Raw genomic sequence first — 288,358 nt, 5'->3', positions numbered from 1 at the left:
CAATAAGGCTAAATAATGGCTTGCTTACTTAGAACAGATAGTATCACTGTGTTGTTCGGATACACAAAGTCAGATCATAGTAGACTTGGAGTTTGTTAACAAATGTTGGCCTGTATTCATATACTTTAAATTCTTAGATCTCTAATGTGTAAATAGGACCTCATTATTGTTTTAACAGGAACGGTAAAAACAAGTGGTTTTTTGAATACTGACCTTTTAAATGTCTGCCAAATTATAATTAATGATGTAATCACCTGATATTTATCTCATGCGATATTCATATGGCTACTGGATGCAGTAAATACTGCATGAGCTTTAATTGGCATTTCACATTTGAATTCCACCAATGTCATGGCTTTTGAACATTTGACCCTCTTTGAAATAAAGAGTGCCCTTTGCTCCAGTTTGTTATTTCTTTTCTTTTGGTTGACACTTTTGTGTCAATCCATGGCGTGCCAGACAGTGTTTAGAACATTTTGTAATTACAGATTAAATTCTCCATCACAACTCGTTGAAGTCCCTGTTTACAAATCTATTAATCTATTAATGAAATTAAGCTGATCTCTATTTGACTGTTAGATTGCAACGTAGTTAATGCACACAACTCATTTCCAATTGACGGTATGAATGCAATATAGTTAATGTTCACAATTTGTTTCACTTTGACTTTATTTCCCTTGTGAGGCAAATCCCATTGCTTTCTTGTATAGATCTATTTGTAAACTGATGGTAAATACCATCGGAAATTGACAATTATCAGAACCGGTCGGTCCTTCGCTCTTTACCTCTGGCGATAGGATGCTCAATGCCATCATGATCTTGTGAAAGGATTGCCCCAAGCCCATGTGTGAAGTAACAGTCTATGAATGAAATATTTGTGGAAATCTGCTACTTTCAAGGAAGGCTCATTATACAGAGTTTGCTTTAGCCTGTGAAAACACAATTGATATTCTTCCCGCCATTTTATTTCCTGTGGCTCAGCATTTTCGAGTTTATCAGTAAGACAAGACGTGGTAGATGAGAAGTTAGGGATAAATGTCTGTAATATCCTATCAAACCCAAAAAGTCTCTCAGGCCATTCTTTGTCTTAGGTTGTAGTGTTTTTGTAACTGCCTTGACTCTTTCAGTTTAGGACTGGAGCAACTTGTTACCTAAAAACAAGAAAAAAGGTAACACATTAAACTGCAAAAGCCCAATGGGTTTAGAGAATGCTGTTTTCTCCCTATCTGCTGGATCAACCAAGACTGTCCAAATCCCTTTTGTCAGATCACTTGTGGAGAGGAAGACCGGAGACCCCTGTCGATCTAGCAGATCATCAATTCTGGGCATGGGGTAGCTATACAATTGGGAGATTGCGTTCACCTTTCTATAGTCAATGCAAAAGCTCCACGATTGATCTGGGTTGGTGACTAAAACTATTGGCAATGACCAAGGGGTTTGATGATATCAGCCTTTAACATATTATATATCTCCTCTGTGAAAATGTCTTTCCTAGATTCGGGTATTCAGTACTTTTTTAATGGGTTGCCTTCCCTCGAGGTCTATGAATATAATGGTACATTCCTTTTACCTGACCTGGATTAGGTCTGAACACATCAAGGAACTGTTCTAAGAGGTCCACTAAATCTGCCTTCTGATTTTTAGGCAGGTCAGTGGGAATCAACATATTTTGGCTTTATCCATCCGATAATAGGATAGTTAATACCACAGTAGTGTCTTTAATGGGAATGTGCCTCCATTCTTTAAGCAGGTTCACAAGATAGATATGAGTCTTGATCTTTCTGTCTGATTTCGAGCCCCGGTAATCACAAGGTCCTGTCTGCTCTAATATTTTGTGTGGGCCATGCCATTTCAAGAGCATATTGTTCTCAGATGATGGAAGGAGAACCAGAACCTATTGTCCAATAGAAAAAAGATCTTAATACAGCATTTCTATTAGCCCTTTTGGTCTTCTTGGGTTCTCACCATATTAGCTTGTACTATAGATCTGACTGCAGCCATATGCTCTTTCAATCAGTGGGCAGTCTGAAATTGTGGTAGAATGTTATTTTTTCCCCGCTCCGCCCAGGTCTCAAGTAACATATCCAGGACATCTTGCAGTTCTCTATGGTCTAAAAGCTCAAATAGGGGGAACCCTTTAAAAGACTGTGGGGTTTTCCTAATGGCAAAAAAGGCCAGTGGTGTCATAAAATCTCAGTTCTTGCCATTGGTTTCAACAAGTTTATTTAAGATGTGCTATAAAGTCTTGTAGGACCGTTCCACTAAACCATCAGTTTGAGGGATATAGATACAAGTTTGAAGTGTTTTAATCTGAAAGAGTTCCTTTACATCAACATAAGTTTACTCATAAAAGCTGATCCTTGATCTGTCTACATCTCCTTAGGAAATGTAACACTTGAAAAAAAATGGAATTAACTGTTTGAGAATTTGCTGTGTCTTATTGTTTCATAAAGGAAAGGCTCCAGAATAACGGGTTTCATACTCTAATATCACCAGGATGTATCAGATTCTGAACTTTGATGGCTCTATATCCATACCTATTCGTGAAAATGGCTCATCAGTGATGGGCAAGGGTTGCAAAGGGGCTGGGGGGGATTTTGAAAACTAGACTTCTGACATAGGGACCAAGTGAGCACAATGTTTCTCAAGTCTGCATAGATCCCGAGCCAATAGAATTGCTTCAGAGAATGTGCTAAGGTCTTTGTTTTCCCTAAATAATCACCTGTCAGATGAGAATGGGCGATTACCTACACTGTTATCTTGTGATTCTTGGGCACCATTAGATGTGATCTGGCGACATCATCCGGTCCATTATCTCCTGTGTGTGGCAGTCTGTTTTTTAAGAAGAAAAAGGGCCTGCCTTTTTTCCTACGCTCTTCTTCGGGCACATCCTGAAGGAAGGTTTATGGTATGATTTGATGTGGCATTTATAACACACCTGTACACAAGTGTTTCTAGGCACGACAATACAAGGAGGGGGAAACAAGGGAGGACAAAATACTGATCTTACTAGCTTGTGTCATTCAGATTGTGCAAGTGCAGGGAAGAGGGAAGGGTAGAAGTGCCAGGGGGAGGGGAAGGGGGAAGTGCAGTTAACTCACAAGTGCAGCCAGCGGGTGGCTCATAAGTGCAGAGAGAAGGGTCTGTAGGGTTGCAGATACAGACCTTTAAGTGCTGGTGGAGCCCGGAAGCAGTGCAAGTGCAACTGGACATGCAGGAGCCTGGGCCTGAGTTCAAAGCGTGACCAGTGCATGGAGCAGTCAGGTGCCTCAGAAGGGGAGAGGAAGAGAGGAAGCGGAAGTGAAAAGGAAGTGCTTGAAAGCCTTGTGGACGATGCAAAGGGTCTTGAACTTGATACTTGCAGTCATGGGGAGCCAGTGAAGAGATTTTAAAGCTGGAGAGATGCAATCCCTGTGCTTGAGGCCAAGAACAAGTCTTGCAGTCTTGTTCTGGATAAGTTCTAAAGGTCGAAGAGTAGAGACAGGAAGATTTAGAAAGAGGCTGTGCAAAGGTCCAGCCTATAGTGGACCAGAGCTCTGGAGACAGTGAGCTTCTGCTTCTGGGGGAAAGTGAGAACATGAATAATACCTCTAAGTAGGTGCGGCTGATAGTTTGACTTCTAGAGATGTGAGAGATGTGATGAGAGAAGGAGAGGATGGAGTCGAAGATGACACCAAGGTTCTTAGCCTCACAGGTAGGAGCAGGAAGAGGGCCCACAGTGGGTGGCCAGAGAAAGAGAAGATAGGATGGAGCGGGTGTCCCAATGAGGAGGATCTCCGTCTTACTGGCATTAAGGCAGAGATCCTTGGTGGCAAACCATTCCAAAATTTCCGTCCAGACAGTCTGGTATGAGAGAAGAAGCAGAGTTGGCTGAGGGGAGCCTGAAAGAGATCTGAGTGTCATCCCCATAACATTAAAAATTGGAGCAGAAATTAGCAATGCAGTGGGCAAGAGATGCCAGGCAGTTGTTGAAGAGCCAGGGAGAGAGGTTACACCGTGGTGAACACCACAAGTAGAGAGAGAGATAGACAAGAAGGAAGACACCAGTTGAACCTGAGAGGGCCGGTCAGTGAGAAAGGAGGTCAACGAGACCAGGTCCTGATCAGTAATACCAAGGTTGTCCCGGAGACGATTGAGCAGGATGGCATTGTTGACTGTGTCAAAAGCAGAGAATAGATCAAGGAGAATTAGGACAGAAGGAAGATTAAAGTCAAGATTGGAGAGCAAGTCTTCACAGGTGTTTAGGAGAGCAGTTTCCATGCTTCGGGCAGCTCTGGAGTGAGACTGGTGGTCATTGTTACGCTCACCTGGCTTCCGTGGGGGCATTGGGGCGTGGTTGGAGCCCTCCCTCGAACTGGCTCCTCAAAATCACATTCCCCTTCTGAGAATGGTTGGACCTGCGGCCCTGGAGCTGGGTGTTGCCCATGGATGAAGAGGAGAGGCAATTAGTATGGAGTGGGGGTATCATGATTTCCCCCAGCCCTTTCGTGCCAGAAACGGTGGGCAAGCACTTTCCCATAGACAATCACTTGTAATTTTGTGATGAACAGATATCCGTCCTGCTTTCCTTAGCAGGGGCTCGTAGAATTTTCCAAGTTACTTCACTGGTCCATTGGGGTGTTGATCTAGACCAGTGCGACCAATCCATGTATAAGGTAAACATTTCGTATGATTATAGTTTGTTCAATTAAAGTGTTTGTGTTCCATTTTAAAAGTAATTCTTGCAATGTCTCATTTCCCTTTCTATAGGTACGGGAAGAGCATCTGGATCGAAGAGAATCCGGAGACCTTAGAGGCTGATGGAGTTCCAACAGTGACAGGTAAGATGCTCTTTTTAAGGGAGCTTCAGTCTATGCATATGAGTCCTAACCTGTTTGTTCTTGTTCCCTCATAGATGCCGGCCAACGATGAAGAATAGTGTCCGCTTCCTCGATGAAGATTGCAGGAGGAAGTCTCTGACTCTGATTGTAATGGAATGGAGTCAAGAAGAAAAGTCTGGCACAGGCTGCAATGAGTTGCAGGTGAGAGGCACGCTCCACGGTCTAGTGACTGGAGCACTCAGCGGTGTAGCGGTTGGCAACAGGTAAAATGTGCGCTCTCAGCCAATTTGAGGCTGGTAAAAGGCAGGATGCGCGTCCGGAGAAGGAGCGGCAGTCAGTAGGTAAGACGCATCCGCAGCGATGGAGTAGCTGGAGTGAAGATGCTCGCAGAGATGAGGTGAAGACTGCAGGTAAGAAGCGTTCTCTGAAGAATCTTCAGTATGAGGCTGAGAACATCCAGAGAGGCACCGGTGAGTACAGCGGAGAGCGTTACGCTGCTTGGAAGCAGAATAACGCGAAGCGAAGGGTACCTGGATGGGCTGGCCTTATATAGGCTGGTTCAGGCCCCTCCCATTAGCTCCTCCTCCCAACGCCACCTTGCCCTTCTTTGGACCTGTAGCACGTGCCTTCCAGTTCTGATCCATGGCCACACCCGGCCCCACTGCACACGCCCTGGGCATAGAGTGTGCAGAGCACACTTTAAGATGAGCCTGGCGCCAGAGGCACCAGGACTGGGTCCAATGGGACCCCGGGGATGAGGAAGGACTGGCCCCATGACTAGTGGCCATGACAGCCATGGAGGCAACCAACAGATTAAGTATGCAGATTAAGCTGGGAGATGGGCTTTTCCAAGAGTTTGCCCAGGAAAGAAGTGATGGAGATCAGGTAATAGTTAGCTGGAGAGGAAGGATTGGCCAAGGGCTTCTTTAGAAGGGGGTGCACAAGAGGGTGCTAAGGGGGGAAAGGGAAAGTTCAAGTTGCAAAGGAGTGATTGCAGAAATCAGCCAAAGCTGGAGCAAGGGTGTCAATGTGGTCCTTGATAGTTCTGTATGATCAGAGGAGAACATGCTTTGATGAGAGTTTCATAGATTATACTTGTCTAAAAAGTTTGTAAGGGGTGAATATGGGGAAGGAGGAGAAGGGAGGAGGAGAGACAGACTCACACAGGTCAGGAGTGGTAGAGGAGGAGGAAGTGGAGGTAGAGGAAGAGAATGTGGATAGGATGTCCTGATTTTTAGCAGTGAAATGAGAGGCCGGGGCTGTGCAGAGGGCCTGGGAGGGAACCGGAGAGGTAGAGAATTAGAGAATTCGAGAGGACATAGAGTCTGTAATGCCTTTGGAGCAGGCAGCAGGCCAGTTTGTCAGGGGGTGCGCCCAAGGCCCTCCACTTCCTCTCTGCCGTCCTTCACTTGCATTTAAGGGCGGCAAGGTTGGAATCAGTTGCACTTGGATTTGGGCTTCAAGCGGATCCTCTTGACAGGGGCAAATACATCCAGAGTGTTAGAGATAAAGAGATGAAGCTCACAGAGGGCTGTGCCAGGGTGTAAGTCAGCCAAAGATGTAGGAGGAGGAAAGAAAGTGGCAGCAAAAGCCTCAACTGACACACGCTTCATGGGTGGGATGACCGAGAAGATAGGAGGCAGTGCTGGAGTTGGCTTGGCTTGCAGGGAAGAGAGAGGAGAGAGAGGTAGGAAGAGAGGAGAAAGTGATCACTCCAAGAGAGAGGAGTAGTGAGAGGGCTAGAGAATGGCAGGTCAGAGGAGATCAGAAAAGCCAGGGTGTGCCCTGCAGAGTAAGTCAGGCAAGAGCGAAGAATAGAGAGAGTGTGAGAGAGACAGAGAGAGAGAGAGAGAGAGAATCGCAGAGGTTTACGAAAGAGGTAAGCAAGTGAGGGCTGACTTCAGACTCTTTTCCTGGGACCTAAGGTGGAACTGTCTTTGATGTAGTGGGAGACTCCAACTCCGCCTCCCCAAAACCTGTGGTACCTCTCTAAGTTTTATTAGAGTGTTTAGCTTCCTTGTGTTTCAGAAACAAAGCCTTTTCCAGAATGCCCTGTGCTATTCTCCCACACATTCACTTGATATACCTCCTTTCAGTTATTTTGCATTAAGATCTTTATACCATCTCTTTAATCAGGATGTATAACGCCTGCTAAGACATCTAGGCCATGTTCCCATGCTAGACCTGATTTAGAGGCAACTTTATGTTCAGGAGAATTATCTTCTAGGGCTAATTTCCCTTACCTATAGAGTCCCCCAGCAGCTTTGCTGGATTTGAAGGGTTTATGTTTTTACCTGCTAAGAGTGAGACCTGTTTTCCCCACTCTTAGACAGAGTGCAAGTGTGTGTTTTAGGCTATCTTGTGTGCCTATGGTCTATGGGGTTTTCTCACCCTCATAGGAGTCATCTTTTTAACATGTGTGGTACACAGCACCCTCCGTGCAGTACCACAGGGGTGTCATAATGACCCCCAAACATGATCTCCATACCCTGGGACTGAATACTGTCTCCCAGGGCATGTAACGTCCCCATTGACTTTACTAGTCAAATCTTATGAACAAACCCAGTACAAACCGTCTAACTATGAAAGTACTGAAAAGGGCTAATAGTTTTTCCCTAGTGTTCATTTTCGAGGGGGTACCGTCCAGTCCCTCCCTCCAAAGTTTCTGGCTGGTGGCAGTGGTTACTACCGTAAATATTCAACCGCTAATATTTCCCTATGGGATTTTCCCATTGTTCGAGGCTACCACTTTTACTAACAGCCTCTAACATACCGCTGGTTTATTTTAATATCAACTTTAATCCGGTATTTTATTTTCTCCAGAACTTTAATAATATTTCTTTCTCGTTTCTTTCTCTGAAATCCTAACCCGGGTCAGTGATCCTTTGTTCCTCCTTTTGGCGGGCTTCTGCACAGAAGCCCTTCTCTTGGAGCCACTGTGTCTGGGGTAGACATGATGTGTGGGAGGGGGAATAGGCACCCTCGACAGGGTTGCCTATGCAACTCAAGTCACACTCTTCCCTGATAGGCTGGGGGGTTCTCACGCCAGGAGAGCCACCCCACTGTGTGAGTGACAGCTAGGCTGTATGAATGGGGGTGTTGCTGCATAAAAGCAGGGTCCTGAGAACTAGAGGACAAGATGTCGCCACTGGAACTAGAAACCCGAAGAGGAGAGCAGCTGAAGACATCTGAAACTAGTGAACCACCAGTGAAGCCCTGCTGCAGATCCTCAACACTTTTCTCCAACGACTCTAGAAGATCTTCACCTGCAAGAGTCTTCTTCCCTTCAGCTGGTGGGGCCAACCAGTTCACCAATCGCCTTCCAGGACCTGCCTTGGTCGAATTGCAAGTGCCCTTCACTCGGAGACTGGATAGCCAGGCACCCGTCCACCACAACCGTGATTTAATGGAGCGTACCTTTTATTTGTTTTGGCAGCACCATGGCTGGCTTCATCCCTGGGCAGTGCAGTAACTCGAACCTTCCTCCACGATGAGTGCTTCTCTTCCTCTGCTGGATCTGACGAACTGCAGGAACTGCCAGGAACTACCGCCACCGCAGGAGCCTCTCCCACTTTTAAAGTACATTGTTCCGCCAGGTCTCCCGTTTCGTTGAGTACTGCTAAAGGTGTTTTAAATCCTTTACTTACCTACTGGGTTGGCCGCCCTTATCATCTAACATTATCTTTTACCTTCTGCAACCGCCTTTTCAAATCGTTAAACAAAGACTTGACTGCAGCTACTAGAACATTTTTATCCTGGGCACTTTGCCTTGTACCACTGACCCTGGCACAGGCCTATTGACTCTGGCTACATCTATTACAACTGCCTTCTCTAGATTGCTTCTCACCTAGAAATGTGTTGGTGCACCTAACTCTTATAGCCACCTTTTCCTTCCCCCTTTTTAATCTTGTGAAGTGCCATTTTGCTCGGTTTTCACTTATGTATTGCTTATGTTGAAGTACTGCCTTGCCCAACTTGTTCACAATCTACTTGGGAAGTGTTGCTGGTGTGTTACAGAGTCTAAACCTATATAACTTGTCCTTTCCCTTCCTTTTGAGAAATTGTTAGAGTGCCATTTCTGCTTGGTTTACACTGTGCCGTTTTGCTCAGTTTTCACTCTTGCTCAACCTTGTCTACAATTTAAATAGGGAGTAGTGTATACTTTTCTTGACTGTTTTAACTTGCTTTGGTAATAGTGATTTGTGTGTTGAGCTTAAGAGTGTGTAAAATAAATATATATATTCTTTTTGATACAAATCGTTGGTCAGTGTTTCCTTGTTCCATAGTATTGTAGTACTATTGTGTAAACCCTGAATACTGCTCATCTCCCTCTTGAGATAAGTCTGACTGCTCAGCCACAGCTACCAACTCAACCTGTGTGGTACAGACTGATACCAAAGGGGATTTATTGCATATACCTCTAGTCCTAATCTTCTGTAGTGCTCCCTAAGGGAACTGCGTAGGATTCTGCCTAACACTTTATTCATTTATTTTGCATTTATAGCAGCACATAAATCCCCCAGGCATCTAGGAGATTGTTACAGTAAGTGCGAAATGACATTCTCCAAAGTGCAAGACCACGCATAGGGTTTACAACATAAGGTTTGAACTAGAAAGTAAAACTGGCAGAGCCATTCCTCGTGTTACAGGGGGCTACATCAGGTATACAGAAAGGAAAATAGACACAGTTAGAGTAGGTGTACAGCCTGGAAAAGGCGCACCACATTTTGGAGGGGACTATATAAGGTATACAGATAGGCAAACAACAGAATTGGAGTAGGTGTACAGTATGGAAAAGCCACACCACATGTTCCGGCGGTCTACATCAGGTATGTAGACAGGCAAAAAGACAAAATTAGAGTACGTGTACAGTCTGGAAAAGCCACACCTCATGGGGTGGAGGGCTACATCAGTTATACATGTAATGAAAAAGACACAATTAGAGTAAGTGTATAGACTGGAAAAGCCACACTTCATGTTATGGGGGCTACATCAGGTATACATATGGGCAAAGAGACAATATCAGACAGGCCCTGCCTACCGGACCAAGTCTGGGTAAGGTGGAGTAGTAAAGGACCCAACAAGCAAAGGGGACAGTAATACTATGAAGAGTTACATTGCCACAACACATCAATGGTAAATGTCAGACCAGAAGCAGCACAAACACAGGCATGGTTGAAGCAACCCAGGATAGGGAGAAATGTCTGTTGATAGCGGCTTAGTTGATAAGGTAAGAGAAGTAGGAATCATCTTGTGGGAGGAGCCAGGATCGAACATGATAGCAGCGCTGCGGCCAATATGAGCGGTGGCTGCCAGCGGTATGAAGGTTTAATTTTTTATTGCGGCACAGATTAGTCAGAGTTAGAGTTAGTGCTTTGCCCAAGATGCTTGCAATGGCACGATCTGGCGTGTGTGCCTGGCAACCTCAGCATCTTTCACAGATATGAGGAGTACCAACGGGCAGAGTGTGGGAAGTGGTCAGGGATTTAAGTGAGGCTGAGTATAGGATTTGGCTGCAGTGGTCAATTCTTACATGCTGAGCAGGAGTAGTTCAAAGCAGTGAGTCTGTTGTTGCTTGGAACAGGTCCTAATGATAGAGGGAAGCTGTGAGAAGGGCATAGGGCCCCTTGATGCCTGGACAGGCCCAGACAGGGGCAAAGGTCCTTAAAAGGGGGCTTTGCATGGGGGCCTTCATCGCCTGCCAGCTCCCTGTGGATGGACCAGAAATGATGTTGCAGCCTGTCCAAACCTATTCGGAGGTAGGCCAGCAGCATTGTAATCTGCAGGCAGGGCTGCTGAAACTACTGGCATCATTTAAATGGAGCAAGTGCTCCGGTGCGATATTGCTAAATGCAGCAGAGCTCACCGCGGGCAGAGACTTCATCCTCATGGCATGGATCTCAGTGTAATGGAGGGATGTGTACTCAACTGCTAGTGCACCCTCTGCAGCTTCTTCATCACGGCATGCTGGAATGGAAAGTCTAATGTAAGTCCCATATGCAGGTAGGAGGACTAAGTCTGTGGGTTTTAAAACTTGGTCCCCAGGTTGAATCAACTCTCCCCTGCTGCTGCACAAGTAAAACCAATTGAGTGTTCTGTGGCAATGGATGGATCAGAAGCTCAGTTAATGAGTTTCTTAAATCTAAGGGTCCACCGGTTTCAGTCAAGTGAGCCTGATCCCACTACTGACACCATAGATGAGTGGTCACAAATGAAAGACAGACAGAAAGTTGTCATGTTTTTGGTTAAATACTTTTTTAATGAACTGGGTTGGGAAAATTCCTCTCTATAACTCCACAAAGAGGCATTTCCCTACCTAAAACCAAAAACGAAGGAACTGTCGGTGACAGGATGTGAGAAATCAAACGCCATCCTTGTGTCCAAGCATTCTATTCCGACCATTACACTATAAACAAAATAATATATTGAAAAAGGAAATGCCTTCAAACTGATATTTGAAAAGGTGTTTATAAAAGAAATAGCACAACTCGAAAGTAAATGTTCTCCAGGATGAATAGGGCTTAGTTCCAGAGCGGAACAACTTTCCCTGGATCCTGTAGTAGTGCCACAATGTGTCTTGGAAAAACATTTCTTTGTGTTTTTATTTGGCTCACAACAATCCTGTTTAACCACATAAGTTCTTCTCTAGCAGAAGGTTCCTTCCTGGACAAAAATTCCTTCCTTGACAAAAGTTCCTTCTTGGTTCAAGAAATATTGCCTTGTGGGTTTCTTTCGCATAGGTTTGCAATTTGCTGGTATACTCTCCTTCCAGGAGACTCTCTCTCTTTCTTGCACTCACAATTGACCTGGTATACACTCCTGCCAGGACTTGTTATATACTTGTAGCCTGGTATACTCTACTGCCAGGGTGTCTTTTGAACTTGCAACTTCCTGATATACTCTCTTATTGCACTCAGAATCGCCTGATCTATTATTGCCAGAACCTTTCTTCTTACACTTTCCTCTTTATAACCAAGTGGCATATACCCTTCTTGGCTGGGTTCATCTACTTGCTCTCAGTCATGTTTTCCCCACAATTTCATTCACTTCTAATTTGGGGTTCAGGTTGACTTTCTACAATTTTACTTTTATAAACAATTCTTGCACTATTTCACTTTCTGGAACTTTCACAAACAAGTCTTGACATAATTTTCTTTCTGTATCTTGATAGCATGCATAGGGCCTCATTCTCAGTTGGCCGGTAATGATGCTGGTGACGTTAAACCCTTACCTCCCAATTTTGAGTTCCCTTAGCGGGACCTACAAAGGATGCGTGGTCTGACCACACGTCCTTTGCGGGTCCCGCTAAGGGACCAGGGCGCTAATAACGGGGGGCTCAAATGGGAATGGGGAATGGTCTACAGAATGGGGACTTACCAGGTCCTCTAAGGTTGGAATGACCCGGTAAGTCCCCATTCTGTCAGACCGGACCCGGGTTTGGAGGCAGCCATGGCACTAATAGCGCCATTGCTACCTCCAAACTCATAATGACCCCCATAGTCACTTTAGCACGGTCGCCAAAATGCCTTGGGGTCCCCATTCTACATTGGCAGACTCATGTGACATCTTCAGTCTGGCTCTTGCTTATGCAGCATTCTATTACGCTCACCTGGCTCCCACAGGGGCGTCGGTCCGACCCGGACGGCTGCGGTCTCCACCAATGTGATGCGTAGTGCAGAGATGACTGACTGGACTGGCCCTCCGAATCTTGTCTGCTTGACCTGTAGAAGTATTCTCCTGCAAGTGGAGAGATGGATTTAGCCACCCGTGGATTCAAGTGATGGCACCCCCCACAGTCCTCCCCACTTATCACCCCGAAGTGCCCTTTCAGCAATCTCAACTTATACTCTTGAAAGATGAGCTCTCCATCCTGCATGGATTGCAGGGGCGCGTTGATGCCAGTTACTTCACTGGTTTGAAGGCGTGGGAGAGTTCCGCAGAGTATTGACTCTGAGGTTCCTGGCTAGGACCAGTAAGTATCAAGTTCATAGAGTTCAATATGTCCGATGTCCACTCTTGTTCCCCCATTCCTTCCTTGTCTTGCAGCTGAGTTTGTGAGAAGATGCTCTCGTGGTAGCTGGTGGCGCTCAGGTAAGAGTCTTTATTACCCGACGCTGTCCGGTAAATGTTGCACGTGTTTAACGTGTTGTTTTCTCTCTCTTTGCAGGTGCGGCACATGAAGATGTGGAGAGTCATAAAATAATGCCTCCGGTGGTAAATCAGGTAAGTCTAAGGTGATAAGAGTTATATTTGTTGGTCTTCTTGTTTTCTTTTGTCCCCCAGGTGCCAGAGATTGGCGAAGAAATGATGGAGGCAGCGCCGAATCGGAAGATGCTGCAAGGACTGGTGAGTATGGCGCGGCGCTGCAGCTGGAGATGCAACGCGTACTGAAATTATGTTCTTTCCAGCTCCGGAGGCGCGATGGATCCGGAATCAGGTGAAGAATTTGAAAATAGTTAGTTTTCTAACCTTGTACTTTTCTTTCCTCTGGTTTTCAGGAGCTCTAGATTCGAGGCAGGCGTGGCAGAAGACTGGATGCTGGCTGCAGGCACGATGAGCATTACGCTGCTGGATGCAGAATAACGCGAAGCGTGTGCTGCTGTTCGAGCGTGGTTTAAATAGCCTCCAAAGTAGTTCCAGGTAAGAAGTTCCCCAGAACCACGCCCGAGTAAAAAAATAGTCCCTGTAATAAAATAGTCCCATTCAGGCCTCACGTTGGCTTGGACTCACTTGCAGCATGGTCCGCATCAGGTAAGTAAAGTCTATGAGCCTGGCGCCTAAGGTGCCAGGACTGATTCCTATGGTGAGCCTGGCGCCCAAGGCGCCAAGGCGCCAGGACTGAACCCAAACAGCCCCCAGTCGGGGCTGTTGGGGTTTTAATAAGGGTCTGGGTGCCTGCTCCCGGAGCTGATGGGCTTGGTCCTAATGCCCGGGGGTAGGCATCATGACAGCACTCCCACCCAAGGCCCCTCCTAAAGTTGTTCTTCCCCTTGGCCCTGATTTGTCTGGGAAGTCCCGATGGAATCTCTTCACCAACCGAGATGCATGAAGGTGGTCAGTAGGCTCCCATGACCTTTCTTGAGGTCCGTAGCCCTTCCAATCGATTAAATAAAAAAGTTTTGATTTAACCATCTTGGAGTCCAGGATACTTTTTACCTCGAATTCAGGTTCTCCGTCTTTCAAGATGGGGTCAGGTGGTTTGGTTAATCTTGTTCCTGGTTGAACTTGTTTTAAAAGTGAAACATGAAAGACAGGATGAATTCGCATATTAGAGGGTAATTCCAATTTGACGGCCACAGTGTTGATAATGGCCTTAATGGTGTAAGGTCCCAAATATCTAGGGTTAAAAGTCCGAGTTCCCTTCAGAAGTATGTGTTTTGTAGCCAGCCAAACTTGATCCCCAATCTGGTATTGTGGAGTTTCACTTCTATGTTGATCAGCATTTTTCTTATATTTCTCTTTTGCTTTTTTCAAATGTTCTGTTGCCTCCTTAAATGCTTGTGTAATAGTAGAGTGCAAATGACTAACTGCGGGCATTTCTAAGTGCTGAGGCGAATCTAGTTCTGAGGTTCGGGGGTGATGTCCATATATGGTATAAAAGGGGCTTTGTCGATTCCTGAATGTACTGAGTTATTGTATGCATACTCGGAAATCCATAAAATATCTTTCCAATTACTTTCGGTCTGGTGTAGCATGCAACGTAGGTATTGTTCAAGGGTCTGGTTGGTCCTCTCTGTCTGACCATCGGTCTGGGATGGTGACTGGTTGATAGCCTCATGTCGATTTGCGCCAATTGACAACATTTCTTCCAAAATTGTGAAATGAATTAACTACCTCGGTCAGAGACCAATACGGAAGGAAATCTGTGTATTCGAACAATGTTCTCGAGGAACTCCTTGGCCAGAATTGAAGCAGAAGGTAATCCCTTTAAAGGGATAAAGTGGGCCATCTTGGAAAAAAGATGCACAATAACTAGAATGGTGTTAAATCCATTACATGGCTGTAGATCTGTAATAAAGTCTAAAGATAAGGTGTGCCATGCTGTAGATGGAACATCCAGAGGTTGTAAAAGGCCAGCTGTTTTTTTCCTTTGACTTTTGTTTTGGACGCAAATGCCACAAGACATCACAAATGACTTTACGTCTTTTCGCCAGGTGGGCCACTAGAATTGTCTCTTAAATTTAGCTTCAGTTTTTGCGATACCTGGGTGCCCTTCCATCAAGGTGTCATGATAATTGGAGATGACTGGTTCTTGTAGTTCCTTGTGTGGTAGAAATAGTCGCCCTTGATAATAAGGTAGGTCATTGATGACTGAGTAGTCCGAGCCTTTCTTTACCCAGTCATGCAGGGCTGTTGGATCGAAGAGTTGTTGGACTTTTACATGAATATCCTATAGTGTCTGTAGAGTAGTTATGCCAAGAATTCCTTGTTCTGAAATTATAGGCACCGGTTCCGGGTTCACATATGCTTCTCCCATCCCTATTCGGGATAAGGCATCTGCCTTGCCGTTTTTACAGCCTGGTCAATAAGTGATCACGAAATCGAACTCGGCAAAGAACAATGTCCATCAAAGTTGGCGCGATGAGTGGGCTTTGGCTGTTTTTAAATACTGCAAGTTCCGGTGATCGGTGATTACAGTGATGGTATGCCTGGCACTGAGCTAATAACTCTTTATCGGTAACCGCATAGTTTAACTCGGGTGCCGAGAACTTTCTGGACCAAAATGCTATTGGGTGAAGTTGACCGGTTTCGGGATCCTTCTGGGACAGGACAGCTCCCATGGCTAAACTGGATGCATCAATTTCAACTATGTATGGAAGTTCAGGGCGGGGATGCTTTAAGACAGGTGCAGACGTGAATTTTGCTTTCAGCTCTTGAAAGGCCTTTTCAGCCTCTTCGGTCCACAAGAAGCGTTTGTTTTTTCGCAAAAGTGCTGTGATGCGGTGTACAACACGTGAGAAATCCGGAATGAATCTGCGGTAGAAATTAGCAAATCCGAGCATGCTTTGTAGCCCTTTAACTGAACTGGGTGATGGCCACTTGAGAATTGCGTCCACCTTTCGAGAGTCCATTCGGACTCCTTTTGGAGTCAGGATAAATCCAAGGAATTCAACTTCCGTAGTATGAAAAACACATTTTTCCTATTTTGCATATAACTTGTGCTGGCGTAGTTTCTCAAGGACTGCACGCACATGCTTAACATGGTCTGATTCTGAGGAGGAGTACACTAGAATATCGTCTATGTATACGACAACACAGACGTCAATGAGTTCACGAAGGACGTTGTTCATAAAATACTGGAAGGCTGCTGGTGCATTGCACAACCCGAAGGGCATCACCTGACATTCGAATAATCTGTACTTGGTGCGAAAGGCAGTCTTCCATTCGTCGCCTTTCTTTACACGTACCAGATGATATGCCCCTCGGAGATTCAATTTAGTGTAGATGCAAGCATCCTTTACTTGGTCAAGTAATTCGGGAATCAGAGGCAATGGGTATCGGTTCTTCACCGGAACCTGATTTAATGCGCAGTAGTCTATGCATGTTCTGAGGTCACCTTCCTTTTTAGGCACAAAGAACAAAGCTGAGGATGCAGGGGACTTGGATGGACGAATAAAGCTATTAGCAAGGTATTGGTCCAAGTATTTTCTTAGGTGAAGGTTTTTGTGTTCCGTAAGGGCATAGATCCTACTGTATGGGGGTTGTGCACCGGGTATGAGGTCGATTTGACAATCGTATGATTTGTGAGGTGGTAAGGTATTTGCCTGTTCTTTTTGAAAAACATCTTGGAATTCTTGATATTCCTGAGGTAACTGCGCGACTGGGTTAGCAACTGTGGCCAGGCCTTTGTTCAAGGTTTTTTCCGGGTAGCAGGTCTGTGCACAATCCAGGAAGGTTATTCTCTTCTCTCTCTAATCAATACTAGGATTATGTGTTTCCAACCAAGGTATCCCCAGTATTATTTGGAACTGCGGGGCTTTGAAAAAATGAAACACAATAGTCTCTCGGTGCCCATCTTGGCCCAACAGTTTCATCTCTGTGGTGGAATGAGTTACAGGCCCAGAGGCAATTTCAGTTCCATCAACTGTGGTGATGACATCCGAAGAGGTTTTTTTGCAGAAAGGTAGATTCATCCTAGAAGCCAATTCGTGGTCCATATAGTTCCCTACGGCCCCGCTGTCAATTTATGCCCTTACTGCGTGCATACGTGATGGCTCCCTTGGATCAATAAGGACCATTGGTATGATTAGGTGCGAGGTCTGAGTGTCCTTCTTCAAGCTCGGCAAGCGGACCTCTACGCTTGTCGGGCGTGGTTGTTTCCCGAATCAGGTTCTGTTTGATTTCTATCAGCGACTCCGACTATTTTCTTGGATGGTTTTATAGGGTAATCCCGTAGAAAATGTCCTGAGGCCCCACAGTATAGACACAATTGCATCTGCCATCTCCTTTCTCTTTCCTTTTGAGTTAAGGGTCCCTTAACCCCCCCGATCTGCATATGTTCTGCTGCATCTGTTCCTTTGGGGGTGACGTTGGGTTTAACCAATGCCCGATCCTCGAACTTAGCTCGGTCAGCCTTTCTATTCTGAAGCTGATGGTCTAACTGGACCACTAAGTCTATATATTCTGCGCAATCCTGAGGTGGGTTCACAACTTGGGCCAAAACATCTTTAAGCTCTAACCGAATTCCACGATGAATAGTGTAATTCGTTTTACCTTTGGCCATCCGGTTTCTACCACCAGCCTAATAAAGGTTGTGATATAGGTTAACAGATCCTGGTTACCTTGTCGTAGGGATAAAAGATCGTTATCCAGGGCCTGTCCCTGAGAATGTCTAGCAAATAGTCTTTCCATGCTCATTTGAAAACCCTGAAAGTTCCGAAGAAGAGGGTCATCCTGATTGACTAATTGAATCGACCAATCAGCTGCACTTCCACTCAAGTATGATAATACAAAAGCTACTTTGGCTTGGTCATTCGGCAAAGTTTCAGGTCAGCATAGAAAGTGCAAGTGACATTGGTTCATAAACACGGCAAACCTTTTGGGGTCCCCAGCAAAGCGTTCAGGTGGAGCTAAAGGAATAGCCCCTGGTATAACCACTTGCACCGGATTGCTCGATGAAACTGGAGTTGGATTCCCCCCGAGTCCTGGTAAAGGTGTTTGCCCTGCTTGATTTTGCAGCAGCTGCCTAGCCAGATCGTCAGTGCGCTCCTTCGAAACTATCAGTTCTCCCCTGAGGGCATTAGTCTCTTGGCGAGCAGAGTGCACTTCCGCCCTAAATTCCCCCAGTAATTGGTCTTCTTGGCTCACCTTGTTGTTTTCTTTTGTCCCCCAGGTGCCGGAGTTCGGCGAAGAAATGATGGAGGCAGCACCGAATCGGAAGATGGTGCGAGGACTGATGAGTATGGCGCGGCGCTGCAGCTGGAGATGCAACGCGTACTAAAATGATGTTCTTTCCAGCTCCGGAGGCGAGATGGATCCGGAATCAGGTGAGGAATTCGAAAATAGTTAGTTTTCTAACCTTGTCCTTTTCTTTCCTCTTGTTTTCAGGTGCTCCAGATTCGAGGCGGGCGTGGCAATAGACTGGATGCTGGCTGCAGGCACGGTGAGCGTTACGCTACTGGATGCAGAATAACGCAAAGCGCGTGCTGCTGTTCGGGCGTCTTTTAAATAGCCTCCAAAGTAGTTCCAGGTAAGAAGTTCCCCAGAACCACGCCTGAGTAAAAAAATAGTCCCTGTAATAAAATAGTCCCATCCAGGCCTCACGTTGGCTTGGACTCACTTGCAGCATGGTCTGCATCAGATAAGTAAAGTCTATGATCCTGCGCCTAAGGCGCCAGGACCGATTCCTATGATGAGCCTGGCGCCTAAGGCTCCAGGACTGAACCCAAACAGCCCCCAGCCAGGGCTGTTGGTGTTTTAATAAGTGTCTGGATGCCTGCTCCCGGATCTGATGGGCTTAGTCCTGATGCCCGGGGTAGGCATCATGACACGTTCCTATGCCGCTTGCCCTGTGCTCTGGGTGGCTCTGACATGCCTCTGAATTCCTCTGTAGCTGTGCTCCTGCATGCTGGCTTCTCTCTGGCTTCCGGTGAGAACCACGCAGCTTCTCTCAACAGCGTATGCCCTGGGTTCCTCTCACTGTACCCCATCTCAGTCCTCTTCTGTCGATGATCTTCCATACTCCATAACACCGGCCCACTCCACCAGCTTCTACACACCGGCTTTTGCTTCCAGCCTCTGCATGCCGGTTCGTGTCTCAAGCCTCTGTCAGCTTTTGCTGGAGAAGCCATGTCTTCTCCTGAGCTCCTGTTGCTGGTACGCTAACCATTTTTAAAGGTCCTCTGTACAGGTGTCTCCCATCAACAATTAGCACTCTCACTTTGCTTGTTGTTCTGCATCAATTATTTCATTCTTCTCGTCTCAGTAATCAGGTCAGTGTGGGAATTGAAGTCCATTGCTGTTTTTTGCTGTTTAACATTTCAAGGCTTGCTTTTATGAATTCCACATGATACGTCAATTCCATATAAAGAGAAATTGAAGCTTGTGCTATTTAGACCAGATTGTCAAGTTGGTTGGGATAATGCTAAGAAGGAGATGTTGTACTTTCCCTAATGGGGGAAAATATATATGAAAAGAGGCCTGTAGTGTATTGGGTATTAATGTTTTTCTACATGGGCAAATGGGGGATACCATGTTTCATTGTCTCATCCAATGAAGTCATGACATCTCCCTGGTAGTTGTCCCTCCCATGTGATTCTCCCTCATGTAGCTGCCCCCCAGGGTCAGGATCAGGTAGCAGCTGTTGTCCCTGGCCACATGGGAGGAGTTCATTACAGGGGCATCCGTGATGACTCCATTGGATTCATCACATTATGTAAGGGAATCTGTTTGGTTAGGGGACACTGTGTAGTTCTACTGGAAGGCATGAGGGAACTGGTCATGGGAATCACACAGGAAGCGCATTTTGGTTTGAATAACATCAAAGTATTTATCAGAGAAGACTACTAGTGGAATGGAATGGATGCAGATATTGAGGGAAAAATGAGTGAATGTGAGATTTGTAGGATTAATAACTACATTCTTTAAAAAAGGAAACTGCCTGTGAAAGTAGCTACTGTACCAGAAACTGTTATGGATATGGTTGCAATAGGTATATTAGACCTCATGAATGTGAGAGAAGCACACAGATGTTACATTTTGGAGAAATACCCAGAAATGTGTTCAATGAGAGACATGAGTTATAAGAAAATTGTGCAATTTTTGAAGTCTATATTTCAGAGAGAGGCGTTTCCAAGAAAATTGATTTCAGATAATGTTGCGCAGTTTGTGGCCAGTACGTTTCAAGAATTATTGGAGGGGAGTGGGATATTACATGTGATGACTTTTTTGTATTATCCCAAGGGCAATGCAGTGGTTCATGGATGTAGCAAGGATAGCGACAGCCATGGGTGGTGACTGGGTTAGAGCTGTTTTGCCGACAGCATTTCAATATAGGTTGGCTTCTCATGACATGATTGGGATATCTCCATTTGAAAGTTTGAGGTAGCAGAAGACCAGTAAAAGATTGTGCCCATGTTGATTGAAAAGAGCACGGCTGGTAAAAGTGGGGAAGATGAAATAATGGGCAAAGTAACAATAAGAGGATTGGATCTAAGAAACAATATGATAAGCTGAATTGTGTATGAGTAATTAATATGCTCAGAGGAACAGTGTTTAAGTGTGAAGCTGGGGAAAAATGTTCAGAAGGGACTGTATGCGTACTGAAGAGAAATGGTGGTAGAAGGAGATTTTGGGAATTCTATAAGATTAGAGAATAGTCAGATATGGAATAATGAAAGTGTGGCAAAGGTGCTTAGAGTGTTGGCTGTAAGAAGAACCGGAAGGTGGTGCGGATGTGATGATTTGATTCATGTTTAGTCCACAAACGAATGTAGATGTGTTATATATGTGTATGTGGTCTAGCTAGTTGGTGTAATGAGTTAGCATGTGCATGATTGCTCAGCCCTGTTAAACCTGAAGCATGGGAGGTTCCAGTGGAGTGTGGAAAGCAAAAACTACAAAAGTGTTGGTTTGAAGGGGAAGAGAGAGAGATATTGGAGAGTTCAGAAGAGAAGAGGCTGGGGCTGCTGCTGCATATAGTTATCGTGAAAAACAGGATAACTTTCAGACCTACCCAGCTTTCAGCACTTAATACAAGACTCCTGGCAGGAGAAAACAACTAGGGTCATGGCAAAAATGATGTCTTGCAGTCTACTGCATCTTTGTAAAATTAAACAATTCTGCATGTCAAGTGTTTGGATAGAGGGAACTACAACTGTCCTCCAGGAATGCACACTCTGAGTAGGTAGCACATCCTGGATGTAGCAGTGGTGGAGGTGGTATTGGTTACTGGCCTCCAGTTAAAAGGCAGAATGAATGGCACTGAGTGCATTTCATGGAAAGGGTTCTTATTAGGTCTTCTCCCACCACTAACTTCTTTATGAGAGCATTGAAGCTTTGACAGAGATAGTGAATGGCAACCGGGAACCTCAATCCTTCTGCTCTCTGGGCTGCATCCAACAACCTGGGGTTTCTGTGCGCAAGCCATCTAAAGCAAGAACCTTGATCATTTGAGATCCCCTGATCCTAATTTGACTGAGGGTGTGACACCTGTTAGTAAGGTTGTCCCAGCAGCTCTTTGACCTGCCCAAAGCTGGTAAGGCTACCTATGTGACTTATTATCGTTGCTCAAAATATGGTTCCATGACATTTCTTCAGAAAAGAAGTTTTTAAGGCATACTGCCCCTGTTCTCCCATCCTCTGAACCTTGAGAGGAATCTCTTAAGCATTTTTTTCTCTTATGCATATCATCATGGTTGTGAGAGCCCACTCTGCTACTGTGCTGGGCATTCCATAATACTCATGCCTTTGCAAATCTGTAAGCACCTCCGTTGCCTGCAATATCTACCTTGCTGGGTTACTGCTTTTCCCTGTTTCAAGTCCAAAGGAAGACAGGACCATTGCAATGACAGTAACCACCTCTGTCCCGCTAGCATTTCCATAGCTCCCTAAAGTAATTGTAGTGCCACGGAAAGCGCCATCCCTGCACAGCTTGTTCCATCAGACCTTCTCCTTTGGCACTAGTGTGGTCTGCTTCCTGGTTTATTCTTTGCTCGCAGAACATAGCAAGCCCAATTTGCGAAGGAGGATCCTATCAAATGTAATATGCATAGATCAATTATAATGATTAAAGACATTTTCCAGACTAAGTAAAAACACATTCACTACTATTTTCCTTGAAATGGAAACATAACTCATAATTAAATATATTGGAGTTTCTAGCAGCACTGATCGACATTATGTCCTTCACCTTGACATCTTAATTGTTCCATCTATTATATCAGATCATCTCGATACATGTATATCCACTATTATGTCCTCAGTTGGGAGGATTAACATCCTAGTGTGAGCAGTTCGCCTAGTTTTACAAAAAAAATGTTACTGTGATCCAGACTGTTTCATTGCAGCACTCCTCTCAGTAGGGGACATATTTGCAAGTGTGATAATAGCCTACAACAAAAAACTCACCAGGGAGACTTTGATTTCACAGAAACTCAAACATAACCTTTTTCAGTCAGTAATTGTTCAGCTATGCAAATCCTGCCAGTCATTAGCACACCAATCCAAAAAAGGAAATGGAGATTGGAACAACCATCGCAGCTTGTAAAAAAATCCCCTGGGAGAACATGAGGTGCATCAGAAAGCAAATGGGGGTGTTGACCATCTGGGCTGGTCAGGACTGGAGCAAGTCTCTTCCCTAAAGTGTAGACAAAAAGGCAGGAAGGGCTGTGACAGCAGCACCAGGATGGAACCTGTGGGTCTGTGAGCAATAAAGAACAATTACCACTTGGACTGTACAGCAGTTAATCAGGCTAGTTACACAAGACCACTGAAACAAATACTGGGATGACAACAAGGAACTGTAGTTTGATAAGATGAACTTTGCTAAAGGCAGCTGCAACAGGAATGGGTCATGGAGACAAGGCTCGTGCGGGCATGGTATTTGACTGAAATCAAGACTGCCATATGAATTGGCAATAATGAATGGTGTTGTGAGGTAAAAAGCATTGGCTTTGAGCCAGATTGTATAGACTGGCATTGTGTACACATGTAGCATTCATCTTCTGATAGCTGAACTTGTTGAAAGAACTTGTACCCCTTTAGCCCTTGTGATTAGCTCCAAGACCAAGACTTGTGGAGTCAGTGATCTGCGAAAAACAACTGTGATGAATTGCAAAACTCGAAAGCAATGGCAGTGTTTTGAAAATGGCATTACTTGGTTGTGAAATAATTCCTCCACTTGTCGGCTTCATGGAACCATACCAGATTGTATGCTACACCTAAATACAGCATGGTAAACCATGAGTCACCTCAAACGTGCTCAAGTAGACCAGGAATGAGGAGCAGCAGATAAAGATTCTTAGTTGTGAGCTGGTTAAGTAGTCGATGCATGGTCTGAACTCCCTCAATTTATTTTATATGAAAAACATTAGGGCACCGGCATGCAAAGTAGAACTCTGAATGTACCCTTTCTGTAGGTGTGACTCTCACCTGTGGGCCCACAACAATTCCTATCTTGACCACCAATGGCACTCTGAAGGTGCGCTGAGGTGGTCAGGCTAAAAGGGATGTGGATAAGTAAGGTGAAAAGCTGCTTGCTTGCAACAGTTGATCATGAAATATAGAGGGAAGGTATAAGAAACTGAGCATGTTATCGCCCTCCCTACTTCCCGTTTTAGCTATCTCTCTCCTAGACTAATGACTCACCATAGTGTGCAAATGGCTTTCGAGATACTCCTTAAAATAGTACAGCACTTGTTTAAACAGCCCAGTCCTGCAGTGGCTATGGTCTCATGTCTGTTTTACAACTTGTTGATTTCTTGTAATGTCTCTTGGCATTTGCTCTTTGCTATGAGTTATTTGCTGTGATTACTGAAAGTCTATGAGCCTCCATGATGCATTGTTTCTCTTATGTTCTACTCTGTCAGTAATCAATGTTGTGATTAATGATTTGCTCTTGTTCCTTCACACAGTTTCGGGAGGTCTCATGCTTGAGCTGTGATGTACACTGAGCTTTTTACAAAGTTCTGAGGTGATTTGCTGACAGGTAAGTGTGCAGGGGTTCCAAGCGATACCTTCTTCAGGCACTCAAATGCTAACTCACATGTGTTTCTCTTCATCTTTCTAGGTTGCCGATAGAGTGGTGCGTGGCAGAACATGTTGCCAGTGGAATCTGACAGAGGCGGCTCAGGTAAGTACTCGCTGGAAAGCATTTTCTAAAACTGTGGTCAGCATTGACAATAAGAACTCACAGCGCGTGTTTGAGCCAGGATGGGGATTATATAGCCTAGTAGACCAATATGGCCCCTGTGTTGTGGGATCTTCACACAGCACTTCACACCTCTGCTGTATTTGGTGGCAGCCATCTTGGAATGGAGTGCTCTGAGCCATATGTGAACTACGGTTATTCAGTTCTGTGCTTGTGACCCTGGTGAGGACTTATGGAATAGCACAAAAAGGTTGTGTGTGTTTGGTGCAAACCTACATGCTGATCGTGCTGAGGTGACTGTTTCGGCTGCAGTCATGACACAGGCAATAACAGCCACAACAAATCACACTGAACAAAAGCTGCCTGAACAAAAGCTGCTGATAAGGAAGAGGAACAAAATATGTTGGTATGTGTGATTGCAAGTTGTCCAAAACCATGCCTTACCACCTCACTGCACAACATAGTGTGGTTCTAAGACATATATCTCTAATGTAGGCATGGGATTATACCCAGCACAACACAGTGGTGTTGTAACTGTGGTGTTGTAATAGTATACCAGAGGACGGAGGGTTGTTTGTGTCAATACAGGTCAGCAGAGTATCTGGGGCCCATCCGAATCCTCACCTCCGTTAATAAAGGAGAACTCAGCCATGGGGCAAATAAACTGTCTTTATTCTCCAAAAGACATGGATCATACAGGAAACAACAGCACCTCTGGCAATCACAGCGTATGAACCCTGCGTCACCTGATTTTATCCTTAAGTAATGTCACAACCACCAACCCATCCCAAAAACCTAACGGCCATCTCTGTTGGGTAGCTCTGGTGATACCACCTATAGAAATCCCCTATGTGAGTTATTCCATTGGTCTCCACTTGTCAGGTGTGTTCACCTATGATTTCCCCAAAAAACGATCTATTACTTTGTTTCAGGGTCGCAAAATGACCTTTGGACCCTGCAACATTATACACCACATCCAGGCTTGTGCATCTGGCTTGACTGGAGCACGTCTCCCCATGCCCAGGACCCTGTTCTATTCACAGCACTCGGTGTACCTTCTCAGGGTAATGAGAAAGACTGGGTGTCCCCATTGTTGCCACTGATATAGCCATCTAGGCTGGGAGAGTGCCTGCAGGTTAACATTTTCGGTGGACAACGCATGTATCAATCTTGTATGCTTTGCTGGGAACAGCTCCTCTTCCTACCATGAGTAAGTAGCCATTGTTCTGCTCAGCTGGGTCACGTGGGCGAGGAAAACGAAACCAAGCCTTTAAGTCTGCAATTATAGAGGATTTTATTCTGTATTTTGTAGGTGGATCATTGCCTCAGAAATCAGGAATGTTCCACTCTGCCTCTCTGCCCCATGCTGCAGAGTTTGTATCTTTCCTTGCATATTTTGAGGTCTATGGCCTCATGCAACTTTACTACAGTGCTTTTTTGGTTTTGCTATATGTTCTAATACTTCCTTTTTAGAGATTAGTATTGATTGAGCCCTTATAGGTTCCTTACATGTCCCCGTAGCTCCTGCAATCTTGGTCCATGGTCTCGGCTTAGCTTTCTTGCACTTCTGCATTTGGCTAATGTAAAGGAAAAGCTTTTGATAGTATGTGTATGTATCATTCCTCTATCTATAGAACAGTGTAAGCTTGTTCTTCGTGTGTGCATTTGTGTCTGTGTAACTGCAGGAGTGCAAATGTATTTTGTGACTAACACTGCTATGCTGTGTTGTCACAATTGATGTCAGCACGGTTGGATTGTATTATCTGTCAACTTAAACCAGTGATGAGACACCTGTCTCTTCGAAGCCATTGATTGGAAGAGTTTGAAACATTGTCTGAGAGAATATCTCTTTCCATACATAGAATACACTGTTGCGCCTGGTGGTTGGCCAACAGCGAGTTGTACCTCTCATTTCTCATCCTTCAGGCTGACATGCGCATAGGGGACATGCAGGCCGTTCCAGGACTCTATCTTCAGTCCCCCCTCTGGTCGACTTATCGACCACTTCTCTGAACCTATTCACTTTCAACTTTGGCAGCCAAACCTTGGTAACTCCCCCTAGATGCCCATATAATCTTGCATGGTCATCCAATCTCCATCTCCCGTTAACAGCAATCTCCTTCTGGGTTGCACCAAACCCATTTTCTCCAATATTCTCTTGAGTCATCCGAGTCTTTGAACACTATGCCATTGGGGAAAAGTGGACACCTTGTTATCTGTGCTCTTAGGGTATCTCGAGCTACTAGTATCTTGGCATCTTCAAAAATAGTTCCTACCAGTACCTTCATGCCGAGTTTTCTCGGCATTGTGTGATGCATATTCTGATCATGCATAGGGCCTCATTAGGACCCAGGCGGTAAGGGGTTTACGGCGGCGTAAACAGCGCCGACCCTTACCGCCTGATTCCGAGGTCCCTTAGCGCCATGGAGGTTTTAACACCTGCTTTTAGCAGGTGTTAAAATCCATGGCGCTAAGGGACCTTGTTGTTAATTACGCCACCGTAATTTACGGTGGCGTAATTAACGCCTTCCCCACTCCCATTATGCCCTATGGGGCAAAAATGGGAACGGGGAAGGGTAAATGGGTTAATGGGGACTTACCGCCCCACTCACCTCGGAATGGGGCGGTAAGTCCGCCAACCACCATGGCGTAAACGTAGTTTACGCCATGGTGGTAAAGGTACGACCCAGGCGGTAACTTACCGCCTGGGTCGTAATGAGGCCCATATTGTTAGGAGTACTAGTACTAATGCTGCCAGTAACACTTTAAGCCCATTGGCCATCCATGTTGGTATCCATGAGAAGATGTATGATAGCCATCCTTCGTCCTTCTCTGTATCTTTTACTTCCATTTCCATTTTGGCATGCATTTGCGATAACTTGGTAACTGATTCAGTTAGCGTCCTATTTGCTTTGTCATTTGTTGGAACTAATGTAGAGCATGAAGACCAAATCCTGGCACATACTCCTCCTTCCATTGCTGCAAGAAGGTCCAGAACATATCTATTCTGCAGGGCCATTAGCCTTACCACTCAGAGTTCTTCTTTTACAGCTTTGAAGCAATTGACGGTCAAGTTTATTTTTTGCATTAGTTCCCATCTTGTGATCTGGAGCCATTTTGCATTTGTGTATACCTGGACTGCTGGAATAATGGATGTGAAGAACATTTCTATCCTTCAGAGCAATTGATGTTCAGGTGGTATGTCATCTAGGGTTTCTTCCATTGTTGATGATAAGTAGTTTCCTCTTTTTACCCTACTTAGCTGTACAAATCTCTTCTTCTTTCTACAAGTGTTCATTTTGGGCAATTCATCCATGGAGATGTCCTTTTGTGGCACTACCAATGCTAGTTTGTTGATATGTACTAGTGAGCACACTCCTTCCCAGTTGGGTGGTTGTTTATCGTATGCTTTGGATCCGTAAGCCCAATAGTTATCTATTAGTACTGCCGTTCCAACTTTCAACATAATGCTGCTCCTTTAAGTGACACTATGGGCATGGGCCCAGCCTCATTGTCTACCTATTTTAGTAGCTTTGCAGTTGCTACCCATTCTTTTAGGCATTTGACATTTTCTTCATTTACTATACAAACTGGAACTGTTAGGAGCCTACTTGCTCTGCTCCCTACCACTCCTATCTAACCTTCATCTGTGTATACTGGGCCATATACAAGCATCTGTGGTTTTTCCAGCATCCCGGCTCTCGTCCTATTTACGCTGGTCCCTTCTCGGGACAGGGTAGCTTCTTTAATGTTATTGCCCTTGTCTCTCCTTTTTGTGGGCCTCCAGTTATGTATTGTGTAGCCTGGTCTTATTTCCAGTAATTGTCCATCATGTTTAGTGTTTTATGTAATTATATGCATAGAGTAAGGTTGTCTTAGACATCTATCTGAATGTTGCCGTCTTCCTTTGGAACCTCCCTCGGGAGGTGCACATTGATAGGTACATAAGGCACTGTGCTCTTGCTTCTGTTATTTCAGTTGCCACAAAGGCTCTGGAGGCATGTGTGGCATAGAGGATGAGAGAACAGAGATAGCAGCACCCTCCAGTGGTTTCTTTACAGAATTTAGTATTGTGCTTGTACTACATGTTATTGGATACTCGAGCAGTATCAGTAAAATAGGGATCACCTCATCCTATATCTACATCAGCACTGTGTCTACTTCTCCTTACTAGCCTGGCAGTGCTTGCCTCTCAACCTGACATGGTAGCCCCACCTGCCAGAATTGGGATTCTGTTAGTTGTGGTCACAGCTTTGTTTTTTTATAGCAATTGTCAACATTATCACACTTTTAATCATGAAATTAATAACTTACTCCACTTCAAAGCCTTGTGTGACTTTTGAAGGATCTGATGAACCACCCAAAATGTGCTAGAAATGTGTTATTATGGTGTTAGTACATATTAGTTCAAGTTCAACGGTTGCAATGTTGTTCTACTGCAATAATTAATTGTGGAGGGACATTCTTGATGGAGTCGTGGGTACATTTGGGAAAATAGGCCAGGAAAACACAAAAAGAATAAACTGGGAGAAGGCCTTCTTGCATGGTCGGACCTCCTAACAAAATTGACAAATTGGCCTTGAAAGGTCATGGGGTGAGGGTCTTGTGGAAGCATGGAACAACAGAGAAATCACAGTCGCTACTTTCATGATGAATGCTGTCAGTGTGTGAAAAGACAAATAATAAACAAACAGTGTATCTTCACTCGGGATGTGTAGGAAGTCTTTTCCCTTTCTCTCCCCTATTAGCTCAGGAGCAAATAGTCATGGGCTGGCCTCTGTTAGGCAAGTAGTCCTGTGAATCTGGGCTTGAAACAGGTGCCAGTGAAGTTCCGGAGGAGTACAGCATCTCCAGGGTAGAGTTGTGGTGGTCGCGAGAAATAATAGACAGACTAGCCATCACAGCAGTGGTGTAATAATCCATGTCCTTTCCTAATACATTGGACATTGTTTCTGTGTCTGTCAAAGCTCTAGTGGGAGGAGCCATGGGAAGTCACATGCACAGCCCGGTTAACACCTCATGTGGGGTTAAGTGGTGGTCAGACCCTGGTTTGTTGCGCAATGTGAATAATGTTAAAAGCAGACAGCAGAGCCAACTTTTATTTAAGGTTACTTTTATCTTCGGAATTAACTCCTTGAGCAGCCCGTTGAGGCGCTCACATATCCTGTTCACCTGCAGGTGGTACGCACAGGAGAATTTATATTGAATTTGTAGTAAAGCTGTGATGTGATGGAAATCTCATTGGCAAAGTGAGAGCTGTTGTCAGACTGCAGGATCTCACATATGCCCCACCTTGGGAACATTTCTCTAACCAGGAATTTTGCCACCTGGAAGGCATTAGGATTGGAACAGGAACCAGCTTTGATCCATCAGGAGAATGGGCATACAACCACTATCAAATAGCGGTAGCCCTTACATACTTGGAGCATGACAACATCGTCGATATGGAGGTGTTGAAATAGACCCAGTGGGTGAGGTATGGCACCTTGCATTACCCTTAAAGTATGGTCTTCTGTAAAGCTTCGGAAAACAAGGCAGTTAGTTATAAAATCTGCCACATGCTCTGCCAGGTTGGGACAGAACCAATCTTCTCCCATGTGAGCAGAAAGTACTAACTTTCCCACATGGCTAGGATGGTGTAGTTGTGTCAGTGCTGTGTGTAATAATGATAATGACAATACTACCTTACCTCTGCTTTCCTGCCACCCCAAGGCATCTGCAATTGATATAGAAAACCCCCTTGTTACCTATAATTCTTTCTCCGCTCTTGGTGCACTTCCCTGTAATTCCATTATTTGCATCACTGCTAATGTATTGTATCCTTCCTTCAGTACCATTGTGCGTACATAACTGCACGCACAAGAAGATGTATCCATATCTAGGATGTCCTCAAAATATGCTGTGCTTTTTGCTTCTGCATCTGCTGCCTCATTGCCCCTGGAGATGGGATCCTCACCTTCATGTGGGCCTGACATTTCATAACTGCTATGGTTGTTGGGATGTGGAGTGCTGCTTCTATTAGCCTGCCCAGTAAGAGTGTGTGTTACACTGACAAGCCAACAGCACGTCGGATGCCCCTTCTTAGCCAGCGTGACAGTCTGGAGTAAACTGTAGATGTCAGACCAAATCTGAAGACACTCTCACTTCCTGGTGCTTGCTCTGTTCTAGTGCCAATATTAGGGCCACTAGTTCAGCAGCTTGAGCTGAAACGTGATGGTAAGCGGGTGCTTACTATCACCTCGCTCGTCCCATCCTCTCTAATTCTCACTACTGCCATCCCAGTATGTCTTTCCCCTGTGGTCTGGTCTATAATAGATAAACCATCAATAAAAAGTGCTTCTACCCTTCTAGTGTGTTCTCTCTCACTCTCGAGATGTCGTCATAGCTTTCTATATTTGTAGTGCAGTTGTGTACATAATCTCCCTCTTCTATGGGCTCAGTCATGAATGTTGCAAGGTTCACCAGTCGGTATCTTACTAGTTTGATGGCTGGATTTGATAGTATAACCTCATACCCAGAAGCCCTTTGTGCAGTCAGTGTACTTTTGGGTTGTTGTAGTATTGTGAAGAGAGCATGCTCCACAAAAATAGTGGGGCTTCATACAATGGTAATAATTACTGATGTTTCCACTGCAAATGTGGCAGCACCTAGTGCCTGCTCGCAAGAGCAGTGCTCTCTCATTACTGGGTCTAGTTTCCCGCTGTAGTAAGCAAATGCCTTTTGACCCAGGTTTGGTTTCTGTGTCAGTACTGCGGTCATTACTACTCTATTGGATTGTGAGAATAACTGAAATTTGTCCTGATAGTCTGGGATCCCTGTCACTGGAGCTTTGCATATTGCTATCTTCAGTTCTTCAAATGCCCCAGTCATTGTTTCTGTCCATTGTAATGTGCCCTCCCCTCATTGTTCTTCTTTAAGTGCACTTAACATAGGTCTTGTATATGTACTGTAATCAACTACCTATGCTCTGCAATAATTACAGAGGCCTAGGAACTGCTGCATGTGTCTTATGGTCAAGGGTTTTGGAGACTTGTAAATTGCCTCTGCACTTTCTGGTGTCACTTTCCGTCCTTCTTTTACTATCAGTTGTCCAATATGTAACATCTCTTTTTGACAATATTGTAGTTGGGCTTTGTCTACTTTATACCCTGCGAGCACAGTTATCATGTGTACCGAGTCATTCTGCATTGCATTTCTGTTTTACTGCAAATCAAAATGTAATCTATGTACTGTATAACAGTATTTTCCGAATGTACATTGCCTAAGTTCATCTTGAGTACTCTTTTGAATATGGAAGGGGGCTCGGAGTACCCCTGTGAGAGCCTAGTGTGTTTTCACTTTTTATTTCTATTTAGAAATTAAGTAAAATCTTGTGACTCTGGGTGTAGTGGCATAGAGAAAAAGGATTTTTTTCTGAACTATAACTGAGAAGTGGGTAGCTTCTGTAGGAATGCTACACAGAACTGTCACTGGATTTGGGAATAAAGGAAACTCTGCTTCAACAATGTGGTACAGAGGGCGTAAATCCTTTATAAAACACCACAACCCCGTTGCCTTCTTCACAGGGTACACCGCCACATCGTCTGGTGATTTTTATGGTATTAGGATGCCTTGTTTAACTAGGGCCACATTGGTCTCTCGTAAATGCCCTCATCTGCCTCCCTTGAGAGGATATTGCTTTGCTCTATGTAAAATTGCTCCTGGTTTGAGCTTTATCTTTACTGATCCTATTCCCTTCAGAAGGCCCACGTCGTAGGGACTTGTGGTCCATAGGACACACTTTGGACAAATCTTCTTCGAGAAATGAATGTGGTGCTTACAGCATCATCACCATTCTCTGTGGTACTTCCATGTAGTCTTTCTTCACCCAATATGTAATACTAATGTCAAACACCATCTTGTGATCCCAGTGGTTGTCGCTGAACAAATCTTCATCAGTCACGGTAGCCAACCTGTAACCTTCCCCCTCTGTAATCACTGTCCTCCATGCTCACCTGCTTTCATCTGTCCCCTGCAATGTTATCATGCCTTCTCCCACTATTACTGACTGTAGCTCTATTGGGATCACCACCCCCTATGGCTCATCCAATGGAAGATCATCCAATGGTAGCTCTGGTCTGAATATGTACTCATTTGGAAGATGCCATAGTTCCCCTGAATCCCCACGAGCCGGGCTATTATCACTTCAACTTCATATTGGAAAACTTCCTCATCTGCAGGCACCACTCTATGTATTATGCATCCCAATAGGCCTGAATAATCTTGCTTATGTTTAAGCGGTGAATCCCATGTCTGGAACACACTATCCCTGGGTCAGTGAATGAGATGGTCATGTTCCATTTGCTCATAATGGGCCTCATTACACGGTAGGCGGAGAACCAAGGTGCTACTAGCACATTGGTCCATGCCGGTAAAATACCAGCACCGCCTTGGAGGAAAGGGGAATTACCGGCCTATTCCTAGGTTGGCGGGCGGTAATTCCCCCTTCCCCCATTGCCCTTCCCCATTCCCATTTTTGCCCCACAGGGCTCTATGGGAATGGGGAAGGTGCTAATTACGGTGCCGCAAATTGCGGTACCGTAATTAGCACCCTGGTCCCTTTGCGGGTTGGCTTTTAATGCATGCTAAAAAGCAGACGTTAAAGTACCAACCCGCAAAGGGACCTCGTAGTAAAGCGGTAAGGGTTTACCGGTACCGGTGCCCTTACCGGTACCGGTAAACCCTTACCGCACTACGTGTAATGAGGCCCAATGTCGCTTCCCATTATATTGACTTTTGTATTATTATTAAGACATATAGTTTAATAAATCAAACCTTTGCCAAATACATAACCAGCCATGTTCACTGAATACAAAATGAACTATCAAGAACACAACCAAAACACGTTTACAACAAAGTTATTCATACATCAGAAAAAGAGAAAAGAGAAGAGAAAAGAAAAGAAAAAAAAAGAAAAAGAATGTGTCCTTCTCACCTCTCGGGATCAGGTTGGGTTATAACTGATTGTCCTCATACAAGCCTCCCCATTGCCACCGCCCAGTTTTCTCTTGTTTCATGCGTACCCATTATATTAACTGGTGCCTGTCGGGAATGCAATAATGGTAGAGCTAATTCATGCTCCCCTTTAGAAAGTGTAAGATTGCCTTTAAAATTAACCAAATCTGTTGCCCTAGAAAATTGCCTGACATTGGTACCTTCCCTCCCTTATACAGTATCTTGTCGGCCCTGTGTCTATGAGAAAATAAAATGTCTTGTCACCTATCATCACCCCTATGCATGGTTCCTCTGCTGGGTTGGGTGTAATCAATATGATAGAACACATCAGGTCCATCTGTGGGGTGTCCTATAGTGGGTACAATGATATTCCATTCCCTGTGAATGAGTTGCCCCCCCCAGCACAGTCACCCCTCCCAACTTCTGAATGGGATCTTTGTCCATTGAATATGCGCATGCCAGTGTCCTGTCATGTTGCTGTGTTGCGTGCAGTGACTGCATGTTACTCTGCAGCTGCAGTGCAGGTGGGGCCTGTGAGTATGAGTGTGCAGGCCCCATGCATCTGGAGTGCATGCGTCATGCCTACGTGTGTGCGTCCAGGGTATGCTCCTGTTGTGTTTGCTCTTGATAATGATAATCGTTCTGTTCTCATTGATATGTGGGATGGTACTGCATTCCCTGGTTCAGTTTTATCCCTCTGCTACTTCTACACACTTGTGAAATGTGACCCATCTGACCACATATCCAACACTGGGGAGTTCCTCCCATTGATCTCTGATAGCCCCCTGGGAATCCCTCTTGTCCTTGCTGCATCTGATAGCCATACCCATACCTTCTTCCCCTGGGTACCCCCCTCCTCTAAACCTGAAGTACATGTCAACCCGCCCCATGAAACTTCCTCCCCTGGATGATGTTATGTAATGCAAATGTGGGGTACCTGCTCCTTCCATGCTCGTTTACATCACCCCTTCGTTTGTATACTTTGAAAATCTCTTCTGCACTAACTTCGCCTCATCCTACTTGCTTTCCTTGTGCTTCTTTCTCGTGTTATCTTGCATTAGCCTACAATAGTGCACAATAGGGTGTTGGATTTCGGACCATGGTTTAGCCTCTATCCACAACAATTTCTTAAGCTGCTTTTGCACCTGATCCGGCAACCCTTGACATAGTATGTTCTCACGTTTCAAGTCTCCATTTCTCTTGAATAGCCTAGATATACTGCAAGGGGTCTTCGTTTTCCCATATTGTGCGTGCCATAATCACACTAAAGTCTGAGGTCTCTGGGTACTGCACCCATGGATCACATCACACAGTTGCTCGACAGTTGTTAAATGGCAAACCATTGTGCGCCGTATTCTGTGCGGTTGCTCCTGGGTAGCTGGCCCTTTTCCATACATTATGGGGTAACACTGCCTACACTGTGCAATATATCCCTAGAGTGCTGTGATCCTTTACCCCTGTCCTCCCTTAGTCCATCCATCACCTTTTCCTCTTCCCACACTGGGTCTCGGTCCAGGCTTTTCCCTTGAGGATGGTGGAAAGATTATTATACTCCCTCATCCTCACTCCCTACAAAGTCAGCATCAGACCCTGTACCTCCACTTTGGCTGTCAAAGTTGTCTTGGAATGCAAGCCTCCTTAACACTGCGCCTTCCTGCAGCGAATCTTCTATGTTATTCACGCTTCTGCATTCTCCCCTCACAGAGTACGCAATGTCATCTCTGTCTAGTAGCAGGACCAACCTGTTACTTCTTGGGTAGGGTCTCCCATTTCTTCCGCTACCTTTCCATCTAGTTTGAGCAATACTTGTCCGCCTACCCACTTGTTCGAAACCATATTCTCTGATCCCGCGTTTCTTTCCTCTATCCCGATGTCATTCTCTTTTATGCATGCCTGGATCTCACTGTGCTCTTTTCGCCTCCTGCACTTTCAGCTCCCTCGACCACTTGTCCAGTCTCATCCTGCCCATTCTTCTTGCTGTATGCTGGTGGTGCGATTATTGGATTTGTTTACCCTGCCACTGCTCTTAATTCCGTTGCTGTAAATAATTCCTGTACCCCTGCTGCTACACCTTCGCCCTCATGTTTGGAAGGAGTAGGGGCAGAGGGTTTTTCCTGCCAAATCCCCTCGATCATCCTGGAACATTTTCCACAACCCAAATGTAGCCATTCGTTTGCTCAACTTCATCCCCTTATAAGTGTAAGGTACTCATGGTGGCAACAGTGAAGACAGACACAAGTGATCACGATTCAAGGGTGTTTATTTAAACGATATGTAGGGTCGAAAAACACCTAAACTAAATCTAAATCTGAGATGGCAGCAAGTGTCCACCATCAAATCAAAAATAAGGCAGTCCTTGTGGCGTGTTGTCAAATGAAAAGGCCTATACTAAGAAAAACCTATTGCCAGTTTCTTACAACTAATTGCAGAAAGAGTGTGGGATAGGGTTTCAATAAAGAAATAAGTGTTCACAAATAATAAATTAGGGTGTGAATGCCAGGATTCTCCCTTCCCCACGTTTTCAGCACAGGACAAGGTGGGTCTCCTGAACACAGCACACACTTGAGCTTTCTCAGCACAAGCCGGTCTGCATCAGCTATCAGGTTCTTCGATGGTTAAAGTCTCTTTTCAATAAAAAGCCTTTTGCCCCTAAGGGCCGGGTAGTTTCCAAAAACAAACACAAAAGTTCTGTTCCTCGTATGGCTTTGGATGATGGCTTCACCTCTGGGTCCCTATGTTCCGAGCAGAGACCGTTCACAGTCATACTTGACAACTCTATCAAAAGTTTCTTTCATACGGTAGTTAGGGTGATGACTTTCTACCCCTGGATCTCCCTCCATCAGGTTCAGACACCTTTTTAGTTTCTATCTTCCCTTCTTTGAGTTCACTACTGTCAAAACAATGTTCATGGGACTTCAGATTTCATCCCCTCTTGCTAGCACCCATCTGCTGGGTTCAATCTTGCCAAGCTTTCTGACATACTTTTCATGTACTCTGTTTACCATGCAGGAGTTGTTTCCCTTTAGTTTCTCAATCATCTGCCGGTCAAAGACTTTCGACTGTATGTAGGATTTGACAAGAACCCCATATGACCACTTTGACTCTGTTCCGCCCTTTCCTAAGAGCTTCTGGTTACTGTAGTTCAACAGCAGGGTAATCGTCTAGCATTTCTCAAGTGAACACCCATGCAGCGTTTGATTCTTTTGTGCTGGCTTTCCCCTTTCCTTATATCAATAGTGCTTTGTTCTTTCATAGTTCAATTAGCTGCTTGCCACATTGAACGCAGTTCGGTTTCTTTATCAGCTCTCCCCTCGACTCACTGACTGTGATGGACTGCTTTGCTTTCATGTCCATAGAGTCAAGGCCAGTACGATTGGGCCATGAGTCTATCCTTGGCTTGGCTCTCAGTGGATGAAGTGCCCGGGTACTGTGGACATCTGCTGAAAAACACTCTGGCTATTGTCTGTGGTCTTACAATTCCATCTCTTGAGGCTTTACAGGTCTCTGTCGATAAGGGCAAGGTCACTTCTGCCCCTGGTATCCTCTCAACTTGCTCTGTCTTTCCCCTTCTCTTGAACTGCTGTGCTGAGTTAGCTCTCACATAGTGTGGTCTGCCTTGCTCATAGTGTGCAGTCGTGCTCCACCTTTTATCCCTGTGGGGAATGGAAAGGGCCATCAGGTGAGTGTGATTCTGATCAATTGCCTGACTTTGCCTGACCCTTGTATTGGGACATGTAAGGTAAAAGGCTCTGGTGTTAGTCCTTTGTCTTTTGGGTTGTGCAAAAGTGTTTGTGTCAGAAAGGGGAGGGGCAGTGTTTTGGAATATCCTATGTGGTAGTATGGGGAAAAGGTGTTTAAAGAAGGGGGATAATGCTTCTCACCCATCGGAGTCCCACTCCCACCCCCCAAAAATCCCTCATCAAGGTGATCCTCCCGCACTGGTCCACGCCCAGGAACTGGATGCAAAAGCGATGGCCATCTCCTGGCCACCTGGATGACAGATCCCCACGGACTAGAGAGGGAGACACCTTCAGGTTTCTTACATAAGCCTCGTGTATATGGACATGTAATGGTTGCTGCACACATTTGGACAGGCTCCCTCCTTTTGGCCATGGCTTAGACAGATTACCGTCTGTGCTTCATGTCCATTCCGCACCTTATTTACAAATTGTGTCCGTATAATGTGGAAGTGACTTGCATATGTGCTGTAGGGGTGTTCCCCATGGTTTTGCCACAATATATTAATTTCACTACTTACTTGACACCAAGTCACGGTTTTTCGACACTTCTGCTGTAATCAAACAAGTTCACTTTATTTGTCCTCAATACCAAATGTTCAAATAACAGCTCAAGCCACAATAATCGCAAGCCTGTCCAGCTCTCGATCAATGCCCTGGCAGTGCTCCACGCGCCAACCTTCTGCAACTCTCTGACTTTGTAGGCACACCCACCAATCTTGCACATGTGCCTTCAACACACTGCCCCAAAACACAACAATTCCTTTCATCCTAGATTGGTGCAAAAAATATTATGCAGCTCTCATGCTCTCCAGGTACTATACACAAACTTTACTGGTAACATCACCTCTACTGCAGAAAAAGGAAGAAAGGATTGTCGCCACCCACCCTCGTACAAAACCGATCATAACATTTTCCCAACTAGACCAGCACCCCAACAAGGAAAAACAACATATATCCCCCACCTTCTTCCAGCCTCCTAACAGGGGATACCAATACTTCACATTCTCAATCTGTACCTACAGTGTCACCTTGTAGATAACACGCATCTGCAAGATTTAACCAGATGAACACCTTCTGGAATTTGCGCTAGATTCACTTGCCAAGCCCTATACAAAGGGTTGCCATCATCCATGACCTGAGCCACAATGTCCAACCACAGGAAATCTGATATTTAAATAGATTTTATCATCTGTAACCTCAAGCCAATCATCTAGACCAACTGCCAAAACTGGTCTCCTCAACATTGAATGGTCCCCAACCACAAACATTTAACATCCACCTTTGTTTTTTTTTGTTGTTTGTTTGTTTGTTTTATTCATTTCTAATGCGCACCAGACCCGAGGGTAAGCGGGCGCAGCAATAAGGGTATGCGAAGCTTACAATGGTTACAAAGATTACAAGATACATTTTACATGATCAAAATACTATAGACAGGATAGGCAGAAATACAGTACATTATATACAGGTATTATACAGGTATTATACAGAAATATACGATAAGTTATATACAGGAAGTTAAATAATGCTTGCCGGTGGTGTATCATCAGGCAGAGCAGTACAAGGCCATTTATAGTATACAATCTGTATCTGTAATAGAGGCAAGAGGATGGTAGGGGTTGGTGATTAGCTGATCGATTGCTTCTAGTGATTGATGTAGTTGGTTCTAAATTTAAGGTAGGATTTCTCAGCACATATAGTTTGGGGCAGTGAATTCCATACTTGGGCTGCCCGGACGGGGTAGCTAGCACCTCCGGCCTTGGACAATTTAAATCTTGGGATGATAAGGGTATTGGCATAGTTGCTTCTGGAGGGTCTGGATGATTGTTTTTCTATGAATCTATCCGAGAGATAGGGAGGCAGCGCGTTGTTCAGGACTTTGTGACTGAGGGAGGCCAGGTAAGATTTTGAGGGAGTGAGGGAGGTAAGATTTAGTCTTGGGTCGATAACCACTTGGTATTTTGCCTTATCTTAGAGATGTGGGTTCGTTTGGAGATGCCAAGAGCTGCTCTCAGGGCATTATTTTGTAAAATGTATATTCTATGTGGGATGGATTTGTTAGCCCCAATATATAGGGCATTACAATAATTGAGTCTGGATAAGATGAGGGCTTTTGCTAGGATCAGACAGTTCTCATCAGAGATGAAATGTTTACCAGCTCTGATAAGCTTACATGTATAAGCTGTGGCTGAGGCCAGAGAATGTACCTGTTTGTTGAAGGAGAGGATGGCATCTAGGTAGAAGCCAAGAGTCTTCACTTCCTTTGCAACTTTGATAGTGTTTCCATCGATTTCAAAGGTGTGATATTTCTGGCCTAGTTTTTTGAGGGTGGAGTGTGTACCTAGAATGGGTAGCTCTGTTTTATCATCATTCAGGCATAGACCATGAGTAGCCATCCATGCCTGGATGATGAGGTACACCCTATTTACCAAGGCCAAATCCTTGTTGTAATCCCCGGAAAGTGGGAGGAGAATCTGGGTATCATCTGCATAGTTAGTGTAGGTGATACCAAGAAGGTCCATATCATCAAAAAGGGGCTCAGTAAATATGTTGTATAATGCTGGAGATATGCAGAAGCCCTGGGGAACACCTCACAGGATGGGGATAAGGTCAGCTGCATCTGAGGGGGAGAACACCCTCATGGTCCTTTGATTCAGGAAAGATTCGACCCATAGTATGGCTTCTTTGGAGAAGTGAGCTGCAGAGTTAAGGTGGTTACAGAGGACTTTGTGGTCTACAAGGTTGAAGGTGGCCGAGAGATCCAAAAGTAGAAGGAGTGCTGTTTGACCTTTGTCTCTTAGCTCATCAATTTGGGCCTTCAAGTTGATGAGCGCAGTCTCGGTTCTGTGTTGTGGGCGGAAGCCGGTCTGCCTTGTTCCTAGGAGCTTGTGTTGTTCTAGAAATGTTTGCATTTGGGTGTATGATCTTGTCCATTCACGAGCTTGAATATGAAGGGCGAGAGTTCTCTGGCAGCATCTTTTATGAGTTGTGCTGGGCACAAGTCACCTTGACAATTGGAGGGCTTGAGAGAGAGGATCGTTTTTTCCACTTCCAGGATGGAGGTTTTAGGTCATCTGAATTGGTTAATTGTATTTTGTTCTAGTGGAGATGGATTGGTGTTGAGTATGTTTGGGTTGAGGGTAGCTTTCTTAGCTGCAATTTTCTTTTGCAGCATGGTGACTTTGTTGGTCAGAGCTTGTTGTATCTCCGTACACCAGGCTTTGTCCTTTGTACATATATCAGGGATGGGAGTGGGTGTCTCTAGTTCTTTTAGAATTGAGAACAACTCCCTCATGCATGAGGTAGCCGTGGTTATGCGCTTATTATAAGAATTCCGTTTGGCCAGGACAATTTATTTTTTATAGTGTGAGGAGATTTCGGTAAGTTTGTTTTTGTGCTGTTCTGTGGGTGAGATTCTCAAGGACTATTTGCAGATTCTTTTGAGTTGGCAGAGGTCTTTTAGTTCAGGGGTGAACCGTTTATTGAGGTGGTTTTTAGGTTTTCTGGGTCTGAGTTTAAGGGGGGCTATGTTGTCAAGTGTGGAACATACGTTTTGTTATACTCTTCCACAAGTAGCTCTGGGGTATGGTATTCATCTAGTTGGTTCAGGGTGTGTAGAATGGCCGGGATCACTTTGTCTTTAGTGATACTCTTTTTGTTCCTGGTCGGGCATGAGGGGGCCATATTGGCTACATGTAGAAGTGGCCTGATGGTGGCTAAGTCAAAGGTGACCAGGTAATGGTCTGTCCATAATAGTGGGGAAATGGAGGTTATGCTTGCAGAGCAGTTATAGTCTGCTACCCAGTTGAGGGTTCTCCCTCTGTTGTGGGTGGGTTCCATAATTTTTTGGGTTAGTCCCAGTTCCCTGAGGGTATTAGCCAAATTGGAGGCATGTTTTTCTAAGGGGTCGTTATAGCCTAGGTTAAAGTCTCCCAGAATAAGTAATTGCGTGGAAGTTTTAAGGTTGGTGGATAATAGGCAATTGATATCTTCATCAAATGTGCCCATCGGGCCCGGGGGCCTGTAAATGATGTAGATGGTCAAGGTCTGTGAGTTATGAAGTGGGAGTTTGATGGCGCTCACTTCGCAAGAGTTGGAGTCTGGAATGACAGTGGTTCTCATATTTAGGCTAATTTTTGTGATAATGGTTACACCACCGCCTTGCATATTATTTCTGTCTTGTCTTAGAATGGTGTAGCCATCTGGGATTGCTAGAGATAATAAGTGTCCTGCCGCCTCATGCAGCCAGGTCTCTGTAACAGCAAGGAAGTCCAATTTGTTGAACAGTATAATCTCGCAGATGTCTGTGCCATGTGCTGTTAGGGATCGTGCATTTATAAGTCTGCCTTTAAGAGGTGGGGCTGCAGTGGAAGTTTTAGTTTTAGCGTGGGGGGTAGGGGCTGTCTTAGTTTTGCTATTAGTAGTACTAGCTTGGTGGGTGGTAGTTCTTTTGTTGGCAGCCGGGAAAGATCTGGTCAGAGGCTCGTATAATCTGGTGAGTCTTGCTCTGAGCCTGGAATTTCTGGTAGGTGGGCTACAAGGGTTGCATGGTCGTTCCCTAATCGCTTCAGTCCTTGGTGTAATGGAGGGGTTAACTTCCTCCATGGTGATGAGAGAGGTGAAAGCTATGCAGGATTGATTAAATTGGTGGTTCTTAACAGTGTGGTGTTGGCTGTTGTCAACTGTTGGGCCGGTTGGGAATGCTAAAAGGGTAATAGACCAGAGGAAAAATGTTATAATACTCATGGTGTATCCGTATCGGGAGTTTTATTCTAATATGTGGACAGCACTGGTAAGTGGGTAGGGCTAAGTGCCCCGGATGGTTAATTAGGTAAGGGAGGTATAGTCTGAGTTCAACAGTCAATGGATGGGCGGGCACCCATGGGCGTGATTCAGCAATCGGTGTCAAAGCGCATGAGGGCAAGGTTTACTGGTGTCAGAGCGCATGAAGGCAGTGTTTACCAGCTATTGGCAAAACACATGTAGGCTAAGTTTGACAATCAGTGGCCAGGTACAAGGTATAGGTGGGCTAGAATCCCCTTCAGTGGTGGGGCACGTAAAGGCTAAGTTTGACAGTTAATGGCGGAGCACAAAAAGGCTGAAATCAATTATCATTGGCACAGCACAACTAGGCTAAAATCAATTATCAGTGGCACAGCACAAATAGGCTCAAATCAATTATCAGTGGCACAGCACTACTAGGCTAAAATCAATTATCATTGGCCCAGCACAAGTAGGCTAAAATCAAGTATCAGTGGCACAGCACAAATAGGCTAAAATCAATTGTCAGTGGCACAGCACAAGTAGGCTAAAATCAATTATCAGTGGCACAGCACAAGTAGGCTAAAAACAGCAGTCAAAGGCAAAGCATAATTGTGCTAAAATCACCTTCAAGGTGAGGCGCATAAGGGTTAAAGGTAGCAGTCACGGCAAGGCGCATATGGGCGAAGTTCAACAGTTGATGGCCAGGCATATATGGGCTAGAAGTAACAGAGTTAGTAGTAGTGCCGATCTGTTATTGAAATAAATTGTTGAGGCATAGACATTGCGCCGTAATGCAGGTTTGCTTAATAATATTATGGTGCATTAACAGTGTCAAAGTACGAGTTGGTAGCCATGATACCTCGGTTTTCCGGAGCTGTTCTGTGTCAGAGTGTATAGAAGAATAGTGATGGGCGAGTTGCAAGTGTACAATAGACCACTATATGGGTCGGAGGAAGTCCTTACCAGGTGGTAGCAGGCGTGTGGGGGCCCAGAGCCCTTCCAGCCCCTGACAGGCTCCCGACAGGCAGTAGCCTTTGTTTGTGTGCCTTAGTGGGAGTGCCGTCTCGAGCCTGCCGGCTCATGATTGGTAATAAAGAATAGGCTCCTGACCAATGTGGATTGTCGCTGATGCAGGTTGTGGTTTTCACAAGAAAGGTAGCTGTGCAGAATTGGCGGTGGCTATTTTGGAGGGGCTTTAGCCTCGTGGCATTTACTGCTGGTAGTGCAGTGTATTCAGTGAAAATAGAAGTAGGGGCAGATTCTGGAGGATGGAGGGGTCATCCACGGGAATGAATGCATTTAGGAGGCAAAACGACACAGATTTAGAGAGTTGAATTACCCTTTTCGATTTGGCTGGGTCCTGGAGCCACAATTATTGGCATGGTGTCCAGGCATCAGCCCAGTGCCCATCGAAGGCACCACTGCGTCGGTTGCTGCTCCTGCGGTGGGATAGGAGCTCCGGCTCCTCCTGGGGGACAGGCAGCATGTGGGGCCTCCAGGCTCCCTACAGGCAGTAGCCTTGATTTGTGTGCCTTAGTGGGAGTGCCGTCTTGTAATTGGTCATAAAGAATAGGCTCCTGACCAATGCGGATCGTCGCTGATGCAGGTTGTGGTTTTCACAACAATGGTAGCTGTGCAGAAATGGCGGTGGCCATTTTGGAGGGGCTTTAGCCTCGTGGCATTTACTGCTGGTTGTGCAGTGTATTCAGTGAAAACAGAAGTATGGGCAGATTCTGGAGGATGGAGGGGCCATCCACTGGAATTAATGCATTTAGGAGGCAACACCAGGTAGATTTAGAGAGTCGAATTACCCTTTTTGATTTGGCTAGGTCCTGGAGCCACAATTATTGGCATGGTGTCCAGGCATCAGCCCAGTGCCCATCGAAGGCACCACTGCGTTGATTGCTGCTCCTGTGGTCGGATAGGAACTCTGGCTCCTCCTGGAGGACAGGCAGCATATTACCACCCCAAAGTATTCAACATTACCCACACCCAAAATCTGTTCACCTCTTCCCCTATTTGCCGTATGGCTGAGTATATACTTACACTCAGTGATCAGCTGACGTTGATCGGCCACCTGCTCTCCCCTAATATGCCACTCTGTCACATTTTGTCCAAGGCGGCTCCTGATGACCTCTTTATGGATTGCACTTTCTGCATGATTCTCATTCTCGGTGGGTCACATCACAGTCCTCCAGCTGTAGTGACGGAAAGAGATGGGTTTGTGCCGATCGAACGGAGCCAACCATCATCTGCTACCACTTTGTAATCTTATACCAGAGGACGGGGGGTTGTTTGTACCAATAATACCATGGTTCAGCAGAGTATATGGGGCCCATCCTAACCCTTGCCCCAGCAATAATGGAGAACTCAGCCATGGGAAAAATAATTTATTCTCAAAAACACATGGATCATACAGGAAACAACAACATCTCTGGCAATCACAACGTCTGAACCCGCATAACCTGGTTTTATCCTTTAGTAATGTCACAACCACCAACCAATCCCAAAAACCTAAGGGCCATCTCTGTTGGGTAGCTTGAGTGATACCACCTATAGAAATCCCCTATGTGAGTTAGTCCATTGTTCTCCCCATGTCAGGTGGGTTTCGCTTGAGACTTCACCAAAAAAATATCTATTACTTTGTTTCAGGATCACACAATAAGCATTGGCCCCTGCAAGATTATACACCACCCCAGGCTTGAGCATCTGGATTGGCTGGAGCGGGTCTCTCTAGGCATGGGACCCTGTCCTCATCACAGCGCTCAGTGTACTTTTTCAAGTTAATAGGAAATACTGTGTGTCCCCATTGTTGCCACTGATTTAGCCATCTAGCCAGGGAGAGTGCCTGCAGGTTGCAATGTTCGGTAGACAACTCATGTATCAACCTTGTCCGCTTCGCTGGGAATAGCTCCTCTTCCAACCATGAGTAAGCAGGCATTGTTCGGCTCAGCTGGGTCAAGTGGATGAGGACCACATAACAGAGTCATTCGGTCTGCAATTATTGAGGATTTTATTTTATATTTCACAGGTGGTTCACTGTCTCGGAAATCAGGAATTTTCCACCCGCCCTTGTGCTTGTCTGTGAATAGTGTCTATGTGTCTGCAGAGTTTGCATCTCTTCTTCCATATTTTGAAGGCCTATTGCTTCATGCGACTTCACTACAGTCCTTCGGTTTCCCTATATATTCTAATACTTCCTTTTTAGAGATTAGTTTTGATCGAGCCCTTATATGTTCCTTATATGTCCCAGTAGCTCCTTATGGTTAGTGCAATGAAGTAATTACAAATTCGGTAGATGGATGCTAAGCTTCCTTGCATTTCTGCATTTGGCTAGTAGAAAGGAAAATATGTTGATAGTGCATGTAGGTGTCGGTCCTCTATCTATGGGGTGTAAGCATGTTCTTTGAGTGTGCATATGTGTCTGTGAAACTTCTTACAGGAGTGCAAATTTACTTTGTGGCCAACGCTGCTATGTCGTGCTGTCAGAAGTGATGTTAGCACGTTTGGATTTTATTATCAGTCAACTTGATCCAGTGATGAGGCACCTGTCTCTTTGAAGCCAGCGATTGGATAGGGTTTGAGCGGTTGTCTGAGAGAATATCTCTTTCCATACATAGAATACATTGGTGCACCTGGTGGTTGGCCGAACAGTGAGTTGCCTCTCTCGTTTCTCATCCTTCGGGCTTACATGCACATGGGGGACATGAGGTCCATTCCAGGGAGCCTCTCTTCAGTGTGTGCTGTGCAGCCTAAGTACAGGCTGGTGAAGAAACTTCACATTGGGCATCTTCTTAAGCAATGCCTGACATGATGAGAAAAGTATAACTAGTTACATGAAACACAAATATTTGTATGAAGCACTGTAAGATTCACACATTAAGACTGTTCACATATTGATTAATAAACACATATCCAAAAGCCAGACACATTAGGTTTTCCTCATGTATAACATGGATGATGAATGATGGAGTGATGATTGTGGGCAACAAACTAATTGTGTGAATATGTGTCAGGACAGGAAAAGCAATAGCCCCCTCGCCCCCTTATGAGCCAGCAGAGTGATATTGCTGTATATCCTGAAACATCCCAACTGGCTCATTTTCAGCTTTATTTCCCAAGCCTTGAGTTTTGCTTTGCAATCACCTACAGAAAGCATGAACAATGCTATTATGGAAGCTGTCACTAATTCCAGTTTGGGGGATACTTTACCTAACATCATGAGCAATTGTTAAACTATCAAGCAGATCATTTTCCATGATTTGAGAAAACATGAGGATGTGTTGGATTTTAGTGTTTGGGTAGTTTCGATTGATAGGTAATGACAGTGGGAGTCAATGGGCTTCCACTACTTGTCTATGCCCTAGCACTTGTAACACAAAATAGACAGTAGTTATGTAATTAGAACTAGTTATTCCTGGGTCTAAATCCCAATTAATAGTTATCTGGCCCTATGTGTGAATATCTCATGCACCTGTATATGGTACAGTCATCCCTAGTTGGCGTTGGTGTGCCGCCAATAAGGGGTGTAGAGATTCTTGCCCTCAACTCTCTCACTACTTTTCTTACTCTAAAAAATGTGTGCACATTTCATGGCAATCAGTGTTCTTTTTTAATATTACTGCCCCCAGTCTGTGTGTCTTATGCTTAAAAATATCTTGGCCGGGTGGTCAAAGGTAAAAAATAGAAAAGGCTTTTCTATTAATCAGTGAATAGATTTCTATAGATTGATGGAATTATAAAATGATGCATTGCTTGCTCGAGCCCTCTCTTCAGACGTATGTAGGGTCTTGGAGTTGTGGTCATCAGCCCTACAACTCTTAGTATGTCAACCGGTTTCGGCGGTGCTTATAAATGGCCGCCTTCTTCAGGACAGAGAATCTTGCATTCTCAGTAACAATATAACTTCTTCAAAAATCTCCACATCTTGGAGGGTTGGAGAGATTCTTTGGGGTATTCCCACGGGCGTTCCAGCTTTTGTCTTGGTCCCTTTAGGGTTACAAAAGGTGAACAAAGGGGAATAGTGTAAGGGGAGTTTTTACTGGTTCAATTTTCTCTATGGGAATTTAGCATACTCAGTGATGGTGGTGTTATCTCAGATATCACTCGGTGTGCTCCGAACGTAGTGCTAATCTTGCTCGTTGCACCTATTCATTTGGTGACTTCCTGTATGGACCACCTATGAACAAGAGAATATGTGCTAATATGTAAAGCTCTGTGTCAGACTGTGTTGCAGATATAGCACAGATAGGGGCATACATATTTATAGTTAGTGCATTGCGGCACGTTACCTGTAGGGTAGGGATCCTTCCTAACAGGCTGTGTAGATGCTTGGTCTGAGTGCTGGTATCAATTGTAGCAAGTCCTCTTCTTTGTTCTGGGTCTTTTCTGTGAAATGGACACCATACAGGTCAGCTATTATATTTTCCAATATTCACAAAAAGAGGGTTTTAAATTTGCCATCTGGTTGTTGGCCAGCAAATAAATAAGTAAGTCATTCATAAGGGGAGAGAATGGATTGCTAATCAGGTTAATTATGCTGATGCCGCACTGTCTATTGGTCTTCCCAGTGGTGGTGACGTCCCTTTGTGAATTTTTGGGAGTGCGTAAAAAGCCAGACATTTAGGATGTTTTGGACATAAAAAGTCTGCTTCTTTGGCACTGATGTAGCCTTCTGCCGCTGCTTCTTCTATAATGGGGTTGATCAGGATCTTAGTCTTTCTGTTGGATCACTCCCCAGTTTCCGGTATGTGTTATGATCTTCAACTAGCGTGTTCACCATCTCGTCGCAAAGGGACGTCACCACCACCAGGAAGACCAATAGTATCCGGGATCGGCTCTATACTGGAACCCCAGTCACAATTTGCTGACTTTTTCCTGAAAAATGAGGTCCAAAAAATGCGATCTTACACGAAGGACACTACAGCAGTCCTCACATACCTTGATCATCTGAACCTGGCCAATCCAGACCTCTACATTGTAACTATGGACATAGAATCACTATGCTCCAGGATCCCCCAACAAGAGACACTGAGAGTTATAGAACAGGTCCAAACAGACAAAACAGGAACCCTGATATGCCTATTATTTTCATTCTACAACTAGCAGAAATTGCACTCACCAAAAATGGGCTTGTTTGTAATGACTCTATAGTCACACCCCAAGCTAGATTGCCAAAGGGTTTAACAAATGCTTATTTTAATGTTCTTAGAATCAAAGTTTTAAACTATATGTTTTAATATCTTTGTGAATAAAAACATATAAAATAAATGTTTGAATAGGGTAATACGTGTGTTATGTAATGTAGAAAATGGATTGTTAATAGGATGTATTTTAAAATTAGTATGAAATGAATGTAGAGATAATATTCTTGTATTCTTGAGAAGAGAAATTGTTTTATTGTGTGAAGCAGTGTATATTTTAATATATTCCCTATAAGTGCTAGGTTACATAAATGGTTCATGTACATTATTTTGAGTGTTAGGGAGTGTAGAAGGTCATGACTGTTTACATAGGAAACAAGTAAAAAGTAGGATGTAAATACAAACAAAATATAGAACAATGTTTGCACAATAAATGACATCTAACTACTAATACAAGTTTTAGGGAATCTTTTAGATATACTGTTTTTACTTGTTATTTGTGTAGGTGGTCAAAATAAGGACACACCCAATCTTTACAAAAAGTTTTCCAATTCAATTTAAAATGGAAACAGCTTACTTTAAGTGTTAGTTTGTTCAATGTTTAAAGATTTTCTATCTGCAGTGTGGAAGTTTTCAGAAAAGTCGCACAGTGTATTGAATAATTACACCGTGAATGTTTTTTATAGTAGTTTGTACAAAGTTGTCATGAGCTTTTTAATTGTGTAGCTGGCCAAAAAAAGGACACACACCAAATTAAAAAATAAGTATTGTAATGGCAATGTAGACATCATTATTATAATTTTATATGCAGTTTGATTTTATTAAAAAAGTATTCCACACGGCACACAACTAAATATGAAAATGGAAGTTTAAATAATTCCCAAAAAAGGAAGCACACCGATTTTACAAAAAGAATGGTAATGACGTTTGTTGGGCTCTTAGAGTAGATTTAGCTAAGTGTTAATGTGTTTACACACACAACAGTGTTTATTGTCTACCAATTGTTTGAAATATAGATATGACTATACTTTAAAAAGCTTTATACTCAAAATAATTTTACAATGTTTGCATTTCTTCATACATTAATGTGTAAAACTGAAGACATAGTTAGGTTAAATGACTTGTTTTCATGGTTAAGGTTGCATATATTAATCTGCATCTGTGTCATTATTTAATATTAAATAATGTTTCTAGAGCATTGTAACATTTCTTCATTGTAGTGAAATCTCTTTATAGGTGAATGATCTATTCAAATTGTGGGCAATTCTATTTCGAATTTGCTGATGCAAAACCAAGTTTGTAGTTACCTAAATGGTAAGTGTAGTTGAGGTAATCATACACCATTTATTTTGTCTATACTGCACTGTAGGTACCCTGTCTCTTTTAAAGTGTTATTCTTTTAATGTTGTTTCTCACACAATGTTTATGTTATACAATTGTTCAGATTTTCTTTTAACCTGTTGTGTAGATATACTTGGAAAAAGTGAATAGATGTGTTTATTTCTCTACAACAAGAAGTTTATTTCCTCTGCAGCATGATTAGTGAACAAAACCTTTTTTTTACCTTTCTTCTTCGCATACCTTTTTCCTTTGTCCTGTGCTATGTAGTTTGTCATTCTTTGATATGTTAGCTTGTTATATATTTTTTAAAGGTTTTTTGATGTTAAGTGGCAAAGTCTGTTTTGTGTTGTGTAATTTTACAATTTTTATTTTGCCTCCATGGTCCTGCATTTGAAAATGAACTTGACCTGCATTGCTGATGAGGTGGTGTGGGTGGCTTCGGCTTTACTGCCACAGAAGAAGCGATGTGCACGAAAAAACATAGCTGACAGTTGGTAATATTTCCATGGAAATCACCAACACAGCAAAAAGGAGATTGAGAAGGTCATGTGTAATTTCATCAGTAACATTTTGCACAAGCCGTCACAAAGCTTGGGGACATCCACAGTAATTTTACATTGTATCTGTGTTCATTGGAATGAAGTGGATGAATCTTGTAGCAAGTCTCATGTGAAACATAATGTGAAAGTACATGGAGCAAGATCAGCACAGCAGTATTTGTCATCTGTGCCATAGATTTCCAATTCCATCACCATCTATTATCGACAAACTAACACCCAACCTCAGTCCACCCTGCCTGCACTCAATCTTTCTGTTTTAGCATTAGGTGTAAAACATGTTACCGCTTGATCGAGTTGGGAGTTGGCACCATAGAAGCTTCGAGCAAGGCTCTTTTAGAACCCACAACCCCACACCCCCTCAAAAAAAACCTGTTTTGAACAAACTTGGTTTGCATATTTTGTTCAATTTTTAAAGTAGTTACACTTATATGTATTAATGAATAAAAATTATTGAAAATGTTACAATAACTGTTTACAAAGATACACTTGATTTACCTTAAAACAAAGTTTACAAGACGACTACCCACACATATATGTATATCTTCTTTTTAAATATATTTTTATAGCTGTGGCTACACGCCATACAATTTACTGGTGGCTGCTTGTTATCCGCTGCCACAGAGAGTGCCACTTATACCTGCAGATAAAAACCCGGCACATGGGGTGGGGTGGATGTAGGATAGCATCAAGTAAACATCCTCAGTCACTGCTGTTCCTAACAGCGATCCTCAGTACACCAATGACACCCATTTTTACATAGCCGCGGCTTTAGGATTGTTTTTTTAAAACTGAGTATGAAACATGAATGACGAAAGAGACAGTAGTGATAGAATGGTAATTAAAAGTAGTAATGCAAAGTACATGGTAATAAAGAGAGCCTGCCAAATGTGCTAAAATACTACAATCGGTGTACTCCAAAACAGTCCTTTTAAGGACTACCTATCACATATACATATAAAAGTACAATTTAATAACATCCATCACATATGACTACACAAGTACATATGTGAGGGATGAATACAATAAAAAAATATCCCAAAACATTTTCTAAGATAACTCTTCACTCATAGCCAAGGCTAGAGTTGATTGACTTTTGTTTCTAGCTGTTTTTACCATATGAAATTTTGGGGGATAATTCACATATATTTGTATACATATATACCTAACAGATCATTCTTAGAAAGGACTCATTCGGGTACGAACAGCGTTTTTTTTTGTGCAGATTGAGGCATATAGCCGCAGGCATGGTCCAATGAATACGCAGCTACGACCCTCCCCAGTCATTACTGTTGTTAGCCTGGCCTCTGAAATTCAAAACCCCATTTGGCTATACCATAGCCGCGGTAATTCCTTTATGTTTTTTAAACAAAATAAATTGTTCTATCTGTAAAAAAAAGAACATAATTAGTTAAAGAACACACACACACTTTAAGAAATACGATTTAATGCACACATTTTTATGACCCTCAAATCGTGTATGCAATGCATCACATGCACTCTAGAAGCTACAACATGTGTGCATACACCACTGTTGTTCTCTTTGCACATACTAATCATTGATTCATTGGGAAAAAAAATTAACTTGGATTAAAACAATAAGATAGTATTCAATCTGTCACTATAATAAATGAACAACAATACATAATAATACATACGTTATACATTGGTTGAGAATAAAACAGGGAAATTACTCTAGGTAGCTGCAATAGAATGAATGAGGTAGGGTAGGTAAACTTGGACAGCAAGAGACCATATGGTGGGATAAGTAAACTTCAAAACTGAGCTGCTGTGAGTGGCTTCAGCTTTATCTCCATACAAAAAGCAAGGTACACAAAACTTGTTTGCTAGCTGTTGACAATATTACCCAGTGAAGGACCAACACAGCAAAAAGGAGATAGAGAAATTGACATACACATTTTGTGCAAAACATTTACAGAGATGTCCTTCAAACAAGCCATCACATAGTTTAGGTACCTCATTGTTAATTCAACAATTTGTTTGCGTATATTGGAATAAAAACTGCGACTACAATAAACAAACAGTGATATATAAACTGGGTGAGAATAAACAAACAACATTATACAGTTGGTTCCAGGACAGCGGATGGGGAAGGTTAAGTAAACTTAGAGATCAAGAGAGAATAGGGTGGGACAAGTAAACTGGAGAACAAGTGATAGAAAACAATCACAAAGGTAAAAACACTAGTACTTTTCAAAAAATCATATGTTGTGGCAAAAAAGAAATGGAGAAAGTCCAATGCACCTTGTGCATATAGACAGCAAGATAGGGGCCTTCAAATGTTGCTGCAGCCTTTTTTTGACTTACATGTGGCCTTCCCTCTTCACTGGAACAGTGGTTGTGCACAATCAGCCTGCACACCTAACGGTGCTACCACCAACAGCCAGACACTTAAAACACCTGCGGCACTGCAGCACTCCATTTGATGAATCACAAAGGAGGCTTTTCATGAACTGACTACAGAAGTGTTGCTCGTATCTCCAGCAGTACCACTATGTTTTTACTATGGGTTGGCCATTCACAGGAGTTGACTGCACAACATCTAGTACAAGTTCACTGGGATGATGAGAATAATGCAGCTACAACAAAATACAACAAATAAGAGTACTGCATAGCTAAAAGTGCATTAAAATTGCAACAAATACAATGAAATACATCTTCAACCTCACTAACATGAATACAACAATGAAATGCCTGTATATAAATTCCATTGATTAACAAATCTTATTTTGTAGGTCCATGTTATTGAAAGTTAAATAATATATTAATTATACTTGCCACACAATCAGAGCAGATGAAAAACATGATCATGAATACCACTTGATAGTAGTGGTTAATGTAACTAACACAAACAACAAGGCAAATAAACCTTCAAATAAATAAATATTTATTAACACTTACTTTCAAATCAGCCACACTCCTGCCATGTGCAGTGGGAGTTCTGGAATCAAAAGGATGAAACTGCAGAACATGGTGGCTTTTATACTATCCAAAATGAATACCAAAAAAGAGGTCTATATACCAATACAATTACTAAAATGGTTGACACATTTTCTCTACAACCATTAACAAAGAGCTACACAAGCAGACCAGTAAAAACAGCCAATAACAATCAAACTCACAGAAATCTTTTTTTCCCCCAGCCAACGTATTTCATAACCACGGTTACTCGATGCAGCTGCAGAACTTGCTTTGTAGCCACGGCTACACTTAATTCTTTTGCAAATTCAAAAACAAACTGGGCCAACCTTCAAATCTTTAAATAAGACAAGGGAACACCTAAGCACATAAAATGACACACACAAATGAAAGTATGTGCTGTATCATCCAAATAACAATATGATTATTAAACAGAAAATGTATCGTTTAACAGCAGCACCTACAGGTACAACTATTTAAATGATGAAGCATTGACGCGCCTATGCACATGCTTTTTTATAGACATGATTATTGAAAAGCCCCTTCAAGGCCGTTTTGTATTTAGCCGCGGCTACACGAAAAAAGCTATCAGTAGAAAAATGTATTTACACTCCCTCAAGCTCCAAACAAGTGTTCCCAACATGCCTACCAGCCCCTTCCACTCTGATGATGATCGTTTTACCATTCTGACCTTGTTTTGAGAGATTTTACAATTAAATTGTTTGGATTGCAGGGAATGCATTGGTTCCAAGTTTTTCCAAAATTGTTCAGTTTAAAAAGTACAAAGCACCCAGAGATTACTAATTCATTGTGGAGGCAATGATTTGGGGAATGTATGAGGTGTGTCCCTTACTTTAATGATGAAACAAAACTTCGACAAACTAATGGAACTTTTTCATCAGCCAGTCTTTATCTTTTCCAATCTGACTCAAAAGCAAAAATGGAGATGCACCACCAAATTTAATGGTAACAATGAAAAATGATGGAGAAATGTTAATAAAGTAGTTTTGGCATTCATGAGAGACAGCAATCACTTATTGAATTCAAACAACAACATACAGTTCTACATGGCCAATTTTTGTTAACATGATGGAGTACACCTAACCGATGAAGGAAATATGGTGTTCCTTCCTAATATCCAAACAGTACTCCGAATGTGCTAAAATATTACACTCAGTGTACCCCATATATATATATATATATATATCTTGTTGTAACTGACGTTTCCGCAAGTAGGTGGAGGAGCACTCCTAAATTCACAGTGCAGTCGCAAATAAAAGCACACCGGCCAGAGAGTAAATTTCTTCGATCTTTATTTCCAACTTGTTAAAAGAATCCTGGCATATCCATGTGGAAAGAATGCAGAATCCAGCATCAGCCACGCACGTTGTGGCTCTCCCAAGAGTGAATGCCATAAAAAGTCTACGCGTTTCGCAGTCCACTGACCGCTTGTTCACAACTGATATACTATATAACACACAAATGCAATAAAATAATACCCAAAAACATGTTTTTACTGTGGTTAGAATTCATTGACTTATTATTGTTGCGGTTACAAATTGTTAGTTAAAGATGGGGGGCAAACATCAGGTTTCATATAATACAATAGAAGTTAAACGATCAATACAGTAAAAGACTGCTCATGTAGTTATCTAAGGTAGATGAAGACAAAGAAAGCAGAGTATAATACAGTGCAGTAAACTAGGTAGGGATACATTTAATAGGTACAATTACATAAGATATAATACCGTGGGTGAGAATACACACGCTGAATAAAATGCAATGTATGGGGTATCTAAAAGTAGAGTGGAAGGGCACTTGTTTATACAGATTTTTTTAAACAATGTTCTTCTTTTTTCTCCCACATGTAAGAAAGTCTGAAAACATACAGCCAAAATAGATGACTCCCAAATACCTACTCTGTCACTAACGATTGCCTTTGGCCTTGGCAGTGATTTTTCATTCCCAACATTACTATACCTATACAAATAACTTTTTAAAAGAAATAAAACACAGACACACCAAAATCTATATCTGCGGGCACGGAACTACTCAAACTCGCTACTTTGTGTAGTCTTATATAGCCTCAAATAAAGCCGTTAATATCAGAAAACACTGCTGAAAAAAATGCTTTGCTCCCCCCAGTCCTCCGACATGCATGGATTGCGAGTCAATGCTTCGGCCCAAGTTATTTTGGTCCAAATCCGTCCAGCTGTTTGGGCTGTGTGCTTTATCAAAAATGTACCTTGTTTCTCTATAGGAAAATGAATTTCGAAGTAGGCCACACTTTTGGAGAAAAAAAAATGTTTTGTCCTCTTAATAAAGTTTCTATTCTTTAACAAATCTGTACAAAACTTTGCAGTCTGGTGGGGGGGTGCGAGTCCTTAACCACTTTCGGAATTTCATCTCAAATCTGTTACTCAAATGAAAAGTTTTGAATGATAGAATTTTGAGGGGTTCCTATGGTAGTCCGACTCAGCTTAGCTATTGCTGCCTTAAAATATATATTATAGGGCGGAGGAAGCCAACCCTATAGTTAAGGTAAGTCAGAGACATACAGAAAACCCTCAAAATTCTACTGTTAATAACTTTTGATTCAAGTAACGGATTTGTCTGAAATGTTGAAATTGATTAAACATCTGCACCCCTCCCCACCCAGAGTGCAAAGTTTTGTAAAGATTAGTTAAAAAATAAAAAAGTTATTAAACATCCAAAACTGCGGCATACTTGCCATTCATGTTCCCATGGACAAAAAAGGTACATTTTTGCCAAAGCTACAGCCTAAACCGCTGGATGGATTTGGACAAGATCCAAAACAACTTGGGCACGTAGCATTGACTTGCGATCCATGTATTGTTTGGAGTTATTCAGTGCTTTATTTATTTTAGAATTTGACTGTGAAGGGGGTGCCCCTTCTCCAAAATTATAGTTATATCCGACATGGTGCATTGCCGGATCATGGTTTTCAGAAATGAAATGACTGCCATCTTATTTTTCTCTCAATGCAAGAGATATTTGCAGCTATAGCCGAGGTTATGGGAAAATAAAACGCAGTAAAAAGCATACAAAAGTCATCAGGGTAAAGGTGGGGGGATGGCTAGAAAGCACTGAGTGCCATTTTCGGAGTTGGAGGGGGTCCAGGGACAGAATTTGCAACAGAAAGCTTTCTGTAGCCTTGGCTATAGCCGCAAATAACCAACATCTGAAAGCAGACTGTGTCACAGAGCAGCGTGTGCTCTGATGTGAAAGAGAGAGGGCAGGGGAGATGAGGAGGCCATCTCAGGAGTCGGGGAGCTAGCAGAGATGAGGGGCGCACTTGGTGATGGCCTGGGGGGGGGGGGAGCGGAGCATTTTTTCCCCAGCTGTTTTACGGATATTCACTGCTATATCCGAGCTTACAAAATACTACAGATTACCACTGGTATCTGTAGTTGGGTACCTGCGGTTAAATTCTTTTAAATTTAAAGATATTTGTAGAACTATAGTCACATCCGGTGACTCAGTTGCCATACAGGTCTCCCATTCATGCATGCAGTAACCAGGACAGACTCTACTTAGATTCAAAGTGAGGAAGGGGCTAGCCTCCTCAGGCCATGTTGTCTGATAAATCAGTCAAACTTACAAGACCGCTTAGAGGAATGGGCCAGCCCATTTCTTGCTTTGAAGCTAAGCAGGGTAAGTCCCAATTACTGCATGGATGGGTGACCGAATGGGCATGTGATTTGTTTACTTTTTTAAACCATGCTACTGTCAGTCCTTGAAGGTTCTTAACACAGAGATACTTTTCTGCCCTTTGGTGAATTGCATTCTGTTACTTGTGGGAAAAAAGCTTTAGTTGCAGCGACGCTAAGGGGAGAACTTAATGCAACAAAATCCAGGAAATTCAGCTAAAGCCAATTTAAATTCATGCCCCCTTTTGGGCAGACTATGATCACATCACTGATGACATCACTAATTGCATTAAAACAGTAACTGGCATTAAGCATGGCCTTCATCCATGGTCAGTGTGCATGGCCAAATATATTTTAAGGTATGAATGGGGACTAGTCATAGCCTTCAGTTATGGAAAGTGGGCACAACTTTCACCCATGTGCACTGAACATTTTAAAATACTAACAGGCTACCAACCAAAGGTTTTGGTCTTTACCAGTGGATGCAGCAACAGTGTCCACTGTATATGATATACACTAAACAGGCACTAGCCATGGACTTTACCACAATGCTGGCCAGTGGCCGCAAACTTTGACTGTGGCCACTATATATTCTAACATATAAATGGGCCACTAGCCATGGCCTTTTCACCTTGATCATTTTGTACATCTGTTGGCCATGTCCACTGTACATTATTAAATAAGAAAATGCAATAAGGCCCATTGGCATGCAGCGCTTTATCAAAATTAAAATTAAATAAATAAATGGATAAATAAATAAGTGATGGCCTTTGGCCATGCCCACAGTGTATTACGCAACACTAACCAGCCACTAGCTATGGCCTTCAACCGTGCTCACTGTATATTGTCACTAACCAGTCACTAGCCATGGTCTACAATACAATGCTAGCCAGTAGTCAAGGCCTTTGGCTGTGCCGACTGTATATTCTGACATATTAATTGGCAATAGCTATGGCATTTAGCCATAGCCACTGACTGCAACTTTCAATGTTGTCCCACTGTATATTTTAAAACAGTGACAGGCTACTAGGCATGGCTTTTAACCATGCACATTGGCATTTTTGAACACTAAGCAAACCTATCTAGGACCTTTGGTGCTGGCCAGTGACCCCAGCCTATGTTTTGGCCAAGTCCTTGGCCTAAATTGTTATTAAGGTAATCAAAGTTTTCATGAACTAACTTATAAGTGATGTCATACTAATTCCATTATATATGTTATCAGTTATATACAATGCAATTAGTGTTGTCACCAGTGATGGCATCAGTGATGTGTAATGTCATCAGTGTTCCCATACAACATGTCATTAGTTATGTGATTAGGTCTATTTTTCTCTCTTATCTAAGTGCATGATTTGTACATGTTTTTAATATGTTTTTACATGGAAATTGATCTAAATTCATATATTTCATGATTGGGCGGTCTTTGGGATTCAGACCTTTGTCAAAGAAGTACAAGATATTCTGTTTAAACAAACCAAAATTATGTTGGTACCCCTGAAAACAGTATTTGAGGAAACTAATTTCCGTGAGGTCTAGGCTTCATGTTGCCTTATATCTTCCACCACACAGCTCAATGCACGGTTGTGCCTTGCTGCTGTTTCACACAATGCGGGGGGTAAGAATGGAAATGTTGGTAATAGAGGGAAGAGGAATGTGAGTCAGAGTAAGTTGACACTGTCCCATACTTGGCTGCAATTTCAATGTTTCGATGAATGACTCTATACACCTACCCAGGACTTATTGCACAAGATCGTAGAGTCATAGGTCAAGACTGTTCCTGTAAACCTGCAGTTGTCCCAGGTCTCGGCACGCAATGGAATTGATAGCAAACCAATACCATCAACATATTGGGAAAGGGAGCAATGGCAAAGAATATAGATTTGGCACTGGTTATATCAGCAATACTTCAGGACGGAAGATGTAGATATGTACAGTGGGCAACAGGTCCTCAGGATCTCTGAAAGATCACAGAGATGAATGTTGCTGTTATTGCTGAGATGGCAGGAGAAGGTTTTATGCTTGGATTAGGGCCTCACACAGTCCTCCATTGCCTCTATTCTTGCTGTCTTCTCTCCTCTCTCTTGACAGTCACCATTGCTTGAAAGGAGAGTTTCTTAATGAGCATGTTCAGTACACCTACCCCATACATGCATTGTGTGGTTCCTCTGGTCTGGCATTTTGTACCCTTCCATCAGGTGATCGACTGCACCTGTACTTAAGTTGCTGTAAACTTTCAGTCATTGCCATTTGTTGATTGAAGCATTTGTCTACCTTACCCTGCTAATGTTTTAATTATTGTTTAAGGTACATTTGTTGGGGTTACTGAGCCACACATTTGTTATGTTATGTTATATTAAAGGATATTTCTACTGCACACTATCACCATTGGAGTGGTCCCCCGGTGGATCTGACAAGCAAGAGGGTATGATTGAGTGGGAAAAGGCTCAGGAGAGCTGTAATGTGCTGTTGGCAGCTTCATTTCGGTTTACAATGTTCGCTGAATCTGATTTTGGTTGGTAGCTCTTGTGTACTGTTGCCCAAGGATATGTGTGGTTTGTTTTGTTGTTGTGGTGTGGTGAAGTGTGTGTGGTTTGTTTGTATAGGTATGGTTGTGTTATGTTTTAGAATTTGAGAGGTGTGAGCAGAGGGATGAGATTTTTTGTGGGGTTCGGTTAGTTGTGGCCCTCCATCGTACCTCCTGATATTTGTCCATGCTAATGTTACATATTGTGGTGATCTCGGGGGGATGGCAGGGTCTTCCTCCTTTGACCTGTGTACAGTTTGGGGTTGTCTGCAGGGCTATCTGGAGGCAGTGCCTCCGTCCCCCCTCCACCCAGTGTCCTGGATGGTTTATTTCTGCACTCATTTTGCACTTAGGCCAATGCTGGTGCACACCTGCCACTTCTTTCCTCAGCTCCCTTTGGGGTGCACTGGGGAGGCACAGCCAATAGGAACTTTTCCTTGTGCTCTCTATGTACCTGGTCACTGTGCTTTTATGTTCACTCGCCACTCCTTCTCTTTTGACTCTTATCCCCTCCGTCTGTCATTCAACCTGGGGCGCTCACATCTCCCTATTTAGATTCCATTTGGGCCCACCATGGGGACCTGGATTTCCTTCCAATTCGGAAGTGTCTCCAACTCCCAGCACTTGTCATGGTATGCTTTAACCCTCTGTCTTGTGAGGTGTTTCTTCATCCCAAGGGGTGTGGGTGTTGCTCATTCGTCTGCATCCACATTTTTGCAGCTAGGCAAGAGAATGCTAATCCACCAAGGTGTTTCCTTGTGTACTGTTTTGGTTCCAGGAGGATGTCGTTGTGGGATCTGAGTGTTATGGCCGGCTAGTAAATGTTGATTTTTTTGGGTAGGAATTCTTCTCCTTGGCCGTGAATTGCTCTGTGTTTTATGCACATTGTTTTGAATGTGATTTGTTTTTTGACTGGAAGCCAGTGTAACATCTTTAGCGCAGGAGTGATGTGGTCTATTCGTGATAGGAGGAGTCTGGCCGCTGTGTTCTGTATATTTTGCAGTTTATTCAATAGATAGTTGGTATTATGAGGTATAAGCTGTTGCCGCAGTCTATCCTGGACATGATGAGGGAATTGATGGCTAGTGTTTTGCATGTAAAGGAGAGAAATGGTAGGTTCTTTTTGATGGTGTGTAGATGGAAGAAGCATTTCTTGATTTTTGCGTTTACTTGCAGTTCAAATATTATTTTGTTGTCCATTAGGATTCTAAAGTTCTTGACTATTTTTTATGGTGTGGGCACTATTCCTAGTTTTGCTGGCCGTGGGATGTAGTGGTTGCTTGCCTAACTAGTTTTTGGATATGATCATGATTTCTGTCTTCGCTGTGTTGAGTTTGAGGCTGTTTGTGTTCATCCAGTTGTAGAGTTCTTTCAGACAGTCCAGTAGCATAGTGTTCTCCTCTTGTACATCTTCGATTTTGATTTGGGTGTTATCTGCATAGCAGGTGAGGCCATGCCTTTTGATGAGGCTGATTAGTGGGGTCAAATAGATGTTGAAGAGGAGTGGGAACAGTGAGGATCCTTGCGATATTCCACAGGTGGTGTCTTGCAGTGCTGATTTGAATGGTTTTATCCAAACTGTTTCCTGTTTCTATTCATTCAGATAGGAATGATTTAATCCAGGCCAGTGCTGTGTCAATGATCCCTGTTTTTTCACCTGTTCTAATTAGGATGTTGTGGTTGACTGTGTCGAACGCTGCATAGATTTCAAGTAGTATAAATGCAGAGTTTGTGTTGGAATCTGCATTGGTCTTTAGCATGAGTCAATGTCATTTTATTGTGCAATGTGCAATGTGCCATTGTTTCCTTATGTGGGAGACTTTACCACAACCCTTTTTGCTAGACTGACATTTTGGCAATATTTTTGTTGGTTTTCATGATGTTTCCAAATTCACAGCGTAAATGAATAATTTATATAATGCATGCAGTTTTTAGCAAACACTGCATGCAATTTCTGTCTATTCTTCTGCTAAATGCTGCATCTGATGAACAACTTGTAATCTTGTAGTGGGTAAAACCTGCTTATAATCCAAATGCACCTGTAATTACTATTAACTGAAAACTCATACTGAAGACCTTAATGTATATAGTGAGAGTGAGGACAGAGTCCGATGAGAGATATGACACTCTATTAGCACCTTCATCTTTTGTTTCATTTGGCCTTTGGGGTTTGTGTTGTCTCCCTGAGTAAGTGCATCCAGAACCTTAGCATTCTATCTGAATACATGGCCTGATTATGAGGTCAAATTAGTAACACAGTTACATTGTGCTACTGCCACCTCAAATTGCTATGCAACATTAGCTGCTATCCTTCTGAAACCCACCAGGATGCTCAAATGAGGTCATTTATTTATGTATTTATTAATTTATTTGTAGAGCGTTTAAGCACATGGGTGTCAAAGTGATTTTACACATTAGACAATAATAAGACTAACACGGCTCAAAATAAACACAACAAAGAAGGGACATGAAGATTATGTACAGTGTTTACTGAAGAGATATGGTTTCAGATGTTTTTTTTAAACAAGTTTAGAATCAAAGCGCAATCAGTGTGGTAGCATGCTCCACTAGTCTGATGTTTGGAGAGATCTGCCCCCAGTGAGATAATGCTTGTAGTGTTTATTGGTTAGGAGTTATTGTGTACTTGAACAGAGGCAGCATGTTTGTTTAAAGGATCGTAATCAAGACTTAAGATATGATGGCACATCACCATAAATACATTTGTGGGTGATAGTCATTGTTTTATACTTTATTATCTGAGCAACTGCAACGGGGTAGAATTTTCAACATTGGAGCTTTATCGGACCTTCTGGGAATGTTGGCCATGATTTTAGCAGCCACATTTTGCATCACTACAGACCTTGCAATCTCGTACATCGACAATTTAGTCCCAATGAGGGCTATTGAGGCAGCATTGTAATCAAAGATAAATGGTCTTCTATAGCAAAGCATACACAGGTAATAGTGACTGGAACTAACAGTGGCTGATGCTCGGGCTTCCATATGTATCTCAGTATTGATTTAGATTCCCAGGGATTTAGCTTTCCTCTGTTTTGGGAGGGAATGAGTATTTATACACATGAAGTCATATGAGATAACAAGTTCATGATAGTATTAGAGGCCGCCAACAGAAGTGATCATTCAGGCACTGCTAATTGTCTCTCATTCAAAAATGTATGATATTAAAGATGTTGTTAATATGATTAGTGTCTGTAATAAAGTTGCCAGATAGATTAAACACCAGCTGGATATCGTCAGCATAATTTTGAAAACCAGGCCGTCCTCATAAAAAATAACTAATCCAACTTACTGCAACATGATCAGGTTTAAGGTCCTGTGTAAGTTGTGACAGAAATAAATGAGCATGTCAAACACCACTGAAAGATCCAAGAACATCAAAAAGCCAGCTTTGCCCTCACCCAGAATATCAAAAAATGCTGGACTGGAGGTCAAATATAGTATAGAGGTCTCTGTGCTATGCGCTGGTAGAAATCCTGATTGGTGAGTACCAAGTAGGTTTTGAGTGATGACAAAGTGCTGTAGCTGTGAGTAAGCGATTGTGGCCAACATTTTAAGAAGGAAACTGAGATTTGTGATAGGCCAATAGTTACCAAGCTCCAAAGAAGTCTTTTTTCAAATAGGGGCAATACAGGTCTCCTTCATAGAATCTGGCATAAGGCCAGTAGAAAAGGCCTCATTGACTATTACAATAATGGCTTGTTCTAAATGTGGGGCACAGTCTTTGATGACTGCCATGTCATATATCATTTGCAAAATCAGTAGCTTTAATTAACTGTATAATTTTAGAGACTTCTTCAATGGACACAGGGGGAAATGTAATCTGCAGAAAAGAATGGTCTATAGCTGTCAAGGGTCCCGGTGAGAGCCCTGGAGGTTTAGAGGGATCATCAGGTGGCCATCTAGAAGGTGATTGGCAGAAACAGTCCTAATCTTGGCTATTTTGTCATCAAGATATGCCATATGTTTATTGCACCACTCAGAAGAGGCAGAGGGGCCAGTAGCTATAATGTGACTTTTCTCAAGGATGCGTGGTCCGCTAAAATGTTCTTTAGTCACGTTTTTCAGAGTGGAGATTTTGCCATTATGAAACTCCTTCTTGGAGGCAATAAGAGCTAACCTATTTTGAGCCTGTGCATTAGGCCACTCTATTTTATGCTCTTCGCGGCCAAACTTACCCCACTTTCTTTCCTTTCAGATTTCCATTTGATCACACGAAGATCTCTAACCATGTGTCTGTCAGTAGCTGGACTTACTGAACTTTAACGGCTTTTGCCTTAAGAGGGAAGACAGCATCCAAGGCTGACTTTAATGAAGCAGGGTAGAGGTGGACTTTTTATTCTAAAGATATTCCATAGAAAGAGTTTACTAATAATGGGCTAAGCATGGCTTGGGGAGTGATCTAACTGTATTGCAACATTGTGGATGCGTTTGTGGGAGTCACATTAATGTTACTAAGCATTAGTAGACAAGAAAAAACTGTGTAATGATCTAACCATGGATAAGTAGTGGAAGTAATGTTGGAGATAACGTTATTGATAGCAACTATCCAGTCAATAGTGCAACCCTTCTCATGCATGGGGCCTCTGACTAATTGAGACGAATGTAACTCAGTGAGAGAGGGTAAGCAGTCAAATGCCTCCCTATCATTATGGTCTGAGCATCCTATGTTGAGATCCTCCAGGATAATGTAAATGAATGTATTAATCAAGAATGTCTGAGGTGCCAGAAATGAGAAACAGACACAGATGATTCATGGTAGTCGTTTTAGACTTTTAATGAAATAACAAAAGGGTTGGAAAATGCCTAACTGTCCCTAATCTAGGAGGTATCTCCCTTCCTCAAGAAAAAAACGTCCTGTGCCTGAAATCCTATCTTAGCCCTCACATTTTAAAACAAACTCTAAGGATATTATATTTTGCTTACAAAGTGCACAAATGTTCAAGCTCAACAAAATAAAAGTTCAAAGAATAACCGCATTCTTTATAGTTCAAGAGGATAACTACCTCCTCCTGTGCTGCATTTCACTCTGGGGGAAATTATTCCCTTCCCCATGTGTTTTCCACATTTAATACAATTTCAAATCTTAAGGGAATGAGTCTTCCTTAGAATTCTTCTTTCAAAATAACACAACTTGGGTCCAGGTCATAGACTTGCAAGACACATGGTATACTCCCCTGCCGGGCATTCTTGTACAGCACAATTTGAGTGCAGGTTCCAGCCTCACAAAACACCTGGTATACTCTCCTGCCAGGTTCTCTAATACAGCACAATTCTTTATGGTGCGGACTGCAGATCTGCTCTTCACCTTGTATACTCTCCTGCCAGGACTTTATGGTATCCCTACAAAATATCCTGACCAAAAATATCGCCATACATATGGCTGTTTGTCTTGCCATAGGCACTATTTTTGGGAAGGATGTTTTGTGGGAGCGGGAGTTGCAGGGGTGTCCCACGCACATTTTAAAATAATGCAGGGGTTGCAGTGGTGTCCCCCGCAAAAATATGGCAATATTTTTGTATCGCAATATTTATGTGGGGATATTAACACATGGAACCGACTTTTTGTTCTAATCTCTCTTTCTTACTTTAGTACAAGGGGGCATGGGGCTTACCCAAGATACTTTATGGCAAAGTACTTTGACAATAAAGATGACACTGATTCCAATGAGGATTATCCTCTTTACCCTCTCTAGGCAACCAATTCACTATTTCAGTGTATCTTTGCCTTATCTTCAGAATTCCCTTTACCATTTAGGTTCACCAACATCATCTGCATTCTCTCGCTGCATTTGCACAGCTTTAGGTACTCGTCTCAGTATTCGCTGAACTCAAGCAGCTTTACCCAGTCATCAGCATGGAGTGTTCTAGCTCCTCCCATTGGACTGAAGCTTGTCCTGTCTTCCAGTTTCCACCACAAATTCTTTCTTATTTGGGCATCTCCATACTGCTTCCCAATGCAGCATTCTGGAACTCGACATTCCATTTCTCTTCTCGCTGCAATGTTCTGCAGCCACATCTCTCAGTCCAATCTTCTTTGTGGTTGTCCTGACCAGCTAGTAGTGCCTGGGTCGGCTCCCTATCTCGCTGACACCACTTTCCTGCCTTTGGAATTTGTTCCCAGACTAGGATGCCGTCTGGTCTGCACTGCATCCTGCGCCTCTTGACGGTATCCAAGACAGTGCTTGGAAAAGGAAGGTCTCTCCATTTTCTCACAGTAGCAGACTAAAACACCAGCCTCAAGACTTTAAGGTGTCTTGGACCAATCACATTCTTCAGAAAACTAGACTACACATTGTGGTTCACAATCTTGCTCATTGCAGTCTGCTTCCTCGTCTCAGTACATGTTGTTTCACAAGGTGGACAAAGTTCATCATGTCTGTCAGCAGCTTTTACAGGATGCTGAGAGGGCTTTTCACAATATGCCACTGAGGCATGGAGAATGCAGGGGATATCCCTAAAAGGAAAGTGGGAATACCATGTCTCATCTCATGATGCCTGTCCATCCCTCTGAGGGTTGCCTCCCCTCATTTGACCTTGCATAGCCACCTTTAGGGTCAGGATCAGTTAGCAGCTGCCATCCCCTGGCCACATGAGGAGAGGATACTTCTGGGACAGGAGCGATGCCATTATCAGATTCATCACAAAGGGTACTATAGTTTCAATCAGTAGGTTTTTAAACTCAGGCAGGAGAATCATATATGCATGAGCATTTGTATGTCACATTAGGATGTACCAAGAGTTTCCTGTGCAGAATTCCACACCCAGATATTGGGTAACAATCGAATGAGTGAATTTTACGATCTTTGGAGGAAATAATAGCCACTCCTCCTTCTACCCAGTCTGGTCGATTTTTATGTATAATCAGGTGAGATTCTGGAAGTGCTAAAGATAGAGAGGGGCCAGCATCTGGATGCAGCCATCTCTCTGTTAAAAACATAATGTCAATTCCAAATTCCCAGATGAGATTGGTCACCTCAGTGAAACGTTTCACAAGGGTCGATGTGTTCAAAATCTCACATTTTATGGAGGGACAATTATGCATTTTTTGATCAAGCTTAGAGAGAATGTTTGAAGAAGAAGGCTCTGAAGTGTCAACTACAGGAGCCTCTAGAAAGACAGGCATGAAAGGCTCAGTATTATCAACTGTAGAGGTGGCCATGTAAGTTTGTCTAGTAATGACTGTATCAGATTGATGTAGTGTTTTAACATCAAATGATAACGCAGAGTCTGTAGATAGATTATAATTAGATGTGTGGTCTATGATAGTAGTTGCTGATATGGGTGTTCCCATTGATGGTGTGGAAAGCCTAATATTTGATACCGGATTTAAGATAAGTGAGGACTGATCATGTGCAGTCTTTAAAAGGTGCGCTGTGTACAATGGTGCGTCAATCAAGGGTAACTTGATAGTAGATATGGATGTAGACACTGGCATCACAGAAGGACACACAGCTTCAGCAGGTGTGCAATCCAAGCACATGTCAACATACCACGAGAGGCTAGCCTGGCTCTGTTCTTTCTGCCTAGCTATCAAGTCTTCCCGTGCCCTGGATCAGGCATGATGATGAGTAATATGAAGAAAAAGACAGGATCCTTGAAACTACTAACACACTGACCCATCCGACAGTGTCCAAGCACGGAGCAGTGAGAGACTGTTGGTACCGCAAGGGAGACCTCACTAGAGGGAAGGATGCTACTATGACCGGTGTTCAAGCAGCACCCTGCACAGACGGCTGCTTGCAACACCACCGGGGATCTTCTCCAAACTGGACAATGAAACACTCTCTAAATGTGCATAGCACTATCTTCAAAACCATGCTTTAGTGTCTTCTGGACCATCTGTAACATCAATACTTGGAATGACATCTCCAAATAAATGGAGCAAATCTATAGGTTTTCAAAGCCATCCTATATAATTTTCAAAATCCTCTGCCTTTCCTATAATTCCATTGAGCACACCAGCCCAGCCAACCTACACTCTCTTACCAAGATTCACCAACCATCAAGAACTCTTTGACCCTCCAGCTCCATGATCCTCACTGTGTGAAGCAATACAAAGCAATGCATGGGAGTCCACCTTTTCACAGGGACAATCTGACAATTCTGGAGCTCTTTTCCCAACAATCCTTGTCATGTAGACACGTACTCCACTCTCAGAGCCACGCTAAAGAACCCACCTGTTATGCCTGGTACCTTAAGCTGCTTTTTAAGACTACCATCCTTTTCAGTCCTCTTTTTCTTGTGTTTGTCAATTCCCCTTTCCCCACTATCAGCTTGCATTGTATTCATTCAAGCAGCATTTCCCGGCATGACTGAACGTACTTCATACAAAAAAAAAATAATATAAACAAAGCACTGGTAGACAAAGGGATTTCTGTTCGATTGAGCAGCTCTGCGTCACTGGGCTGTACCTCCACACTTGAAATGATGGAAACAAAAAGGAGCAGGATTGTATGGCTTAAAAACCTACTTCATCAGATGATTGGCCAGGTCTGGGATACATTCATTCAGCTGTCATAGGGAACCAGGTAAAACCCCCACAGAGAGGCTTTGAAGCTCTACAACATAGCCTACTGCATGCTGAACCTCACACACACACACTGTATTGCGGATGGGCAATGCCACCACCCCTCTTGTAACAGCACCATAGCCCACTGCCAGCTCTAGCTAAGGCAGAGTATATTTTCTGTTCCTGCCCTTGCTCATAACCTAACACAACAGTATAGAGACTCTGCTTATAGGAGTGCACCGGATCACACACAATCACCCCATTTAGAGACTTATGGCACATTGAACATATCTACCTAATTGCCACTGGCACATTTCACAACACCGTAGACAAACATGATTAGGCAAACCATGTGGCAGTAGACAAGTGCTCACAGAGTGGAATGCTGTCTTCCATCATAGAGAAGGCAGTTTGCTTCTGTAGAGTGAAGGGTCATCCATTTTATTATTGACAATAATATGCTGGGACCATGCAGAAGTGTACCGTTGATAATATGGTTTTATTTATTTTTATTTTTAAAGGACACTGGTGCATCACCTGGTGAAATGTGGGCCTCATAGTTGAAGTGGTTCAGCTTCCAGCATCTGTCGTTTTTTCACTGAATTTCTAGGGTTTATATACATCAGATTGTTTCACCTTAACGATGCTTTAACTAAAGTTCATTCAATAAATGTAAAGGGTTTAGTTGCGATGAATGCATTCAGCTTAACTGTCCCATAACTAAAAAAAATTCTCTGAATTTCAAGTGTTTTTTATGCTATATTTCCCACCACGTGTAATTCTGTATTTTTCTGCTAACATAACTGTGGGGACTGTGATGTGGAAGAGTGAGGCGGTGGTAGTGAGGGACTGGGAGAAGGAAGAATGAGTTGGTTGTAGTGGGGTACTGTCACAAGGAAGAGTGAGTTGGTGTAAGTGGGGTACTGCAATGAGATAGAGTTATGTGGTGGCAGGGGGGACTGTGACAAGGAAGAGTGAGTAGGTACTATGGGGAAACTGTGAAGAGAAAGAGTGAGCTGGGGTAGTTGGGAACAGTGACAAGGAAGAGTGAAGTGGTGGTTGTGGAGTACTGTGGTGACAAGAGTGATGTGGGGTATTTGGGGAATGTGAAGAGGCAGAGTGAGGCGGTGGTAGTGAGGGACTGTGATGAGGAAGAGTGAGTTGGTGGTGGTGGGGTACTGTAATGAGGAATAGTGAGTGTTATGTTATGTTATGTTATGTTATGTTATGTTATGTTATGTTATGTATTGATGATATATGCTAAGCACTGGTGCCATTTGCATGGTCTCCAGTCGCTCAAGTGGCCCTGGAGGAAAAGTGGGTGGGATTGGTTAGTGGTGGAAGAGGGATATAATAGAGGTTTTGCTCTTCTGTTGATGCAAGCAGAACCAGGAGAAACTGGTGTATGTGCATATGAGCTTTCTACCTGTGCCTTATTGTGTGCACTAGGCTTTTTGTGTCGAGCAGAGTAACGTTAAGTGTCTGTTTTGTATGTTGTTTGCAACTATTTGCTTTTGTTACGTGGTTGGAAGTGGGTGTGCAGTGTTGAGTTGTTTGGTGTGTAGTTTTGCTGGCCCTTTTTGGGTGTGTATAGTACGTTAGAGGTATGCAGGTGTTGAAAAGAGGAAGGGGTGGTACGTTGGTTTCTGTTTGGCTCTGGGTGTATTGTGGTTTATCAATGGTTCGTTAATCTGTCTTGTTACATGTTTGCTTTGATCCCAGAGTATGGCTTGTGAGAGTTTGTGTTTTTATGCTTGTCCCGATGAGTTGAACAGCCATGTGTTCAGTCATTTTCTGCAAGTTTGGTGGTCTTCCATCATTCTTATTTCCTTCGGTACAGAGTACCATAGTTTAGCTTTAAAATGGGAGAATGCAGTTCCTCCAAATGTCTTTTCATGTTGATTTTTGTTTGTATTTGGATGTCATTTCTCGATCTTAGCTTTCTTCCTGGTTGGTAACAGTTGATTTTAGATTGGAGAAATTTGGCTCAATGTCTGTTTAGTGATTTGTGGGCGATGCAGAGGGATTTGAAGATGATGCATTTTTTACTAAGTTAGTGTAGACTTCTCAGGGCTGGGGTGATGTTGTCTCTTCTATTTAGTCTCAGGATGAGTCTTGCTGCTGTATTTAGGATGCGTTGTTATTTTTTCTGAAGGGTTCTGGCATTGCAAGGTAGAACTGTTTGTGCAGTCCGGTCTTGATACACAAAAAGGTATGGGAGCCCCTCTACCGAGACCAAACATGGCCAAATAACCTATTCTATGGGAAGGTGTCCACTCGGGTCTACAACCACGTTTTAGCTCACTGTACCTTTCACAGAGCAGAAATATTCATTTACATATCAATCTGGTCCCACCGACTTAGGTACTCCAGCATCGGAATTCTAGGCAATGCTCCTCTGAACAAGTGTACCAACAATAACCTCAGACACATGTTTCAGCCTAGTCAGGTCTCATCAGTGAATTGAAACTGGGCCTTTCTAAGCACACTGAGCAAGGGGTACACATGTGGATTACCCTGGGTAACTTAGGGTGAAGCAAGTTCTGGGAGCCCCCTCTGCTGAGAACAAAAACAGCCAAATAAACTGTTCTATGGGAAGGTGCCCACTCAGGAGGGAATACAACCACATTATATCTCACTGTACACAGAGGAGACATTTTACCATTTGCACATCTGTCTGGTCCCACCCACTTAGTCAGTCCAGCACCAAAATGCTGGGCAATTCGAGTATCAACAAGAGTACCAACAGCAACGCCAGACACATGTTTTGGCAGAGTTAGGCCTCATCAATGAGGCGAAGCTGTGCCTCACTGATGAGAACAGTGAATTGGAGTTAGTGTGGGACTGTGACAAAGAACAGTGAGATGGCAGTAGTAGAGGACTGTGATGAGGAATAGTGAGGTGGTGATAGTGGGGTACTGTGATGAGGAGGAGTGATGTGGTGGTAGTGGGGGACTGTGTGGTGAGGAAGGGTGATGTGGTCATAGGGGAGGACTGTGAGGAAGAAGGGCAAGATGGGTTTAGCCGGGGACTGTGAAGAGGAATACTGCAGTTGTATAGAGGAGGATTGTGATAAGGAACAGTGAGTTAGGGTACTTGGGGGCTGTGACCAGAAAGAGCTAAGTGAAGTTAGTGGGGGACTGTGACAAAGAAGAGTGAGCTTAGGTAGTGGGGGACTGTGATGTGGAAGAGTGTGATGGTAGAAGTGGGGCACTGTGATGAGAAAGAGTGAGGCGGAGTTAGTCGGCACTGTGATAAAAAAGAGTGAGGTAGAGTTAGTGGGGCACTGTCACGAACAAGAGTGAGGTGGATTTAATGGGGGCTGTGATGTGCAAGCGTGAGCTGGAGTTAGTGCAGCACTTTGACAAAGAACAGTAAAGTGGAGCTAGTGGGGCACTATGATGAAGAAGAGTGAGGTGGAGTTAGTGGTGACTGTGGCAAAGAAGAGTGAAGTGGAGTTAGTGGGGGACTGTGCTGAACAAGAGTGAGTTGGCAGTAGTGGAGGACTGTGATGAGGAATAGTGAGGTGGTGATAGTGGGGGACAATGATGAGGAAGAGTGGCATGGTGATAGTGGGGGACTTTGTGATGAGGAAGATTGACATGTTGATAGGGGAGGGCTGTGATGAGGAAGAACAAGGTTGGTTTAATGGGGGACTGTGGAAAGGAATACTGAAGGTGTGCAGATGGGAGCTGTGACAAGGAAGAGTGAGGTGGTAGTAGTGGGGGACTGTGATGAAAAAGAGTGAAATAGGGTACTTGGGGACTGTGATCAGGCAAAGTTTGGGTGGGGTAGTGTAATTGAGAATATACTGTGATAAGGAAGAGTGGGGTGTAGCAAGAATGTCCTCTTTTTTGTGTCCACTAGATAAGAAGGATTAGTAATGGTGTAGTGTTATGAGGACAAGTGAGGTAGGGTTAGTGGGGAAATGAAGACTGAAGTTGTGTAGTGGGGGACTGTGATGAGGTAGAGTGAGGTGGTTTTGTTTCGAACTGTGATGAGAAAGAGGGAGCTGCAGTAGTTGGGGACTCTGAAGAGGAAGAGTGAGGTGGTGGAAGAGAGGGACTATGATGAGGAAGATTGAGTTGGTGCTAGTGGGGTACTGTCAGCAGGAAGAGTGAGTTGGTGGATTTGGGGAAATGCTATGAGAAAGAGCAATGCAGTGGCAATGGGGGACTGTGATGAGGAAGAGTGAAGTGGTTGTAGTGGAGACCTGTGAGGATAAAGGTGGATTTAGTGGGGGACTGTGGCAAGGAAGACTGAAGTTGTATAGCTGGGGACTGTGATGAAGAAGAATGAGGTGGAGTTAGTGCAGGGCTGTGATGAAGAAGAGTGAAGTGTAGTTAGGGGGACACTGTGATGAAACAGAGTGAGGCGGAGTTAGTGGGGGACTGTGACAAGGAAGAGTGAGTTAGGATAGCTGGGGCCTCTGATAAGGAAGAGTGAGATGGAATCAGTGTGGAACTGTAATGTGGGTGACTAAATCATGGCATAGTTTGGCTAGAAAATACTCCCATGTGAACTGTCCAACGTGCAGATAGGTATGGGACAGGATCCCAGCTATTTTAGTGGATTGCTAATAGACTCATTGTAGTGGCAGGGACAGCTTCCCTCTATTCTTCTATTAGATAGGCGGTGCACCGCCTCTCATCTAGGGATAGCACACCCCACAGGGATAGGGTGCTTTTGGGTAGGGCTAGTGTGTAGTGGACCCATTAATTGGTTAACAGACAAAAGTAAATAGTGATGTGTACTTGTCTCTGTTTTTGTGTGTGATACCATAGTGAATATTTAACAGGCAGGTCTATACCCCTTTGAGGTGTAGACATGTAATTAATTTTTCCCTGTAGTGGCCTGTAGACTGTGGGGAGGAACAGTGAGTTGGTCCATCCTCATATGCATCTGCATTGAAAACATTACAGACATTATTCAAAGTCCCTATTTGAAGTTCTTATGTTAAAGCTCTTAACAGCCAAACCTAAAATCTACTGGACTGAGTGCTTTGTGCCTGAATCATTTCTTATTTGGCACAACAAACACCCTTTTTGAGCCTTTATTTCTTTTGAACCATAACACAGATGTGCACAACATTTTCCAGGTCCAACTCTAGTTTGTAAAATTTCGTTCTGATCCGTCCTATGGCTCAAAATGTATTGGCATAGAATGTTCGCATTTCCTATGGATAAGAGGGTTCAACTTATCTATGATATGATATGATATTGCATATTGATATTGATTTATAAAGCACCTGTACACAAGTGTTTCAAGGTGCGACGACGCAGGGGAGGGAAAACAGTGGAAAGACAGACAACGATCCCACAAGGCCAAGTGTCAATCAGATCGCGCAAGTGCAAGGGTAGGGAGAGAGGGAAAAGTGCCTGGGGGAAGGGAGAGGGGGAAGTGCAGTACATGCACATATATAAATGCAAAATAACATAACAGCATACAGGAATAAATACGATGGTAAAGCAGCCTGTTGGTGGCAAGGGCAGACTAGAGCAGACAAGTGCTGGTGGGGGGGACTGTAGGGATACAGAAACAGTCCTTAAGTGCAGGGGTTTCCAGGGAGGCAGGGCAGAGTCAAGGGTGGGATCTGGCACCCAGGTCAGAAGGGTGTCCAGGTAACCAGTGCAGATTCGGCAGGGAAATTCAGCAGGGGAGAGAGGCAGAGAAAGCAGAAGCAAAGAGGAAGGTTTTGAGGTGCTTCCGGAACCGGAGATGGTTCTCCTCAAGTTTCAGGGAGGCAGGAAGGCTGTTCCATAGGGAGGCCCCTGCCGAAGAGAGAGATCGACCACCAACTCGTTGCTTGGAGAAGCGGCTGACAATGAGGGATTTGGAGGCAGATGAGCGAAGAGGCCGGGAAGGAAGGTATTTAGGAAGAGAGAGTGGAAGGTAAAGCGGCCCCAGGCCCCAGAAGGCCTTGTGGATAATGCAGGGGGTTTTGAACTTAATCCTTGCAGCCACTGGGAGCCAGTGCAGAGATTTCAGTCGTGGAGAGTTACGATCCCAGGGCTTGAGGCCAAGGACAAGTCTCGCAGTCCTGTTTTGGATAAGTTGCAGAGGGCGGAGAGTAGAGTCAGGAAGGTTTAGATAGAGGCTGTTGCAGTAGTCCTGCTTAGAGAGAACCAGGGCTCTAGAGACAGTGAGCTTCTGGGGGAAGGAGAGGAGAGGAAGAATACCTCTGAGGAGATGCAGCTGGTAGTGTGACTTCTTAGAGATGTCGGAGATGTGAGGAGAGAAGGAGAGTGTGGAGTTGAAGATGACCCAGAGGTTTTTAGCCTTGCAGGTAGGAGCAGGAAGAGGGCCAAGAGAGGCCGGCCAGAGAGCTGCAGGGAAGAAGGGAGGGGTGTGCCGATGAGTAGAATCTCGGTCTTAGTGGCATTAAGGCAGAGGTCATTTGCGGCACACAACTCTTGGATAGCAGACAGACAGTCAGCGATGAGGGAAGGAGAGTAGGAGGCCGAGGGTAGCCCAAGCATGAGCTGGGTATCATCCGCATAGCACTGAAAGTAGGGGCCGAGAGCGGCGATGCGGTGGGCAAGGAGTGGAAAGAAGACAGCCATGCCAGAGCCTGTCCTGTGAAACCCAGGTTATCACGGAGACGGATGAGCAGGATGACGTGGTTGACAGTGTCAAAGGCAGAGGAGAGATCAAGCAAGATGAGGACACACGGGGTGTTGGAATCAAGGTTGGAGAGCAGGTCTTCACGGATGTTCAGGAGAGCAGTTTCCGTGCTTCTGGCAGCTCTGAAGCCAGACTGAGGTCATGAAGACAACCAACAGATTTGGTGTGGAGATTGAGATGGAAGATGGGCAGTTTCTCCAGGAGTTTGCCCAGGAAGGTTAGAGATGGAGATTGGGTGATAGTTAGCCGGGCAGGAGGGGTCGGCAGAGGGTTTCTTAAGAAGAGGGTGCACAAGGGAGTGCTTCAGGGGGGATGGGAAGACTCCAGTGGCGAAGGAGTGATTGCAGAAATCAGCCAGGGCAGGAGCCAGGGAGTCGATGTGGGCGGCTACTGTTGTCCTATGATACACATGATTGAGAAATCATTAACAAGTTAATCCATTGATCTCGAGGATGCCAAAGGCTCATTATTACTAATTTCAACTTTTCTCCAAAAAATCTGTAATTAGCAATATTTTGTTTTTTGAAACGACATACAAATTATTTATGCAGCTACAACTCTGATATTTAAAAGCTGCCAAAGCGCAACCTGAAGTGCCTTTTCTGCACGACTGAACCCGAGTGCAGTGTAGCACAATGCAACATAGGACATCTAACTCGGTATAGATCACATTGTATAAAAAAACATCCATTCCATATTTTCTTGACATTAATTGTTTAGAAAGCATGTGTTATCTCCTGTGCTTGATGTCTCTATGTGTTAGTTGTTACCTTCTCACCCTCACTTCAGAGTTTCAGAGTGTTACATCTAGACTGCAATGCCAGCTGTGCTATGCTGCCTTTGTAACAGGTGCTGTACCGTTATTACCACTCACTCCCCTCTGATGCCCCCACAGGCTTTTGTTTCACCACTATTGCGCTGTCAATTGTGTTCTGGTGCTCTATGGTCCATGCTGTTCAAATGTCCTATTATATTTCCATTGCTTTGTCTGTGCGCGCTGTTACTGTAAAGTGTGATTTGCTGGAGAACGTTGCAGGTATGTTATCTGAAAATAGTATCAAGAAATGAAACTACAGAATTTTCTTTTTTTTTTCCTCCAGTCGTTCATGACAGTATCAAACACGCCAATGATCTGACATCTGTCTAATTGTAAAGTGGAGAGGCCGCTGACTGTGCAGTGAACTGAAGTAGACCCTTTAAAACTGAAAATGCTGTGAATTAAGATGCTTATGGAGGTGACTGACTAATTAAGCAGTGTTTCTTAAAGCAACGCGCTGTGCGTGATTCATCACTCTGAGCCCCAATCTTCTTCCTCACCTGTTGCAATCTGAGCAGAAGATACAATCTTGCAAGCACATTCTGAAACTGCTCTCGCACTGTCACACCAAATTCAAATATGACAAAAAAATCTGTAGAATTATGATTCGCAAACGAAAATGTATATCCATGTTCGTTTTTTTCAATAATGCACTTCATGTTCCAAGTTGGCACTTGTATCAGTATTCTCTGATGCTTTTGAGTAACACACGAGAGCTGTTTCTACTGCACAGTTTAATGGAGACCAGTGTATCTACTGCCGAATAAGGAAGACCTTAGTCGGTCTAGAGCAATTGGAGCCTTTGGGGATAATTACAGGTTTTTGGTCGGAGCCGTAAAAGTGCCGGTAAAAATGCTGGTAAATCTGTTACTGCCACTTTTATTGCATCGCCAAACTACAGGTTTGCTGGTGGTGGTTCCCAGATTTACCTCCAGCCGAGAGCTGGAGGTAAATCAGGCCCCCACTGGCAAAACACTGCCAGAATTAAAGGCATGGTAATACCAGTGCCGGTAATTTAGTTACTTCCCCCAATGGAGTCCATGGAATAGGGAGCTATCGGCATTCCCGCTAACTGTAATATCCCAGTAATATCGGGATATCAAGTGGCGGGAATGCTAATTTAATTTGCCGGTATCCCCCCAAACTCATAATGACCCCCCTTAACTTGCAGGTCAGACGCAAAATATGTGATACCCATTGTTATTCAGGCAAAGTCCGTTTTTTCGCAATTCCAAGCTCGTCATTTGGAAACTCGAGTATGAAGGTATGTTCTGCCCAATTAGTCACACTTTCATAAAGGCCCTCATTGAGCAACTAGATATCGGGCCAGCGGTCCGTATTTACTCTACTTTAAGTATTTTGAAGATACTATATTAAACTCAGGACAAGACACGACAATTATTCATTACAATTATTTATATTTATAGATTATAATTATCAAAACAAATTGTTTTATATGAAAAGCAGGCAGCAGACAAAGGGCAAGGATACACCCTCTGGGATTCCTCAGTAGTATTTTCGAAGTCAGGAAGAAGCACAGGGCTTTAGGACTGCGATACACTTGATAGAGTTCAATCATTTGATTCTATACAGTTGCGTAAAAATTTAGAATTTGGGAAATCTCAAGGTTAATTTAAGAGATTGGTTTGTGAGGCTGGAACTGAAGGATGCTAACCCCAAGGTACCTTACCTTCAATCCTCATAGATGTTTTCTGCAGCTCTTTTGGGAAGGCAAGTGTTAACAATTTACTGTGCTTTGCTTTTGTTTTTCCTCGGATCCCTGGTGTTTTAAAATGCTTCCCAGACCGATGTCAGAATTTCTCAGGGTCGGGGCAGGTGGAGGACTACCTGATAATTTATTTGGACAGTATCCTCATCTTGGTTGAGTCAGTTCAGTTCACTGAATGCCACTCCAGATTTGTGGTGGATTTCCTCTGGTCTTTGGGGTTTATACTAAATATTCAGAAATCAGAGATGGTGCCCATACAGAAAATGCTGTTTCTGGAATTTCCGATACAATCCATGTCAGCTACTCTCAATTTTCCACCCAGCAAAATGTCAGCCATTTGTGGAGGCCTTTGCAGAACCCTCAGGTTATCCAGGGTGTCTGATAAACATCTCTCATCGGGCTCCTTTCATCATATATCCAGACTCTATTTCCGGACCCCTAGCATTATCGACCCTTAGAGAGGTTGAAAATTCAGGCTCATTGGGAAAGCTAGAGAAATGGCAGTTGGGCACCACTTTTCACCAATGCAAGAGAAAAATTGAACTGGTGGGTAAAACACCTGGAATACTAGAATAGAAGGGCTATTTTCACTACCTCCCTCAGTCTTGCATTAGAATCAAACACAATTCAAAGGGGGTGGGGCTCTAGGTGTTGCACAACCTTGTCCGCATGGTTATGGTGTCTGTGGGAGTCATATATGCACAGAAATATTTTGTAGATTCTATCAGGTTCTTTTGTAATCAGATGCTTTGCAGGCCGGTTCTCCCACTCTGAGGTATGTATCCACATGGACAATGCAGCTGCGGGTCTCTACAAACAAGCAGGGAGGGCCAGTCTTGGTCTCTTTGATTCCTGGAAATGGTGTTCTGTGATTTCAGCATTCGTTTTTTGCATTAAGGGTCAGGCAGAGTATCTGTCGGGATCCCTCATTCCAGTGGCGAATAGGTGCTCCTGTCATTCGAGGGATCTGAGCGACTCAATGCTTCACCATTAATCCCTATCAGTGTGTGCAGGTCTGTTTCAGATAGACCTATTTGCCTTGCTGTTAAATGCTCAACTTCTGACGTTTTTCTTTTACAGGCGAGACCTGTTTGACAGGGTGATGGATTCATTCTTTCAACACTGTGAAGAAGGAAGACATTATGCATTCCCTCAACTTGCCCTGATCACATGGTCCATCCTTCAAGACAGTTCCTGGGCAACAACAATGGTTCTTGCGACTTCTCTTGGAGAGTTCAAGCATTGTTTCCATTGGCCGAGCAGATGGCTGGGACACCTCTGATACTTCTTCTGGTCTTCCCATTCTTTCTAACTGACTTACTTCATATTCTTTACCCCATGGTTTTTGAGGGGATCCTATAGTTGGCATGTTGGCTAGTATCAGAGACTGATGGACCCCCTGAGGCATTCTGAGAGCAGCTGTAGTGTTCTTGAAATGATCCTGGGCTCCCAGGAATATTAAAGCTTACTATTCATTGTAGCAGTCATGGGTTAACTGGTGCATTCCCAGGAACCTGGATCCTGTTCATGCCGGATTGTCTCAGGTAGTAAATATGTTTGCTTCATTATACCCTTCCCTTTTCTATCACAAATTTGATAACCACATATCTGTGTTATTTTCAAGGTATAACTTGGTGGACAGCCTTCCGGTAGGGGTGCAGCCTTTGGTCTTCAGATTACTGAAGGGGATTTAGGTGTGCCGGACTCTCTCTTTGTCAGATGTTTCTATCTCTGGGATGTTAACATTGTGGTGTCTTTTTTTGTAATTTTCTGTAAAATGAGGACCTTTCCTCATAGGCGTTGTTGGCCAAGTTGGTAATTTTGTTGTGTCTGTTATCCTTTAGGAGAATGTGGCTTGTCAGGGCACTGGATCTCCCCGGGAGATTTTTCAATGCAGAGGGGGTCAGGTTTCATATGCATCATAGAACTTCATGCAGATCTCGGCTAATTTCTTTCTCTGGATTGTATGACTCTCCACAGTTGTTTGTGGTTCAATGTCCTCAGCCTTAAGAGGCCAACACATGGGCTCTTTGGGGTTCAGGAGATCAGCTCTTGATATCTTTCCATAGGTCCTTTCACACTGACCAGGTGGGCTTGATTTGTTATGTATCAAGCATGTATTGATATCTATTTATCTGTGCCTCCTTCGGCTAGAGTGGTTATTGCTTACAAAGCTTTCTGTGTGGGGTATATGATATGATATGATATAACATTTGTAACTCGCCTATACACAAGTGTTTCAAGGCGCGACGAGGCATGGAGGGGGGACAAAGGGAAGACAGACAACAATCCTACTAGGCCAGGTGTCATTCAGATCGCGCAAGTGCATGGGTAGAGGGGAAGGGAAAAGTGCAAGGGGAAAGGGGGAGGGGAAAGTGCAGTACAGGGATAGTGGAATAACAAGATAAATAATAAGGGCCAGCTGGTGGCAAGTGCAAGGTAAGTGCAGACAAGTGCTGGGAAGGGGGGTCTGTAGGGATACAGAGACAGTCCCGCAGTGCAGGGGTTGCCAGGGAGGCAGTGCAAGGGGAGAGTGGCAGGGCCAAGGACCGAGATCGGTGAGAGTGGCCTAGTTGCAGAATCAGTCCAATCTCAGTCAGGAATTTAGCATGGGAGAGGGGGAGAGAAAGCAGAAGCAAAGAGGAAGGTTTTGAGGTGCTTCCGGAACCGGTGATGGTTCTCCTCAAGTTTCAGGGAGGCAGGAAACTGTTCCAGAGAGAGGCCCCTGCCGCGGAGAGAGATCTACCCCCAACTCGTTGCTTGGAGAAGCGGCTGACCCTGAGGGAGTTGGAAATCATTTTACAGGCTGCGGGTTGCTCTAATGCAGGACCATATTATTTATTCTACCGTACGCTTATTGAGCACACTACAGGGACCATATTAGAAGGTCTTTGAACGTGCATAATAGGAAGACTTTGTGCCATGGTATAGAATTTCAATTGATCCTAGCTTATGATGGACAGTCAAGACTTTATTAATGGCACAGAGGTGAGTATTATTCTGACTGGGTACCCCCCATCGCTCTCTTTATATCTTTCAGCTGATGCTTCTTTCTGGGACAGTCATTTTACTTAGTGATATCTAGTTATGGACTGTTTTGGCGATTTTTTCATTTCCAACTGAAGGGATGTTGAAGGACTGACTCTAATGTCACAGACAAAAAGACGGTGGACTGCCGGTTTTTAGTATACATATGTGGATGAACTCACGTGGATTGGTGGATGGTAACATGATAATACCACATTGCGAGCCTTGCAGTTTTCTGTGATTGGCTTACTGCTGTGGAAGAAATAACAAGTTAAATACATGATACTTGCATCCTGATCCTCATCACATCACAAGCTAGGAGCAATCAACAGCATCACTCATAGTTTCGTAATTTTCTAATGGTGTGGACGAGGCCTGTGATTGTCATGAAATGGAAGTGTTCCCAGTGTGGTGGAAAGTGGAAGGAGTGGTGGGAGGGCTGGGGGGAAATAGAAATGCCTGGCGGTATTATCATTGGTTTTTTGCCCCTCTCATTGGAGTTCATAGGCTCTTGTTGACTTTTTCTGACAGTAGTTGTTAGTTTCATTTTGGTTGCATCCTATAGTTAGAGATTCATTATGGTGGATTGATTGGTGGGGTGATGCAGTGCTTCCTAAAATGTGTGTAGAATTAAAGGAGAGATCTCTGTGTGGAAGAAAATGCTCTTAGGTCTGGACAGTTCCCTCATGGGCTAATCAGTTGAAGAGTCATATGTTTAGCTGCTTTCTGAAGGTAAGGAAGCCTCCTGTGCAGAGGGTTTTGGAGAGCTTGGAGCCTCCATATTGTTTCCAGTTGAAGTGTGGCGTTGTTACAAGTGTATTGTTGCTAGATCTTGGTGTTCTTGAACTATGTAGTCCAATCATTTCATTATGGTGGCTTTTGGACCGTTGCTATAATAGGAGTATTGGATGATGCATAGAGTTTTGATGCAGATCCTCTTTTCGATTGCTCTACACTTTGCTAGGAGTTCTGTTCCTGTCTTCCTGACTTGCTGATGTATTTTGGACTCTTTGGAGTCTGTTAAGTAGGTTGTGCCACAGTCCGAGGTGGAGTCTTTATAATACTAAGGAGATGGCTGTCCTGATCCTGTGTGTAATGGTCCTGTGGGGTTTAATGTGCTGTATGGAGCTGATATGAGCGAAACAGCCTCTTAAAGGGTTTTGATATTTAGTATTATTGTGTAGTTACAGTCCGTTGTGGCTCATCGACTTCTCAAAGTAGGTGAAAGAAATGGGCCAGGCACTGTTACTTATTATTAGTTCTGTATTGGAAGGGTGTAGCTTAAGACTGTTGCCAATCTTCCTCGAGTTCAAACATGTTCCGTTCTGTTGTGTCTGTTATTATATCACTGGTGAGCTTATAGACAAGGCAAAGCTTATGTTACTGATGAACTCGGGGGTAGGGGGGTTCATGTATACATAGAATGCAAGGGATGAGAGGTTGGAGGGCAGGGGTGCAATGCATACAGGTTCTGAGGAGATGATGCAAAAGGGGCCATGAGTGTTGTTTCTGTTCACCCTGTCAGGAAGGATGTTATGCAGCATAGGGTTTCTTCCAATGACATGTAATCTCTTCAGTGGATCTCATGACTGATGATGTCAAATGCGACTGAGATGTCCACTAGGATGAGTGTACTAAATGTGTTCTGGCTCATATTCGTCTTAATGCTGTCTCAGATAGAGCAAAGCATGGATGTTCTTCCTCTCATTGGCCAGAATCTGTGTTGGAATTCATAGAGGAGGTTGTTGGAATTCACAGAGGAGGTGGACGTTGGTCTGCCCGTATTCAGAAAGTTGTAAATAGATGAATTTTACCAACATGAGTACAATAAATGTTCACATTGGTTTGCTCAGGATAGGTTTACCAGTAGCAGTTTTGAATGCAAAAGGGACGGTTTCTTGCATGATGGAAGTGGGTGCCACATCTCTTTGCTTAGTTATATTTTTTGTAGAAAGTGAAGGTCTTCTGGCGAGCGTGCAGGGGGGCTGCACTTGATTGTGGGAAGCATTTCTTTAGTAGAGAAAAGGCAAGAAGCAGTTGAAAATGGCATGCAGGGGCCTGCTGGTGTTTCTTCCAGAGGGGTAGGGGTCAATGTTAGTTGTTTCCTTTGTATGTTATCTTTTATTTGTTGAATTGTGTTCATAAAGTGTGACACAATATAATATAATTATCCGTTATGTGAATAGAAGTCATGTCTCGGGAGGATCGCTCAGGGGCAATGCGCTCGCCTCAGAAGCAAGACGATGTAGAGCATGTTCGATCCCCGGGTCTGCGCTTACAAACCTCTGGGCAATAAGTGCGTTATAAATAACTAATTAGAATTATACAATAATTATGTATCATTCTATGAGGTCCTTGTGTTCATGGGAAGATTTTAAAGATTCCCTTTGAGCTTTGTTTGCAGAGTTGAGGTGTTATGGATTGTGTGCTCTCTTTTCTTTGAATATTTCTGCTATGTTATGTCACAGTTGACAGTGGTAAGTTAATTTGTTTGTTGGAAGGTTGCTCCTTCAATATTTTCAGAGATTTTCCATTTCCATTTGTCACAATTCAACATGGGGAAATCATTTGGAGGTGTGTTGTGTTAGCAATTTCTTTAATGTGTTTTGTATCTGTGGTGTCGAGGGTTGTGCATGTCCTGCCATGAATGGTGTTGGATAGGTGATCTGGTCTAGTGGTCTAAGGTTTACTCTGGAAGTGGGATTTAGTGGCTTCATATTTGTTGAGTAGGAAGTCCATGTCTTTCCAAGTTCTTGATAATACTGAGGGTCCTTTAGAATAACGGGGGCTTCTGTGAAAATTGTCAATGGGATGCAGAGGTGGGCCTCACCCGGGTAATTGGGCTGGGAACGAGACACTGATTGCATTCCCATGGCAGAGGAAACCATCCAATGTGCTGCATACGCTCTTAGACCCAGATTGTAATATTTCAGAGGTTCTAGCTGACCTGGGCTAACAGTCATTATGAGAGTCTATAGGACACGGAAGAGGGCTATTAAGCTATTAGTTGCCCTGGATCAGGATGCATGCATGGCAGTGGGCCTGGGGGGTCCTAATAATAGACCGCCTGATACGGAAATCAGTGAAGAGAGGTAGGGCTGCACTCTTTACCAGTAGCATATTACTGCAAGCCAGCAACACTAACAGGAGACAGAAGAGAAAGTGGGACATCAATCCTGTGAGATGAAACAGGTCTGAGAGGAGCCAAACCCCCGGGAGTAGAGTCAGTTGCCACCATTCAGGAACCACAAGGTAAGTGCCAATGGGGGGGGAAACATGCGGGGATGAGAGGTTGGATCAGAGGCTTTGAGCAGAGCACAGAGAGCACAGGCATTGTTGTCCATACGTGGCATCCTAGGATTAGTGCTTCCTGACGCTACATCACAAACAGCCTGACCCACTTGTAAGTATAGCTTCATAGCCCACCAAATCTGTTGGTGAACAAAAGCTACGCATTGACGTGTGTGGACATGCAATTACTCCGAATGGTGGCAACCTTTCCATAGTTTGCATTTTTCTAATCTCATGCAATATCACATTACAAAACACCCATTTCTTTAATCTGTCTATGCAATTGATGCCACATTAGAATGTATCCCTTCCCCTTTCTTGCTTCAGCTTACCCTGTGTTGTTGTGCTGGTGCTGCTGTACGAGTCATTACATGGAAATGGAAGACGGGATCCACTCTGAACCCAGCTTCTTTTTCCATTGAGGCTTTGTTGGTTGTGAATGTGTTGCAAACAAATGGTTGCATGCTTGGTGCATCCTGTTGTTTCATATAAACACATTGCATCAGCACCGGGGAAGAAAACCTGGCATGCTAATATGAATTATCACAAGGTCCCTGGGCTGTACCTGGTGCTCATTGCCAGTGACCATCATTAAAGGACCTCAATATGATATGGCCCATTACCACGGGCCACAGGCTGTTACCGCCCAGTACAGCCTAGGGAGATGGTCATCATTATTTAATTGGGTGATTTTTCTGGGTAAAGACGCCTCCGAAAAATGTGTGTTCCATCTTAAAAGCACCACTTCCATTTGCGGTGAAAACCGTCCCTTCTGTGCAACGTTTTACTTTCCTACCACATAGTGGAAAAGTGAAAAGTAAAACATAGTCAAAATCAAGTTTGCTCTTCACTTCTCTAATACGTTGGTGGAAAAGTACACATTCCTTCTGCAATTTACAACTAAAGGATGTATTCACAATGACGTCCTATGGAATCCACTTACAGTTACCAAATGGTAATTGCAGATGGATTCCATAGAAATCCATAGTATCGCTCCCTGCTTGAAAAATCAATGCTGGTGTTAAGGCATCAGCATTTGTCTGGCGAGGTCCCCTTAATGCATGTTACAACTTTTCCATTATGTAGTAGAAAAGTGAAGAGTAAAACATAGGCAAAATCACTTTTACACTTAACATTCTCACTACATTGGTAGAATTCAATCGAAATCCATAGGAATCCATAGTATTACTGTCAGCATGAAAATCCATTCTGTAAGTAAAGCATCCACCTTTGTCTGGTGGAACAGAAATGGGGGCAGGCATGCTTTTTCGGCCATGCTCCCCACATCTGTACTACCTTGTACCAATCTATTGTTATAGTAAGTGAACTAAGATTACTAGTCTTACTTTACAAGAAGTACTTTCAAATCTTCAGAAGTACTGTCAAGTCTGATGACCATGACTGAGGCTGCGTTTATCTCTTTGAATACTTCTTTGACCCAATTGTTCAACTCTTTTTATCATGTTTGAACTGAAAAGAAAGCACACTGCACAATCTAATCCCTTGTATCCTCCATATTCAAGTGAACGCAAAGGTATGATTAGGTTATTAGACAAAATTCTGCAGCATATCTAAATCACAAATTGATCTTCAGAATCTTTGTTCGTCCCATTTTCAATAGAAACAACTAGCGATTGTGGCTAAATCGATGGGCAAATGTCCCCCAATTGCTACAGCGTAAAACCAATCTAACAATCTATTCAGTGTGCTCCAATGACATAGCCCTGTGCACCCTCATAAAAAAAGAAGTCAGAGTAATAACTTTTCATGAAAAATATACATTTAATTCAGGAAGAATTATGAATGAAATCTTTTAAATCATCCTTAGTTTGAAATCAGGTGAGTCGTGCCCCAATTCCTAAGAATCCTGATATTGATTGCAGCTTTGCACTTGCGAGTACAAACAACTCCAACTAACACCAGTAATCTGACATGCCTGGGAAATTGTCTGCCTGTTTCAGGGGTTAATTCCGCAGAGACAGACAATCTTTGGGACAAAGTCAACCAGCGCCACCTGGCTCACTGGCTTGTTTAATGTACTGTAAATACGGCCTCAATAGTATTGTATTTAACGATATTTGGCACAGACAAACAAGACATGCTTCAGAATTTCAGTGGCCAGTTCATGGTAGTTTTGAAATTGCCCGTATAGAGTACTTAGAGTCTATATTGTTAAAGAAAAAGGCTAGGCCTGCAGCATTTGATGTAATTAAGGATTCGAGAAAGGAAGCTATGCAGCAACTTAAGAGTAAAGAGAAACATGCATGTCGACATATGTCTAACACTGAAAAAGCATTACTGTATGATCAACAGAAACAGTCAGAATCTGTTACATGTATGGTTAGGACTTTTCAACTTGGAGTACAGAAAATATATCCGTCTCAGGATTTTCATACCTCAGACAAGCTGATCAATAAGCTATTGAATGAGCACAGGACTGTTGCCACTACACCACCTCCTTATGTGACACTCCCTGTTGTTTTAACTCTTCCCACTGTTCCACCTCCTCCCGTTGTTGTTCCTTTTCCTCCCGTTGTTGCTCCTTCTCCAGTTGTTGCTCCTCTTCTTGTTGTAGTTTCCCCTTCTGCATCCTCACCCTTACCGACAGTTGATGTTCCCTTAATTCCGGCTTCACCGCCAGTCGTAGTGTCTCCACTGCCTATTGAACAAGATTTATCTGAACTTTCTTTTTCAAATGGTTCTGCTCCACTTGTAGCAATTGAAGGGGAGAGTGCTGATATAAGAATAGTGACTCGTAGTACAGTATCTAAAGCAAGAAAAAGGGAATTGTATGCATGGGCTAAGAAATATATAGAAGAAGGTGAAAAATCAGCTGTCTTACCTGCGATTTCTGTCCAAGAAAGTATTCCCAAACAGGCTATTTTGATAGAGGGGATGGGAATGCATTTGGCTGATATTTGGAGTGATTTGACAGACATGAATGTCTCACAGGGGTTGAGGAATTTGAATGTCCTAGCTCGCTCAAGGGACACTGAGGAGAAAGTATATGAGCATGTTGAGAGGATATTTGAGTTTAAGAGGGAGTTAAATCGGTTACAGAATGATGAAATAGATAGTAATAGAGTGGAAGCCTCATATGTGCTGAAACAATTTCTTCCTTCATGTAAATCAATGAGTGAAGAGACGCGTATTTGCACAAGAGACGCGCTTAGATGGATTTCGGATGTTTCAATTTCTCCCATTGAAGTATATGACATGTTTATTCAATATGCTCGGGCAATTCAAAGGAAAGTGTTACAGGTAACAGTAAAGTACCTACAGGATGAGTATATGAAGAAAAAGGTTTGTTGTCCCGCAGATTTGATGGTCATTTCTAAGAGAGCATTTTCACCCAATACTGCTTTGGCTACTTTGTCACTTGATTTAGCCTTGTTGCTTAATGAATGTTCAGAATTGCTGACTTCTCAATTGCCAATGAGGGAGGTAACTCCGACATTTGTTCCTAAAGTAGAAATTCCAGCTAATGGTGCAACAGGACCAGCAGCCGCTACTATTGAAGCTCATTATGTCTCACAGTTTGTTCATGTCCCATTTTCTAGACAGGAAGTGAATACCATTAGACAAATGAATCCAGATATTAGGAAAAATCCAACAGGATTTTATAAAGAAATTAAATCTGTCTTGCATTCATCAGTTTTCACGCTGGGTGATATAGACTTGCTGTTCCCTGTGATCCTACCTGCTGATTTATGGAAACAGATTAGAACTGTAGATGATCAGGCAGAACTGGGTGACACATTGGTTAACTTGGTATGGATAGATGGAGAAAGGAATGCTGGTGAGAAACCGCCAAAGGTGATATTGACACTGCCAGATAGAATAGTAACTAAATTGAAAATTTTGGTTCCAGAGAGAAGAATAGTTTGGGACAAGCTTACATCTTACAGCTTGCAATCAGGGGAAATCTAAAGGTGCTACCAAATGTTTTAATCGGTTCAAACAAGTGTTCTCAGATTTCAGCGGTCAGGACTTAAGTACAGAGTCAGGAAAAAGACTGTTTGTAAAAAAATTTGTGCGTGGATTGTTGCCTGATATCCAATCACAAATTATGACTTCCGAAAGCACCTGGCAAGCAAAATCGCAGTCTGAAGTATTGCATATGGCTCTGAGAATAGGGTTAATACTGAAAAAGAGAAGATAGAAAAGAAGAAGGGAGACTTGAGAACAAAGGCATTGTTGCAGCAAATAGTAAGAGGAAACAGAGGTGGGAATACACAGTTTAGAGGTCTATTTGCACCACAGAGTAATGCACAAATGGGACCTGTACAGATGAACCAATGTGCTTATTGCAGACAGGAAGGTCATTGGTGAGCACAATGCCTGATCCTTCAGTAGCGATCGAATAACCTGTATGGTACCATGGGTATACGATCCAGAAGCCATCCTAGGATAGGGCGTCCTGTTAGAAGTCAGTTCCCCCAGAATCAACAGTCATTTTCACAGGGTAGTCAACAGAATGGTGTTAATGATGGGAACATTTTTGATAATCCTTTCACTGTCTATTTCTCTGAGGATCTTGCATTTGATGATGTGCTGTTCCATTAGGACAGCCCGAAGCAGAGTCTGGAACCAGTACCTGGTCCCGTCGATCAAAAAGGGCCCTATGTTGAGATGAAGGTGGGGAATAGGAAGCATCTATTTTTGATAGATACAGGAGCACAGAAGTGTTCCTTTGATCATTCATGGGTTCCAGATATTCCACTGTCAGGACAGAACAACATTTCTGTAGGGTTCTCTGGTACGCCAGTGGTTAGTCCGGTTTCTCAGCCGGTACCAATTTCACTGGGGCCATTCACCGATTCATGCCCATTTCTTTTGATGACAAATTGTGGCGAGAATTTGTTGTGGTTGAATCTGTTGAAAGAATTGAATGCTGCAATTTACTGTTCTGCGGATTGAGTGCATTTGACGTTTTTACCTCAACAAACTCCTGTTTCACAATTCTTAACTAGGCCTTTACTGATTGAATTGGATAAGGTTCCGGCATGTTTATGGGAGGTTGATGATAATGACATTGGTATTTAACAAATTGAACCTGTTAAAATTATGTTGAAACCAGGTGTTAAAATACCACATATTCCACAATATAAGATTTCAGTTGATGGTGAACAAGCTCTGAAAAGTATAGTTTCTGATTTTGAACATCGAAGAGTGATTGAGGAAATTGCAGGAAGTTTGTGTAATAGTCCGATTCTACCGGTGTATAAGAAAGGGATAATGTGATTCCTTTCCGTTTCATTATCGATTTACGCGCTATCAATAAGATTGTTGCTCCACAATTTCCGATTGTGCCTAATGTGAATACAATATTGACAATGATTTCAGCTACTCATTTTAGTGTTGTGGATCTAAAGAATGCTTTCTTTAGTATTCCTGTACATGTTGACAGTAGATATTTGTTCACGTTCACCCTAGGGGGACGCTCATTTACATTTACTCGTGTGCCACAAGGGTACACCGAGAGTCCAAGCATTTATAGTCGAGCTTTGAAGAAACAGCTTGATACACTTGAGTTGCCTTCCACCTGCACGTTGTTGCAGTATGTTGACAATCTTCTTTTAGCTGCAGATTCGGAAAGTTGCTTGCAAGGAGGGCACTGTGTTGCTGTTTATCCATCTAGCGGAACATGGGCATAAGGCTTGATTAGAAAAGATTAAAAGTTTCAATATTGTCGACATGAGGTCGCCTATTTAGTCTATCTCCTGTCAAAAGAGGGGAGAAGACTGGCACCTGAAAGGATACAAAGCATCTCTAGCATGTCTGTCCCAAATACACAGAAAGAGGTCAGAGCCTTGATAGGCATGGCTTCATAATGTAGACAGTGGATCCCTAACTTTTCATTAATGATAAAACCAATGTTGGCATTGACAAATAAGGGCATTTCTTTGCCTTTACCATGGAACATGGATTGCCAGAAAGCTTTTGATCTGCTCAAGGCTGCGTTGTGTTCAGCACCAGTTTTGGGCACACCAAATTACGACAATGTCTTTATTTTGTATGTGCATGAATGCCATGAATGCGCTTTGACTGTGTTAACGTAGGAGCATAGAGGAAAGAATAGACTGTGCGGTCATTTTTCCTCAACGATTGACCCTGTTGCATGCGCTTTGCGAGATGTTTGAGAGCTGTTACTGCTGCCACTGCATCTGTAAAACAAAGTTAGGGTATGGTTCTGGGTCACTCCTTAACCGTGATGTTACCTCACTCTGTAGACTTTCTATTAAACAGAACGCAGATGCAACATCCTACATCTGCACGACTAACAAGGTAGGAGCTGATTCTATTTGCACCACATATCCAAATTAAGAGATGTTGCTCATTAAATCTGGCCTAACTATTGCCTCTTCCATGAGAAATTGCTTGCAGTGACGAGATGTCACATGACTGCCTCTATACAACAGAACAAGAGACTAAAGGCAGAATTGATTTAAATGATACACCATTAAAAGATCCACAAGGGGAGCTGTTTTGCGATGACTCATGCTTCAAACCTCCAGATGGTACATCCACTGCTGCTTACCCAATCACTACTTTAAGCACTATTGTGGAAACCAAAAGAATTCTGCATAACTCTGTCCATGCCGCAGAGATTATTGCATTGACTCGAGCTTGTGAACTTTCCGAAGGGCTTAGTGTGAATATATTTACGGACAGTCAGTATGCCTTTTGAGTGGTTCACAACTCCGGTCGATTATGGGCAGAGAGAGGTTTCTTGACCTCGCATGGGACTAAGATACAGCATGGTTCCCTGATAGTCTGGCTTCTTTCAGCACTTGCGCTTCCTGCTTAGTTAGCAATAACAAAGTGTGCAGCACACCAGAAAGTAACAGATAATGTGCGGAAAGGAACCCCTTTTGTTGACGGAATAGCCAAACAGACTGCCACCGATTTGCATTCCAAAATGTATATAACAAAAGAAGTCACTAACACTTGTGTAATAGAAGTAGGAATTGGTTGTATAAAAGACATTCAGGCTGATGCCATTCCAGACGAACTTAAACAGTGGGCTGAGGGTTCAGCAAGTTTAGATGATGAAGGTTGTTGGGTAGATAATGGAAAACAAAAATGGATGCTGCCTGATGCTTATGTCACCGCTATGGTTACAATGGCTCATGGTCCAACTCACAAATGTGCCAAAAAGATTTGTAAATTGTTAGAACCTGTCTGGGTTAATGTGAACATTTCAAAAACTGCTGAGCGTTTTGCCCAAAATTGCCTGGTATGCTTACAGCATGATGGTGGGAAAGGTACTTCGACACCGAGGGGTAGTTTTGGTCCCCGCTCTATGCCTTTTGAGGTTATACACTTCGATTTTATTGAAATGGAGCATTGTCAGAATTACAAGTATGTTCTAGTAGTTATTTGCACTTTCAGTAAATGGGTCGAAGCTTTTCTTCTAAAAGATGCCACAGCAATGACAATGGTGAAAACCATGCTGAAGGAATATTTTCCTAGGTTTGGTTTGCCGAGAGTCGTTTGGTTAGACAATGCTCCACATTTTATCGCTGCTGTTATCCTGCAAGTATGCGCAGGATTGCAGATCGATAAATGGTTCCATTCGGCCAGACACGCTCAGAGTGCCAGACTTGTAGAACACCATAACGGTATATTAAAAAATAAGATGGCGAAGATCTGTGCGAATAGCTATTTGAAATGGTGAGATGCCTTACCAATAGCTCTATTGTCCATGCAGACAACCGCAGAGTCTAGGACGGGCTCTCTCCCTATCAGATATCCATGGGGAGACCAACTGATATTTGCCATGTACCCAAACCCAAGCGGCTAAAAGAAGTAGAGCTATTTGCTCCTTTCTGAGTACTGTGACCAGTTAACTCAAAACTTGTATTTGATTTATCAACAGGTGCGAGAAGCCCTCCCAGAAAATATGAGGGTCCAGGTCATGGACTTCAACCTGGCAACTGGGTGCTTGTTAAATCGTTTGAAAGAGCCTCCTGTCTCACACCTCGCTGGAGAGCACCGTACCAAGTCCTATTGGCCACACAGACCGCTGTACGAGTGAAAGAGAAACAGCACTGGATCCACGCAACGCACATCAAGAAGATACCTTTTCCTCTGCCCCACAACAAAGGGGAAGAGAAGGGTATTGCTCACTTTGATACTCATCGCAACCCTGTTTTGTCTACAGAAATCCTTCCTGAGCCTGTTGGGCCTGGGGAGATGGCTGCTTTGCCTTCAAGCTCTTCTGTGTCTCTTTCTGCACTGTTGAGTGATCTTGCTTCTGCTTCATCACTTCCTTCAGGAAGCGACAACACCCTGTTTGCAGATCACTCTGTACCTGGAGTCTTGAGGTACGATCTCCGGCTGAGACACCGGACATAGAGCACAGCATTGGCTGTGCCCACAAGGAATCATTGTTGAGCCAGTTCCTTGTCACTCTTTTGTTGAAAAATAAATAAGAGGCAGGGACCGGCAACGTTACCTTCAAGCAAGATAGGCCACGTGGTCAGGAGCCACTGACGGATGAACTAAAAGAGCCTAACGGAGAGGCTTCTAAATGGACTCTGAGAACCAATATCCCTTCCTAAATCCACTAGTGCGGAGCAAGCTATTGGTCTTGTGGCTGACAAAGAATCTGTTCATCAAAGATCATGGTCCTTGAGGACCCACTGTTTTTTAATCACAGTACTGGTTGGTTAAATAATTATATTTTCGCATGGGTTCTGGTAAATAGAAATGGTGCATCCACTTGATAAACTGTTACCCATTGAAATAATCTCCACAGTGTGTCCACCTTTCATTCATCTGCACACTCTTCCTCCTCGTGACTCTCAACATAGACAGGGTTACCATAATAACACTCTCTTAATGATCATGAATGCGACCCATTCGATTCTGAACAGGACTAAATGCTGGGTGTGTTCACACTTGCCACACACGGCGAAAAAGGACTGGGCTGGTATATTCATCATCTTCCTTTAACTACTGCATGCTCTGACTCGCTCAGGGCACTTTTCTTTGGTCGTTGGAATGATAGTATTTCTGGGAACTTCGATGGGACTAATCTGAATGAATTTGAAAAGTGTGTCTTAACACCTCTGGGATGTTCTCTCTTTGCAAATAGAAGCAAACTCAATGTTGCTTCTATTAGGCCTTCTGATAGACTCTCTAGACCTTTTCAGTCATTGATTTCCTTCAAAATGGCTCCCGTAGGCAACCGGGATGCCATGCCTCCTTCCTATACTATTAATCATAGCCCCAACTCTGTTTCTTTCTGTATACAAAGGGAAGTTTCTCAGCCAATGGGTACATTTGAAGGTTGTACTAACATTGTGAATCTAACCAGTGAGGACATACCTTTGTATGTAGGAGACCCTTTTTACTTTGTTTGTGGCAATGAGGCCTATCCTTGGCTGCCCAGAGATTGGCAGCGTACTTGTTACTTGGGTATCTTGTTACCAGGGGTATATGTGGCTTCTGCCACTGAAGTTTCTAGAGCTCGTCCAAAGCGGGATGAGAATGGTGACACTCCTTCACAAGTCATGGGTGATATAGCAAAATCCTTTGTGCCATTTTGGTGACAGATAATGAACTCTGAGGATATCAGAAGACCAGCAAGAGTACTGGAAAAAACCATCAATAGGACCACTGATATACTGTACAACATGACACTGGAGCAAAAGGCAATTAGACTAGTGGCCCTCCAAAATAGGATGGAGATAGACTTCATCCTAGCTGAGCGTGGTGGGGTATGTAAATTGGTGGGATCCATGTGCTGTGTTTTTGTATCTGACTCTTCCCCTACCATATTCAAGGCAATACAAAATCTAAATACCTTGCGAACTGAAGTACATGTCCCCGAGGGAAACTGGAATCTTAGTGTTTGGTTCTGGGACTTACTACAATCATGGGGTTGGAAACTCTTCTCAGTCCTAATGATAGTTCTTGGTGTTCTCCTGTTTTGTTGTTGTCGTGTACAATGTCTCCCTGCCATATGTTCGATTTTAGGAGAATGTTGTGCACAAACGATAGGTACAGTAGGACCTAAGGTACATGTGCACAAGAAAACTACTAATGCTTTTGTAATGAAGGATATTACTATCAAGGAACTCATGGCGATTGACATTTCTGAAGAATGTGATTCAGGATATACGGACATTGAGGCGTGGGTTTTTGAGTAAAGCGAATGTTTGAGTAATGCTCTTGGATTAGGCCAAAAGGAGGAATTGTTAAACTGCCTTGTTATGAATATTGGCCTGAGCCCATTCGCGTTGCACAGAAAACCGCTTTTGAAATACTCCGATTCCTGATCAACTTCGCCGCCATTTTAAGAATCATCCGCCATTTTGATTTTAACTCTTGCTTTGTGTCATAAAATGGTGGACTGTGTTATCAACTGCAGCTGAGTTGAACGACCTTTGAGATGTATCAAAATTTAGGCTGACCGAGAGCAGACTGTTTGCTCTGTGCAAAGAAACCTCATCTAAACAACAGAACAATGTAGAGCAAACTCAAACCGTTTGCTTTGGTTGTAATATATTGTGTTCTTTCTTGAAACTAGGCTTAGTATGAGCCGGAAACCCCATACTGCGATTGTATCTTCATGGACAAGGAAACTTGGTAAATCTGTTAAACAATATTGTCATATTTGTCATGTGAACTGGGCACAAACCCTAGCATGTAAATTATTAGTTTGGAGAGGGGCTGGACAATGATCAGGAAAATGTATAAATCAGCTTGCATTAAGATGTCCAGCACTCTCACCCCTCACTGTGTCTGCTGGTACACACTGCGAGGTGTTGGGAGCCAGATAGTAATCTCTTTTGCTTTGAATTCTGTACAAAAATAAAGATACTTGTATCTTTCGACCCATGATTGGCGATTTTCATTTTGTGGTACTAAGCCTCAATATTTCTTTGGTCTTTCAGGGATACAAAATTATGCAGGAGATCGGAAACAGAAGCAGTACCTGGCCTACCACCTCCCTCAGCACGAACACCACTGAAAATCGTGTTACATGGTCTGCATTTGTCCCTCCACAATCAACAACAATAATATCATCGGGTTCGAGCGTCACCAAAGTCTCACACACACAAACGAAAAAGCAATCACTGCAGTGTAGGTGCACCATACGCGTACAAACCCACATGATACACTCCACACAACTCCCACCAGACTCTGTTTTCCATTCAATGTCAAATAATGTAGATACAATTCGCCCACAAAGCATACTCTGTGGCGCGTACAACACGCAGCCATAAACTCACCCTCTGAATGTAGGTCGACAATTATACCATATACCACAGTCTGTGCATGCACTCCACACCCAGAAAGCTTATTGCGCAATCATGTGTCCTACACAATCCCAAATATAAGCTGGCCATATGCAAAAGGGACAAGCGTTACATGTACAACCCTCCAACTGTTGCTATGTCCGCTGACTTTTACAGGTGTGCACGCATGGGAGTACGGGAATAAATGGCAACCAGGGTAGGGGATGTCCTTTGTAGTTGTGGCTCTTAACAATGCTGTTTCTTTTTTTTAAACCAGCTTCCACAGTAACAACTCTTTTTTTGGGCTTTTATAATTGTTTTTACATGTTGCACCACACCTCACATTCTTACAATATTGTCTTCAGTGCAGCCTGTAGATTGGAAAACCAAATGTCATTGCTACTGGGCGACAATGAAATGCCATTTCCATTGAGAAGGTGCTCATATCGATAACCAATGTTGTCATTCTCACAGGAGTGCATTCCAGCAGCACGCAGAAAGTTACACATGCTTCTGTTGACAAGACACCTTCCTACCTCTGGCTGCCAACACCATTCATTGGAATAGTTATATACCGGACTTGGATGTATACATGAGAAAAGCACCTTAGCACTGGCAAAAAATGCGCTGCACTTCTTTTATTTATCTTTTTGTGGACCTCTTTCCACGGCATACTTGAGCAGATCTAGCACAAACCGATCACCCACTATAAAAACTATGCATCTCGCCATCTATGCCAGCCTCACTAAACACAGTAATGAAACCAAATATGGCCGCCCGTTCCTGTGATGCACACTCTAACCACCTGATTGGACAATTGAAACAATGGCATTTCCATTGGCCAGCATGTTCAAAAGCGCAGAATGTAGCATGTGCGCCTCGCTAAGTATCGTGAGAGCCGTGCCCTAGTAAATCATGAATAGTCCTTCTTCCCTTTCCACTATCCGCTTCCCACCACCCACTTATTATACATTGGTAAGTACTCACACACACATCCACCAATGCCCTCCAAGACTTCACCATCTTACAATCACAGTTCTCCACAAGACTTCATATGTACTGTTACAAAATCTGCCTACACACATGATGTTATTGGGAAGCACGTCCAGTGAAAAGTTCAGTGAAACAATCCCGGAGTTACAAATGCACATTCATCCACATAAGCACCCATCACCACAAAACAAAGGTACAAACTCTGTTATAAGCGCACAATATCTGCATCTAAGCGTCCACTACGTGTTTATAATGCATACTGATGTTCCTCCCATCTCCTACCATGAATTGGCAATTTGTTGGTATGTGCTTGCAACATTTTCATTTACCCATATCATACACTATGGGGGTCATTACGAGTTGGGCGGTAAGGGATACCGGGCACCGGTAAGGAGACCGGTGCCGGTAATCCCTTACCGCCCGATTCCAAGGTCCCTTGGAGGGAACCGTAAGGAACATGTGGTCTGACCACACATCCCTTACAGGTCCCGCTAAGGGACCAGGGCGCTAATAACGGGCTTGCCATTCGCGAGCCCATTATTAGCGCCCTCCCCATTCCCATTGAGCTCTATGGGGGCTCAAATGGGAATGGGGAATGGTTTGTTCAATGGGGACTTACCGTCCCGCCAGGGTTAGAATGCACCGGTAAGTCCCCATTGAACAAGACTAATAGGACCATGGCTACCGCCCATCTCGTAATGAGGCCCTATATTAGTTAAAAGGGAACTCTGTTCTTTCCTTCCCACAATGGTACGCAAATTGTTCCCCACTAACCCACCTACTACATAACTCTTAAAAAGAAGTCACTAAAGCCAACACTGAATGTAGCTTAGCAACCTGCAGTCACTTTTCAGTGTCGGCACACGAGTGTGGTGCTTTGTACGTTGCACTTTTGCCACAGGCTCTTTTTAAATCTGCCAGCTTCCACTCTGCACCCTCAGGAAGCCATCCATAAGAGGAGAGTGCAACTTGTCCTTCACCTGAACAGCAGGGATCGTATCTCTGCTCGACTAAAATGGCTGCAATAGCTCTCAGTGGCTGTGAACAATATGATAAAAGCCCTGTGCATTATGCAGAAGGCATTGTAGTCCCTGGGACCTCAATACCTTGCATTCTCACTTCCTAAATATCTGCTTGCTCCAGCTCTTCCCTCAGCCACCTCCAACTCCCTCCGGGTCAGTTGCTTCTAAATACAGCCACATGGTGGTAAATGTGTTTCTTCTACTGGGGCCTCCCTGTGCAACACACTCTCTGTCTCCCTGGACCTTGAGGATAAGCATTGTAGGCTCTGAAAGCACCTGAAAACCTTTCCATGTGCTTCTTCTTTTTCCCCTCCTCTGCCATGCTCACTTCCTGGCTAAAAAGTATTCTGCACTGGTTTCCTACCCAAACTATAATCTGTGCCCCAGGCCACCTCCCTCCCTCCACACTTGGGGACTGTTTTCTAAAACCTTAACAGTCCAGCCATCACTTGATGTCTACACTTAGCCTTGCACTTGCCAGCTCCGGGCGTAGTTGAATTTATTTCTATTTTTAATTGTTCCCATGTACTGTACTTTGCCCTCCCTGTTCCCATTCACTTGCACACTCTCAATGTCAGCTAGCCTAGAGGAATCAAGGTCTCTGTGTGGCCTGTTTTGCCTCCCTTTCCTCGGCGCACCTTCACTCACTTATATGGTGGCGCGATACAAATGGCACAAAATACCATAGCACTTCCTATCATATGATGCACACACTGCACTCATAGCAACATGATGCCTGCCAAGTACCTTGTACACTTCACAATATGGTCTCCCATTGTAATGCAAGTACTACAAATTTCGAAAAAAGGGATCCCACAAAAGCAGCAGGGAATGTATATTAGCAACGTTAACAAAGTGCATGCAGTGCAAGCATAGAAACAGGATGCCTGCCCCTTACCTTGCACACTTTCACCATAGCCTCCTACATTTATCTGTACAAACAGACCTTCTGTCACAGTGTTTGTGTACACACCACAACCAGCAACCACATTGCCCAATGGCTGAGCCTCCACAGTGCCAATGCTATAGGTGGCACCCTAAAAACAGCCGGATCTGCCAGGTCTAATCAGCAAAGTCCAGCGGAATGCGCAGAATTACCGTGCTAGAAACTGGAGGGGGGGTTCATGGGGTGTTGGGCGGGATTTTGTGGGGAATGTAAGATAGGGTGAGGATTGTGTCTATAGGATTGTCTCTAAAAACACATATTGTTTTGTTTTTTGTATTTGTTGTGTGTTTTTTTAGGTACATGCATTGAAACATTTTTTTTCCTTGTTTTTCTCTCTATTGCTCACTGTCTGTTTGCTTCTCATCTTGACATTTTTGTCGGCTGAAGATGAACGGTTTACCTGCATTGCTACAGGATTCTCTGCAAAGCTTTGTGCAGAGTGGCAAACACAACAGCATTGCCAATGGAAGTAAAAAAAATGCCATTTACTTGGAACCCTGGAAATCTTTCTGGTAATTAGTGCTTTCATAGTCACTGCAGAACATCCCAGCACTGCACAAAAAGTCACACATGCTTCTGTTTACTCAACGTCTCCCAACCTCTGGCTGTGGACAAATTATGCCGGCATGTTCCCAATGTCCTCTTGGTGACAGCAATGAGAAAATCACCTTTGCAGTAGGAAATATCAGAATCACAGCTATCATAAACGTTTTTAAGTGAGCGAGCAAACGTGAGCATGACATGCGCCCCAAATATAGTCCTCCAAAATGCACACCACCACATCTACAGTACCAACAGAGCCCAGACATTTGCAAAGGAGATTCATGCACTCGAAACCCCACTCATAAACTGTGCCCCAAAAAGCCTAGACTCCTTCCAACTGAAAGTCAGTATCGAAGCCTCTTTCCACGGCGTACCTGTGCAGATCGTTCACAAAGGTATCACTGACTATAAGCACTCGCCGCATGTCCATCTCTGCTAACTTCACTACATCAAACTTTGGGTAAATATGTCAGCGCCCCTTCCGGTGAACCACACCATCGACTCCTCATTGGACAATCCCCACAGCTCCATTTGCGAAGGCTCCATCCTCAGAAGGCCATGATGTGAAACATGCGCTTTCCCAGCTACAGCTAGGGCCACGCCCCAGTAAAGCAGACACAATACTTCTTCCCTTTACACTCGAATTTTTCAACACACACTTACGGGTGGCTATTGGCGACTATGAAATTTGCAAAAACGCCTCCACCAATCACTTACTGAACCTCGGCATTGCACAGTATCATTTCTGTACACACCTCCATATTTCCCATTAAGCACTCTAAGAACATGTTCCCTTTGCTTCCAAAGCCCCTCCACCAGAAACCTTTCCTACAGGATGCCCTATTTCAGCATCCACAATGATCCTGCAGTACACCCAGCACACCTTTTGCCATGCGCACAACAGTCCACCCTTGGCCACACCCAGAACAACACTATGAATCCATGCATGCAACCATGTGGGCAGCTAACGTGCACAAAGATAACATACAGAATGGCACTTCAACCCAACTCCCTCACACCAGAAAGCACCCATTCACGAATACAGGTCACAATTAGCAGCATCCACAAACATACCAAAGCCTCCATCACCACTACCCACTGCCATTCACAAAGTATTGTGTCACTACCAACCTACCCACAACCTTTTCACAACATTGGCCCTACTTCAACAAATTAGCACACAAAATAGTTAACAAGCACATGTAAGGTGCACTTCTACTATATCCTCTTCCATACTAACAGTATGCAAACCCAACACCCACTGCCCACACTACATGACCTTTCACACCACCATCGCCAAGTACACATCAAAAACGGTACCATGTTGTAACAGTGTCCTCACCTACAAAACCAAACATACACGAATGGCACCTCACTTCTCCTGCTCTATTGCATCTGAAATGTGCTCCACACGCATTCTTTACAGATCACCACCGTGTAACTGCTGCAGAATCCAATGCTTGCACCTATCACTTACTGAACCTCGGCATTGCACACTATCATTTCTCTACAAAACTCCATGCTTCCCTTTAAACACGCCGAGAACACGTTCCCTTTGCTTCCAAAGCCCTTCCACCAGAAACTATTCCTACAGGATGCACTATTTCAGCACCCACAATGATCCCACAGCAAACCAACACACCTTTCGCCATGCACACAAAAGTCTGCCCTTGCCCACACCCAGAACAACGCTATAAATCCATGCATGCAACTATGTGGTCAGCTAACATTGTGCACAAATGTTACGTACATAGCGGCACTACAACTCAACTCCCTCACACCAGAAAGCACCCATTCACGAAAAAAGGTCACAATTAGCAGCATCCACAAACATACCACAGCCTCCATCACCCCTACCCACTGCCATTCACAAAGTGTTGTGTCGCTACCAACCTACCCACAACCTTTTCACAACATTGGCCCTACTTCAGCAAATCAGCACACAGCATAGTAACCAAGCACATTTAAGGTGCACTTCTACCATATCCTCTGCCATACTGACAGTATGCAAACCCAGCACTCAGTGCCCACACTGCATGACTTTTCACACCACCATCTCCCAAGTACACATCAAAAACATTCCCATGTTGTGACAGTGTCCTCACCTGCAAAACCAATCATGCACCGATGGCACCTCACTTCTCCTGCTCTATTACGTCTCAAATGTGCTCCACACCCATTCTTTAGAGCTCACCACCCTCCAACTGCTGCAGAATCCAAAATGCAATACTGCCGTGTGGGTCATACCCACAACCTTTTCACAACATTGGCCCTACTTCTTCTAATTAGCACAGAGCATAGAACCCAACCGCATTTAATGTGCACTTCTACCATATTCTCTTCCATACTCACAGCATGCAAACCCAGCACCCAGTGCCCACACTGCATGCCTTTTCACTCCACCATCCCCAAGAACACATGAAAATCTTTACGATGTTGTAACAGTGTCCTCACTTGCAAAAGCAAACATGCACGCATGGCACCTCACTTCTCCTGCTCTAGTGCGTCAGGGCACCACCTTCTAACTGCTGTAAAATCCAAAATGCATTACTGCTGTGTGTGTCTTAAAGTCCTAAACTCTTGAGTGCACGGCCTACAGCCTATGGCCTTCGGCCATGCACCCCAACAGTCTAGGCCTTCAACACTCTCACTGCTACATAATGGCACCATCCATTTCAACATGTCGCCAACTACTGCAATGCACATACACAGTTCTGCCACAGCACTCCTACCCAACCTGCACACCGCCATACAGCTATGCAAGAAAAAGTTGCTACACTTACACTTACCACAATATAAAAACACAACACTGTCTCCTGCACCCCTGTGCACTTTCATTCACATAGTATTTACGTACCCACTTCCATTCATAACGTAATGTGTCACTGTAAACTTACCCACATACTTTTTACAACATTGCTCCTACTCCAACCAATCTGCACACACCATACTATACAAGCAACCCCCTCTGCCGGATGCAGACTCACACATGCATTGCTGCGGTGTGTGAGCTGAAGCCCTAGGCTCTTGAAAGTAATAGTGTAATCATTCACCAAACTCACCCCAGGTGCATGCACGCATGCATGCCACCATGTCCCCAACCATCGCTTCCATCCGCATACCACAGGCACCCGTGCTCCCACCCACCCTGTGACATAACCAATTCTCTCCCCTTCGGAAAATCACCTGCCATCACTCACCACGGAAAGAGGTCACCACAGACAGGTCGACGATATAGAACCAAAACACTGTCTACTGCACACCTGTGCACTTTCATTCACCTACTATGAATGTGTCCACTTCCATTCACAAAGTATGGTGTCACTGCCAACCTACCCACATAGTGTTCGCTACAGTAGCCCTACTCCAGCCAATCTGCACACACCACACTATGCAAGCACCCCCTTCTACCGGATACAGAGTAACCCATGCATAGTAGCAGTGGGTGAGCTGAAGCCCTAGGCTCTTCAGATCATGGGCTCCAGCCTACGGCCTTCGGCTATGCACCCATTAGTCTAACCTTTCAAAAGACCCATCGCAACTACATGCACCCATGCATGCCACCATGCCTCCAACTACCGCAATCCACCCGCATAATACAGGCACCCACACTCCTACCCGCCCAATGCCATCTGCAAATCACTCCCCTTCTTAAAATCACCTTCCACCACTCACCACGGAAAGAGATCGCTGTAAACCGCTCTAGGCAGAAGCTAGTGTGCCATTACGACAGCTGCCTGAAATCACTGCACAAAGGTGTCAGCTGTCTAGGGACCCGGAAAATCATGCTACATGCAACAATACTTCAGCCAAACAAAAGTACTGGTCGGATTCTCACCATGACACAAAAGCACGCTTTCTGACTCAAACCCCCGCTGCTGCCGCAAATTAGTTTTTTTCCCCATTCAGTTTATGGAAATAAAATGTTAGGACCATACATGTAACTTTGCCCCCTGCCCCACGAAACATCCCCCAATTTGGCAAAAAAATTCAGAGCTGGCCATATACTTTTTTTGCAAAGCTTGATGAGGAGTTATAAGCCGCCAAAAAAGTGCTCTTCCTATGAGTTTAGCAACTTAACCATAACTACACGCCTGCTACCGCGGGCCGTGTAATATTTTCACTGCAAAAACATTAGCTGATGTGCAGCTAAATTGAGCAGATTTAACAAAATCAAACCCTTGAAATTCTGTAGATGTGGGAAGTCATGGCCAGCTTAACTCTGTGTCAACCCCTTGCCTTCGGCTATGTCCACTATACATGTTTCTCCAATATGTTTCTTTTGGACCCACTATACATGTCTTTTGTGCCCACTAGCTAGGGCCTTCAGCCGTGCCCACTATATTTTAAAACACTACTAGGCTGTGAGCGCTTTAAAAAATAAGTAACTGTAGCTGTAAAAATACATTTTTGTTGTATTAATCCAATTTCTATCTCTGCGGTTCTCCTGGGAATGCACTGCAAATAACTGCAGCTATCTGTAGGCGCCCACTGCCCACATATAACCGCAGTAATTCGTAAACACGTCAAAAAGACATTATTTCCTGCCCTCACACATGGTCCTCTTTTCCCCTCCCCACCTCTACACTGAATTTCAGCCAAATCTGTTAGGCGAGTCAAAGTTTATTATCAATTCATTTTTGGGTTTATGTATCTCGATACTCAACTATAGTGCGGTGACCGCCACACTATAATGTGTTTGCTTGTAGATTGGTTCAGACACATTCTAAATGATATTGGCGAGAAATCTCCAGGGTTTTGTGTGCTTTAATAAATGCACTAATAAATAAATAAATAAATGAATAAATACAGAAAACATTTAGGCAAATTTAGAAACAAGTGTCAGAATACAGGCTCATGGTCACATTAAATAACCCTCTTGCGGAATGGATGATCCAAGTCCATAGTTGTACCTGACATTTTGCAAATATGCTGCTCTCGTGTTTACTCATAATGGACTAGCAGTTCTCGTCAGCAGCACAGGCTTTTTCCAGTGACACTGACAATTTTCACCCTTCCTAATGCTGTCGGTTATGAATGCTATGCCTTATCCAATAATCATCCTTTTAGGGCCCAAACTGTTTCAGTACCTTGGCACAGATCTACAAACCTAAGGGATAAATAGAGTCTTTTCAAAAGCAAAAGTATCGAATTCTGCAAAGTCAGGATGGTGCATTAGCATAACTGAGGTATAGTTGAATTTAGAAAATGTGCCTAATAGCGTCAATGTGCTAAAGTTGAATCTAGAAAATGTGCCTAATTGCGTCAATGTAGTATAGTTGAATTTAAAAAGTGTGCCTAATAGCATCACTGTGCTAAAGCTGAACCTAGAAAGTGTGCCTAATAGCGTCACTGTGCCAAGGTTTGAACTTAGAAAGTATGCCTAATAGCGTAACTGTGGTATAGTTGAATATAGAAAGTGTGCCTTATAGCGTAACTGGTTTAGTTGAATTTAAAAAAATTGCCTAATAGCGTCTATGTAGTATAGTCACTGTGGTAAAGTTGAATCTAGAAAGTGTGCCTAATAGCGTAACTGTGGTAATGATGAACTTAGAAATTGTGCCTAAATGTATGCCCCCTGTCCTGCTTTTGTGCTTGATCACAGGCACTTTACTGATAATCACCATATCAAACTATTACGCTTACTCTCCCGTATACACCATCATTCAACTAGAACACAGCTGTACTATGACACATTCCGTCTAGCTGTTCTCATAATTAACATGACCCCACGAACTCCACATCATCCTAATAAAACACAGCTATCTGAGCACATTCCGGCTAGCTTAAGCACCTCTTCAGGCCTAACGCAGCCAAAACTCAGTCTGGGTGTCCACCCTCCAGACTGAACACATCCAACTGATTTCCTCAGCACCACACCTACCGCTAAGAAGCAGCTTTCATGCAACAACCACACCAACTGCACACATATCCGGTGCACTCACGCACCATACCACACTCTCTCTCTCTACTGACTGAACTACGGTTCCCGAGGGCGTTCAACCTACCAGCGCTTTGAGATCATACCAATGATACATAAGGTGCTCTATAAATGCCAAGTAACATAACATAACATAACATTATGGCTCTTGTAGTCCAAACCTTTCTGAGACTATGAACAGTCATTACGTCACACTGCTTAGCATGGTTCTGAGTTCCACATATGATGCCACTGCACTACACTAGACACCTGATGTTTGCCAACAGGACCCCATAGTGTGGAGTGCCCCAAAACCATATGTCCTAGGATGGGGCAACCTCGGACAAAACAACACATTTTTTTTTTTAAGTAAAAGAAAGAAATAGTTTCTTTTTGAGGTCACTGTGCCTTCATAAAGAAATCCTTTATGAGGGCAGAGTGACTACAAAAAGAAACTGTTTCTTTTTTAAATCTGATTGCTCCCTCATCCCATGACATGGAAACAGCCAGGCTTGTGGCCTCTAAGTCATAGGGTGGGGAGGGATTCTATGACTTAAAAACAAAATAGTTTCTTTTATGCCTTCATAATGAAATGTTTTCTGTTATGATTTGGTCCTTTAACAGAAATATTTTTTTTATGAAGTCAGGGTGACCACTGGCATAGCGGGGGCCCACACAGACGCCAGGGTGTGGTGGAGCCCAAAACTACATGTCCTGGGAGGGGGCAAATTCGCACAAAAAAAAAATAAAAAAAATAATAAAATATATATATATATATATATATATATATATATATATATATATATATATATATATATATATATATATATTTCTTTTTTAATTAAAACAAAGAAATAGTTTATTTTTTAAGTCACTCTGCCTTCATAAAGACATTGGGGCTCATTACACGGTAGGCGGAGGATCAAGGTGCTATTAGCACCTTGGTCCGTGCCGGTAAAAGACCGGCACCACCTTGGTGGAAAGGGGAATTACCGCCCTATTCCAAGGTTGGCGGGGCGGTAATTCCCCCTTCCCCCATTGCCCTTCCCCATTCCCATTTTTGCCCCATAGGGCTCTATGGGAATGGGGAAGGCGCTAATTACGGTGCCGCAAATTGCGGTACCGTAATTAGCACTGTGGTCCCTTTGCGGGTTGGTTTTTAACGCCTGCTAAACAGCAGGCGTTAAAGTACCTATCCGCAAAGGGACCTCGTAGTAAGGCGGTAAGGGTTAACGGTCACTGGTACCATTACCGGTGACCGTTAACCCTTACCACTTTCCGTGTAATGAGGCTCATTATTCTTTATGAAGGCAGAGTGACTACAAAAAGAAACACCAAGTTCAAGGTCTCCCCCACACCATGACATGGAAGCATCCAGGATGGTGGCCTCCATGTCATGGGGTGGGGAGGGGCCCTATGACTTCAAAAATAAATATTTGCCTGTATGCCTTCATAAAGAAATTATTTCAGTTACAATTCAGTCCTTCAACGGAAATAATGTATTTATGAAGCAGTGGGGCTTGCCTCCAACCCATGTCATGGAGACCTCCAGATCGTCTAAAGATGACGGGAACAAGCGTCCTACTAGTGTTAGCCTGCTTTGTGAGACTTTCCTCAACCAGCCCATTCTTGTGATTTTCCTCAGGGTGCTGCCTACCTGCCTAATAGCATCACACACATGCACAGAAAAACATAGTTGTCCCCCTATATATATGCTGTGCCACTCTGTGAGAGCAAATGCCTGTAATAGGGTTTGATTTTTTAACTGCACTTTCTAATGTTTGCTCCTAGTCATGTAGCAAACACCATAACATCTTAAATGATGATATGACTCAGGTGTTGTTCATTTGAAATTGCTTCTTTTAATATTGTTGGTGCCCTCTATTGCTTCCTAGCTAGGTTCTTGTGATCACAGCACATACATGCATGCATGTTGGGGCAGATTCTGGGGATGTGTGTGCATATAAAAGCCAAGCAGCTGCTCTTTTTATTATATTTGTGTGAGTTTGAGAAATGTGCTGATAACCTCATTCTCAAAGATGTCCTGCACATTTCAGTGGGGCTGGCCAGTAGTGGAAAGTAATTGCTGGCCAACCACCTGTAATACATACATGTCTGCAGCACTCTCCCGACACAAATGTTTGACTGGCTCCTAGCACCCACATAGGTGATTGAAGTGCATTGGAGCTGAAGGCCTCATTCCCTGGAACAAAGGATTAAAGGTTAGAACATGCATATTCTTTAAATGTGTACTTAGAGCATGTATGTGTGTGTGTGTGTATACGGTCTAAGTCCAGATTCAATCCTATGTTCAATCCAGGAGGACACATTAAGCATTCCACCACTTGGTCATTAATGATTTAAAGAAGATCAGAAAAAAATATTTACATAGTAAATACAACCTAAGTACTGTACAACGAAGCACTTTAAAAAGGCTGAATTCCCTTTCTGACTATATCATCAAACCCTCAGAAAAGGGTACCAATGTCGTCATAATGAATCGGCGATACTACATCTCTGAAGCAGAAAAACAACTGAATGACAGAGCATGTTATGCCAAATTACAAACCAATCCTTCCGAAGACATGAATCTGAAACTTTCTGCCCTTTTAAAAGTATGGCAAACCAAAGGCATCCTATATGAGGATATGTGTGAATTCAACCCATGTTTGTAATAATACCCACCATTTATTTTTTTACCCAAATTACACAATAGAGTCAAAAAACCACCAGGGAGACCGATTGTAACTCTCTATGGTGCTCTTCTTGAAAATACCTCAGAATTGGTGGATGAAACGCTTGTCTCTTTTGTTACATCTCTTCCTTCTTATTTAAGAGACACCAAGGATTTCTAAATAAAATCAATGGTATACTCTGCGAAAACATGTTTTTATTGGCAACTCTCGATGTAGTGTCACTCTATACATCCATCAGACATTTTGACGGTTTACATGCATGCAAATACTTTCTACATACCAGATATATGGATTTCCTTCAACACAGTACCATGATTCTGGAGAGGATTTCTCTTTATTTAACTAATAACACCTTCATGTTTAACAACACATTTGTATATCCAACTACAGGGCACCACCATGGTCACTACATTTGCGCCATCATACTCAAATTTAACCATGGTGTATTGGGAGCAATGTGTGGTATGGTGCCCGGAAAATAGTATTTATACAGAAAAAAATGCTTGTTGCCTGAGATACATTGACAATTTATTTATCATCTGGGATAGCACAGCCTCCGAATTGTTAGATTTCGTCAATCTTCTTAATGCCAATTAACTACATTTTAAATTTACTGAAAGCCACAACAAGAAGCTATCACATTTCTGGATATTCGTGTTACAGTGGCCCAGGGTAAACTTATGACAGCACTATACCCCAAACCAACAAGCGCTAATACACTGTTGCATGCTACTAGCAATCACCCTACATCTCTGGAATTGAGCATACCCTCTGGGGAATTTATTCGTATTACGAGAAACTGCTCCGACATGCAAAACTTTGACAACGAATGTGCCTGCATAGCTGTTAGATTCCTGAATCGTGGTTATCCAAAGAAAGTTATTGAGAGGGCCTACATTGAAGCCAAAGGGAAAGATCACACTTCCCTTCTCTTATCCGGCTCTCCGACTCCATAGAGATAGCCAATGATAACAATAAGGACACACGTTGATTTCTAACTTATGGCAATGTATCTAAAGACATTTGCCGCATTGTTAACAAACATTGGCACATGTTGAAATCGTATTACGATCTGAGAGATATTTTAGGAGGCAAAATCAACATTACTTTTAGAAAATGTCCATCTTTAAAAAGAATCTGATGTCCAGCTTCATGAAGCCCACTGTTGAAACACAAGTCCAATGTTGGCTTAATACTAACAATTTGGGCTTCTTCAAATGTATGAAATGTAAGGCATGCCAACATGCAATAAATACCACCAGTTACCAACACCCATTTAGCTACAGATATCAATATTATGTCTAGGATTATGTGATGACGTTTTTTCAAAAAAATGCATGCAGGACCCCAGACCAGGTAGCCACCTCTGATTCAAGAACACAGTTTGTCAGGCCATAAGGACCCAGGGCTCTTGGTGTGGAAGACTTTTTTTATCAGAAGCTCCACTATTTCCCTTGATATCTTAAATGACCTGCAGCTTTTCAGACTCTACGCCCATTCAAAATAACATTACTTGACCAGTATAGAATCAGCTTTCTATGTTGATGACACATGTCTACATTCATTTAGGCTACAATTAAACTACCATGTCTTGAGACATTGTCTCTTTCATCAGCCATACCGTGTCTGTACGCCAGAGAGCCATCTTTGACTTAATTCAGGGAAACCACCCTTCTCTGTGGTCCAGCCCAATTGACTGGCATACCCTAAATATGGCCTCAAGAATCAAGACTTAGGCTCAACCATTAAAATGAGCAACCTCTGTGTCATCTTTGATTAACACTGCCCCTTCTCACTTGAAATTTCTGCCACAGTAAGCAAGTGAAACGTCCTACTTAGTCTGCTTCATTGTATTTTCGCTGCCCTGGAAATAAGCTATAAAATCCCAAAAATCCATGCACGGGCAATTTCTTAGCAAAATAATTCTGCATGTACTCTAACAGAAAGACATTGGAGGCTTACATGCAGCCCACACTATGGCAATGTGGCTGATTTTCAGCCTCCAAAATCTGTACTTGCTTGCATTGCAGATCTGATCTGAATGTAAGGTTGTTTGCATTTGTTTTAACCCGCTCTATGCAGTGCTCCAAGTTAAGGAGAATTCTCCAAAATGGCTAATTTCCCTTACCCACTGAGACCCCCAGCAGCTTTGCTGGATTTCTAGTATTTATTCTTTTCACCTGGTAAGAGTGTGAAACTTTTTTCCCCACTCTTAAATGTGTTTTGCTGCGTGTGTTTAACATTTTTGTGTTCATAGACTGTGTAGCCTCACCTACTCCATATGCATCATCTTTTTACTGTGTGTTACAAAGCACCTTCGGTGCAGTGACACAGGGTTGTCTTTTAGACTTCCCAACTCAGACTCCATTTTTCTGGGATTGACTACTGTCTCCCAGAACATGTAAAGTTGCCATTAACGGTATTAGTCTTTTTAAATCCACAGACCCAGTACAAACTATTTTATATAGAGTACTGGCAAGGGTTACTAGTTATCCCTTGTTGTCTGTATCTCATGGAACATTGTTTTGTTCCCTTTTCATTAAGATTTGGCTGGTGGTAGTGGTAACTACCCTATTTTTCCTACTGCGGTTATTTTTTTATTTTTTTTTTGGTTACATAGTAACCTTTACAAAAACAATATAAAACCAATAAGAACAAATCTTAAAAAGAAACACATACATAAAATGTTGGTTACATGGATTCAATTACATTCCATATAATACATCCTAATACAACCAAAAAGTATAAATGCATTATACATATAAATGATCCATATTAAAACAGAATGAAACAAGACATGCAAGATGCATAAGCCTACACAAAATGTTGTAGCTGAACTACCTCCCTATAGTTCGCATTTAGCTTTTAGAAAACGCAGTATGGCCAGTTCACGTTTGACCCTTGATCCATACAACATGTCTTTCCATAGGGCAACCAGATCCACTTTCTTTGGATTGGGCACATATTTAATAAAGTAATCAATGCGTGCCGATCTTAGACCCAAACAGTGTGTCAACAGATGTTGTAAAGTTACTGCTCCAATGTCTGAATCACAAAATAGACATTTAACCATTTGCAGAGGCAAGGTTTGCCTTATAGTCATTTCATCATAAAAGTTTATTTGGAAACAAATTATCCATAAACCGTTAACAGAATAAAAATGCATACATTACAAAAGTCAATTCAACGTATTAAAAAAATATCTAGAGTATACATTTACAAACAATACATACAGATTTCAAATGTGTGTAAGTCAGGTAATATCCACAATGAGCAGCCAAACAATTCATACGATTAAAATTTCAGAGTTCAATCAAATTCTGTGTCACGGTTTTGGATCTCCGATACCAGGCCCGTCTCAAATACTCCACCATACCCCAGGCCACTGGAATCGTAGCTGCCGACAGCAAATAACATAAGGCAGGCTTAGCCTGAAACATGCCGGCCGATCTGAGTAGTGGCAAAAGTGTTCTCCGTCTTAAGTCTATATAATGTGGGCAGAACAATACAAAGTGTAGGAGATCCTCCGCCGGCCGCTGACAAAAGGGGCAAGCTGTAGGTTGCACATTATGAGTCAAGCTTTTAGTTCGTGCCCCTAACCATAAGCAATCAAACCGTGCTCGAGTCAAAGCCCAGCGATCTACAGGATTATCACTATGGAGTAGATATGGCTGAATAGCATCTGTTGTTGCATACACAATATGCCTTCTGTTTGCACCAATGCTTAAGGCAGCAGACTCCCTATTTGCCACCAAGATGGTTTTGAACAGTTGCTTTTGTACCCTGACCATACATGGGGTCAAAATATTTGGTGGGCAAACTAGATTGGCACCGTTTAACTGTCTGATGCATTTCTGAATATACCTGAGCCATGGGATTTTCTTTACTGCTGAGCTGCTTAGGAGTTCTCTTAAACTCTTACGTGAGAGAATCGCTTTCTGATTTGCCCATAATGCCAACCACTGCGAGACCGGAGCCAATAACCACTCATCAGCAATATAGGGGCATCCTAGTTCCAAATGTGTCCCATAGTTTGAGGCAGACTGCAGCAATCCAAGAAGTTTTTTAAGGAAGGCATTCTCCACGTTTTCAATTTTTTGGATCCTTTCCTTGCCCCACAGTGCAGCCCCGTAGTTAGTAGCAGTTTTTGTTTGAGCCCTGTATACTTCTAAGATAAGTTTAATTAGGCACCCCACACAGTTATGTTGAAAGCGTGACAGACCCCCAAGCGCCTGCCTCATCCTCAGACACTGCTTATCAACATGGCCCAACCCTCGCCAATTCTCCGTAAAGCAAATTCCCAGGTAGTCAAAACTAGTGACCCTCGGAATGGGTTTACCTCCACTCCATATCTTGCACATTTTAAGGTGTCTAACTCCCAAGCTCTTACATGCCATGACTGCAGATTTTTTTGAATTAACAGAAAGCCCATGTGAAACCATAAAGTGGGTGTAAACATACACCAGACTTTGTAGGGCTCTAGGGGTGCGAGCGATTAGAACCATGTCATCGGCATAGCCTAGGACTGGGAGGGGAACACCACCCACTGTGATATAGTCAGTGTAGGATTTGACCAAGGCTTGGTAGACACCATTTACATAGAGAGCAAACATTACCGGGGCCACAAAACAGCCCTGACGAACACCCAAAACGGTTTCAAAGAAAGCTGTACACTGTCCCTGTTCCCCAAATCTGACACAGGCTGATGTCTGTTCGTGAATTAGCTGGAGGACCTTGACCAGATCCTCCGGGCATCCCATGTCCCTGAGCACTGCCCAGAGCATAGCCCTATCTACTTTATCAAATGCAGTGCTCAGGTCCATAAATGCTAAATAGAGGGGCTCACCCCTCACATATATAGAGGTAGCTCCCACCAAATACAAATTCAAAGCCTGGTCCCTAGTTCCCATCCCCGGGCGAAAACCATATTGGGTCTCTGTAAGGACCCCAGAGTCAGAGATCCATTGTTCCAACCTTGCCAAGACCGCACGACCAAAGCTTTTAAAAGAAGTATCGAGCAAGGAAATGGGTCTATAAGAAAGAGAACTACCGGGATCACCCTTCTTAAAGATAGGGAAAATTATTGCCTGCCTCCATGTTGACGGGTAAAGACCAAGCTCCAGAAATGCATTGAAGCACTAAGTCAAGATTGGAGCCCACAGGGCCACCTCATTGCAGAAAATGTCTGCTGGGATAGCATCAGGTCCAGGGGCACGATTAGGAAGTTGCTTATTAATAGCCACCTCTACCTCTTCTCTAGTTAATCGGAGTTGACATCCTCTAGGCCCACTATAAGGAGTTAGAGGGTTTGCTCTATATAGAGAGCTAAAATGATTCGACCAAGCCACTGCACTAACATTATTTTCTTTATAAGTTTTTACTCTTTTATGGGCGGGTCCATTGGCCACGTATTCCCAAAAGGTCTTCGAGTCCCTTGACTGCACAGCCTGAATAAGATCTCCCCAGGCTTCTGCTTCTAACTGGGTCTTCCTTTTTGCCAGGACAGATTTGTAATGCGCCCGAGCAGTGACTATCTCACAAAGGGTGCTATCTTTTGCCTCCAAAATGTCCTTAAGATCCTTCTGTGCTACCCGGCAAGATTCATCAAACCAGGTTTCCAGATTCTTCTTCCCTTTTTTAAATTCCCTTTGGAAAATTGCAGACATAGAGTTCCAAATCTTTTGAAATGCCAGAGTTATGGAGCCCGGAGAAGATCCAGTGGACAGAATAGTGGAGAGTTCCTCCATGTCTAATTCACAAATTGACGATTGAGTGTCCGCTGGGTCCAAATAGTCATAATCTCACCTGTGTTAAGGACATTAAAATGAAAGCGCATAAATTCCTGTCGAAGCCCTTTGTTTGGAAATTTTATGAGGTAAGGTTCTGTTGTTGCAATTTTTTTGTGACTGCCTGCCAAATGCGCATATAGTTTTTTGCTTTGTATTATGTCAACAGTGTGATTCCAGTCTGCATGCTGGAGAAGTATCTTCACCTTGGTAGGGTTGTTGATAAGCAGTTCTTTAGAAACCCCAACTAATGCTAGTACTTCATGTACCACTTTTCCCAGATCACACACTACTGCAGAAGATTCCTTTCCCGCCACTAGACCCCGTCTGAGAATTCCATATAGAGTGGATTCTTTATTTACAAGCAATTTCCTAAACAAAGAGACTCTATGCCAGATAATTACGCTTGAAAGGGAGTATAGCCCAAGTTCAAAACGTATTGCTGCTAATGGAACTCTTTTGGGAAGATACCAAACCAGTGATCTTAGCATACGTGCTTCATATTTAACAAATTTGCTCTTAAACCATGACGGAACCAGTTCCATTCCGTAGCTGAACTGAGCAATCATTTTACTACGGTACATTTTTATACATGGTAACATTGAAAATTTCCCATATTTGCAATCGATTTTGAGTAATTGAGAAATCAGTGGTGTCACTTTTTTATCGAGGTAGTTATGTAAATTCACCCTGGTGACCGTCTCAAAAATGGGATAGCCTAGGTACCTGAAGGCATGACATATGGTGAGTTTGACGTGATCCAAAAACCATGCAAATTTTGCTGGCCTATTCCTATAACTGAATTGCACGATAAAGTTTTTTGTCTGATTTATATCCAAAGCATTGTCCGCCGTATACTTCTTAAATGCAGACAAAACACGTTCCAAGCCCATGGGTGTTAAATCAAACAACAACACTTCATCTGCATATGCAGTCCATGCAATCCTAGTACCTTCAGCTTTTGGTGCCGCAAACAATGCCTCCTCTATGTGCGGGCCAACATCAGACAAGTACAGATTAAAAACAGTAGGGGCAAAAATACACCCTTGTCTGAGACAGTTTCCTGTATTTATTTCCTCAGACAGGGATCCCTCAGTGTTTAATCAGACTCTTATCTTAGATTTTGAGTGAAGATAATATAAGATCGCTAGGAGCTGTGGCGGCATATCTATGTCAAACAGTTTTCTCCACAGTGTGTCTCTAACCACTAGGTCAAAGGCTGAACAGAGGTCAATAGAAGCCAAGTAGATAGGTTGGCTACCTCTCTGTCTGGTCTGTTGCTGCATGATAGTTAGGAGAAGTCCACCTGCATTAGTTCCAACCCCTTTTCTAAAACCAAACTGTTGTGCTGACAATACATCCTTTTCCTCCATCCACACATGGATATTTTCAAGAACCAAGGAGGCAAATATCTTAGAATCAGCGTCCAGCAAGACGATAGGTCTATAACTTGTTGGTATAGATCTATCGCCCTTTTTGTATATTGGGACCACATAAGACATGTGCCAAGTAGTTGGAAATAACTGGTTGATGACAATGTTCTTAAACAGTAGGAGAAGTATTTTGGCCCAGAGAATCGTATTACCTTTGAAGACCATGTTAGCTAACATATTAGGTCCTGGTGCACGGGAAGACGAGCACCTAGAGATCATTCTTTGCACATCCTGTAAGGTAAAAGGGAAATTCCATGGACATGAGGCGATCTCTTCCGGAACCACCCAGTTACAAACCGTAGGGCCTGGTGTGCGACTCCCCGCGTCTATTAACTAGGGACCAAAAATGCCGAGTATTAGTTTTTGAGAGTGCTTCAAGTATGTTTTCTGCATCTCTTTGCACCATGTTTGCTTTTAGTGCACGCATCCTATAACTCCATTGTTGTTTTGTTTTTTTTGACCATTTCACCCAGAGATTGAGTAAATGGAAGTTTCTGGAGTTTACGAATCCCACGATTCCTCTCTTTTTTAAGCTGATGGATGACCGGATCGTAAACATGGGTGTGAATGTTGCCTACTGCGGTTATTTTAAATAGCCTTGGTATTGTTTTAGGCTAACTTAAACCCGCTGGACCATATTTACTTTTATACAGTTCTGGCTGGGTTTATTTGCCATTTCTTTTTGTAAAAGTCTTTCTTGTGTTTTACTCTGCACACCAAACCGGGTTAGGCTCCTTTGTTCGTCAATCTTTCGCGGGCTTCTGCACAGAAGCCCTCCTTAGGTGCCTGTATGTCTGAGGGGGACAGGATGTGAGGGAGGGGCACGAGACTCCTTGAAAAGGGTCTCCTTGGAGACCCATGTTGCACTCGGTATGATTGGCTGTGGTGACTGTCCCGGCGGGACAGCCACCCTGCTGTGTGATTGACAGCCAGGCTGGGTGAATAGGGGAAAACTGCATAAAAAGCAGGTCTCTGGGAGTGAAAAGGCATTGTCGCCACTGGATTGAGAGAACTGAAGAGAAGCTGACAGAAGAGGACCTCTACCATAACAGAACCTCCCGGTGAAGCCCTGCTGCAGGTCCGAATATCCAAACTTCGATGACAGGGAAGATCTGCAAGGAATCTTCTCCTCGTGAGCTGGTGGGAACAACCAGTTCACCAAACTGCAAACCAGGCCTCCCTCCTCTGATCAAATTTGCTGTGCACAGCTACAGTGAACTGGATAGCCAGGAGGATCGGACCCTGCTTGGGTTTTAAGGACCGCACCCTTTATGTATCGCTTTGCTCTGCTGCTGGTTTCTTCCCTGGGCAGTACAGGACCCTCCAGTCTTCCTCCTTCTTATCAGTCCGACAATCGCTTCAGGAACCGTGAGCCTGCAGGACCTGCCAGGAACGTCTGCCGCAGCTACAGCATTTTTCTGCTCTAAAGGTACTGTGCTAACACAGTTGTTCGTTTCGTCCAGCCGCGGTGAAAGTGTGTAAAATCTTTCAAAAATCTGAGGGCTTGTCCTTCTCTAAAATAACTTATCATCCAACCAACTTCGTTCTGAACTCTTGGCAAAGACTTAACCGTGAACTACCCTGAAGTGTATTAGAATCGTGATTTTTAAATTGCTTGATAATAGTGAAATGTTTAATAACTGATGTGTAAATAAATGTATATTCTTTTACTCAGAAAACTTGAGTCAGTGTTTGTTTGAATCATAGTAATTGCTGTCCTTTGTGTAACTATTTATACTGCTCAACATACTCTTGAGATAAGTCTGGCTGCCATTGCTATCACTTTACTGTGTAGTACAGGTTTGTACCAAAGGTGACTTTTTACTGTCACTTGTAGTCCTAATTGTGTGTGGTGTTCCCAAAGGGTAATGCATATAATTCTGCCTAACACTCCATATCATATGAACTGCATTGACAAAATAGACACAGTTCAACTGAGGTATAATGTGAAAGATAAAAAGTTATTACTCAACTTTTAAAACAAAATGTTATTAACTTTCATAGGAAGAAATGCCAAATTATCTATTTCAGCTGTCTGACATTCAGAACTTCAAGTAATACAGATCTCTTCAGCAGAGTCATCAACCCCCTTCAATTGCACCTATTAATGTATTGAACCAAACTTATTTTTATGGGAGTGGTGAATTTCTCAGTAGTACTGAAATACTAACGCACATTGCAAGTCAGGATGAAAGAGGATTGTGAGAACTCCATAGATTTATAAGTACTAGGATAACAGTGCATCATGCAGGTCAGGTTGAACATTAATTGATACCTCGTTTTACCTTTCTCCACGCAAAAATATTTAGTGACAATCCTAGGGAGTGACTTAAGGACTTATACATTGAGCTTTTCCTATTGTTATAAAATTGTATTTGATTACAACAATAGCTTAATGCTGTAAGCATCCGTCAGCCCACATGCACAGCACATAATTTGTGAGAGGGGTAGCAGAAAAGTCCCTAGTTTTAATTAGAGTATGTGTATTAGCCAGCAACCAGCCTTCCAGATAAGGGGTGTATCAGTCACTTTTACTCCCTAAAAGTAGGCAAATACTCCCAAAAGAAATAGGGAGTAAACATACTTATCTCGACTTTTACTTTATTCCTGGGTTCGGGCCTGAGTTCCTTGAGTTTTGGACCCATAGAAAGAATCGAATTTTAGCTCCATATTGTAACTGCACTTATAAAGTATGACATTACTGCCTATGGGCATGACTTGTTACTTTGTAACAGTTGTGACTACTTTTGTATCATATTGTTTTGTAGACGTCTAATGAGTCTTGGTCAAAGTTGTATCTAGACTCCCCTTTTGATGTTCCCTCTTGGTTTGGTTATTAAAGTTTAACACCACCTATTCTACCTATAGGTGGATACAAGTTTAATGCAACCTCAATCCCCTCAAACATGGCATCAATATCATTCCAGCACTATTTTTTGCAGACAATGCTGTATTGTTGGCCACTTTTGCAATGGGTATTAGGCGTAGCTTAAAATGTTTTGTCACCAATTGATCCTGATTAGGTCTGTCATTGAATAAACCCAAAGCAAAAGTCATGGTATTTAGCCCAGTAGAAACTAAACCCAATTTATGTCATATGGAAATAGAGGAGGTAGAGCTAGAACAAGTACCTTCCTTTGACTATTTGGGTGTAAGATTTGTGAAACGTGAGTCATAGTCACTCCAGATGAACAAATCACAGGTCATCCTAGATTGGAACAGGGGAGTCATAGGACATTTTTCGTTAAACTTGTTAGGAGGGCATTCTCTCTGCATTAAATATTTATAAGATCCAATGTGCCGACTGTCTTGTATGGAGGTGAATTATGGGGTTACACCAAGAGCCGGCAACATGAGACTACAGAGAATGCATTTTAAAAAACAGCTATTGCTCCTCCTAAATAGTTTCCTGAATGCCCCACTGCAGATGGAGTGTGGCCTAGAGCCAATTAACTTAGTTAAGTTCAATTAATGAAGTTTTATGAAGCTATATAAAGCTATGTGAAGTTCTATGAAGTTTGTATCTTTCAACTTTGTATAATCATGAAAGATGTGTTCTATTATTTTACTATTGTTGTTAGTACTCACTTGGTACATTGTAATGTTTTATGTTTTATGTGATATTTTGTGTAAAGTTCTAATATTTGAACTAAATCACAATAAAATTATTATTATTATTATTATTATTATTATTATTATTATTATTATTATTATTAAAAGAGCCAATTAATGTCCAGCTATTCTCGCAACCAATATTCTACTGGATTGGACTATGGGTAACTCCAGATCTAGCAAGGTTCTGAGAGGCACTTATAGCCCTGCTAAGTACATCAGGTGGGGAATCATTACCATGGGTGAAGCATTTCAGAAAACAATTGAAATGTTTGGGTTTAGATACCCTCTGGGATAACCCTGAGCACAAATCAAACCATACGAAAGATGAAGTGAAACTTGCCGTGAGCTAGGATAACCATGAAAAACCTATAAATGGTTGTTTATAACTGAATCTAGGTCTGAACTATCTGTTTAAAAAACTGAACAGGGAATTGAAAGCTATCTCGACCTCATGACACCTGCTTATGCACATACCTTGTTTTTGGAATTCTGAATTGCCTCCCTTGAGATTGCAAAATGCACAAGCGGTTGAAAAGGTCAAACCTCACAATGTTGTCCACTTTGCAACTCAAGTACACAGTATATTATGCATTTTCAGTTATTCTGTGAGAAGTATAGTGACCTGAGATAACAGTCCTTGTTACTGCTGTTTAAAAAAGCCTGTGTAACCTGCCCTTTGGAAGCTGTATCATTATGTCAGTCGACCAAAAATGTCAATGATGTATATTTTGTGGTAAGATTTGTACATAGGGCCTGGGCCCGTCGAAAGTATCTGATTAAGCATTTATATAGAAAGAGAGATGAGCCCACTAAATCTTGTATTTTCATGAACTTTGCTAGATCTCATGCATTTACATTTCTATAACAATTCTAATATATTGCTTTTTTTATCCAGCTCTAGATCTGAAGTTGTATTCTATTGCATTGATTGTTTTATTTCTGAGGTAATGTATTGCATGTTAAAGCTATAGTAATGGTCGTAAATTGTAGATATATTGTCATTTTAGTAACTGATGTTTTTGTAATGAAAGAAATTCTAAAGATAATTTGTTGAATAAAGTACACAATGATGATGATGACAATGAGTATTTGTATCAACCATGTTACAGTCTTATGACAAGTAGAGAGAATGAACCAGGACAAAGTAGCATGATCATCTAGGCCATTAAATGCAACTAAAACCCTAGATGGGTGACTTAGAATTTTAGGTCTGACAAACATATAGTCCTATCTAGAGACTGAACGGCCGATTCATGGAACAAATGTGCGCCGAAAATCCCAGCGCAAGCTGGCGCAAGCGTGAGAAAGCAAGCGCACGCGCACGCGTGTGATTCAAGGAAGGCACTGCATGTGTTTTCCACTGGATGTGCGCCAAATCCGTGCATGGCGCACGCGGGCGCACACGTCATCAAACGGTGTGCGCAACGCACACAGGGAAAGAGCACATAGCGCTGTGCACACAACAAAAGTGAGCATAACAGTGGGCGTAACACGCGGAATGGGGAATAATGTGTGAAAAAGAAGGTGTAACTGAGGAAGTACTGCAGGGAACTACACGGAACGCCCACACGCATGCGAACAACTCGTATTCATGGATTCGAATATGGGAAACCCGCGCACGGCAAAAGACACGCACCGGCGTCAACGCGTCCGCCACACGAAGGCAGGCGGAAGCGTCACGCGCACAGTATAGAAGTGCACGCAAACAACAAACACGTATATACAGCTACGATGAATGCCCCATTTGTCGCAGCACTGATCGTGGGACTCTGCAGGAGGAGGAGAATAGCCAGGGCCTGCATTACTTCAGCCCGGACAAGCATTTTTGGGATGCCTGAAGACCAGGTCTACGGCAGGTATAGGTTTCCACCTGGTATCATCCTAGACCTGGTCAGGGAGTGGGAAGATGACCTTACATCCCCCACCCTCTGCTCCCAAGCATTGAGCCCCTTGGAGAAGGTGCTCAATGTCCTGCATTTTTTGGCCACTGGGTCATTTCAGCAGACTACTACCATAGTGGGGAGGGTCTCACAGGCCATGCAGTCACGCTGCCTACACCAGGTATTGGCAATCATCACTGCACACCCCTCAGTCTGCAGGCACATATACATGCCCAGAACACCCGCAGTAGGCAGGCCGTTGTCCAGGACTTTTACAGGGTGGCACACTTCCCCAAAGTGCTCAGTGCCACAGATTGTACCCATGTGGCCCTACGTCCACCTTGGGCCACTGAGCACATCTACCGAAACCGCAAGCACTGGCATTCCATCAACGTGCAGGTGGTATGCGATGCAAAGGGAATCATCACCTCTGTCCATGCAAACTACCCTGACTCCACCCATGACAGTTTCATATACAGAATGTCCACCCTGAGCCGGGCCCTGGAAGAAGGGCAGCATGGCGACACATGGCTCCTAGGTGAGTACAAATGCCCGTGCACATGCATGGATGTCACACACACACAAATACACAAACCCCAATAATCACAACCATCATCACCTCTCCTGGGGACAGTGCCTATCCTTTGAGCAACCACATGATGATGCCAATCCAGAACCCCACCACACCACCCCAGGTAAGATACAACGCGGCCCATATTGCAACCAGGGCCATAGTGGAACGCACATTCGGAGTGCTCAAGTCACGCTTCCGCTCCCTTGACCGCTCTGGCGGGCAGCTACTCTCTGCACCCCCAGTAGTGTGCAGGATCATTGTGGCAGCATGTGTCCTGCACAATGTTGCAACACGGCAGGGTGTACCGGTGGATATGGTGGTGCCCCCTCATCCCCAACCACAGGCACAGGCGCTGCCCATGGGAGGGGATAGGGCACGTGGCGAGGAAGCCCGGACCCAGCTTGTGGACACATTTTTCACCTAAACTCCCACCCCTGCACAAGCCTGGCACATACCAGGTGACAATCCATGATGACAAAGAGACAGTCAACTGTCACAACCTTACCACCCTGAGAATGTTGCCATGAAAGTGCCACATTGTGTGCATCCCTAGCTACTTAAACATAAGCAATCCTGTTTGACCACAAGGCACACATGCAAGTTGTGAATCACACAGACCTGCAAAACAGGAAATTACTATCACTGTTATGTCACCCAAACCCTCCCAAACCACAACAGGACATGGCAAGCAATAGCTATACACCAACACAGTACCAATAAGGTACACATTGACATGTGAAAAATGTAAAGTGGCATCAGACAATGATGCCTGACAAGGAATCAGGTGAAATGACGGACCAACAACCTCCCACACAAAAGAAGTCATACCAAAATGCATTCCAGCAGTTGTAGTTGTAACTTAACAATGAATGCCTGCCTACATGCACATTGTGGTTAGCAAAATCAACACTGCAATTTCTGTGTGCCGTGTCCACCTCATGCAACACACTGCTCAGCGCACAGCATAGTGAATAGCCATTGTGTGTGACGCACACCCTAAGCATCACATCTAAGTGACACACTACATCAAAAAGTAAAATATGCATGTACAGGATCCACAATTGGTCATAGATCATGTGCTGCAGGGACAGAGTGGGCACCAGAAGGCAAACAGAGTGTACATGTGGACATGGAAGGGTGGTTGTACATGTAGTGGATCATAGTGCGAGTGTGTGGGTCAGTAGGGACATGCACTCAATATATGCATGTGCAATCAAGTGACCATCAGTGTCCTCTACACATCACATGTGAACATGCACCATGGTTACACTCAGCATGTCAAGCTACAACTATTCCCTCACACCTGAAAGCTAAACACAACACATGAAGAGGCATTGATCAGCAGAATACATCATGTACATAGGATACCGCAATTACAATGTCAGGGTGCGCATCACACTGTAGGGCAAGGCAACTGTCAGCAACAAAACACCCACCCTCCCTCACAAATCACCATGACCCACTGAACAACAGCACCTGGGTTATGTAGCCTTCATCCTTGAAGTTCACCTGGCCACAGGATCACCCTTCCCCTTTGTCAACATCTCCCACCTTGTGTGCAAAAAAGTGTCCAGCACCCTCAGAGGCCACCTTGACTTGCAAAAACACCAAATCAAAGAGAACTGAAAGCAGGCCAACACAGAAGCCAAGCAAAAAGCCTGCAGGCAGCAAAAAAAACAGAAGAGCCTCCAGTAGATGACTTGAAGTAGCAGTATGTCACAAAGCCCAAGTACTACCACAATGACGTAACAACCAAGGTAGCACAGTAAAACAATGTCACAACAGGATGTGTACCATGTGTGGTACATAACACAGAATAATGCACCATGAACTGATGTGTACTGTCACAGCTCCCATGTACAGGTGCAGGAGTGGCACAAACCAACCACCCCAACCGTGGTCGGGGTGCGTGCAAGGTCAAACTCACACAGGCCTCTGAGACCCTGGTGGGGAAGGAGGGTCAGGGATATGCAGTCGGGACAGGCATTGCTATACTGGATAACCGGAATGAGGGGCAGGAAAGGGGAGTAGGATTCACACGGGAAAGTAGGAAATGCACAAAAATGTACTCCTCACATTTACACATACACAAGTACACCAAACCTGATCATCATGCACATAGTAACAAATTACTCAAATGGAAGACAAAGAGAAACTTATCTCTGGGGTGAGTGCTGGCCTCCTGCCTGCGCACTCTCAGGTCCGGTAACAGGAGCAGTTTAATGCTGCAAAGAGAGCCACAGTTACTAATCTGTGCTTGCCCATAACACACAAACACACCACCATATATGCCCCAAAGTAACAAAATACTCTACAAACACACAAACTGGTGTGGATGCTTCGTACCCATGCGTAACATTACCCCTGTGATGGTTCATACACAGTCAATGCAGTAAATCATGTGCCACTGGGTGCGTGGCAAATGGAAGACCAATATGTCACGAATCACACAACATGCAATGTTCCCTGGGTAAGCAGCCAGACGCAAATTGCAAGGTATGAATTCAGAACAAGTCGAGTTCCACTATGACCCAAATAAAGTAGGTAGTGCATGTGCCAAATTCTACATGGTAATGAAATGCACTGCACACAAGTCTGTCCCTTGCTGTCTGTCCCTGTGAGCTGCTTCTTTCCATGTCTTGCAATGCTACATGGCTAATACAAGTGCCTCAATGGACCATGGTGGACCGGAAGGTATGTGCCACTGGCCCTGCAGGTGCCCCAGACAACTTTCCCATCAACTAGCCATTAGTCCGCCAACGCATCTCAGCTGTATTGTGCGCTTCAACACCAATATTTGTCCAAGCCCACCGTCAGTGCTGCTATTAAGCATGCATGTGCAACTATCCAGGTGGAAGGTCTGCTGCGTTGTGGCCCCCCTGTGCTGCTCACCTTGCCTGGAGTCCCTTGAAACACATCAGCTGTTTTCGGATGCATGAGCGCAATCCCTGTGCCTCTGCTTGCGCACACATGCACATGTCGGCACCACCAAATGTGTCCAGCTTCCAGACGTCCAATGGCCCATGAGTGCGGGCAAAGGTGGTATGGAGGCTCATCCCCCTGCAGAAAGTGCATGAAACACATGATTAATGCTTTAAAATCATCTGTGTGTGTCTCTTCAGGCATTACAATACTGGACCATGCCAGAGACGTACATCACAAATCACACCATCAGTCCGTCTTTCAGAGGCAAACTGTTGAACACACCATCTATGCCATGAATTGCAACAATCACATGTACAGTATAGATAATAAACATACTAAAAAATGAATAGCAATGAATGTACACATCAATCATGAAACCCCCCATCTAGCGAATGAAGAACAGTGGTCAATAACACCCCTATCATCCCCACTAGGGGTGTTAACACAAGTTTCACAGTAGCAGACATGCCACAGATATGACAGTCCAGAGCCCTTGTGTAATAGGCTGTTACACCGAACCATCCTTGCGAGACCATGGATAAGGGAAGCAGAAGTGGCATACGTGAGTCAAGGACCCCAAGCTGCAAACACATACACAAGACAAGCTTGAAGGGCCCAGCTGGAACAGACAGTGGATGCTCTCAAAAGCCACAAAGCACCACACCGTCACATGAAAGCACAATCGACAAACAATTTGAAACTATATTAACTAATTACACTAACTATGAAAAACCTACATTACCTATTTAAGCTAACTAACAAATTGAAACTAAACTAACTAAACTAAAAGAAAAATCAAAAATGGCCACATACGACCCGGGTGGGGAGGCACCCAGGAGGAGGGAGGTACAGTGTGCTGCTCAACACCCACATGCGATAATGTTGAGGAAAAAAAAAACCTCCATGGGCTCAACGCCTGCACAGTCCGACCTATGTGGGAGATAGACTGTTGTCTGAGTCTGGCTCTTCCTGGAAAGGAGGACGTGGCACAGGAGCCTGACCCCGCCTAGCCGCAGCTTGCCCCTCGTCGGCAGCAAGTCTGCCAGATGGGTGAGCCTGGTTCTGTGCGGCGATCACACGTAGGTCTGCATGCAGAACCTCCCGTGATACACCTGCTTCCTCTTGCAAGGTAGCATGTGTAAAACGGAGTTCCTCCTGCAAGCCCTGGCTGGACAACTGCTGCACCTCCTGGCAAGCATGTAGCTCAGCCGAAATGGTACGCTCAAGCTGCGCAAACCTCTCCTCTGCCCGCTCCCTCTGGGACATCATAAGGACACCCAGAGTGGATCTGAGGGAAGCATACTCTTGCCTCAGGGCCTCCATGTGTGCCAATGCGTGAGCAGCAATTGCTTTACGCAGAGACGACATTTCAGCCTGGCGTGCCCTCTCTGAGGCCGCCATGCCCAGCCTGAGCGAGCGGGCCCTGGACCGTGCCGCCTGCTGCTGGAAAAGCACCTGCCTAGCAGGGGGGAGCCCGGATTGGGCCACACGCTCCATGCTCTCATCGATGTTCTCCATTGCTGCCCCCTGCCATTCAGTATTGGCACCCCAAAAGTGCAGTAAAACCATGCACGCAACCCTGTAGCCTACGTGCATGGAATCAACCTCCCACAGTACGCGGTGGCACCCAGTAACACGAAAAACGCATACGCGTGGGACATGCAGGCTACTATGACCTTGTAAATGGGTGTGATACACAGGGGCACCCACAGTTGGAAAAATAGCGTGCGCGACTCACCGTCTGACTAGCGCGATGCAGAAAAACATGTGTAGCCAATACCCCCGCCAAAAGAAGAGATACATCCTTGATAGCTGTGAAGTTGTGAAGGCACGCGAAACAACGCGAATCAGCAACACACATCGGTCTCCATGAAAGGCACGTACAGCGAATTGCTGGCTCCGCTCACCTTTAACCCGTGCTGAGGGAAACGCCCGTGCGCGTCACGTCACTTACGCCCGTAGGCCCTTTCCTCAGATTACACGCATTCACACGCGGATGTGCAGTTTGTTCACGCACGCTGAACCACTATGCCCACATCACAAGGAAAACGCCCGCGCGCGTAACGTCACAGATGCGCTTACGTGCTAAGGACCTTTCCCCGAATTACATGCTGACGTGCAATTTTTTGACGTGCCAAATCACTCCGTATCAAGCTGGCCACGTGAAAACACACAGAAGACCACGCTTCTGCCCAGAATGCCGGATTACTGCCCCCCAGAGCCCTGAGCATGCTCCCACCTGCCATCTGCTGCTGCCTGACTGCCTGCTGCCCACGTGCCCTGCTATTTGCTGCCTGCACGTCAGGGGTGCAGTTGCTGTGACCACCGCTGATGGAACCGAAGACTCCCGACTGGCATACCATCGCTCCACATCCCAGACCCAGGACCCAGTTGCCCATCCACTCCTGCCTCTGGGGTTGCCATGTCGGGCACAACACCATCTGGCACCACTGGCAACCCCCAGCCAGAGAGGCAGAGGGCCACCAGCTTCAGTGCCAGGGAAGTTGGTGTCCTGGTGGAGCAAGTCCTGGGGCAGTATGATGCCCTCTTTGGAATTTCGCGCGCCGACTATGAAGGATGGACCAGGATCTGGATGGACATTGTGACTGCCATCAACGCGTAGGGGGTGGCATTCTGTGACTTACAACATGTCAAGAAGCGCTGGGAGGACTTCAGGTCCAGGACCCTCAACAAGGCCCGGCGCCTCTCGAAGGCAGCAGATGCCAAGGGGCGCCGGGGCCACCTGTCCGACCACCAAATGAGGGTCCTGGAACGCATATGCCCAGCGCTCCACGCCCAGGTCCTTGAGAGGCAGACCCATCTGGAGTCGAGCGGTAAGTGTACATGCATACTGATTGGACGCTGTGCGTGTCGTGGTGTGCCAGTAGTGTGAGGTTGCACATGTGTTTTTGTAGGGCCATGTAGGGATGTGTATGAATATGGGCGTGAGGCTGCCACATGTGAGTCCTCTCAGGTGTGAGACACATCGATGGTGTATGTGTTGGTAAGCATGCTGGGCAAATGCAGGTGTGGGAGAAGACATGTTTGAATTTCTGTGTATGTACGTTGGCATGGTTGTGATGACACACGTGGATGGTGGTTCCTGCTGCATGTATCTGCACTGTGTACATGTGCATGTATGTGTATTTGACAAGTGTGCAACTGTGATGCAACTTGGATGCATGTGACACTGACATGTAGAAGGCTGAATGCCAGATGTGACATGGATGGCGATCTCATCACTGTGACAGTTGGTGGACATGTACACATGCATGTAAGTGTGGTGGCGTGTGTGCATGTGTTGTGCACTCCCCGTGTTTCATGTGATGTCAGGCTCACCTTCGGATGCTCATGCTGTTGTATGTGTATGGATGGTGCTGGCTGGTGCAATATTGTGTGTGAGTACAAATGACATGTGTGTTGGGGAGTGTGATGCCATGTCTGAAGTATGACACTGCCACTCATTTACAACTGTCATGTGTGTATCAGTCCATTGTACAGTGCTCTTATGCCTGTGTTTTATCTCTCCCTGTCTGCAGCGTCAACTGATGAAGAGGACGGAGAGGGTGCTGTGGAGCACAGCGGCAGGGATCGCACCACCAGCCAGAGACGCAAGGCCCGGCTCCCCTCCCAGATTGTCATCTCGTCGGGGAGTAAGGAGTCTGTTGCCGCGTTCCAGGCCGCAGCTGCCGAGGGTAGGTCCAAGACGCGGAGGTCGGAGGTGGACTCCTCGGCAGCAGAAGGGGCAGCTGAGACCCCACAGGGTCCAACGGAGGAAGATGGCACGGAGTCATCCAGGTTGGTGGGGGGTTTGGTGGAGAAGGAGGCCGCGGAAGGGACACACACGGGGTCTGGAGGTGGGGATTCCACTGGTGCAGTGCAGGGGCAGGGACAGGAGATGGCACAGGCAGCCGCGTAGTTGCCTGCGTGTAATCCTGTCTCTGATCCTGTCACTGCATCATCTGGCACCAGCAGGGATGCCTACATCCAGCCCGTTTTCCGGGAGGGGATGAGCGCACAACAACTGGCCTTCCTCTCCCTGTGGACGTGGCTATCCGGGACCGTGTTGAGCCTGTCATGGCTGGGATAGCGTTGCGTCAACGGGGCATGCAAAGTGACCTGTAGTCTTTTCGTGGAGAGACTGCACGTCGTCTCACATGCCTCTTTGACCACATTGACATACTGGGACGGGTCACCAGTGCTGGATTCCTCTGTGTGCTGGACCTTCTTGCGACCCCCTCCTCACCTGAACCCCCTACATGCAAGTCGTCCTCCATGCCATCTTCCCACCCATGTATCACCTGGGTACCCTGTGGAGCTGCCTCTGACCCAGCGGCCAGGCTTGTGGAGGACACATCCCTGCCACAGTCGGGAGTCGGACGTCCAGCAGGGGTGGCCACCACGACAACTGCACCCCAGCCGGAGGAAGACGTGCAGGCAGCAAGAGCCAGGGCACAGGCACAGCAGCAGCAACATGGTGGGAGCAATGATGGCTCGGGGCCTTCAACATCGGAGGGGCAGGCATCGGCCATAGGGCAGGAGTACCCAGGATTTCAAGTGTCTTCCGTGTGGCAGCGGTTGGGCCACGCCATAGATGCTGAGCGGCAGCGGGCGGAAGAGGCACGGCTCACAATGGTCAGGGCGGAGAACTCCATGCAGAGGGCCCTGAGGCGGGGCCAGTGCCTCGAGGCAATTCGTACGGAGTTGGAGGTGAACATGTCGTTGTCCGTGCGAACCCTCTGGGCCATGGAAGAGGACCGCCTCCAGGACATTGAGTGGGAGTTCGATGATGCCCTGGCCCAGGACATCCAAGAGTGAACCGTTGGACTAGCCCGCTGCCATTGTAAATAGTTTTTAGAGTTAGGTTTCCTTTTCCTTTTCCTCAGAGTTGTGGTGAATGGACTATGCCACACACATTTGTATATAGTTTTTTTATTAGGTAGTTTCTTAGGTAGGGGTCATTTCTTTCGTTGGGCTTAAGGACCCTTGACAATGGATTGTATATTGTTGGACAATGGATTTTTTGGAACTTTTTATTTGATTTTGAACATGGATTAATGGATTTTTCTTTTGGACAATGGATTGTACATAGTTGGACAATGGATTATTTTGAACTTTTTCTTTTGATTTCACCATGGATGAATGGATTTTTCTTTTTACGTTTCCTTTGGATTTGCGTTGGTGGAGGGAGAGTTTTGACTATTTTTCTTTAGGATTACTTCGATTGGTTATACTTTTCATTTACTCATCTTTTGAACATGGTTTTCGTTTCATGTTTGCTATTTTGTTATGCTTTCATTTCATTGCTTTATTTTTGTACATAATATATTTTGATATTTTAGTTCCATGTGTGGGATTCGCTCATTGGGTTAATGCATGTGAAAATGTGGGTTTACACAATCAATGACAACCAGTGTGTGTGTGTGACGGACATGTGTTGATGTACATAGTTGACTTTTGGTTTGTGTCTTGAGATAGGCATGTCAGTGTGGGGTGGATTGGGAAATCATTGCGTCTCAAGAATGGGGTGGCGTGCTGTGGTATTTTGGTGTAGAAGTGGGCCATGATTGTGCATCTTTACTTCATGTAGGGTGGGGGGACATGAGTAGGGGCCGGCTGGCAGGTGCCCCTCACTGCTGGGGGGTGGGGGTGCTGAGGGACATGAGTGGGGGCCTGCTGGCAGGTGCCCCTCACTGCTGGGGGGGTGGGAGTGCTGGGGGACATGAGTGGGACATGAGTGGGGACCTGATGGCAAGTGCCCCTCACTGCTGGGGGGTGGGGGTGCTGGGGGACATGAGTGGGACATGAGTGGGGGCCTGCTGGCAGGAGCCCCTCACTGCTGGGGGGTGGGGGTGCTGGGGGACATGATTGGGGACCTGCTGTCAGGTGCCCCTCACTGCTGGGGGGTGGGGGTGCTGGGGCACATGAGTGGGGGCCTGCTGGCAGGTGCCTTTCACTGCTGGGGGTTGGGGGTGCTGGGGGACATGAGTGGGGCATGAGTCGGGTCCTGCTGGCAGGTGCCCCTCACTGCTGGGGGGTGGGGGTGCTGGAGGACATGAGTGGGTCATGAGTGGGGGCCTGCTGGTAGGTGCCCCTCACTGCTGGGGTGTGGGGGCGCTGGGGTACATGAGTGGGGGCTGCTGGCAGGTGCCCCTCACTGCTGAGGGGTGGGGGTGCTGGGGGACATGAGTGGGACATGAGTGGGGGCCTGCTGGCAGGTGCCCCTCACTGCTGGGGGGTGGGGGTGCTGGGGGACATGAGTGGAACATGAGTGGGGGCCTGCTGGCAGGAGCCCCTCACTTCTGGGGGGTGGGGGTGCTGGGGGACATGAGTGGGACATGAGTGGGGGCCTGCTGGCAGGTGTCCCTCACTGCTGGGGGGTGAAGGTGCTGGGGGACATGAGTGGGGGCCTGCAGGCAGGTGTCCCTCACTGCTGGCGGGTTGGGGTGCTGGGGGACATGAGTGGGGGCCTGCTGGCAGGAGCACTTCACTGCTGGGGGGTGGGGGTGTTGGGGGATATGAGTGGGGGCCTGCTGGCAGGTGCCCATCACTGCTGGGGGGTGGGGGTGCTGGGGGACATGAGTGGGACATGAGTGGGGGCCTGCTGGCAGGTGCCCCTCACTGCTGGGGGCTGGGTGTGCTGGGGGACATGAGTGGGGGCTGCTGGCAGGTGCCCCTCACTGCTGAGGGGTGGGGGTGCTGGGGGACATGAGTGGGACATGAGTGGGGGCCTGCTGGCAGGTGCCCCTCACTGCTGGGGGGTGTTTGTGCTTGAGGACATGTGTGGGACATGAGTGGGGGCCTGCTGGTAGGTGCCCCTCACTGCTGGGGTGTGGGGGTGCTGGGGTACATGAGTGGGGCCTGCTGGCAGGTGCCCCTCACTGCTGGGGGGTGGGGTTACTGGGGTAAATGAGTGGGACATGAGTGGGGGCCTGCTGGCAGGTGCCCCTCACTGCTGAGGGGTGGGGGTGCTGAGGGACATGAGTGGGGGCCTGCTGGCAGGAGCCCCTCACTGCTGGGGGGTGGGGGTGCTGGGGGACATGAGTGGGACATGAGTGGGGGCCTGATGGCAGGTGCCCCTCACTGCTGGGGGGTGGGGTTGCTGGAGGACATGTGTGGGACATGAGTGGGGGCCTGCTGGTAGGTGCCCCTCACTGCTGGGGTGTGGGGGTGCTGGGGTACATGAGTGGGGGCCTGCTGGCAGGTGCCCCTCACTGCGGGGGGGTGGGGGTGCTGGGGGAAATGAGTGGGACATGAGTGGGGGCCTGCTGGCAGGTGCCCCTCACTGCTGGGGGGTGGGGGTGCTGAGGGACATGAGTGGGACATGAGTGGGGGCCTTCTGGCAGGTGCCCCTCACTGCTGGGGGGTGAGGGTGTTGGGGGACATGAGTTGGGGCCTGCTGGCAGGTGTCCCTCACTGCTGGGGGTGGGGGTGCTGGGGGACATGAGTGGGTGCCTGCTGGCAGATGCCCCTCACTGTTGGGGGTTGGGAGTGCTGGGGGACATGAGTGGGGGCCTGCTGGCAGGTGCCCCTCACTGCTGGTGGGTGGGGGTGCTGGGGGACATGAGAGGGGACCTGCTGGCAGGTGCCCCTCACTGCTGGTGGGTGGGGGTACTGGGGGACATGAGAGGGACATGAGTGGGGGCCTGCTGGCAGGTGCCCCTGACTGCTGGGGGGTGGGGGTGCTGGGGGACATGAGTGGGGGCCTGCTGGCAGGTGCCCCTCACTGCTGGGGGGTGGGGGTGCTGGGGGACATGAGTGGGACGTGAGTGGGGGCCTGCTGGCAGGTGCCCCTCACTGCTGGGGTGTGGGGGTGCTGGGGGAGGTGAGTGGGACATGAGTGCGGGCCTGCTGGCAGGAGCCCCTCACTGCTGGGGGTGGGGGTGCTGGGGGACATGAGTGGGGGCCTGCTGACAGGTGCCCCTCACTGCTGGGGGGTGGGGGTGCTGGGGGACATGAGTGGGGGCCTGCTGGCAGGTGCCCCTCACTGCTTGGGGGTGGGGGTGCTGGGGGACATGAGTGGGACATGAGTGGGGGCCTGCTGGCAGGTGCCCCTCACTGCTGGGGGGTTGGGGGCGCTGGAGGACATGAGTGGGACATGAGTAGGGGCCTGCTGGCAGGTGTCCCATACTGCTGGGGGGTGGGGGTGCTGGGGGACATGAGTGGGGGCCTGCTGGCAGGTACCCCTCACTGCTGGGGGGTGGGGGGTGCTGGGGGAAATGAGTGGGACATGAGTGGGGGCCTGCTGGCAGGTGCCCCTCACTGCTGGGCAGTGGGGGTGCTGGGGGACCTAAGTTGGGGCCTGCTAGCAGGTGCCCCTCACTGCTGGGGGGTGGGGGTGCTGGGGGACATGAGTGAGGACCTGCTGGCAGGTGTCCCTCACTGCTGGGGGGTGGGCGGAGCTGGGGGACATGAGTGGGGGCCTTCTGGCAGGAGCCCCTCACTGCTGGGGGGTGGGGGTGCTGGGGGACATGGGTGGGACATGAGTGGGGACCTGCTGGCAGGTGACCCTCACTGCTGGGGGTTGGGGGTTCTGGGGGACATGAGTGGGACATGAGTAGGGGCCTGCTGGCAGGTGCCCCTCACTGCTTGGGGGTGGGGGTTCTGGGGGACATGAGTGGGGGCCTGCTGGCAGGTGCCCCTCACTGCTGGGGGGTGGGGGTGCTGGGGGACATGAGTGGGGGCCTTCTGGCAGGTGCCCTTCACTGCTGGGGGGTGGGGGTGCTGGGGGACATGAGTGGGGGCCTGCTGTCAGGTGCCCCTCACTGCTGGGGGATGGGGGTGCTGGGGGACATGAGTGGGGGCCTGCTGGCAGGTGCCCCTCAATGGTGGATGGGTGGGGGTGCTGGGGGACATGAATTGGTGATCACTAGTTCAAGGTGACATGTGGTTTGGCTGGGGAGCATGCCCATGGTGGATGGGCTGCCTGCGGGGCATGACCAGGGGTGCAGGGTAGTCCCCTGTGGTGTGGGCTGCCTGCAGGGGCCGTGGAGGGGGTAGAGGGCACACCTGGGCGGACCCACACTGCCAATTCACGTGTAGGACTCCCCGTGCACCCCCGAAATACACGTACCCTGCTCTGACCGCAAAATCGTGTGTGAAACTTCCCGCGAACCCCAGTAATACACGTTCCCCACTCGCACATGGCCTATCGCGTGTGAAACTTCCCACGAACCCCCGAAATCGAAATATACGTACTCGCTCCAATCGCGTGTGAAACTTCCCGCGAACCCCAGTAATACACGTACCCCACTCGCACAGGGCCAATCGCGTGTGAAACTTCCCGCAAACCCCAGTTATACACATACCCCACTCGCACAGGTCCAATCGCGTGTGAAACTTCCTGCGAACCCCAGTAATACACGTACCCCACTCGCACAGGGCCTAGCGCGTGTGAAAATTCCCGTGAACCCCAGTTATGCATGTAACCCACTCACACAGGGCGAACCCGTGTGAAACTTCCTGCGAACCCCAGTAATACGCGTACCCCAAATGCACAGGGCCTATCGCATGTGAAACTTACAGCGAACCCCAGTTATACACGTACCCCACTCGCACAGGGCCTATCGCGTGTGAAACTTCACGCGAACCCCAGTAATATGCGTACCCCACTCGCACAAGGCCTATCGCATGTGAAACTTCCCGCGAACCCCAATAATACACGTACCCCACTCACACAGGGCCTACCACGTGTGAAACTCCCAGCGAACCCCAGAATTACATGTGCCCCGCTCGCACAGGGCCTACCGCGTGTGAAACTCCCCGCGAACCCCAGAATTACACGTGCCGCGCTCACACAGGGCCTACCGCGTGTGAAACTTCCCGCCAATGAGCAGGGTATGTGTATTTCGAGGGGTGCGCAGGGAGTTTTACATGCGATTGGTCTAGTGCGAGCGGGGTACGTGTATTCCGAGGGGTGCATGGGGAGTTTTACATGCGTTCTCGTGGTTGGGGGGCCGTATGCTGGTCCTCTGGCCTGTGCGCCATGTACTGGATTTTTGCGCTGTTCAAGGCGCACGGGGCGGGGTTGGGAGCATAACTGGTGCTGCTGCAGGGTCGCTGTGCCACTCTGCGCCACGGCTTCTTAGGGATGTTAAAATCCATGAATATGCTGTGCGCCGAAATGGGTTTTGGCGCATGCGGCTGGTGCAGACTGCCCCACACGCACACTGTGCGCCAGCAGCGTGCGCCACTTGTGCACTGAATTCTATGAATTACCCCCTGAATGATTAGGGTACTGGAATATTCATTTCTGAACTATTTGGTTTATTGCAATGGCACAATGCTTATACCAGTGGACTCTTATGCCAATTTAATCTTTTTTCCGGGTGCTGAGTGCGAGCCGCCTTCCCGTACCCTAATCATCTGTTCAATTATTTCAAACTTTGTGGGAAGTTTGAGGGAAGTTGCTTACTCGATGCCACCCATACCATCTTTTTTTCTTTGCAGTACTGGATTGAACACACTGAAGGTGTGAGTGGTAACCAGCGCACATTTAATAGATTGATCCCACAACCAGCAATCATTTTGGTCACTCTAGAGACTGCTTTCCATTATTACAAGTGGAATCAGCCTTTCCCCCATTTCCATCTTCCATCTCTAGCTACATTAAGCCATATTAAGGCATTAGAGCCAGCAACCAGAGATGAGTGCTTCACCCTGATGCCATGACCCCCTTTGCGGCCTTACACCTAATTTGGAGGCTTCCTAGTGTTCCAGTGCACCCTGTTGCTACCCCTGTTCGCCAGCTTGCCCATTTCCCAGGTTCTGCCTTACTCCCACCTCCCTATATGCCCACCTCCACCCTGATCGGCCGCCCAAATCCTCTTAACACATCCTCCCAAGAGTGGCACTGCCCATGCAGCCCTACAGGCTAGGGGCTCCAAGGCAAAGGGCAGCTCCCCAAGAAGCAACTCCACTCCGTGTTTGCCTACGTACGCCTCTGAAGCCAGTTGCTGTCAGTGTGGTCTGGGTGAGGAGTACAGCAATTATTGTATTGCAGCAAAGCCCTACCACTCATATTACCTTATGCTCACCCATTTTAGTCACCCAATAGATGTGTTTGTCACACACTGCTGTATGGCAAAGTACAATGTTTCTCCACTTACAAACTCTCAAATGTAGGCAGCCCCCTCTAGCTGCCCATTTTTCTCAAATCAAGCTGTTTCATCATGGACCACTGTGTTTCAAATGTAGGTGTCACTGCGTTTACTGTTGAGTCCCACATTTAGGTGTTTCTCCCATGAGACAGACTGGGGAGCAGACCGGACCCAAGTGGAGTGCTGGGAGGATGGGAGCTGTCCAAATGGGAGGGTGATTTAGGTGTGCACTTCCTTTTGGAGGCTGAAATGGGAGGCGGGGAGAGAGATGGGTCCGACTTAATTGAACCACTGACAGAGATCCTCAGAAGAAAGTGGGGTGAAAGAGGCATCCCGATCTCAGAACTGATGGACTGCAGAGCATGTGCGGTACATCTCCCCCTGTAGGGGTCTGTTGGGGTGGTAGTTGCTGCACTACAGAAGGTGCTAAGGGGAAGGGATGTGGCCAGAACTTGGTCTGCATGCTGTGGGTGGAATGGTACAGCCACTGAATAGCCCATTTAGGATCCATTATTCGGCACACAACATAGGAGTGGTAAGTGTGGCACACCAAAATATACAACAGGGGAGGGGACACGGGCCGCAGTCAATCAAAACACTAACCAACGCAACTATAAAAAACTCACTCTTCTGCATACACCTCTCAGACTCTGAACCAAACACAACTATACCTCAACAGCACAACAAACCTCACACATTTCAGTACACCACAACAACGAAACAAACCACACAAAGCCTTGCACTACAGCACATGCCTGCTACAAACCAAAAATCACGCCTATGCACGGTGTGATGTTCAGTACTGTCCCAATTGCAGATGAAAGATGACATGGCGTATTGCCTGGCACAGCCTTGCAAATCTGTGATCTCATTATGTGGCCATGTTTTGAAGTATGGCAGCTTATACTGCAATGTATGTTTTCCCAGCTGCCTTAAAGAGTGTTGCTCACTTATAATGCATGCACCTTTTTTGGTATGGTTCACTGTGTAAGGTCGCCATGGCAGACGAGGTCAGCACCTTGTGCTTTGAATTCATAAGCAAGGGCATTGACAGATGACTTTGAGAGCACCCGGTTGCTGCTATGTAACACTCTAAATGGCTGTGCTTCGTTCAGGATGCTGTATTCTCAAATTATGAAACTATTCATTGTTTCTTTTTCGGCTTTATGGCATGGCAGAGTTTTGTTTCATTGATAAGAACTGGAAGCTTCCAGGACTGATGCATGCACATGCCTGCATCTAGTGTTACAGTGTTGTGGGCTTCACCTGCAGCAGTGGTCAGTTCTTTCTGTATTTGTATTTACGATCTTTGCTTCCGAGATATACTTCTGCTCCCAAAGTCACAGTGGTATTTGAATTAGGACCTTGTCTGAAATACATATCTTCCTTTTCAAACTTTTCGCTCATCCGCCTCCAACTCCATCAGGGTCCATCGCTTCTCCAAGCAACAGGTTGGTGGTAGATCACTTTCTTCGGCTGGGGACTCCCTCTGGGACAGCCTCCCTGCCTCACTGAAACTTGAGGAGAATCATCGGTTCCGGGAGGCACCTCAAAACCTTTCTCTTTGCTTCTGCTTTTTCTCCTCCTCTCCCCTGCTGACTTCCTGGCTGAAACTGAAACTGCACTGGTTACCTGGCCACCCTCTGATCTCAGGCCCAGGTCCCCTCCCCTGCCAGTTGCAAACCTGCACTGCCTTCCTGGCAACCCCCACACTTGGGGACTGTTTTCTGTATCCCTACAGTCCCACTACCAGCACTTGACACCTGATGCCTGCACTTACCCTTGCCACCCGCTGGCTGTACTTTTATTTATTGTTTATTTATTCTATTATCCCATGTACTGCACTGTCCTCTCCCCCTTACTCCCGCACTTTCCCCCTTCCCAAGCACTTGCACGATCTGAATGACACCTGGCCTAGTAGGATCGTTGTCTGTATTCCCTCTGTTCCTCCTCCATTGCCTCGTTGCGCCTTGAAACACTTGTGTATAGGCGCGTTATAAATATCATATCATACATCTTTGGTGATCACCAATGCAGAAGCGACTTTGGTGTCATGATTACTACAGAATCATTTGACCTCACTTATCGGTCATGTTTAAGACAGCACGATGCAAGTTTTCTCCTTACGGCAGGAAAAAAGACATGCATTGTTATGGTGACTTAATTTTGGAAGTTTGGCAAATGTACTTTTGATTGTCCAAGTCATTACTCTGAAAGTCGAGGTATGAAGTGTCCATCAGCTTATGCCTTCAGAGTAACACCTTGATGCGTATAGGCTGTTTTCACATTTAGTATGTATAAGGAGCAATGTGGTTCCTCTGTTGTGTGCAGAAAGTTATGCTGTTTCTGGGGGAAACAGAATGCATTCATGTTAAGGAGCAGCAGAGAGAGTAATTGTTAACACAGTGCAGCGTCTTCCGTCATGCTGCAATCCTCCTTTGGTTGCTGGGTGCTTAGGACTGACAGCTTTCAGTTCTGGCTCGAGTGCCATCATAGCATCTCAAGCAACTCCATGAGTGAACCTCTAAATACTATGATGTAATGTGCCTTTTTAGCTGAAAGACGTGGTTCAATGACTTGTTGAAATGTGCTCTCTACGTTTCACAGTAATCTAGCTGGCAATTATAACGCGTCCATGCGTTCTCTGCACATTTTTTGTGGTGGAGAATTACATTATTCTCCTACTTAGATGGATAATCACCTGCCAAGGCATGTTTTCATGCCTTACAATTCCTTTTTTCCAGTTTAGGAGAGGATGATCAGGTGCTGTTGGTTGGTAGGAGCACGACTATTTCAATAGTAACATTTTTATTGTTCTTTTTGTTCTGACTAGAGTTTCAATGGATTAGCTGTTTGTATCAGTTTTTGGATTATAGATTTCTTCTCCTTAGGCTAGGAATTATTGTTTTGGCTTTCTGATGTTTGCCTTGATCTGCATTGTGAGTTGACAAAATGGCTTCCTCACTGGTGGCAAGAATTTCCATCTCTTGCAGGTCACAGCATGAAGTGTTATTGTTCGGGATTCCTACTGTTCTATCAGCTGGCGAGGATTCTTGTTTGGATGGCACCTACTCCTTCGCAGTTGCTTCCGTATCATCAGTTGAGGCATCCCTTAGTTTGCCTGATACAAGGGTTCACCTTGGCTTCACTTTGAGAGTGCAAAAATTACTGACAGGTTCGTGTAGAGGACTTGCTGGCTCTCTGCTTCAGATTTCTGATAGGTTTGATACAGTGTACCTTGGAGTTGACTTCTATCACTTTTGAATTCTTGTTTCTCCCACACATGTCATGATGCAGGGGTGTGACTTAGGGGCATGTGTAGAAGAGTGCGGAAACCTCTCTGGCATTTTATGTCCTGATTAGAATGTGTGATAAATGAGAAGGCGTGGGTATTTCTTTAATTGGTTACCTGCGTCTCCATCTTGATGTATGCCTCAAAACATCTGATGCTAGTCATTTTTACATACTCTAATATTATTAACCCATGCCAAGCCTACACACTATACAGAAAAAGTACAAGACTGTGCGTCTGCAGTGTACTCGTTGTGTTTGGGTCCCTGTGCAGGGTCCCAAACTGTTTGTGCTTTTGCTGCAGTAAAGCAGCTCCTTATATTGGACCCAGGGGCAGGCCCTGGGTCCTTGTTGCATGTGTGTGGGGGCTGTGGTGCGAGCCCCCAGGCCGGCATAGCACGACTGTCTGGGCACCCAGGGGTGCATTCCTTTGTTGTGGCCCCGCTCTCCGCTTCCCGTGCATCCCAGGCGCTTAGCGCCTATTTGTGAAGGAAAGGGCAAGGTGTTGTGTTCACACCTCGCCCTTCCTTCATGTCATCCCGAGCCGTGACTGCGTGTCGCCTGTGTCTTGGTGGGAAACAGGGGGAGCACGGCCCTGTTTGTTGGGCTGCTGTCCCTTTCCTCAGCCGGGCTGCCATGGGGCACAGTTTACCAGGCTTCGCTTTGTGCCTGGCAGCGTGCCCATAACCAGTGGACCCATATGCAGGCAGAAAATATACATTGTGACAAAATGGGATGTCTGTGGTGCTTATAATTCCCCCCATCCCCACAAGAGTCTCCCTGTAGAGCGTGGTGGTGCACCGAGGCTCGCTCAATGCGAAAGTGGGGTGTTGCCTGTGCCCCCAGCATCAAAAACTGTGCGAAGGATAATTGAGCTGCTAGGAAGTATGCCTCGACATCGGGTGCGCTTATCCCCCCCCTTTTCCCATGGTAGTGCTAGTACCTCCCATTTTATACATGGGGCTTTCGGGTGCCATGCCAGCTTGATCATCTGGGATCACACCATAATGTTATGTTTTGAAACATGAAGAGGAGTTTTTGTCACACTCACCTGAGTCTCTGCAGGAGCAATGGAACGTTCTAGACCCTTCCCCTGCTTCTTCGGGTCCCCCACTAGTTGAACTGTAAATTGACCTGCCAAATAAGGGCACAAGGTGCTTAGAATACTGGGGATAGCTGCCCCAGGACCCCCCTCCCTAGTGCCCCGTAGTGCGTAATAATGATATGGTGGCTAAGGGGTTTAGCTCACCTTAAAGATTAGTTGGGAGAGCTCTCCATCCTGTGCGATGAAGGGGCGCAATGTCTTCAGAGGCTGAGGACCAGGTGCTTCACTGGGCCCTCGACGAGTTGTCAATGCTGTCTGTGCTTCAGTACAGTTCAGAGTGCTGTTGCTTGTGGTCCTATTATCAACTGCACTCAACTGGAACTCTATACAATTACCACGGGTGAGTAGGAGGAACCAGTTGCCTCACTGGGTCCTCAGAGCTTTGCTTTGCAGGTAAGTTTTGGGTGCAGTCGCCGACAACGTGATACAGTGTGTAGGTCCACTGCGACACTGCTATTGAGAAGTTTGCCTAACCTTCTTCCTTTTGTCTCCTTCTCAGCAGGTGCATGCAAATCCGTGGAGAAAGCAGTTTGTGAGCAGGAACCTTCAAGTGCGTGGGAGTCTGTGCAGAAAGCAGTTTGTGAGCCGGTACCTGCTGATGTCCAGATTAGGTAAGTAAGAGCTGCGGCTAGAATTCACTCGTGCGAGAGCGGATCAGAAAAGCAGAACAGCACAAGCATTAACCTGTCTCCCTTCTGCTTTCTTGCAGGTTCGCTGAGATCCAGATACATGTGGCTGGCATGCGAGCTGAAAGGTCTTTTCTCCGACAGTGGATTGTGCCGAACAGGAACGCGATGAGCATGCTGCTTTATGCTACAGCAGCAACACGAAGTGTGGATCGGACTTTGGGCTAGGCTTATAAAGCCAGCCATGCCCGAGGTCTAAAAAGCGCTGCGTGTTCAGAGAAGGGCTATCAGAGTCCATGTTTAAGGAACAGCAAGTGAACAAGAAGTGATGCTGCCCTCATCCAGTGTTTACTTAATAAAGGTGCTGACTGAACAGTGTGTCTCATGAGGGGGGAATCAGTGTGCCTCAGGGGGTGCCAAGATGGGAGTGATAACTTCCTGCAGTGAATGCCTAGCCTGCCAGGCCCTAACCCACCTTGTCCCTGCCTGATCCCAGTACTTGTGACAAGTTTGGGGACCACTACCATTTTAGCCACAGCTACTCTGCTCATGAGTGTGAGTGGGAGTCTACACCATCTGTCCACGCTAGCTTGTAGAGCCCGTAAGAAGCTCTTATGGTTGTTATCTAACAAAGATTGGGCTTCCCTGCTAACCCTGACCCTAAGTATGTTACCAGCTAAAACCTTCTGTATTCGGTGGGCAGGTGAAGCTTATTCACTGGGCCCACCCATGGACAAGCCTCTGTGCCTGTGGAATCTCTGCAGCCTACTATCCAGCACCTCAATCGCTATATCAAAGATTAATGGAGCTAGAGGGCACCCCTCTCTGGTCCCCCCCCAAGTTCAAACAGGCCAGACCACGTGCCCCCAATATTTATCTAAGCGCTTGAGCCTGCCTACAGCAGTCGTACCCCCTTCAAAAAATCATTGGGGACCCCCACCTGGGTCAGCACTTCGAACAGGTAATTCCATTCAACAGAGTAGAACGCCTTCTCCATGTCCAATAGTGCTGCAACTGCCTGCACTGTGGGGTCTATTTGTGCCAGGATTGCAAACAGTGTCCTGAGATTCCTCCCTCGGAGGACAGCCACCCTGCTGTGTGATTGACAGCCAAACTGTAATAAATGGGAGAAACCTGCATGAAGGACGAGGCTTTGTGGTTTGGAAGGCAGAGTCGACCGCTGGATGAAGAAATCCGAAGAAGAACTTGGAAGTGATGCCTGCTGCAATTACTAGACCTTTGGTTTGCCAAGTGAAGCCCTGCTGCTGTGCTGAAGCTCTGAATTCACCTCGACTAGAGAAGCCCTGCAAGGGCTACTTCCCCCCTTGGGTTGGTGGGACCAATCAACTCCAAAGTAAACTTGTCTGGATATCCTCTCAGAGCTGGCTGTACTTCCATTGCTGCTGCTGCTGGAACCGATTTGCCAGGGAGAGGAACACCAGATGGAGACATTGCTTGTAAATCGGCCCCAATCACCAGGAAGATCCTCCAGAGATCCCTGAAGCAGGACTGACCACGCCTGAGCCACCTCAACAGAGTGCTGGACCCCAGATGCGAGGAAAGTCTGACATGGTATCCGAGAACCGCGGTGTTGCTATTTGCTATAGACACGAGGAGCTGAAACCGTGAAGTGCTGCTAAATTAAAGTTTGACCTTTGCTGCCGCCAACCTTCCCATTGTGTTGCAGGAGTCCCCAGAAGTCCTCCCTTTTGTTCCCACAACTGAGGTCCAAGAACAACAGGATCTGCAGAGCCACAAAGGAACAGAAGCCCGCTGGAACCATTTCTTCTAACCAAAGGTACTGTAAACCTAAGAGGACTTACCTCTTGCTATGTAGCCTTACTTGTTCTCAGTTGGGACCTGTCTTGGTTGCTCGTGCAGAGTTGCTTGTAGCTTTGCCCCTCACAAGCTCCCAGCTTGTGGCCCTTCAAGTGAATCTTATTTCCTCAAACCTTTCTAAAAATATTGTGCAAGACTTTTACTTACCTGCAAAGAAGAACTTCAGCTCCCCTAGGCTCTGCTCAACTAAACATTGACTGTCCTGGCACCCTGAGAGACTCTTCTTACCTCTTTCTTGGTGCTTTTGCCTTTCCTCCAGGAAAGCGTTCATTTACTTTGCATTGGAGGGTTAAAAAAATCACTTACCAGTTTATGAATTATTTGTTAACCATTGTTGTATTCCTCTATCTAATCCTTTACACCCAAACAAAGTATTGCTCTAAATGTACCAGTGATGAATCAAAGTCCACAGTATACTAGCTATTTAAGTTACCTGAAGGTGTAGGATGTGTCTGTGTGCCATCCCCAATGGGTATCATCTGATTTAGAGAAACAGAGTGTGTTTTGAAGTGTATTATACGTATTACATGTTTTGCGCAATTCTGAAGAAGGCTTATATAACTGACTGTTAAATAAATTAATAATTGTTTAATTAAGAAACCTTGAGTATAAGTGTTTATTTGAGTAAATGTCACTGTGAAACTCTGTGTTACAACCTTACAGCTCACATTGACCCCTCTTGAGATATGCCTGGCTGCTCAGCCACACTACCAACCTGTGTAGTGCAGCCTAATACAAAAGGTGGGTTCCCTATTGCCAGGAGGACAAGGTTGCTGTAATCACCCAAAGGGTACTGCACACATTCTTGCCTAACACTGGTGGCAGACGGTGAGGATCTATTGTAGAGTTGTTACATTGAGTGTTTGCTTTACTTTTGTTCAACTAAAAACCCTCACAATGATAAGCTAAACTAGTATAACAATTCTAACATGTCTAGTACGGATAACTTCAAGCAGGAAGCCCTGCTCTTTCTAACAGTAGAACAACTGAAAGAAATGTGTACGGTCGGGAATCTCCCTGTTAAATGAAAGCAAAATGAATTGATTACAAGGTTGTTAGATCACCAAAGTTTAGATAGTAGGCCTCTAACTCCTACTAATCCAGAAAATTTGGACATTGATAATGAGGATGATAATTTAGAGTTTAACTCTAATGTCTTAGAAAAGTCAGAGGAGGGAGAGGAGTCCCAGGATCAGAACCCCTCTATGCCTTAGCGGGCTCTTTTGCCTTAACCTATATCCACTGGGACCCCACAAGGTCCATCACTGAGTCCATAATATGTGTCTCTTGAGAAAATGAGACTTGAATTGGAATTTAAAAGGTTGCAAGCTCAAGCTGAAGTCAAACATCAGAGCATCAAACTCAGGGAAATAGAAATGCAACATGCTCTTGAAATGTGGAAATTGTCTCTTGAAACTGTTTCCAGAGTCCTCTATATCTTCCAGCCCCAAGAGGCCTCGCCCACACAAAGAAGCAGTGAGTCTGTATGATGTGAAACTTGATATTTTGGATTGGCTGGGTGCTTTTGAATACAACATGGTATTCAGGGTCTCCCAGGGAATCAGTTGATTCCTTGGCTTTTGTCTAGGCTCCCCCAGGTTTCTTCTGATGCTGTAATGGAGGTCGGAGAACTTGAAAGATTTAAGTATGAGAATGTGAAACTGGCTTTGATAGCCAGATTTGGGAAAACTTCTTCCCAGTACCTTAAGAGGTTAAGGACCCTCAAAAACAATGATGCTATTGTTGGGCAGAATCCTATGCAGTGACCTTAGGGACCAATGCACAGAGCTAAGACTACAAGTGGTAATACAAATTCACCTTTGGTACAAGCCTGTACTACACAGCAAGAGTGGTAGCAGTGACTGAGCAGCCAGACTTATCTCAAGAGCAAATGAGCAGTAGTAGAGATTACACAAAGGACTACAATTACTGTGACTCAAGGAAACACTGACTCAAGTTTGAGAACGTCTGGAGGGATCTGCACTACCCAGGGATTAGCCCAGCAGCAGCAACGGTGAATAAAAGTTGCCGAACGTCTGGAGGGATCTGCACTACCCAGGGATTAGCCCAGCAGCAGCGACGGTGAATAAAAGGTGCCCTCCTTTAAAACAGGAGAGGCACTTCAGATGGCTATCTGGACCACTACAGCAGTGTACAGCGATTTAGACCACAAAGAGGATCCTCTGGCTGTGGAAGATGAGCTGTTTGACCCCACGAGGCTCAAGGGAAGAAGACTTCGGACTGGATCTTCTCTGGTCGTTGAAGGGTAGATAGCTCAGGACTGCAGCAGGGCTTCACCGGGACTCGGGGTTGCAGCAGCCATCGTCTTCTCCGCTTCTGTTCAGTTCCTTGCAGTTCCAGTGGCGACTTTGACTTCTCGTCCAAGAGTCCTGCTTTTATGCGAAAATCCCCCATTCACACAGCCTGCCAGTCAATCACTCAGCAGGGGGGTTGTCCGGCCCGGACAACTACCTCAGCCAATCATCACACAGTGCGACTTGGGTCTCCAAGGAGACCCTGTGCAGGGGGTGACTACACCCCTCCCTCACATTCAGCCCACCTAGACACCCAAGCACCAAAGGATGGCTTCTTCGTAGAAGCCCACCAAAAGACGGTGACCAAAGAAGGCAAACCTGGTTTGCCGCACAAAGTAAGACACAAGAAGGACTTTAAAAAAAAGAAATGGTGACTAAACCCAATTGGAGCCGAAATAAAAAGTATTTGGGCAAGCGGGTTTATGTTCGAGGGTACCACAATAGCCTTGAACAGTACCACGTTTATATAGTATGATCACGGTAGAAAAGTTAGGGTAGATACCACTGCCACCAGCCAAGTCTAAATGTTAAAAGAGCAAAATAAAGCTCAGAGAGGCAAAGACAAAAAGGGGTAGGAATTAACCCTTTCCAATACTCCATGTTAGATGGGGTGTACTGGGTCTGTAGTTTTAAAGTGACTATTTAAAGTCAATGGCAACTTTTCATGTTTCTCGGGGACAGTAGTCAGCCCCCGAAAAATTGAGTCAGTGCAAAGTCTAAAAGACAACCCTGTGTCACTGCACTGAAGGTGCTGTGTAACACACACAAAAAGTAGGGCTCATGGAGTGGTGTGCTTCAGAGCCCAAGATCACACAAATAGTAGAAATACACATGGCAAAACACATGTAAGAGTGGGGAAAAGGCTCACACTCTTACCAGGTGGAAAAAATAAACCCCAGAAATCCAGCAAAGCTGCCGAGGGACTCACTAGGTGAGGGAAATTAGCCATAAAATGAGAATTCTCCCTAACACTCCCCCCCAGACTAAGGGACAGGAGGATTTAATCCACTCCTGGATGGATCTCATACCTCTAGTCGGTTATAAACATCCTAGAGAGACCATTAGCATTTTGGTGGTGACTTCCTGCTCTGTGCTCAATGGTCCAATCAAAGATTTTCTTTTGTAAGCTACATGACCTACACACCCTTTGAGAGACATCTTTCTTTTTGAATCTATAGGGGATCTGGTTGACCAGTCCCGCAGAAGTTGGTACAACTCCTGAACCTTTGATAGGCTTTTTCAAAAGGTCCTTATAAAGGATTCCCTTAGATCTAGAGGGGCCTCCAGGGTTCCTCACCACCTCTCTTTTGGGAGCAGGTTGGGTCTCAGGCATCTTGGTTGGAAGGGCTGGGGATAAGCAAGGTACATGCTTCCCCTTCCTCTTAGATCTAACCTTATCTACATTAGGAGTTTTTCTCCTAACATTAGGATTTGGGTTGGAGTCTTCTGTAGAAGGTCCAACAGTCTGAAGGTTTTTGGCCTTAGATTTTTCTTTTCTGGTTTTCCACCAGCACTGAGAATTACCAGTTCTCTTGGGCCTAGAGAGGGGTCCAGTTGGTCTATCCACCTCTTCCTCAGAAGCAGGGGGAGTCAAAGACTTTAAAACTGGGTGAACAATGATGGAGCTTGGTTTGGGCTCCCATTTCCCTAACATACTAGCCTGAAATGTGCCTTGGTTAGAGGTCAATTTACTAACAGCAGTGCTTGTAGTGGGGTTCTCTGTAGAGGTTACCACAGGCTCAGAGTGGTCCCTTAATGTGGCCTCTCTAGCCAATTTGGTTTGGTTCTGCTTCTCCATACTGGGAGGCCTGGGGGTAATGGATACTACTCCTAGAGTTTTTAGATCATTCCCCAACACCAGGCACCTCACTCTGAATACTGACAGGGATCCTTACTGTCATGTTGTTATACTGAATGATAGCTGGTAGAATAGGACCCATTTGGACAGGGACTCCAGCAAGTTTGGTGGGGCCTTTGGGTGCCTTAGCATCATCACCAGGCCTGAAAAATCTTTCATCCACAACTGTTCTGCTGGCCCCAGTGTCTGTCATGACAGGGGTGTCCTGGCCATTGACAAGAACACTGTCCACATAATACTCCCTAGAGTTTTCAGGAATGGAATCATACACATCACTATGTGGTTTCTTACTCAGACCCTTGGACTTTAAGGATACAGTTGCTTGAAGAGCCAAAGGTTCTTCAGCAAACAAGTGAAAGTGATCACTAGCCATCGGTACTTCTCCTTCTGGGGAGAAGGCTAAGGAGGTAGTGCTGACCCTTGCAGGGTTACCATTCCATCTGGGATCTCCTCTCACATGGGCAGTTGACCCACAAATAAAGCATTTACCAAATGCTCTCTGGAATGGGGGTCTGTCCTGACCTACCTATGGTTTGGCACCAGGAGGTACACTAGCCCTATTTGGTTTCCCTTGTGGCTTACCCTGATTATGTTTGGGGACCTCTTCTGGATGGGATGCATTGGAATTCTCCTTGTTATATTTCTTTGGATGCTTTCCCTGATCATTCTTCTGAGTTGCCCAAGAATCCTTGTGAGTAAACCTGTTGCAAACCCACAAGTCAGCAGCCTTACCTAACTTCTTAGGATCTATCTCCTTTGAATCAGCCAAGTGCTGTTTAAGCTCAGGAGAGCAGGCATAATAAATTGACGCCAACATAACAAGATTCCTCAAACCTTCATAAGTGTTCACTTTGTAACCCTTAACCCAACCATCTAAGTTTTTCAAACATTCACACACCAAGGTATCCCACGGGGTACCATCATGCTTTTTGAGGGTCCTAAACCTCTTAAGGTACTGGGAAGGGGTATTCCCAAATCTAGCTATCAAAGCTAGCTTCACACACTCATAATCCTGCTTATCCTCCTCCCCAACTCCATTACAGCATCACTTGCAACAGGGGGAAGCCTAGAGAAAAGCCAAGGAATCAACTGATTCCCTGTGATACCCTGAATCCCATGATTATACTCAAACATTGCTAACCAATCCAAAACATCAAGTTTAGTCTCATACATACCAATTATTTCCTTTGGCATACGGGTTCTCTTGGGGCTGGAAGACCTAGTAGATTCTGGGAGAGAAGCATTTTCCAAAGACAATTTCTTCATCTCTAAAGCATGAGCTATCTCCATTTCCCTGATTCTTAACTCTTGTTGTTTCATGGCAGTTTGTGCCTCAATACGTTTCACTTCCAATTCAAGTCTCATTTTCTCAAGGGCAATACATTCAGGAGTAAGTGTAGGACTTGTGGGTGTCCCTGTGGAAAGAGGTAGCGCTTTCTGAGCAGGTAGGGGAGTTGTAGGGTTTCCTAACACTGACTCAATCTACTTATTCTAGTCCAACACTCTCAGAATCAGAAACAATTATCCACATTTGCTGGAGTGGTAGGCCCTTCTGACCCACTTTCCAGACTTTGTTTTCCCAATAACTTATCAACCGTTTCATATTTATTTCCTTTACCAGAGAGGTTCTTGTCTCTACACATGGTTCTCAAAACCTCAGCAGTGTAGTTTAAGAGACTCTCTTCACTGTAGTTTTCCATATTTGACATGATTTTTCAGTTAACAGAATTAGTGGTGTTAAGCCTTGTGTTTAGTTGACCCAAGGTAATAGCAGCACTCTATGTATAATCACTATACTTACAAATCCCACCACTGTACACCAGTGTTAGGCAGAATCCTATGCAGCATCCTTAGGGACTACTGCACAGAGTTAATACAAGTGGTAATACAAGTTCACCTTTGGTACAAACGTGTACTACACCGAAAGAGTGGTAGCAGTGACTGAGCAGGCAGACTTATCTCAAGAGCAAATGAGCAGTAGTAGAGATTACACAAAGGACTACAATTACTGTGACTCAAGGAAGCACTGACTCAAGGCTTCTGGTTAAAAAATATAACTACATTTATTTTTAAACCATCTGTTCACAAAACACTTCACTTCTAGAAAAATAAAACCACACTTCAAATACACTACACACACCAATTCCCCTTGTGCAGAACAATTCAAAGTAAGTACCTTAGGATTTGACAGACCAGTGTTATGAAACAAAAGATGTTACTGGGAATAGATATGTGATCACTTTTTGACAGTAATGACATTTCGGTCTTACTAAAGATACACGTCCCTGCGGGAAGAAATGTGACCGTAGTCAAACACACTTAGCACATGTATTAACACAAGAGAGTTGGGGATAAAAATTATAGGCAATACTTTTGTCAAGGCAGAGAGAATCAGAGAGCACCTTCTAACACGAAAATAAAAGTCAATAGGCCTGCGCCAGTGTCAAGTGGAACAGGGTCCCTGTTGCCAAGGATCACACAGTTACAACAGTTCCAGATTCAAGATTGCCAGGAGTACTTAGATATTGTCAGAAGAGGAGGCAAAAGTTATAAGAGGGAAGGAAGAAAAGGAAAAGCCTTTGGTGAGGAAGAAGGGTTCACCCCAATTCCTCGAAGTCGAACACAGTACCTTATTCGTTGAAGAACGCTGCTGCCACGGCAGTTGTTCCTGGTAGTTTCCTGCAGACTCACGGTTCCTGGAGCTTCAGTCATGGAGAAAAGAAGGAGAACGTCTGGAGGGATTTGCACTACCCAGGGATTAGGCCAGCAGCAGCAACGGTGAATAAAAGTTGCGCTCCTTTAAAACAGGAGAGGCTCTTCAGATGGCTATCTGGACCACTACAGCAGGGTGCAGTGATTTCGACCACAAAGAGGATCCTCTGGCTGTGGAAGATGGGCTGGTTAACCCCACCAACCTCAAAGAAAGAAGACTTCGGACTGGATCTTCTCTGGTGGTTGAAGGGTAGATAGCTCAGGACTGCAGCAGGGCTTCACCGGGACTCGGGGTTGCAGCAGCCATCTTCTTCTCTGCTTCTCTTCAGTTCATTGTAGTTCCAGTGGCGACTCTGACTTCTAGCCCAAGAGTCCTGCCTTTTATGCGAAAATCCCTCATTCACACAGCCTGGCTGTCAATCACTCCGCAGGGGGGTTGTCCGGCCCAGACAACCACCTCAGCCAATCATCACCAAGTGCGACTTGGGTCTCCAAGGAGACCCTGTGCAGGGGGTGACTACACCCCTCCCTCACATTCAGCCCATCTAGACACCCAAGCGCCAAAGGAGGGCTTCTTCGTAGAAGCGCGACAAAAGAGGGTGAACAAAGAAGCCAAACCTGGTTTGCCGTGAAAAGTAAGACACAAGAAGGACTTCAACAAAAAGAAATGGTGACTAAACACGACCAGAGCCGAAATAAAAAGTATTTTGGCAAGCGGCTTTATGTTCGAGGCTACCACAATAGCCTGGAACAGTACCACGTTTATATAGTATAATTGTGGTAGAAAAGTTATGGTAGATACCACTGCCACCAGCCAAGCCTAAATGTTAAAAGAGCAAAACAAAGCTCAGAGAGGCACTGACAAATAGTTGTAGGAATGAACCCTTTCCAATACTCCATGTAAAATGGGGTACTGTGTCTGTAGTTTTAAAGTGACTATATAAAGTCAATGGCAACTTTACATGTTTCTGGGGGACAGTATTCAGCCCCAGAAAAATTGAGTCAGTGGGAAGTCTAAAAGACAACCCTATGTCACTGCACTGAAGGTGCTATGTAACACACACACACAGTGGGGCTCGTGGAGTAGTGTGCACCAGATCCCAAGATCACACAAACAGTAGAAATACACATGGCAAAACACATGTAAGAGTGGGAAAAAGGCTCACACTTTCACCAGGTGGAAGAAATAAACCCCAGAAATCCAGCAAAGCTGCAGAGGGACTCACTAGGTGAGGGAAATTAGCCATAAAATGAGAATTCTCCCTAACAGGTACCCCTTGGGCTACCTGGGTGTGTGAATGTTTGAAAAACTTAGATGGATGGGTTAAGGGTTACAGACTAACCACCTTTGAAGGAATGAGAAATCTATTTTTGTTGGAGTCTATTTATTTTGCCTGGTCTCCTGAGCTGAGACAGCACTTGGCCAACTCAAAAAGAGATTCATCCCAAGAAGCTAGTAAAGCTGCTGACTTGTGGGTTGCCAACAGGGCTACTCACAAGGATTGTGGGGACACTCACAAAATGGATGAGGAGAAGCAGCACAAGAAAGATAACTAAGGGAATTCTAAATCAAACCACCCATAAGAGGGCCACAAACATAAAATGGGCAATCCATTTGGGTAACCAGGTCTGTCTAGTGAAACCACTGGTGCCAAACCAGAGGGAGGTCAGCACAAACCCCCATTCCAGAAAACATTTGGCAAATGTTATGCTTGTGGGCCAACTGACCATGTGGAAGGAGATCCCAAATGCCTTCAGGGGCACACACTTTCTCCTTGGCCTTCTTCCCTGAGGGAGAAGTTCATATGGCAAGTGCACACTTTCATCTATTGGCTGAAGGCCCCATTGGATTTTCAGCCAGTGTCTCTTTAGTGTCCCTAGGTCTGTGGGAACAGCAGAATGTATATGTGTATAACTCTATTCCAGATAGCACCAAAGAATATTACAAGGAAAGTGTACTTGTGAATGGTCAGGAAACGCCTTTCAGTACAGACAATGGGGCAAGCATTACAGTGGTGGATGAAATCTTTTCCAAACCTGAGGATGTTGCTAAGTCACCCAAAGGCCCCACTAAGCTTGCTGGAGGCGCCGTCCAGATGGTTCCAATACCACCAGCTCGCATCCAGTGCAACAATAGGTATGTAAGAAATAGCTCTTGGAGTTGTATAAGCACCCCTAGGCCTCCCAGTTAAAGGAAGCAGGGGCAGACTAGACTGGCCAGAGAGGCAACTGTGGATGACTCTCAGTAGGTAGTGACAAAAGTACCTATACCTCCCAGCCCACAGGAAGGGCATCATTCTAATTCCAGGACAAGGAAAGAGACAAAGGGGAAACCCGAGGCCTCAGGAAGAAAGAAAGGTATCACCCCTGTATATAGGACAAGGACATCCCCAAGAGGACAGTCCAATGTCACACCTGTGACCCCTTCACCAGCTGAGGCTGAGTGGAACGATCAACCAGAGGTTGGTGAACAAGCTACTGGTGAAACAGAGCTGGAAGAGGCCCTTCCCCCTGTTGGAGATCTTGATCCTAAAGACCATCCTCAGCTGCAGACTTTGCTTGCAGAAGGTGGCCCCTGTAGGGCAGATTTCAGAAGAGGTCAAAGAGAGTGTCCTACTCTTGAAGAACTTCGCCACCAGACAGCTTCCCAGATGGAAGGGCAAGAGCCAGGGAAGTACAGGCTGTACTGGGAGGATGGCCTCCTTTACAGTGAGCCTACAGAGTCTACCCCAGGGGACTACAGAAGAATGGTAATGCCTCAGGATGTGAAATCCCAGTTCCTACAGATAGCCCATGAGATTCCTTTAGCTGGTCACTTAAGCTTTCAGAAGACCAAGGAAAGGATTTCCCTATATTTCTACTGGCCCAAGATGGAGTGTGATGTACATAGATTCTGTAGAAGCTGTCACACTTGTCAGACTTCTGGCAAGAGTGGAGCCAATAATGTGTCCCTCCCTGTGGTGGGAGTTCCTTTTGTGAGGGTACGGATTGACATTGTTGGTCCCCTAGACCCACCCACATATTCAGGCAACCGATTTATATTGGTTGCGGTAGACCATGCTACCAGGTATTCTGAGGTTATACCTATGAGAACTGTTACTGCTCAGGCAGTGGCTAAGGCCCTCCTTGGTATTTTCTACCAGGTAGGTTTTCCTAAGGAGGTTATCTCAGTCAGGGGGACCCGTTTTATGTCCCACTACATGCAAGCCATGTGGAAAAACTGTGGAGTGACCTACAAGTTTTCAACAGCCTACCATTCCCAAACCAATGGGTTGGTGGAGATGTTTAATAGAACTATGAAGAGCATGATCGGTGCTTTAGAAGAACCCCTTAGAAGAAAGTGGAACCTTCTACTGCCATGCTTTTCTTTGCTTATAGAGAAGTCTCTCAGGAAGGGGTTCACTTTGGCCCCTTTGAACTCTTCTATGGTCATCTGATTAGAGGTCCATTGGCTCTAATCAAGGAAGGGTTGGAGAGTGTTCCTTCCCACAAGCCACTGAGTGTCACTGACTATGTGTTGGGCCTCCGAAGAAGAATGACACACACAATGACAGAAACGTCTGATAACTTGAAAGCCGGTCGGGCTTTGGTTAAACATTGGCATGACCAGAAGGCCAACATTGTTGAGTTTACTCAAGATCAGCTATTTCTAGTTATGGTACCTACAAGGCAGGCGACCTTACAGGACAAATGGATTGGACCCTTCAAGGTTGAGAGGTCAATTATTTTGTGGACTTGGGCAATCCCAAGGAGGCCCCAGGGTGTTTCACTACAACCGCCTAAAGGCATATGTATCCAGGCCAGAACTTGGAGCTTTCCTCTTAGCATCTGATCAAGAGGAGGAGGATAGTGAACCTCTGCCTGACCTTCTCAGGGGACAGCCTTATATGGAAAAATAGAAGGAGTAAATATTTCTTCTGATCTGACTCTGAAACAACAGCAGGAGTGCAAAGATCTGTTAAATCAGTGTTCCTTCCTCTTTACACTGACACCAGGCTTGACCCCTTGGGGCCAGCATGATATTCTCACTGGTGACTGTCTACCTGTCAAAAGCAGGTGTTACAGAATGTCAGACCATGTAAGAACCCACATAAAGGAAGAGCTCAAGAAGATCCTTGATCTTGGGGTAATACATCCATCTACAAGTCCGTGGGCTAGTCCAGTTGTGCTAGTGCCAAAGGCAGGATCAAAGGAGGTGAGATTCTGTGTGGACTATAGTGCTCTTCATGCAGTCACCATGACTGATGCCCATCCTTTACCTAGGACAGATGACCTGGTGGATAAGCTGGTTCTGCCAAGTGCCTCAGTACATTTGACCTAACATCAGGCTATTGGTAAATAGCTCTGACAGACCATGCCAAGGAGAAAACTGCATTTTCCAACCCAGGAGGCCTCTACCAGTTTTACCTCATTCCTTTGGACTAAAGGATATTCATATAAAGAATGCACCTGCTACATTCCAAAGGATGGTAAATCATGTTCTGAATAGGATGGAGGACTTCTGCATGGCATACTTGGTTGATATTGCAGTGCTCAACCCCACTTGGGAAGAGCATGTTGACAACGTACGATATGTATTGCATGCTTTTGAGCTGGCCCATCTGACCATACAGGCAAACAAGTGTCAAATTGGTCAGAGTAAAGTGGTCTACCTTGGACATAAGGTAGGAGGAGGTGAAATAAGGCCATTGCCTAGCAAAGTTCTATACAAGACTGGGCCACCCTTCCTACTCAAACCCAGGGGACAGCCTTTTTAGTTCTCACTGGTTACTATAGGAACTTCATAGAGAACTATGGGACCATAGCTTCTCCCTTGAATGTGATTTCCTTATCCGAATTCCCCAAGAAGGTCACGTGGAATGAGGAGTGCACTAAGGCATTTGAAGGACTTAAGAAAGCCCTTTGTCAAGCTCCAGTCTTGAGAGCTCTTGACTACAACTAATCCTTTATTGTACAAACTGATGCTTCTAATACAGGAATAGGTGCAGTTCTGAGCCAGCTGGATAAGAAAGGCAAGGAACACCCTATCTGGTTCATCAGTAGGAAACTGAAGGATGGTGAAACAAGGTGGGCAGCCATAGAACGTGAATGTTTTGCCATGGTGTGGTCTTTTAAAGAAGTTTAGACCATACTTGTATGGATCTACTTTTGTAATTCAAACAGACCACCAACCCATGAGATGGTTACTGCAGATGAAGGGGGAAATCCTAAATTGTTAAGATGGTCAATCAGCCTTCAGGGGTTTGATTTCACAATAGAACACAGGTCACGGTGTAATCACCAAAATGCTGATGGCCTCTCCAGAAAGTATGATCGACTGGAGTAAGGAGATTCATTCAGCAGTGGATTAAATCCTCCTGTCCCTTAGTCTGGCTGGGGACGAGTGTTAGGGAGAATTCTCAGAAATGTGCTAATTCCCTTCTACCTTACAGACCCCCAGCTCTTTTTGCTGGACTTTAGGACTTTTAATTTCTAACCTGGAGAGAGTGAGACCTTTTTCCCACCCTCTCATGTATTTTTCTGTGATTTGGCCTCTGTGTTTCTTTTGACTTTGGAGTCTAACAAACTCCATAGGCATCTTCTTTACATTGCAACACACAGCACCTTCAGTGCAGTGGCACAGGGAAGTCGCTCAGACCTCTCAAAGGTTTAAATACCTTCTCCTGGTCAAACTACTGTTTCCAAGAGCAGTGCAGTGAAATTGACTTTTACTTACATTGTGTAACTTTCTAGACCCAGCACACACTATCTTACCATAGGGTGCTGTAGGGGTTACTTAGTACACCCTTTGTCTATTTTCTCCCATAACATTTTTATGTTACCCTTTCTACAGTTAATGGCTGGTGTCAGTTGTTTACTTTTCACTACCATTGTGTGTTTTTACCATGGGCTGTGTTCGCAGCTGCAGTAAGGCAACCATGGGTGCCCATTTTGTCAAAATGGCCCGGTCTTGTTTTTTCGCGATTTCTTGTTGGAAAGGTCCTTCTTGAAATTTACTCTGTGCATCAAACCAGGTTTGGTTCCTTTGTTCATGTTGTCTTTGGCGGGATTTATGACTGAAGCCCGCTTCTGGCTCCAGTATGTCTAGCAGGGGCAGGAAGTGAGGGAGATGCCTAAAACTCCCTATGCTTAATCCCCATGGTTACAGGAATTCACCCTCGGAGGACAGCCACCCTGCTGTGTGATTGACAGCTAGGCTGGAATTAATGGGAGAAACCTATATAAAAGGCGAGGCTTTTCGGCTTGGAAGGCAGAGTCAAGCACTGGATGAAGGAATCCGAAGAATAACTTGGAAGAGATGCCTGCTGCAACTCCTGGAGCATTGGTTTGCCCGGTGAAGCCTTGCTGCTGTGCTGAAGCTCCAAATTCGCCTCAACTAGACAAGCCCTGCAAGGAGGACTTCTCCCCTTGGGTTGTTGGGACCAATCAACCCCAAAGTGAACTTGTCTGGACATACACTCAGAGCTAGCTGTTCTTCCACTGCTGCTGCTGGAACTGAAGTCCATTCGAGATGAACACCAGATTGAGTGCATTGCTATTAAGTCATACCAAAGTGGCAGGAATATCCTCTGGACGTCTCTGAAGCAGGAGTGACCAAGCATGAGCCACCTCAACAGAGTGCTGGACCCCAGATGCGAGGAAAGTCTGAAGTGGTATCCGAGAACTGCAGTGTTGCTATTTGCTACAGATATGAGGAGGTGAAACCATGAAGTGCTGCTGAACTGAAGTTTGACCTTTGCTGCCGCCAACCTTCCCATTCGGTTGCAGGAGTCCCCAGAAGTCCTCCCTCTTGTCCTCATGACTGAGGCCCAGGAACAACAGGATATACAGAGCCACACAGGAACAGAAGCCACCTGGAACCATTTAGTGTAACCGAAGGTACTGTAAACCTAAGAGGACTTACCTCTTGCTGTGTAGGATTATTTGTTCTCAGTTGACACTTGTCTTGGTTGCACTTGCAGAGTTGATTGCAGCTTTGCCCCTCACAAGCTCTCAGCTTGTGGCCCTTCAAATTAATCTTACTTCTAAAAACCTTTCTAAAAACATAGTGCAAGACTTTTACTTACCTGCAAAGAAGAATGTCAGCTCCCCTAGACTCTGCTCAAATAAACATTGACTGTCCTGGCACCCCGAGAGACTATTCTTAACTCTGACTTGGTGCTTTTGCCTTTCCTCCAGGAAAGCGTTAATTTACTTTGCATTGGAGGGTTTAAAAAACACACTTACCAGTTTATGAATTATTTGTTAACCATTGTTGTATTCCTCTATCTAATCTTTTACACCCAAACTCAGTGTTGCCCTAAATGCACCAGTGATAAAATAAAGTCCACAGTATCTTAGCCATTTAAGTAACCTGTGGGTGTAGGAAGTGTCTGTGTGCCACCTCCAATAGGTATCATCTGACTTAGAGAAAGAGAGTGTGTTTTGAAGTGCATTATATGTATTACAGGTTTTGCTCCCTTCTGAAGAAGGCTTATATAACTGACTGTTAAATATTTTAATAATTGTGTAATCAAGATACCTTGAGTATAAGTGTTTATTTGAATAACTGTCACTGTGAAACTCTGTGTTACAACCTTACAGCTCACATTGACCCCTCTTGAGATATGCCTGGTTGCTCAGCCTGACTACCAACATGTGTAGTACAGATTTATACCAAGGGTTGGGTTCCCTAATGCCATGAGGACAAGGTTGCTGTAGTCTCCCAAAGGGTACTGCACACAATCGTGCCTAACACTCTCTGAAAGGTTTTAAAAAGATCCAATTCTCTAAACCTCACAGGCCAAAGTGAAAATGTTCAGGGCTGGACTTGGAGCCAAACATGCCCCTGGAAAACGTTTTCAAATTTGCCAATGTTAACACATACTGGAACCTTTGTAACACATTCTTTATGTCATCCGACTTAGAAGATGCTCATGGTGCAGAGGCCCACTGTGAAATGTCAAGAGTTCCCTGTAGACCAGTCCACCACTGACAATGTTACATCAATAACAGAGGCAAAACGATATCTTAAACTGATTTATTTTACATTGTCAATAATAAAAAATGAGATATTACAAATAGCCATGCACACACAATTTTACCATGTGCCAACCTCAATTCACCATTGTAGTCCCTCAGAATATCCCTCCATTGGCATCATCTCCTGAAAGCAAAGTGGTATCAATCCATTTGATGCTTCCTTTGCCCTATACTATTGGGGTTCCCCCTGAAATGCCTTTTAGCTGCCAGCTACCACTGAAACATCACAATTACCTTCACCTCATGGAAGCAGCCAGTGTCATTAGTTCTTGAAATGTGACAATCCACCAATATGACTGTTCATCTTGGGTTTCTGAAGTGCCCTCAGTATTACTGAACAATATTTCATCAGTGCCATCAACGTGTCCTACTCCATAGTCGCGTGAAATGTCCCTTTGTGTTACTTTATGTATAAGCATGGTGGTGCAAATTGTCATAAGATTATGAAGGTCATTATTGGCAGCAGCATATGTATTTTACCAAATATTGCCACTCTGCAGTGCCCTAAATGTCAACATTTCAAAAGAGGACTCATTACCGTGTTCTCGGGACACAGGAAGCGGTGGGTCATTCACTGTGATTTCAGTTATGCATACATTTGCTCACCTCAGGGACTCACCTGTTTGTTTCTCACTGATTTAAGAGCGTGTGTGAGGAACATCTAGTGCCCCATATGCTAGGGACTGGCAAAGTGTGTTCTGTGGTGGGGGCACTGGCCACTATCCACATAGGAATAAAGAGCACACAGTTGGTTCCCCCCACAAAGTGAAAATATGTGACATTTTCATAAGGCGATCTAAGTTTACGGAACCAAACATCTTCCAATCCGGTTCATTCTTTGGCCATGGCCACCAAATTTAACACCATCAGGAGAACTAAGTATTTGTTTACTACTTGAAAAATTGATAACCGTAGCTCAGAGGGAAGCCTTCTGTGTTGATTGTGCTAGGATGCCTTAGCCAGCGCTGTGATGTGTACGTTGGTTGTAGCAGTGTAGTGTTCTGTTGTTTGATGTCTGGTTGGAAGGGTGATCACTTGCCATGTCGTGTGGCTTAGCTGGCATGTGTATTGTATGCTGCAATGTAGAATATCAGTGTGTTAGAGCAATGGAAAGTCAGTGGAACCCTAAAAGGGCAGATTGGTGAGGGGCCCAGGCACCCACTTATATTAGTTATAATATGTCAGCACAATGCAAGAAAGGCACAACAAAGAATTAGAATACACAGCAAAGCATGCAAAGGCCTGGGTAGCAAATGTTTATTTTTATGGATCGACATTTGAAAAAGGTTGCCGTTTTGCCTTCACCCTTTGATTACATACGGTGTGTATTTGTGTCTTATTTATGTTGAAGATTATTGAGGTACCACACTGAAGTATACATCAGACTGCACATTTAAGATCCTTAATTTAAATCTCTTTTATCGTTCATCTGTTTCTGTCTTTTTCTCTATTTTTCACTGTTACTCCAAGTTATCCTAAGGAATAGCAAATGCCATAAGTACACACTTGTTTTCCTTTGTTCATCAATTCATAAGATGAACACCTGTCTTGAGTTTCCTTCCGCAATCTTGTCATGATTTACAGTTAGGCAGAATGTGGTAAAATGACAAATAAACCACATGCAGTTATTCACTATAATAATTGGCAGGATACATGCATGCGTGTGTGTATCTGTGCATGTATGTGTGTGGGGTGCGTGTGTGTAGGAATATTTAAACGTCGTCGATGGGCCAGCTGGTCTTGGGGTGGCAGGGTAGTCCCCTAACAAACACACAAAAGTTTGTGGGGAGAGGAGGGCGCAGGAGAGAAAGGAGGTTGCGGGGTTGGTCAGCATTGGGAGAGAACAGTTAGGGGACGTCGAGAGGGAATTACACCAACACCGGGCTCAGCTAACCAGATTTGGTGGAATTGGACTGCAGAGAAGAATTATAAATCCCTGCCAACTGTACAGCCAATACGAGAACAGGAGAACAGGAAATGACCATATCTTGCCCTTGTGTCCTCTGCCTCATCTTCGTTGTTTTTTATACCTGCATTCGTTGTAACAAGGAAAATCTCAGTGTGGGAACATGTGTACAAGACACTTTCTTCTGTTTATCTGTTCACAGATCTATAACATTTTTAATTACTCCTTCAAATGTTACAGAATGCCACATTCTGTGAGGTGTACTAGCTGGAGCCTTCTTGATGCTTGCCATGCAAAATGATGCTAGTTGTCATTCCCTGAAAGTGAACTCTGTTAACCATCCTTCACTTTTCAATTCTCAAACTACAAAAGTATAATGAGCCCATGTGATATGTCCTGGGTCCTGTCTACTCACACACTAGCAGCTGCAATGTGATTTGGCAACATGGCAGCTACAGAGTAACCCGTGTTTCTAAAACAGCCTGCTCAAATTACATGAATTCCAATAGCCATGGACAGTCTTTGGAAGTGGGTACATATGCTTCAAATTACAATTAACTGTGTTTCCCCAAGGACTTGAGGTGGTACTTTGGCAAAATATAAATATGAACTTAATCTACAGTACAAAAAAGAAGGTGGGTGAGGCGTGCACTCCCGGTCCTGGTCAATTGAACCTGTTGCAAAAAATATAATAAGTAGCTGGGTCAAATCCCAGAATGGACAAATATTCACAGGGTTAGATCCCTTCTGCTGCATATCAGGTACTCAGTAATAACAGAGTTAGATCCCTTGCTGCAAATCAGGTACTCAGTAATAACAGGGTTAAATCCCTCAGCTGCAGTTCTGTGGTCTGTAGTTGTTCTCCTCCTAGCGCTTTCTTATCTCAAATAATCATCAGGGAGGCTGTTGAGCGGGTGTGTCTAATTAGACTCAAAGGATTCTGGTAGCTGTAGTAAAAACGTTTTTTTCTGTTCAGGTGACCAGCAACCGACACCCCTCCAAAGCACAAGTCCTTCCCAAATTTGGGGGAGGGGAGAGAACCATTTTTATGATTCTCCAAAGTGGGGCACAGTCACCCCGTAGCGCTGCCTCTGGAGCCCGGGACTCCCATAGCATTCAGTACAAAAAAGAAGGTGGGTGAGGCGCGCACTCCCGGTCCTGGTCAATTGAACCTGTTGCAAAAAATATAATAAGTAGCTGGGTCAAATCCCAAAATGGACAAATATTCACAGGGTTAGATCCCTTCTGCCCCACTTTGGAGAATCATAAAGATGGTTCTCTCCTCTCCCCCAAATTTGGGAAGGACTTGTGCTTTGGAGGGGTGTCGGTTGCTGGCAACCTGAACAGAAAAAAACTTTTTTCACTACAGCTACCAGAATCCTTTGAGTCTAATTAGACACACCTGCTTAACAGCCTCCCTGATGATTATTTGAGATAAGAAAGCGCTAGGAGGAGAACAACCACAGACCACAGAACTGCAGCTGAGGGATCTAACCCTGTTAATACTGACTACCTGATTTGCAGCAAGGGATCTAACCCTGTTATTACTGAGTACCTGATTTGCAGCAGAAGGGATCTAACCCTGTGAATATTTGTCCATTTTGGGATTTGACCCAGCTACTTATTATATTTTTTGCAATAGGTTCAATTGACCAGGAAGGGATCTAACCCTGTTAATACTGAGTACCTGATTTTCAGCAGAAGGGATCTAACCCTGTGAATATTTGTCCATTTTGGGATGTGACCCAGCTACCTATTTTTTGCAACAGGTTTAATTGACCAGGACCGGGAGTGCGCGCCTCACCCACCTTCTTTTTTGTACTGAATGAACTTAATCTAGTTTGATTTATTGTCCCATGAGGAGGTAGTAATTGTTCTTTCATAATACGCTTCGAGCCTGATTCTTGGAAAAGGGTGAAGAGATCCGACAAAGGCTACGTGCCGAGAATGCCCCTGCGTGAAAATGAGTGCAGAGGTTTTCCTGCGCTCTCTGTGTATTCATGGAATTGTTTGCGCAAAGCAACCACATATGAAAGTCCTGACTGGAATGCCCCGACACGCCCCCACACAAAGCAAAAAGGGCCAGATACTTTGCATGCTCCCCAGGCGCAGACACATGCACACTTGAAACAGAGCATGGGTTCCCCCACAACCAGATCTGCACCTCGGGGACACTGCGCAGGGTTCACCATAACTATTACCGGCATCCCGACAGCATGAGTACACATTTCCGTAACTCTGATAAAACTCCTGAACATCTGCATGTAAACCCCCATAAACCATTCATGCGCCCCGCTACACTGCATATGCACACCCCTACATTATTTCACAACCTCATCTGGATGCAGGCACCCCTATATCCAACATGCAATCTCACAGCGCAGAGGTGATTCCTATGAGCAAGTGTCTGTACGTCTTCCTGTGGGTGAAGGATATATTGACGGCTTTGCGTGGGCCTTTCACCGATGAGACCTCGCGCAGACAGATCCATTCCGTGCAGTTGTGGGCATGGGTTGGACTGCCTGCGGCCTGTCCCTCATAATGCCCACATTTTCCCCAAGTTCTTCCCCAGTTTCTGTGTTTCGCCCCCTACTCTGGCATCTGCGCAGGTCACGCCCACACTCTGCAAGTTGTCTCACACAGGGCGATTGACTGCATGCAGATACATGCCGAGCCTGCCCACAGTTCACGCAAAGTACGAAAAAGTCCTCACAGTCAATTGCATGAATTGACAAACAGTATTTCGTGTGCGGTTTGGCATGCAAAGTCCCTATTTACCGCACAGTTAATTCCATGAATCAGTGCCTTAATACCAGAGATTAGTTTCTAAGCGCAGGATCGGGTTTTGAGCCTGTGTTGCACAGCATTGTCTTGCTTCCAAGACAAAAACGTTTCCCCTGAGTTATCCTCCCTCACCAGGTACAGTTATAAAAGGCAAAATCCCCCTCACCAGGTACAGTTATAAAAGGCAAAACCCACCTGATGCTATTGTGTTATTAACTGGTTTGCTGTGAATCCAAAACCGGTCCGGGCGTTTGGATATTGCTTCCTGTGAATGGGGGCTTCACCTAAAAAAAAGTTGTTCCAATCCGTGGAGGGTCCTTGTTCTATGCTGGGAAGACTTGAGCTTTACCAGAGGAACAGGACATTCTCCAAAGGAGTAGAGTGTGAACTATTGCTTGAAAATGAGCTCTGTCAACACAATGGGGAAGTCCCTCTGGTGACATAATCACTGGGGTATTTTGATTTTAGGCAGAAAGGAGAGGGGTAAGTATATTGTAGATTGGGAGAGGAACTGAGCCCAGAAGAAGGATCCTACCATCTTGAAAAAGCCACACTCTTCCTGTGACCCCTCCTAACCTCCTACAGACAAAAAGTTCTGGCATCAGACATGAATAGGCAAACCCCTTATTGCAACAGCAATGTTACCCCCTACAGAAGTCTGTCTTGGAATTAACTATATCACTGTTACACATTGACTATATAAGTGGGTGAGAATGCATTCTTTATTAAATCATTTTGGGAATCTTCTTTGAATCATCTTCATAGAACCATCTTCTTGAAACTTCTCAAAGGAGTTAACTGGAACCTTGTTAGGGCAAAAACTGCCCAAAGTCCCCAGCAATTGGGCTGCAGACAAGGATCGCAAGGGAGTGTGTTCATGATCTACCCAACCACTTCAGGGGAAAGATGTACAGTTGTTTCAACAAATTGATCTACTTTGTGGAAATTCACTTTGATGCATTCATCCATGGGGAAGTAATGTATATATGTATATATTTTTTATTTTATTTTTTTATTTGATTTAGCTGATGAATCAACTTTTCAAATACACTTATTAAATTTCCATATATATATGTATATTTGGGGATAAGGAGTAAACATAGCTGGTCAAGTGGCACAGCGAATAGAGCGCTCGCTGAATCCCGGTGGGGCCAAACTCAGCCTTTCATCCTTCCGAGATTGATAAATGAGCACCACGCACCGTGGGTAATAATAAGCAGCACTCAGATACCTGAGGGTTCGTAGCGCTATATAAGTGCCAAATTATTATTATTATTATTATTATTATTATTATTATTATTATTATTATTATTATTATTATTATTATTATTATGTTAGCTGAGAAGGGTAGGGGGTGGCTGGCAGGTGTGTAGGGGATGGTGGGAACCACAATTATAAAAAAGTAACACACAATAAATCATAGTAAATGCATCAAAGTGAATTACCACAAAGTAATGCACTTTGATGAACCAATATAGAACCCAGGGTAACATTTGAATCGACCATCTGCTTGGAAAACCTGACTGCTGTTGGACACTGGAACCCCGGAATTTGCTAAAGTTGCTGTCCTGTATGTGTCCCTGGCAACTTTCCTGATTGAGAAAGGCAGAAGGCATACATTTATCCAGAGTTCCCTTGAAAGGTCTCAAAGCACCCCAAGGACAAGGTATTTTTTATTGATAGTACAGTTTTGGTATTATTTAAGAATGTAGGTGTTAAGGGATCTAACAGTGGTTCTGTCCCCTTGCCTTGTTTTTTGGGCAATGGTGACATTTAGGACTCCATTCTTTTCCCTAAGATGTCATGTTGTTGAACTTGTACTTGCTACAACATTTATTTGCCTGATGGCCCCTGCTAATCGCTACCCAGATTGCTACTTTTGTCCAATTTGTGCATTATCTGTGTGTTTATTTACAGAGGTTTGTGGTCAGTGCTTCTAATAGTGTGTTTGTTAATTTAGTGCAATTAAAGTCTTATGGTTTTTTTGTTGTTTTGGTGCCCACAATACTATTGTTGATTTTGATGCTTCCTTACTCGTGTTTTCACCCATCCTGAAGAGTGTAGCCTGCCTCTGACCCCTGCTAACTTACAGAGATTTAGTAGGTGTACCAAGCATGTTGTGCCTATTTTTCCTTTGTAAGGGAGGCATGGTATCACAAGTATGACACTGACACTAGAATTACGATTTGTAAAACCTTTATTCAATTGTCAGGGTTTGGAAAAACTCCTACTTTGCCCCTTAACTATGATGGGAGTAGTCTTCACCATCAAATAATAAAGAAAACACAGCCCTAGTCAGTCTCTGTCAAATCAAAGATGGCCTGTACTAACACAACCTAATGCCTGCCCTAGCTCTTATAATAAAAACGTGTGTAAAGGGGAATATGAATGCAAATGAAAAGCAGTGTTAAGACTATAAAGAATCAATGTAGATGAGTCAGCTCCAGTTGGACAGCACAGAGAAAGGTAGCCCCCATAGACAGGATGACACACTCTGGCTCAGGTTCTCAAAATAAAGGCAGTTCAAAATGTGGATAGAGGCCCGCTTGGCCTTCCATGTTGAAGTCACTAATTCCAGCTTTCAAAAGTTATTTCACAGTTCAACAAAAAGTTCACACAGGTCTCCCTTGGTTGGGCTCGGATCACTCAAAGCAAAGTTCAAAGCAAAAAGTTCACATAGATCTCCCTCAGTCAGACTCAGACCTTTCAATCACAGTACTTGCAGGTGTTCCCTTCCCTAAGCTTAATTCACATTCCTTAGGGATTCCCTTCTCCTAATCTATCACACTTCTGGTCTCCCTCAGTCAGGCTCTGATCTTTTCCTGATGTTGAAGACTTTTGAATGTTCAAGGCCTTTATTATAGACATCTGCAGGACCACTTTGACTTTCCCTTCAGCTCATACTCCTGTGTTATTTGCCCTAGTGTCTCTTGGTCTGGGTAGTTGAGTATCGTAAGCACAAAGGTTCAACATTCACTTTTTCACTTCCCCTTTTGCCTGCATTAATCTTCACCATTACATATTTTAGAGTTCATTCACTATGTCGCTTTATAACAAATAAATGTCACCTTTCGCTGAGACTTTCGAGTGGGCTACTTCCTTTCGCTGGACCACTCTGCTACTCTGTATCTCTGGCTTCACAGTTATCTGTAATTTAAAGTTCACCATCGGTTTGCCTCCTTTGTGTCTCATCCACATGCGTGCAACCTTCAATTGTGAGATAATCTGTTGCAACTTCAATCTTACCTTAGCACACACTGGCCTTTGATGTCACTTTCCATCTCACCGGTTGTGTGCATTCCTTTCTTGCCTTTATGGTATTAATTCATGAGTCAGGCTTAATACCACAGGCCTGGCCTTGCCTCCCTAAATCTGTTATTCACCCGCGAGGGTCGCTGGCACCCTTGAAACACAATGCAGTCTGTGTATCTGGGATGTTGCCTTCTCCACTTATCTTGCATAACTTTTAGGAGTTAACAACCTCCTGCAGGGATATCCTGGGTTTCTCTACCTTTGCTCTCATCCCTCTGTTGGTCACTCTGCTCCACTAGGTTCACCTTCACCTCAGAAGTACTACCACTTCTCTTGTTCCACCTTGCTCATAGTGTGTCTCTATATTCCGCCTTTTATCTGAGTGGGGACATTTAATGGGTATCAGATGTGTGTAATTAAAGTCAAGCGCCTACTTTGCCTGACCCGATTAGTGGGACATTTCAAATGAGATGTGCAAGGGGTAGGCTCTTTACCCACTGTCGCCCTCTTCATCTGCCCAGTGTTTGTGAAGAAAAGGGGCAGGGAGTTGGGACATTAGAGGATCCTATAAAATAGGACGGGTCAAGGGTACAGGAAAGGGGGAATACCATGTCTCACTATCGGCTGCCTCACCCCCACTCCCAGAGACCCCTCGTCCAGGTTATCCTCCCACAGTGGTCCACCCCCATGGTCTAGATCCAAAGGCGAGGGCCATGCCCTGGCCACCTAAGAGAGAGAACCCCGGGGACTAGTAGGTGAGACACCCTTTGGTTTCTCACACCTTTGTGATTCTGATCACTGCTGCTTTAGTAGTAGTGTGGGGCTGAGTAGGAGTATAGACACCAATACTCACCCCTGTACTCCTGCATAGCAGTAGTCATTTTGCCACAAAGTCATATGTTCCTATTTACTTTTATCGCAGTCGTCTGAAATGTTCAGTTGCATTCTGATCCTGTTTGTGTGAACAGAGTTGCAGTTTTATATGGATTGTCTGCCGTGCTCTGCATTCGGTCCTTCTGTCAGTATACTGTCAACCACTTTCTTCTTTGCCCATGTACTAGCTGCTGGCCTTCCTTTATCTACAGTCCATGCTGCATGTTTCAAATGTTGAGCTGAAGGGTCAAGAGACTATGAAAGTGGCAGTGAGTGTTTTATATAAAACCCAATAATGTAATAACATAACATCACCTCAATTTTGTTGAGTCATAGGGTTGCACTGGCGAGTGCTGTTGCATATGGGAAGAGATTACTTGTGCCTATTGTTAGGGAGAATTCTTCAGAATGGCTAATTTCCCTTACCTACTGAGTCCCTCAGCAGTTTTGCTGGATTTCTAGGATTTATCTTTTTCACCTGGTAAGAGTGTGAGCCTTTTTTCCCACTCTTACATGTGGTTTTGCTCTGTGTGTTTAACATTTTCTTGTGTTCATAGACTGTGGAGCCTCACCTACTCCATCGGCATCATCTTTTTACTGTGGGTTATACAGCACCTTCAGTGCCGTAACACAGGGTTGTCTTTTTCAGACTTCCCAACTCAGACTCCATTTCCTGGGACTGACTACCGTCTCCCAGAACATGTAAAGTTGCCATTGACTTTATTAGTCTTTTTAAACCCACGGACCCAGTACAACTTATCTTACATAGAGTTCTGGAAAGTGTTAATATTTATCCCTTTTTGTCTATTTCTCATGGAACATTCTTTCGTTCCATTTTCATTAAGATTTGGCTGGTGGCAGTGGTAACTACCCTATTTTTCCTACTGCGGTTATTTCAAATAGCCTTGGTATTGTTTTAGGCTATCTTGGTAGCCTCAAATTTAAACCCACTGGACCATATACATTTTTATACGGTTCCGGCTGGGTTTATTCACCATTTTTTTGTAAAAAGTCTTTCTCGTGTTTTACCATGCACACCAAACCAGGTTTGGTTCCTTTGTTCACCGTCCTTTTGCGTGCTTCTACACAGAAGCCCTCCTTAGGTGCCTGAATATCTGAGGCGGACAGGATGTAAGAGAGGGGTTTGAGACTCCCTGCAGAGGGTCTCCTTGGAGATTGGCTGTGGTCACTGTCCCAGCAGGACAGCCACTCTGCTGTGTGACTGACAGCCAAGCTATGTGAATGGTGGAAAACTGCATAAAAAGCAGGTCTCTGAAACTGAGAAGGCAGAGTCGCCACTGGATCGAGAGAACTGAAGAGAAGCTGACAGAAAAGGACCTCTACCATGACTGGACCTCACAGTGAAGCTCTGCTGCGAGTCCGATTCTTCAAACTTCGACAACAGGGAAGATCTGCAAGGAATCTTCTCCCATTGAGCTGGTGGGAACAACCAGTTTACCAAACTACAAGCCAGGCCTCCCTCCTCTGGTCGAATTTGTTGTACAGAGCTACAGTGAACTGGATAGCCAGTAGGAACGGACCCGGCTTGGGTTTTAAGGAGCGCACCTTTTATTTTTCTCTTTGCTCCGCTGCTGGTTTCTTCCCTGGGCAGTGCAGGACACTCCAGTCTTCCTCCTTCTTGTCAGTCCGACAGTCGCTTCAGGAACCGTGAGCCTGCAGGACCTGCCAGGAACATCTGCCTCAGCTACAGCATTCTTCTGCTCTAAAGGTACTGTGCTAACCCGGTTGTTCGTTTTGTCCGACCGCTGTGAAAGTGTGTGAAATCTTTCGCCAATCCGAGGGCTTGTCCTTCTTTATTCTTTAAAGTAACTTTTCGTACAACCAACTTGGTTCTGAATTCTTGGCAAAGACTTAACCGCAAACTACCCTAACTGTGTGATCCTCTACAAAGACTTTGGTCCATTGACTTTGGCCCTGGCCTCTTGATTTGATTTCCTCACTATAGTTCCTTTTTCTAGATTGCCCTGCTTACTTGTTGGTGCTGCTCAACTTTTGTCTAACTTTGTCTTTCCCTCCCTTTGTATTACTGGAGTGCCATATTGTTCACACTTCATTATGAGCCTAACTGTCCAGAATCTATTGTGTGTGGTGTAGTGTATTAGAATTTTGATTTTTCAACTGCTTGATAATAGTGAAATGTTTAATAACTGATGTGTAAATAAATGTATATTATTTTACTCAGAAACCTTGAGTCAGTGTTTGTTTGAATCATAGTAATTGCTGTCCTTTGTGTAACTATTGATACTGCTCACTTTACTCTTGGGATAAGTCTGGCTGCTCAGTCATCGCTACCACTTTACTGTGTAGTACAGGCTTGTACCAAAGGTGAATTTGTAGTGTCACGTGTAGTCTTAATTGTGTGTGGTGTTCCCAAAGGGTACTGCATATAATTCTGCCTAACACCTATTAATGATTCATTGTTATTCCAAATATGTAGGGTGAAATGTAAATTATCTAGGCAATATACCCGAATGAATGGACAGTGTATCCACAGGCATTCAGTGAAATGATGGAGGTTATTCTTCCAGGGATGGATGTACCACATGCAACAAAAAGTAAGAAGAACTGAACAAATGGAATAATGCAGTTTATACCTTTACCTCACATATAAGTATTGTGGCGAAGAAAAGAGATGTTGGGGACATGCAGCATTTGATAAGTGAATTTGAAAGCTCCTTTGTGTATGCCAAGCATGTTTCACTTTGTGTAGGTTTGCTGGTGCAATAAAGCCTCAGATCACTGATAACATTCCTGTAAAGAGTTTTGGTTCTTGCTGGTATCAAGAGCTCAGCTGAGATGTTGGGTGAAATGTTACGTTACTCTGGCAGAGTTTTCAGAATAAGTTTGTTCGGATTCAGCACAAGCGGACTAAGCACATATCACACTATTACCAAAGCTTCCTCTCTCATACACGCCTTCTATGAATCTAGTTATCTGGCTATGTATTTTACCCTTTGTTCTCTGTTTCTTTGCCACACATTTGTTTAACCTATCTCTAAGTGGTAGGATGTTTATGAATGCATGTTGAGGTTAATTTATATTTCTAATAATCATGAAATCCCACCCGGGGTATTTACAAAATAAATTCATTTTGCGTCAGCTTGCAAAGGCTGCACTGTTTTCTGCTGTTAATTGCTTGCAACACACTTTGAAAGGGCTAAGAAATAAACATTCCATTAACTTCTGCCTATTGATAACAATTGGCAAGTACACCCCAGTCAGGGCCAATGTATTGTACCTGTGTGGGCAATTTTGCATTCTGTCCATTGCAGCAGTGACCTACATTCCAAGATGCTCCATTCCATTTTAGATCTATTTTAGATCTTGTATGGGAGAATTCTCCAGAATGGCTAATTGCCCTTACCTGCTGAGTCCCTCAGCAGCTTTGCTGGATTTCTAGGGTTTAATTTCTTTGCCTGGTAAGAGTGTGAGCCTTTTTCTCCCACTCTTACATGTGTTTTGCTGTGTGTTGTACATTTCATGCTCATGGGCTATGGAGTCTCACCCACTCCATAGGCATCATCTTTTTACTGTGTGTCACACAGCACTTTTAGTGAAGTGACAGAGGGTTGTCTTTTTAGACTTCCCACTTTAAACTCCATTTTCTGGGACTGACTACTGTCTCCCAGAACATGTAAAGTTGTCATTGGGCCTCATTCCGAGTACGGCGCTAACCAATGGCGCTATTAACGCCTTGGTTGACGCCGTACCCGGACCGGCAGCGCCTTGGTGGTTGGCGGAATTACCGCCCCATTCCAAGGTTGGCGGGGCGGTAATTCCCCAATCCCCATTTACCCTTCCCCATTCCCATTCTTGCCCCATAGGGCATAATGGGAGTGGGGAAGGCGTCAATTACGCCACCGTAAATTACGGTGGCGTAATTAACATCAAGGTCCCTTAGCGCCATGGTATTTAACGCCTGCTAAAAGCAGGTGTTAAAAGCACCATGGCGCTAAGGGAACTCGGAGTATGGCGGTAAGGGATTACCGCCACCGCTCTCGTTAGCGGTGGCCGCTATCCCTTACCGCCATACTCGGAATGAGGCCCATTGACTTTACTAGTCTTTTTAAATCTACAGACCCAGTACAGCTTATCTTCCCATAGAGTACTGGAAGGGTTAATAGTTATCCCTTTTTGTCTGATTCTCACGGAACATTATTCTGTTCCCTTTTCTCTGAGATTTGGCTGGTGGCAGTGATATCTACCATGTTTATTCTAACGCGAGCTATGAAAATAGCCTCTGTATCATTAGAGGCTATGGTGGTAGCCTATAACTCTAACACACTGGACCCCTTTTATTTTTATTTGGTTCCGGTTGGGTTTATTCAACATTTCTTTTTGTAAAGGTCTTTCTCGTGTTTGACTCTGTGTGCCAAACCAGGTTTGGTTCCTTTGCTCACCGTCCTTTGGTGAGCATCTGCACAGAAGCCCTTCTTAGGCACCAGAGTGTCTTGATGGACAGGATGTGTGGGAGGGGTTTGAAGCCCCCTGCACAGGGTGTCCGTGGAGACCAAAGTTACACTCTAGTTTGATTGGCTAGGTGGCTGTCCTACCAGGACAGCCACCCTGCTGTGTGATTGACAGCCAGGCTGTGTGAATGGGGGAAAACTGCTTAAAATCAGATCTCTGGGACTTGAAAGGCAGAGTCGCCACTGGATAGAGAGAACACAAGAGAAGCTGAAGGGAGACGACTCCTGCAACTACTTAACATCCTGGTGAAGCCCTGCTGCAGGTCCGAATCGCCCCCGTAACTTTGACGACAGAGAAGATCTGCAAGGAATCTTCTTCCCTTGAGCTTGGTGGGACCAACCAGCTCGCCAAACACCAAACTCCGAACTCCCTCTCCTGGTCGAATTTGCTGTGCATCGCTGCAGTGAACCGGATAGCCAGGAGGAACTGAACCTGTTTGGGTTTTAAAGAGCGCACCTTTTATTCAATTTTTGCTCCACTGCTGGCTTCATCCCAGTGCAGGACCCTCCAGACATCCTCCTTCTTGTCAGAAGTCACTTCAGGAACCGTGAGCCTGCAGGAACTGCCAGGAACAACTGCCTCAGCTACAGCATTCTTCTCCATTTAAGGTACTGTGCAAATCCGGTCATTCTTTCCGTCCGACCACAGTGAAAGTGCTTGACATCTTTCGCCTCACTGAAGGCTTGACCTCCTCTAATCCTCTGAATAACCTTTCTTCCGATCAACTTAGTTTTGAACTCTTGGCAATGACTTAACAGCGAACTACTCTGAACTGTGTGATCCTCTGCAAAGACTCTGAACCTTTGGCATTGGCCCAGGCCTATTGACTTGAATCCTCATTGTAGTAGCCTTTTCTAGATTGCTCTGCCTATAACTTGTTGGTGCTGATTGATTTTTGAATAACCTTGTCTTTCCTCCCCTTTTAAATTGCTGGAGTGCCATTTTGTTCAAACTTCATTTTGAGCTAAAATTGTCCAGAATTGATTGAGTGTTATTGTGGTGTATTCAAATTGTGATGTTCTGCTGCTTTATAATAATGAACTGTTTTATAACTGATGGTGTAAATAAATGTATATTCTTTTACTCAGAAACCTTGAATCAGTGTTTGCTTGAATCATAGTAATTATTGTCCTTTGTGTAAACTCTGGTACTGCTCACTTTACTCTTGAGATAAGTCTGGCTTCTCAGCCATCACTACCAGTTTACTGTGTAGCACAGGTGTGTACCAAAGGCGAAATTGTACTTATACTTGTAGTCTTGGCTATTGTGTGTGGTGTTCCCAAAGGGTACTACATATAATTCTGCCTAACAGATCTATTTACCAGGCCAGTTTTGTGTCTTACTATTGTGGGATAGGTAGTCCTGAATTTATAATTGGAAATCAAGGACAACACTTCACAGAATGCAAAGAAAAACTGGACTGGCCTAACCTCTCCTGATTTGAATAGGGTAGGTAACCAGACTACTTTCTTATCTTCATCCATTGCTCAGACCCCCCCACCCACAACCCTTCCTCACAGTACAATTCTATATACACTTTTTCCAGAAGTCAAAGTCAGAGGAAAGCATCAGGAACTGAGTGACACTACTTTCCAGTTTCACTGTTAACAGTACTGCTACATTTCACAACCGTTTGATTCATTTTGAAACTGTTATTTTTAAAGTTAAAGACACCTCTTAATTTTACTTTCCTATAGCAGATCCAGCTAAAGTTACATCAATGTATTTATACATTCGCGAAGTATGAATGCCATCTCAGTCTGCATGAAGTCTAACAGGCTTCATTTTAGCTATTGAAATATTGAGGAGGTCCTCCTAAAACTAAGAAGGAGGAGTCCTCACACCTCATTGCCCACAGATTTTTGGAAAAAGTTGTCAAGTTGTTTGTCTTGGGTTAAATGCTTAGACGTCATAGTTGATCAAATCCATGCAACTCGCGTGTGAAGCTCTGTTAATATAAGGTGTCTATATGCCTATGTACATTGATGAATTTGTAGAAGCTTTCGTGATTAGCTGCTACAATTATTGGGGGGTACTTTAATACAACGTATTTGTAGTCTTCAGTTCATCATAACGTATTGTTTCTGGACATAGGAAACATCCAAGCTGCTCGCAGAAACCTGCTGCAGCTTCCAGTATAGACATTCAGCTTTAATCGTGTTGCATCACCTTCAATAGGGCTGCTTGTGCCCGTTGTGAGGATTTCTTCACAAAGTACATGCCAGGATCAAAACGCTGGCCACAGACAATTCATCCCTGAGACTCAGTGCCAGACTACAGATGATAAAGGTATTTCAGTTTCGGGTCCAAAGCTTTGGAATAAAATACACATTCTATATATGACAGAAAATGGGTTTCCTGTTTCATACTCCTTTTGACACATCTCACAGGGAGGTGTTAGGCATACCTTCCACCACAGTTAAGATCAGCAAGTTGAGGCAATGGATTATTTTTTTAGCAATATTTAGGTTCCAAATGTCTGATGGTCAATAAAGAGGGACCTTGTTCTTTTGCACATCCCACCCACTTATTTGTTTAACATGTCTTGGCAGCATACTCTCACCTACACTGTCCACCACCTTGGTCACAGTTCCAATAAATTGTTGGTACATTTATACCACTGACAGTTTCCAAACACCAACAGAGCTCTGTGGCATCATGCTATGCATAACAAGGTCATTCAGTCCTGATTTTTGCTTTGTATTTTGGAACTAAAAGCCATGCATTTAAAATGGAAAAGGCTGTTCGAAAAGTTCCACAATGCAAGGAATATATTCAGCACTGGGTACGTGACAGAAAGTCATCTGAGGATGTCAGACTAGCATGAACGTTTTAGATTTTTAGGAATAAAATGATGCAGGTCATTCTGTTTCTAAAAGGGAGGCCTGATAATCATGCCCTCCTTTTATAATTCTTCATGCACAAACATTGTGCCCACATATGCAATTATGTAAACATCTCCTGACATCCCCAACGCCTGCCCTGCAGTGACATCAGGACAAGTTCAACGGTCACATGTAACTCCTGAAATTAAGGAAGAGGTGTATGTTTAATCATCTGCACCTCTGGTACAAATTCTTATAAAGGTGTACACCAACAGACTGGTTATCTGAATAATATGTCATGTCTGTTTGACATGGTTGCTATGGGAATCACACAATTATAAAGCCACAATTGTTAGGATGTCATGTTAGCATCGCCTTGGTGAGCTGACTTATTCATGATATGGCTGCTGCATATAAGCTGATTAGTCTGGGTGTACTCACAACAACAATGTTGGACCCTGCCCAGGAAGCTTCTCTTTTGAGTCCAAGGATCCTCTTGGAGATAAGAACCCTGTGGGAACCAGTGCTACAAAGGAAATCCTGGCATAACTATCACTCTATCACAACAGGCTGCTGAATACTGGTGTGATTTTAAAGCAGGCAGACACAGGAAGGTGTGGAGTAGCCCAGAGGAGAGGACATCCCAGAGAGAGATTACCTCATCTTGGATTCTGCCAGGGGCTCCCTAAACACCAAACCCCCACACCACTAACTGGAGACAAAGCACCCTGGGTATGCCACCAGATGGTAAAGCAAACCTGGTATAACAGCCTGCGTTAGACCTCTGATAACAGGCTTGCTTTGGACCAATGCACTTTAGCACTTAGTCTTAATAATTGTGTGAAAATCTCCCATCATTAACTCATCGTTGGTCTTCAAGAAAAGAAGGATTCACCTCGAACACTGTTGTAGATACAGTCTATTCCAAATTCTTCTGCCATAGAGGTGAGGGCAGAGTCTTTCAAGCAAGAGGAAAGCTGTTGTCCCTAACCATCCCCCAGACATCTGTGAGATGACCAGCTACCTAGACAAGGCATAGTTCAACTGACACACTGGTACCCATTAGAGGTGACAGAGCCCTGCATGGCATTGCTAATAAGCACCCTATCATGAAGGGAAGAAGAAAGCATTCACTTTGCCCCTGATTCCCAGTACTCAGTCTCCCAGCCACCACAGAACCAGGGAATTGATCTCTGGGCCTCCCTGCATTTGAAAAGCTTCCTAATGCCAGTTTAGTTACCTTTCAACCTGAGTCTTCTACCATCTGCAACTCAACACTGCCTGTCTGCCAGATTCTTAGAGCTGAAGCCATCATTGCTGCAGTTCCCTGATACCACGTTGAGCCTGTCGAGCCTGCTTGCCACTGAAGGAAAGTCTCTGATTCTCTGCACCTGAGGCCACTGAGCCTTAGAGCACCATTCAGCTTACATTCCCTTCCATCCCAAAAATGTTCACCCCACAAGTTGTTACTGCTGCCAAACAGCACTACATTGCTGGAACCCATCATTGCAATGCCTCAATTTGACCCTTGCTCAGTGCCAAAAGGACCCACAATCCCAGTTTCATACCAACAGGCTAGGTTTGATGCTGTTGAACACCAAAGACAAGAACATAAGGTATTTTAAAAGGCCCACTGCCATAGTCTGCCGTAAAGGACCCTAGTGACTTTTAAACACCCCTTCTTTAACTTTTGAAAAACATGTCTAATATCTTTTGACATTTTTGCTGCCCTTTACTTTAAAGTCCGATTGCTATGTGTCTATCCTTGAAGCGGTGGGCTTGTAGGGTTTTTATTAGTTTTATTCATGTTTGTTAGTTTAATTAAAGATCCTGTTTTGTTGAACCTTGATTGGACATTCTTTCACTTTGGTGCCACTGTGGTTATTGTGTTTGTGTTGCATCTATGTCAGCGCACACCCCTTCTGAAGAGTATAGTCTACCCTCAGCCCACTATAACAAAGAGGTTTTAAGTGGTATGCTGGTCGTGCTGTGCCTGTCTCATCTTCATAATTGGGATCATTGATGATTTAATAGTAATGAGGGCTCACGATGTGCTTTAGCCACTACTAATTTCTGTAACCCTGCATAGCCGTAGCCACTACACGGTGACATCCTCATGAATAGCATTGGAAAACGTGTGAGCTGTTTACCAGTTCTGCACCCACATGCCCCCTAATACCTCCCTCGCAGTTATTAATTACTTATACATTCCTAAACCTATTTAAAAACATCTGAAAGCAAAACACATATGTCCTTAATAACAGTACAAAAGGAGCCATATGATGGACCCAATTGTCAAACATTTAAAAAAGTCAACATAATGATAACCTTTCTCAGAAGAAATAATCCCAACATTTTGATAAAAAGATATTCCATGAACCACACATGTGTGGAGATGACGCGCCACACTGCAGGTGTTTCTCAGAATAGTTTTAAGCATTACCTGCTTTCAGGCAGAATAGGAGTGACTTGAATTTAATTTAACACATTAAGGGCCTGATTCACAGAAGTGTTTAATAATGGTGCAATCCCATAGGAAAACGTTCTGTGGATCAGGGTCCAACCCTGCACCATTCATTGAAATGCATGTCTTACTTTATCCCATACTTCTGAAAGTTCCTTCTCGTCATTGCCAACAATCGTTTCAAGCTACATGCACGTTTGCAGTGATGAGAGGAACATTTCAAACAATACAATTCAGCAAGAAATCAGTTTCAGGGATGTGTGCATCTACAAACAATTGCAATGGCGAAAGCCCAGTACAACGTATTCTATATGGTGAAAATAAAATGTTTGACACACTCCAAACCGAAAGTAACATCCATCATGCTTGTCAGTGACATCAGTTCAATAAAATGCCAGGCGAAGAGCAAATTATATCCATGCCTGCATCGCAGGAGGCAGAATCACAAGATCTTTGAACCTGATGACAGAGAAAAGCAACATTGTGGAAGTTAAAACAAATCTCAGATAAGCTTAAGAATAATAACATCTATGCACTAAAGGAGACAAAACAGTATATTAGTAATAAGCAGCATGTTAAGTAGGGTACTGCTCGATATCCTAGAGTTGGGGTAATTATATGACAACTGTTCACCCAGCAGACCAAACATACACCAGAGCTACTGCCTTCACATACCAGTACTTTCACACATGGCCGTTAACTGACCTTAAATTGCTTTTATAGCCTCACATGTCAGGTATAGTTATCAAATGCTATATACAGTCCCACATTACCAGGTAATTCAATACTATGTAAAGCCTAGACTGCTCTATGCGGTTACGGCCATCTTGTGCTAGTTTTAGCCTCATATGCCATGGATAATCATATTATCCAAGGTACTGGGCCTCATTCCGAGTATGGCGGTAAGGGATAGCGGCCACCGGTAACGAGACCGGTGGCGGTGATCCCTTACCGCCATACTCCGAGTTCCCTTTGCGCCCTCGCCCTTAGCGCCTGCTTTGAGCAGGTGTTAAAGTCGAGGGCGCAAAGGGGCCTCCAAGCCAATAACGGTGACCGTAATGAACGGTCACCGTTATTTGCATCTTCCCCATTCCCATTGAGCCCTATGGGGGCTCATTTGGGAATGGGGAAGAGCCTTGGTGAATGGGGAATTACCGCCCCGCCAACCTTGGAATGGGGCGGTAATTCCGCCATCCACCAAGGCGCTGCCGGTCCGGGTACGGCGTCAACCAAGGCGTTAATAGCGCCATTGGTTAGCGCCGTACTCGGAATGAGGCCCACTGTCTGACATAACCAGGTGCCACTGTCAAATATAGTGCAGTTTCAAATTCCTCTGCAATGCCATGTAATGCCACGTATTGCTTTATGAACCTGGTTTAATACATGTAAATCAAAACCTCAGATGTCCACGTGCTGTCATCTCAAGTCACGTTCTTCTTAATGCCTGGTGATGCCATTTCCCGCCAGTTGATGCAAGGTAGTATCACCATATGCAATGTGCAATCCCACATGGCCATGTGTTGCCCCTTAACCTTAACACCAGACACCCCACTTGCACGCACCCTCCTGCAGTTCTTCTTCTGCAGGCATATCCTCTTCCTCCTTGCTGGCCTTGCAAACATCCTGCTCTGTAAGGATTGCCATTGTCTAAGGGTGAGATAGCTCAAACATCTTTTCATGTTTAGTAAATAAAATAATGCATGTAATCCATTTCTGAAATGGTGTTCTGCTGATGGTGTAAAGCGCTCTATAAATCAATCAATCAATCAATCAATCAATCAATCAATCAATCGAAAAGGGTCGTGCCAAAAGAATAGTGCACACATGTGCCCTCTGGCATCAACCTTTTGACAACTGCAGCACCTGCTCTCCAGTAGCACAGGTCTGGTTAAAAATTCACATTCATCCATGACAGCTACAGCTCACACATTAAGTGCAGAGGCTGCATTGAACGTCTGCACCACTGATCCAAATTATCATAACTGTGTCCCTATCAGTCTGGTGGCAAGTCAAGAATGCAAAGGCTATGCAGCTCCATGGGTATCCTGTGTGTCTCCACTTCAGCAAGTGAGACAAAAGGCAGGATGCTGCTCTCCTTTGATTCTCTTGGAGAATTGGTAAAACCTCCCCTCAAGGCCATGAGCTATCCCTAGTAAATATATTGGGAACCATACTTATTTTATTTTATTTTATTGGGCATTTATAAGGCGCTTATACAGCTAGAAAAGTGTTTCAAAGTGCCACAGGGAAAGAAAAAAGGGAGCAAAACAAGACAATGGAACAAAAAGACAATGAAAACAAAAAACAGCCGCAATCCGACTAAGCCTTATGGCATTCAGAGCATGCAAGTGCAGAGAGAAAGAGGGGGAAGGGGGTTGGGGTAAGTGCAGGAGGGCCTACCCTGGGGGTGGAGTGCCAGAGGGCCCACTGTAGAGGCAAACAGGTAAGTGTGAAGCAGTGACCACCAGGTAAGAGGGAGGTCTGCCGACCAATCCAATAAGTGCAGACCTGAGGGACACCACAGGCCAGTAAGGGCCAGAAGGCAAGTGCAGGGGGGTGGATGCTGTAGGTGAATGGGCAGAAGGGCAACACCCAATTTGACTCTTAAGCCCCAGGCTGCCAATCTCAGTGACTGTAGGGGAATAGCATGGGTGGGAGAGTGGGAAGGAAGAGGAGAAAAGGAAAGTCTTGAGATGTTTGCGGAACTTGAGGAGCTCCGGCTCAAGATGGTGAGAGAGAGGAAGGCGGGAGTCAGTCGAGTCAGCTGAGGAAAGAGAATGACCACCACCTCTCTGCTTAGAGAAAGAAGCATTTGACCAGTAGTTGGAGCCGGAGGATCGGAGAGATCTGGAAGGAGAGTATTTATTGAGACTGAGCAGATAGTGTGGTCCCCGACCCAGACAACTGTATGGATGATGCAGAGGGATTTAAATTTGATCCTTGCAGCAACGGGGGGCCAGTTGGTAGATTTTAGGGCTGAAGAGATGTGGTCCCTGGGCTTACGGCCAAGGATATGTCTCTCAGCCCTATTCTGGATTAGTTAGAGGGGGCGGAGAAAAGAGGAAAGTAGATTGTGGAAGAGGCGGTGTCAATAGTTTAGCCAGGAGAGAAGCAGAGCTCTGGAGACTTTGAGCCTATCTGGGAATGGTGAGGAAAGGGAGCATGCCTCTGAGGAGGGGAAGTTGAAAATTGGCCTTCTTGGCAAGGTCTTATATGTGAGGAATGAAAGAGAGGGAGGAGTCGAAGATGACTCCAAGGTTTCTAACTCGTGAGGAAGGAGAGGGGGAGAGCCTATAAAGGGTGGCCAGAGTAAAGGAAGGAAACAGGGATCAGGAGTCCCAATGGGAAGCATCTTAGTTTTGCTGCCATTGAGAAATTGAGAAAGAGATTGTTAGAGGTGCACCAAGACTGGATAGCAGAGAGGCAATCAGGAATGACTGAGGAATTGGAAGCGTGGCAGTGGGGAGTATGAAGAAGAGGTGATTGTCATCTGCATAACACTGTGTGTGTTGGGAGAAGGAAGAGATCAGGTGAGCAAGATAGATGCTAAAGAGCCACATAGAGAGGATAGAGCCCTGGGGAATGCCACAGGTGGAAATAGAGGTGGAGGAGGTGAAGGGACCTAGGATCATCTGGGAATGACCGTCAGTGAGAAAGGAGGTCAGTCAATCCAGTGACCAGCATGAGATACCAAGGGTATCATTGATCTACTTGATGAGGATGGAATGGTTGACCGTGTCAAAGGCAGAGGAGAGGTCAGGTAGAATAAGAACAGCACGAGAGTTAGAGTCAAGATTTGCAAACGGTTCTACAAGGGTGTTCAAGAGACCAGTTTCCATGCTTCTGGATGCTCGGAATGCAGATTGATGGTCATGGAGGCAACCAACGAGCTCAGAATGTTGTGTCAGTTGGGGGAAGACCAACTTCTCCAGGAGTTTCCCAAGGAAGGGAGTGACAGAGATGGTGCAGTAGCTGGCCGGACATGAGGGGACGGCAGAAGGCTTTTTTAGGAGGGGGTGCACAAGGGAGTGCTTGAGAGAGAAAGGAAAAGATCCAGATGTGGTTGCAAAAATGTTAGGAATCACCTTGTCTCTGCGGGGATGCTGATTTCGTCAGGATGGCGGCTCTGCTGGGTAGTTCGGGAATTCATTTGCGCTGCTTATGGTTCCCTAGAAGAGGAAGGTGTGCATGCAATGAGAGGGTTACAATATGTTCGAGCCACTGCTGTTGCCCTGGACCCCAACTTTTCTGTGCCCCTGTACGTGATTCTAGCTGTCAGGAATTCTTCTTACCTTCCTTATAGTATTGGTGAACGCTCCATCCTGCTTGACTCAGCAGGGGTGCTGTATATCCAGTTACTTCACTGGTCCTTTGTGCAATGTGAGGTGCCCAGACCTGCTGTGACTCCTCTCATGAGTCTGTTTTCTCCTTATAAAGTCTTTCCTGTGTTGTCTTTTTCTTGCTCTTGAATGCTCTTACGTTCCCTCCTCGTGTTATTAAGTTGCAAGTCTTTTTTCTGAAAGTCTTTCTCTTGAAGTCCTTCATTGTATTTATATTACTAATGTCTTCTTTTCTTTCCTTTGACAGTTGTTTAGTTGCGTAATTGAGAAAGCTACAATTCCAACACGTGCGAAGCGCACCGCTGGGGGTTGAGGTTTCAATGTTAGGTAAGTTTGTAATTTGTTCCTAGCACGAGGGTCATCAGGTAATTTAAGGTGGCGCTGCTCAGATGTTAACTGACCTTGTTTTTCTGTTTGTTTTTTCAGATACAGGTGAGTAGCCGCTGTTCAGGGCCAGACTGCATGAATGGGAGAATGCAGTGAGATTCTCGCTGCGAGCGGCAGACGAGGACCTTCCTTGCCGATGAGTGTAAGCTGGCCCAGGTAAGCAGTCACGGAGCAGGCACTGCAGGTAAGGATGAGCTGGTCCAGGTAAGCGGAGATGAAGTGGGCTTTGCAGCAGGCGTTGCTGACAAGGATGAGCTTGTCTAGGTAAGCAGAGATGAAGCAGGCATTGCAGAGGCCGTTGCTGACAAGGATGAGCTGGTCTGGGTATGCAAGAGATGAAGCGGGCGTTGCAGCGGGCGTTACAGTGGGCGTTGCTGACAAGGATGAGCTGGTGCAGAGTTATGAAGATGGGCCTTGGATACTGAACGCCGGTGAGTGCATGCTGCTGCTTGGAAGCAAAACAACGCCAAGCACAGGTTGCTGGAAAGGCAACCACACCATAAACACTGGGCCACATGCAGAGGTTTTGGTTCTGACCTCTCCCGCCATGTTGAATCACCTAGGAAGAGCTACACTTAAGCACCTGAGCATTTCTCATGATCCTGGCACCAAAGGCACCATGACTGGGTCCAGGTGGGCCATTTTCCATGCTTGTGGGAATTGAAGACCTGGCCATGTCCCCCATTCCGTGCCATGGCTCCTATTGTTGTCTTGGGGCAACACTGGGCCGCGACAATAAATCAGCAACTGCTGGATTGAGGGAACAAATATTGTCCTTGATAATTGTGGAAGAGCAGAGCATAACCTATTTAGTTGAGACCTTCATAGAGCAGACTATTCTAGTGACCTCATCCAATGTGATAGGAGAGAAGGAGGAGTGAGGGGAAGAGGGTGGAGGATGGGCCAGTGGAGGCAGGGGAGGGGAGGAAGAGAGAGAAATCAGGATGTTCTGAGTTTTAACAGTGAAGTAGGTGGCCAGTGCAATGCAGAGGGCCTGGGAAGGAGAAGGTGAGGTAGTGGTAGAGCCTGCAGATGGATTGGCTAATTCCTTTCAGATTTTGAAGAATTCAGCAATTTTGTTAGAAACTCCAGAAATGCGGGCCCAGATGTGAACCCTGTTTTCAGAGCGAGTAGAGATACAATATTGCCTTTGGAGTAGGTGGCAGGTCAGTTTATCAGAGGATGAGCTTGAGGTCTGCCACTTCCATTCAGCAGCTTTGCACTTGTGTTTTAAAGCTGCCAAGCAGAGTCAGTCGGTGGGCCAACGGAGGACTCTGGGGGAATGAAGGTGGAGGCAAATGCAGAGACTAACACTTGTTTCATCGACCACGGACGAGGTTAGCAGTGCTGGGAGAGGCTCGGTCAGAGGGCTTAGATGTCCCAGGTGGGAGGAGTGGACAGACCAGGAAAGCTGGGTGGAGAGAGGGTCAGAGAGCAGAAGATCTTCATGGATGAAGGCATCACAAGTGAGTCCAGCAGAGTGGGTATGGCAGGAGGAGGAATTTAGAGGTTGAAGAATGGAGAGAGGAAGAGAAATTGGCCGATTCAGATAGGAAAAGAGAGGTAGGGCTCGGGGTTCTGTAGATAGTGGCAACGTTGAGAGAATAAGAGGGAGAGATGCCAATCTTGCAGACCATGCTTTCAAAGGAGGTATGAGGCTGGGTGGGTATGAGGGAAGAAAGGTCCCACTCAGGGAAGATCAGGGTTACTCCACCACCAGATCGGTTAGGTGAAGGAGGTGCAGAGAGAAAGGAAGGAGTGACAGCAGGAGTGGGAATGAAGCTGATAAGTGATGGTAGGTAGGTGCTAGTCAAAGAGGAGGAGATTGGGTTAAGGACCCTGAGCCATAATAATGCCGTTATGATAGACATCAATAATGCACCTAGAGGATGAGAAGTGAGCCAAGAGTACTTCCCATCAAGTGCCTCCACCATTGGGTGAGAAAGAGAAAGGGGAGAGAGTGGAGATTAGATGCAGAGTCCATAGGTCTGCAGAGGGGACAGAAAAGAGGATATCTGTGACAATCTGTCTGGATGTAGCGCTGACAAAGGTTTCTTCGATAGGTAAGCCAGGATTAGTAGATGGTAGATCTTTTTTGAACTTTTTTCTTCCAGACCTCGTCAGAGAGGAAGGATAGGTGAGAAAATAGCAGTTAGAGTAGATAGGAGAGATGGAGAGAGCCATAGCAATGGCAGAGATGGTATAGCGAGGAGTAAAGGGATAGAAGGAGAGACTACACAGGAACTAAAATGATTCACCAGGCGACCTAGCAGCCAAAGTGGCAGATAAATGTCCAACAGGAAGTCTTAGGATGGAGCAGGCGGTTCCAGAGGGAAGTAGGACCAACAAGACACTAGGCAGTAGCAGGTAGAACCAGAGGGTGGCTACAGCACGAGACAGAGCTGTAGGGCAGCAAAAGAAAAGGAGTGAAGATGAGGGCCAGAGTCAGCAGATGAGGAGACTTGAGAGGATCATTGTTGCGGGTAGGCAGCATCAGGCCCCAAGTTTCAGAGGAGCTCCAAGCAAGCAAGTGGACCTGCGAGGGTTGGATCAGGGGCAGGACCCGCAGAGCAATGGAGACTGGCATTATCAAGAACCACTGCGTCGAAAATAGTGGGATGTAAAGGCACCTAGAAGGTTGAGGATGGTGCACCTGCTGGTTCTGTAGCACAATGTGGAGGAAGTGATGGGAGGCCGCAGCATGAGAGAAGCCACTGTACTGGGTTGGACACCATCAGTAGTTGGAGGAGCACCCCACAATACACAAAGTTAAGCTACCCCTGGGCTCCTAAAAAGCAGGCCTGTGCAGGCATCTTCTCTTTATCTCTCTCACCAATGGCATCTACAGCCTCATTATGCGTTCTCCCTTTATAATGTGTTTAGTCAGTAAGGCAGCTAGCACTTCACCAATGTTATAAAGGCTGGCATATACAGCAGTAGTGCGACCCAGATTCAGGTCATGTTTTGGATTTTTTAGGGACAAGTTGTTGTGCACAAGTAAAACAGAAAGGCAGACCCGTAGGTCACTGCGTTACAGTAATTTCTCTTGTTGAGCCCCAGGAACGGGTGTCTCATTCAAGCACCATCATTCCCATCAGAATAGACCACTGCATGATGCCCTCGCTCACTGATCAGTGATCTGTGCTACTGCTTCTCTCACTACATGGCTGTTTCTTTGATCTCCCCCTCGTCAGTAGCAGAGATCCCGGAAGCCTCCAGGACTCCCCTCGTCAACCTCTACTCCAACCACCAATGCACCACCCTAACTTAGAAGCACTGGATTGCTTCCACAGTGCTTCTCCACCCAGTCCACCGGACCTAAACATGCTGTGAGAGGTGCTCGTATGCCGCCCCGGTGAGTTAACACGAGAGTGCTCCATGACTCCACGTGGCTGCTTGCATAGGTCCCTCTCCCATCTAGCTCTCCCGAGCTTGACCTCTCCGCCTGTCGTTGCAGGTGACACCTCCCATTCCCCAGGCCGAGTCCCCTGTCTACAAGGCACTGGCCCTGCTTGCCAGGTGCAGGTTGTGGGAGCAGCGACCTACTGTAAACTCTGCCGGCACGCAAAATGGGGTTGCCAAAATTCCCCATTTGGTGCCCACAGCAATTATGCAGCCGATGCACCGATGATTAATGCAATGGTGAGCCGGAGCATACCTCCATATTTTATTCAATACAGCAGCTCTGCAGTTCAGTTGCTGGTCTTACCACCACTCACCAGCCCAACCGTGGGATCCCAGGCCGCCACCCGGCCAGCCCGATGTTCACTGGCACTGCATGTGGAGTTCTGCCAATGAAGCCAGTCAGCCAGATGGTGGTCATGCAGCATACCGTCCCCGTTCTCCCTCAGGTGTAGAGGCTGTGCCCATACTCCAGGACAAGGCGCTATTGCTGGGTCAGGTTTTCAATGGAGGATTCCTCACTTCCACTATCTGAACAATCGCAGGGCTCTCCCTTGGGAGCCGGCAATGCAATGGCGCCTTCAGCCACCTCGCTGCACAATATGCCCAAAACACAGGCACAGAGGGACCAAATTAGCTCATATTAGGAGCAATGCCGCACTCTGGCATCCACATTCACGGCCCATAAGTGAATATCTCTAGGGTGATTTTTTGCTGCCATAGATTGAGCAGGCCCACTTGTCTTCATCAGAGCTCATTGACTCAGCTCCGTCACACAGTGGCCATCTTGCCTCCGGTAGCAAAGAGGCACAAACGCAACAAAGGCCAGATTCAGACCAGGGCATTGCATCCCAAATATCCTTTGAACCTAGAGGCTTGAGAAGACAGTGGTGTGAGAGTTTACAAAGGGGAGACTAGAAAGGCATTAACATCTTGCTTTTCTGTGGTGCTCTCTTTTCTTTCTGTGATCTCCACTTCCTGTGGAACAAAGCATGTTGTGTATGATGCAATAAGACACATTCACTTTGACAGGGATTGGACCCCTTACACTAGGCTTGCTTTTGTCCAAATCAATGAGGCATTTTTCCTTTATGAGAAAGGGCTCTCCCACTCCTTCTTTAATTCTTTCCTGCACACAAAGAAATAACCATCACTAGGATCCTGTTGTGAGTGGAGTCAGTCCAAGGTCCTCTTCCGTAGAAGTGATGACAGATACATCCAAGGCAGAGTAGTGCTCTGGCCACTTACCATCCCCACAGAATATACAGGGTGACTAATGTGTGGACCAAGGCATGTCACTTTGCCAACTGCACTGAAACCGGGCTCCTCACTGGAGGTGAAGGAACCCCTGCAGACGGCAGCCAAGTTCCCTGGACAGGGAATGTAGAGTACAAAGCACTCACTGTGTCTGATAGACCCTGGAATAGCACTCACAGCCCTCTAAGAAAGCAGCGTGGACTCCTGTTTTTTTCTGCTTCTAATTATCTTCAAACTGATTCAACCATGTTTGAAAGCATTTGCATTCTCGTTGACCTTCGAACCGCTGCTTGCATCTTTCAAAGTGGCTCTCCATCACCAGCAGCACGTTTTGCCAATTCAGCTTGGACGGCAGCTGACAGCTGTGGAAGCATGTGAACTGCTGAATCTTTGATCAATGCAACGAACCACCAGCACCTCCATATCAACACGAGCCATCATGTCAAACCAGCTCAACTGTCGACCGACCCTGGCACACTCATCGAACTGCACAGCTCGAAGTCTGCATTGAAACACACAAAGCTCTGTTTCAAACGTGCCTGAATCAAGGGAACTTGCCGCATTCTAAACGAGTTAAACCAGCAAGGACAGTCTCTAAAAGCATGTTTGATGCTGTCGAACCACCTGGGAACCAGAATACGGAACTGTTGAGAGGCCCAGATCCACTGTTTTACTTTTGGGACTATAGTGTCTAATAAGCCATCTTTTAAAACCTTTTCCACCAACGGCATATGCTTTTAAGTGACATTGCTGCAATATCATGCCGAGTCACCCTGGCTGCCGCACCCTGAGTGCTATCACCTATTTTTTCTGCATTTCATTTTCACAGAGGCATGTTTTTGTAAGTGATTTAGTTATCTGAATATGGTTTCTTTAATTGAAATGTGTGTGTATACAATTATGACTGGACATTCTTTAATTGTGTATTCTTTCTGCTTTTCTTCTACTATTATCACAGTGGCACCCCTCTTCAGGGTATAGAATGCCCTTGACCCACAGAATGTAAACATGCCGTTCACTGTGTTTGCTATCTGGTTACCCTGCTGTGCCTTCCACGTCTAAACCAGAAATCAAAAGGGCAGCGCCAGGTTTCCAAAGGTGTTGCAGGGGTACCAGCTGAATTCCTTGGTAACCCCCAAATAATGTCAATGCTTCCAAAGAGCAAAACAAACAACCCCTTAACGCACGTCGGGGAATTCTATAAAAGTATAACAAGTGCAGTTCAGTTTCACATCGGAACTTCCACTGGCACACAAATGGCCGCGGTGATTAAAAGCATTGTGCCCGAAAATTGCCATGGTGTAAACATGCGTCGCTGCACTATGATGCAAACAAGAGTGCACAATGGAACCCTGCCAGGCCAAATGCTATTGTACCATACATGCCCCCAAAACCGACTAATTCTTTGATAACATGCATCATTTCTATCTGTTCTCTACTTCTTCATAAAAACTGTGTTGCATGAGCTGGTTTCAGCAAACAAGCAATCCAGCTACAACTAGTTTGTTGAGTTTGTAATGGTATATTGTAGGTCATTGCATGATTTAATCCCCATTCTTTGTAACATAATACATTTTTACATCACGTTATGCCAGATTTGCCCCCACTTCTAAGCGCTGTAATACAGGTTTCATTAGTAAGCAATTCAATGGCGAACCACATATCTAACTCGGAAGAAGAAAGAACAGAGCACTGCTGGGATTTGATCTTGCAAAGTGCAGCCTGGTGTATGCCAGAGGTGAGCCATTACAGTGTCAGCTATTTTCACAGGGAAGGAGGCCTTGTGCCCCAGGAGGTCAACGTTACTTTACAGTTCATTGCTTTAACAGTGATATGTTCAGCGGTTAGTGAAGAAAATGTGCTAAGAGTAAGAAAGACAGTGCTTAGTTCTTCCACACGTCACAAATCATTCTATGTTTCTGCGGTGTGTTACTGGGTTCTACGTATTTAAAATGACCAGTTAGGTCGTTTGTAATTTGATGAACTACTTTTTTTCGACCGAGCTCGAGCTCCCTTTTTAATTTGAGCTATGTGTCCTTGCGACAACTATAAGCCAAAGCTCCTGCATTAGAGTACAGATAGGGAAAAATGGCATATGAGGAGGGACACACAGCTTGTAGGTGTTGTTTAATTAGTTGCCCACCCATTGACTGCCCATGGCTATACTAATCCCTATGGCCATTCCCACCTAGTTCCTGCCACTCCGTGCCCAAAACAACTCATCATGGGAACTCGTTGAAAGCGATTTTATCAAGCCATACCATCAAAGCAGTCTTCGTTGAGCTAATGACTTAATTGGGTTGCTGTAATAAAAATGTCTCGACTGCGTTCAGCCACTGGGTTTATACGCACTATGTGTGTCCTTCACTGAAGACCTTGTAAAAACAAGTACTGGCAAAGCCAGCAGTTTTGGATTGTGTATAAGTATTAGGCATTTGCAAAGCACTGCTATGAGATGCCCACATACTGGCACCTTTTTGCACCTGCTATCATCAATGGCCAGTTAATACCACTATGCCTGTGCCTGGTAAGTGCCATTGCCAAGCCTCCATACAATCCCGAACTGTTGCCAGTGCCAATACTTGTTTTTGGTATGAGGGCTCCCAACCCATGTTCTCATTTAACACACTCCCCTGCCCAGCTCTACACTCCCACCCATAAACCTACTATGCCTGATTTCCTTGGCCGCATTGTAAAAAAGAAACACACATGGACATCTTTGCTTTCCCCTTCAAACTATTACTGCAGCACTCAGGATCAGAACAATAATGTAATGTTTGTATAGTGTCCCAAACACGATTCCTACCAATAACTAGTACTGAAATACTATGTTTATTAAGGTCGTAGGGATTGAGTCTGTTCTGCTGCAATAAATATGTTTATCCCCAGGCTAAACCCAGATATTAGAGGTCAACGTGGCACGCTGCTCTGCTCCAGAGCTCCGTGATGATGTTCCATATCGGACAGAGGTGCAGGCTGCGGGATCAAAGGCGCGTGTGGGGCCAAAGGACAAGGGCATCAGTGGCATTCCAAGAATAAGGGAGAGTGCACGAACAATTGTTGAGAGCGCCAGAAAACTAAGTGGAAAGTGGCACAGAAACCTGGCGCCTGATCACACCCTGTACCCTCCGTTGAGGATATATATATTAGTGCCAAGGGCAGGGGAAGCAACCAATTGGGTTTCTAGGATTGCGTGATGAATACTACGGTCCGAGCAGCCAAATGGCTACTTCACCCACTCTGCCATCTTGCTCTCAACATCCTCTAACTTTCTCTATCCGCTGGTTTTCAAATCCTTTTCCACCCCCTGCCGCATTCACCTGATTCCTGTGTCCTCGCCAGCCACCATGGAAATGGAAAAAGGGCTCTATATGGAGACCCATCCTCCAGCTCAGTGGTGGCCATCTTGGATAAGTATGTTTTTGGAATGAATGGGACGCTGCAAGGTTTACCGTTCATTCCAATAAAATATATTGCTAATAGCACCTGGGGTTTCCTAATTAAAAACCCAGAGTACTAATAGCGAGAAGCACATGTTCTTGGGCTTCACAGGCTGATAATTGTGCCAGACCCAGCTTTAACTTGGGACCTTGGGTTATTATCACTTGGTGAAGCCGCCAGAATGGGTGCTTATTGTTATAATGGTATCAGCATATTTAAATAGAGCTGTAACCAGGTTTAAATATAAGAAGACTGCTACAACCAATAACTGGCCCTAAAATATGGTTGTAGACCCTCCAGAGTGGGCACCTTCACAGAGAACAGGTTTGTTCTCGGTAGAGGGGCTCCCAGGCCATTTCTTACATTATTAGGAACTTGGGGTTTCACCCTAACTTACAAATGTTAATTCAGACATGGACCCCTTGCTCATTGTGATTGGACAGGGGCACAGCTTCACCTCACTGGTGAGGCCCGACTAGGCCGAAACATGTGCCTGGGGTTGCTGTTGGTATTCTTGTTCAGAGGAGGATTGGCTAGCATTTCGGTACTAGACTGCCTAAGTGGTTGGGACCAGACTGATAGGAAAATTGATATTTCTCCTCTATGAATGGTACAGTGAGCTAAATCGTGGTTGTAGACCATCCCCCAAGTGGGCAGCTTTCAAGAACCTGTTATTTGGCCATGTTCGTTCTCAGTAGAGGGGCTCGCAGACCATTTTTTCACTAACGTGTCCTGTCTCATTCCTGAAGGTGGGTGAATAAGAAGTTTGTGTGTGGATGAAGCTGGGGCACCACAGTCAAAGCATTAAGTCTTCTTAGGAGTACAATACAATGATGGGAAATAGTAATCAGCAAATAGAAGCAATACATTACAGAGAGAAAAAAGACACTTAAAGTGGGGCAGCATTGGAATCTGTGGCCACCCCTCTAGGACTGGAACAGCCTGTTTCTGCAGCTAGGTGTAACAGAGTCAGGACAAGAAGTTGCAAGCAAATTCCAGGTGTTGCAGCTGCTGCCACAGGTGATTCCAGAGAGATCCATGGTGCATGTTTTCTCACACATTCACAGTGCCCCTTTCCCAGAACAAATTGGCCTTCCTGCAACATAGCACGGTGTGCATGACAGTTCAACGACATTAAGCCCACATAAAGTGCACAATTTACAAACGTCTGTGGTGTCCTTAAAAATGTTGACAAGTGATCTGTATATCCCACCATCCTTTCCCACAACCATGCCCCTTTCAATCCCTGTTACTTCTTCCTCACTGCTGTACATATCATTTATATGCTGATATCCTATGTTATATGCTGGAAAATAACGCGGTGTGGTCAGGAGTTTGTCTTTTTCTGTAACCATCCAATGTGGTGTATATATTGAAAGTTGGATAAAACAATTTGCGCCAACAAAAAATGCTTGCAAGTAGTTTGATTTTGTTCAGAGCATTGCAATGTATTACATTGTTTTTCAATTCAAAGGTGTATCTCTGTTCCTTTTTGGTGCCCAGAGATGTAACAAATTCTTTTGTTAATATTCAGTTATCCACATATAGTTGGGAAGAACGTTGACACGTGTTTCCCCACTTGAATCTCAGTGGTTCATCAGGAGGATCAATCATGGGTTTCCAATAATTGTATCTAAATCAAAGTCAGTAGAGGGTAACAAGTTCTAGATTATTTATGAAAAATGAAAGAAAAGTGATAGTCACATATTTATTACTGATGGGTTAATATTAAGAACTACTCACGCAAAATGTATACTTTGGAAAGACTATTCCCCCTGCTTGTTTGTACAGGCTTGTAGTTCAAGTAAATATTGATTAAGTTCCTTTCAATGCACATAGTTGTCCTATAAGTGGGAGGATATCTGTGTGCTAATATTCAAACATAGGGGTCGATTCATGGAAATAATGTGCGCCGAGAATTCCCACGCAGAGGTGCCAAAACGTGCGAATCGCAGTGCAAGTGCGAAAATCACAGTGCAAGTGCGAAAATCACAGGGAAAACAGCGCACATCGATTCATGGAAGTCCGTGCACGCGAAAAACATTGGATGTGCGCTAAAAATGTGCATCGCGCACGCCGGCACACAGGTCATCCAACAGCTCGCACCACGGCCACTGCGAAATCGCACATAGCGCGGCGCACATCACAAAAGTAGGCGGAACATGGGGCGTAACACTCGGAATGGGGAACAACGCGTGAAAATATGGGCGTCACGGGGGAAGTACAGGAGACAAGTGCGCAGAACACCCACACGCTCGCCTACAACCCGTATTCATGGAATTGAATAGGGCAAACCAGCGCACGGTCAAAGACGCGCACAGGGCCAAACAAGTACGCCACAAGAAAGCAGGCGGTAGCGCCCCTGCGACTGAAAAAAATGTGCGCCAAAATGTGCTCTAACAAAAAGCACCCATATACAGCCATGATGAATGGGCCATACAGTGGCCCTCTAGGACAAATGAGGTGCAAAGGGGCACCGAAAAACACGGACACCCGCTGTGTGAAAAATAGCATGTGCGCGTGTTCCTGGGTGCGCGGGAAGTTCCACACGCGATTAGCCTGGGTACGTGTACTATGGGGTGCGCGGGAAGTTTCACACGCGATTGGCCTGGGTAGGTGCACTTCGGGGTGCGCAGGAAGTGCCATACGCGATTGTCCTGTGTACTTGTGCATCAGGGGTGCGTGGGAAGTAAAACACGCAAAAGCAGCAGGGTACGTGTATTTCAGGGGTGCGCAGGAAGTATCACACGCAAAAGCAGCAGGGTACGTGTATTTCAGGGGTGCGCGGGAAGTATCACACGCAAAAGCAGCAGGGTACGTGTATTCCGAGGTGTGCGGGAAAATTCACACGCGATTTCAGCAGGGTACGTGTATTTCGGTGGTGCTGGGGAATGCTACATGTGATTTGGCCATATGGGTCCTCCCAGGTGTTCCCTCTACACCCTCCACGGCCCCTGCAGGCAGCCCACACCACAGGGTACTACCCTGCACCCCTGCTCATGTCCCACAGGAAACCCATCCACCATGGCTATGCCCACCAGCCAACCCACATGTCACCTTGCACTACTGATCACCAACACATGTCTCCCATCACCCCCACCCCCCAGCAGTGCAGGGGCAGCCTCCACCAGGCTCCCACACATGTCCCCCTGCACCCCCACCCCCCAGCCACCAGGGGCAGCCTCCACCAGGTCCCCACTCATGTCTCCCATCACCCCAACCCCCAGCAGTGCAGGGGCAGCCTCCACCAGGCCCCCACTCATGCCTCCCATCACCCCACCCCCCAGCAGTGCAGGGGCAGCCTCAACCAGTCCCCCACCCATGTCTACCACCACCCCCACCCCCCAGCCACCAGGGGCAGCCTCCACCAGGCCCCCACTCATGTCTCCCATCACCCCAACCCCCAGCAGTGCAGGGGCAGCCTCCACCAGGCCCCCACACATGTCCCCCTGCACCCCACCCCCCAGCCACCAGGGTTAGCCTCCACCAGGCCCCCACTCATGTCACCCATCAACCCCACCCCCCAGCAGTGCAGGGGCAGCCTCCACCAGGCCCCCACTCATGTCTCCCATCACCCCACCCCCCAGCAGTGCAGGGGCAGCCTCAACCAGGCCCCCACCCATGTCTACCACCACCCCACCCCCCAGCCACCAGGGGCAGCCTCCACCATGGCCCCACTCATGTCTCCCATCACCCCCACCCCCCAGCAGTGCAGGGGCAGCCTCCACCAGGCCCCCACACATGTCCCCCTGCGCCCCCACCCCCCAGCCACCAGGGGCAGCCTCCACCAGGCCCCCACTCATGTCACCCATCACCCCCACCCCCCAGCAGTGCAGGGGCAGCCTCCACCAAGCCCCCACTCATGTCTCCCATCACCCCCACCCCCCAGCCACCAGGGGCAGCCTCCACCAGGCGCCCACCCATGTCTACCACCACCCCCACCTCCCAGCCACCAGGGGCAGCCTCCACCAGGCCCCCACTCATGTCTCCCATCACCCCCACCCCCACCCCCCAGCAGTGCAGGGGCAGCCTCCACCAGGCCCCCACTCATGTCTCCCATCACCCCCACCCCCCAGCAGTGCAGGGGCAGCCTCCACCAGGCCCCCATCCAAGTCTACCACCACCCCCAGCCACCAGGGACAGCCTCCACCAAGCCACCACTCATGTCTCCCATCACCCCCACCCCCCAGCAGTGCAGGGGCAGCCTCCACCAGGCCCCCACTCATGTCTCCCATCACCCCCACCCCCCGGCAGTGCAGGGGCAGCCTCCACCAGGCCCCCACCCATGTCTACCACCACCCCCACCCCCCAGCCACCAGGGGCAGCCTCCACCAGGCCCCAACACATGTCTCCCATCACCCCCACCTCCCAGCAGTGCAGGGGCAGCCTCCACCAGGCCCCCACTCATGTCTCCCATCACCCCCACCCCCAGCAGTGCAGGGGCAGCCTCCAACAGGCCCCCACTCATGTCTCCCATCACCCCCACCCCCCAGCAGTGCAGGGGCAGCCTCCACCAGGCCCTCACCCATGTCTACCACCACCCCCACCCCCCAGCAGTGCAGGGGCAGCCTCCACCAGGCCCACACTCATGTCTCCCATCACCCCCACCCCCCAGCCACCAGGGGCAGCCTCAGCCAGGCGCCCGCCCATGTCTACCACCACCCCCACCTCCCAGCCACCAGGGGCAGCCTCCACCAGGCCCCCACTCGTGTCTCCCATCACCCCCACCCCCCAGCAGTGCAGGGGCAGGCTCCACCAGGCCCCCACTCATGTCTCCCATCACCCCCACCCCCCAGCAGTGCAGGGGCAGCCTCCACCAGGCCCCCACTCATGTCTCCCATCACCCCCACCCCCCAGCAGTGCAGGGGCAGCCTCCACCAGGCCCCCACCCAAGTCTACCACCACCCCCACCCCCCAGCCACCAGGGACAGCCTCCACCAGGCCCCCACTCATGTCTCCCATCACCCCCACCCCCCGGCAGTGCAGGGGCAGCCTCCACCAGGCCCCCACCCATGTCTACCACCACCCCCACCCCCCAGCCACCAGGGGCAGCCTCCACCAGGCCCCAACTCATGTCTCCCATCACCCCCACACCCCAGCAGTGCAGGGGCAGCCTCCACCAGGCCCCCACTCATGTCCAACTCATGTCTCCCTGCACCCCCACCCCCCAGCAGTGCAGGGGCAGCCTCCACCAGGCTCCCACACATGTCCCCCTGCACCCCCACCCCCCAGCCACCAGGGGCAGCCTCCACCAGGCCCCCACTCATGTCTCCCATCACCCCCACCCCCCAGCAGTGCAGGGGCAGCCTCCACCAGGCCCCCACCCATGTCTACCACCACCCCCACCCCCCAGCCACCAGGGGCAGCCTCCACCAGGCCCCCACTCATGTCTCCCATCACCCCCACCCCCCAGCAGTGCAGGGGCAGCCTCCAACAGCCCCCACTCATGTCTCCCATCACCCCCACCCCCCAGCAGTGCAGGGGCAGCCTCCACCAGGCCCCCACCCATGTCTACCACCACCCCCACCCCCCAGCAGTGCAGGGTCAGCCTCCACCAGGCCCCCACTCATGTCTCCCATCACCCCCACCCCCCAGCCACCAGGGGCAGCCTCCACCGGGCGCCCACCCATGTCTACCACCACCCCCACCCCCCAGCAGTGCAGGGGCAGCCTCCACCAGGCCCCCACTCATGTCTCCCATCACCCCCACCTCCCAGCCACCAGGGGCAGCCTCCACCAGGCCCCCACTCATGTCTCCCATCACCCCCACCCCCCAGCAGTGCAGGGGCAGCCTCCACCAGGCCCCCACTCATGTCTCCCATCACCCCCAGCCCCCCGCAGTGCAGGGGCAGCCTCCACCAGGCCCCCACCCAAGTCTACCACCACCCCCACCCCCCAGCCACCAGGGACAGCCTCCACCAGGCCCCCACTCATGTCTCCCATCACCCCCACCCCCCAGCAGTGCAGGGGCAGCCTCCACCAGGCCCCCACCCAAGTCTACCACCACCCCCACCCCCCAGCCACCAGGGACAGCCTCCACCAGGCCCCCACTCATGTCTCCCATCACCCCCACCCCCCAGCAGTGCAGGGGCAGCCTCCACCAGACCCCCACTCATGTCTCCCATCACCCCCACCCCCCAGCCGTGCGATTTGCCTGGGTACGTGTACTTTGGGGTGCGCAGGAAGTTCCACACGTGATTGGTGGAAATCCACGTGTGCTCTGTCATCACGTGTAATGAGGGAAACACCCGCGTGCATCACGTCACAGACGCGCTTACGCGCTAAGGGCCTTTGGTCAAATGAAATCGCATATGCGTGCTGACGTGCATACGTGCTAAGGGCCTTTCCTCGATTTACACGCAGACGTGCAGGATTTTCACGTGCCAAATCACTCCGTATCAAGCTGGCCACGCATAAGCACACGGAAGACAACGCTCCTGCCCACAAGACCGAATTACTGCCCCCCAGAGCCCCGAGCACGCTCCCACCTGCCATCTGCTGCTGCCTGACTGCCTGCTGCCCACGTGCCCTGCCATTTGCTGCCTGCACATCAGCCAGGGGTGCTGTTGCTGTGACCACCCCAGCTGGAACCGAAGACTCCCGACTGGGATTCCATCGCTCCACAACCCAGCCCAAGGACCCAGTCGCCCACCCACTCCTGCCTCTGGGTTTGTCATGTCGGGCACTGCAACATCTGGCACCACTGACAACCCCTGGCCAGAGAGGCATAGGGGCACCAGCTTCAGTGCCAGTGAAGTTGGTGTCCTGGTGGAGCAAGTCCTGGGGCAGTATGATGCCCTCTACGGAAGTGTGCACGCCGACAAGGAAGGACGGACTCGGATCTGGACGGATATCGTGACTGCCATCAACGCGGAGGGGGTGGCAGTCCGCAACTTCCAACATGTCAAGAAGTGCTGGGAGGACTTCAGGTCCAGGACCCTGAACAAGGCCCGGCGCCTCTTGAAGGCAGCGGATGCTAAGGGGCGCCGGGGGCACTTGTCGGAAGATCAGATGAGGGTCCTGGAACGCATATCCCCAGCGCTCCACGTACAGGTCCTTGAAAGGCAGACCCGTCTGGAGTCGAGCGGTAAGTGTACATGCATCATGATTGTAAGCTGTGCATGTGGTGATGTGCCAGTAGTGTGCCGGTTGCACATCTGTTTGTATGGGGCCGAGTATGGGTGGGGATGTACAGGACCGTGAGGCTAACACATGCGAGGGCTGTCATGTGTGAGACATGGATGGTGCTTGTGTGTGTAGGCTTGCATGCCAAATGCAGTTGTGTGGGCACACATGTTTAGATGAACGTGTATGTAAGTGGGCATGTTCGTGATGTCACGCATGTATGTTGTTTTCAGCTGCATGTATCAGCACTGTGTACATGTGCATGTGTGTGTATTTGACAAGGGTGCAACAGTGATGCAACATGGATGCATGTGACAGCGGGATGTGGAAGCCTGATTGGCAGATGTGACATGGATGCCCATCGGAACACTGCGATGGTTGGCTGAGGTGTACACATGCATGCAAGTGTGGTGGTGTGCGTGCATGTGTAGTGCACTCCCTGTGTTGCATGTGATGTCTGGCTCACCTTTGCCTGCTCATGCTGTTGTATGTGTATGGATGGTGCTGGCAGTTGCAATGTGGCTGTGGTATATCTCATGTGTGCAAGTTGAAATGACATGTGTGTTGCCGATTGTGAAGCCATGTCTGAGGTTTTCCAATGCCACTCATGTGCAACTGTCATGTGTGTATGTGTCCATTGTACAGTGCTCTGATGCCTGTGTTTTATTTCTCCCTGTCTGCAGCGTCAACTGATGAAGAGGGCGGAGAAGGTGCTGTGTAGCGCAGCAGCGGGGATCGCACCGCCAGCCGGAGACGCAAGGCCCGGCTCCCTTCCCAGGTTGTGATCTCGTCGGGGAGTGAGGAGTCCGGTGCCGCATCCCAGGCCGCAGCTGCCGGGGGAGGTCCAAGAGGCGGAGGTCGGAGTTGGACTCCTCGGCAGCAGAAGGGGCAGCTGGGACCCCACAGGGCCCAACGGGGGAAGATGGCATGGAGTCATCCAGGTTGGTGCAGGGTTTGGTGGAGGAGGAGGCCGTGCAAGCAACAGAGACGGGGTCTGGAGGTGGGGATTCTACTGGTGCTAGTGGTGCAGTGCAGGACCAGGGACAGGAGGCAGCACAGGTCGCCGCGGAGGTGCCTGTGTGCAATCCTGTCCCTGATCCTGTCACTGCATCATCTTGCACAGCAGGGATGCCTACGTCCAGACCCGTTTTCAGGCAGGGGATGAGCTCACGACAACTGGCCTTCCTCTGCCTGCGGACGTGGCTATCCGGGTCCGGGTTGAGCCTGTCCTGACTGGTGTGGCGTTGCATCAACGGGCCATGCGAGGTGAGCTGCAGTCTTTTCATGAGGAGACTGAACGTCATCTCAAATGGCTCGTTGACCGCGTCGTCCTACTGGGACAGGTCACCCAGGCCGGATTCCTCCGTTTGATGGGGCTTGCTACGACCCCCTGCTCAACTGAACCCCCTATGCGCCAGTCATCCTCCGTGCCATCTTCCCACCCATCAGTCACCTGGGTGCCCTGTGGAGCTGCCTCTGACGGTGCGGCCAGGCTGGTGGAGGAGGCATCCCTGCCACAGTCGGGAGTCGGACGTCCAGCAGGGGTGGCCACATCAACGACTGCACCCCAGCCAGCGGAGGATGTGCAGGCAGCAGGAGGCAGTGCACAGGCAGAGGCGCAGCAGCAGCAGCAACGTGGTGGGAGCCATGATGGCTTGGGGCCTTCCACATCGGAGGGGCAGGCATCGGCCGGAGGACAGGAGGACCCAGGACGGGAAGTGTCTTCCGTGTGGCAGCGGTTGGGCCACGCCATAGATGCGGAGCGGCAGTGGGCGGAAGAGGCACGGCTCACGATGGTCAGGGCGGAGAACTCCATGCAGAGGGCCCTGAGGCGTGCCGAGTGCCTCGAGGGAATCCGCAGGGAGTTTGGGGGGAACATGTGGACGGCCCTGCGGACCCTCGGGGCCATGGAGGAGGAGCGCCTCCGGGACATTGAGCAGGAGTTCGATGATGCCCTGGCCCGGAACATCCCGAAGTGAGCCGTCGGACTAGCCCACTGCCCTTGTAAATAGTTCTATAGTTAGTGTTAGGTTTCCTTTGGTTTAGCATTTTTTTTGGACCTTTTGAACAATGGGCCACATTTTTGTATATAGTTATTTTTTTAGGTAGTGTTATTAGATAGGTTTCATTTCTTCGGTTGGGATCATGGACCCTGGATTGTTTATCTGTACATAGTTGACTTTTGGATTTTCAATTCTTATTATGATTTCGACATGGAGCGATGGTTTTCGATTTTAATTTTACATTGGATTTACTTTTGTGGACTGTGACTTTGGACACCTTTCCTTTGCATTATGATTTGTGGTTTTGCTGTCACGCCCCTACGGAGACCTTGGTCACTCTGGCATAGATGGTCGATTAGACGGGTTGCGGCCATCTTTACTCCCAAGATGGCCGCCGCTACAGAATGTGTGGGTCTAGGCTTGCACCATTGCCGTGCGCTGGAAGGACCGCCCCCCGACTCCGGAGCCGGTTCATCTGGTCCTGCGAACAACGCGCAGATGCGTTGCTACTCTTCAACAACAACGCTTCGTGAGTTCGATACTAGGATCTATTATAGGCTCGTTTGTTTGTAATTTCTTCCGTATAACTCTACCCTTTCCTCTCCCCTGTTTTCAGGCTCGCTTCCTTCTCCCAACTCATACACGACATCTAAGTCTCGAGTGGTTTCCCTCTGCATCACTCGTTCCGAATTGAAGCTCACTGACCGGTTCGCTAGTGAGACTCCCTCCCTGGCGTGCGGTACGTGAATATTGCCATTCAATCTGTAATATATCAAAGGTTAGAAATAGACCAGAAGTTACACCTAATATTCTCTTACCTGTGCAGAGAAATCTGAGAACCATTTTCTTTCGGGAACGTCCTCGAAGTTACTTCTGTCCGCGGCTCTTCGGAAGACCTGCAATATAGCCTTATAGGTGCTTCCCCCTTCCCATCAGGTACTCCTCATTTCCTCAACCTATATTCTGCTTTCTAGTTTCCTTGCTCCAACTTACCGCTTTCCTCTGTCTCCAATCAGACGGCCCACTCCAGCAGACGTTCTGGTTTCCAAGAACTTCTCCGGACAGACGACATCCATCCAGTGGACATCGACACAGGGTTTTCTTCCCCAGAGGGTTTCCCTGGAATCCTTCCCTTCCTTAATCTTTGTATTTGAGGCGGAGGAAGGGTCTCAGGGAGGCACTCATTCTCTACCCCTGTCAGAACCATTTCCGAAGAAGGAGGCGAAGGAGGGAGAACGACGAGTGTTTCTCTAAGGTAACCTTTCGGTCATTCACATCTCTCGTAATCAGTCTGAATTATTACAGTTAGCAACGCCCGAATATAAGAAGGATTACTGGGGCTTCCCCGGTGCTGAACGGTTGCCTTGGAGAACTCGATAGTTCTAGGTGATACCTTGGACGCTGCCCAACAGCAGCAATTGGTTTCTGCAGTCCAGTCTCTGACTGCGGAAGTTCAGGCATTAAAGCAGGAAAATGCCTTTTTGCGGCAACAGGTTGGAAGGGTACCTAGTTGTTCAGAACTACCTCCAGGTCCCATTCCAGGGGGTTTATATGATGGGAATCCTCACAAGCTTAAGGCCTTTATCGAAGCATGTACGGTCCAGTTCTCATTTAAAACGGCATTCTTTCCGAACGATCGAGATAAGGTGGGACATATGATAGCTAACCTGACTGGACCGGCATTAGCATGGGCTACACCACTGGTTGTGACAAACAATGCTCTGCTAGACTCCTATCCTGCCTTTCTGAACAGTCTTAGGTCCATGTTTAATAGACAAGAGATCACTGTTTTTTCCCAAGAGCAATTATTAGACTTCAAACAGGGATCACAGGATCTAATGTCGTATATCACCTCCTTTAAGCAGCTTGCTGTTGGAACCTCTTGGGCTGATGATGCTCTGATAACACTATTTCGCAGGGGTTTGAATGAGGAACTTAAAGACGAGGTGTCTAGGGTTTCTCGACCCCCAAACCTAGCGGAAATGATTACCTTAGTGATGCAGATGGACTACCGTCTACAGGAAAGACTCAGAGAACGACGTCGTAATCGTTCTGTGAGACCATTTACTATGCAGCCTTCTAGTCCTATGAAAACCCCAATTGATGAACCTATGCAGATAGGAATCACAAGAGGAAGAGGTAGACTCACCTTGGAAGAACGTAATCGACGGAGGGCGAAAGACTTGTGTATGTATTGTGGTTCCAAGGACCACCGAGTACAGGACTGCTCCATCACCCCTATCAAACGACAGGGAAACGCTTCTTCCCAACCGCACGGGGAACCGCGGTTAGGGAGCCAATAACGGGTTCCTCATCCTTGTCAGTGTCTTCTCAAGTCACAGACACTCCTGATCCTCTCATGATTGTCATACAGGTTTCAATGGAATGGGGCACCTCCGAACCAATTTTGGTTCCAGCATTGATTGATTGCGGAGCTGCAGGGAATTTTGTAGACACCCATTGGAAGAATGACAGAAGTATACCATGTTCCCTTAAGACCATTGCTGTTCCAGTAGAATCGGTTGATGGAAGTCCATTGACTTCCGGTCCTATCCGGGAACAAACAAAACCTATTCGAATGAAGATTGCTTCTCATCACGAGACCATCGTATTCGATGTCATTCGCACCGCACATTACCCCTTAATACTGGGTTTACCGTGGCTTAGAGCCCACAATCCATACATAAATTGGAAGGCCGGCACCATTTTTCTAGGATCAGAACATTGCATTACACATTGCCTTTCTGGTGGAGCGTTGGGGTTCTGTTCTACACACCCCGTCCAAGAAAGGAATAGCACTACTTCAGTGTTACATAACATACAGGAGATTCCTCCTGACTACCAAGAGTTCCAAGTAGTATTCTCCAATTCAGAGTTCGCTGAATTACCTCCCCATCGTAGAGATGATTGCGCCCTAGAACTAGATCAGGGTGTTCCAATCCCTTTTGGTCGCATGTATATACTGTCAGCACGCGAACGGGAAGTCCTGAAGGAGTATCTCCAGAAGAACTTACACAACGGCCTCATTCAGGAATCCACTTCTCCTGCTGGTGCCTCGCTGTTCTTTATTCCTAAGAAGGATTCGACAGAACTCAGACCATGTGTAGACTATCGGGGTTTGAACAAAATCACTACTCCAGATCGCTACCCGATGCCATTAATCCCAGATATTCTTGAGGCAGTAAAGGGAGCCAAGATATTTACCAAGCTAGACCTACGCGGAGCTTACCATCTTATCCGAAACCGCGCAGGAGATGAATGGAAAACCGCCTTTCGTACTCCCTTGGGCCACTATGAATATAAAGTAATGCCATTCGGACTTTCCAATGCGCCAGCTGTTTTCCAACGTTTCATGGATCACATATTCTCGGATATCCTTCTACACACCGTCATTGTCTATTTGGACGACATATTGGACTTCTCAGTTTCCAAGTCGGACCATATCCGACATGTGAAGGAAGTATTACAGAGACTGGAGGAGAATCATCTTTTTTGTAAACCTGACAAGTGTGAGTTTCACAAGGATAAAGTGGCGTATTTGGGTTATATACTATCCGCTGAAGGAGTTGCCATGGATCCCCGAAAAGTCTCTGCTATAAAGGAATGGCCAATTCCACTATGTGTTAAAGATCTGCAGAGATTCTTAGGATTCGCCAATTTTTATAGGCGTTTCATTCCCCATTATTCGGAGAAGATTCTCCCGATGACGACTCTCCTTAAGAAGAATGCAAGGTTCTTTTGGTCAGACAGGGCTCTAATAGCCTTTGAGAGTCTCAAGGAAGAATTCACCAAGGAACCTATACTCCTGACCCCGGACCAAAACAAGAAGTTCATCGTAGAATCAGACGCCTCGCATCATGCTATAGGTGCCGTTCTACTGCAAGAAAATGAACAAGGAGACGAGTGTCCTGTGGCCTATCTATCTAAGACGCTCTCGCCTTCGGAGATCAACTACTCGGTCCTCGAAAAAGAATTATTGGCTATTAAGAGAGCCTTTGAGGAGTGGCGACATCTGCTGCTAGGGGCCAAATACGTCATCGAAGTACGGACCGATCACAGCAATCTCCGAGTCTTACAATACTCTCAAACACGAAATAGTCGCCAAGCTCGTTGGGCTCATTTTTTTTCACCCTATAATATCATCTTCTCCTTCATACCGGGAAGAGTTAACCTCAAGGCAGATGCATTATCCAGAAAGGATTACAACTCTACCAATCCTTTCCGTTCTGAACCCTTGTTTCCCAAGGCCAGATTTTTGCAGGAAGTCACCACCTTTCTTCAACTAGTAGCTACGGAGACCTCTCGATTTATACAGACCAATCCTCGGTTTGCCGCTATCTGGAAGCTTAACTCATCTCAGGGATGTTTCTATAGAAACAAACAGTTATTCATTCCCTCCAAAGAACTGAGAAAAGTGGTACTTCAACTCTGTCATGATTCTCCGATGGCTGGACATCGCGGTATGGCTAATACCAAGGAATTGATTCAACGCCATTTTTGGTGGCCAGAGCTGAGCCGAGATATCAGAGACTATGTGACGGCATGTGCCATTTGTTTACAGACAAAGACCTCTCGGTCTGCCCCAGTGGGTCTCCTATCATTGATGCCGATTCCTGATGGACCCTGGCAGATAATTTCGACAGATTTTATAGTCGAACTCCCTATCTCGGAAGGTTGTACAGTAATCATGGTTACCATAGACTACTTCACGAAGATGGCACACTTTATTCCTTTACCTTGCATTCCCACTGCAGCTCATATGGCGAAAATTTTCCTTTCGCGGATCTTCACGCTCCATGGGCTTCCAGAAACTATCGTCTCCGATCGTGGTCCCCAATATACTTCACGTTATTGGCAACAGATATGTAAAAGCCTCAAAATCTCCCGGGCTTTGAGTTCTGGCTTCCATCCTCAAACTAATGGCCAGACGGAACGCCTGAACCAGACATTGGAGGGCTATTTACGCTGCTACATTTCAGCTTCACAGGACAACTGGGTTTCTCTATTACCATTGGCGGAGTTTGCCTACAACAACTCCCGTCATTCCGCCCTGGGTTCCAGTCCTTTTTTTTGTTCCTATGGATTTCACCCTTCTTGTTTTCCTACTGGACTTCCTTCTTCGTCACGATTTCCTGATGTGGATAACCTACTTCGAGCTATCCAGACAGGTCATTTGGCGGCGAAATCTTCACTACTTGAGGCTCAGGATAGAGTCAAACGGTTTGCGGACAGGCACCGTTCTCCAGCACCCTCCCTGAAGGCGGGAGATATGGTGTGGCTTGCCTCTCGTTTCTTACCACGGCATCTGGTCCCGTCCAAGCTGTCTCCTAGATATTTCGGACCTTTTCCCATTTTACGGGTGCTGGGCTCCTCTGCTTTCAAAATCAGGCTTCCCCCTTCTTGGTCCCGTATTCATCCCGTGTTTCACGTGTCCCAACTTAAGAAGGATGTGTGTGATCGATTTTCAAGATTAAGGAATGCTCACCCTCCTCCGGTGTCTACCCCGTCGGGTCCTGAATATGAGGTGGCGGGTATTTGTGACTCTCGCATCTTTCGGGGTCGCCTGCAGTTTCTGATTGACTGGCAAGGTTATTCTCCGGCGGACCGTTCCTGGGAACCTGCATCTGCAGTGCATGCACCGGCCCTTATTCGCCGTTTCTTCCGTAATCATCCGGGGAAGCCGGGGGGCCCTGCCCTTCGGAGGGGGCATACTGTCACGCCCCTACGGAGACCTTGGTCACTCTGGCATAGATGGTCGATTAGACGGGTTGCGGCCATCTTTACTCCCAAGATGGCCGCCGCTACAGAATGTGTGGGTCTAGGCTTGCACCATTGCCGCGCGCTGGAAGGACCGCCCCCCGACTCCGGAGCCGGTTCATCTGGTCCTGCGAACAACGCGCAGATGCGTTGCTACTCTTCAACAACAACGCTTCGTGAGTTTGATACTAGGATCTATTATAGGCTCGTTTGTTTGTAATTTCTTCCGTATAACTCTACCCTTTCCTCTCCCCTGTTTTCAGGCTCGCTTCCTTCTCCCACCTCATACACGACATCTAAGTCTCGAGTGGTTTCCCTCTGCATCACTCGTTCCGAATTGAAGCTCACTGACCGGTTCGCTAGTGAGACTCCCTCCCTGGCGTGCGGTACGTGAATATTGCCATTCAATCCGTAATATATCAAAGGTTAGAAATAGACCAGAAGTTACACCTAATATTCTCTTACCTGTGCAGAGAAATCTGAGAACCATTTTCTTTCGGGAACGTCCTCGAAGTTACTTCTGTCCGCGGCTCTTCGGAAGACCTGCAATATAGCCTTATAGGTGCTTCCCCCTTCCCATCAGGTACTCCTCATTTCCTCAACCTATATTCTGCTTTCTAGTTTCCTTGCTCCAACTTACCGCTTTCCTCTGTCTCCAATCAGACGGCCCACTCCAGCAGACGTTCTGGTTTCCAAGAACTTCTCCGGACAGACGACATCCATCCAGTGGACATCGACACAGGGTTTTCTTCCCCAGAGGGTTTCCCTGGAATCCTTCCCTTCCTTAATCTTTGTATTTGAGGCGGAGGAAGGGTCTCAGGGAGGCACTCATTCTCTACCCCTGTCGGAACCATTTCCGAAGAAGGAGGCGAAGGAGGGAGAACGACGAGTGTTTCTCTAAGGTAACCTTTCGGTCATTCACATCTCTCGTAATCAGTCTGAATTATTACATTTGCATTATTTCACGGACCTGCTGTTTTTTTTTTTTTAATTTCTATTATTGTTTGTTTATTTTTGATTCAATTTATGTTGCTTTTAATACATATTTTCTCTTCAAAGTTCAATGTGTAGTATCATCTAATTTGTTTCATGCATATCATGATATGGGTTTGACATTCACTGACATGTGTTCATTTCCAAACTTGCAATTGGGCTTCTATCATGTTTTTGCCATTTCTAAGTGGGTGGATGCAATACTCGGGTGGGTCTTTGGCATTTGGAGGCTGACCATAAGGGCCAGGGATCTACATTGTGGTGACATGTTGGCAGGGGGACATGAGTGGGGGCCTGGTGGAGGCTGCCCCTGCACTGCTGGGGGGTGGGGGTGGTGGGAGATGTTAGGGAGAATTCTCTGTTTAGGCTGAATTTCCTAACCTAGTGAGTCCCCCAGCAGCTTTGCTGGATTTCTGGAGTTTGTTTTTTCCATCCTGCCAAGAGTGAGACTCTTTTTCTCCCACTCTTGGACATGAATGTGTGTAATTCCTTTGAATGTCAATGGCCCTCATTACAACTCAGGCGTTAAGGGTTAACGCCACCGTTAACCCTTAACGCCTGATTCTGATTTTAACGCCTGCTTTTAGCAGCCGTTAAAATCCATGGCGCTAATCCGCCATGATGCTAATTACGCCACCGTAGTTTACGGTGGCGTAATTAGCGCCTTCCCCACTCCCATTATGCCCTATGGGGAAAAAATGGGAATGGGGAAGGGAAAATGGGAAATGGGGATTTACCCCCCCACTCACCTTGGAATGGGTCAGTAAATCCGCCATCCACCATGGTGTAAACATAGTTTACACCATGGTGGTAAAGTTGGTGTACTTAGCACCAAGGTTGTAATGACCTCCAATGTGTTCTATGGGCTATGGGGTCCTTTACTCCATAGGGTCTCATATGTTTTGCTATGTGTGTTACACCGCACCCTCCGTGCCGTAACACTGGGGCGTCCTAGCGGACCTCCATCATAGACTCCATACCCGGGGACTGACTACTGTCTCCCCGGGCATGTAAAGTCACCATTGGCTTTACTAGACCTAAATTTACTAACAGAACTAGTACCAACCATCCTATTGTGGACGTACTAGTAGGGGTAATTCGATTACTCCTAGGTCTGTTATTAGAGGGGGCACTGTCCCGTCCCCCCTTGTCGAGTTTTGGCTGGTGGCAGTGGAAACTACTTGTTATGTTCGACCCCGAATATAACCCTATGGGATTCTTCCCATTGTTGGAGATTAATACTTTTTCTCGTTAATCTCTAACATACCCCCGGTTTACTTATCTTAAATAAGTCTATCGGATGGTATTTTCTGCCAGAACTCGGTTGTTAAAATGGTGTCTGTGTTCGTCTCTGTGATTCCTAAACCAAAGGTCGAGCCCTTTGTTCCACTTTTTGCGGACTTCTGTACGGAGACCCTCCAAAGTGGTGCCATTCTGTCTGGGTTACCACAGGGGTGTGGGAGGGGGTTTAGGTACCCTGGACCGAGTTGCCTTGCCAATTCCGGTCGCACTCTGGTGTGATTGGCCCAAGTGGTGAGCCTCCCCGCTCACCACTTAGCGTGTGTTGATTGACAGCTAGGCTGAATGAATGGGGGTTTTCTGCATAAAAGCAGGGCTTTTGGGACTGGATCTTCAGAAGTCGCCAAAGGACCTAAGAATCCGACGAGGGTAAAGCTGAGCCGACCTGCAAAGATGACACCTCCGGTGGAGCCCTGCTGAACCGACTCACCACTTCCCGACGACAGAGGAGATCTCCCTGCCGGAGAGTCTCTTCCCCTGACTGGTGGGAACAACCAGTCCCCTTTTGATTTTTCTTCGCCTCAGGGTGCAGTGGTCGAATTGCCCGTGCAGAGCACCTCGGCAACCGGATAGCCACTACCCCTGTACCGCGACCAAAAGGTGGTGCCTTGTGACAGAGCACTCCGCGGCTGGTCTCTTCCCTGGTGGTGCAACGATCTTCAACTTTCCTTCGATGACGAGATCATCTCTTCTCTTGGCAAAGACCGGACGTGCATCCACCACCAGGAACAACTGCCCCCGCCGGAGCTGTCTCTTCACAATCAAGGTACTGTGTCCGCCTGGCTTCCCTTGTTGCCGGATAGAGTGAGGTGTCTTAATCCTCGCCTCTCCATAGGGTCGCCTCCAAGCTTTCTCTAGCGTGTTGTTCTGAACTGGTCCAATCTGCCGATAACAATTTGCTGCAAAGACTCGAACGCATTTCCACTAAGATATTTTTTGGGACATATCGCCTCGCCTCTCTCCGAGTGGGCCTGGCCTCTGAACTTTATGGTCTACCGTGGTTCTTGTCTTCTTGCCTTGCATTTGTCCGTTAAGTATTGGAACTGTGTTGATTTCATAACCTGCTTATTTTTCTCTCCCGTCCTAACGAATACTAGAGTGCCATCTAGATTGAAGCATACAGTTCTGTCTGCAAATAAGTGATGCTGGTAAACCTAGACTTGTCGAACTATTGTTAGGGGGATTGATCTTTTTCTTCGTAGAGTAATTGTAATGGAAGTGTTTGCCGTAATAGTGCCAGAATGTTTTCTATAGATGTGTCGTTATAAATAAATACCTTTATATCTTTACACTGAAGCCTTGTTGCGTGTTTGCTTGTCTTACTGTGTAGAATTGCCCTATGTTGTATACTCCACATACTGCCTAACTCTTCTTGAGGGAAGTCTGACTGCTCAGCCACAGCTACCAAGTGAATCTGTGTGGTACAGACTGCTACCAAGTGGGTTTACTGCCAAACACCTGTAGTCCTAAATCTTTTGCAGTGGTCCCAGAGGGAACTGCACAGGTTTCCGCCTAACAGCAGACATGAGTGGGGGCCTGGTGGAGGCTGCCCCTGCACTGCAGGGGGGTGGGGGTGATAGGGGACATGAGTGGGGGCCTGGTGGAGGCTGCCCCTGCACTGCTGGGGGGAGGGGGTGATAGGGGACATGAGTGGGGGCCTGGTGGAGGCTGCCCCTGGTGGCTGGGGGGTGGGGGTGGTGGGAGACATGAGTGGGGGCCTGATGGAGGCTGCCCCTGGTGGCTGGGGGGTGGGGGTGCAGGGAGACATGAGTGAGGGCCTGGTGGAGGCTGCCCCTGCACTGCTGGGGGGTGGGGCTGGTGGGAAACATGAGTGGGAGCCTGGTGGAGGCTGCCCCTGCACTGCTGGGGGGTGGGGGTGATAGGGGACATGAGTGGGGGCCTGGTGGAGGCTGCCCCTGGTGGCTGGGGGGTGGGGGTGGTGGGAGACATGAGTTGGGACCCGGTGGAGGCTGCCCCTGCACTGCTGGGGGGTGGGGGTGATAGGGGACATGAGTGGGGGCCTGGTGGAGGCTGCCCCTGCACTGCTGGGGGGTGGGGGTGGTGGGAGAAATGAGTGGGGGCCTGGTGGAGGCTGCCCCTGCACTGCTGGGGGGTGGGGGTGATAGGGGACATGAGTGGGGGCCTGGTGGAGGCTGCCCCCGGTGGCTGGGTGGTGGGGGTGGTGGGAAACATGAGTGGGGGCCTGGTGGAGGCTGCCCCTGGTGGCTGGGGGTTGGGGGTGATAGGGGACATGAGTGGGGGCCTGGTGGAGGCTGCCCCTGCACTGCTGGGGGGTGGTGGTGGTGGTAGACATGGTTGGGGGCCTGGTGGAGGCTGCCCCTGCACTGCTGGGGGCTGGGGGTGGTGGGAGATATGAGTGGGGGCCTGGTGGAGGCTGTCCCTGGTGGCTGGGGGGTGGGGGTGATAGGGGACATGAGTGGGGGCCTGTTGGAGGCTGCCCCTGCACTGCTGGGGGGTGGGGGTGGTGGGAGACATGAGTGGGGGCCTGGTGGAGGCTGCCCCTCTTGGCTGGGGGTGGGGGTGATAGGGGACATGAATGGGGGCCTGGTGGAGGCTGCCCCTGCACTGCTGGGGGGTGGAGGTGGTGGGAGACATGAGTGGGGGCCTGGTGGAGGCTGCCCCTGGTGGCTAGGGTGTGGGGGTGATAGGGGACATGAGTGGGGGCCTGGTAGAGGCTGTCCCTGCACTGCTGGGGGGTGGGGGTGGTGGTAGACATGGGTGGGGGCCTGGTGGAGGCTGCTCCTGGTGGCTGGGGGGTGGGGGTGCAGGGAGACATGAGTGGGGGCCTGGTAAGGCTGCCCCTGCACTGCTGGGGGTGGGGGTGGTGGGAGACATGAGTGGGGGCCTGGTGGAGGCTGCCCCTGCACTGCTGGGGGTGGGGGTGATAGGGGACATGAGTGGGGGCCTGGTGGAGGCTGCCCCTGGTGGCTGGGGGGTGGGGGTGATAGGGGACATGAGTGGGGGCCTGGTGGAGGCTGCTCATTCATTGCTGGGGGGTGGGGGTGGTGGGAGACATGAGTGGGGGCCTGGTGGAGGCTGCCCCTGGTGGCTGGGGGGTGGGGGTGCAGGGAGACATGAGTGGGGGCCTGGTCGAGGCTGCCCCTGGTGGCTGGGGGGTGGGGGTGCAGGGAGACATGAATGGGGGCATGGTGGAGGCTGCCCCTGGTGGCTGGGGGGTGGGGGTGCAGGGAGACATGAGTGGGGGCCTGGTGGAGGCTGCCCCTGCACTGCTGGGGGGTGGGGGTGGTGGGAGACATGAGTGGGGGCCTGGTGGAGGCTGCCCCTGGTGGCTGGGGGGGTGGAGGTGCAGGGAGACATGAGTGGGGGCCTGGTGGAGGCTGCCCCTGGTGGCTGGGGGGTGGGGGTGCAGGGAGAAATGAGTGGGTGCCTGGTGGAGGCTGCCCCTGGTGGCTGGGGGGTGGGGGTTCAGGGAGACATGAGTGGGGGCCTGGTGGAAGCTGCCCCTGCACTGCTGGGGGGTGGGGGTGGTGGGAGACATGAGTGGGGGCCTGGTGGAGGCTGTCCCTGCACTGCTGGGGGGTGGGGGTGGTGGGAGACATGAGTGGGAGCCTGGTGAAGGCTGCCCCTGCACTGCTGGGGGGTGGGGGTGATAGGGGACATGAGTGGGGGCCTGGTGGAGGCTGCCCCTGGGGGTGGGGGTGGTGGGAGACATGAATGGGGGCCTGGTGGAGGCTGCCCCTGGTGGCTGGGGGGTGGGGGTGCAGGGAGACATGAGTGGGGACCTGGTGGAGGCTGCCCCTGCACTGCTGAGGGGTGGGGGTGGTGGGAGACATGAGTGGGAGCCTGATGGAGGCTGCCCCTGCACTGCTGGGGGGTGGGGGTGATAGGGGACATGAGTGGGGGCCTGGTGGAGGCTGCCCCTGGTGGCTGGGGGGTGGGGGTGATAGGGGACATGAGTGGGGGCCTGGTGGAGGCTGCTCATTCACTGCTGGGGGGTGGGGGTGGTGGGAGACATGAGTGGGGGCCTGGTGGAGGCTGCCCCTGGTGGCTGGGGGGTGGGGGTGCAGGGAGACATGAGTGGGGGCCTGGTCGAGGCTGCCCCTGGTGGCTGGGGGGTGGGGGTGCAGGGAGACATGAATGGGGGCATGGTGGAGGCTGCCCCTGGTGGCTGGGGGGTGGGGGTGCAGGGAGACATGAGTGGGGGCCTGGTGGAGGCTGCCCCTGCACTGCTGGGGGGTGGGGGTGGTGGGAGACATGAGTGGGGGCCTGGTGGAGGCTGCCCCTGGTGGCTGGGGGGGTGGAGGTGCAGGGAGACATGAGTGGGGGCCTGGTGGAGGCTGCCCCTGGTGGCTGGGGGGTGGGGGTGCAGGGAGAAATGAGTGGGTGCCTGGTGGAGGCTGCCCCTGGTGGCTGGGGGGTGGGGGTTCAGGGAGACATGAGTGGGGGCCTGGTGGAAGCTGCCCCTGCACTGCTGGGGGGTGGGGGTGGTGGGAGACATGAGTGGGGGCCTGGTGGAGGCTGTCCCTGCACTGCTGGGGGGTGGGGGTGGTGGGAGACATGAGTGGGAGCCTGGTGAAGGCTGCCCCTGCACTGCTGGGGGGTGGGGGTGATAGGGGACATGAGTGGGGGCCTGGTGGAGGCTGCCCCTGGGGGTGGGGGTGGTGGGAGACATGAATGGGGGCCTGGTGGAGGCTGCCCCTGGTGGCTGGGGGGTGGGGGTGCAGGGAGACATGAGTGGGGACCTGGTGGAGGCTGCCCCTGCACTGCTGAGGGGTGGGGGTGGTGGGAGACATGAGTGGGAGCCTGATGGAGGCTGCCCCTGCACTGCTGGGGGGTGGGGGTGATAGGGGACATGAGTGGCGGCCTGGTGGAGGCTTCCCCTGGTGGCTGGGGGGTGGGGGTGGTGGGAGACATGAGTGGGGGCCTGGTGGAGGCTGCCCCTGCACTGCCGGGTGGTAGGGGTGATAGGGGACATGAGTGGGGGCCTGGTGGAGGCTGCCCCTGCACTGCTGGGGGGTGGGGGTGATAGGGGACATGAGTAGGGGCCTGGTGGAGGCTGCCCCTGGTGGCTGGGGGGTGGGGGTGGTGGGAGACATGAGTGGGGGCCTGGTGGAGGCTGCCCCTGGTGGCTGGGGGGTGGGGGTGCAGGGAGACATGAGTGGGGGCCTGGTCGAGGCTGCCCCTGGTGGCTGGGGGGTGGGGGTGCAGGGAGACATGAATGGGGGCATGGTGGAGGCTGCCCCTGGTGGCTGGGGGGTGGGGGTGCAGGGAGACATGAGTGGGGGCCTGGTGGAGGCTGCCCCTGCACTGCTGGGGGGTGGGGGTGGTGGGAGACATGAGTGGGGGCCTGGTGGAGGCTGCCCCTGGTGGCTGGGGGGGTGGAGGTGCAGGGAGACATGAGTGGGGGCCTGGTGGAGGCTGCCCCTGGTGGCTGGGGGGTGGGGGTGCAGGGAGAAATGAGTGGGTGCCTGGTGGAGGCTGCCCCTGGTGGCTGGGGGGTGGGGGTTCAGGGAGACATGAGTGGGGGCCTGGTGGAAGCTGCCCCTGCACTGCTGGGGGGTGGGGGTGGTGGGAGACATGAGTGGGGGCCTGGTGGAGGCTGTCCCTGCACTGCTGGGGGGTGGGGGTGGTGGGAGACATGAGTGGGAGCCTGGTGAAGGCTGCCCCTGCACTGCTGGGGGGTGGGGGTGATAGGGGACATGAGTGGGGGCCTGGTGGAGGCTGCCCCTGGGGGTGGGGGTGGTGGGAGACATGAATGGGGGCCTGGTGGAGGCTGCCCCTGGTGGCTGGGGGGTGGGGGTGCAGGGAGACATGAGTGGGGACCTGGTGGAGGCTGCCCCTGCACTGCTGAGGGGTGGGGGTGGTGGGAGACATGAGTGGGAGCCTGATGGAGGCTGCCCCTGCACTGCTGGGGGGTGGGGGTGATAGGGGACATGAGTGGCGGCCTGGTGGAGGCTTCCCCTGGTGGCTGGGGGGTGGGGGTGGTGGGAGACATGAGTGGGGGCCTGGTGGAGGCTGCCCCTGCACTGCCGGGTGGTAGGGGTGATAGGGGACATGAGTGGGGGCCTGGTGGAGGCTGCCCCTGCACTGCTGGGGGGTGGGGGTGATAGGGGACATGAGTAGGGGCCTGGTGGAGGCTGCCCCTGGTGGCTGGGGGGTGGGGGTGGTGGGAGACATGAGTGGGGGCCTGGTGGAGGCTGCCCCTGGTGGCTGGGGGGTGAGGGTGATAGGGGACATGAGTGGGGGCCTGGTGGAGGCTGCCCCTGCACTGCTGGGGGGTGGGGGTGGTGGTAGACATGGGTGGGGGCCAGGTGGAGGCTGCCCCTGCACTGCTGGGGGGTGGGGGTGGTGGGAGACATGAGTGGGAGCCTGCTGGAGGCTGCTCCTGGTGGCTGCGGGGTGGGGGTGATAGAGGACATGAGTGGGAGCCTGGTGGAGGCTGCCCCTGCACTGCTGGGGGGTGGGGGTGGTGGGATACATGAGTGGGGGCCTGGTGGAGGCTGCCCCTGGTGGCTGGGGGGTGGGGGTGATAGGGGACATGAGTGGGGGCTTGGTGGAGGCTGCCCCTGCACTGCTGGGGGGTGAGGGTGGTGGGAGACATGAGTGGGCCCTGGTGGAGGCTGCCCCTGGTGGCTGAGGGGTGGGGGTGATAGGGGACATGAGTGGGGGCCTGGTGGAGGCTGCCCCTGCACTGCTGGGGGGTGGGGGTGGTGGTAGGCATGGGTGGGGGCCTGGTGGAGGCTGCTCCTGGTGGTTGGGGGGTGGAGGTGCAGGGAGACATGAGTGGGGGCCTGGTGGAGGCTGCCTCTGCACTGCTGGGGGGTGGGGGTGGTGGGAGACATGAGTGGGGGCCTGGTGGAGGCTGCCCCTGCACTGCTGGGGGTGGGGGCGATAGGGGACATGAGTGGGGGCCTGGTGGAGGCTGCCCCTGGTGGCTGGGGGGTGGGGGTGATAGGGGACATGAGTGGGGGCCTGGTGGAGGCTGCTCATTCACTGCTAGGGGGTGGGGGTGGTGGGAGACATGAGTGGGGGCCTGGTGGAGGCTGCCCCTGGTGGCTGGGGGGTGGGGGTGCAGGGAGACATGAGTGGGGGCCTGGTGGAGGCTGCCCCTGGTGGCTGGGGTGTGGGGGTGCAAGGAGACATGAGTGGGGGCCTGGTGGAGGCTGCCCCTGCACTGCTGGGGGGTGGGGGTGATAGGGGACATGAGTGGGGGCCTGGTGGAGGCTGCCCCTGCACTGCTGGGGGGTGGGGGTGCAGGGAGACATGAGTGGGGGCCTGGTGGAGGCTGCCCCTGCACTGCTGGGTGGTGGGAGACAAGAGTGGGGGCCAGGTGGAGGCTGCCCCTGCACTGCTGGGTGTTGGGGGTGATAGGGGACATGAGTGGGGGCCTGTTGGAGGCTGCCCCTGGTGGCTGGGGGTGGGGGTGCAGGGAGACATGAGTGGGGGCCTGGTGGAGGCTGCCCCTGGTGGCTGGGGGGTGGGGGTGATAAGGGACATGAGTGGGGGCCTGGTGAAGGCTGCCCCTGCACTGCTGGGGGGTGGGGGTGGTGGTAGACATGGGTGGATGCCTTGTGGAGGCTGCCCCTGCAGTGCTGGGGGGTGGGGTGGTGGGAGACATGAGTGGGGGCCTGGTGGAGGCGGCCCCTGGTGGCTGGGGGGTGGGGGTGGTGGGAGACATGAGTGGGGGCCTGGTGGAGGCTGCCCCTGCACTGCTGGGGGGTGGGGGTGGTGGTAGACATGAGTGAGGGCCTGGTGGAGGCTGCCCCTGCACTGCTGGGGGTGGGGGTGGTGGGAGACATGAGTGGGGGCCTGGTGGAGGCTGCCCCTGCACTGCTGGGGTTTGGGGGTGATAGGGGACATGAGTGGGGGCCTGGTGGAGGCTGCCCCTGGTGGCTGGTGGGTGGGGGTGGTGGGAGACATGAGTGGGGGGCTGGTGGAGGCTGCCCCTGCACTGCTGGGGGTGGGGTGATAGGGGACATGAGTGGGGGCCTGGTGGAGGCTGCAACTGCACTGCTGGGGGGTGGGGGTGGTGGAAGACATGAGTGGGGGCCTGGTGGAGGCTGCCCCTGCACTGCTGGGGGGTGGGGGTGATAGGGGACATGAGTGGGGGCCTGGTGGAGGCTGCCCCTGGTGGCTGGGGGGTGGGGGTGGTGCGAGACATGAGTGGGGGCCTGGTGGAGGCTGCCCCTGGTGGCTGGGGGGTGGGGGTGATAGGGGACATGAGTGGGGGCCTGGTGGAGGCTGCCCCTGCACTGCTGGGGGGTGGGGGTGGTGGGAGACATGAGTGGGGGCCTGGTGGAGGCTGCCCCTGGTGGCTGGGGGGTGGGGTGATAGGGGACATGAGTCCCTGGTGGAGGCTGCCCCTGCACTGCTGGGGGGGTGGGGGTGGTGGGAGACATGAGTTGGGGCCTGGTGGAGGCTGCCCCTGGTGGCTGGGGGGCTGGGGTGATAGGGGACATGAGTGGGGGCCTGGTGGAGGCTGCCCCTGCACTCCTGGGGGGAGGGGGTGATAGGGGACATGAGTGGGGGCCTGGTGGAGGCTGCCCCTGCTGGCTGCGGGGAGGGGGTGGTGGGAGACATGAGTGGGGGCCTGATGGAGGCTGCCCCTGGTGGCTGGGGGGTGGGGGTGCAGGAAGTCATGAGTGGGGGGCTGGTGGAGGCTGCCCCTGCACTGCTGGGGGGTGGGGGTGATAGGGGACATGAGTGGGGGCCTGGTGGAGGCTGCAACTGCACTGCTGGGGGGTGGGGGTGGTGGAAGACATGAGTGGGGGCCTGGTGGAGGCTGCCCCTGCACTGCTGGGGGGTGGGGGTGATAGGGGACATGAGTGGGGGCCTGGTGGAGGCTGCCCCTGGTGGCTAGGGGGTGGGGGTGGTGCGAGACATGAGTGGGGGCCTGGTGGAGGCTGCCCTGGTGGCTGGGGGGTGGGGGTGATAGGGGACATGAGTGGGGGCCTGGTGGAGGCTGCCCCTGCACTGCTGGGGGGTGGGGGTGGTGGGAGACATGAGTGGGGGCCTGGTGGAGGCTGCCCCTGGTGGCTGGGGGGTGGGGTGATAGGGGACATGAGTCCCTGGTGGAGGCTGCCCCTGCACTGCTGGGGGGTGGGTATGGTGGGAGACATGAGTTGGGGCCTGGTGGAGGCTGCCCCTGGTGGCTGGGGTGCTGGGGTGATAGGGGACATGAGTGGGGGCCTGGTGGAGGCTGCCCCTGCACTCCTGGGGCGAGGGGGTGATAGGGGACATGAGTGGGGGCCTGGTGGAGGCTGCCCCTGCTGGCTGGGGGGTGGGGGTGGTGGGAGACATGAGTGGGGGCCTGATGGAGGCTGCCCCTGGTGGCTGGGGGGTGGGGGTGCAGGGAAACACGAGTGAGGGCCTGGTGGAGGATGCCCCTGCAATGCTGGGGGGTGGGGGTGATAGGGGACATGAGTGGGGGCCTGGTGGAGGCTGCCCCTGGTGGCTGGGGGGTGGGGGTGATAGGGGACATGAGTGGGGGCCTGGTGGAGGCTGCCCCTGCACTGCTGGGGGGTGGGGGTGGTGGGAGAAATGAGTAGGGGCCTGGTGGAGGCTGCCCCTGCACTGCTGGGGGGTGGGGGTGATAGGGGACATGGGTGGGGGCCTGGTGGAGGCTGCCCCCGGTGGCTGGGGGGTGGGGGTGGTGGGAAACATGAGTGGGGGCCTGGTGGAGGCTGCCCCTGGTGGCTGGGGGGTGGGGGTGATAGGGGACATGAGTGGGGGCCTGGTGGAGGCTGTCCCTGCACTGCTGGGGGGTGGGGGTGGTGGGAGACATGAGTTGGAGCCTGGTGGAGGCTGCCCCTGCACTGATGGGGGGTGGGGGTGATAGGGGACATGAGTGGCGGCCTGGTGGAGGCTGCCCCTGGTGGCTGGGGGGTGGGGGTGGTGGGAGACATGAGTGGGGGCCTGGTGGAGGCTGCCCCTGCACTGCCGGGTGGTTGGGGTGATAGGGGACATGAGTGGGGGCCTGGTGGAGGCTGCCCCTGCACTGCTGGGGGGTGGGGGTGTTAGGGGACATGAGTGGGGGCCTGGTGGAGGCTGCCCCTGGTGGCTGGGGGGTGGGGGTGGTGGGAGACATGAGTGGGGGCCTGGTGGAGGCTGCCCCTGGTGGCTGGGGGGTGAGGGTGATAGGGGACATGAGTGGGGGCCTGGTGGAGGCTGCCCCTGCACTTCTGGGGTGTGGGGGTGGTGGTAGACATGGGTGGGGGCCTGGTGGAGGCTGCCCCTGGTGGCTGGGGGTGGGGGTGCAGGGAGACATGAGTGGGGGCCTGGTGGAGGCTGCCCCTGCACTGCTGGGGGGTGGGGGTGATGGGAGCCATGAGTGGGGGCCTGGTGGAGGCTGCCCCTGCACTGCTGGGGGGTGGGGGTGATAGGGGACATGAGTCGGGGCCTGGTGGAGGCTGCCCCTGGTGGCTGGGGGGTGGGGGTGCAGGGAGACATGAGTGGGGGCCTGGTGGAGGCTGCCCCTGGTGGCTGGGGGGTGGGGGTGATAGGGGACATGAGTGGGGGCCTGGTGGAGGCTGCCCCTGCACTGCTGGGGGGTGGGGGTGGTGGTAGACATGGGTGGGGGCCTGGTGGAGGATGCCCCTGCACTGCTGGGGGGTGGGGGTGGTGGGAGACATGAGTGGGGGCCTGGTGGAGGCTGCCCCTGCACTGCTGGGGGGTGGGGGTAATAGGGGACATGAGTGGGGGCCTGGTGGAGGCTGCCCCTGCACTGCTGGGGGGTGGGGGTGGTGGGAGACATGAGTTGGAGCCTGGTGGAGGCTGCCCCTGCACTGATGGGGGGTGGGGGTGATAGGGGACATGAGTGGCGGCCTGGTGGAGGCTGCCCCTGGTGGCTGGGGGGTGGGGGTGGTGGGAGACATGAGTGGGGGCCTGGTGGAGGCTGCCCCTGCACTGCCGGGTGGTTGGGGTGATAGCGGACATGAGTGGGGGCCTGGTGGAGGCTGCCCCTGCAATGCTGGGGGGTGGGGGTGTTAGGGGACATGAGTGGGGGCCTGGTGGAGGCTGCCCCTGGTGGCTGGGGGGTGGGGGTGGTGGGATGACATGAGTGGGGGCCTGGTGGAGGCTGCCCCTGGTGGCTGGGGGGTGAGGGTGATAGGGGACATGAGTGGGGGCCTGGTGGAGGCTGCCCCTGCACTTCTGGGGGGTGGGGGTGGTGGTAGACATGGGTGGGGGCCTGGTGGAGGCTGCCCCTGCACTGCTGGGGGGTGGGGGTGGTGGGAGACATGAGTGGGGGCCTGGTGGAGGCTGCCCCTGGTGGCTGGGGGGTGGGGGTGATAGGGGACATGAGTGGGGGCCTGGTGGAGGCTGCCCCTGCACTGCTGGGGGGTGGGGGGGTGGGATACATGAGTGGGGGCCTGGTGGAGGCTGCCCCTGGTGGCTGGGGGGTGGGGGTGATAGGGGACATGAGTGGGGGCCTGGTGGAGGCTGCCCCTGCACTGCTGGGGGGTGGGGGTGGTGGGAGACATGAGTGGGGGCCTGGTGGAGGCTGCCCCTGGTGGCTGAGGGGTGGGGGTGATAGGGGACATGAGTGGGGGCCTGGTGGAGGCAGCCCCTGCACTGCTGGGGGTTGGGGGTGGTGGTAGGCATGGGTGGGGGCCTGGTGGAGGCTGCTCTTGGTGGTTGGGGGGTGGAGGTGCAGGGAGACATGAGTGGGGGCCTGGTGGAGGCTGCCCCTGCACTGCTGGGGGGTGGGGGTGGTGGGAGACATGAGTGGGGGCCTGGTGGAGGCTGCCCCTGCACTGCTGGGGATGGGGGTGATAGGGGACATGAGTGGGGGCCTGGTGGAGGCTGCCCCTGGTGGCTGGGGGGTGGGGGTGATAGGGGACATGAGTGGGGGCCTGGTGGAGGCTGCTCATTCACTGCTGGGGGGTGGGGGTGGTGGGAGACATGAGTGGGGGCCTGGTGGAGGCTGCCCCTGGTGGCTGGGGGGTGGGGTTGCAGGGAGACATGAGTGGGGGCCTGGTGGAGGCTGCCCCTGGTGGCTGGGGTGTGGGGGTGCAGGGAGACATGAGTGGGGGCGTGGTGGAGGCTGCCACTGCACTGCTGGGGGGTGGGGGTGGTGGGAGACATGAGTGGGGGACTGGTGGAGGCTGCCCCTGGTGGCTGGGGGGTGGGGGTGCAGGGAGACATGAGTGGGGGCCTGGTGGAGGCTGCCCCTGCACTGCTGGGTGGTAGGGGTGGTGGGAGACATGAGTGGGGGCCTGGTGGAGGCTGCCCCTGCACTGCTGGTGTTGGGGGTGATAGGGGACATGAGTGGGGGCCTGTTGGAGGCTGCCCCTGGTGGCTGGGGGTGGGGGTGCAGGGAGACATGAGTGGGGGCCTGGTGGAGGCTGCCCCTGGTGGCTGGGGGGTGGGGGTGGTAAGGGACATGAGTGGGGGCCTGGTGAAGGCTGCCCCTGCACTGCTGGGGGGTGGGGGTGGTGGTAGACATGGGTGGAGGCCTGGTGGAGGCTGCCCCTGCAGTGCTGGGGGGTGGGGTGGTGGGAGACATGAGTGGGGGCCTGGTGGAGGCTGCCCCTGCACTGCTGGGGGGTGGGGGTGATAGGGGACATGAGTGCACAAGACCTGCCTGGACTGCCTGACCCTGCCTGGACTTTGCTGGTCCCACCCCCCGCCACCGGAAGTGTACTTAATCTCGTTCCTGGGCGCATTTGCGCGCGCGCATTAAGTACGCGCTCTAAGTAGCGCTGTTTGCTGTCCATCCACGCTACTCTACGTGCACAAGACCTGCCTGGACTGCCTGACCCTGCCTGGACTTTGCTGGTCCCGCCCCCCGCCACCGGAAGTGTACTTAATCTCCTTCCTGCGCGCATTTGCGCGCGCGCATTAAGTACGTGCTCTAAGTAGCGCTGTTTGCTGTCCATCCACGCTACTCTACGTGCACAAGACCTGCCTGGACTGCCTGACCCTGCCTGGACTTTGGTATATCTCTCATCTGCCTTCACCATTGACATTATACCCTTTTTTATAAGTATATCATACTTATATATGTTCATTTTTTATTATTCTAGCTGGTCCCGCCCCCCGCCACCGGAAGTGTACTTAATCTCCTTCCTGCGCGCATTTGCGCGCGCGCATTAAGTACGCGCTCTAAGTAGCGCTGTTTGCTGTCCATCCACGCTACTCTACGTGCACAAGACCTGCCTGGACTGCCTGACCCTGCCTGGACTTTGCTGGTCCCGCCCCCCGCCACCGGAAGTGTACTTAATCTCCTTCCTGCGCGCATTTGCGCGCGCGCATTAAGTACGCGCTCTAAGTAGCGCTGTTTGCTGTCCATCCACGCTACTCTACGTGCACAAGACCTGCCTGGACTGCCTGACCCTGCCTGGACTTTGGTATATCTCTCATCTGCCTTCACCATTGACATTATACCCTTTTTTATAAGTATATCATACTTATATATGTTCATTTTTTATTATTCTAGCTGGTCCCGCCCCCCGCCACCGGAAGTGTACTTAATCTCCTTCCTGCGCGCATTTGCGCGTGCGCATTAAGTACGCGCTCTAAGTAGCACTGTTTGCTGTCCATCCACGCTACTCTACGTGCACAAGACCTGCCTGGACTGCCTGACCCTGCCTGGACTTTGGTATATCTCTCATCTGCCTTCACCATTGACATTATACCCTTTTTTATAAGTATATCATACTTATATATGTTCATTTTTTATTATTCTAGCTGGTCCCGCCCCCCGCCACCGGAAGTGTACTTAATCTCCTTCCTGCGCGCATTTGCGCGCGCGCATTAAGTACGCGCTCTAAGTAGCGCTGTTTGCTGTCCATCCACGCTACTCTACGTGCACAAGACCTGCCTGGACTGCCTGACCCTGCCTGGACTTTGGTATGTCTCTCATCTGCCTTCACCATTGACATTATACCCTTTTTTATAAGTATATCATACTTATATATGTTCATTTTTTATTATTCTAGCTGGTCCCGCCCCCCGCCACCGGAAGTGTACTTAATCTCCTTCCTGCGCGCATTTGCGCGCGCGCATTAAGTACGCGCTCTAAGTAGCGCTGTTTGCTGTTCGCTGCTTTGCTGCGGGGTGCGGTCACCCCCTATGGTTGTTATCTTGTTTCAGGTTCCTTACCAGTTTTGCGGCGCATTTTGCAGTCTAATATTCTTTGCTTTTTCCAATGCGCTAATATATCTTTAGCTGGTTTTGTCCCTTCTATGACTGCTCCCGCCAATCATTAAAAGAGAAAGCTGTTTATTTCTCTTGTATTTCTTTTATTTCCATTTTCTGTGAGGCTGTTGTCGTAAAAATGGCAAATGGCTTAAGAAGCGCCAAGGGCAAATTCACCGCCCCTCTTCCGCTCTCAGTAACAACCATTGATTCACTGGTATGTCCGGGAACCCCCTCTTACATTGAGCTACCTGCCCCGGAAGCTCTAGTGACTATATCTAGCCAAGATGTGCCGCGCACACCCTGCTCTGCAGTACATGTTGTGCAAATAAATGCCAAAAAAAACCCATTGCTTCCCTTTCTTTCCTCGCCCCCGGCTCCTCCGGTGCCTCCTATTTCTCCTCCCTCAATCAGCCCTGAAGTACGCAAGGCTATCGATGATTTCAAAAGTTGTTCTGAATCCCCGCTGGTCTCCGAGACTGATCAATGCCAATTCGATCTAACCATGGCAAAAATGGAGGCATTGGATAAGGCGGTTTGTCGTTCGATAGGCACCCTGACACCCATAGTCTTTAATTCTGTATCAAACCGTATGGTTTCCAAATCTCACGTGTCACACGATCCCAAAACCCTTTTGGATATGAGGGTTGGTTCGGCCAATATCATCAACAAAAAACTTTCTTTTCCGCACTCATTGCTCTCACCTGAACCCACTCCCTTAGTTAATAATGCGGAACACTCTGCATTACCACTTCCTGAATGTCAAACTCAGCACTCTTTTGAGGGGAATCAATCCCAATACTCTCCTAACTCGTTTCCAGTGATTATCCGTATCCTGGATCTCCTGGATAAAGGTCATGATCTGACCCATCTTGCACTGAGGGAGATCAAGTCAACACAGTTACTGATCACTTCAAAGATGGATCGGATCGAAGGCTTCATTATGGCAGCCGAAATGCAAAAAAATTCCAACAATGTATGCCCTACGATCCATCCACCCGCTACTAACTCGCCTATGAAAAACAAAAGCACTCAGTGCTGCCTGGTCCTGACCCCAGAATTGCCTGCTATGCATTCAGAAAAGCTAATAGAGTCTACCTCGTGCAAATGTTACTATCCTGCCTGCGACCTGAAATCTGCCATAGAGAAACTGAATACCCTATTAGCTCTATACCCCCTGGTAAGCCCAACCTCTATGAATGGACCTGACAGCCCTACTGTTCTTCTTACAGCACTTGAACATATGCAATCTGAACCTCCGGTTCCTGATTCCAGTGGTAATTATGCTGGTTTCATGTCGCGGAGAGCTAAGAGACTTCATCTAAGAGCTGAAAAAAGAAATGCTAAAAGAAAGAAGAATACCGCCATAAAAGGCCCGAATCCCTCACCCGATTCGATTATTAAGATCTCTGCCGATCCTCCAATAGATGAGGATCACATTGACCTTAAACAACTTTCGAAAAAAAGCCAAGATGTCTTAACTCCATCCATAATATCAGATTTGTTTGAAAGCAATGCTGCAGTTCACTCTTGTGAAACGACTGGGCCTCCTGTTGGAACACTCACAACTAATGACTCTAGCTTGACCGCTTTTGATACAAATCGAGTCGAGCAACAGCGAACTGACTCCATTGAAATATCCAACTTAAAACGGAAAACGAGAAACAATAATGTAACACCAATCACTTTATCTCTTAAAGGACAAGTACCATCACTATTGACAGGAACCAAATCAAATCTAGCCACCTACTTCCCGGTCTGCGGGAGAAATCGCACCACCCGGCACGATGAAATCGTGCCGGTCGATTGTTCAGCTAATTCCATTCTCAGAACATATAGTGAAGTATGTACCTCACTTCCTGGAAGTAATGAAAATGTCAACATTAGTAACTCAATGAACGTTGTCAAGGCACAAGTAAATGCACCGATATCCTCCTGCCCGCCATCCGTGCATTTAGCACTTCCACGTTCGATTAATTTACAACTTAGTAGCAATAAGGGGACATTACCTGCACTTTCGATCAATGATCTTAACTGTTGCCCCACCTTGCATGGCAATGCTGACCTCCCCAATAGTATTAGCTCCGCGATGTCCGGTAACGGACTAGGAAAGGTAGCACTGCGGGCCCCTGAATCTGCTATGGAACCTACTGTTCTTCCTCCTAACAGTCAGCCCCAATGCACTATACCTCCCTCTCTGGTTCCGAACTGCACCTCTATCCAGAGCTCTTTAACAGGTAGCTGCAACTCTGATCCTCAAGCTGCTACCATGTTATCTCATCACGTAATTCTAGGAAAGAACTTAATGAAAGATCATTGAAATCGAACTTTCCCGATGTAACTTCTCATCAAGATCCATCTATGATCTCTCACCATGTTCCACCATGTTCCGTTCTGCGAAACCGCTTCTGATCCCCACATAAAATCATTCGATCAGTTATCTGACATGAATGAACAAATCATCCCAGAAAAGCACCATTTAATAGGATTTGAGGGGAAGCGATCTACTTGGTAGAAATCGGATTAATCGGGCTTTTCTTCTGGCACTATTCAGCCGCATCCCTCAACTACGGATGTTTAAATCGGCAGACATGCTAAGAGTGTCATTAGCCACGGACAATAACTATCGTGCCGCAATTTACCTAGCCTCAGAGGCCGTAAAGAAATATCTATGGTTTAATAGGGAAGGTATTTATGAAGAAGGCCTCATCTTAACCTCATTGGAAAATGAACAAGAGGCCACTAAATTTATTCAATTCAAATGTCCCCAGGCTATGAGCCCCAAATCGTATGTTCCATCACAATCCGCAAATCATATGGCTGCTAATGACGCAATCACTGAGCTTCTGCTTAAAGCAGGCATCTCCCATGACCTGCCATGGCTTGCCCCCATGCTTAATTCCTTTTTAAAAACTACGGATCGCTCCCCTACTTCATAGCCGTCTTCTAAAGCCCTCCTTGCCTTTCAATCGTGGAATTCATGTGGATACCTCAATCTTATGAAATGGCACTCAACCCTTGACTGCCTCAGTCGCCCATCAATACTAATGTTCCAGGAGACCATGAAAACCACCTCCTTTCTTTTGTCTGATTACGCAACTCACCACATCCCTGCTATACGTGCTCCTGCCGGTCGTCCATCTGGTGGTTTCACGATAGCCATAGACAATGCTCTCATGTTTAAGTCAAATATTGTCTGGCATGCTAACAATTTACTAGCAGTATTACTGGAAGTCAACACCTATTATTATCGTCATTTAATTGTCATGACCATGTATTGGAATCCGTCTACCACACCCATTGAGGAGATGATTGAGACAGTTGAGAACTGCTTAGAATTTGTAACTCACGAATATGATAATATTGAAATCATCTTTGGCGGTGACTTTAACTGCGACTGCAGAACCGTCAATGAAATTGGAGGATCTCCCAGAAACTCCCTGTCGAAAAACAGAGGTAACATATGGAGGTTCTTCCTGAAAGACTGGGACCTAGATCTCATTCCTCCCGCCGACCCGTTAAATTGGACCACATGGTCAAGAGATGGAAAAAGGTCAACCATTGACTTCATATTTGTTAGTCACAACCTGCTCCTACGATCTTCTCCTCTAAGAATCTCCATGTTGCCTTTTGGTGACCATGCTGTGTTACTAGGCACCTTGAAATTTGATTTTTCCATTACTGGAGTTGACCATTCTACTACATTGTGTGAAGTAGATCGTCCTATGACTTCTATCAGATGGTCTATGGCACTCTGCAAGCAATTCACTGAATTTGTAAAGTCAGCTATTGCACTTCAGAACAATTCGGAACGTATGCCCACGAATGTTCTTGAGCAGCGATATGTTGAAATAACGCACATAGCACTAATATACTTCAGCAAAAAGAAAAAAACTGATATCAAAAACTGCCACTCCTTTGATCCACTTTGCAAAGCACAGAAGCGGGAAAAAAACAAGGCTCTAAGGGCCCTGAAAAAATCTACCGAACTTTCGCTGGAACAATATCTTACGCGGCGTAAATCTATCGTGTCAACCTACAAACATAGCTTGAAGCAGCTAAGGCCAATAAGGCACAACGAAACAAATTGTAAACTTGTTAGAGCCATCTCAGCTCATGACACTCGAACTATATGGCGAACGATTAAGAGCCATTCCTCTCAAGTATCGCTCTCTATGCCGAATGCTATATCGGAATCCACCTGGTATGAGTATATCAGACACAAATTCCAGATTCCCGTGCAATTTTCGAATATAACGACATCTACTTTAAGATATCATGACCTGCCGCGGTTGGTTTGGACTATCGCTGACATTAAATGGGCGATATCTAAACTCAGCTATTCTAAATCATCCGGCCCCGATGGCTTACCACCATGCCTATATAAAGAAGACCCGGATCTGTGGGCCTGTATCTTGAACACCAAGTTTCAGTCTATCCTTAACACAGGAGTCATTCCTGTTTCATGGCTAACTGCCAACATCGTTCCGATCTTTAAAAAAGGAGATGCTGCATTGCCGCAGAACTATCGTCCCATTGCCCTAATTGACACTGCGGCCAAATTATTCGCCTCTCTCCTTCTTCACGACCTGGAAAATCACATTAGGGCACTAGGACTATATTCCAAATATCAAACTGGATTTAGAAAAGGTATGTCCACTGCACTTAATGCCATGATTATGACATTCACTATCGCAGAAGCCAAGAAACCAACATCTAACCCGGTTTATATTGCTCTTATCGACATGTCCTCAGCCTTCGACACAGTGATCCGTAACTTACTATGGGCGAAACTTACCAATATGGGAATTCCATCTGTCCTCATTTATTGGTTCAAAGCCTTACATACCAACACCTCCTACAGAATTAAGCTCACTTCAGAAGGACGTATCACTAAAGCCATCAGCACAGAGGTAGGCTTGAAGCAAGGGTGTAACCTTGCCGCCACCTTCTTCAATCTATACCTCTCTGATCTTGATAAAGGGTGGGATGCAAAAAATCTCTTCTCTGCTAAAATCGGCTTGATTCGTCTTAAATGGCTCGCCTTTGCAGATGACATTGTTTTATTCGATCCCACCCCGTCAGGCCTCCAACTTAAACTACGGCTATTTGAAGAATTTGCATTAGCACACAATTTGGTGCCTAACCCTGCTAAAACAGCAGTAATGCAATTTGGTGTACGGAAGCGAACTGGCAAGTCACAATGGCACATCATGCAGATCCCCATCCCACTTGTTACAGAAACGATCTATTTGGGTTATCACTTAACTGAGAAAAATTCCATCTTAATGTGGACTGACCTTTTCAACAAAAAAATCATACCCCTGATATCACAATCCAAAGTAATCTATGCAAAATACTGTAAATTTTCATTAATTCCCCTCATCGAGTTTTTTACTTTGAAAATTGAAAGCGCAATTCTGTATTCTCTTGACATATGCATGGGTGAAATGGGCCCAATTCTAGACCAACTGCAAGGATCTGCCTTGAAACGTGACATGTCGCTTCCGATGTCCCTACCCAACGCAATCCTGAGGCATGAATTAGGTCTAGTAGCACTATCCACTCGCTGGAAATGGCGACTCGTAACCAATTTTGTTAAGATCGGCTACCCTATAGCGAACTCCCTATATGCTGAGCTGAATTGTACCATCAACTCGTTGCCCACGTCCTCCATGGCTCTCTATGTGACCAAAATGGCTGCAATACTCAAGATGGCTAACATTACTGTGGATGATGTTCACTATAGACCAGGTTATGCAAAAAAAAAGCTGTTTGAATTCGATTGGTGTACCACCCTCGATAGAATGGGATCGTACAATCTTTACAAGGAATATCACTTATTTACACGTAAACGTATCCCTAGATACGACTACATTGTACTTTTTCCCTGCAACTCTACTCGGAGGATGTTTCTCTGGTTCAAATTCAATTTGTTCCACACCAAAGAAAGAGTAGTAAAATGGGTTGGTCACAAGTTGTATGCCTCGAGTCCGCACTGCAGATTTCCTATGTGCACTGAATCCATTGAAACATTAAAACATCTGGTTTTATACTGTCCCCATTTTAAGAATCAAAGAACGATATTACTGATGGAATTTGTAAATATTAATTATATCGACTGCCTGCCTTTCCTTTGGGCCAGAATGATGCAAGGCAACCATAAACCACTGATATTTGCCCTAACGAAATTATGTAAAGTAATTGCAAGAGAATTGGAAAAAGACTGTTACATGAATACTATTTGAATCACCTATTCTCACTCTCTCTTTTCCTCACAAATCAGTACGAAAATGATGATGTATGCCCATTTTAACGAATAGATACTCTTATTGTTCATCTTTCTTCCCTTTTTTTTTTTTTTTCTCTTGTTTTTTAGCATTATGTCATAGGAACTCAATTTTACTTGTATGATGGTTTATATGTCTATGTATTGCAATGTCTCATGTTTGAAGGTATTTATTTTTTTGTAATGATTCTCTCACTATATCTGACTGTATTTTCCTTTTTTGTAAAGACTCTCTTACTTGTTAGGAGAGTCAAACACAAATAAAATCTTTAAAAAAAAAATAGGGGACATGAGTGGGGGCCTGGTGGAGGCTGCCCCTGCACTGCTGGGGGGTGGGGGTGGTGGTAGACATGGGTGGGGGCCTGGTGGAGGCTGCCCCTGCACTGCTGGGGGGTGGGGGTGGTGGGAGACATGAGTGGGGGCCTGGTGGAGGCTTCCCCTGCACTGCTGGGGGGTGGGGGTGATAGGGGACATGAGTGGGGGCCTGGTGGAGGCTGCCCCTGGTGGCTGGTGGGTGGGGGTGGTGGGAGACATGAGTGGGGGCCTGGTGGAGGCTGCCCCTGCACTGCTGGGGGGTGGGGGTGATAGGGGGCATGAGTGGGGGCCTGGTGGAGGCTGCAACTGCACTGCTGGGGGGTGGGGGTGGTGGGAGACATGAGTGGGGGCCTGGTGGAGGCTGCCCCTGCACTGCTGGGGGGTGGGGGTGATAGGGGACATGAGTGGGGGCCTGGTGGAGGCTGCCCCTGGTGGCTGGGGGGTGGGGGTGGTGGGAGACATGAGTGGGGGCCTGGTGGAGGCTGCCCCTGGTGGCTGGGGGATGGGGGTGATAGGGAACATGAGTGGGGGCCTGGTGGAGGCTGCCCCTGCACTGCTGGGGGGTGGGGGTGGTGGTAGACATGGGTGGGGGCCTGGTGGAGGCTGCCCCTGCACTGCTGGGGGGTGGGGGTGGTGGGGGACATGAGTGGGGGCCTGGTGGAGGCTGCCCCTGCACTGCCGGGGGGTGGGGGTGGTGGGAGACATGAGTGGGGGCCTGGTGGAGGCTGCCCCTGGTGGCTGGGGGGTGGGGTGATAGGGGACATGAGAGGGGGCCTGGTGGAGGCTGCCCCTGCACTGCTGGGGGGTGGGGGTGGTGGGAGACATGTGTGGGGGCCTGGTGGAGGCTGCCCCTGGTGGCTGGGGGGCGGGGGTGATAGGGGACATGAGTGGGGGCGTGGTGGAGGCTGCCCCTGCACTCCTGGTGGGTGGGGGTGGTGGTAGACATGGGTGGGGGCCTGGTGGAGGCTGCCCCTGGTGGCTGGGGGTTGTGGGTGCAGGGAGACATGAGTGGGGGCCTGGTGGAGGCTGCCCCTGCACTGCTGGGGGGTGGGGGTGGTGGGAGACATGAGTGGGGGCCTGGTGGAGGCTGCCCCTGCACTGCTGGGGGGTTGGGTGATAGGGGACATGAGTGGGGGCCTGGTGGAGGCTGCCCCTGGTGGCTGGGGGGTGGGGGTGATAGGGGACATGAGTGGGGGCCTGGTGGAGGCTGCCCCTGCACTGCTGGGGGGTGGGAGTGGTGGTAGACATGGGTGGGGGCCTGGTGGAGGCTGCCCCTGGTGGCTGGGGGGTGGGGGTGCAGGGAGACAAGAGTGGGGCCCTGGTGGAGGCAGCCCCTGCACTGCTGGGGGGTGGGGGTGGTGGGAGACATGAGTGGGGGCCTGGTGGAGGCTGCCCCTGCAATGCTGGGGGGGTGAAGGTGGTGGTAGACATGAGTGGGGGCCTGGTGGAGGCTGCCCCTGGTGGCTGGGGGGTGGGGGTGATAGGGGACATGCGTGGGGGCCTGGTGGAGGCTGCCCCTGCACTGCTGGGGGGTGGGGGTGGTGGGAGACATGAGTGGGGGCCTGGTGGAGGCTGCCCCTGGTGGCTGGGGGGTGGGGGTGATAGGGGACATGAGTGGGGGCCTGGTGGAGGCTGCCCCTGCACTGCTGGGGGGTGGGGGTGGTGGGAGACATGAGTGGGGGCCTGGTGGAGGCTGCCCCTGGTGGCCGGGGGGTGGGGGTGAGAGGGGACATGAGTGGGGGCCTGGTGGAGGCTGCCCCTGCACTGCTGGGGGTGGGGGTGGTGGTAGACATGGGTGGGGGCCTGGTGGAGGCTGCCCCTGGTGGCTGGGGGGTGGGGGTGCAGGGAGACATGAGTGGGGGCCTGGTGGAGGCTGCCCCTGCACTGCTGGGGGTGGGGGTGGTGGGAGACATGAGTGGGGGCCTGGTGGAGGCTGCCCCTGCACTGCTGGGGGGTGGGGGTGATAGGGGACATGAGTGGGGGCCTGGTGGAGGCTGCCCCTGTTGGCTGGGGGGGTGGGGGTGATAGGGGACATTAGTGGGGGCCTAGTGGAGGCTGCCCCTGCACTGCTGGGGGGTGGGGGTGGTGGTAGACATGGGTGGGGGCCTGGTGGAGGCTGCCCCTGGTGGCTGGGGGATGGGGGTGCAGGGAGACATGAGTGGGGCCCTGGTGGAGGCTGCCCCTGCACTGCTGGGGGGTGGGGGTGGTGGGAGACATGAGTGGGGGCCTGGTGGAGGCTGCCCCTGGTGGCTGGGCGTGGGGGTGCAGGGAGACATGAGTGGGGGCCTGGTGGAGGCTGCCCCTGCACTGCTGGGGGGTGGGGGTGATGGGAGCCATGAGTGGGGGCCTGGTGGAGGCTGCCCCTGCACTGCTGGGGGGTGGGGGTGATAGGGGACATGAGTCGGGGCCTGGTGGAGGCTGCCCCTGGTGGCTGGGGGGTGGGGGTGCAGGGAGACATGAGTGGGGGCCTGGTGGAGGCTGCCCCTGGTGGCTGGGGGGTGGGGGTGATAGGGGACATGAGTGGGGGCCTGGTGGAGGCTGCCCCTGCACTGCTGGGGGGTGGGGGTGGTGGTAGACATGGGTGGGGGCCTGGTGGAGGATGCCCCTGCACTGCTGGGGGGTGGGGTGGTGGGAGACATGAGTGGGGGCCTGGTGGAGGCTGCCCCTGCACTTCTGGGGGGTGGGGGTAATAGGGGACATGAGTGGGGGCCTGGTGGAGGCTGCCCCTGCACTGCTGGGGGGTGGGGGTGGTGGGAGACATGAGTGGGGGCCTGGTGGAGGCTGCCCCTGCACTGCTGGGGGTGTAGGTGGTGGTAGACATGAGTGGGGGCCTGGTGGAGGCTGCCCCTGCACTGCTGGGGGGTGGGGGTGATAGGGGACATGAGTGGGGGCCTGATGGAGGCTGCCCCTGGTGGCTGGGGTGTGGGGGTGGTGGGAGACATGAGTGGGGGCCTGGTGGAGGCTGCCCCTGCACTGCTGGGGGTGGGGGTGATAGGGGACATGAGTGGGGGCCTGGTGGAGGCTGCCCCTGGTGGCTGGGGGGTGGGGGTGATATGGGACATGAGTGGGGGCCTGGTGGAGGCTGCCCCTGCACTGCTGGGGGGTGGGGGTGGTGGTAGACATGGGTGGGGGCCAAGTGGAGGCTGCCCCTGGTGGCTGGGGGGTGCAGGGAGACATGAGTGGGGGCCTGGTGGAGGCTGCTCCTGGTGGCTGGGGAGTGGGGGTGATGGGAGACATGGGTGGGGGCCTGGTGGAGGCTGCCCCTGGTGGCTGGGGGGTGGGGGTGCAGGGAGAAATGAGTTGGACATGAGTGGGGGCCTGGTGGAGGCTGCCCCTGGTGGCTGGGGGGTGGGGGTGATGGGAGACATGAGTGGGGCTGGGGGGTGGGGGTGATGGGAGACATGAGTGGGGGCCTGGTGGAGGCTGCCCCTGGTGACTGGGGGGTGGGGGTGATGGGAGACATGGGTGGGGGCCTGGTGGAGGCTGCCTCTGGTTGCTGGGGGTGCAGGGGGACATGCGTTGGTGGGCAGTAGTGCAAGGTGACATGTGGGCTGGCTGGGGGCATGGCCATGGTGGATGGGGTGCCTGCAGGACATGTGCAGGGTAGGCCCCTGTGGTGTGGGCCACCTGCAGGGGCCGTGGAGGGTGTAGAGGGAACACCTGGGAGGACCCACACGTGCAATTCACGTGTGTTACTTCCCACGCACCCCTGATGCACACGTACACAGGACAATCGCGTGTGGAACTACCCGCAAACCACTGAAATACACATTCCCCGCTTGGCGTTTGCTGTTTGCCAGCCCTGTGAACTGGTCCAGGGTTAGCGCAGCCCTTTGCGATTATTTTGGGATTTTGAAGGCTTTTCCTTGCGCGAGGGCGTTCTTGGGGGCGTAACTGGCGCTGCTGCACGGTCGCTGCGCCACGCTGCGCCACGGCTGGTTTTGGATGCGAAAATCCATGAATACGCTGTGCGTGGAAACTGATTTTAGCGCACGCGCTGGCGCAGACATTCGCACAGGCACGCTGTGCACCAGCCGCGTGCGCTACTTTTGTACGAATTTCTATGAATTACCCTGATAGTCTTTGGCTATGGTAAAAGGTAAATGAGAAATGCAGAGTAACAGAGTTCATTTGAACTTACTGTTGTGTGAAACAGTGAGTGGATGCAATTGTCCCGGCTATTTTTGCTTCTGCAATGTTTTTTCATGGAAAACAAAATGGCCACCTATTAACGTGAACACACAGTGACATCACTACAGTATTTTCGCGAACACGTCTTCACGTTACCCCTAAATGTCAGCCATCTTGCCTTGGGCTTAATAACAACGTTTGGGGAAGGCGAGGAAAGAGATGGTGTATAGCACAATATGTGATTTTTTATAGCACTAGATCAAAACAACCCATGTTTATTATCGAATCTAACATGATTTTCAAGAAGTATGTAAACAATTGTATGGCAATCATCAAGGTTCTTGGAACTATTTTTACTCCCCTTGTCCACTTGTCGCCATCTCTGTTCTCGCCTTCCCCAAACCCTGAAATTGGTATCTATTGACAATTTCTGTTTCTTCTCCTTATTACATGAATATTAGCAATACTTGTACATGCTCAATGTCTATTGTTCAGCCTTCACAAATACAAACTGTCGAAACACATGTTGGCTGAAGGACTGAAGTGTTTGACTGTATAGAGAAAAAATACAAAAGAATTACAAATCTCCATGTTGCTGATTATACATATGATTATTTAACTCATGAGTATTTTGGCTGGCGCAACAATCCAGAACCACCCTGTTTTTCCATATTTACCTCTTAAGGTTAGGAGTAGAGCCTCTAGGCTCTGGTTGTGCAGCAAGCCCCATTACAAGTCAGGACACGAGGCTCACTGCTAGTCAGACCTACCCACACAACTTGAACATACCCTCAAGTTCTGGGGCAGCCGTGAGGCAGTGCAAGGGTAACTGGACTTGCAGGAGCCTGGGCCCGAGTACAGTGGGTGGCCAGGTGACCAGTGCACAGAGCTGTCAGGGACATCAGCAAGGGAGAGAAAGAGCGGAAGTTGAAGCGAAAAGGAAGGTCTTGAGTTGCTTCTGGAACAGGATGTGCTTCTGCTCAGGTTTGAGAGAGGCAAGGAGGCCGTTCCAGAGGAAGGCTCCAGACAAGTAAAGAGATCTACCCTCCACTTGGAGAAGCAACTGACCCTCAGAGAGTTGGAGGTGGATGAGCGGAGAGCTTGAGAAGGAATATGTTTAAGAATAGAAAATTGGAGGTAGTGTGGTTTCAGGCCTCAGAAAGCCTTGTGAATGACACAAAGGGTCAGAGCTGGTGAGATACGATCCCTGGGCTTGAGGGCAAGGGCAAGTCTGACTGTCCTGTTTTTGGATGAGTTGTAAAGGTCGAAAAGTAGAGACAGGCAGATTTTGAAAAAGGCTGTTGTAGTATTTCAACTTAGAGAGGACAAGGGCAATGGAGACTCTGAGCTTCTGGGGGAAAGTGAGAAAAGGCAGAATACTTCTGAGGAAGGTTCAGCTGATAGTGTCACTTCTTAGAGACGTCAGAGATGTGAGGAGAGAAAGAGAGGGTGGAGTCGAAGATGACACTAAGGTGCTTAGCCTCACAGGAAGGAGCAGGAAGAGGGCCCATAGGACCGAAGCTGTGTCGGGACTTTATGATGATTGTGGGTATGGGGTTTTTACTTCGATAATGCAGAGCGAAAGATGGCTAAAGGACATGTTTTTTTTTTGTTCTCCCTAGTTAAACTTCGTGGAAAGTCGGCTGCATATTTTAACTCACAGAAGCAGAGACAACTGTAAGGGGAATATGCAATGGATCTGGTGATGGAGAGGGAACAAGAGTGACCTATTATATGTATGTGTTTTCAAATATGGTGGAGTGTGTGTGTCAGTTTCTGTGACTGGGTTGATTTGTTTCAGTGTATGTGTGACAGTGTTAAGTATAGGTGAAAGGTTATACCTGTGTTCATGTGACTTTGTATCTATATATCTGAATTTGTTGTTGATTTGCATGTGTGTCTTCTGTTGGTCAAATCAGAGAACGTTTCTGGACAAGACAATGAAAAATTATCACAGACTTAGGGATTCATTCAGAGTTGGGTGATAACAGTAAAATCGTCAGGTTTTGGCAAATATCATTGATTTTACTATCCAAGGGTTTGATCAAATACCATTGGTGGTATTCCATGGGCATACCGCCGGTAGTATTTAAGGCAGACTTTTTGCACACTTTTAGGGTGATATTTTGCACATGATCCACCCGTTTTCAGCTCCACCTTCAAAAAATCCAAACGAGACCCAAATGTTTAAAATCTTTCTTTTACTGTGCAGAACAGAAGCACGGATGCTTCCCTTTAATAGAATGAACACCGTTTTTACAAATTGCCATGTTGAGGGAGTGAAAAGGTGATCATCTCGGATTGCCTTCTCTCACCACCTTACCCTTATAATGCATAAAAGATGTTCATAAAGAAAATCAACAGTAGCAATATGAGCCACTACTATACATAATCCATTTCTCCCTTCGCATTGATGCTGAAAATAGCTGAAACAAATTTTAGGAAAAACCTTTTTACCTTAGTGCCATCGGATGTGTTGTGTCTGAAATAACACTGGAGGTATTCCAGAAATACCACCTCTGCTGGTGGTAAAAATTTAGTAGGGTGAATTTCCAGAAATGCCAGGTAACTTTCTTCAGCAGTATTAAACAATGTGCACAACTCTGAATTACCCCCTTAGTTTGTAATATTCTCTATTTGTTATTGCCTCCTTGCCCACCTTGCCAGTCCTCCTTGCCTATACAGCCATCCATGGCTTTCAGAAGATAGGTTTGCATTTTACTTAGTTAATCAAATAATACATAACAAATACATTATCTTCAATATTTTCTGGAAAAACCACAGTGTTAAAAAAAAATGTATGTTTTGGTGGAAACATTACCGTTCAGTCTCAAACCTGACAATATTGTTTTAATGCCTTCCTAAATAAATGTCTGGTTTGGCAGACCCAAACAAACCCGCACAGAAGCACAGAAGCAAAGTAGAAGATGACAAAGAAGACAGAATATTTCTTACTTACGAATTACATTTTTTTTATGCCAGCATGGTTCATTCAAATATTTTGCTGCAAATAAAAGCCACCCTTCAATAGGTCTCTTTGAATGGTGGGATTTTGCTTTGGGTGACAGATGAAACTATAGAAGGGTACCACGCATCAAAGGTGAACTGTTTTTTCATAGTGACTTTTTGTCGCATTGAAGTGAAAGACCTTTTTTAAAATGCATAGTCAGCAGAGGTGCTTGAATAGGTTAAAGGAAACATTTAAATGGAGCCTCCTACTGTGACCTCTACCACTGTGCAGCGTGGTGTGGGTAAACAACAGCGAAATAGAAAGGAGAGACGCCTCCTCGCTCATACTTTCAAGGATGGTAACCTTTGAAGGCTGAACAAAACACCATGCATGAGACTTTGAATAGTTAGGCTGGTGTATTTAGAATTATCACAATTTCACAGTGCCAAATGGCAGGGAATCCAAAAGAGTTTAGTTTTGAAGAAAGCCAAAAAAGCTCATGAATTTAGAACTAAATATGCTCGAGTGTGCTGCTACTGTTACCGTAAACTCCAATTGTGACAGATTGCTTGCTAACTGCGAGGTTGGAAAAACACTAGCTTTTTTAGTAAATGTTATAATTAAAATAATGCCTGTATCTCTGTTTGTGAAAGTGAGGCTGGCTAATTAGATTGCCTTTTGATGAATGTTCCTTGCCAACATTATCATACAAACATCCGCCTTTGCAGAGAAAGTCTACAGACACCCTCAGCACCAGCACTGCATTGGCTCAGGACATGTTCAAATGTTACATATGTATTGCTGACAGCTGCTGGAACACAAAGTGACAGCAGGCCAGGTGCGTTTTTAATCACCAGCACTTCTGATACAAAACCTCATAATTGTGTGTAGGTAGCCTGGTGGCACTTTAATCTTTAAATATAAGTCATGCCTGGTTGTGGCAACGTAGCTATTTATGCCAAACTATTGTACAGCTACAGAAAAGTGATATCATACAAGTTTCAGCTCTGTGAGCAGGGCTCAGCTGTGACAGGGCAGTGAGTATTAGCTGGCTGGCCTGAATGTCTCTGCAACCCTTTCAGTCAATGGCCAGGAGCTACCTTTTTGTATCCCCAAGTGGAAGGCTAACATCTTTCTCCTGGGCATAGGAACACTTCTGAGGAAATCCCCTGGGAACAGTACTTTAAAGGCAGCAGTGACATGACACATTTACAATCACAACAGGGTGCTAACCATTCGAGTCCAATTGAGGTCAGCATACAAGGGAAAGAGTTAGAGTTAGCGACGCAACAGAAGAGAGGTAGGCTGAGATATGAGGTACACCATCACTATATCTGCTAGGGGTCTCTACAACTTCCTGCCCCTGCCCCATTTTCTACAGGATAAGGTATTCTAGGTATAATATCAGAAGACAAAGGGCACTTGTTGTAACAGCCTGGATTCTATGCCTTGCAGAAGGCCTGCTTTGAACGAATCCCTGTGAGATTTTTCCTTTATAGGTAGAGGAAGCCACCTCTTTTTGTGATTAATCTTTAGACTCTCAAGACAAGAAGAGTGATTTAAAAAACATCTATTGTGAATAATGCCAATCGAAGAGTCCTCTGCTAGGGAGGTGAAGAAGGAAGACATCCAAGTCAAAGGCAAGCTTGGCTCCCTAACCATGCCCAGGGAACAGTGCAAGAGTACTTTAGTGGACGAAGGCCTCTCTGCTGGCTTTGGCACTGGAACCAGGACCCATTTCACTGCAGGTGAAGAACCCCTGTTGGTGACAACCATCTTCCTGGAGTAGAAGCACAGAATGGCATGACTCTCCTTGTACTGGAAACCCTGGTTTAGGCATCCCAGCAACTTCAAAGTCTAGAAGCAGCTAGAATGCTTTTTCGTCGCCTTGAGACATCTTCAATCTTGATCAACCATGCTTGATGCCCATCGAACCACCACAGGTCCTGTGGTGCTGCTTTTAGTACTTCACACAACTTTATAATGCTTGCTGCACTTCAAAGCCTCCAGAAACTGTCTTGAAACCTTAAAGCGGAACACCTCATATAAAACCGATCAAATGCTCAACATCATGGGAACAAGTGATTTTAGCACTAACTCGACTGCTGGAAGCCATCAACTCTGTCGTGAAAGCTGAATAGACTCAGCAGAGCTATCATCTTGCTGCCTCCTTGACCACCGCTATTGATTCATTCAGAAGCTATTGTCTCGTCACCTAGAACGCTGACTCATCGCAGCACAAGCTCGCATCTTTGAACTGACCTGACACTGACTGCCAGTGGGATTGCATTGACTCATACATCTCAAAATTGTCTTGCGTGCAGTAAAAGAAGTGACAAAGCTGGCTCAGCACCGTTCAGCACCAAAGTCAATACTTAAAGGTTCTATGAAGATGCCATGTCCCCTAGTCCACTTTTAAATACCCTAGTGACTAACCCCACTCCTCTACTTTCTATAAGAACATATCCCTAAACATTGCCAATTGCTGAAACACTTGCCTGGATGCCTTGCTTATTACCCAGAGTGCCCTTTTTCATCAAGTTCTGGTGGGCTTTTTTAACTAATTTTTGTTGCACTTATTGTTTCATTAAACATACTTATCTTCATAGAACCTTAATTAAATATTCTTTTATTTTGGAACCAATGTATTAAAGATATTATGGTTGCTACTGTCATCATTTCACACCCCTCCTGAAGAAATAGCCTGCCCTCTGCCTGCACTACCAAAAGAGGTGAAAGAGGTATACCTTTCAGTCTGTGCCTATTTGACCATTATGATTGGGGTGACTACTGGTTTAGCAGTACTATGGGGCAGTTTAGCCACTACTGATCCCTGCACGCAGAGCAGTAGTCAATGCTTCAAACCAATACTATGCAACAAGACGTCGAGAACTGCGTATCCTGGCATATATTTTAATATGTTATGTGAATGAATAACTAACGTTATATGTAATTCATATTAACTTATGGAAGTTTGACATTTGTTTCTTTTCAAATAAAACACTCTTGGCAGCCAAAGGGAGTCAACTGAGCAATGCTCTCATCAGTAGGAGATTTAGCCTTTTGGCTTTGTAAAGCTGAAGAGTCATTAGAAGTTAGGCTTACATGGTAACAAGCAGTCTTTCAAAAACTGCCACTGTTACAAACTGCCTGATTTTGCGTGAGTATGTATTTACCTCATGTGGTATGCCAGACAATTTCATTAAGCAAATATCTCTTGAGGTCAAATGCAGTGTCAAAATACCCTTTATGTGCACCTTCAACCAAAAGGTGGATGTTAAAATATTCACCACATCCAGCACGGTAAATGATTTGTGTCTTGTGGGGGATTTCCAAGAAAGCCACAATAAAGTAAATGAGAAAATGATGCTGCCTCTTCTGTGCATGTATCTTTGTGGGACAAAAAGGGTTCAAACTGCTGCGTGTGGGATGTCTTAACCCACTCATCCAAGCCCTGCAACATCACTAGGCATTGCTGGCAGCAGAAACAGCTGGCAGCAGAAACATCAGAATGGCCATTGGAAAGCATGCTGCTCGCTCAAAATCATCCAAAAATGTGCAGTAAAAATCTGAAAGATAAGCTGCCATCCACTTTTGCCTATCTTAGTGAGCACAGGAGATCACTGGCCAAAACCACCTTTGAGCTATCCACCAAGTAGCCTGAAACCACTTGGAAATAGCAATGCTGATTGTCAAAAGAAACACAGAGCTGTTGGGAGCTTGATTGTCAAAAATTGCTAAAATCATGGCTCACAAAATCACCTAAAAGATCCAACCTCTTTGTTGGGTGTTCCACATTACTCTGCTGCAAGAATCCACATCAATGCAATGTCAGCAAGAATCATATGCTATCAAGCAAAATCCTAATTTAAAGATACTGATGAAAAGACAGCTGTCAAAAGTGGGTGCAATAACGGTACACACCATTACCAGACGCCATTGTTTTAAACCATTTCTTTGTAAAAGTTGAACAGGGAACCCCAAACTATGCCAAAGAAAGACTTGCTGAGGGGTGGAGACAATGTAAAACTATATTCTGAAATCACTTTAAGGAAGGAATTGTTTAATGTATGTATTAAAAATATGGGTTATATTGTAAGAAGAGACAATTTGTAGACATTGGTTGCAGAGTTAAAAAGTGTTCCCACGCTGGGATCAAACAGATTCCACACCTTTTCCCTGGACAAAAGAAGATTCCTTCTGTCCATGGCCACAAGATTGACAAACTGGTGTGAACAGGAACTAGCCAAGGCACCCTGGCATGTTGCTCTCAGTCAAGACAATGGATTCTTTGGGATGAAAAGAATATGCTGATTTGGGTGTGACTTGTCAACAACTGCTCTGGGAGAAACAGGACATGTGACCTCTGAGTCAAGCCAGCTCTAGGGGCAGACCAGACTGAGATGTGAATTGAATTGACAGCAAATATGTGTTTTATAAAATTGCGTATAACAAATTTTACCAAGCTGACAAAAATATGAAACTTTGGGATTCTTAAAATGACAAATTCACCCACAATTTAAGACTAAGCTAGACGCCGTGTGATGTTCTGAGACCAAACCCCGGAATTATTAATATCACAGCTACAGTGTTGTTGCTATGAACCTAAGAACTTACAGTAATATGCCCAGAGAGGAGCTGCATGCATGTATCAAATTTGGTGCAGAACCAATATTGGGAAACTTACCAAAAGCGCAAACAAGTTGTCATTTCAGAACTAAAGCTCGTAGGAACATGGGACTTCAACAGAGACGTGCCTTAATCAATCTGTGATGTGTATATGTATTATGAACAAGTTGTGCACCTTGGAAATATGTTTGTTATTAAAAATTGATTTTCTATGTAAAAGCAGAGGGGAGGAATGTCAGCTAAGCCAGAAACACAGCATCATGATGACACCTCATGACACGCTGATCCTTTCTCCAGTCAGAACCCAGAAAATTCTCTGACCTATCAAATCCTTAGAGGGTTGGGCATGTAGAATCAGCCTTCCCACCCACTTTGGAAACACATACATAGAGACTTCTCAGGACAGATGAAGGACACTCTTTTTTCCACTACTCACCGATTCCTGCGAAGCACTCTGCTGGACCAGATCCAGACAATGGGCCTCATTACATGGTAAGCGGTAACCATGGTGCTATTAGCGCCATGGTTGCTGCTGGTATTTTACTGTGTCCGCCTTGGTGGATGGCGGAATTACCGCCCTACTCCAAGGTGAGTGGGGGCGGTAATTCCCCATTCACCAAGGCACTTCCCCATTCCCATTTTTGCCCCCATAGGGGTCAATGGGAATGGGGAAGGATATAATTACGGTACCGCAAATTGCGGTACTGTAATTAGTACCAAGGTCCATTTGCGGGCCCTTTCCTTAACGGCTAGTAAAACCAGCCGTTGAGGTCAGGTCCCGCAAAGGGACCTCGTATTAAGGCGGTAAGAGTTTACCAGTACCGTTGCCCTTACCGGTACCGGTAAACCCTTACCGCCTAACGTGTAATCCAGATAGAGACCCCAGATCTAGATCCAGAGACCAGAACTTAGAATCCAGACTCTAGAACCAAGCTCTAGAACCCTGAAGCAAAGGCCTAATTCACAAGCTGAATCCTTCTCAGCAGGCCTTCAGAATCTTTTGCAACCTGATTCTAACCCCTAAACTTCCACCGGGCCTAACCAAAGCATTCAACAGCCGGGCTGTGCTGTTTGTGCTAGAACCCAGATCTGGACCCAGAAAGCAGTGCTGTAATCCAAGACCCATCAGATCCAGTTCAAGAGACCCATACCGCCGAGCAGTGCTGAGAGCAGAACCCAGAAGGCCTGAGACCTGTCCGGTGGCGAGAGTGAAGCCAACCCATGACCAGATCTTTAATGAGGCGCATTTCATTCCAAAACCTAGGAGTGAGTATCTAGTCTAGAACTGTCCATAACCAATCTCTTAGTTTAAAGTAATCCTCTTCTATCCATTTCAACTTGTTCAGAACTGCATTATAGAATCTGGTGTCCATCCTGTTGATTCCAAATCTGTACGTGCAATCTATCAATTGAAATCTTGACTTGCTTTCTGCAAAATCTACCTTCACTAAAACATCCGTATCTTTTGAACCGTACGTCCTAGAAGCGAAATTTAACTGTCATTTGAAAGATAAATCCTAAGCTGTCCAACAAACTCAAAACGACATTCATCAATTTGGCTCAATTTCATTTTCTGACAAAATAGCTGCTCCTTGTTCTCAATTGTTAAAATTTGTTTTCAATTTGATAATCATTCATGAATCATTGCTAGTGTTGACCTCAACCAATCTCAAGTCACTATCACTCATCCTGAATCTCTTTTAGTGAATTGAAATCAATTTAGCAGATTTTCCCATCCATTGCAATCACATTCAAAAGCGTTTTGACCTGTGTTTTAAAATTATACCTGTTTTCTCTAAGCTTGCTGGGGGGAACTGGAATTGAACTGACTTCTTGATTGTATTCCTGAAACCTGTGTGCACTCATTTCCATCTCTTCATATTGCACCGGGCGGGGGGAGTGAGTAGTCACAGGGAAAAAAGTGACCATATTATCTTTTGATTGAAATCATATCAAGGTTTATTTCTGCGTTGCATTCTTTCCCATTATTGCATTTCCTTGAATTACATAAAGTATTCTCTTCTACAGTATCCTTCATATCCATACTCCATAAGTGATTAAAGAGATTGTTACTTTTGTAATATTATCCATTGTTGATTACGTCCATATTCATAAGTGTGCTATTAAAATATTATTTTGTTCATATTGTTTAATTCTTCAAATAAACCTTTTAATTTGCAACACAACCCTACTTCTTGGCTCAGTGAGGTCAGGGGAATTCAAAGAGAGGGGCGTTATATAAGGGTTAATCATCCAGATTCAAAGAACTTTTGACATAAAGATATATAAATAAGGGCTTCCATTGGGCATCCCCTACTAAACATTGACTTAGTTGGAGCGCTGAATTGAAGTCACTTACAGATTGGGGGCTCGGTAGCCGGGGATTCTGGATTAGACCTACCACTTGTGCAGCTTAATACAGTGTACTAACTGACAGGATACATAAATCCGGTTGGGCTACTACGCTGTGTTACACTGTAAAAGCACCCCTCAAAAGGGAACGCTCTAAGGAAACGGTCTTTTTTGCAAAATAAAATAACAAACTTCTGTAAGTCAGGAAGGAAATCAGTTTCCAGAATGGCGACATTGGTAGATATCAAGATAGCTAGAGAGCACCTCTTACATAAGCTATTTGTGAGAGGTAAGTGGACTGAGCAGGACCAGAATGTGGGGTGGCAGGCAATCACACAACAGGTCACTGCAACTGGGTTTGATATCTGGAAAGATCAGGGTCCCTTACACGTGGCCCTGAGTGAACTATATATGGCCCGAAGGCCAAGGATGAGCACGACAAGATTCTCAGGATAGCAGCATATTTATATTTATGTATGGGAGCCATACAGGACAAATGTGCTGAAGGCCAAGATCTGGCAAATAGGCAACTGATGGCATTAGAGAAGGCCCAGTCTGACCTGGACTCCTCTGAGCAGAGGCTGCAGAGGAGCCAGGAGTCAGAAAACGAAAGTAGGCAGTATATCATTAAAATCAAAGAGGACATGGGTATCCTGCAACAGGAAAGGGCAGACCAGGATACCAGAATTCTGGCCTTGCAGAAGGAGTATCAAGAAGGTTTGGACTCCCTACTGCAGAGCTAGAAAAAGCTGGAGCAACAGCTGGATTTCAATAGGGCATGCGCAGAGCAGGTAGTCACCCTGAAAAGCCACCTAGATAGAGAGAAGGCAGAGAGCAACAAATTATTTCTGAAATACCTGGACAGAATTTGAGGAAGAGCACCAGAAAGCTGGCACCCTTCAAAGGCAGAGGGACGACCTGGCGGCACAGAGGCAGGCTCTTACTCAGGAAAGGAATACCTTAGGCCAGGTAGTCTGTAACTTAAAAGGGAAGCTTGAAGAAAATCACCTGGCCCTCCAGGGACTGGGTGATCTCCAAAAAGAGCATCACAACTTGTTAGAGCACACCAGGAGGGTGGAAGATGCTCTGGCAAGAAAGGAGCAGGCCAGTAGGGATGAGACTCAGGAGGTAACCCTCCTGCAGCAAAGACTGGCCCAGTACTCCAGGACCAACCAGGAAGCACAGAGGGAAAATGAGGCTCTCTGTCAGCACAATGATAGGCTCCAGCAACAGGTAGCCATGCAGGTGAGACTGATAGAGTCTAGTAAGGCCTTGATTGAGGAACTGAAAGCACAGGCTCTTGCATGGCAACAGGAAGCAGGGGTTGATGGAGATGAGGTCCGCTGGGAAAGGGAAACACCTGAGCATAACCTCAGGAGCCCTAGTACCAGAGGCATTCACCTCTCCCAGTCCATGGACTCTGCCAACCCCATGCCCCCGGGCGCACATGAGCCAAGGGCCACGGGGATGGCAGATTACTATCCTGCCAGAAGTATGGGGCTCATAGGCCACTACCTCCCAGGAATGGATGGGCGGGCATCTGGGTATGGGCACCCAAGTACAGTGAAGTTTAGTGGGGAACCCCGGGAGAGTAGGCCCACTAAGGCATCCTGAAAACCTCTGCCCAGTTAGGTCAGAGGGGGGGTACCCATCAAATCCGGGTAGCAAGGAGGAATCTGAAGACTCCTCTCAGCATCCCAGGACACAAGAGGCTAGGTCCCCCCATTCTGCTAGCCATTCTCAGGCTTGCAGAATCCGGGAAAACCTGGAAAATCATACGGGCACCTCTGGGAGCAGCGCTTCTGAGTCAGAGGATGAATGGACAAGGGTTACCCGAACCAAGAAGGCCAATAAGGCAAAAAAAGGGCCTTGCTTAAGGACCCCTTAAAACAGATTAAGGCAATAAGGAGTGTCATCACGCCTTATCACAAGAACGCCAAGTATTCTGTGTTGGAACACTTAGAGCTCTTTGAGCAAATGATGGAGACTTTCCATTTGAAAGACAGCTGTAGCTGCATGCAGTACGTAAAATGGGCACTCTCCCTAGAATACTCCAGTTTCTTTGCAGGGCTGGAGGATCAAAATCATTCAAGATGGTCCACATATAGGGCAGCCATCTTAAAACACTTTTCTGTTTATAAAAATCCCCAAGAGGCTCGCAAGGCAGCCTACAATTTACAATGTGGGGAGGATCAGGCCCCACAAGAATTTGTGCAGGAGTTGAAGCATGCTTTTGCACAGACTACCAAAAGGGTGCGCACGGATAGCAAAGAATTTGTTAACACGTTTTTCCATGCGCTACCCAAATACATCATGACCCAGCTAGTGAGAGATTTTCATGAGAAAAGGTCACTAGACTGGGTCATTGAACAGACCACCCGAATCTATGAGGTGCAGAAGCACATAGAAAATAAAACGAATGCTCCAAAAAGCCCCAAACCGACCGGCACCCCTGTCGCTGCTAAGGTGGTAGAGGTAAAGGTTGCCCCATTTTAGATTTGGAGATGGGGGGACCTAAAAACCTGCCTGCACAGAATAATTCTAAGCCCAGAAGGCCCAGGGGCCAGTCACAGATAGGGAGCCAAGGAGGTAGTCCCACAAATGGGGTCTCTCACTCCCCTGACTATGTAAATCCCCGCTACAAGGGAAACCGACCCATCCTGGGTTATGTGTGGACCCCTCCAGCCCAAGGGGGGATCCAACCAAGCACCTAACCCAGGGAACTTCCCTCCTAACTTCCCACAGGAGGGCAGAAATTCCCCAAATCCTGGGCAGAACTTTTTCCTCAGGTATCCACCCAACTTCCAACCCCAAAATCATCCATCCTTCTTTTCCCACTTCCTTGAGCCCAGACCACCTAATGCGGGAGAGGGGAGGCCAAGGGTGGAGGGGTACCCAAATATTCCCAACCCGGGGTACTACCAGAGAAGGGATAGCTACCCTTCCCGGGATCAGCCCAGGGGAGAAAACAGAACCCCATATCAGCCTGAGCGGGTTTCACAGTTAGAGAGCCAGGTCCAAAATATGGCACAGGATCTGGGTCGCATGCTGAGGGCTCAGGAAGCCTCAGATGGGCTTGTCGGTGCAGAATGCCCTAAACTCTGGACCTGGTGCTCCAGAACAATGACGGGGGCAGCACCCCGACAACTCACTCTTCCCAGGGAGGAGGCACAAGGAGAAGGGGGGTGTAAAGCCTTGGAGGAAGCTTCCTTCCCCACTTGTAAACAGCCCCTGGACACCCAGGAACCAGAAACAAAATCTCCTACCCCTGAAAGTCTGCCACCCAAGGAGCAGAGAGGAGGTAGGAGAAACAAAGGACCCAAACAGACCCATTTTGTGGAGGAGATACAGATCTTCCAATTTGAGGGAGAGGGGTCCACAGAGGATCCTGGGAAAAGGATCTTCTCCTTCAGAGATGGGGGAACTCCTCCCAAAGAAAAATGGGTCCCAAGGGATTCAAATCCAGACTGGGTAGATGTGGGGACTGAGCTAGCGCCGCCCACCAACCCATCCCAGAACCAACAACATCGAAATCCCCTGGTTCAAACCCATCCTGTTGACTGCCTCCAAAAAGGGGGGGGCGGCCCAGAAAACAGGGGAACCCAAAACTTCTCCTATCTCCAGTTGCCAACCTTTTCTTTCAGATTGCCAAGACTCTCCACAGAATTCTGCCCAAATCACTTCTCTCTCCATGTCCAAAACCACCAGAAAATGAGCCCACCAGTTGTCCAAAAATGTGCATGCATTATCTGTGCCCCCTGCTGAGAAGGAGGCAAGATACTATGCCCCGGTACAAGTACAGGGGCATGGAACAATTTTGGCACTGGTGGACACTGGATCCCAAGCTACCGTTCTGTCCAGAAAGGCCTTTGATGAACTAAATTTAGGAAGGGGGAGAAATACCAAATTCCTCTCACCTCCCTTCCTGGACAACTTCAGAACTTTGACAGGAAGGAGATTCCCATTGAGGGGACTGCGGATTTGGACATTAAAATTGGGCGACACAAGGTGAAACACCAGGTCATAGTAGTGACCCCAGAGGGCACCCCTTGTTTACTAGGGAATGACCTCCTGAGAAGGTTGTCACCCCTAATAGATTGCGTAAACAAGGTCCTCTGGACCCAGACTAGCTGACCCATAGAATTGAAACAGTGTCAACCATGTTAGTCTAAATGGCACATGCCACATGGTTGAACAAAAATCTGACCAAGTAGAATTTCAATTCCAGAACAAACAAATTCCAGACGTGACAATAATAGCAGTAGGACCACAAACTGGTGATGGGGGTCCTCTCTATTTCTGAAAATCAACCTTCCTTCCAGTTTAACGTGGTATTCCACACTGGAAGGAAACACTCTGAAATTCTTTACCAATTCACAATCAGACATTCCCACTTCTATAGTCCAGAAAGATGTGAAATCAGCTCAGAGCCTGGCTGATGTTCAGCAAATTAGAGAGCAGTTGTTCATCCCTGTTCAGTTAAATGAAGGGAAGGACTCTGTTCTCGCCTGAGTGTGTGTGAACAACGGTAAGAGCTTCATCAGCGAAGCCATGTTCCGCCAACTCCCAAAAGATCCAGCCATTCCCACATTCAAACTGATAGACAAATGGGAAATGGATCTGGAAGCACTCAATTCCAAACATCTCCTGCCAAGCAGGTGTATGCTCAAAATCTCCATAGGCAACAAGAGCATAGTTCATAATTGTTGGGTCGTGCAAGACGTCACTGCCGCCTTTTACTTAGGCGGTGACATTCTCAATCGCTTTGCCATTAGTTTGGACCTAATAAACTTCAAAGCTTGGTCCCGATTAGCAGATAATCCCATGGGCTTTGATGATCCAGAGAAAGCATTTAGGTCAGCTCAACTGCTGCCTTATGCAGTTGAAATTCAGATTGGAGAGGAAGTCACCATCCCATAAAGGACCCGACAATTCTCCCTGGAAGTGAAAGTTAAAAGAGGACAGAAATTGAAAAACCTGGATGCTTATATTCATCTAAATGCTTCTCTCCAACAGCAAGGGCTGGGGATAAACCCAACACCATTAGTCAATATAGAACATGACACCATCCCAATAGAGGTGGATAACAGCGACTTAAAGAGTATCACTCTAGCCGCAGGCACCATTATTGGAATGGCGGTTGATGACCGACATTTCTCCATAGATTTAGGGAATGAACTGTTAGGACCAATCCCCAAGGACTGTTTTGACAGTGACAGTAATGACAATACAACACCAGACTGGATCTTTACCTGGCATGGGGGGAACTTCCTAGTGTACACTTCCTGCCCTTATGGCAAGGAAGATGTGACTTGTGACTTCAGGAGGGATGAGGTGATTTTCCAGGTCCATGAGGGTTGCCTTTCCCACCTGAAGCCACCAGTCCAAACCAGCACTCTGACCAGGGACTTCTCCACCCAGCAGGAGGAGGCCGCTGAGATAGCGAAACCAGAAGTCTTTCCAGGCTTCAGGCAGATGGTTGAAGAGAGACTCAACCTAGCTGATGCCTGTGTGACTCTGGTGCAGAAGCAAAAGCTGAAACAAGTTTTCTTAGATTTTCAAGATCTCTTTGCGGTGGACTCATATGACTGTGGTCGCACCGACATCCACACAACAACAATTCGCACGGACCCTGGCATGACTCCAGTGTTTGTGAAGCAATATTGCTTGCCTCTCGCATCAATGGAGTTCCTTACTGAAATAATTAAGAACCTTGAGTCCAGCGGGATAATCTGTCCAGTCCACAGCACCTTCAATAATCCGGTGCTGGGGATATTTAAGCCAAACGGCCAGTGGAGACTCTCCGCTGACCTTAGGGAGCTCAACAAATGGGTCCATACTTCCCGATGTGCTCTTCCCTACATTGACCAAGGGCTGGCCCAGATCCAGGTGTCACAGGTATACACTGCAATAGACCTGACCAATGGATACTGGACTGTGCCTGTCAGTAGGGGGGACCAATACAAGCTGGCTTTTACCATTGGGGGCCAGCAGTACACATGGACCTTGACTCCCTTCAGATACCTCAACTCCGGCAATGAGTTCTCCATTTTCCTACATAAGGCCATGCCCGACCTGGGTGAGAGGGGTAACCTGGTTTATGTTGGGGAACACATAGCGGAGATCCGTTATGTTCTGACACAGTTGAGGGCCGCCGGAGCAAAACTTTCCTTTCAGAAAGCACAATGGTGTAGAACCCGTGTTAATTTCTTGGGGCATGAGATTACTCCTCAGGGTCTCTGTCCCCAGGAAAAGAAAGTGGAAGCACTCCAGAAACTGAAAGACCCCACAACTCTGCGGGAACTAAGGAGCCTCCTTGGACTGACTAATTACAGCAGAAAGTTCATTGAGGGCTAGGCAGAGATCACCAGACCCCTGATTCATCGCTTGAAGGGGGGGGTCAAGTGGGAATGGGGTCCAGAACAATCAGAGGCAGTAAAACAGCTCAAAAGAAGCCTCTCAGAAGCGCCTTGCCTAGCTTACCATGTCAGAAATAAGGAGTTTTTCTTGGAGACAGGGTTCTCTAATACATGCTTGACTGCAGTATTATACCAAAAGCATGACAATGTCAATAATGTAATCTCCTATGTGAGTAAAACTTCATCCTCTGTGGAGGAAAAATTCAACGATTGTGAGAAGGCACTCCTGGAAACGGTGTGGGCATTGAAGAATTACTGCCTGTTTATCCAGGGGGAACACATCATGGTGGAGACTCCACACCAGCCTTTGCAATATCTCCAAAGTGACAGAATCTGGGCAGGAAATGTGAGTAATGTGTGAATTACTTCCTGGATTCTGTCAAGTCAAGGCTTTCCTGTGGATGTCAGATATGGCCAAAACAAGAAGAGTCCCCTCGCACAAGGTCTAGCTGACTTGCATGATTGTGCCAGAGAAAACTGTCTGGAGGACGAAAGTCTAAAACTCAAGGACAACATGGAGGCATACCTCAATTCCCCACACAAAGTCTTTGAAGAAGACAAGTGTGAGGGAATGCCCACTGTCTATGTGGATGGATGCTCTTACCATGTTGACAACAACTGGGAAAATGAACTTGTGGCCGGCGTAGGGAATGCATGGGTGAATGAGTCCCCAGAACCCTCTGCTGGGTACAAGATTGGTCCCAGAACTAGTCAGGTGGCAGAGTTGATGGCTATGCATCAAGCCATCCTCACTGCTGTCCAACATCAACTCCACAAACTGGTCATAATCACAGATTCCGATTATGTACGGAATGGGTTCGTGGAGCACCTGGTTAATTGGAGAACCAGAGGCATGTTATGTGCTAATAACAAACCCTTGAAACATGGGAAGTTAATTCAAAATATTGATGATCTGGTCACCTCGAATGGGATGACCATTTACTGGAAAAAAATCAAGGGACATTCCAAAGTAGAGGGACCAGACAAAACTGGAAATGACTTAGCTGATCAGCTGGCCAAAACCGGGGCCAGCCAAGGGGATCTAATTGAGGTTGAGTCCCTGTTGTGGGAAATCCAGGTCACTGCTATCACTAGGTCCCAGACAAATGCTCACAATGATCTCTCAACTGCATAATGGAGTAAGGAGACCCCAGATGCTGATTTGATTATGGCTCAAAAAGGGGATCCAATAATTGGTAAGTTTTACCAACACATTGAGGACCCTGAGAACTTTCCCCTGCTCAGGGTGTTGATGAAATGTCCAAAAATGTTCCGAATCCAAGACGGTTTGTTGGTAAGGAAATCCCTAGCTGGCCATGATCAGTGGGTGGTTCCTACCTCATTACGAAGCCTGATGTTAAGTCACGCCCATGATGCTGCCACAGCCGGTCATAAAGGGTTTCATACAACACTTGAGATCTTAAGAGAGGTTGCATACTGGCCACACATGGGGCAGGACCTCGACCAATACTTGAAGGGGTGTCTTGTGTGTGTAAATTTCAGCCAACATCCCTCACACACTGTGCGCCTCTCCAAAAGAGGGGGATGACACTGCCATGGTCAGATTTGCAAGTCGACTTTATTGGGCCCGTGATTCGCTCCTCTAGGGGGAATAAGTACATGTTAACCGTGACATGCCTATTTACTAAATGGGTGGAATGCCTCCCGGCCCCAAACTGCAAGGCAGAAACAGCAGCTGCCCTGATGATCAATCACATCTTTTCGCGTTTTGGACTACCCCAAAGGATTGAGTCCGACAGAGGTAGCCATTTCACCAGCAAAGTAATGACAAAGATGTGGGAGATACTTAGGGTTAAAAGGAAGCTACATATTGCTTACCGGCCAGCCTCTAGTGGGGCAGTGGAACGTTACAACAAAACCATTGTGAGCATCTTAAAAACGTTTGTTGCAGATTCTGGGCCAAGTTGGGATATCCGATTACCTCTTGTCCTAATGGCCATCAGATCTACCCCTTCCTCTGCATCTAAAATGTCACCATTAGAGTTGATGACTGGACGCAGGATGGTGCTTCCTCAGCATCTGCCTTACAGGACCCAAGAGCAGACATTGATCAATGCCTCCACAACTCATGAGTATGTTGAAAATTTAAGAAAAACACCTTCAACATGCTTTTGCCTATGAGCAGCGAAATCTAGAAAGATCAGCCGATAGCATGAAGACCCACTATGACTTAAAAACCACCAGAAAAGAAAGCAATCTAGGAGACCGGGTCTATCTATACAATTTCCAAAGGAACCAGGCCAAACAGCGGAAATTTCTGCCTACCTGGATGGGACCTTTTGAAATTGTAGACAAGATGTCATCAGTCGCCTACAAGATCCGCATCCCCAAAGGCAGTTTGGCAGAGGGGGAAGATAAGTGGGTCCATATTAATCAGCTAAAGTGTTGCCATCCCAGGCAACTCTGCAGCAACTGGAGGAGTCCTCTGGAACTCCAGAGGGGACCACTCCAGATCCATAACATTCCAACCCTAAAATATTCCACATATAGTCTATAAAATACAATAATAAGAAAGCAAATTTCTCCTGATTTACAAAATGTATATGCCCGCCCCACTACATTAATAGTGGAGGGGAATGTCTATGAATATGTTGTTGCCTTTTTGCTTTGTCATCCTAGGAGAGAGAAACCATGGAGACTGACCAAGGAGGACCACCAGGGGACCGGCAGCAAAGATCCGAGGGGCCGGGGTATCGCTCAATACTCCCATCAGGACTGGCGAGGAGAACCGATCGATCCACTCAGATGGATGAAAAGATGCTCAACTTTGCCATTTGTGGAATCCGGAGAGATGATGCGGACATCCCAGTCTTACGAAGTTCCATTGATGAAAGTACAATGCCCATCGCTAGAGGAGGACTTGTGGGATCTCTTAACCCACTCATCCAAGCCCTGCAACATCACTAGGCATTGCTGGCAGCAGAAACATCAGAATGGCCATTGGAAAGCATGCTGCTCGCTCAAAATCATCCAAAAATGCGCAGTAAAAATCTGAAAGATAGGCTGCCATCCACTTGTGGCTATCTTAGTGAGCACAGGAGATCACTGGCCAAAACCACCATTGAGCTATCCACCAAGTAGCCTGCAACCACTTGGAAATAGCAATGCTGATTGCCAAAAGAAACACAGAGCTGTTGGGAATCTGTTTTCTTGATTGTCAAAAATTGCTAAAATCATGGCTCACAAAATCACCTAAAAAGATCCAAACTCTTTGTTGGGTGTTCCACATTACTCTGCTGCAAGAATCCACATCAATACAATGTCAGCAAAAATCATATGCTATCAAGCGAAATCCTATTTTAAAGATACTGATGAAAAGACAGCTGTGAAAAATGGGTGCAATACCGCTACTCACCACTACCAGAAGCCGGCCTTTTAAACCATTTCTTTGTAAAAGTTGAACAGGGAACCCCAAACTATGCCAAATAAAGACTTGCTGAGGGGTGGAGACAATGTAAAACTATATTCTGAAATGACTTGAAGGAAGCAATTGTTTAATGTATGTATTAAAAATATGGGTTATATTGTATGAAGAGACAATTTGTAGACATTGGTTGCAGAGTTAAAAAGTGTTCCCACACTGGGATCAAAGAGATTCCACACCTTTTCCCTGGACAAAAGAAGCTTCCTTCTGTCCTTGGCCAAGAGATTGACAAACTGGTGTGAACAGGAACTAGCCAAGGCACCCTGGCATGTTGCTCTCAGTCAAGACAATAGATTCTTTGGGATGAAAAGAATATGCTGATTTGGGTGTGACTTGTCAACAACTGCTCTGGGAGAAACAGGACATGGGACCTCTGAATCAAGCCAGCTCTAGGGGCGGACCAGACTGAGATGTGAATTGAATTGACAGCAAATATATGTTTTATAAAATTGCGTATAAATGTTTTTACCAAGCTGACAAAAATATGAAACTTTGGGATTCTTAAAATGACAAATTCACCCACTATTTAAGACTAAGCTGGACGCCGTGTGATGTTCTGAGACCAAACCCTGGAATTATTACTATCACAGCTACAGTGTTGTTGCTATGAACCTAAGAACTTACAGTAATATCCCCAGAGAGGAGCTGCATGCATGTATCAAATTTGGTGCAGAACCAATATTGGGAAACTCACCAAAAGCGCAAATAATTTGTCATTTCGGAACTAAAGCTTGTAGGAACATGGGACTTGAACAGAGACGTGCCTTAATCAATCTGTGATGTGTATATATATTTTGCACCTTGGAAATATGTTTGTTATGAAAAATTGATTTTCTATGTAAAAGCAGAGGGGAGGGGTGTCAGCTAAGCCATAAACACAGCATCATGATGACACCTCATGACACGCTGATCCTTTCTCCAGTCAGAACCCAGAAACTTCTCTGACCTATCAAATCCTTAGAGGGTTGGGCATGTAGAATCAGCCTTCCCACCCACTTTGGAAACACATAAATAGAGACTTCTTAGGACAGATGAAGGACACTCTTTTTTCCACCCCTCACCGATTCCTGCAAAGCACTCTGCCGGACCAGATCCAGACAATATCCAGATAGAGACTCCAGATCTAGATCCAAAGACCAGAACTTAGAATCCAGACTCTAGAACCAAGCTCTAGAACCCTGAAGCAAAGGCCTAATTCACAAGCTGAATCCTTCTCAGCAGGCCTTCAGAATCTTTTGCAACCTGATTCTAACCCCTAAACTTCCACGGGGCCTAACCAAAACATTCAACAGCTGGGCCGTGCTGTTTGCTTCTAGCTAAGAACCCTGTGCTAGAACCCAGCTCTGGACCCAGAAAGCAATGCTGTAATCCATGGCCCATCAGATCCAGTTCAAGAGACCCAGACCGCCGTGCAGTGCTGAGAGCAGAACCCAGAAGGCCTGAGACCTGTCCGGTGGCGAGAGTGAAGCCAAACCCTTGACCAGATCTTTGACGAGTCGCATTCCATTCCAAAGCCTAGGAGTGAGTATCTAGTCTAGAACTGTCCATAACCAATCTCTAAGTTTAAAGTAATCCTCTTCCATTCATTTCAACTTGTTCAGAACTGCATTTTAGAATCTGGTGTCCATCCTGTTGATTTCAAATCTGTACGCGCAATCTGTCAATTGAAATCTTGACTTTCTTTCTGCAAAATCTACCCTCACAAAAAAATCTGTATCTTTTGAATCGCATGTCCTAGAAGCAAAATTTAACTGTCATTTTAAAGCTAAGATCCTAAGATGTCCAACAAACTCAGAAACACAGACATTCATGATAGTTTTTCCGTAATCGCGAATTACGCACATTGCCGCGAATTGCAATTTGGCTCAATTTCATTTTCTGTAAAAATAGCTGCTCCTTGTTCTCAATTGCTGAAATTCATTTTCAATTTGATAATCATTCATGAATCATTGCTAGTGTTGACCTGAACCAATCTCAAGTAACTATCACTCATCCTGAATCTCTTTAGTGAATTAAAATAAATTTAGCAGATTTTCCCATCCATTGCAATCACATTCAAAAGTGTTTTGACCTGTGTTTTAAAATCATACGTGTTTTCTCTAAGCTTGCTGGGGGGGAACTGGGATTGAACCTGCATTCTTGATTGTATTCCTGACACCTGTGTGCACTCATTTCCATCTCTTCATATTGCACCGGGGGGGGGGGGGGGGAGTGAGTAGTCACAGGGGAAAAAGTGACCATATTATCTTTTGATTGAAATCATATCAAGGTTTATTTCTGTGTTGCATTCTTTCCCATTATTGCATTTCCTTGAATTACATAAAGTATTCTCTGCTACAGTATCCTTCATATCCATACTCCATAAGTGATTAAAGAGACTGTTACTTTTGTAATATTATCCATTGTTCATTGCCCTCCATATTCATAAGTGTGCTATTCAAATATTATTTTGTTCATAAAACAAACCTACTTCTTGGCTCAGTGAGGTCAGGGGAATTCAAAGAGAGGGGCGTTATATAAGGATTCATCATCCAGATTCAAAGAACTTTTGACATAAAAATATATAAATAAGGGCTTCCATTGGGCATCCCCTACTAAACATTGACTTAGTTGGAGTGCTGAATTGAAGTCACTTACATGTGGTGCCATATGCTTTTTCATACAGCAAGCAAGGATGAAACTGTATGTTCAAATTATTTCCAAAATATGTCATGGCATAGTTCTGAAGTACAGTTTCTGGCATGACTGCTCAGATGAATGCATGTGAAAAGGATAACAGCTGCATGAAGCATTCCTATAGGAAACACTGATCCAACCATTATGAGAGCCATAAACTGTCAAACGGGCTTGAGGCAATATGAGGTTGACAGGGAGATGTAAAGGAAACAGGCATCAGAAAAACAATAACATTCATTGCCTCACACACATAGTAAAGGCAGATGTACATCAGAATATCAGAAATGCAGCTGCACAGCAGATTACCATATTTTAAGTGATACCTTGTAAAATGCTCTGGTAGAGCTTGCTGGGTTAACAAAGCAGTTGCATGAAATGCCACCTCCAGTGTCCAGAGATATTGTTTAGTTGAACATTGGTAAGTTGTATTGCATTCTGCAGGCAGAGCCCAAGAACCCCATTAGCACCTACCAGCACCGCCTAGAAAACTCTGACTGCTCTCAACAAAGCACTTCCATTCCATATCCCCCAAGACTAGAACACCCACATGTAAACATCGTAACCTCAGAAACCTAATCAAAGGGTCACAACATTCCGTGGTGGGCCAATGTTAAATAACTCCTTTCACAAATGGAACCCTGCAGCAACATTTTCCCAAACATATGTATGCATTGGGACACCTGGCCTTCCCCACCTTTTTCCCCCCTATGAACTAATGATGGGCACATCCATAAAATATCACATGTCCCTCCTTCTGCCAATGCCAGACAGTCTGCGTATTAGGGTGGAACGCAAGAGGAAGTGAGCTCTTTGCCCTATTGCCATATATAAACCATAGCTTCCAAGCATGCCTATGCCACTCTTAAAACATGAACATTCTGGTGAAATGACAGATATTTTATTGTAGCACCTGATCATTCTTGGACAGTGTCAGAAATAGTGTGCACAGTTTATTGGTCTGGCATTAAAGGTGTGCTACATCGGAATCTTTGTCGTTCAACAGCTCCTAGTTCTCAGGTAATCACATACTGCCTTGTATTTGGAGGATTTATTTGCTAAACACAATGGGACATCTATAGCAATGCCCCTCCCACTTTCCTTACCACCGACATCACACTACACACCAGCTGGGCAGCAATGTTTGCATCTAGTCCTGACAGTCTCCCAAATGAGAAAGTAGCACCAACCATACACTTGATGACAGTGGCCATCGCCAACTCCTGACCAAAAACATACAGCTAAAGCAACACAAAGGGTGACATCCACACCCTGTCATGGCAATAAATTCCCCATTCACAATCACAAAACATAATGGGCCTGATTCATGGATTATTTGCACCAAATAAAATGGGATTTGTGCGCCATTCTGCCCACAAATCCCCATTAGTTAAACAGGGATTTGCGGGCAGAATGGTGCACAAATCCCGTTTTTTTTTGGTGCAAATAATCCATGAATCAGGGGCAATATATGCACAGGGAGCCCTCAACCTTAGTATACAGGATAAAACATGTTCTGATTGTTCTGTTTATTGGGCCCTCTATTCAACACAAAATACATCCATATGTCGGCAGTCTCTTCCCCCATTTATGGACATTATGGAACTGTATAACTACATTAACTGCACCATTATGATGACATGTGTGATGAATCTGAATACTTTGACCCTTTCCCCAAGAGGAAGCCACCCCCTTTGGGACTGGGGAGGTGAACATGCTACACAACTCACTCCCTAGGGGACAGTGCAAACAGGATCCCACTGGGGGTGACTCCCCTCTTGGATCAAGGAATGTCTAAAGAAAGATAACACCCAACCTCCTCTTTGCCATAAGTCTGACATGTTAATTGGTTACATGGAAAGTGAACAGAGCAATTATGTGAAGGGCCCTTTAATGTGGAAGACTGTTTCTGACCTATATTGGTGTAATCTTCTTGTGGAAATGCAGCACCTTCTTCTTCTGTTCCAGGCAGGAACTTAAAGACAATCACACTAGCGAACATGCAGGCATCTGCTATAGCGCAAGGGTTTCCAGAGTTGTGCAGAGGAAGAGATGAGTATGAAGCATACGGCATGGTGGGTGGAACCCGAGAGACAATAGGGAGAAATCTGCTGCTTCAACAATGGTGGAAGGTGAAGCCTGAGAGGTGCCGCTGAGGCAGGACAATCCACCATCACTGAAGACGAGAAGTACCAGCATTCTGCAGCGCAAATGCCAACACTCCCAGCCGGATGAGACCAATTGGAGTGCCACCACCAAAACGACCAGCTAAGCCATTAGCCAAGAAGAGGTCAACAACGAGCACTCTCCAGGATGAGGTGAATGAAAACGAAGAAGCGAAGGGGCAAGAGAAGCCCAGCACCTATAAGGGGCCATCCATGAGCATGTCCATGAGCATATCCCAGAATTGGTGATCAAAACTGAACAAGCAAAGGGGCAACAGAAGCCTGTAGCCCATGAGTGGCCTACAATTAGCATTCTCCAAGATGGGTAACAAAAAACTGAATAGGAGAAGGGGCCAGAGAAGCCTTTAGCCTGCAATGGGCAATCAAGAGCATACCACAGGATGGGGTGAATGAAACAGAACAAATGAAAGAGCAAGACAAGTCTGTAGCCCACAAGGGGCTGACCTAGAGCACACCCCAGGATGCAGGAACAAAGCCATACAAGCAGAAAGGCCAGAGAAGCCCAAAGTCTACGAGTGACCAATCGAGAAAATAACCCAGCATGGGGTAACCAAAACCGAGCAAGCGAAAGGACCAGAGAAGCCTGTATCTGTGAGAGGCCAGCCATGAGTATATCCCATGATGGGGTGAAATAAACTGAACAACCAAATTGGCCAAATGGTCCAGAGCCACCCAGAGCGCCAAGAAAAGTACCAAACCACTGAAAGGTTAAAAAACAGAGAACCGGATCAAGGAAGCCAGCATTTAAATTAGGTAATCAGGAGTAAAAGCCCAGGAGGGCCCAAGATTGAACATTCTTAGACTTGGAGATACCTATACTCCTGGAGTAAGGAGAAGGGATAAAATCTGAAGGTTGAACAAGCACATTGTTTTTAACACAACAGAAACTTTGAGAGACATTTTTCTTTTGAAAAGATTCTTTGATTTTGTGACACAAGAGGCTCTCCGATCTCTGGGGTGAAGGTCAGAAACCTGCTGCCACTACTTTTTGTGATGAAGTGACACTTAACTAAGCTGTAGTGTAATACACGCCTTTGTTATGTATCTATTTTATAAAGCACAACATACAATTAGGAGCATCTTGGCGCTAAGAAAACTCGAGAACAGCAGAACAAGAGACAACCAAGAAGAAGTAAATCCACAGAAAAGCAAGGTTTTCAGAGAACGACTAAATGACAGATGATCTTGGGTGCACCACATAGCCACCAGAAGAGCATTCCAAAGCTTACTCGCAGCAGCAGTAAAAGCCCACCCACCAATAGTTGCATATCTGAATCTAGGAGCTTGAATAAGGTGTCCATCTTTTAAGCATGAAAGATGGTGGAGAGCATAGGGGCCGATTTTGATATGTAGAACTCTGCATATAACCCTTAAAAGGATAGATGGACTAAGCAGTGATTTAAAATGAAGACACTTTGCTACAGAGAGCCAATGAAGAGCACCCAAGATGGGAGAGATATGGGGGGTCATTCCGAGGTTGGAGGTAAGGGATTACCGGCACCTGTAAGGGCACCGATGGCGGTAATCCCTTACCTCCGTATTCCGAGCTCCCTTTGCGGGTCCCTCTTTCCCTCCTGCTTTTAGCAGGAGTAAATTACGGGATCCGCAAAGTGACCTTGGAGTAAATTACGGCACTGTAATTTACGGTGCCGTAATTACCTCCTTCCCCATTCCTATTGAGCCCTATGGGGGCAGAAATGGGGATGGGGAAGGGCTATGGTGAATGGGGAATTACCGGTCCATCCAACCTTGGAATGGACCAGTAATTACTCCATTCACCATGCCGGTATTCCATGGAGTAAATAGCTCCATGGTTGCCAACCATGGAGCTATTTACTCCATGGTGTAGTCCTAACTCGGAATGAGGGCCATGGTTTATAAAGGGACCACTGGTGGCCAACCGGGTGGCAGAGTCCTGAAGGATTTACAACTACCCAACCAGATAAACTGGCTGGGCTGTTTACGAGGAATTGCGGTAGTCAATGCAAATTAGTATCAAAACCTCAACCACCAGGGCACAGAAGTACTGAGGAAGAAAACAAAGGATTTTCCTAAGGATCTTCAACTGAAAGTGACCAGACTGACAGACTGTACAAATCTGTAAAGCCAGAGAAAGTGATGCACATAGTTTCATGCCCAGGTTTTTTACAGAGGGCGCTGGGGTGGGTAGAAGGACAATAGTTCAAAGCCAAAACATGGTGTCCAAAGAGAAGCCACCAAGGGAGAACCCACAACCATCATCATCATTTTGTCCCCATTTAGCGTGAGCCAGTTGTCACTCATCCAACCTCCCACAGCCTCCAGACACTGGGCCTCATTATGAGTATGGTGGTAGGGGGTTAACGGCACCGGTAAGGATGCCGGTGCCGTTAACCCCCTACTGCCGCATTCCGAGGTCCCTTATTGGGTCCCACTAAGGCCGGCTGGTTTTACCAGCTGCCCTTAGCGGGACCTTTAAGGGATCAGGGAGCTAATAACGGGCCCGCTATTTGCGGGCCCGTTATTAGCTCCTCCCCATTACCATTGAGCCCTATGGGGGCTTGAATGGGAATGGGGAATGGTTTTAAGAATGGGGATTTACCGGGTCCTCCAAGGTTGGAATGACCCGGTAAGTCCCCATTCCGACTACCCGGACACGGGTTTGGAGGTAGCATTGGTGCTATTAGCACCATGGCTGCCTCCAAACTCGTAATGACCCCCCACTCTCTTAACTGACAAGCATTGTCATGATGGAGCAAATGTAATCGTACTAAAATGTTTGTATCATCCGCGTAAGAGTAGCATCAGAGGCCATGAGAGTGGATGAGTGCAACCAGGGGCTCCATATATATATTGAACAGGGTCAGGTACAGGGCTGTACCCCCTGTGGAACACTGCATGTCAGTTGTGCAGATGCTGACCCTAAAGGTAGTAAGAAGAAAAACTGAATACTGTCAGAAAGAAAATTACAGAACCATGACAGGACTGTTCCAGAGATGCCAGCCCCTGAGAGACGATTAAGAAGGGTCAAGTGGTCAATGGTATCAAAGGCAGATGACAGGTCTAGTCAAATTAGTGCCCCCACTCCACCCTGATCAGAAAGACATGCTAAACCATCAACCATGGAGACAAGCACACTTTCTCTGCCTCGACCTGGACGAAACATTGAATGGAACACATCAAAGAGATGAGAGTCTTCATAGAAACTGTAAAGCCCTGGAGAAATTCAGGATTCCAGAAGTTCCATCAAGAATGGAAGCAGACAAGGTTTTTTGAGTAGAGGAATTATCAGAGCATGTCTAAGTGCCACAGGAACGTCTCCGAAGGAGCAGGAAGAATTAATTGCTGAGGCAACATTGGAAGCAATGGACAGCATTATCGCCTTTAAAATATTCCAAAATGGCGACATTGGGTGAAGCAGACTTCATTCTGTTAATAGCTCGAGCAATATCAATAGACGTAAAAGAAGGGAAGCATGATCGCGCAAAGTTGCCAGTCTTTAGCCCAGAATGCACAATGCTTTCCTGCATATCCATCTTTTTTTTTTTAACAAAACAATTAGCCAGCGAGTCACAGAGCGACTGTGAAGTAGTGGAATCTTGAGAAGAAGAATACGAAGACAAAGAGCGCACACTGTTAAAAAGCTCTTTCCGCTGCTTAAGAGTGTTTTCGATACAATTAGCGAAAAAGTTGCACTTAGAGATCTAAGATATCTTTGTGATTAGTAGCTGTGATGCACCGTAACAATACCCTGTCATTAAAGGAGTATGAAGGGTGCCATTTACGTTCCGCTTGTCTGTGCTTAAGGTCCAGCAATTTCGAATTCTCATTAAACCATTGCCCTGAAGGGCGGCCCCGGACTCACACGTTTGCATGGAGCCAAAGAATCTGCTACGGTGGTAAGTATCTGTGAAGGTAGTACGATGTAATATGGGAGAGGTGGAACACACGTTCTCATTATAGGATGAAATAGAAGCATGGCTGACAGAGCGCCAGCTGCGCTTAAATATGCTGTGCGTGCGAGATGTCGGCAAACAGCCTTTACATTCCAAAGCAAAAGGTACTAAAAAATGATCTGACCAGGACACACTAAAAGCCGGAGCTACCATATTTTTATCTTCTTTTGATTAGCTTAGGTTTGAAACGGAGGGCTGACTTTAGTTAGTGAGACATCCCAATGAGCAATTTTTATTGTTTTGTAGTTTAGGGAACTCATCTTTGAAGGACTGACAGGAACAGGTTTGTCTTTACTTTATTTAATGAACTATGCCTCTGTGTCTGCCTTCTCTGTACATACTGGCAAGTCTTGGATTTAGTGAGAGTTGCATAGCACACATGGCATAGCTCAGGGTTGTGAACTTGTGATCTATTCTTTTTGCAGGTTTAAAGGTATTGGACCAAACTGAGAGTACAAATAGCCCTGCGCTATGCGGCTGAGGAAAGCGATTCTTCTTCACCACTGCCTCAGTGGAACAAATTGCATATCCCCATCATTGCACATGCGCTATACTGTGTGTTGACACATTTTGTGAGTTATATCCCACTCCCCGCCCAACATACATATTGTGTCATACATTACATGAAAAGCTTTAGAAAGTATGTGCCGAAACAATGGGATTCCTCGTTGGACATGGTTGGATGACTGGAATAACTGTGTGAGCAATGAAATTCTGTACGTGGCAAATGCTCAAGGCAAACAATGACTGGGCCATATTCAGAACATAACAGTGGCAGTCATTGATCAATGCCTTTTCTGCGCTACCGCCTATTGATTAGAATAACATCCTTTTGAACTATAGCTCTGTGTAACAAGACACACCCTGTGGGAACAGTTACCCCCTTGTTCAGAGGAGAACGTCTGACAGCAATAGTCTACTTCAGGGAGGACAGCACCCTGACAGCTCCAGCTATAATCTAACACCGAATGATGGCAGCCTTCTCATTCCTTACCTTAGGGTGACAAATCTTGCTATCATTTGTAATGGAACCATCTGTCCTTGTCCTGTATGCTATGATCTATTCCATAGCTTGCGTACTGATCTTCCCAAATAAGATCTGCCAGATATCAGTACCCAATAAGATGTGGCAGATAATGCAAATATTTATTTTTTGCATTTTTTAAAGCGCTCACACATCCTGCAGGCATCGAGGCGCTGTTACAAGAATTGTTTTTTTTTTTTTCTTTTTAGTTGCGTAATTGCTTTTTTTTTGTCTTAGTTGAGTATTTTGCCAAGCAAAATAGGGAGGAGGATGGAGACTTTGTGGCAAACATATACTTGCTTGTGATGTTTTGATTAACAAATATTAGAATTATTTTTAGGTAAGCGAGTGCATATTATGGCTGTTAAGGAGTCTGCATTGTGTCTCTTTGTGTGGCTCTGGAGGAAAAGTGACCAACACATCCAGACAACCTAAAAGCAGCATTGAGAGAGGGAGGTACTGAGAGAGGAGAACCCCACCGTGTCTGTGACAGATGGAAGGGGGATTAGCTGATTGTATCTACTGATGAGCTGGTCAAAACCTTTGCCAGGTGCATGATCTGCAATGCTACTGCCGTCTTCCACCACCATACATATCCACTAATGATAAGTCTAAGGACAATGATGATGATGATGACCAACATATAGGTGCTGACCCATCTTATCCATACCACATCAAGTGATCTTTTAAACCAGTGACACAGACAGAGAAGAAGAAAGAGAGGATGCTGTCACATTGAAATACATAGCTGGGAAATACTACAGTATTATTGGTTCTATAAAGCATTCGAGTCAGAAATGCAAAATATTGGGGCATAGAATCCACATCACCAACTCTGCAACAAAAACCTTCATGACCTGAAATGTGTAGAGGGTGATGTCTTCTTTGCCAGCAAATCCAAAGTGCAGAGTATTTTCAATCTCATACGACATGATAAAAAATATTAGCATATAGCCACCTGTCCTTAATGCAATACCGTTCTGAGTGGGAAGGTTCTACCACAGTATTGTCGACCACGTGTTTGCAATGCCATTAAATGTAACACTGTGGAAAGGACTAGGATGAACCCAGCTGACCTCAACTGAAGGCGTCTCACAGTAGCCTTCACAATAGTACCCCCAGAGCTTGCTGTCACCCCAAAAACGGTTTCTTGTGATTTCCACATCTGTAGTAATTAACTGCCCTGGTAATGACCGACTAATTATCTATGCCATTTACATGTGTGTATGCTGGTGGAAGAGACCAGGAGCATCACACACTGTACACCCCTGCAATCGTTTTGACCAATCTATCAGTAGATACAATCTGCTGCTGTTGTTTTATTGCCCAAAGACCAAGCAGGGTAAACAATATTTCTCCCGTGAAATGCAGGCTGCCCAAATTAGCATGTTTATGCTACTCCAGTGCCTGGTATATGAGAAATGGATAGATGGAACCACGCACGTTGCAGCTTCAATGATTTGTTTTGTTACATTTTTATGTATGATGGCATTACCTGCTTTTCTATGCTAGTCCATCATCTACAATGTTGAGTTAGAAAACGCTTCATCCGAGTTTGGTCATCAACAAGAAGATGGAACTTTTGAGCAGCAGTCCTACTGACCTATCGGTCGTGTAATATCACCTCGAATCCATTTCAAATTCTACAGCATTCAGTGCAGGTGATATTGAAACTAAATTAAAATCTGTGGTGATGTGATGCCATTTCCAGACATCTCCACCACGTCAAATACACATTATTTGTTCTTCTTTCCATTACAGGAGACTGAATAATATGGTATGCAGTGATTATGTGGAATCACAAAATAACTAATCCAATTACAACGAATTAAAAATTACTAATTCCAAAATAACGAATTTGGGAGAAAATAAAATGGGGTTGGGAATAGTGTTTTTTAGGGTGGGGCAAAAGTATTAGGAACAAAAAAAACAGGGGTATTTTGGGGTGGAGCCCCCCACCCAAAAACAATGAACAAGGAATGTGTTATCGTGGAATGTGTTACTCTGGTATTAGTTGTAATTGGATTAGTTATTTTGTGATCCCACGTAATCACATGCAACCTAGGTAATCATGTGTCCTATTCCTAACTGCGAGTGGCCTGCGTGCTGTGGAAGGAATCTACACATACATACAGAAAGAAAAAGTAGAATATAATGCATTGATGTCTGCCTTAAGTGGAACTTGTGACAATGCCAGAAGTACACAGTTCACAACCATGCTTTTATATGGACCAATTTCACCCATGTATTTGATTCCGGTCTGGACTAGACCTGTTCATCGTTCACCTCATTCTCAAATTGTTGTGCTGCCTTTTCGACTCTGCATTCAGTGGTATAACTAAGTGACTACTTCATCACATTGTGATCCACTCCCAACATATGTGGAGACTATCTCCCCTGATCCAAGACTGCCTATATTCAGTCTACCTGCCCTTTTCCTACATAATTCCCTACATACATACAAGAGTGTGGGGTAGTGCTGGTGCATGTGCCCCTCAGTGACATTCTCCACATTTATAGTGTGCAGGTACCAAGACTGAACATGTTCTGGCAACGCAGGCAGTGTGTGCCAGCATGATACATCATTCAGTTTGCTGCAGCCTGACCATATGGTGGCACACTCACACGACTAGCACTACCAACAATACACAACTGGCGTGGTGGTGGTTCTTCAGCTGGCAGTGGGAAAAAGCTGGATTGTGTGACTGAAGAGTTATGAATGGAAGTCAAAGGTGTCTGGGCATGCTCATTGGGGGTGGGGGGGCAGTGTTTCCATTCTTAAGCAAAAGAACAATTGTGATGTCCCTCAGCTCATTTGGCTCAGAAGCTAGACAGCACAATGAGGTAATGACTGCACGTGGAGGTCTCTAATTGGCTGTGAGGCCATCAGACATCACCTCACCAGTATTAATTTTCATTAGCACTCTGTAAGAGGGAGCTGGACAATCAGGATGATCGGACGCAGGCTATATGGTATGTCACATACCTGTGTTCCGAGAATCCTCAGTGCTGCTGGCCAATACCCCTTTCCCTTTCCTGCTCCACCTTCCTTTCCGCTCCATCTCTCCTCCCTCTCCCTCCCCTCTTAGAACCTGCGTGGGTGTTAAGAGTGTTTTTTTCTTTTTTAAGATAAGGGAACATACCTTTTCTGTGCATCCCAGTGCTGTGCCATGGTTACTGGAGTACATGTTCAATGTTTTTTTTTATTTATTTTTTTATTTGATTTAGTTATGGTAACAACTTTTCACATTTTTTAACTTACATATTTACATCTTACTTTTGCTTTAACAACACTTAGAAACATACTAAAAACTGAAACATAATCCAGGATTAACATCACTTCATCTCTAAAAAAGGAAAAAAAAAAGATATTTTCTTTTAGTTGTATTTACAGTCAGGCATCACTGCCTTTAGATATTGTACAATTGCTACCTGCACTCTAGAATGCGTACTTGAGAACAACATTGGCCACATCTGATCACTCGTCGTGGAACTCTGAAAGGTTATCACCCCAACAAAACAACTTGCTCGAGTTTCTCTTAGGGCTCCACAATCAACAATTAAATGCTGCAGAGTTTCTCTTTGGTGTCGTAACTTGCAATGTCTACAGAAATCCTGATCACGAGACAATATTTTTCTTTTGCAAAGTACCTCTTGTGTTTTCCATAAGTTTAATGTAAATGTTAGATAATCAGAATGCATTCTTTGTGAGGGGCTTTTCAACAAATAGTTTGTCATGACCCCATACTTTTTCATTCCAAATAGGAATATGTTGAAATCTTTAAATTGGGCCACTTCTTCAAGTTATTAGACCAATCTAGCTAAAAATGTTGGATTTAGCTTTATTTGGGTTTGATATTAACATTTCTATAGGAACATCTGGATGTGCCAATTTGTCCAATACATGGTTTCTCCACTACCTTGCAAAAAGTCCTTTAGATTTAATTAGCTGATAGGATATTACTTCCAAGGTGGTATTACTTTTTAGACCCAGAAGACATTTGTGACAGAGTGTACACTGTTTCCATAGTCCATTTGAATAAATGGATGGTAGACCAAGCTCATGGTGTACAATAGCCACAGGTACACTATTTGGGAGGTGCAATATCTGTTTCCAATAGATTGCCTCTAGCACATCCCAGTAGGACCTTTTTTTGGTGTAAATCCTTCCACCCCATCTAACAAAATTGGGATCACCTTCATTTTATAAAACAATACTATATGTTTTAAAGAAAATTTCCCATATTTGTTCATTCGGATCCGTGATTGTGAGACGCGGAGCTGGAGTTTATTCCTTACCGCAAGTCCCTCACCTTTCTTATTTACCACCATGTTGATGGATATACCCAAATATTTATAGTTGGTCACCTTTAATAAATTTGCATCTTGTAAGTTCCATATATACCTCGAACTCTTTCCAATCCTCTTACTTCCACTTCTCATAATTTGGGATTTTGCAGTATTGATTTCAAGATTATTTATTTGCAAATACCTCCCCAACTGTTTGATCATTTGTTGAAGATGTTGTGGTGTTTGTGATAACACCACAAGGTTGCCTACATACAGCAGGTATGGTATTTTCGGATTACCCAGGCTTGGTGGATCCCCCATACAGTCATCAAAGACATCACCCAGATCTGATATAAAGAGGTTAAACAAAAAGGCTGCTAAAGCACAACCCTGTTTTAAACCCCGATGTGTCTCAATATGGGGCGAAAGCTTCCCATCCATTGTGATACGTACTCGCATAGATGTGTTTGTATGGAACAAAATTATTAGCCACAGAAGTGTTTCTGGGCAATCATGTTGCTTTAATTTCTTAAATAAAAGGATCTTATCGACAGAGTCGAAAGCGGCTCTAAAGTCGATAAACCCCACATACAAGGGCTGCTTCCACTCTTCTTGTTGGGCTTGTATCATGTTCAGGGTTATAATATTTGGGATGTTACCTAAACCCTTTACAAACCCTGCTTGTAGAGGGTCAATTAGATTTTTACTTTTTATCCATCCTTGTAATTGCTTCAAAATTAGCCTACAGAATACCTTGCCCGGAATATCGAGCAACGAGAACTACCTGGGGCTTGCCTAACTCCTTTTTTATATATTGGGACCGTGATTGCTTGGGTCCAGCTCTCAGGTAAGATTTATAAAGTATTTACTGTTGTGAATATCTTATATAATATTGATGCCCATTTTTCTGGATATTGTTTTAGATTATAATTCAAGAGACCGTCTGGTCCACATGTTTTGGAATTACTCGCAGTTCAAATTAGTTCCAATATCTCCTGTTGTTCAAATTCTAAATGAATGGTGGTCGGGATCCCCAGTTGTGCCACGCTCTCTGTATTCATTACTGGAGAATATAGTTGTTTAAAGTGCATCACCCAGGCATACGTATGCACTGCACTGGATTGCATAATTACCTGTGGGGCTGCTACTGAATGGTTTATAGCCGTGCACATTTTTGATATGCTTTTACTGGCTAAAATGTTTAGCATATTGGAACCATCATGTTGATACATTTCAGCACGGTGTCTCTTTATCCTGTTTCTAAATGTCGATCTCAGCCTCTTACTTAAGTGAGCACTCAAAGACAAATTTTCTTTCTCAAGTGTCTCAGGTCTGTTCGCAGTTGAGCTTTCTTGACTCTTACCTCTTCATTGTAAGAGTGCAAATATTTCTGATGTGGTTTCGCTTTAACACTTTGATGTAGAAGTACCTGCATTACATCAGAGTACACGTGGCACCTCTGTCTGAACTGATCTGATGTTTCCCCATTGCTCAAGGTTAAAAGTCTATCAAACTGAACTACATCCTTTTCTAACCATCATAGCCTTGTTCCACTGACATTTACCACACAAGAGTTTAGTAATCCTTTCTCTTCTCTACTCACAGGGGCGGATCTCACTCCCCATTCTGCCGCTAGCATATTTTGATCGCTTGCTTTTGTTTTTATCACTGAAAAGTTCAGCAGTCTTGACCATAGTGTTGGATTTACATATATATAGTCAATCATTGATTTACTTTCACTTTTTTGCTATGTCTCAACCGGTGGGATATTGGTGTCATGCATGCTGGACGTGGTCCTACCTCCTACGCTCGTAGAACAGCTAGACCGTTCTATTCCAAATGGCGGTTGTTCGATACGTTGCCGGGAAAACGACGTTTGCACTTTTCACGTCGCTAACTTCACGTGTATTCTGCTTCGTCACGTGAACTACGGCATTACGTATTTAAGTAGCGTGGAAACTTCACTCGCTGCTTCTGATCGAATCATTTGGCGTTGTGTAGCTGAACCTCCGGTCTGCATCCTTGCAGGTTACTACAGATACTTTTTGGGCCTTCTATAGCGTGTTTTCCGCCACACGCTGATTCCTGGAGCTGTTTGGTTGCGTGTAAATCCACACGCGGACGTTGTCTTCAAACGCGGCTGGCCTGGGCTGCGTGAATCCTGTTCGCGTGTAAATCCACACGCGCACGCTATCTTCAAGCGCTGCTGGCCTGGGCTGCGTGAATCCTGTTCGCGTGTAAATCCACACGCTATCTTCAAGCGCTGCTGGCCTGGACTGCGTGAATCCTGCTCGCGTGTACATCCACACGCGCACGCTATCTTCAAGCACGGCTGGCCTGGACTGCGTGAATCCTGCTCGCGTGTAAATCCACACGCGCATGCTATCTTCAAGCACGGCTGGCCTGGACTGCGTGAATCCTGTTCGCGTGTAAATCCACACGCGCACGCTATCTTCAAGCGCTGCTGGCCTGGACTGCGTGAATCCTGCTCGCGTGTAAATCCACACGCGCACGCTATCTTCAAGCACAGCTGGCCTGGACTGCGTGAATCCTGCTCGCGTGTAAATCCACACGCGCACGCTATCTTCAAGTACGGCTGGCCTGGACTGCGTGAATCCTGCTCGCGTGTAAAATCCACACGCATATGTTGTCTTCAAGCGCTGCGGGCCTGGACTGCGTGAATCCTGCTCGCGTGTAAATCCACACGCATACTTTGTCTTCAAGCGCTGTTGGACTGGACTGCGTGAATCCTAATCGCATGTAAATCCACACGCACACGCTATTTTCTTCGCGGCTGTACAGAACCGCGTGTACTTTGTTTATACCATAAAAAGAGCGCTATTTCCAACTCCTGCACCTGTGATATTAACAGGCGGATTGATTCATTTCTATACTTTACTCTACGTGGGAAGGAAGCTTTTCAAGGATAATTGGAAGGTGACAGTGAACAGTACTTTGGACGCTATCCTGTGGTGCATCAACCCGGTATCTAGCGTGAGCCTCGTTCCGTTCGGGATAAGTCTCCCTTACTAATCTTCCCTTCCTTGTCATTTGTTCTACCTTGGATTTCCTCAAGAGACTCTGCTGGATTCATCTGCCCTAGACTCAAGGTCAGTGTGTGCATTCATGTCATTTTCTATTCCATCATACTCAGGTTGGGGCAGTTATTCATGATACTTTATTTTGTTCTAGGCTGACTTCCTATACCTTACCCACGCCCTTTCCAGTGATCCATCGCTCTGCCTGTTTTACCAGTCAGAGAGTTGTATCATTTGGAAGGTCTTAACTTGACTTCACAACTATCAAAACGCGTGAACAGGGATCCGGAAGACCCTACCACCTGTATCCTTTTGAGTACCGTATCCTTTTCAGTTAATACTTTGGTGCTCTCTGACAGAATCAGAAGCCATGGAGGGTACGGATCCTTTAGCTGTTTTGACTCAGTTGATCAGCGATTTGAGAAATGAAATGGTTACGGCACAGGACATGTTACGGCACCGTATGGACGTTATGCAAGACGCCATGCACGGTAGTCCTCAGGGAGCACAGGTTCCAATGGCCACTGCATCTGGATCTGGGACTATGACACCCCCACAGGAAACTATTAATGTGGTTATGCCCACTCAGTTTCCCTTGGCCCCTCCGGAACGGTTCACTGGTGATCCCAAAACCTATAGAACCTTCGTTAATCAGTGCCGACTCCATTTTCTTTGCCGTCCTACATCTTTTCCTGACCTAACCACAAAAGCAGCATTCGTGCTTTCCCATTTAGGGGGCACAGCTGCTGCTTGGGCTTACCCTTTGTTGGATACAAATAGCCCTTTGTTGTACGACTGTGACGATCTCTTGGCTGCTATGAGTAAAGTCTTTGACATGCGTTATGCTACTCAAGCCATGGATCTGGAGTTACTTAATCTACAACAAGGCAATCAACCTCTTTTGCCTTACATCGCCCGGTTCAATCAACTAACAGCCGAAACTCAATGGCCTGACGGCAAGAAAACGGCTGTTTTCTACAAGGGTCTTTCAGAAGAACTGAAAGATGCCTTATCTACAGTTCCGGTGGTTCCTACGGGATTCACAGAGTTGCTCGATTTGGTTTTACAAATCGATGCCCGAAGGAATGCTCGGAAAGGAGAGAAAAAGCCCTTCATGCAAGCCTCGGGGTGTTCAGAGACACCGGCAGTCCTCTCGAACGATCCCCAACCCATGCAGATTGGTGTCGTGAGAGGCCGGTTGTCCAATGCAGAACGAGAGAACCGAAGAAAGAACCATTTATGTATGTATTGCGGTTCATCCGAGCATTTATTGGCGACATGTCCTAAAAAACCCATCAAGCGTTCGGGAAACGCCAAAACTCGACAATAGCAGGAGTCCCTATGTCGAGTGTTTCATCGGACTCCAGTACCATTCCTAAACACGCACCCGTAATTGTTGAGGTGACGTTACGTTGTGGTGAACGAGAATTGGTTTCCAAGGCCATGGTTGATTCCGGAGCCACCAACAATTACATAGACATCACATATGCCAAGAACTGTTCCATACCCCTTGTAAACAAAAACAAACCTGAAACGGTTAATACCGTGGACGGATCTGTTTTGACTTCTGGTATGGTAACCCAGGAGACGGTATCTGTTCAGATGACATTATCGAATAATCATTCGGAAGAAATCATCTTCGATGTCATAGCTGCTCCGCAGTACGAGATCATACTTGGTCTTGCATGGTTAACCCTTCATAATCCCGCCGTTGACTGGGTTTCGGGATTGCTCCAGTATCCTTCGATTCATTGCAATGAACATTGCTTTACCAGTCAGGAGGTGTCAAACAAGCAACACATATTGGCCTCTATGGTGGGAGCTTCAACTATCAGCGTGGTACATCAAAGCGACACTACCATACCATGCGAATACGCTGAGTTTGTTGATGTCTTTGACAAGGGCCAGGCAGAACAATTGCCTCCCCATCGACGGTACGACTGTCCTATTGAATTGATTCCTGGTGCCAAAATCCCTACAGGTCGTTTATATTCACTGACCCCAAAAGAAGACGTTGTGTTGAAAGAATACATTGACAAAGATTTAGCGATGGGTTTCATACGGCCATCACAATCACCTGCTGCGTCTCCTCTATTCTTTGTTCCGAAGAAAGAGGGAGATCTAAGGCCTTGCATTGATTACAGGGCACTTAACGACATCACCATAAAAAACCAATATCCTTTACCACTGATAAACGTTCTATTGGATCAATTAGGTACTTCCAGTTACTTCACCAAATTGGACTTGCGAGGAGCATACAATTTAGTTCGCATTCGTGAAGGCGACGAATGGAAGACCGCTTTCAAGACACGGTATGGTCTTTACGAGTATTTGGTGATGCCTTTTGGTCTGTGCAACGCTCCCGCCACTTTTCAATTCTTCATGAATGATATATTCAGGGACATAATGGACCAGTTTGTGGTGATTTATCTGGATGACATTCTGATCTATTCATCATCTTTTTCGGAACACGTCAAACACGTTTCTACAGTCCTACAAAGACTCAGGGAGAACCTTCTTTATGTGAAAGCCGAGAAATGCGTCTTTCATTCACAGGAAGTGGAATTCCTGGGCTATGACATTACCAATCTAGGTGCTCGAATGAGCCGTTCCAAGGTGAAGGCCATATTGAATTGGCCGATTCCGCACAATGTCAAGTCATTACAGTCTTTCTTAGGCTTTGCAAATTTTTATCGCAGATTTATTCATTCTTTCTCCAAAACAGTAGCTCCTTTGACGGCTTTAACTAGTTCTAAAGTTCCTTTCTGTTGGAACCAAAATGCCCAAGCATCATTCGAAAAGTTGAAAGAAGCATTTACCACTGCACCCGTGCTTCAACATCCAGATCCAGATCGCCAGTTTATCGTTGAAGCGGATGCATCCAGTGTCGCTACTGGAGCACAGGTTTGCACAGAAACCAAGGAGGAGCACCCAGTGGCTTTCTTCTCTCCCATATGAACGAAACTACACCGTCACTGAGCGGGAACTGCTGGATATCAAGAATGCCTTCCGAGAATGGCGTCATCATCTTCTTGGGGCCAAACATCAGGTGTTGGTGTACTCTGACTATAGAAATCTTCAAGCATTCAAATCCATGAAATGCCTTACGGCCCGACAGGCCAGATGGCATGTCTTTTTTGCCCAATACGATTTCCAGGTCACATATCGTCCTGCCCGAGAACACGTTAAGTCGGACGCGTTGTCCCGTATGAGTGAAGAGGCGAAGGAAGAAGCACAAGTACAGAATCAGTTGTTGGCAGATCATGTAATATGTAGTTGTTCTGTTCAACCATCCTTAAAAACCGAAGTACAAGAGTGGGTGAAAAAACATCCACAAGTTATCCAGGATATGAATCTGGTCGTACATAACGGTTTACCATTCACACAAGGAGTGCTCTACCTACCGACGTCTTCAACGCGGAATAAAGCCCTCAAGTGGAATCATGATTCCTTGATCGCAGCCCATCCTGGACGGAAGAAAACACTAGAACTACTCAAAAGATGGTGCTGGTGGCCATCCATGTCAAAAGATGTCATAGATCATGTATCAACTTGTTCTGTATGCATCCAATGTAAAAACACTCCTGGTAAACCAGTGGGCTTACTCCAGTCCCTACCTGTCCCTAACAAACCATGGGACATGATATCTATGGACTTTGTGGTAGAACTCCCACCAAACCAGGAGTACGATACCATATGGGTTGTAGTGGATTATTTCACTAAATTGGCTCTTTATATTCCCTGTATTGGTTTACCAACCGCTGCTGTTCTGGCTGACCTATTCATCCAACATATATTTCGTTTCTTTGGTCTACCGTCTACGGACAGGGGCTCACAGTTTGCGTCACGCTTTTGGAGAGCACTAACCTCTGCATTACTGATTGATGATAGAATGTCCAGTGCTTATCACCCTCAAACTGATGGACAGACCGAAAGAGTCAACTGCACTATGGAACAATATCTGCGGTGTCTGTGTCTGCAGTACCAATCGGATTGGCTCACGGTCCTGCCGACAGCTGAATTCGCCTATAACAACTCCTATCATAGTGCCATAGGCACTTCACCGTTCTATGCGCTTTATGGACAGCACCCCCGATCAATACCTTTGGATTCCAGCTTGTCTTTGGATACTCCTGCCGCAGGCCGTACTTTTCGTGATCTGAAGAAATTACAGAGGAAAGTGAAGCAGCAATTGGAGCAGGCTAAAAGACGCGACAAGTTCTATGCCGATGCTCATAGAATACCCGCACCCGTCTACAAGGCTGGTATGAAAGTATGGCTGTCCACTAAGAACTTGAGAATTCCAGGCAAAAAGAAATTATTGCCTAAATACATTGGTCCCTATGTAGTGCTCCAAGTAATTAATCCGGCTGCTGTCCGTCTGGCTTTGCCACAACGATGGCGAGTGCATCCTGTATTCCACGTGTCACTCATTAAGCCATGTTCTGAAGCTACTAGATTGCCTGTACGGCCTGTTGCTATTTCTGTGCGGGGTTCAGATGAATACGAGGTACAGGACATACTGGATATGAGACTACGTTCCGGTAGGCCGTTTTATCTGGTGGACTGGAAGGGCTATGGTCCCGAAGATAGGTCCTGGGAACCTCTTTCTAATATTCATGCTCCTGCTTTATTGAAGCGTTTTCACACGAGAAGGGGAGAGGTTGCCCCTTTGGGGGATGGCACTGTCATGCATGCTGGACGTGGTCCTACCTCCTACGCTCGTAGAACAGCTAGACCGTTCTATTCCAAATGGCGGTTGTTCGATACGTTGCCGGGAAAACGACGTTTGCACTTTTCACGTCGCTAACTTCACGTGTATTCTGCTTCGTCACGTGAACTACGGCATTACGTATTTAAGCAGCGTGGAAACTTCACTCGCTGCTTCTGATCGAATCATTTGGCGTTGTGTAGCTGAACCTCCGGTCTGCATCCTTGCAGGTTACTACAGCTACTTTTTGGGCCTTCTATAGCGTGTTTTCCGCCACACGCTGATTCCTGGAGCTGTTTGGTTGCGTGTAAATCCACACGCGGATGTTGTCTTCAAACGCGGCTGGCCTGGGCTGCGTGAAATCCTGTTCGCGTGTAAATCCACACGCGCACGCTATCTTCAAGCGCTGCTGGCCTGGGCTGCGTGAATCCTGTTCGCGTGTAAATCCACACGCGCACGCTATCTTCAAGCGCTGCTGGCCTGGACTGCGTGAATCCTGCTCGCGTGTAAATCCACACGCGCACGCTATCTTCAAGCACGGCTGGCCTGGACTGCGTGAATCCTGCTCGCGTGTAAATCCACACGCGCACGCTATCTTCAAGCACGGCTGGCCTGGACTGCGTGAATCCTGTTCGCGTGTAAATCCACACGCGCACGCTATCTTCAAGCGCTGCTGGCCTGGACTGCGTGAATCCTGCTCGCGTGTAAAATCCACACGCATATGTTGTCTTCAAGTGCTGCTGGCCTGGACTGCGTGAATCCTGCTCGCGTGTAAATCCACACGCATACTTTGTCTTCAAGCGCTGTTGGCCTGGACTGCGTGAATCCTAATCGCGTGTAAATCCACACGCACACGCTATTTTCTTCGCGGCTGTACAGAACCGCGTGTACTTTGTTTATACCATAAAAAGAGCGCTATTTCCAACTCCTGCACCTGTGATATTAACAGGGGGATTGATTCATTTCTATACTTTACTCTACGTGGGAAGGAAGCTTTTCAAGGATAATTGGAAGGTGACAGTGAACAGTACTTTGGACGCTATCCTGTGGTGCATCAACCCGGTATCTAGCGTGAGCCTCGTTCCGTTCTGGATAAGTCTCCCTTACTAATCTTCCCTTCCTTGTCGTTTGTTCTACCTTGGATTTCCTCAAGAGACTCTGCTGGATTCATCTGCCCTAGACTCAAGGTCAGTGTGTGCATTCATGTCATTTTCTATTCCATCATACTCAGGTTGGGGCAGTTAATCATGATACTTTATTTTGTTCTAGGCTGACTTCCTATACCTTACCCACGCCCTTTCCAGTGATCCATCGCTGTGCCTGTTTTACCAGTCAGAGAGTTGTATCATTTGGAAGGTCTTAACTTGACTTCACAACTATCAAAACGCATGAACAGGGATCCGGAAGACCCTACCACCTGTATCCTTTTGAGTACCGTATCCTTTTCAGTTAATACTTTGGTGCTCTCTGACAATTGGAGGCAAATGCTCCATTGAGCGTATGCAGACCTCTTTCTTTAATTAGGGAATTCCATCGTATGAGTCTCATTTTATTTCTGTTGTCTCTTTTCTCTAGACAATTTAGGTTTAAGTCTCCCGCTATTACCAACGCACTCACCTTTGAATATTCAATTACTAGATCCAGGATGTCATTTAGATAATTAAAGAATGTATCCTCCGACATGGCAATCGGGTTCCAGTAAATATTTGCAATCGCAAAACCTTAATTTGCTGACATGACTTTGACCAGGAGCATATACTTATTTGGGGCAGCCCAAAACTGAGAAGTCAACCCCCTCCCCATTTTTACCGCCGTCAAAAGACCCGAACTGGGACGACCAACCAAAGGTTTATATGCAGTATTTAAATGCATTTCATGCTTTTCCCAGATCGGTAGAGACGATAACCAGGTCTCATGGAGGAGAATGATATCCCAATTACTTAGCTGACTTTGGTCATTATTTATAAGGTGTTTGTAGCCCCTTGTGTTCCAACTTAGAAGTGAAACACAGCCCTCCTGCCTCTCACCAGCTAGTTAATTCTGATTCTGTAGACAGCTGCAGTTGCTAGGAGTTTTGATCTTCTGGTATTTCTTTATGATATTGTTTCCTTCTATTCTCTTAGGCAGAATATTCCTTTCCTCAATTAGCAGAGGGTTCACCTGGATTGAGTTTGGCTCAATCGTCAGGGCAAACCCCAATTTGGACAGATTCTGTCTTGCCTGTCATATTAGGTTCTGCACCACCCTAGATTGTATCCATAGTCTCACCGAATTTAGGACGCCCTTGGTAGTGAATTCAACCAGAGCGAGATTGCCTGAGACTATATCCTCTAATAGTGGGATCTCTGAAAATATTGCCATCACCGCTCTTCTATTCAGATCATATCGAGCGACCGGTGGAGGTATGCAAGCAAGAGCTAAGGAGTAACGTGCAGGAGCTTTCCTGACAAGTATTTTTCCATTTCCTAATCCCTTGTGTTGATTCTTCACCAAAGGAGCCACTTGGTTTACTTGCAAATTGTGCGCTAGAACTTTACTTAAAGCCCCCTCAATTAACGATAAAATGGCTTTTGACATATGCTCATGATCGTCGCCTTCTTCAGTATTTATACTTTTCGCATGCCCTTGTGTTACTTCACTAGGGACTGGCGGGGTCAGTAGCATATGTTTCTTTGATGGTTCCTCCACAGTGTTTATCTCACTTTCCTTCACCTCTCTTTGATCACTTTGAATGTCTGTCTTCTTCTTGATGATTTCCATCTTCGTTGTGTTACACTCTGACCGCTCCGTCCTTTCATTAGTCTTCAATGCACTAGACGCGAGAGGAGTTGACCTTTGCGGTGTAACCCCAGCCATGTATGTGTCTACTGCTTTCCTGATTTCCTCTCTCTGAGTACTCAATCTCTCATCATCTACCACTTTAATGTGTTGTTTTTGTTTTTGGCCCCCCTGTACTCTTTCCATTTCTTTAATCAGTGTTTTCTCTCTCTCTGAGTTCTTAGTACTTAATACCTCTACTAACTCATCTAAAGGGGCATACTCAGTGGCTTCGACTGATTGAGCCTTAGAGGTTTGGATTCTTCGAGCTAATGTGTAAGGTAGATATTTTTGTTTAATCCCCTCGGAGGCCATTATAGTATTCCACTTTGAAGAATTGTTTCACCGATGCTTTACCTATATTTTTTGGAATTTGTTGTTTTTTTTGATGTTTTTTCTTAACTATTTTTTCTTTTTTTCTGCTATCATTCCAGGTGTAAATATCGTGAATATTTTCCCCTGAGGCATCCTCTTACATGAATTATCTGTAAGCCCTTTCAATGTACTATTTTCAGGGCCTAATGCAGTTTCTCCACACAAATCCTCAGCATAGATAATTTCTTTAATACAAGGTACAACAGGATTTATTTCATTCGCTACTTTTGTTTGACCACCCATCCGGATGGGAGAAGTACCAATAGTTCTGTGTTCAATTTGAGGCTTAACCTGAGATATAAAACTCTTTGCGGGTTCATTTGGAGACCTTTCCGCAGGCACACATGACGCCGGGAACGGCCTCAATGATTGCCATAGTAACATTTTTTGCAGACTCATTTCCGGATTAATCAATTTCTGTTGTCATGTTTCTAGCATCTTTGAAAGTACTTGGATTGACATGTTCATTGTTTGCAAAGTACTGCCCAAAATATTATCATGATGCTGTACAATAAATGACGTGTTAGTACCGTGGATACAAATCATGAGTTTAATTGGGACTAGGGCATCATCATTATCCATATACCCTCCCCTATACTCAGGGTACTTTCAGAGAACATCACCGGAGAGCCTGATAAGTTCTCTGGCAGCAAATTATTTGTAAAAGCAGAATCATTTTCTTCTCAATCAATCACCACCACATCTGAACATGCCCTCTGTGGTAAATCAGGCAAATTACGTACAACTCCGGATACCAGCATTGACTCAAGGATTGTTACATCAGTGGGGGGGCCTTCCACTGTTTTTCTTCTGCCCCACTCCTCAACAGATTTCTCAATACCACCCGCATTGTTATCAAACCGGGAGCCACGTTGTATCGGGGCTTGAATTTCCTTACTTGCAGGACACACATCCAACATATCCTGGGTTGATATTATTGTCTTGGCTCTAACGCTGACAAAGATCCACTACAGAATTGTCGGATCCGTTCTCTGACGCTCCCTGAGCACAGTCACCTCGTCTGGACGTAGAGCATGCAAGGGACAAGAGTCTTTGTTTTGATGTACTTTGCCCCTTCCCCTTATACAGAAGGCTTCTTACTGGCATTCCGGTTTTGAGTGTTTGTATTATCATTTTTTAAACACTACTCGTCTCGCTCAATCACTATATACAAGCCAACTTTCCTAATGCAGAGAGGCTGTTTCCTGGGCACGTAAAACCTGGAAGGTGCCTCTAGGTCTCTAGTCCTCGCTGCCTCGGCGAAGCGGCAAAGCGGTACTTTACACGGTACTTGCACGCGTGTGCGCGTGCTGTGCACGTGCGTTTGCAATTTATGGGAAATTACTGCTGTAGAGCGGGAGCCAATCCCTGGAGGTCAAAGGCGGGGCTAGCAATCCCAAACAGTCACTGGGGAAAGAGAATTATGGCGTCAATAGGCGTCAACACAGTGATTCCTAGACACGAATCCACTCCCAAAAGTCACATAAGCATCACGCCTGCAAAGTCACCTTTTCCACCAAAACAGGCGGACAGCAGCAAAGTCCACAAGGCTTCTCGCCGTCACTTGAAGTAGAGCAGCAGGATCCGCAGCAAAGCGGTACATTACACGGTACTTGCCCGTGTGCGCGCATGCTGTGCGCGTGCGTTCACAATTTATGGGAAAGTACTGCCGTAGAGCGGGAGCCAATCCCTGGAGGTCAAAGGCGGGGCTAGCAATCCCAAACAGTCACTGGGGAAAGAGAAGTATGGCGTAAATAGGCATCAACACAGTGATTCCTAGACACAAATCCACTCCCAAAAGTCAAATAAGCATCACGCCTGCATAGTCACCTTTTCCACCAAAACAGGTAGACAGCAGCAAAGTTCACAATGCTTCTCGCAGTCACTTGAAGTAGAGCAGCAGTAATCGCGGCAAAGCGGTACTTTACACGGTACTTGCCCATGTGCGCGTCAGTCATCAACACTGAAAACGGACTGAACCAGGATGTGGCGCCGGACTGCGCAGAAAAGGTACATTTCTTTTTTTATAATACACACCATTAGCAGCTCCCAGGTAGATAACAACATGGGTGCTAATGGCAGTATTACCAGAGGCGGCGGACCGACCCTGTCCGTAACAACACTGCCGCCCGTGTTCAGGGACCCTGGCTTTGGTGGCACTCTTAAATTTGGGCATCAGGCCATTACCAACTGGGTTGGCCCGCCGCCTCTGGTAAAATCACCTCAATAATACCTAGCCATTAACATCCAATACCCTGCAAGAGTGAAACATCTCTTCCTTCACTTCTCCCCCAAATACAAATTGCTGCCAAGTTTCACCATTTCACTTGCCTCATCACGAGTTTGGCAGTAACCCTTAAATGTGGCGGTAACACTATTACCGCCACATTTAAGGGTCCAAGAAATCACAGGCTTGGCAGATTTACCACAAGCTCTGAGCTGGGGCAAATCCACAGCGATTTTGCTGATTTTTGGTGCTATTGACTCTGGCAGTAATAGCACCGGCGATAATAGCGCCAAACAGAATGGGAAATTTCTGAATGGGCCCAATGGGAAATGGGAAATTATCGTTCCACCAAACCCGTGATCCGGCGCTAATAGCGCCAGGGGTTTAGCAGTAGGGCTAAAAGCCCCAGCAGTAATACCACCAGGGATACCGCCCAACTCCTGATGAGATACCTTACAATAAACAAAAAAATTCAAAGACAAGGATGAACAGGGAATGCAAATATCAACATAGGGTTCTAAGGAAGGTGACTACAACAAAGAAAGGATTCTCTTTTTCACACACAAGTGGGGTGGGGGGGTTAGGATTTGCAACCAGGTGGAAATACATAATTGAACGTGTATTTAACTGTTGTCTGTTATTTTTCTTTTTTGGAGGAGTTATTGCCAAGGTAAGGGACATTAATGCAGAAGTCGCAAAAGGTCTAGTAGGATAAACATTCAAATGAGATTATGAAGTCAAGAGGACACTTGATTGTTTAGTTGCTTTCTCAACCTGTTTGTGATGACAAAAAACGAACAGCGCCCCTCATTTAAAGACATCTCTCACCACCTCAAATTAGTGGTTTTTTTGTGGTAAACGTCTGGCTTTTTCATTGTTTTACTCCCACCCTCAGACCATGCTGCCTATTTCTTGATTTGTATCAGGATGTCAAATTGGGTGAAGAAAGCCCTACCTGCATACAATCAAGAAATATAATGTAAGCATCCAAGCAGACAGTCCTCCTGTTTATTGACAGCAATTTCCTGTAAGGTTGCCATATACCATTCAAGCAATCATGCTGTGCCACTTATCAGGATGCTGGCATTAACCCATTTGCTGTATATTAATGTTCCTAAAATATGAAATGTACGCTTTGGGAGTTAGATATGTTAAGAAAAGTGATTACAATGTGCTCTCTTGATCCGAACACATTGAATAGACTTTGGCATATTTCCTTAACCGCTTCTTTAAGGTGAAGGTGTCTGCATTTAAGACTGTTTGGAAGGAGGGGGCACATGGAGGCATAGATGCAATGTACAGTATTATGCTCTAGAGACACTTGCAACAGCACTTTATGGGCATATTCAGGAAAATAGAGAATATCTGATTATTCACAGGAGCTTGCAAGAAGTCGATCAATTGGTGGCTGCCTCATCCCAATTCCGGCTGTGTCACGTTCTTGGAAACCCACGGAGTTTCTGCAAGTGTTAGACTACAGACCTGACACATCCAAATCTCAGTCCTGTATTATTCAGTGTATCTCAGCTGGAGTACACCACACTTAAATGGCCTACAGCTGCACAGATGGTGGATGAATGTATGAATGGCACATCACAGATAAGAAAAGCACATGATCCACTGCAGCCTATGTATCCAGACACACATTGCTATGTAGCCATCAAAGTCTTAGGTTGCCACCCGACTAGTTTGCAGTAAAAACAGGATTACTTTGCTGCTTAGGTTATGATCCTCTAGCACGGGAAAAGCCACTCGGAAGCATACCACAGAACCAGAATCATAGCCCAGTACACGAGGGCGAGACATCCATGCCTTTACAGGCACTAGAACACAATCCCTCGAGTCCGCACATCAAAATGACCTGTTTCCCCATAACATAAATTAGCAAAATGGGAGTGTTGGATACTGGTGTTTCCATAGCGGCTAACAGCTCAGACTACCAAGAATATATGATCATCTTACGGTAGTAAAGTGATGATTTTTTCTCTCCAAATTATCCCACTTTCTGAAATATCAAACATGCAGTATGGTATGTGTCTAGGATTGGTATTTATCAACAGGGCATATGAACAATTTCTGTTAGATTTGCCATTGACCCAATGAGTTAATTAAGTTACACACTCCCATATTTAAATTCTGCACTGCCACATCTGCAGGGGAAGGGTATGCACCCAAAATGTGTATCTGTTTTCCTGCAGGAGACAATGCACAGAACCATCACTTTTAGCCACAAATACACAGGGGAGATGGAAGCATAAATACAGCTTTCAGCCAAATTCTCACATGGGAAAAAAAATGCTCACACCGGCATTCTTATAGTACTCCTTCTTGGGACATGCACAGAATCCAAAAAGTGTAAATATAATTCCACCAGCAATGTTAGCCACACTTCTACATGGGGGAGCGCACAGGCAGAGGCGTAACTATGGTGGATGGGGAGGCTGGGGTGGGCCCTAGCCCCAGATCCTTTTGTTGTAGCCTTGGATAGAAGCTCAGGGGCTACAACCAAAAAGTTAGCTAGTCCCGAGTCCCGGCGGTGTTGTACGTTGTACAAAAGGGACACAGCCCCTTTAAGAAAGACGTGAGGGAAAGGGCGGGAAGAAGGAGGAAGGGGAGGGGGCTGGAGGGGTGGAGGACAGAGAAGTGATCGGCGTGAATAAAGAAGGTTCACAGCAGCACTGGCTCCGTCTCGTTATTGTGTAACCAGATAGAGTCCAACACTGGCGACGAAGCCGATGCGACCCTTCGCGTGCCGGCAGCAGTGGTAGGAGGGCGGCAAGCCCAGCAGTTGAGAAGGGCCGTGTGCCCCGTCGGAGGGCCCGTGTGCCCAGAAGTCACCGTGAGGGCCCGTGTGCCCAGAGGAGAAAGCAGCGGCTCGAGTGCCCTGCTGGAGGGCCCGTGTGCCCAGAAGCGATCGAGAGGGCCCGTATGCCCAGTGGAGACAGCAGCGGCCCGTGCGCCCTGCTGGGAGGACCGAGTGCCCAGAGGAGAGAGCAGCGGCCCGAGCGCCCTGCTGGAGGGCTCATGTGCCCTGAAGTAATCGGAAGGGCCTGTGTGCCCAGTGGAGACAGCAGCGGCCCGTGCGCCTTGCTAGAGGGCCCGAGTGCCCAGAAGAGACCGCAAGGGCCCGTGCGCCCGAGGTGGTAGCAGCGGCCCGTGCGCCCTGCTGGAAGGCCCATGTGCCCGGAGAAGATCGGGAAGGCCCGTGCGCCCAGCGTCAACACCAGAAGGCCAACACATCAGCGAGCCGCAGCCCGCGTGCCTACTGAAGCCTGCAGAGCCAGCGACGCGGGAGCCTGAAGAGCCGGAAGAGGCCCGTCCGTCGTCGCGGAAGACTGGAGAAGACCCGCAGCCCGAGGAGCCGGAAGAGGCCCGCCCGTCATCACGGAAGACCGGAGGAGACCCGCAGGCCCGCGGCGCCAACTACAAGTAAGGTGCCAGGTGGGGCAACTACAATGAGGGGAACCCCGTGTCTCCCGCACGTGACATTACCATACAACGAGTGAAAACCCACAACACGGCACAAGGGAACCCCGCGTCTCCCCACGTGACATTAACGAAATTTAACTGCAAAGAAGGGAACCCCGTGTCTCCCGCACGTGACATTACCATAAAACATTTAAGGGTGAAAGAAGTCACGACAAAAGAAAGCCCCGCGTCTCCCCAGGTGACGTCTAGTATATACCAAGGAAGACACAGCACCAAGAGTTAATAATAACCAACGCCCACGCACCACTGAAGTAACTACAGCATACCAAGCTGCACCATCATGTCAGCCCAGGATGCAGCAGATCCCAATGCCCAACCAACATCACCAGGAGCACCCTCCTCCTATGCAAGCCTAATGAGAAGACCCGCCTCGTTCACACTGAACCCACACCACAACCAGGGCCAATGATGGGAAGAGTGGATGGAGGAATTCGAAGACTTTGTGGGTGCAATTGGCACACACGAACCTCCCAACATACTAAGCATCTTTGCAAACGTCGCAGGGAGAGAAATCAAAAATATCATCCGTACGATTCCCCTACAGGACCGCACCACATATGCGAGACTCCGACAAGCCATAAATGAAAAGATTGTTATCTCACCCAACCGTGACTATGAAAGATACACTTTCAACCAATGTGGCCAACTGCCTCATGAATCAATAGGAGAATTCGTCATTCGCCTTCAAAGAAAAATATCGAAGTGCGATTTCGCCAACTTTAATGACGAAGAAGCCATAAGGCTGCGCATCATAGAAGGGTGTGTATCCTCCATGTTCCGGAAACACCTCCTAAAGAAACCCCTATCCCTAAAAGAAGTTTTGGACCTAGCAAGAGTATATGAGAGAGTGGACATCCAGGCAGCAGCCATTGAGAAACCCAAAAAAGGAGAAGTTATAGCGGCAATGCACCCATACGCCCGACACCCAGCTCCACAGACAAGGATAAGCCCAAGGTATCCGACACAATGAACACCAAGCGACCGCCAATGTTATCGCTGCAGTTTCGAGTATCCGCACAGAGGTCCGTGCCCTGCCATGGGCCAATGCTGCATGAGATGCGGTATGGAAAACCATTTCCAGATGATGTGCAAAGAACTACTACCAGAAGGGAGCTCGACATGGCCGCGACCCACCACCTGCATGATGGACACACACACGGAACAACCCCGCCAGGGAGACAGAAGTACGACATTGCCCACGAATGCTTATCAACGTCCAAACACCGTAAGAGCCCTTGAGGGGCTTCAGATTGAACCAGATAGGAAAGACCATGAACTATATGACATACACCAGAGTGACTTCATGCAAAACCTGGAACACGGGACGACCTACAAGGCAGAAACCCCAAGCCCTTTCCAACAAGGAAGAGACCCATATCTCGACCCCCCACCACAACATCAGCTGGGAGGGAATGAACCAGCCCGATATCTACAAGATGGATAGGACAGAGAGTACGTATGCCTTCTCAGTGCTGAAACTGAAGACACCTCAGCTCCCAGAGTAACAATACAGTTGGGAAGTACCAGAAACGACACAGGAGCGACGGTAAACGTCATGAATGAAGATATCTACAGGGAAATAGCCTCCTCATACCCACTACAAGAATCCAAGACTCACATTTTTCAATGGGGAGCGGCGCAGCCAATGACCTCCAAAGGAAAATTTCTATGTGATATGCGGCACAGGGACATCACGGTAACTGCCACGATACACGTTATAAAGAGCCCATCCATCGGCCGCTGCCTCCTCAGCTACCACACGGCCAGTGCCCTCGCCTTAATTGATCTACACTACAACCAGTCAGAAGTAATAGAGGGACTGCCAGTATCACACAAATGCGTCAGAGCAATGATCGACAGGCGTCTGGCGAAGGGAGACCTCAAGGGCCAATTCCCCAAGTTATTTGAAGGAGTTGGTATGCTAAAAGGATCATGCATCAAACTACACATTGACAATACCATTAGGCCAGTACCGCAACACCCGCGCAAAGTGGGTTTCCACCTCCAAGAACAAGTATCAAAAGAAATCCAACTTCTCCTTCTCAACGACATCATAGAGAAAGCAGAAGGGCCAACACCATGGGTATCGCCAATAGTAATTGTTCCCAAGGACAATGGTCGTCTCCGCATATGCGTTGACATGCGCATCCCGAACACGGCCATCCAGAGAGAAAGGCACCCAGGCCCGAGCCTGGAGGACATGTTGATTAGGTTAAACCAAGCGAGGTTCTTTTCAAAGCTTGACCTCAACCAGGGCTACCACCAACTGGTCCTGGACCCAGAATCACGACCCATCACAATGTTTGCAACGCACGACGGCCTCTTTCGATACAAAAGGCTCAACTTCGGAATATCATCTGCCGCCGAAATCTTTCAAGAGACCATCAGACTCCTCATAGCATCAGAGATGAACGCACTAAATTATAGTGACGACATATTAGTATTTGGAAAAGATCAGGAACAACACGACAGAGCCCTGAGAACCATCTGCTCCATCCTACAAGACGCAGGACTGACTCTCAACGAAGACAAGTGTGACATCAACAAGACAAGCCTTAAATTCTTCGGCCACATATTTTCGAGCAAAGGGATAACAGCCGACCCGGACAAGATTAAGGCCATCACCGATCTCCAAGCACCTATGACCACGGCAGACCTGCGCTCCCTACTAGGCATGGCAGGATACTGTGCACGCTACTTCCCAAACTACGCCACAACAACTGACCCACTCTGCAACCTCCTAAAGAAGAATACACCATTTGTATGGGATGCACCCTGTCAGGAAGCATTCACAACGATAAAAGAAGGTCTCACCAACAACCGACAACTGGCGTACTTTCGTCCGGACTGGCACACCATCATTACGGTCGACGCAAGTCCAGTGGGACTAGGTGCCATCCTTGCCCAGACCGACACCGCAGACAACGCTCATCACGCGATAGTTGAATATGCCAGCCGAGCCCTGTCACACACGGAAAAGGCCTACTCCCAGGCAGAAAGGGAAAGCCTGGCTGCAGTATGGGCATGCGAAAAATACCACCACTTTATTATTGGCCGGAGGTTCACCCTAGTAACGGACCACCAAGCTCTAATATCAATCTTCGGGAACCCCAAAACGAAAATGCCACCTCGCATAGAACGGTGGGGGATAAGACTGCAAGAGTACGACTATTGCATCGTCCACAAACCAGGAGGAGACGCCAACCCAGCAGACTGTCTCTCCGACACCCCCTACCGGACAAAGACGGCACCCTAGCCCAGGAAGCCACAGAATACATCTCATACCTGTCATCAAATGCCATGCCACCGACCATCTCGACCGCAACGTTCGAAGAAAGGAGCAAAGCCGACCCAACACTCAGAGCTGCTGTCTTTCTCACTCGGTCCAACAAATGGAGGGAACGTCACACAAAGGAAACCGGAGGGGAGGATGTAAACCAGAAGGAACTGGACCGGCTGGCCAAAATACACGACAAACTCACGGCCACTGACCAAGGACTCTTGCTACGGGGGAGAAGGCTAGTAGCACCAAGGGACCTAAGGACGACCCTAGCAACACTGGCACATGAGGGCCACAGGGGAATGGACAACACAAAAAGATTTCTCAGGAACTATGTCTGGTTCCCCTACATGGATGTAATAGTAGAAGACATGCTCAGACACTGCAGGCCATGTCAAATGGCAGCGAAAGGACCAAACCCAAACCCTCTGCAACTAACCACGCTCCCGACAAGACCCTGGCAAAAGGTCGCAATGGACTTCTATGGACCTTTAGAAGAAGGAGGCTATCTATTAGTAGTAATGGATGAATATTCGAGATCCCCTTTTGTTAAGCAAACGCCGTCAACATCCTTCGTGGAAACCGCACCCATAGTGGACGAACTATTCAGCGAGTGGGGCATCCCCAACGTCATCAAGACCGACAATGGCTCCCCTTTTCAAGGAAGAGAATTTGCAAACTTCGCAAGTCACCTAGGTTTTCACCACCAAAAGATTACACCTCTCTGGCCCCAAGCCAATGGGATGGTGGAAAGGTTTATGGCCACAATCAAGCTAACCAGACAAAAAGCAGCAGCAGAACAGACGCCTCACCCGAAAGCCATCTGCAGCATGCTTCGGAGCTACCGAAATACCCCACACGATGCCACGGGAAAGCCACCAGCTGAGCTCATGGTGAGGTACCAACCCAGGACACGCATTCCCCGATGGGAGGACTACACCCCTGAGGAAGACCTCGTCATCAGGGAACGAGATGCCGAAAAGAAGAGAAGGGCCAAGCAATGGGCCGACACCAAACGGGGAGCGAAAGAACAACAACTGGAGATGGGGCAAATGGTCCTGGTGCAACAAACTCAACGCAAGAAGACGGACACCCGATACAGTCCCGAGCCGCGAATCATCACAGCCATAAAGGGGCCCATGATTACAGCAACAGGAGAACTGGGAGACATCACTCGCAACTCCTCCTTCTTCAAAAAGCTATATCTGGAGGAGCCCGAAGCACAAGAGGCACCCGACGAGAACTTCAGTGAAGAAGAAGAAGCAGAACCCCCAGTGGAGTCAACCGGCGAAAGCCGAGAATCCCCAGGAAGACCCCCTCGAACAGTAAAGAGACCAGTGAGGCTCATCGAACAGATGTAACTGGGATCCCATGTTAAGTAAGGGGGATGTGTTGTACGTTGTACAAAAGGGACACAGCCCCTTTAAGAAAGACGTGAGGGAAAGGGCGGGAAGAAGGAGGAAGGGGAGGGGGCTGGAGGGGCGGAGGACAGAGAAGTGATCGGCGTGAATAAAGAAGGTTCACAGCAGCAATAGCTCCGTCTCGTTATTGTGTAACCAGACAGAGTCCAACAGGCAGTCCCTACATTAGTGTAGCCCCGAATCTTTTCCAGACTTAGCAACGCACTTAAGCACAGCACATTTTTCTGACCTTTGACATTGGATAAGAGAGCACAGCCACAATTATCAACTGCACACCCCCCTGGTGAGAGGGGAGCACAACCACAATATTTAGCTGAACATTTTCAAAGAAGAGGGGTGCACAATGCGACCATAATATTTTTACTCACACCTCTAGATTGGAGAAAAACGTGCAACTGCATCAATTTTCAAAAATTCAGACAGGTCAGAGGGGAACACATCCACACTTTGGTGTGAAAGGGCTCATAGCCACATGTTAGTATCACATCTCCATAAAGGTGTGGGGGCCACCTGAAAATACTTTAGCTATACTCTTGCATTTAAAACGGCATGTGGGGGGGGGGCAACACACAAAGTCACAGATGTAATGTGCATGAGCATACTCTTAAATCAGTTACAAGAATAGTTGCATTAGGAGTCGATTCAGGAGTCGATTCAGGAATTTTAAGAAGCACCTGTTTATCCCTATCTGCTTGAATGAAGTCTGTCCTTTGATTGTTCCCTCATTACATCTCCTATTTTGTCAGAATCAGGTAAACCCATGTCATGTGTGCAGGTTGTAGATATACATCATTGGGCCAATCCTATTCTTCAATGTGTCTCCCCCTCGGTGCAACACAGCAAACGGGCCTACAAGTGTTCAGAAGGTGAATGCATATTTAAAAGGCTAATGCCAACAAAGAAACTTCGATGATTCAATACAGTGTTGGTAGTGTAGCCGGAAAATGAGAAGCCTATCTGTGGCTCATGTAGCACAAATCAGAAAAAGGAATAGACACTACAGATCAGTAGACTACGCTGGGGAACCATTGCTTTGTCAGCATACTTTCACAGGCAAAAGGGCCAGAGGGGCATATGGCCAAAATTTTAGCCATGCTCCTAGATTGGAAAGTGCACATACACACTTTTGATGCCTTAACATAGAGGAAAGGAGAGCACACCCACAATGTTCAGCCATACTCCCATGGGTGAGAGGGGAACACACTGTGATGAATCCAGGATATTCTGCCCTGCTCACCAAGGGGTAGGTAAGTAAGCCCACTTTGCAAGATGCTCCCTACAGGTTTGGGAAAGCAGGACCTCACTAGAAGTGACTCACACTTTGGGGAGTAGGACTCCCGAGGTAGAGTAAGAAGCTCTATAAAATCAGTACCCATAGCCTATATGTGAACTACAGAGGTTGTACAGGTGTTAAAGCATGGTTATTTGACTGACACCACTGCTGAACCCGCCTCAGACTTTATAGAACATATATAGAAACCCATTACCTCTTGTTTTAGAGATAACTATAAAAGTACAGAAGTCCTCAATTGGTGGAGGAGGCTTCATGACGCAGAGCGGAATGGCTGGGGAGGAGATGCTCAGAGAGCACATGGCCAATGGAGCACAGAACAGAGACTGTCTGGAGGAAGGACCACACAGATGGCGCTGGATCTGCAGACAAGAGCTCCTCAAATCCTATGCTGAGAGAATGAATGAGGGAGAGAACCACAAGTACTGGCGAGTTCCCAAGAACGCTGCCACAACAAAAAGCAACAGCAAGGCAGGTGGAGATGAACGCGCCGACACAGGGAACATCGACCCTCCCTGATGGAAGTGCCACAGAAAAGCAGGTATGTTGGCCACTCAGGAAGAAGGCAAGGGGAAGGTGGATTGCTGCAATGTGGGGAGCAAAATACCAAACCTGTTTACTGCTAAGGAGCGCAAAAGCAGACTAAATCACAACCAGGGACTTCTAAGTGATATAACACAAATAAAGATATATAATAACAAGAGAATCAGATTGTCAATCCCCAACAGGAGAAAGGGACAAAATCTCCAGCAGAAATCCAACAGAATCTAATTGCCAAGTACCAATGGGACTGGATGTGATGCACCCGCTTCCCACAAAATGCTGCCAAATCCAGGGAGAAGAGCTCAGCAAACCCTCTGCTGATAGACAGAATGAAAGAGAGAGAACTTTGAGTTCTATTGAGGTCCCAAGAAGGCCAGCAATACAAAAAGCAACCACAAGACAGTGGTAGATCAACACTGCTGAGACCAGCATCACCGGCCCTTTATGGTGGAAGCACCATGGTATAGCAGATATGCAGTCAACTCAGGAAGAAGGAAAGGGGCAGCGGATCAGTACAAGGGGGGTTGGGGCAAAACAATGAACCCTCTCATGGATAAAGAGCCTGAAAGCAGAATAAGCAGACAAAGTGACATTACACAAGATAAGATATAGAAGACCAAGAGAAACAGATTTAAAGGGCACAACAGGAAGAAGGACACGCAATCTCCAGTAGAAACTCAAAAGAATCAGATCGCCAGTGCCCCAACAGGAGAAAGGGATGCAATCTCCAGTAGAAACTCAAGAAAATCAGATTGCCAAGCCGCAACTGAAGAAAGGGATGCAGTCTCCAGTAGAAATTGAAGAGAATCAGTTTGACAAGTCCCAACAGGAGAAAGGGATGCAATCCCCAGTAGAAATTCAAGAGAATCAGATAAGTCCCAACAGGAGAAAGGAAGGCAACCTCCAGTAAAAAGGCAAAACAATCAGATTGCTGAGTGCCAAGAGGAGAAATGGACACAATCTATGGCAGAAAGATACAAGGGCAAGAGCCAAGGGGCTGGAAAACCATCCAAATCAAGGGGTCCTGAGGAACCGAGAAACGTATGTCTTTGAAAATTTTGCTTTACAAAGTGTAAAGTCCTTGCCAACTCAGAGTGGGAAATCTAAAGGAAGTGAGGTGGGCTTCAACATAAGATATTTGTGGAGGAGCATAAAGCAAATGTTTCTCTAGATACAAGCAAACAAAGCGTGGGTGCATTGAGTGATCAAGGACCAGTGGCTTTGTATATTTTTGAATATACGAGAACTGTGACAAATCTGTTTTTGTTTCATGAGAACTGTTTCCCTGACCCAGACCTGTGTGCGTTGTAGAGGAGGAGCCAAGTACCCCTACTTCACCTAACCCGCCTACATTACCTGCGAAGTATCAACCAAATTATGTGGCATACACTACACCAATCAGAAGGCAAGAAGAAGAACAACGACTCTGTGCAGTACCCATAAGAATGCCCATACCTAAGAAAATATGGGAAGTAAAGTATCCATTAAGGAAACCATATCTACATCCAAGACAATATGACTGTGGTTTGGATGCGATTCCTGATGAAAGAAAGAAACTAAATGACTAGGATGAATGGTGACGTCATACAAAACGAAATCGATTCCATAGATAGAAGATAATCATACCTGAGAGGCAGACGATTTATGAAGAATGAAGAAGTATTAAGGATAAGTGAAATTTTGGGATCAAGATGAAGAAACTTATGCCACAAATGTGATGAAGATATTTAGTTAGTTTAAACGTGTACAGAATCAAAGAAATGCAAGCAGCAAAGCAATCATGAAGCTAGTCAAATGCTTATAGTAAATAGATTGCGGCAAGTGCCAGCATATACATATATACCTCATAGATACAAATGGATTGAGTAAAGAATGAAGGTTCCACTGCGTATTTAGCAGTCTTGAATAATGAGGAAGGCCACAAATTCAGTGTCGCCGTTACAAAAGTAATTGAATTAAACTGAATATATTTCAGTTAAGGAGTTGGATGAGCCAAAGAACCAAGGTCTTATCAGAACTAAAATTGGCTGACATTAGATACAACTAACATGAAAGAACAGAAGCTCCTGTTCAAGAAGGTCAAGTATAAACAAAGACGTCAGAGGACTATTGGAAAATACAGGTATATACACGAAAAAGGCTCAATTCATAGTGTCCAGTCACGTGATGGAAGAAAGTTGGATGCATGAGGAGATCACACCTATGTACGGAAGCCAGACAGTACCTATACTCCTTAAAAAATCCCAGAGAACAGTACTAAACCAGGAAAGTTATTGACGGGGGTTAGTAGACAACCAATTGTAGAGGGCCACGTAGTTGGGGGGGTCCTATAGTTGTGTAACCAATGGGACTTTGTACATTTGACTTTCATAGAGACCATTTTTAAGGGAGGGCTTAGTTGTCCCACGTGTTGTTGACTATCCAGTTATTTCTCTATGTTACTCTACACAGATATTGCACCTATACCTAGTAGTTCACTTAGAGCCAATCCCACTTCCTGATAGGTTTTAGAAGCTTGCCATGTAGATGACGTTGGTTA

This window comes from Ambystoma mexicanum, chromosome 6q (genome assembly GCF_040938575.1).
Source record: "Ambystoma mexicanum isolate Mex_15411 chromosome 6q, UKY_AmexF1_1, whole genome shotgun sequence".
NCBI lineage: Eukaryota > Metazoa > Chordata > Amphibia > Caudata > Ambystomatidae > Ambystoma > Ambystoma mexicanum.
The sequence above is the reverse complement of the archived record's forward strand: the minus strand, read 5'-3'. Positions refer to the sequence as shown.